The sequence below is a fragment of the Felis catus genome, chromosome B2, assembly GCF_018350175.1.
Source record: "Felis catus isolate Fca126 chromosome B2, F.catus_Fca126_mat1.0, whole genome shotgun sequence".
Classification (NCBI taxonomy): Eukaryota; Metazoa; Chordata; class Mammalia; order Carnivora; family Felidae; genus Felis; species Felis catus.
The window spans coordinates 124747029-125035386 of NC_058372.1; the positions used below are offsets into that span (position 1 = coordinate 124747029).

General features: G+C 40.6%; 4 protein-coding genes, 1 long non-coding RNA gene and 1 other non-coding gene across 23 annotated transcripts; 4 read left to right on the forward strand and 2 right to left on the reverse strand.

Annotated features, from left to right (window-relative positions):
• Positions 1–41397: 41397 nt before the first annotated feature.
• CCDC28A (coiled-coil domain containing 28A) lies at positions 41398–56854 on the forward strand. The gene is made up of 6 exons (XM_006944343.4): positions 41398–41531; positions 43818–44017; positions 44957–45120; positions 51142–51296; positions 53184–53206; positions 56284–56854. The coding sequence occupies exons 2-6, from the start codon at positions 43860–43862 to the stop codon at positions 56336–56338; spliced, it is 555 nt and encodes a 184-aa protein (XP_006944405.4). The 5' UTR covers positions 41398–41531; positions 43818–43859; the 3' UTR covers positions 56339–56854.
• Positions 56855–72701: 15847 nt separating this feature from the next.
• Positions 72702–141427, forward strand: ECT2L (epithelial cell transforming 2 like). Of its 11 annotated transcripts, none has more exons than XM_019831302.3 (21): positions 72702–72828; positions 73984–74096; positions 92667–92829; positions 95881–96133; positions 97002–97170; positions 97925–98063; positions 100336–100504; positions 104692–104820; positions 111440–111532; positions 113564–113746; positions 115778–115881; positions 116731–116856; positions 121497–121583; positions 124015–124229; positions 125514–125661; positions 127085–127158; positions 127258–127414; positions 128567–128632; positions 130612–130700; positions 139128–139300; positions 140973–141427. In XM_019831302.3, the coding sequence occupies exons 1-21, from the start codon at positions 72727–72729 to the stop codon at positions 141098–141100; spliced, it is 2880 nt and encodes a 959-aa protein (XP_019686861.3). In that variant the 5' UTR covers positions 72702–72726; the 3' UTR covers positions 141101–141427. The 11 variants fall into 11 exon arrangements, with proteins under 11 accessions (XP_019686861.3, XP_044914046.1, XP_044914049.1 ...); XM_045058111.1 differs by having other exon boundaries at positions 97928–98063; XM_045058114.1 differs by having other exon boundaries at positions 92667–92724.
• LOC123385556 lies at positions 74090–108810 on the reverse strand. The gene is made up of 3 exons (XR_006598339.1): positions 108509–108810; positions 107588–107793; positions 74090–75560 (listed from the first exon to the last, which is right to left on the reverse strand). It is a non-coding gene; the product is annotated as an uncharacterized LOC123385556 (long non-coding RNA).
• Positions 141428–143155: 1728 nt separating the features above from the next.
• Positions 143156–230141, reverse strand: REPS1 (RALBP1 associated Eps domain containing 1). 7 transcript variants are annotated; one of them, XM_003986600.5, is made up of 20 exons: positions 229629–230141; positions 182888–183011; positions 181164–181360; positions 180890–181043; positions 179975–180099; positions 179291–179453; positions 178946–179009; positions 177472–177626; positions 166216–166337; positions 162647–162727; positions 157061–157148; positions 155760–155861; positions 153956–154025; positions 152521–152639; positions 151646–151710; positions 149319–149504; positions 148242–148337; positions 146222–146370; positions 145420–145525; positions 143156–143413 (listed from the first exon to the last, which is right to left on the reverse strand). In XM_003986600.5, the coding sequence occupies exons 1-20, from the start codon at positions 229779–229781 to the stop codon at positions 143345–143347; spliced, it is 2388 nt and encodes a 795-aa protein (XP_003986649.1). In that variant the 5' UTR covers positions 229782–230141; the 3' UTR covers positions 143156–143344. The 7 variants fall into 7 exon arrangements, with proteins under 7 accessions (XP_003986649.1, XP_006932113.1, XP_019686875.1 ...); XM_006932051.4 differs by having other exon boundaries at positions 153956–154028; positions 180038–180099; positions 229629–229931; XM_019831316.3 differs by having other exon boundaries at positions 153956–154028; positions 162647–162724; positions 229629–229926.
• A 19339-nt stretch (positions 230142–249480) lies between these two features.
• On the forward strand, positions 249481–249553 carry TRNAK-UUU. Its single transcript has one exon. It is a non-coding gene; the product is annotated as a tRNA-Lys (tRNA).
• Positions 249554–261682: 12129 nt separating this feature from the next.
• On the forward strand, positions 261683–273846 carry ABRACL (ABRA C-terminal like). Of its 2 annotated transcripts, none has more exons than XM_006932053.5 (3): positions 261683–261765; positions 265059–265125; positions 273264–273846. In XM_006932053.5, the coding sequence occupies exons 2-3, from the start codon at positions 265065–265067 to the stop codon at positions 273446–273448; spliced, it is 246 nt and encodes an 81-aa protein (XP_006932115.1). In that variant the 5' UTR covers positions 261683–261765; positions 265059–265064; the 3' UTR covers positions 273449–273846. The 2 variants fall into 2 exon arrangements, with proteins under 2 accessions (XP_006932115.1, XP_003986651.1); XM_003986602.6 differs by having other exon boundaries at positions 261685–261841.
• The last annotated feature ends 14512 nt before the right edge of the window (positions 273847–288358 follow it).

Sequence of the window (288358 nt, forward strand, 5' to 3'; positions counted from 1 at the left end):
CTGACACTGGCTATTGTTATTTCCTATTCATGAACAGAAATATTCCAAAATGTTAAGTATTCATAATAGCAGATGTATGAAAGAATCTTCTATCCTTTAACAAATTTACTATAACAAGAGTGTCTTTTTAATTGTAAAAACAAATATTTTTTAAGCTCTGAATTGCCATAATCTGATGACTAGAATCATATAGGATTTGCTACTCAAAATTAGATATTTTTTGATCAAGGAATAATGTTTAGATGTCTTTAACAGAGTTTAAGAACTACAGTGTGAAATTTTACCCATGAAAATTAGCAAACTTTTTGCCTCCTAGACAAACATAATACAGTTCTTTAATTGGAACTGTTTTAGCTCAATAGACCCAAGTGATTTTCAAAAGTATGTATCTCATTGTTTGCCTCTTTTATCCTATATTCACTATTCATGATAGTCTTGTTTTGGTCTTGAACAAATAAACATCAGAATATTTAAAAATACTGAGCTGTCTGTCCTGGGAAGAACTACATCCCAAGTGACTAAAACCAAAAAGGTCACAAGATGTTTCCCTTCATTTTGTCATTTGATCTTAGATATGCTGCTTTCAAAACACAAGCTACAGTAAGTAGCTATTTAGAGACAAGACAGCCCAAATCTATCATTTAAAAGAGGAAATAAGTGGTGAGGACATTGCATTCTTCAACTGGAACTTCTGAACTGAAAAGTTTTTGTTTGAAAGAATTCCACATGACAAGGTATCAGTGAGACAAAAAGCCCCAGTCAGTGGCGGCAGATATCGTAAGCTGGCCACCTGTCCAACCAGCCTCTTTTTCCAGTGTGCTGGTTGGAAACAGAGATACTTGCTTTCCTAGACTGGCTGAATAGAAATAGGGTGGCCATGTGATTCAGTTCCAGCCAATATAGTATAAACAGAAGTCTCTGCTTACAGCTTCTAGAAAAGCTGTTTTAAAGACCGGGCTGGCAGTTTCCTTTGCACTTTGCCCTTCCTTCTTCCTCCTTCTCCCACTTGTAACTAACATGTCGCCTGAAATGAAGGTATCTTTCAATGTTCAAAATGAGAGCCACATGAAGGCCTTGCTAAGCCACCATTACAGCTATGGAAGCTTACTCCCAGATACCTTGTTGGTTGAAGTAAATATATCCTTCACCTGTTTAAGCCTCTCTTTCTTGGGTTTTCAGTTGCTTGCTGGCCAACACATTTATAACTGATAAAAGTAACATATCAGGGAAAACAGATTGCTCTCTGACATTAGTAGTTTATTTTTCCAGAGATTATGAAAGACCTAAAAGAATGTTTTATCAAACCGCACTAGGAAGGCTTGAGAAACTTGCTTTATGTGATGGGCAATATGAATTTTGCTTCCCTAAGCATAAATTGATTCCTGAATCAATGTAAGGACAGAAACGTTTAAGCAAAATTAACATTTAAAAAACTTTCACTTTTGTGGAGAACGAATATATAAAGATAGTATCAATGAAATTCTGACATGTAGATATATAATAGAGTCAGTCTTTTCATTTCTTTCCCCCAAACAAGTTAAAAACATTCTTCACTACTAATATGAAATATCATGACATAACAATTACATAATGTTTTTCATTCTGGGGCTAGGGTGGGGTCTGTGAAGTAAATAAATGTGGCAACTCTCAGAACCAAACTGAGATAACCGAGCTCTCAACCGCTCCCTTCCCTAACCCCCTACCCATGACACGATGTGAACTTTGGAGACAGCTCTAGCCTGTTCCTATTTTTTATAATCAAAATGACATAATTGAACCTTAAGCTGATCTAGATTAGGCCAATCTCCTCTCGAGGAAAGAGACTTCTGAACTATAGGCAAGGTCTGGCTGCCATGAACGCTCTATGTCCACCTGTGAGATGTACACTTGAAGACCTCTGTAGATCTTCCAGATCAGAGTTCTCAGTCCCCAGGGATTAAGTTAGCAGATGGTCATCACATGTATAATTTAAGGCATGGAGTTCTCCTGGGTTCACTCAGGGACACCCTTGGGAAAAAAAGAAATGGAGGAAGAAAAGACTCTATAAGTCTACCCCTGCCTCCACACCACCGCATCTGAGCCTGAGCTGCTGTGCTGCAGGCACATCTACTTAAGGGGTTTTGATGTAAGTTTTCATTTGTGGGGAGTTTATATTTCTTTGAAAGAAAAAAAGAAAGAAAGAAAGAAAGAAAGAAAGAAAGAAAGAAAGAAGAAAGAAGAAAGGAAGAAAAAGAAAGAAAGAAAGAAAGAAAGAAGAAAGAAAAGAAAGAAATAAAGAAAGAAAGAAACAAGAAAGGAAGAAAGAAAAAGGAAGAAAGAAAAAGAAAGAAAGAAAGAAAGAAAGAAAGAAAGAAAAGAAAGAAAGAAAGGAAGAAAGAAAAAGGAAGAAAAGAAATAAAGAAAGAAAGAAAGAAAGAAAGAAAAAGAAAAGAAAGAGAAAAAGAAAGAAAGAAACTATAACTGCATTAAGGTACATCCTAGTGCCAATTTTATTTATTTTTTATTTTTTGAAAAAAGAGTTTATTTTTAAGTAATCTCTACACCCAACGTGGGGCTCAAACTTAAGACCCCAAGATCAAGAGTCGTATGCTCCAGGAGCGCCTTGGTGGCTCAGTGGGTTAAGCGTCCGACTTCACCTCGGGTCATGATCTCACGGTTCGTAAGTTCCAGCCCCGCGTTGGGCTCTGTGCTGACAGACAGCTCAGAGCCTGGAGGCTGCTTCAGATTCTGTGTCTCCCTCTTCCTCTGCCCCTGTCTCTTTCTCTCTCTCTCTCAAAAATAAATAAACATTAAAAAAATTAAAACAAACAACCAAAAAGTGTCATATGCTTCACCTACTGAGCCAGCCAGGTGCCCCCATCCCAGTGCTAGTTTTAAATGCAAATACATTACTTGGGAGAGGTAACATATTACTTGGGAGAGGTAACATTAATTCATCACCATTTCTACACACCTTAAAAACTAGCTAAGTTAGCAAATTAGTAAATTAGAGCATTGGAACAGTCTGGGACTATTCATTTGACTCTCAGATGGTTAATTCTTCACTTGTATTAAATAAAAATTGGTGTAATCCATGACCTTACATTCACATCCAAACAAATGTTGAATAAGTCACTTAATAGTTTCATAAACGTGGGCAAGTTAACTTCTCTAGGCTGTTGTAACAGAGCCACCACCTCACCAGATATGTGTTCCCAAGAATTGTATGAAGCACCTAGAAGCACAGAAGACCTCTGATTAACTGTCCTCGGCACTGAGTACTATCAGCTTACCCTGGAGCAGAGGAACAACAGTCTGATATTTTTCCAAATTCTGCCTTTAGCTCAGTTGAAGCCTTCTGAACTCACCTCAATTCTTACTGTTGCACTTAGAAAAATTATTTTAGCGACAATGTTTCTTATTTCCAAATCTGAGCCATCAGCCATTTTTTATTGCTATAGTGCCTCATCCTACCATAAGGGTCTCTAGAGAGATACGACGTGAGCTCTTTCAAGGGAAATGCGCCTTCGTGATTCCTATGACCAGAGGGTCTGCCTGATACTTATCTCTTACTCGGTGAGTGGAGCCAGACAACATAGAAGCCACAAGTATGTCTCCCCCTTGGGCCCAGAGCAGAGCCAGCCTGGGTTTTCTCACAAGTGCAGGCTCTGAGAGTGAGACCATGGATGAAGAAGAAAACAAACTCTCCAAGTTCTGCAGGGGGAGAGGGAAAGCGACGAAGCATAAGAGAAAGAGTAAGTTGATGCCTTTGTTCCTCCAGAATGGCAGCCCCATTGTGCTGCTCATGTCTTTGATGTGTCCTTTAATGCTAGCCAGCGCATGATGTCAGACGGGGAGGTGGTGGACCTGTGGTCACCTCATGCTTTCAAGGCTTGCTCTAGTCTCAACTCCCTCAGAACCACAGAAGTCCATGTTCGCCCTTTCCTCGTATAAAGCCATGTAGCCCTTACCCCTCTCATCTGTAGCTCTCACTCGGAAGCTTTTACTTTTCTGGATAGCTTTTAGGTAGCTGATAAATTCTTTGAAAACAGGATGAACACATTAGAAACAGATTTAAAACACAACAAGCACTTGCTAAATGTTTATAACGGATAATCAAGAGGAGGACCCCCTTTTGATGAAAGAGAACTGCTTGGATTAGAAGGGATTTGGAAGTCTTCTTGTAAGTCAAGAAGTGTCAAAGAATGATATCTAGAGGATCCACCAGACTAGAAAATGGTTCTCCAAGCATGAGAAAAACAAGACACCACAAGAAGAGGAAGTGGGTTTCGAGGCTAGGGGTAAGGTCAGTGCTTCAGGACTGCAGGGACAACCACAAGGAGAAATTCTAGCCAGGAGAAGTCAACGCGTCAACACAAGCCCAAGACCGGGTAGCATCTGGTGGGTAGATCCGCATTTGAACCATTCCTCGGGGCCTCTTATGTGGCATTGGGGGAATACCCACTGTAGGACTTTGGACCACTGTGATTTGTCTATTGCAAAACATATATACATAGTTGTCATTTGTTTATCTTTAAATAAAACTTGGTTTTACTACACTATAATTATTGAACTTGCAAGTGGAGTTCATGCCAGTTTACTACACTATCAAATAGACCATTTTCTTGGGTTTTGGCTCATGCCAGAGAACGTGATTTTGGAGTCAAAATACTGTGTCACTTAAACTTTCAGAGCCCAGTTTCCTCTTTTCTGAGATGACAAAATTCCGCATCTTAACAAACCTTTGCTTCTAGTACCTTATCAAGCGTAGAGTAGACACTTCGTGAATATTAGTTTCCTTCCTTTCTTTATGCCATAAGTATATCTGGCAAGATGATTATAACTTGAGACATTAATGCATGTTTAAGCTATAATAAATGTTTCCTGTAAGAAAGTAAAGGAAATACCTTGAACTTTCAGAATCACTGAGGAAAGCCCAAGAAAGTATTTTGTTACTTTGGTCTTGTTCTTCCCCAAAGTAAATGACCTATTATGAAAAGCAAATCTGTCTTTCAATTAGGTTCTTTTTGTTTTAGGAAGTATTTTTCCTAAAATCAACTATAGGAATTAATTTACTTCCTTCAAAGAAGGAAATACTCTTTCAAGGAGCATGGATTCTTTTTACAACCTTTCTCATGCATGATGATCCTTTTATACCTGCATTACACATAATTTTAATTGTAAATGCTTTTGAAAAGTAATTTTAAATGGCATTTTCACTGTTTGATTTATAAACTTGAAAATTAGTAGATTTTGCCTATATTTCTTAAGAATCTCTTTAAAAAAACTTTTTTTTAATGTTTATTCATTTTTGAGAGACAGAGCGTGAGTGGGGAGGGACAGAGAGAAAGAGGGAGACACAGAATCCATAACAGGCTCCAGGCTCTAAGCTGTCAGCACAGAGCCCAAAGCAGGGCTCAAACTCACTGACAGTGAGATCATGAGCTGAGCCGAAGTTGGATGCTTAACCGACTGAGCCACCCAGGCGCCCCGGCCTATATTTCTAACTATCCATGTAGATATTCTTCTAAGGGCTCTTTGCACATCAAAAGGTTATGTAAATAGATACTTTTTTAAATAAACCTGAGAAACACAGGAACCAATAATCTGTATTGGTCCGGAAAAGAGCAAACACAAACTTAACACTTTTCAATGCATCATGTTCCAAATATCTTTTTGTTGTGGTTAACAGGCACTAATGAGGTTGGAGGATATTGATTATATATACATCATTGTATTAGAAAAGAAAATGTCTATTCAGATACAAGTTACTATCTGTTGATCAAGAGCAATCATTAATAAACAAGAAACCAATGCACTTCAATCAGCTAATATTTATTGAGCATATATTATATGCCCAGAATTATGCCAGGTTCTACAAATCTGGCTGTGAATGAGACCCCTTATCTCTTACTAGTTACATGGTACTTTCAAAGATACATCAAAATGATAGAATCACGTATGTTTTTATTTTTTATTGCACGAAAACACAAATTAAAGCTTAACATATTTAAAAATATTAATTTTATCATTAAATAAATCAACAAAGCCAGAAGGTAGAGCCAAAATGGAAACTTAGCTGTAACAGCTACCGGTTTTATGGCCACTAAGCTAATTGGAAACTATTCTCTTCCTTTACAATTCGAATTAGCTACAGAAAGCCCTTCCACTCCCATAGGGCATATGAGCAACAGAAATTGACATCAGAGGTTTGGAGGAACAGAGACAAAGTTCATACAAAGTAAAGCCATAGGTACCAGATTGGATTATTGCTCACAATTCTTCCCTCGGTCCCTCGGCCACGGAAACCTACAGCACACCAGAGTGGATGGGTGTTTCCCCCACTTTATTGATATCGTGTTATGTAACTTGCTCTGGTCCATGGAATGTCAGGCAACGTGACATGAAGAAAAACTTAAATGTCCTCGCGTCCTTTGGCTCAGTGTCTCGCACTCCCGTGACTGCCATGAAGACAGCCGATGCCAGTTAACTGTTGTCTCTTCAGTCTGGGCCCCAAAGTCAGACAGACAGGCAGTGCTACCCTTGACCCAAAGCCAAGAGCCAAGCTGTCCTGCAGCAGCCTAATGCGGTGCAACCCTGCAGACTTACAGGCAAGACCAGAACTGCTTCCTGGTACGAGCCAGAGTGGTCTTGAGATCTTTGCTAGAGTTTTGGAGCAACAGGTGACTCACTCACCACTGCTAGTTAAAATAGGCAGCGCATGGACAGATTCTAGTAATCCAACTGAAAACTAGTATGCGGACTTTATATGCAATTGGAGGCAGAGAGACTCTGTCAGACTGTACCATTAGTTTAAAAGCCCTAACAGAAGTAATAGACAACACTAGTGAATTATGGGACATAGGTGGGAGTCAGCGGAAGGTGCAGAAACCGGGCCAAAAATGAATGGAGCAGGTCTAGACGTGGTAGGCTTGCCTAGCTGCTGAGAGTTGGCATGTCCCAGTGACAAAATGACACAGTCACCACAGTTGAATTGGTCTCCTGTTGAAACACAAAGCCTCTCTTTTCAATCCGTAGTTGAAACGTATTTTCATAGATCAAACACATTTCATAGAGTAATTTCATAGAATGAGACTTTGATATCAACATATTTGAAAGGCAAGCACAATAACGTTCTTCGTTTTAGCAATGAAGGAAAAGTACAGAAATGGACTTGCTATATAAACTCTACATTTGTACCAACAGAAGGCTGAACGCTGTCACAGCAACCTCTGTGAATGAAGGTTTCACAATAGTTCAAAAAAAGAAAAGCAATGGAGAAATGATTCACTACATAGCACACGCCTCACGCGTAGGACACGAAGTTGTGCAGAACTCAAAACAACCCGCAAGGTATTCATCAACGCCACGTTCTTTGGCATTGGGGGAGAAGAGATTTAGTTTCAGAAAACAAAAAAATAACATTGTTGATTTAAACTTTTCTGGTTTGGTGGTTATGTTGGTGCCTCGTTTTTGTTTGTGTTTTATAGTTACAATAAACGTTAGAGGCAAGAGGTTTGCTTCAGTTTGTATGTTGTTGTGACAGAGAACCTAAACTCAAACTCGCTTAAATAGGAAAGAAGATTTATTTATTCACATAGTGGAAAAGCCTTGGGGCTGTTTAGTGTCATGAGTGGCTTCATCCAGGAGCTCCAAAAATGTAATAAAAATTCAATTTCTCTTAGTTTCTTGGCTCAGCCTTCTGCTGTGTCAGCTTCATTCTTAAGATTCATGCGGCAGCCTCTGGCATCCCCAGGCTCGTGTCTTCCTTCTTGCTACGAGGTCCTGTGGGAAGAGAGAAAGTAGGCCCCATACAACTGCAGTATTCACCGCGATGGAAGCAATCACTACATTCAAGGCCACAGGCTCCTACGGCACAACCTAAAGCACACAGACAGTTTTCAGTGAGAGGAGAAGGTGGGGAAAATTTTCCCAAAATGAGTCCTATTAAGAAAATAAGTGGTGGGGCGCCTGGGTGGCTCAGTCGGTTAAGCATCTGACTTCGGCTCAGGTCATGATCTCGCGGTCCGCGAGTTCGAGCCCCGCGTCGGGCTCTGTGCCGACGGCTCAGAGCCTGGAGCCTGTTTCAGATTCTGTGTCTCCCTCTCTCTGACCCTCCCCCGTTCATGCTCTGTCTCTCTCTGTCTCAAAAATAAATAAACGTTAAAAAAAAAAAATTAAAAAAAAAGAAAAGAAGTCGTCGGGGCGCCTGGGTGGCTCAGTCGGTTAAGTGTCCGACTTCAGCTCAGGTCACGATCTCATGGTTCATGGGTTCAAGCCCCGTGTCGGGCTCTGTGCTGACAGCTCAGAGTCTGGAACCTGCTTTGCTTTCTGTGTCTCCCTCTCTCTCTGCCCCTCCCCTGCTTAGGCTCTGTCCCTCTCTGTCTCTCAAAAATAAATATCAATAAACAAAATTTTTTAATTAAAAAAAGGGAAGAAAAGACAATAAGTAGTGACTTTGGGTGGATAAGGAAGATCGAGCATCTTCTATAACAGAAGTCAGCATACGTCCTACTGCTTCTGTTTATACAGCCACTAGCAAAGAATGGTTTTCCCACTTTTAAATAGTTTGGGGGAGGAATTTTATTTTATTATTATTTTTTTAGTGTTTATTTAGTTTGAGAGAGAGAGTGTGTGTGTATGAGAGAGAGCAAGTCGGGGAGAGGCAGAGAGAGAGAGAGAATCCCAAGCAGGCTCTGTGCTGTCAGTCCAGAGCCTAATGCAGGGCTGGATCTCATGAAGTGTGAGATCATGACCTAAGCTGAAATCAAGAGTCAGATGCTCAACCAACTGAGCCACACAGGCACCCTGAGTGTGTGTGTGGGGGGGTGTGGAGGGTTAAAAAAAATAATAGTTCATGACATGTGAAAATTATAGGAAATTCAAATTTCAGTGTTTCCCAAGTAAAATTTTATTGGAACTCAGCCACACTCATTAAGTTATATAGTGTCTCTGACTGCTTTCGTGCCATAATAGTCACAACAGAGATGATACAGCCCACAAAGTCTAAAAAATGTACGTTTGATCCTCCAAGAAAAACTTTGCCAACCCCTGCTCTATAGGCTTATACCTATTGTTTTAACACATTAGAAGGTAGCATTATCGTTAAAATTATTTAGCTCAAGAATCATGGTCTTCAGCAGCGTATGTACTTTGAATGTAGATCACACATTCGCATTTGAGAACTTCACTTTCAGCTATAGGATACTAAATATCAAAGATGTAACACTAAGCAGGATTTCAGTTAAATAAAAGAGAAATGGACATTGCCCAGAAAACGAGGATTCTAATAATGACAAGGAAATTTTGAAATGCTCCTGTGACATCACCCCCAGATGTTCATCCCATTGGACACAGGCAGTGCTATGTGGGAGAGTTGGAGGACATGAGGTGAGACACTTCTGTCCATAAGGGAGGAGAGGACGGATGCTTGACAGCCAAGCATTCAACTGTTTAGGACACATCAGTTACATGTCTCCCAAGTCCAGTCTCTTCAAAGCAAACCACCCTGTCCACAGCCCTGCCCGTGATCTGGCTCCAAGCACATCACCGTGGGGTGCCCAATCCACAGCTCAATCAATGGCTCATCAACAGTAAAAGGCCTTGGAAGGGGACACCTGGGTGGCTCAGTCCGTCCCACTCTTGATTCCAGTTCAGGTCACGAGCTCACGGCTCTCGAGATCGAACCCCACACTGTCAGCAAGGAGCCTGCTCGGGATTCTCTCTCTTTCCCTCTCTTTGCCCCTCCCTGTGCTCTCTCTCTCTCTTTCTCTCTTAATATATATAAATCAACTTCAAAAACATCTTAAAAAAATAAAAGCTCTCAGAAATGAACAGGAGTATTAGCTTCCAATAGTTTCCACAACAAATTGCTACCAACTGGATGACAAACTGGAGGCCCAACGGGAGGACAAATTTTTTTTTTTTTAATTTAAAAAAAGAAAACTATAAATTAATATGTATTTTTAATCATGCATACATATGTTTACATATAAACTGCAATTATCATCATTATCTAGCATACAAGGAACCTGTGCTAGGCATTGTAAAGATATTAATAGAGGGACACGTGGGTGGCTCAGTTGGTTAAGCATCCAACTTTGGATTCCCACTCACATCATAATCTCATGGTTTGTGGGTTTGAGCCTCACGGCAGGCTCTGCACTGTTAGCTCAGAGACTGCTTGAGACTCTCTCTCTCTCTCTCTCTCTGTCTCTCTCTCTGCTCCTCCCCTGCTCATGCTCACTCTCTCTCTCTTTCAAAATAAATAAATAGGGGCGCCTGGGTGGCCCAGTCGGTTAAGCGTCTGACTTCAGCCAGGTCGCGATCTCATGGTCCGTGAGTTCGAGCCCCGCGTCGGGCTCTGGGCTGATGGCTCAGAGCCTGGAGCCTGTTTCCGATTCTGTGTCTCCCTCTCTCTCTGCCCCTCCCCCGTTCATGCTCTGTCTCTCTCTGTCCCAAAAATAAATATTGAAAAAAAAATTTTCAAAATAAATAAATAAACTTAAAAAATATATAGATAGATTCAGTTGCTTTTCTAAAGGAACTTAAGACAAATGAGAGTATGTGTTTCATAGCATACATATTAGTTTTGAAGCATTCTATAATATGTTATATTATATATATATATACACATACATACATATATATATATATGAAATAGCAATAAGCTAACCAATGGAAAACTCCAAAAACAGTACTACACCTATAGACACATGCACACATGTTGTGTATAGAATTTGGTATATAAAAAAAAAGGTATTTTAAATCAGTGAGAAGAGGATAGATTATTGAATAATTCGTGATGAAATAACTAAGCATTTTTTAAAATTTCATTTATTTTGAGAGAGAGAGAGAGAGAGAGATGGAGGGGGGTAGGGGCAGAGAGAGAGGGAGAGAGAGGATCCCAAGTAGGCTGTCAGTGCAGAGCCCAACGTGGGGATTGAACTCACGACTCATGAGATCTGACCTGAGCTGAAATCAAGAGTCAGGTGCTTAACTGACTGAGCCACCCAGGCCCCCCTAAATAACTAAGCATTTTTTTAAAGTTAGGTTCTTATCTCATAACTTGTACCTAAATAGGTTCCAGGTAGATGAAATATTTGACTAAAAAAAGAAATCATATAAATATAGGGGAAGAAAATATAAAATGATATATTTATATAATCATGAGGTGGAGAAAGACTTTCTCAGCATTACACCGAAGACAGCAACCACAAGATTTTGCGAGATTTGACTGCTATAGTGAATCCCGCAGAAGGTGGTCCCTCCAGAACAGACTCCAAGTGTTGTCCATAAGACAACAACCCTGCCCTATACCAAATCCACAGAGCTGCATTCTCATTGCATCTACATCAGAACCACATGACCCGGCTCCACTGGCTCAAATGTATCACAGCAGCAGCAGATACCTGGCCCAAACTGAACCAATGAAATGTACTTTCAAGGAATTTGGACTTGGGACAAAGAGCTTCTGGTTCAGTCTGATTGCTATATTGAATAGGGAACATGCAAACTTTTATAAAAGACACGGATGGTCATTTTCTACCCACCCTGAAGTAAAAAAAAAAAAAAAAAAGAAAAGAAAGCTGTACCGCCAAGACCTGGAAATGAAGCAGAATACAGAGAAAAGCAGATATGGAGAGAGCATTTCAAACAGTGAGCTTCAGACACTTTCTGATACCTGGCTACATTGTTACCTTTGGGTCCGCTGAGCTATATCAACATATGCGTTGGGTGGGAGGTACAAGCTTCCAGCTGAGGAATGAATCAGTCACAAGGATGAAAGGCGCAGCATAGGGGGGCACCTGGCTGACTCAGTTGGTGGAGCATGTGACTTTTGATCTTGGGGTTATGAGTTCAAGACCCCTGTTGGGTGTAGAGATTACTTAAAAACAACCAAAGAAACAAACAAAAAAACTGGGGTGCCTGGGTGGCTCAGTCGGTTAAGCATCCGGCGCTTGATTTTGGCTCAGGTCATGATCTTGCGGTTCGTGGGTTCGAGCCCCCCCTCGGGCTCCGTGCTGACAGCTCAGAGCCCGGAGCCCGGAGCCTGCTTCGGATTCTGTGTCTCCCTCTCTCTCCACCACTCCCCCATTTGCGCTCTGTCTCTGTCTCTGTCTCTCTCTCAAAGTTAAATCAACATTAAAAATATTTTTTAATAAAAAAATCTAAAAAAATTAAAGGCTTTTATTTTTTTTTCAACGTTTATTTATTTATTTTTTTTGGGGGGACAGAGAGAGACAGAGCATGAATGGGGGAGGGGCAGAGAGAGAGGGACACACAGAATCGGAAACAGGCTCCAGGCTCTGAGCCATCAGCCCAGAGCCCGACGCGGGGCTCGAACTCACAGACCGCGAGATCGTGACCTGGCTGAAGTCGGACGCTTAACCGACTGCGCCACCCAGGCGCCCCTAAAGGCTTTTAAAAGTAAGGTACAGCCATTGTGCTGTATGGTGACAGAAGGTAGCGGCACTTGTGGTGGGCACCACACAACATACAGACTTGTTGAATCACCGTTGTGCACCTGAAATTGATAAGAGTGCGTGTCAACTATACTCCAGTTGGAAAAGAAAAAAAAAAAAAAAAAAAAAACAACCCTAGCAGGAACCTTTTGTGTACCTCTCCCTTTCTTACATCTGAGTGGGATGCAAATTATTCCACACGAGCCTTGGCTCTTTTTCTCTCTCGGCACCTCGCCTGAAGAGCAGGCCTCGCAGTCTTGTTTCCTGCCCGCGGTGTCTCTGGCACGGTGGCATAGGACCGTGGGAGCCCACGGCACCGACACACTGCACGCAGAGGTGCACACGCAGCAGTGGGGGAAAGTGCTTCTCATCTGTTCCTTCCACACGGTTCTGCTGAAGGTCTCAGTAGGAATGAGCACTAATCTTTTTTTATTATTAAAAAAATTTTGTTTAACATTTATTTATTTTTGAGAGACAGAACATGAGTGAAGGAAGGGCAGAAAGAAAGGGAGACACAGAATCCGAAGCAGGCTCCGGCCTCCGAGCTGTCAGCACGGAGCCCGACGCGGGGCTCGAACTCACAAACCATGGGATCATGACCTGAGCTGACGTCGGATGCTTAACTGATGGAGCCACCCAGGTGCCCCAGCACTAATCTCTTAATGATGCAGTCTAGTGTTACATTTCCCTCCTTCCCTGGTTCACTTTCCTTGGTTTCTCATTTCTACTTCCTGGAATCACATCCCAAAGACACTACCACCATGTAACCCGAGACCAGGTTCTGCTTTTGGGGAAACCCAGAATAAGCAAGTTGATATCAGAAGTGGCCACAGAAAGAAAACCCTCGGGACAGGATTCTAAACCTGGATCACCCACTGGTCATGCAGCAAAAAGAAACCCATTGTTGGTAGTGTGTAAGATGCCTATAATCTCTGATGACAATGGTTTCACGAATTGCAATCATCTATGTTGGATTGGACTATGATGAAAGTGGAAGGCAAAGCATGGGTTATGTGGTAATTTGGCAGTCGTGTAGACGGCAATGGTGATTATAAGAATTATAGAATGGTTTGGCATTCGTTCGCTGTTTTTCGAGTCTTGATAAAAGAAAACACACTCATGTCATCCAACTACCAACCCGAAGCCTACCATAAAAATACAAAGTCCTCCATGGCAGTGTCCCTTTGACAACTGGAACTGGATCCCCTGGATCTCCATATGGAAAAAGCGAACGTTGAGCTCTGTTTCATACTATACCCTAAAATTAATTCTAGACAGGTATCATGGACTTAAATGTAAATAGTAAAATGATAAAGCTTCTAGGAATACAACACAGGAGAGCATATTCATGACCTTAGGGTTAAACAGAACATAAAGAGCACGAACTATAAGAAAAGATTGATAAATGGACTGCATTGAAGTTAAGAAATTCTGTTCGCTGAAAGGCACCATTAAGAGAGTTAGAAGGCAAGGTGTCTGGCTGGCTCAGTCAGAAGAAACATGCAACTTTTGATCTCAGGATCATGAGTTCGGGCCCCATATTGGGTGTAGAGTTTTTTTTTTTTTTTTTTAAAGAGGGTTAAAAGACAAATCAAGGACTTGGAGCATGTATTCAACAAAGTACTTAGATCCAGAATATATAAAGAATTCTTACAAATCAATAAGAAGAAAAGTAGCCTATATGGCCAGATATTTACTTATTTTTTATTTTTTTTAACATTTATTTATTTTTGAGACAGAGAGAGACAGAGCATGAACGGGGGAGGGTCAGAGAGAGGGAGACACAGAATCTGAAACAGGCTCCAGGCTCTGAGCTGTCAGCACAGAGCCCGACGTGGGTCTCGAACCCACGGACCACGAGATCATGACCTGAGCCGAAGTCAGACGCTTAACCGACTGAGCCACCCAGGTGCCCCATATGGTCAGATATTTAAAAACTGCCCCCAAAACTCTCACAAAGAGGATAAACAAATGGCAAAATGCATATGACAAGATGATTAATGTCACTGCTCATCAAGGAAACACACATTATAACTTCAATTTGATAGTACCACACTCCCACAAGAATGACTTAAATGAAAAGGACTGTTAATGAGAAGTGCGTAAGCGGTGAGGACATGGAGCACCTAGAATCTTATACGTTGCTGGTAGGGGCATTTAAATCAGTACAACCACTTTGGAAAACTGATTGACAGTATTAGAGTTTTATGTACGTACGGCCAATAGCTGGAGAATTCTACTCCAGTAGAACTGGAACTGGAAACATTCTACTCCCAAAAGAAAGGAGGGTCTACATGCACCAAAAGTCATATGTAAGAATGTGCATAGCAGTTTTATCGTGATAGCACACACTGGAAGTCACCCAAATGTCCATCAGCAGGAGGGTGGATAAATGAATTGTGGTACACTGTGGAATGCTCAACAGCAATGATCATGAACTAATGCTTCAGACAACACATGAGTGCATCTCACAGATGCAATGATGAGCAAAAGTACAAACCACAGATTCTTTCACGTCAAGTTGAAGTACAGGAAAAATGCATTTATGATAAATGAGGTCAAACATTGCTATCTTTGAGGGGAAATCGTTGATTGGGAGAGGGTCATGAAGGAGCCTTCTGGAGTGCTGGAAATCTAGAGTATCTTGAGTGGGTAATACTCGCCAGGGTGTACATCAATGTAAACATACATCAAGCACTATGCTTAATATGAGTACAGTTTGCTGTATGTAAATTATAGCTTGGTAAAAAGTAAATAAAAAGAAAAAAGGGTAAAAATGAAAATGAAAAATAAAATATCCCTCATTTCCCGTGTCTGTAGGGCAACATATGCCAAAAAAAAAAAAAAAAAAAAAAAAAAAAAAAAAAAAAAAATATATATATATATATATATATATATATATATATATATCAGACTCAAGATTTAATTGTAATGGTGACAAAACCACAAAGAAGAGTGAATGCATGGTCTCAAAAAGTCCTGTATGCCAAAGTCAAGGCTGTGGTAGGAAAAGTTGTATCCTGACATCTGAGACGGTGACATTTGGGTGGATAAGCTGAAATATCTTAAATCCCCAGATTCCCATCAATCTTTTGCCAGGAGAAGTAACCCCTTCCCCCTTGCTAGAGAGAAAAATTTCACAATGGCTGGAAGCTTTGCAAAAACCTTACCTGAGTCAGGCGTCTTGCAAGACAATGCTTTTTTTTTTTTTTCTGTGTAAGATCTGCCACCACATCCTTCATTGCCTCAGGAATAACAAGTGTCTACTGGGAAAATACATTTCCTACTCTAGGAGGAAATAGCTTATACAATCAAAACAATTACAGGACCAGAATAATAAGTACTGGCAAGAACTGGAAGAACATGTGTGGGAGTGTATTTTGAGAATGTTCAATCAGGGTGGTGGTAAGGGGAAAGAAAATAAATCTGCATAGTGGGGAACTTGTTGACATTAAAGCACTCTCCTGTGACGTGGGGTTATGCCTCCTGGAAAGGAAGTCTTAAGTCATCTTGAAATGCTGCTCAGATGGGCTCCTGAAGGTTGGCCATGCAGATTTCTTGCTGTATATGAGGTTGAGATGGCAGAATGGTAAGGAAGGGGTCTCAAGGCTCGGAGAGGTAAAAATGTTAAAAGAGATTAATTACACTTACTACATTTGATCAGAGAACCCTCTATCTGACTATATTCCCCAGAAAGCCCTAGAGAACACGGACTTCAATAAGGGAATAAGAAATGCACCAAGAAGTTTGCATTGGGTTATTTGAGAAACTCAATGACACATCTCCTCTATATGTTGAAGAGAAGTCTGCCTTGAAACCAGCCTTCAAAAGAGGTGATAGAATTCTAGAATGACAGAGGCCAGGGAGTGGCACCTACCAACAGAGTCAGTAGGGACAGAACTACCATAATAGTAGGCTGGAGTGACAATCAGAGTACCTCTACCCACAGAAATCCATGCAAATGGTTAATAGATTACGATGTTCCTAGAATCAAGACAGATATCCAGTCAAGGTATTACTTATTTGCCTTATAAAACAGCAACAACAAATACAACAACAACAACAACAACAACAACAAACAGCTGCTAAGATTGATGTCAGCTACAAAATGGAAAAATATTGTGGTCTCTCATTCAGTTTTAAACCAGCTCATAGACCAGAGCCTATGATTAAAGGGGAGTATGGGTCTCTTTGAGGAAGGACTTTATAATACCTCCTCAAGTATGCATAATAAACATCCCCCCAATCGTGTAGCCATTTACTATAGAAAATGAACGCTGGAGAAAGGAATCTTCCCAGACTTTTTGAAAACTGTTACATAATAGGCTCTGAACTGTCACTGAAACAATCAAAGCTAAAATGCCATCATGGACCAGTGGGTAGAGTAAGGACTTATGGATGTCAAGTGATGAAGGCAGAAGTCCATGTTACTATGAGGCTAAAAATATCTTGAAGATATAAAATAACTTTCCTAATGTGAAATTTGAATGAACATACTTACCATTTGGTAGAATTTTCACACTCCCTGACCGACCATGTAAAAGTTATTGCAGGGTCGGTGCGGGGCAGGAGGGGCATCTGGGTGGCTCAGTTGGTTAAATGTCCAACTCTTGATTTTAACTCAGGTCTTGATCTCAGGGTCATGAGTTCAAGCCTGGCATTGGGCCCCACACTAGGCATGAAGCCTATTTAAAAAAAAAGGGGGGGGGCTATGAAGAAATCCTTGAAAATGACCCCCTCCATCCCTTATCAAAATGCCAAGACAGTAAATCGAACATATCCCAAAAGAAACTTCAGGAATTCGCACAACTTGCAAATATTTAAAGGAGGCTGAGGTGTTGGTTTCCATCATATTCCTGTTTTACTTGTATGACCTCTGCAAAAACCAGATGGATGATGTGGCTTAACAGTGGTGTATTAACCTTAACCGCTCGGTAGCTCCAACTGCAGCTGATGGGCTGGATATAACATCTTTAACACAAAAGACCAGTACAAGCTCTGGTATGTGGTATGCAAACAGCTCTTGATCTTAAAAACACGTTCTTTTCAATACCCAAGGGTAAAGAAGATGAAAAATAGTTTTACCCTTACACGAGAAGGACAGAAGTACGTTTTATTGTGTTGACTCAGGTCTATCTAAACTCTTCTGGCTTCTTCACAATATTGTCTGCAAAATTCCTGATCATCTTGACATTCTCCAGAAAAGCAAGCTGGTCCACGATGGCATCGTAAGTAGGCTTACGATGAACAGGAAGTGGCAAGTACTCTGGGTGGCCTAGTATGACCTCTGCATGCCACAGGGAGGGGGATAAACACTACACACGACTCACAGGCCTGCTACTTCAGTGAAACTTTTAGAGATCCAGCAGTGTGGGATGTCACAGGCCACCTAAGGAATAGGACAAACTTGTACCTTGCACCACGAGCACTAGGAGGCACAGACAGGGCTTGGTGGGGCCTTCAGATTTTAAAGGCAGCATTTACTGAATTTGGGGCTATCGCGCCAACCTATTATTGAGCAGTTCAGAGGGCTGCCGGCTTCAAGTGGGGCCTCGAGGGAAGAGAAAATGTTTTAGCCATTTTAGGTCACTAGGCTAACAGAGAATCAATTGTATTAGAAGTATCCTTGATGTGCAAGGATTTAAAGGTACTAAGAATCACTGGTAAACCTTAATAGAAGAGACGCAACCCAGACCCTACGTCTATGGTGGAGAGTGATGCTTTGGTGGCAGAGAACTAGTTGCCGTTGGAAAAGTGGCTCCTGGTGTGCCAGTAGGCCTCAGTACAGACTGAGCTCCCGACTCGGGACGTCAAGTGACTATGTAACCAGCACAAGCCATCGTGAATTCGTGATGATAAGATCCATCAGACAGTTAAGTTCAGACTGGTGTAGCAGTCGCCTGTCATAAAAGGTAAATGGTACACACAGGATGGAGGTTCAGCATGTCCCCAGAGTTTGTGTAAGTTACATAAACAGGTGGCCCACACTCCCCTATCTCCTACTTCTATTGCACTGGTGCCTCATTTCGTACCTCTGACCAACTGATGGGGAAAGATAAAACTCAGGCTTGGTTGTCAGACAGGTTCACTCAATATGTTGAGGGAGAGCCAAGAACGCACTGCTTGATACACACAACTCCATACAAAGACATACAGAGACAGACTTAGATGTGCCAATAAAGTCTAGCATTTTCTTTGATCATGGATGTGGACAGCAAACCACTGACGGACAATATCTGTGACACGGGGATAAATACAACTCATAAATATTTTCATGTTACATTATTATTTATGGCTATTACTACGTTGAAATTGGCAGTTATTACATATTTAATCAACAAAGAAACACAATTACTATATATTACTCTACGTAATTTCTTTCATAACCCCTTGTATTTTATCTTACGCATTTAAAAACACTATTTTGAGGAGTCCACTGGCTTCACCACGTGCTACAGAGGTTATAGCACAGAAATAACCGAGAATCAGGTCCAGAAGAAACTCATCTAGCAGTGACTATGGGCGTATGTAGGGATAATCATGCCAACATTGTCCATCACACAGAGGAGCTGTATGTCCGTTGTTAGAATGGATAAGTTAAATGCTGTAGCTTTATACTATAGATACATATACTAAAACATGAATTCATCTTAAAATCATAGCATTGAGTGAAGAAGTAAAGACATACAGCAAAATCTATGTGGTCTAATTTAAAACCGTGGCACACATGAAACGATACTACATATACTTCCATTTCTATGTATTTGAAGAACATATACGTACTCAAGAACCTGTATTACAGACGTCACACTGTAGAGTAGGAGCCTAGGGCCAAGGGTAGGTATAGGACAAGAGGGCTGCAGAAGGAGGGTAGAAAATGGAAAAAATTAGCTACCGCATGAGAGGAGCCTTATGTGAAGCAGTAAGAAAGGCGAGTCATGAACCGAGAAGTATGCATAGTTCATCCTGCTGATTCAAGTTCAAACAAATAAGCCAAAAGACCCACCATGGGGTAGGATTGGAGTGAGGATGAAAGAGGAGAAGAAAATGGGTGACAGTCATAGAGGAGGGCACTTGTTGGGATGAGCACTGGGTGTTGTAAGTGATGAATCAAGAGAATCTACTATATACTCTGTATGTTAGCTACCTTGACAATAAATTATATTAAAAAAAAAAAAAAAAGACCCACCATGAACAATACGTAAAGGCAAATGAAAGGCTAGGGAAAGTAATCACATAAAAAATAAGGCAAAGAGTTAATTTCTTTAATGCAGATGCTGTTATCAATCAATAAGGAAAATAAACAGATTTTTAAAATATGGACAAAAAAATGAAAGCAGGCAATTCACAAAAGAGGACACACATATACAACAAGGAAATGTTTAAAGTCACAAATAATACAAGGTAAAATACCCAGTGTTGTCAAGGGAGGGGAAAATCTAACCCTCTCAAGCACTGCTAGAGAGGAAGGGAAAAGGGGTACAGATGTTCTGGAGGGAAATCTGGCCTCTATTAAAATGCCATGAAAATCTGCTCCAAAAACCTGCAAATCCTTGGCACAACGTTTTCACATGCAGAAATGTATCTTAAGGAAATAGCCAAAGCCCACGAAACTTAGTTACAGAAACTTAGCTACAAAGTATTTACTGTAGCATTGTTTCTCACAACTGAAATGAGAATAAGGTGATTCCATCTTGGCAAAGTGAACTGTAATATGTTCATATTATAGAATAAGACTATGTCACTGAAATAGTATCAATAAGATGGGAATGTGTTTAGGGACACCTGGGTGGCTCAGTCGGTTAAGCGTCCAACCTCGGCTCAGGTCATGATCTCACAGTTCGTGTGTTCGAGCCCCTTGTCAGGCTCTGTGCTGACAGCTCAGAGCCTGGAGCCTGCTTCGGATTTTGTGTCTCCCTCTCTTTCTGCCCCTCCCCTGCTCACGCTCTGTCTCTGTCTCAAAAATAAATAAACATTAGAAAAAAAATTTTTTTTAAAAGATGGGAATGTGTTTAAAATACAGCGAAGTGGAAAGACATACACTTTGTGTAATATGAATAAATTTGTGATTTAACATTTATATAGTATTTTGAATCATAAAAGATTCACATTCATTAAAAGGATTTGGAAAAGAAAGGTCAAGAAGATAGAAATCACCCAAAGTTTCACCAAACAGATATATTCACTGTTTATACTTTAATGTATGTTATATGGATGATAATCTAATGTAAACAAATGGAATAAAAATATGTTCTTTGGGAACCCAATGTCAAATTTAATTTCTCATCCAAATGTTCACAAATGAGTAAATCCAGTATGTACTATTTACCTTTATGATGGATTACTGCTACATCCACCAGAACTTTGACAAAACTAGTAACACAGAAAAGCTGAGATGCAAATTAGGTAAAAATTTCCAAATACTGATTACAAAATAAATGATTGAAAAGAGTAGGAAAATTGAATGGAATAAGACCCATGTATAGTTAACATTTATTTATGTGTTTGTTTGTTTATATTTTTAAGTGTTTATTTTTGAGAGAGAGGGAAAGGGAGGGACAGTGAGAGAGGGGGTACAGACAGAGGATCCAAAGCAAGCCCCACGCTGCCAGCAGAGAGCCCAAGGCAGGGCTCGAACCCATGAACCATGAGATCATGACCTGAGCCACCAACTGAGCCCCCCAGGTGCCCCAACATTTCTTTTTATCTAACCATCTCAGACCGTGGAGTATGAAGAAATTCATGATAAACCACTAAGAGGACACAAGTTAACATTCAAAGCTTGGGTTCTGGAGACTGGATGCGTAGGCTTGAATCACTGTTCCAGCACTTACAAGCTCTAGGTCATTGGGCAACCTAATGGCTCTGAACCTTGGTTTCCTCAGAATGGGGATGATAATAGGCCCTACTTTGGGGGTTGTGGGGTGAAACGAGATAACATATGTAAAGCATTGAGAACTGTTCCTGGTTCTCAAGGAGCACACTGTAAATGTTAACTACTGGCTTTGCAAACACCGGTCAAGCAATGGAACCACGGTTTAAAGTAGCTATCTGAAACCCTCTCCATCGTGTGTATTGAAAATGTAATTCAGTATGAAGCTGCACGCACATTACATTCCTTTCCTTCAAGTTAGCTCAGGAGAACTTTTTTTTTTTTTTAAGTGGGGGGTTGAGAGAGAGAAAGAGAGAGAGAGAGAGAGAGAGAGAGAGAGAGAGAGAGAGAGAATCTTAAGCAGCTTAAGCAGGCTCCAATCTCAATGCAGAGCCTGGAGCCTGACATGGGGCTCAATCCCACAGCCCTGGGATCGTGACTTAAGCCGACATCAAGAGTCAATACTCAACTTACTGAGCCACCCACGCGCCCCAGGAGAGCTTTTTAATACCAGTATAAATACTCACGGCCACCATCAGAACTGTTAAAGTGGAGAATGACCGCCCTGCTGGATAGAGGCTGTGTGTGTATATGACATCTCAAAGTCAGTGTACAGTCTCTAGGTGGATTAACTCTCCCGGTCCTTTCCGGATTCTTAGAATTGGGATTATGACACTTTCTATGCCCAATATACATTTTGATGTTGGCCTACAAAGATATTTAAGGCTCGATACTCATTTTCTCAGAACTTAAATCACTTAAGAGGATGATGTCAAAATACTTAAAAAAATAACTAAGCAGTCTTAGTATCTTAATTTTCTATTATTGCTGTAACAAATTACCACAAATTTAGTGGCTTCCACAAATGTATTATCTCACAGTTTGGGAGGTCAGAAATCTGAAATGAATCCCACGGGGCTAAAATCAAGCTGTCAGCAGTTCTGCGTTCATCCTGAAGGCTCTCATGGGAGTATTTGTATTCTTCCTTCCAGCTTCTAATGCCACCCACATGCCTCAGCTCATGACGCCCTTCAAAGACATCAGTGTCAGGCTGAGTCCTTTCCATGCTGCATCTTGTTGGTTCTCTTCTCTGCCTCCCTCTTCCAGGTTTAAGGACTCTTAAAATCACAGTGGGCACACCTGGACAATCTAGGATACTCTCCCTGCCTTAACATCAACTGATTAGCAGGTTTAATTCTACCTGCAATCTTAACTCCTCTTTACCATGCAACCTAACATATTCATAGGTTCCAAGGATTAGGACATGGGCATCTTTGGGGATTGGCGGGAAGATTACTCTGTATACTGCTCCTAGTAAATGATAATGACCTAATGAGGTAAAGAAATGGTACTTAACAGGAGTTTGGTGGCGTTTAATGTCACTGCAGCTGGGGATGGTCATGGAAAGCTTAAAGGAAAAGGTAGATTTCTTCTGGTCCTAAATGCATAGTTTTAAAAGTGGAGGGGTGTGGTTCCGGGTCAGAGAAGGAAGAAGAACAAGGTCTGGAAGATGTAAGAAGTGAAGTGGAACCAGGGGACAGGGTTGCTAGGCTAAAGCAAAGGTTCACAGAAGGGGAGAATGAATGGGAACCAGGAGGAGAAAGGCTGAGGAGTTTCAGAGTCATCCTTTCCCAAAAATAACTGACCCCAGAGTGCTTTTTATAATTATAATGTATTCATAGATGACCATCAAAAATTAAAAGCTTTTTAATGTAACAACATCTTGATTAAACACCGTTAGAAAACAGTGGATACAGTGCCTGCCTGAACTAAAGTAGGGAGCCCAAACTGTCCCCTCAGATGAACTGCAAGCAATGATCAAATGTGGACATTCCTCCATTTTTAAGACTCATCCATAAAAAAAATCAAAACCTTTCATGAAGAACAAATGATATCTATTAAATATCTCTCATATTTTTATTATACAAAATAACATGCACAAATATTAAATGGGAAAGGGTTTTTTTTCCCCGTAATGTGGCCACTCGATGTTGAGGGTCATGCTGAAGGTCAGGTCCTCGTATCAGTTGCGTTAAGTCTACTCCTTCAGGTTGTCCTCACAAAACAAAGCTGCATTTCATGAGGTGCGTCAGAGCAAAGGGAATATTGCACATATTGTGATAACCAAGCACTTTTTAAAACAGGCTATTACAAAAATAACTGTGTTTTCTTTTTATTTTCTTTTTTTTTTTAATGTTTATTTTTGAGAGAGAGAGAGACAGAGTGTGAGCGAGCAAGGGGCAGAGAGAGGGAGACACAGAATCTGAAGCAGGCTCCAGGCTCTGTGCTAACAGCTCAGAGCTGACAGCTCTGTGTCATCATGACCTGAGATCATGACCTGAGCTGTGAGATCATGACCCGAGCTGAAGCCGGATGCTTAACTGACTGAGCCACCCAGGCGCCCCGATAACTGTATGTTCTCAAAAGTTCACTTCCACACTGTTAATTTTAGTTTTTTTTATTTCTTAAAAATGTAGGGGGGCCTGGGTGGCTCAGTCGGTTGAGCGTCCGACTCCAGCTCAGGTCATGATCTCGCAGTTCGTGAGCTCGAGCCCTGCATCGGGGTCTGTGCTGACAGCTCAGAGCCTGGAGCCCGCTTCGGATTCTGTGTCTCCCTCTCTCTCTGACCGTCTCCCATTCTCTCTCTGTCTCAAAAAAATAAATAAATGTTAAAAAAAATTTTTTAAAGATTTTAAAAATGTATTGTGTACAGTGGTAAAAACCCAAGTCTCTAACTGTACAAAGGGTGGAGAGTGAAAAGCCAGTTCCCCCACCCTTGAGCCATAAAACCCAGTTCATCTCCCCAGAGACAACCACCTGTCGTTATCTCGTGTCCTTGTAGACAGTACCTTTACACCCAAATGGCAGCATATTCCAGAAATACTGCTCTGGACCTTGTTTTCGTCATTCGCTTCCCAGCTTTTTAAAAACTGCTGGTGCCACTGTTCAGCTTCACCTTGAAGTAGTCAGAGATTTGCTTTTGGATTCAGAAAGTGTGAGGGGCGCCTGGGTGGCGCAGTAGGTTAAGCGTCCGACTTCGGCTCAGGTCACGATCTCGCGGTCCGTGAGTTCGAGCCCCGCATCGGGCTCTGGGCTGATGGCTCAGAGCCTGGCACCTGTTTCCGATTCTGTGTCTCCCTCTCTCTCTCTGACCCTCCCCCGTTCATGTTCTGTCTCTCTCTGTCTCAAAAATAAATAAACCTTAAAAAAAAAAAAAGAAAAAAGAAAGTGTGAAAAACCCAAGACAGCTTTTTTTTTTCTTTCCTAATTGGTCTATTTCAGCCTCAGATTCATGGGGAATGAGTGTAGTTAGAAAAGTTTAATTTATAATGGAAGTGGAATAACGTCATAAATCCATGTGGCAGATGAAACAGGAAACCACCCTACTACCACTAACAAGTCAGAAAGAAACTAGTGATCAGGAGGTAATGACATCTGAAGCTCTTGCCCAGATAATAAAGAGAAGAGCGAAGATTCCACATCGAAGGAGGTGCCTAAAAGGAGTAGAGGCACTAGGTTAGAATGGGGATAAGTGAGAAGGGAAGACCTTCTTGTAAGGGCCTGAGACTTACTTTGCCTTCCTTTTCAGAATCAAGAGAAAGTCCAACCTGTGAAACTCTTCTGTGTAATTGCCCCAGCCCTTCCTTAGGAAGTTTCGTAGACCTGTACTGCCTGCTATGGTAGTCTTGGGGAGATGGAAAGGATTAGGAGACCAGGGAATAGAGGAGATGTCCTATCCCATCTCTTCCCAGATTCTGGAGGAGAGGGTACAAAAACTCTAGGTAATGGCAGTGAACAAGGCCAGCAGGTGACCTGAGGCATAGCCAAAGATGGTGGGAAAGACACACGGCACTAGACAGAATAGAAGCAAGAGGCAGCCCACCCAGCGGCTGAGAGAGTCTGCTAGTTGGTTTGGGTTTGAGTAAGCACACCAGAATTTACTGATCCAAAATGCCTTATCCTCTTTATGACTCAGCTTCCTCATCTATGAAATGGGGCTAGATATCTGAAGACTTAAGGCAAGTGTGAGTGTTAAGTAACAAAATATGTGTAAAAAGCTTAGAATGGTGCCAGGCATATTGTGAGTGCTCAATAAACGTGTGCCCCAATGATGACAGCAGTGGGTTTCAAAGCGACTTCAGGCCTGCGTGGCTCCCGACACTGGCCACCTCCTCGCCCACTCCTATCCCCACCAATGCTGTTTCTCAAACTCACCAGGGTTCTTCTGGCATCGAGGTGTTCACATTAGTAGCCTGCTGTGCCTCCAACACCCCTTCCCAGATGCCTGCATGGCTCAGGCCCTCACCTCTCCAGGGCTTGCTCATATGGCACCTGCACTGAGGGATCTTCCTGACTACCAACAACTCCCCCTGCTCTCCCTTCTCTGCTCTATTTTTCTCCATGACACATCTCACCATATCTTATCCATCATATTTTTCCTGTATCTCCTCCCCACCCTACGTCCTCCCACTCACTAGACTGTAAGCTCTGTGAGAGCAGATGTTTTTGTTTTGTCTACTGATGTATCCCAGAGCAGTACTGGCATACCACAGGTGCTCAATAAATTCTCCTTGAATCAGTGAGTGAATATTTCCTAGTATATCCATTCTCCAATTTAGGCACATTTATACATGTATATTACTTCCAATTCTTGCTATTACAATATTGCAGTGAATATTGTGAGTGTATCTAGAAGCAGAACTACTGGATCATGAGTTAAGCACAACGTTAATTTTCCAGATATATTTTCAATCAACTCTCCAAAGTGGTACTTATCATATTCCCATATGCAGTGTGAGACTCCTGCTTCATATTTTTTTTTTAATTTGAGAGAGAGAGAGTGAGAGGGCATGAACAGGGGAGAGGCCCGGGGGTGGGGATGGGGAGGGAGAGAGAGAGAGAGAGAGAGAGAGAGAATCTTAAGCAGGCTCCACACTTAGCGCAGAGCCCAAAGCGAGGCTCGATCCTATGACCCTGGGATCGTGACCTGAGCCAAAATCAAGAGTCAAAAGCTCAACCGACTGAGCCACCCAGATGCCCTAATCCTTTTTTACATTTAAAAAAAAATTTTTTTTAACGTTTATTTATTTTTGAGACAGAGAGAGACAGAGCATGAACGGGGGAGGGTCAGAGAGAGAGGGAGACACAGAATCGGAAGCAGGCTCCAGGCTCCGAGCCATCAGCCCAGAGCCCGACGCAGGGCTCGAACTCACGGACCGTGAGATCGTGACCTGAGCTGAGATCGTGACCTGAGCTGAAGTCGGACGCTTAACCGACTGAGCCACCCAGGCGCCCCCCTTTTTTACACTTTTGATGGCACTTGATATTGTCAGACTTTTTAGTTTTTGCAAGTCTGAGTATTCAATGGTATCTTATTTTCATTTTCATTTTCATTTACCTGATTACTGGCCAATTTGAACATCATGTATTTGTTGATCATTTTGATCTTCTCCTTTGTGAATTACCTGTTCATGTCTTTTGTCCACATTTTTTATATATTCTATATATATATTCTTTTTATATCTTTCCTCTCTCTCTCTCTCTATATATATATATATATATATACACATAATACACCAATATTTTGTTAATTATAGGTGTAGCATGTAACTTCTTCAGTCTCTCATTTTTTTAACTTTTTAAAAGTGATTCTTGATGCACAGAAGTTGGAACTCCATTGCTAAACAAAGACTGTCCCATGTTAATAATTTCTTAAAGGTGTTTAGAATTTTTCTCACATATATATAGATTTAAAAATACATTTTAGAAAAAAAATTTCCATAGGCATCCATTTTTTGGTAAGATCTATTACCATCTTATAGAATACCAGTGTTCCATGGACAGATTTAGGGAACACTTCTCTATGAAATAGGGGCAGCCAGGAGGCTTTTGAGCAAGGTAGCGATGTGATGGGAACAGAGTACAGGAACAGAGAACACCACTTACTGTTTTCTTTTTGTTCTATGTGGGCAAGTTTGCCTCTGCCATCTTGACTTTACAGAGTTGTTCAAAAAATCTCAACTGATTTACACAATGGCTAAATTTATCATTCCATCTGAAGTTCTTGTTTTATCAAAACATTTGGCTAGGCTGACATCACCGTGCATGCCAAGGAGCTTAACAGGGTCTGGGTAACTTCTTTCTTTTTTTTTTTTTTTTTTAATTTTTTTTTTTTTAATGTTTATTTATTTTTGAGAGAGACAGAGACAGAAGCAGAAGCAGAAGCAGGCTCCAGGCTCTGAGCTGTCAGCACAGAGCCCGACGCAGGGCTCGAACTCACGAGCTGTGAGATCATGACCTGAGCCGAAGTCTGACGCTCAGCCGACTCAGCCACCCAGGCGCCCGGGGTAACTTCTTTTCTAAAATACTTGATGGGAAATCTATATGCCTAACTTTGTATATGAAAGGTGTAATGTAGCTGTTAATATTCTGGCTATGCTAAAATTTTAATTATTTTTAAATATTTTTTTATTATTGAGATACAGAGAGAGGCTGAGCATGAGCAGGGGAGGGGCAGAGAGAGAGGGAGACACAGAATCTGAAGCAGGTTCCAGGCTCGGAGCTGTCAGCACAGAGCTCCACATGGGGCTCGAACTCACAAACTGTGAGATCATGACATGAGCCGAAGTCGGACGCTTAACCAACTGAGCCACCCAGGCACCCCAACTAAAATTTTTAACATTCTGGAATTGGGGTCATTTTAGTTAACCTAAATGCCTGATGATTATCAACTGATCATTAAATGCCTAAAGTCCAGTGTGACAGAGGAGACTTTGAGCCCAAATCTTCTTTCCTCAGATTGTCAAGGAAACATTCTAGAGTCCTTATCAACTTCTATCCTTTAAAGATAGAAATGGTATGAAGCTACTTCTTGTAACTCAATTCTCATCCCCTTCCTTCTCACTCAGTTACAGTCTCAGGTAAACAACATTGATAATTTAAATGATGTTTAATTTCCTCATTGTGTCCCACCTTCTATTCTTTTGACTTCTATTCATCTTCATTCAATTCTAAATTCTAGATTAAAGGAGTTAAGAGTAAAGTTGTTTTGGCATTGTTAGTTGAATGATAAATATAATTCATTCAAAGCAACAAAAAATATACTATTAAAATATCAACCAATTTAACTTAGAGACTATTACCTTTTCAAATATCATAATTATTGATGTTTTAATGAGAAGAATTGTTAAATAATTTCTAAGTCAGCCAAACAAGACAATAGTATGACAATCACTAAGGACAAGAGATAAAACTAAAGGCATATTTTTAAAGCAACCAACTTAAATGTTTATAGTCCCATGTGTATATAAAAGAAAAATAATTTGGGACACCTGGGTGGCTCCGTTGGTTAAGCATTCGACTTTGGCTCAGGTCATGATCTCACAGTTTTGTGGGTTCGAGCCCTGCATCGGGCTCTGTGCTGACAGCTCCAAGCCTGGAGCCTGCTTCAGATTCTGTGTTTCCTTCTCTCTCTGTGCCTCCCCTGCTCATGCTCTGTCTCTCTCTGTCTCTCAAAAATAAATAATAAAAAAAGTTAAAAGAAAATATAAAAGAAAGAAAACGAATTTAATGATAAAGTAATGGACAGGAGCAATGGTTAGGTTTGTTTCACTATAAAGTACTTGTTTTAAATATTTTGTCACCATCTTGTAAACCTCTCTCTTTTATGTAACAAAATAGCATCAATCAGGGGCACCTGGCTGACTCCGTTGGTAGAGCATTCGACTCCTGATCTCAGGGTCATGGGTCTGAGCCTCACATTGGACATAGAGATTACTTTTAAAAACCAGCATCAATCATTTTTCTCTGCTGATAGATTTAACTACTAAGAGATTCTTCTAAAAATTTTTTTTAATGTTTATTTTTGAGATAGAGAAAGAGAAAGAGTGCACGCGGTTGGGGAGGGGGAAGGGGGGGCAGAGAGAAAGAGAGACACAGAACCTGAAGCAGGCTCCAGGCTCTGAGCTGTCAGCACAGAGCCCAACACAGGCCTCGAACTCATGAGCCGTGAGATCATGACCTGAGTCGAAGTCTGACGCTTAACCAACTGAGCCACCCAGGTGCCCCAAGAGATTCTTTATATATCATAAAAAGATCCAAAGTGTAAAGTTAATTTTAATGCTACAGCACGTCCTATTCCAGACACTTGTCTGGATCTTTGAATTTCTCTTCATCATGTCCTAATATACGATCTCTCTCTCTCTCTGTCCCTCTCTCACCCCATCTAACAATTTCGCCTCACTCTTTGTGAGCATAGATTGGAAGAATAGTAAGGGCGCTCCTACACCCCGGAGAGAGTTTAAGTGATCACTGGAAGGGATGGGGAAGTCTTTGTGAACAACATATGGAAGTTCTTAGATGTGGGGTATCGTCCAAATAGCATCGTCTTGAAAAAAATCTCCCACTGAAAATTGAAAAATTTAATAACCTTAAAAGTCTGCTGAGTTACAGACAGGGCTCAAAATCATTTCTCTTTCTTCAGACCATACTAAGTAGTGAGTCAACGTTACAAAAGTAGGGGGGAAAAGCTAAAAATATTTAATATGAAAAAGCTACGTTTTTTTCTTTTTCTGTAGTGTCCTCTTCCAGTGACAAACTGAAACAGTAACATTTATCAGTCTGGTTACAGAACACATTTATAAGTGACACCAAGATTTGGGAAGAGCAAAGTATGGTAAAGGGGAGAAATTCAAGGTTTTACAAGAAAAGGTGTGACTAAAATATTAGAGAAATGTACAGAAAAAAAAGAATAATACAATTTTGGGCAGTTACGACTGACACATAAGGTGACAGATATAAAGGTGGTAATGACTAAAAGAAAAAGGTCTGGGACTCACAAATATATTTCATTGTTTCAAAAAGCTGTGCTATATTAATGGCATTACAGCGTAAAAGACCTACCAGATGATCCTCTTTCTCAGAGTAGGTAAAATAAATCCCGAGCCATCATGCTTGTTACTTGAGGAAAACAACAAGATCCTGTTTACCTTCTTTCGGTCTAGTGTAGATTTCTCTCCTACCTGGTCTGAAGCTCACACGATTAGAACCACGCCTTTAGGTTACATAATGCATATAGGGCACTGGCCCAGAGGATACGATTGCACCCAGTGATGGTGAAAGGCTCTCCTTAGCGTGGATTCTCTTGTCAGATCACATGGTCATGGATGGATGGATTCCTGTCTTACCCTCCCTTCTGCTGAATGCCTGTCTCTTTCAGGCAGTAACTTAGACTCTGGGTATTGGAAAAATGAATGGGATATGGTCTTTTTCCTTTAGGACCTCCTTGTTTGACAGAAGACACTAATAGGAAGACAAATACAATGCAACATGATATATTTTAGACTACAATTGACAAAGGTTGAAAAGAGTAATATCCAGCATTAGCTAGAACATAAGAAAACAGCACAGAAACACCATTTCTAGAAGCTCAAATTGGTAACAGGTTTTCTGGAGGACACTGTGGCACTATGTACGAAAAACCTTAAACAGCAACAACAAGTAAATAGAGTTCACCTCAACAGATCCTCCGAGCTCAGGATTTATCCTAAGGAAGTCATCAGACAAGTTTGCAAAGATGTTTGCACAAATATATATATTGAAGCATTTATGAATAGTGAATATACTATAGTGTCCAATAACAGGTGATTGGTTAAATGAATTTTGCTACATCCATACAACAGCGTATTATCACCATTAAGAGAGCTACAGATTTATGCAGTGAGTAAGAGATATGCTTTTGATATATGTTTGAGTGAAGGGTAGATTACAAAGCATAATACAGAGGTGATGAAAATGACACTTAACCCCTGTGGTCTTCCTCTGCAAAATCTGTCACGCCAGTCTAATCATGAGAAAAAAAATCATACAACGTCGAATAGTGAGTCATCTTATAGTATCTCTGACTAGTACTTCAGAACTGTCAAGGTCATCAGAGCAAGGAAGTCTGAGAAACTGTCAGAACCAAGAGGAGTCTAAGGTGACACAAAAGAAAAATGTAGTATGATATCCTGGATGGGATCCTGCAACAAAAAAGGACACTAGGTAAAAACTAAGGCTATCTGAAATCTGTGAACTTTAGTTAAAATAAATGTATCAATATTGGCTCAACAATTACAACAAATGTATCATATTAATGTAACATGTGAATAATGGGCGGTGATTTGAGAACTCTGTACTAGCTTTGCAATTTTTCTGTAAATCTAAAATGGTCTGATAGATTTTATTTTAATCAATAACAATCAGTTTTAAAGATATATATTTACTATATATAAGAAAAAGTGGGGAAGGATATATTTCAAGGGGTTAATTTTTTCAGTTAGATTTATTGAGGTATAATTTATATACAGTAAAATGTACTTTTTTTATTGTGCAGTTCTGTTAATTTTAATATACATAGTCATGTAACTACCACCCTAATCAAGATACAGGACACTTCCATCAGCCCTAAGGCCCAGCCCGCTCTCTGGCAACCGCTGTTTTCTTTTCCTTTGCCTTTTCCAGAATGCATGTACACAGAATCACACAGGATGTACTCTGTTGATTAAAATTGTTTTTTTCCTCAGAATGTGAGACTGTGGGTAGTAATTTCCTTATTCTTCTTACCTTGCTTGTTTGCACTTTTAGCTTTTCTATAATAGACATAACTTTTGCTATTTAGAATAATAAAAGTGAAAAGTAATCATAATGGGCATTTTATTATAAGTGAAGAGATAATGCTACTGGAGTACTTATGAGGACATTTTTGTTGAAGATATTCAAGCTGCAGGATTATTTTACTAAAGAGTTAAATTCTAAGTGGCAACAGCAGTTACGAGGTGGGTTCTAGGATCAGCTAGAGCTAGGTAAAAATCCCAGCTCCACTACTGACGAGTTGTGTGACCTTGGTAATCTATTTGGTATTTTTTACCCTTAGTATCCCCATTTTAAAAATAGGGTTAACACAGTACCTGTCTCATACAGTTGTTAAAAGAATTAAATGAGACTGCATGCAAATTTGTGCATCATAGATATTAGCTACTAAAATCATTTATATCGTTTATTCTCATTCTCATGATGATGCTATCACTATGATTACTGAGCTGTTGAGAGGTGGAGGATACAGGGTCGTTCTCGGCCAAGGAAGCAGAACTCACGAGAGCAGAGTTATGGAAGTGCCTCCAAGGACACAGTGGCAAGTAAGGGGCCGAGGGAGAGGAGGCAGATGCCCAGAGCCAGGTTGTGAAGGGCATGCTCACCCAGGCCAAGGAATTTGTTCCTTACCCTTAGGCCCGAGGACAGAAACCATTTTGTTTGGTCATGTAAGTTGTACCTCTGGCTGTCTCACAGTAGCTTCATTTGTTTATGCCAGGTCAGTCTCCCCTTTCCCCCTTCTACTCCCCAGGCTGCCAAAGCATTCTGTCCATTTCTCTGTCACCACATGTAAAATGGGGCACTGTAATCACCTGTTTACAAGCCCGCATCTCCAGGTAGGATGAGCTCCTGTAGACTCTGTCCCCTACCCCACATTATATTCCAAAGAGGTAGAAAATCCCTACCAAATATTTAGTGAATGAACAGTTACATTTTCTCAGGACAAAAAGAAAACAAAAACCATGAGAGGTTACAATTCCTGGTAGATATGTTCCGTAAGGAGAAAAAGAAGAAATTCTAAGAACTGAATGATCAGAAGGAATAAACAGGATCAAAGGGGAGACAGACCAGAAGCTCTGCAGGAGGCTGGAAGGCCGGGAAGGTGGGGGCTGGTGGGGAGGGGCCTCAAGGCATGTTACTTAACAGTTTTGACTAGAAAATTGGGCAGCTATCATCAATTAACTCTTGATATCCTACTATATTCAGAAAGTGGTAGTTCTGTATATGTCAATATGAAACAAAATGTAAGATACATTGTTAAGTGAACAATGTGCCTATGCTAAGGGTGTAGGGGAAACATGTCTGTATACACACATGTACACATATATCCATACACTTATACATGCATGAGATGAAACCAATAACACGGGTTGTCTCTGAAGAGGAGAGTTCTCTTCATTATAAAATTTTTACTACCTTTTACTTTAAGACCACTTATGTACATTAATCTACTCAAAATTTGTTTTTAAAGAGATCCATAAAGTGGTATTTTAGAATACATTTCTAAAATTAACTATTAAAAAAGCAAGCCATTTACATACAAAGAAAAAAGGTCTGGAATGATATGTACCAAAATGTGAATGCTACACATTCTGTGGATATTTTTTCTTTTCTCCTTTGCTAGTCTTTCCTGTTTCCGTTTTCTAATTTTGCTGGTTCCTCCTTTTTCCCAGGGTTCAGTCCTTGGTAGTTTTCTCTGTCTGTGTTATTTTGGTGATTTCATGGAATCTCATGGTTTTAAATACCAATAATATGCTGGACAAATTTATATTTGCAGGCAAGATCTGGGCTCCAGGCTTAAATATACGACTGTTTATTCAATGTCTTCAGTTGGACGTCTAAATATCAGCAAGTCAAATATGACACAACCAAAAGCGAACTTCCTGCCCCCTCCCACACACTTCAACACATAAGTCCTCCCATCTTAGTCTATGGAAAATCTTTCTTGCAGTTGCTCTGGCCAAAAACTTGAGGGGTGCCTGGGTGGCTCAGTTAAGCATCCGACCTCAGCTCAGGTCATGATCTCCCAGTGCGTGAGTTTGGGCCCTGTGTCGGGCTCTGTGCTGACAGCTCAGAACCTGGAGCCTTCTTCGGATTCTGTGTCTCCCTCTCTCTCTGCTTCACACACCAGGCATGCTCCCATCTCACACAGTGGTGCTGGTCCCTCCTCTGCTCTGACCCCAGATAGTCTGAAGATTCAGTTCCTCCCTTCTTTCAAGTCTCTGTTCAAACCTCACCTGCCTTCCTAGAACGCCGTGTCTATAACCCACCCACAGCCCTTTCCCAGCTCAATCTTTTCCCCTAAGAGTCATCCCTTTCTATTCTATAACAATGATTTGGTTAATTCAGGCATAATTGGCCATGCTCACATTTGAATACAAGCTCCATGAGAACAGGGATTTTTGTCTGTATTGTTCACTTAATCTAGGAAATACGTGCCATAGAGTAGATACTCAGTAAATGCATAGTGAATGAACAAGCTCGCATTACTTGTGATGTGAAGAACAATTTTTAGGGGCTTCTGGGTGGCTGCGCCAGTTAAGTGTCTGACTCTTAATTTGGCTTAGGTCATGATCTCACGATCTCATAGTCGTGAGGCTGAGCCCTGCACTGGCTCTGTGCTGAGCCAGGAGCCTGCCTGAGATTCTCTCTCTCCCTCTGTCCCTCCCCTGACTGTGTGCGTTCTCTCTCTCTCTCCAAAAAAAAAAAAAAAAAAAAATTATTTTTAAAAAATGTTTAAAAATTTTTCTTTTATTAGGAAAATTCATTGTTTATTTTTAGGAGAGAGAGAGCAGGAGAGGGGCAGAGAGAGAGGGAGATGAAGCATTTGAGGCGGGCTCTGTGCTCACAGCAGAAAGCCCGATGCAGGACTCCCAACTCACAAACCATGAGATCATGATGCTTAACTGACTGAGCCACCCAGGCCCCCCCCCCCAAATAATAATTTTAAAATAAAAGTCACTATAATGAACGAATTGCTACGAGTGTATGCTTAATCATTTCAAAGCTTTTTTGAATGTATATAAATATATTTTCCTTTCAGAAACCTTTCCATTTTTGTTACCTTAGGAAAATACATTTCTAGGTTTTACTTATTTTTTTTCCTATTTATGAAGACTGAAGTAGCAAAATGCTTTTTAAAGTTTTCACTCTGGAAGAACACGGTAAACCATTTTATTTCAGTGATCTCCTTTTCTACCGCAGGCAGCGCAGCAGAGGCTGGGCTACACGACAGGGGTGCCCATCGCCACCACCGTGTTAGCCTCTCCGAGCCTCCTTCTCCACATCTGGAAAATGGGAACGATCCCTCATACCGTCGTGAAGATTAAGCGGGACCAGAACAAGTATTTGCCAGGTGCCTTCATCGCCAAACGGGTGGTATCATCTCCGTTTTCACAGCTTAGGCAACAGGCACCCAAGGTTGGGGAACTAGTTAGTAGGAGGGTCAGAAGCTTGTTCCCTACACAGGACATTCAGGGCTCTTGCCCTCTACCCTCACCGCCTCTACTGTCTTTGAAGGAGGGTAGAGGGTAGGCCAAGCATCTAACGGCGGCCAGTTGGGAACTGAAGTCTGTGCCTTCAGCCTGTGAGAGGTCACAGCCCTGAGCAAGGGCCTCCGATGAGTCCACCACTGCCACAACCGGGGCACAAGACCCCCCTCGGGCAATCATAGCTCTAAGCGAGTGAGAGAGAATTAACAGGGACACAGGGCAGTATCCCTCCTACTTCTCCTTTCCCATTCATGGAAATGATCACGCAAAGTTAAATCCCCCGCCTTTTTATTCTTCTTTCCGGGTCTTGGCTCAATAACTGATGTCCACCCCAGAAACCTCTTTCTCACGCTGTACAAACAGGGCACACTGTCCTCTTTCATCCACTTCCACCTCTCGTGAACTCTTAGCCAGGTACCTCAGGTAAATCCTTCTCCCTTTCTGACATCCTTCGGTCCATCTGCAAACTCCAAAATAACACCATTGTGGTTGGTAGGCACCAAAGTGGCATTCATGCTACACCGAATTGAGCAAAAAAAACAGTCATTCACTTTGAACTGTACTAGGCTCAATGAATAATACGGTGCACTATCCCAGACAGTGATCAGATAGAGGTCACCTTCAAAATCTTCTCAGACAAGTCCCTTACCCGTTTCTTTTTTCTTTTTTTTTCTTTCTGAAAGAGAGAGAGACAGAGAGACAGAGAGCAAGCGCACCAGGGAGGGACAGAGGGAGAGGGAGGGAGGGAACCCTAAGCAGGCTCCACGCTATACGTGGAGCCCAACGCAGGGCTCGATCCCACCGTGAGAACGTGACCTGAGCCAAAATCAAGAGTCGGTGCTTAACCAACTGAGCCATCCAGGTGCCCCCCTTACCTCTTTATTTTAAATTAATGTAACTATGGTGAACAGTGCCTAAGGAAGCCATAGGCCAGCTCAGATCCCAGTTCTACTATTTCGTAGCTGTGTGACTTTGGGCAGCTATTTATCCTTTGCCCCAGTTTCCTCATCTGTGAAGTGGGATCATAATGGAATCTGTGTGCTAGAGTTATTAGCAGGATTCAATGAGTTAATTCATCTAAAGCCCTTGGAATGGCTTCTGGCCCAGAGTCAGAGAAAAATAAACATAGGTCATTGAATTTCATCAAATATGAATATTTAATATTTTAAAAACATTTCTATTTCTTGATCTTTTTTCTATGTTTTTATTTTACTTTTGAGAGACAGACAGGGTGTGAGCTGGGGAGGGGCAGAGAGAGAGGAAGACAGAATCCAAAGCCGGCTCCAGGCTACAAGCTGTCAGCAAGAGCCTGATGCAGGCCTAGAACTCACAGAGCGTGAGACCATGACCTGAAACGAAGTCAGTTGCCTAACTGACTGAGAGTCATCCAGGTGCCCCTCTATTTCTTGATCTTTAAATTTTGTTAATGTTTTATTTATTTTTGAGACAGAGAGAGACAGAGCATGAGCAGGGGAGGGGCAGAGAGAGAGGGAGACACAGAATCCGAAGCAGGCTCCAGGCTCTGAACTGTCAGCACAGAGCCCGGCGCGGGACTCAAACCCACAAACCGTGAAATCATGACCTGAGCCGAAGTCAGACGCTTAACCCACTGAGCCACCCAGGTGCCCCATATTTTTTGATCTTTAAAACACTTTTATTACAGGAGCACCTAGGTGGCTCAGTCAATTGAGCGTCTGACTCCTGATTTCAGCTCAGGTCATGACTCTGGGGTTGTGGGACCAAGCCCAAGTTGGGCTCCACGATGAGCTGGCAGCCTTCTTAACATTCTCTCTCTCTCTCCCCCTGCCTTTCCCCCACTTCCACATGCACATGTGTACTCTCTGTCTCTAAAATAAAAATTAAAAAAAAAAACTTTTATTACTTTAAACTTGAAAGAAAATTTAACTACAAATGGTGTTTCAGTCATATAATCGATTAAGTATACTCTTCTTAGGTAATCTGAAGACCTTATATTCACAATAATGTTCCTGCGGAAAGCTTATTTTGAATTCAGAAATATTGGCAAATGAAATTTTGAAGTGCATTTTATCTAGGAGATAGGGAATGCTTACGTTGAAAATGCAAATGTACACGAAACTATGACATATGATTTAATTTATCAGAAACTTCTTTACTCTTTTGAAATAGGATTTATTTCAGAAACAATCCTTCTATTTCTTTTTTTTTTTTTAATTTTTTTTTTCAACGTTTATTTATTTTTGGGACAGAGAGAGACAGAGCATGAATGGGGGAGGGGCAGAGAGAGAGGGAGACACAGAATCGGAGACAGGCTCCAGGCTCCGAGCCATCAGCCCAGAGCCCGACGCGGGGCTCGAACTCACGGACCGCGAGATCGTGACCTGGCTGAAGTCGGACGCTTAACCGACGGCGCCACCCAGGCGCCCCTCCTTCTATTTCTATTGCCATAGCTGGTATACCTCAGGCACCTGTGAAAAGTGTAAGTCAGAGGTGAAGGGATCCAGGATCTCCTTGCTTATTCACAGTGCTTGGCTTTTACAACCAGGCTCGTGAATGCTAGAAAACACTGTGTATAAAATAACCTCTTTAGACTATACCATTTTCACTTGCCTGAGGGGTCTGTTTCCTGAAAATAATTTACTCAGCTACAGAACTCTGATCTGTACCGGTAACTACAAAGAGCAGAAGGTTGCACTTGCAGAGAGGAAGCTGATCCTACGAGCTACTTCCTTTCCATCTCTCCAAATAAGGCAACACCACCGCGTCTGCAGACCTGGTGAAGTTCGGCTTCTTTTGGAATTAACAGCAACAGAATACGTGTTGGTAAAACCGCCAGATTTAGCAAAGGAAAACTCGATGACCGGCTGAAGGTGATTTTCAGATACATGAGGAGTATTTTTTTAGTATAAATGTGTCCCAAATATTGCATGGGACTTATACAAATAAAGCATTCTTTGTGTTTCTGAAATTCACATTCATCCAACCATCCTGCATTTAATCTGGTCATGCTATTCGTTGGGAGATTATTTATTTCTAGACATATTACTGCTCACTCACTTTCTCTCTCCCTCTCCCTCCCCCCCACACATGCACCATGCACGCATGCAACTTCATAATTTGAAGGAATGCATGTGTTTTGTAAACAACTACCCTAATTTGTATTTATTATCAAGGTTTTGGAAACTGCTTTCGTTTGTGTCGAAATTAGAGGAAAAATCCATAATCTCGTGTAATTACATTTTATTACTTCTTTGGATCTGTACAATTACAGAAATAAACTAAGAATTCAGTTTTTATTCTAACTCATTTATGTTCTCAAAGTTAAATGGAATCTGGTCTCAGAACAATTTAATATGAGATAATACTGCCACCTGGAGACCAGAGGCAGGTATGACTAAGAATCAATCTAAATTCTAATTCTTGAATAAGTAATCTGAGTTATGGTGACACTTGATTTAATAATGCCATCTGCCACTTGCCATCATATGGGTCTAATTTTTTCCTCATTTATTCATTAATTGAATGTAAATTTTCTAATTTTCTATTGTATGCCAGACACTACGCTAAACTTTGGGGATAGAAAGATGTATAAAACCTAGATCCTTTCATGAGCAGCTAACAGATTGGTAGGAGAGACCAGCATGTTACCAGCTGTCATCCCATGTACCCCTACCCTTTAAGAGTGACGCAAAATGAAATATAATACTTGTCTTCATGTAGTGGGAAACTCCTCTCTTTCCAAGATTACAGCATAGACTGTGGTTTATAATTTTCTATTCACCTTGGACTCTAAGCTCCTCCTTCACCTGACATAGTGCTGTTTACACATCACGTTACTGTTACACACACGTTGCTCTTATTCTCCGTAAATCTCCCAAAGAGGCAGAACACAATGCTTTTCCTTGATTTTCATAATGTTCATACAAAGCTTTGATCCTGTAGAGAATTTATCTTGAAGTTTGGAAGCATGGAAGACGTGTGTGTGTGTGTGTGTGTGTGTGTGATTAGAACAACACTACCAATTACAAATCAACAACAGACCTCATTGATCTTTTTAAAGTCTTCTCCCTCCCTCCACTTTGACTCTCCTTTCTCACTCTGCTCCCTTCTTTGCTGTCCTTTTCTTCAACATTTCCCAACCCCTACATTCTACTACAGTGAGCAATTCTTCCCAGCTTATTATGTAGAACAATTCAACTTTCTCAATTTCATATCCCCAAACTCAGCCTCCTGCCCACCTGTGCATAATCAACACTCCTTGCTCCATTATGACACACAATGGGCCATCTTCTTAGAGTATCATCTCCCCTTTTCTCCCTATACAAGACTTATTTCCCCTTGACAGCTCTTAAAAAGCAGAGTGGTAGCAGTTTAGGTTTTAAATAACATCTTAAAATTTCCTTGTTGGTTATTATGTGTTATGAGGGCCTCTTCTACTCTTCCCTTCCTCCCTGCCTTGCTGCCCCCCTCCCTCCCTTCTACTCCCTCTGCTATACTGTAAGCTATCCCTACAAGTATTTACTAGTCTTGTGGTACTCTTTGGTGATACTGCTCAAATTAAATTAAAATTCAACAAAGGAGAGAAAACTGATGGAAGGGTTGTTACGCAGTATAGCTAATTTTCTGATCAATGGTATACTTTGCTTTCTGGTTAAGCCTATAACACAAGCCTTCTTCTAAAGCTGGAGTGTTCCTACAACAAGAACTTGGAGAAAAGATATTGGAAAGATGAATTGTCTTCTTGCTGATATCTCGCTGACGAACGGGATATCTTGCTGATATCTTGCTGACAACCGACTGAGTGGCTCAGTTGGTTGGTTAAGCGTCCGACTTGGGCTCAGGTCATGATCTCACGGTTTGTGAGTTTGAGCCCCGTGTAGGGCTCTGTGTTGACAGCTCAGAGCCTGGAGCCTGCTTTGGATTCTGTGCCTCCCTGTCTGTCTGCCCTTCCCCTGCTCACACTCTGTCTCTCAAAAATGAATAAACGTTTAAAAAAGTTTTCCGATTTTTTAAAAATGGAGGGCGTGATGGTGGAAGGGCATCCCAAATTAGAATACGTGGGTTCTACTTTGTTCTGCCTCTCTAGCATTGATGTATTTATATCAATCTCTAGATACGCCTTCCTCATTAACAAATTCAGGAGAAATATGTGGTACTATCCATTGCCTCTTCAATCTAAAGATCTACAAACTTAAAACCTCCCTACACGGGAAAGGACATCCAGACCAGGGAATGAAACCTGGATCTCGCCACTCATTTAGGATAGTTCTGACCCTCACAATACACAATTCCTTCTCCAGAAGAAATATATATAGTGCTAGAACTGTTTTGGTGACGAGAAACGTGCATTTATTAGCTTTTTTGAGTGTCAGAGTCCTCACATCTAAAAAGAGGGTAACACCTACCTCATGGAATTGTAGTGAGGATGGGACATAACGCCTGTACAGGGTCTGAACAGAGTAGTTATTAACAGAAATAGAATCTCATTTAGGGGCTTGGCATGGTGTCATTAAACAGAATCACGGTTTTTCATGGCGCCTTCCAAACTTTACCTTGAGAAGTCTCCGCGAGGTAGTTGATTCAGTTGCTATGACGACACTCCGGTTCCGCCTCCGCTCTTGCTCGAATGGCATGCTGGGAATTGTAGTGCGTGGGAGCCCGACGTTCAGCCAGGGGGCGGGACAGCTTCCGCGAAGCGCACTGCGTCTCCCGTGCCTGCTTCCACTGCCACGCCTATTCCTCAGTGCTTGTGGGCCACAGAACCCAAAATAAAAGTCCAACTATGGGTCTTTGTTTCCACGTCCGCCTAAAATACAGCCGAGAGCAGGACAGTAGAGGCAACGTGGTGCCAAGGGCGGAGACGGGAACCGTACTGGAGTGGCAGGAAGAGGCGAGGCTCCCGCCCGGATGGGGGGGGGGGGGGAAGGGCGGGCACGGAGGCTCCGCCTCTTGCGTCACTTCCGTAAACAAAGGGAACTGTGGTGGCGCTGGGTCCGGGATGTGACCCCGGCTCTAGCTGCAGCAGTAGCGTCGGAGGCTGCAGCTGCGGCGGTGGCTTCGGAGACTCCGGAGTCTTTGCAGGTTGAGGAAGAGGATTCCGATCCTCTCCTTCCTCAGGTATGAAGTGGAAGCAAAGGCGCTTCCGCATTGTCCCCTTTAGGCCCCTTCCACCACCCACTCTATCCACCGCTCAATTCTGGGAGGTGAACGGTCACCGTGTTGGCTGATTGGGGAAGGAGAATAAGGTGAAGTCAAGAGGGACTCCTAGTCCTTCTTGAAGGCTGTGGGTTCCTGGCACTCAGTGAGTGAGTAACTGGGAAGGCCTTCTCTAAATGGTTCCTTGCTGCTTGTTGTACCGGCGGCTTGCCTTCCAAAAGCGGATACATTTCCAGTCCTGGCCCCTCAGAATATCATAGTTTAGACCACTGTTTGTTTATTTGAGTTGCTTTACTACCTTTTCTTTTTCCTGTATCACCAAATGGTCTATTAGCATCATTAAATTCGAAGGTCCATGTGTTTATGTGTATCACACGTTTAAACAGATGCTTGTCTCTTTGGAGAACTGATGCCCCGTTGTCTCTCTTCAGCTGTTTATTAAAATTCCATTTGATTTGTGTTCCTGTCGAAACAACCCCAAAGTGTCTGTTGTGTTACTGAAAATTCTTCTTAAAGGAAAAATTGTTAGCCAAGATCTGAATGGATTTACACTTGGTATCTTGGATTAGAGACTGATCATTAGAACCTTTCCTTTAGGGGCGCCTGGCGCAGTCGGTTAAGCGTCCGACTTCAGCCAGGTCACGATCTTGCGGTCCGTGAGTTCAAGCCCCGCGTCAGGCTCTGGGCTGATGGTTCAGAGCCTGGAACCTGTTTCCGATTCTGTGTCTCCCTCTCTCTCTGCTCTTCCCCCGTTCATGCTCTGTCTCTCTCTGTCCCAAAAATAAATAAATGTTGAAAAAAAAAAAGAACCTTTCCTTTAAAACTTTAGCTTCTTTGGAGGTATTATATATAAATCCAGTTGTGATTGTCTAGGGTCAGCCTGAGCCAACTGAGCTGACATGTTTTAAATTCCAGTGCTGGTGGTACTGAGTTTAGACAATGGCAAAAAAAATCTGTTTTAAAATTTTTAAGTTATTATTTTAAGAGTGACATCAGTGGATTTGAATCTTTTTGAGTGGCCGTAGCATGATTACATTCAACACCATGTACACAAAAAGCTTAATAGTGCTAAAGCACTTTGCAATCTGATGAGGTAAATAGCCATGTAAATTGCTCATCTCATGATACAGGAAGCAATATAATTAAGAACAATTTAATAGTATGCATAAGTAAAAATGTAGAAGGATCTTTTTCGATGGATGGCTGTAAGGAAGATAAAGGTAGTTAATACATGAAATAAGGGGAAATTATTGGATAAACAGAAGACCTTACACATATTCTGTATGGAAGGGCCAGCTAGAACTTCATAGTGTAACTTTTCTGATACTAGCAAAACTAAACAAACATTACAGTTTCATGTATCATTGGAAATAGGTAAAGAAAGTATATTCAGAATAGTCATGGAACGAGTTTAATTTTATAGAACTTCACTCGATCGAAGAACCAGAATCAGTATTATCCCTAGGCAGACACTGAGTTTGTGCTTGGTAGTTGCCATAAGGTTTCTAGTCATTAGTTAAAATGCAAATACCCCCTGTCAATTATACGTCTGTTATTCTTCGAAGAATAAATTTTAGCAGGGAGATCTAAAGACCACCTAGAGCTTGAGTCAGGCTGGGAATATCTATCACATGGCTATTTTGTTTCTTTTTTGACGCATTCTTTCCCTTCTATCATGTAGGCTCTTTGAGAACAGGGACTTTGTCTTGTTCACTACCATCTTCCCAATATCCAGAATAGTGCCTGGCAAGTGGAAAAGAGTAAATATTTGTGGATGCGTGAATACAGAAAATGATGGAAAACATTTTTGTCTACCAGTCCATTTTGCTTAGAGCTTCTGTGTACATAGCACTGTAGGTTAAACTTAAGGGATCCTTATTTTAACTTTATCTTTTTTTTTTTTTTAATTTTTTTTTTCAACGTTTATTTATTTTTGGGACAGAGAGAGACAGAGCATGAACAGGGGAGGGGCAGAGAGAGAGGGAGACACAGAATCGGAAACAGGCTCCAGGCTCTGAGCCATCAGCCCAGAGCCTGACGCGGGGCTCGAACTCACGGACCGCGAGATCGTGACCTGGCTGAAGTCGGAAGCTTAACTGACTGCGCCACCCAGGCGCCCCTTATTTTAACTTTATCTAATGAGCTCTGAAATTCTCAATCCTCTTTAAGCCTATGAAGTGGGTCTTTAAAACCCTTTCACTTTCACATATTCTAGCATATGTGTATAATTTTGCTGTATTTCCTTAGGTCATAAGAAGCTGGCCGTGGTGCAATAAGGAACTTAAAACAATGGAGGAGCGGAAACTGAAGAGGCGGAGTCCTAAGTCTTTTAGTGCCCACTCTACTCAGGCTGTTAATGCCAAAAAAAATGCCATTCCAGTTAGTAAAAGCACAGGGTTTTCAAATCCTGCATCACAGTCAACTTCCCAGCGACCAAAGTTAAAAAGGTGAATTCATTTCTTTCAGATTATCACAGCAAAACGCTGCCAACGTAAATACTAAATCTAGTAATTCTTATAACACTTGTTTTTCTCTTGGCTTAACTTTTAAAACAGTGGCAGCATCTATTATATGTGATTTAGAAAAAATTTGTGAAGGGTATAGTGTGTAGGGATTAGCATATGCAAAATGAATGACTGGTTTGAAGACCCTTACTTTGTCTCATATTAAACAGGACAGAGTGAGAAAAGTCATAGACAAAGTTGATGCACTAGCCAGAAGAGGGAAAAAAATATGTTTTTTTTTAAATTAAGCTGAGTGTGTTTTCATAGTTTTCATATATATATATATATGTATAATTTTTTTTAAGTTTGAGAGAGAGAGAGAGAGATGGCAAGCAGGAGAGGGGCAGAGAGAGAGGGAGGGAAAGAGTATCCCAAGCAGGCTCCACACCATCAGTGCAGAGCCCGATGTGGGGCTTGAACCCATGAACTGTGAGATCATGACTTGAACCAAAACCAAGAGTCGGACACTTAACGAGCTGAGCCACCCAGGTGCCCCATGGTAGGTTTTATCTTTTTTAAAAGGGTGGTTTTATTATTGTCATAGAAATGATTTGTATTTATTGTAAAAATTCAAACACAGGAAAAGTTCAAAGAAGAAATTTAAAACACTAAAATCCTGGGGCGCCTGGGTGGCTCAGTCAGTTAAGCATCCGACTTTGGCTCAGGTCATAGATCTTGTGGTTTGCAAGTTTGAACCCCACATCGGGCTCTCTGCTGTCAGCGCAGAGCCCGCTTCGGATCCTCTGTCCCCCTCTCTCTGCCCCTCTCCTGCTTGTGCTCTCTTTACCTCTCTCAAAAATAAATAAACATTTACAAAAACATTATAAAAAATAATAAAGGTAACTACATGCAATTAATGTTTTCATTGTGCTATCTGTGCAGAGTGATGAAAGAAAAGACCAGACCTCAGGGAGGAGAAGGAAAAGGCACACAGCCGGCTCCCATTCAGCACTCCTTCCTCACCGATGTCTCAGACGTTCAGGAGATGGAGAGGGGGCTTCTCAGCCTTTTGAATGATTTCCACTCTGGAAAACTTCAAGCATTTGGCAAGCCATAGATATTTCTCTGTTTTTCTTTTCCAGATGCTCGCGTCGTATTTTCTGCATTTATTTTGCCATTCCTTTATTTTTTTTTTATTTTTTCATATTTATTTAATTTGAGAGAGAGAGCACACATGTGCAGGGGAGGGGAAGAGAGAAAGAGAGAGAGAGAGAGAAAGAATCCTAAGCAGGCTGCTGATGGTGCAGAGCTCAATGCAGGGCTTGATCCCATAAACCGTGAGATCATGACCTGAGTTGAAATCAAGAGTCAGATGCTCAATTGAGTGAGCCACCCAGGTGCTCCTATTTTGCCATTTATTTCAAAAATATCATTTTCTTTTATTAAAAAAAAAAAGAATCTAATGGCATAAAATGCAATCATCTAGATTTCGTTTGTCATGAACCATAATCTGTCATCTAAAATTTCATGAAAAAGTTTTTGTAAGAAAGGAGGGTTAGTAAAAATGTTGAAGTAGGATTGCTATTATGTAATAACTATCCTGAAAGTAACAAATAAAAGGAATATTCTTCATCAGTTAGTATTTTAGTTTGGGAAAGCCTCAAGGTCATTTTTCTTTACCCTTTTAAGCCTAAACTTATTTCTTGCCTACCATCCCTGATTTTAAATTTAAAAGAATCTGGTGTTTTTGTTCAATCATGAAGCTATAAGAACAGTTAACTGATTGTTCCATTAGAAACTCCAGGTAGGTGGGGTGCCTGGGTGGCTCAGTCAGTTGAGCATCTGACTTTGGCTTAGGTCATGATCTTGCAATTTCATGGGTTCAAGCCCTGTGTCAGGCTCTGTGCTGACAGCTCAGAGCCTGGAGCCTGCTTCGGATTCTCTGTCCCCCCCTCTCTCTGCCCTTTCTCATGCTCTGTCTCTCTCTCTGTTTCTCTCAAAAACAAACATTAAAAAAACAAAACAAAACAAAAAAACCTCTGAGTAGGTATTTTTGTATATGAGTTCACAAAGTATATGGTCAAGAGTTTTTATGTTCAGCTTGCAACTTACCTTATAACCCTTCTCTGATAAAATTATATCCCTGTATTTTTTAAAGCAATTTGAAAATTATTGAATGCACACATACAGAATTTCGCATGAATGCATAAATGTCATCAAGATACATACTGGTTTTTTGAAGTGCTATCCTTTCCTCCCGTACCTCTTTATTCCTTGGTTTATTTTTTTTCTTTCTTTTTTAATTAATTAATTTAAATTCTAGTTAACATATAGTGTAGTATTGGTTTCAGGAATAGAATTTAGTGATTCATCCCCTACCTATAATGCCCAGTGCTCATCCCAATAAGTGCCCTCTTTAATGCCCGTCACTCATTTAGCCCACCACCCCCAACACCCCTCCAGCAACCTTCAGTTTATTCTCTGTATTTAAGAGTCTCTTATGGTTTGCCTCCCCCTCTGTTTTTATTTTTCCCCTATGTTCATCTGCTTTGTTTCTTAAATTCCACATATGAGTGCAATCATATATTTGTCTTTCTCTGACTGACTTATTTCACTTAGCATAATACACTCTAGTTCCATGCACATTGTTGCAGATGGCAAGATTTCATTCTTTTTGAGCACAGAGTAATATTCCATTGTGTATATATACCACATCTTTTTTATCCATTCATCGGTCAATGGACATTTGGGCTCTTTCCATAATTTGGCTGTTGTTGATAGTGCCGCTACAAACATCTGGGTGCATGTACCCCTGCGAATCAGCATTTTTGTCCTTTGGATAAATACCTAGTAGTGTAATTGCTGGGTCGTAGGGTAGTTCTATTTTTAATTTTTTGAGGAACCTTCATACTGTTTTCCAGAGTGTCTGCACCAGTTTGCATTCCCACCAGCGGTGCAAAAGTGTCCCTTTCTCTGCATCCTTGGCAACATCTGTTGCTTCCTGAGTTGTCAAGTTTAGCTGTTCTGACAGGTGTGATGTGGTATCTCATCGTGGAGTTCCTTGGCTTCTTATCCCCTCCCTGACCACACCCTCTCTTGGCTCCACCTCCCCCCATCCCAACTAGATAACCACGTTAAGAACCAGGTGTATATCTTTGCATATTTGTCTCTAGGTTATGGCACAAATATATATATATAAACATACACAAAGATTTTAGTTTTCATTGTTTTATACAAATTGTATCTTATATGTACTTGTCCCCATCTTGCTTTCCTCACTAAAGAATATCTAATGAAAATCTCTCCTGGTCACCTGGTATAGCTCTAATTTATTCTTTTTTTAACTTTTCTTTTCTTTTCTTTTTAATTAAGCAGGCTCCGTGCCCAGTGTGGAGCCCAGCGTAGGGCTTGAACTCACAACCTGAGCTGAGATTAATCAAGACCTGAGCTGAGATTAAGAGTTGGACACTTAACCAACTAAATCACCCAGGCACCCCTAATTCATTCTTTTTTTCCAATGGCTACATAATATTCCAAGTTGTGAATATACCGCAGTTTATTCAACCATTTCTCTGTTGAAGGGCATTTACTTTGTTTCCATTTTTGAGCCCCTAAACATAACGGTGTAGTGAACATCTCTTTACATACATATGTATGTCAGTGCTTTTATTTCTTTGGGATGGATTACCATGAGTGGGATTAGTGGGTCAAAGCAGTAATTCTGATTTTAGTACAGGTATCCAGATTGCCTTCCAAAAAAGCTATTGCCTTCTAGTTTTCATCCACAGTTTATGAAAGAACTCTTTTCTCTGAATTCAACCAGAAATAGGTATTACTAGCCTTTTAATTTTGCCAGACTGTTGGTATGAGGTGATATTTCTTTTATTACTGTTGAGTTTGTATATGTTAAGAAGTTGAATTGCTCTTTTCAGGACCTTTACCCAGTTTTCTGTTTGGTTATTTATCTTTTTGTTGGTGGTGGTGTTGCCAATTGCTAAGAGCCCTTTGTATATTTTGGATACTAACCACTCCAGCTGCTGTATTTTGGCTTTTTTGTTTTTGTTTTTTTTTAACCAAATTGAGTATGTTTGTGGACTTTATGGTATATTTAACCTTGTAAAAGTTTTGAATACTGAAATATGTTTTATCTTTTCTTATAGTTTCTGGGTTTCCAGTCTTGGTTAGACTATTAATTTGAAAAGAAGACATGATGGGGCGCCTGGGTGGCGCAGTCGGTTAAGCATCCGACTTCAGCCAGGTCACAATCTCGCGGTCCGTGAGTTCGAGCCCCGCGTCGGGCTCTGGGCTGATGGCTCAGAGCCTGGAGCCTGTTTCCGATTCTGTGTCTCCCTCTCTCTCTGCCCCTCCGCCGTTCATGCTGTGTCTCTCTCTGTCCCAAAAATAAATAAACGTTGAAAAAAAAAATTAAAAAAAAAAAAAAAAGAAAAGAAGACATGAAAAACATATTATTTATTTCACAGAGATATTTTGTTATATCTCTACCTCCTTGCTTTACCTTGACCCAGTTTAGATGGTATCTTTAGAACACTTTCACTTTCCCTTCTCTCTTCTCTCCCATACCTGAGATTTAATCTTTGAATCACTTCTTTGCTTTCTTGCCAACACCCTTTCGGCCCCCCCTTTTTAAAAAAATTTTTTTAATGTTTATTTTTGAAAGACAGAAACAGAGCATGAGTGGGGGAGGGGCAGAGAGAGAGGGAGACACAGAATCTGAAACAGGCTCCAGGATCCGAGCTGTCAGCACAGAGTCTGACATGGGGCTCAAACTCATGAACCGTGAGATCATGACCTGAGCCAAAGTTGGATGCTTAACCAACTGAGCCACCCAGGCGACCCTCTGCCCCTACTCTTATGTAGCTTGTTTTCTTGGATTGAAGTCATTCTCTGTTATTTGTCAGTTTGCTATCTAGAAGTATTGTAGATACAAGGTGGATTGCCCATTGAATTCTTTCTTAATAGGTAATTTTTTTCTGTCTCGATGTTTGAAAGTTTTTTTCCTTATGTTTTTTCATCAATTTTGCCTGGGAATCAGTGTACCCTTCCTATCTACCAACTCATTTTCATCTGAATGAACATTATTTCTGTTGTTAATTTATTTCTCCATCTGTTTCTTTTTATCCTTTTGGAGCTTCTATTGTTCTCATGTTAGATCACCTGGATTCCTTGTGATTTCTACTTTGTAGATTTATATTGTCCCCCTCCCCACTTTTCTCACTCTCTTTTTCTATATATATGTTACATATTGATACATTTATATGTATGCCAGTATACACACACACGCCTTTCTCTCTTGAGGTATTTCTCCCACTCGATCTTCCAGGTTACTAATTGTTAGAAAACATCATTAAAATAGAGGAAATATGAGATATTTTCTATAAAGAAAGGATGATTTTTAAAGAGCTGTAACTAGCTTCAAAATTATTAGTCAACATAATTTAATGTTGTCAATCTATGAAGATGGTACAAATCTAGCCTGGGGAAATTATAATTTACATAAATTCATACTGATTCAAGATATATACTTCAGCTTTAGCTGAGCTACAGTATACTTTTGAGAAAACCAAGGTTTTTTAGAAAAAATTTTTAGTATCAAGAGGTTGTTGAGGCTATACTTAAAGTATATGAAAATATGTAATATGTACTGTATATATTTTAGTTGCCCTGAGCAGGTAATGCCACCTCAGAGAACTCTACTCAGTAAGTAACGTAAGACCTGTCCTTTAGCAATTAAGTTGTCTTGCACTTACATTAGAGCATACAACTGAAGATACTACATTATGTTTCTCATGCTTCATAACATTCTTCATGTTTCATAAATATTTTCATCTATATTTCTTTTTTCAAAGTTTATTTATTTTTGATGGGGGGAGGGAGGGACACAGAGAGAAGGGGAGAGAGAGAATCCCAAGCAGGCTCTGCACTGTCAGAGTGGAACCCGATCCACAGCTTGAACTCACCAACTGTGAGATCATGACCTGAGCCAAAATCAAGAGTCAGATGCTTAACCGACTGAGCTACCCAGGTGTTCCTCATTTATATTTATTAAAGGAATAATTGGTGGCAAAATGATTCATGGTTGAAGTTCTTACAGGACGTACAAGTTCACTCATTATTATAAAACGTTGGGTCGCTCAGTTCAAATGGCAGTTGTCAGATTGAACATGATTAGATGATGCTATTGCTTCTAGAAATGAAGTTACTATTGAAAAAAGAATTTTCTTTACCTAAGGGATGATTTGGGTTTTGGGGTTTTGTTTTGCTTTGTTGTTTTAAATTTTTAAAAGATTTTATCTTCAAGCAATCTCCGCACCCACTGTGGGGCTCATACTCACAACCTCAAGACCAAGAGTCGCAGGCTCCACGGACCAGACGCCCTGATGATTTTGTTTTTTTATTTTTATTTTTATTATTTTTTTTAATGTTTATTTATTTTTGAAGGAGAGAGAGAGACAGAGGGTGAGTGGGGGAGGGGCAGAGAGAGACGGAGACACAGAATCTGAAACAGGCTCCAGGCTCCGAGCTGTCCGCACAGAGCCCGACACGGGGCTCGAACTCACGAACCGTGAGATCATGTCCTGAGCCAAAGTCGGACGCTTAACCGACTGAGCCACCCAGGCGCCCCAGATTTTGTTTTCTTTAATTTTTTTTTTCAACGTTTATTTATTTTTGGGACAGAGAGAGACAGAGCATGAACGGGGGAGGGGCAGAGAGAGAGGGAGACAGAATCGGAAACAGGCTCCAGGCTCTGAGCCATCAGCCCAGAGCCCGACACGGGGCTCGAACTCACGGACCGTGAGATCATGACCTGGCTGAAGTCGGACGCTTAACCGACTGCGCCACCCAGGCGCCCCCCGATTTTGTTTTTTTAAAGAAAATCTTTCCAATCCGATTTTCTTAGTACCCACAGTCATTTCTTAGATTATTATTTTCCTGGTCAGAAATTCGATTTGTGTATTATACACAGAAAATAGGCAGTCATTAACACTGTAATTTACAACAGAACGAAAACTAAGTTCTTGTGAGTACCTTGAATTTACAAGTTTTTCCTCAAGGCAGTTAGTTTGAACTGTCCTAATCTTTATTAATGTTCTGGGATGTTCCCCCAGGAAATGAATGTTCCATTGAACAGATGGAACATGTTCGGGGAATGCAGGAGAAATTAGCTCGTTTGAATTTGGAGCTCTATGGGGAGTTAGAGGAACTTCCTGAGGATAAGAGAAAAACAGCCAGTGACTCCAATCTGGACAGGCTTCTGTCTGATGTGAGTATAATTCTTTTATATACTATAATTCTTTTATATAAACTTATAAAAGGATTTGTATATATTTCTTCATTCTTTCTTTAATCAAAAATTTTTATTGAAAGAAAGTTCATCGTTTTAGTCATGTTGAAGTATACTGTTTAGTGGTTTTCAGTGTGTTCACAGTGTTTTGCAGACATCCCCACTGTTTAATTCCAGAACATTTTTATCACCCCAGAAAAGAAACCCTGTACCTCTCAATTCTCCCTCCTCTTCATCCCTTAGTGGCCTCTAATCTCCTCTCGGTCTGTACAGATTTGCCTATTCTGGATATTTCATATAAAGAGAATCACACAATATGTGGCTTTTTGTGTCTGGGTTCTTTCCCTTAGTGTAGTATTTTCAAGTTTCATACATGTCGTGTCCTACTCTTTTTTAGGGAAACATATTTCAAAGAAATTGTCACATTTATATCTAAGCATATATTTTGAGAATGCTGGGAAATCTAGAAGTGAAAGATTCACTTCTGTACATATATGATACGATCTTAATGTATAAGGCGGTCCTGACATGATTAAATACGTTTTGTGTTATTTACTCAGGTAGGTGGTGGTTACTTATGTTATATACAGAACTATGTGTATGTTTCAGATCCTTTAGTGCATTGCTCTGTGTATTAGCTTGCTAAAGCTGCCATAACAGAGTGCCTTAGACTGGGTACACCTGGAATTTATTTCTCACAGCTCTGGAGGCCCAGAGTTAGTGAGCAAGGTGTTGGCAGGGTCAGTTTCTTCTGAGGCCCCTCTCCTTGGCTTGTAGATGACTGCCTTCATCTTTCCAGGGCATTTTCCTTTTATGAGCGGGTGCCTATGTCCAAATTTCCCCTTCTTTTAAAGACACTAGTCTCTATTGACCTCATCTTAACTTCCTACCTCTTTGTAAGACCCTGTCTCCAAATACACTCACATTCTGAGGTATTGGGGGTTAGAACTAAAATGTACGTCTTTTGGGAGGACGTAATTCTGTGTGTAACTATTATGATTCTTACACTGAGAGGTATTAATTAAATTGGCTTCTTTAAACCTTTTTTGGAGTAAAAATAAAGAAAAATTGAATTCAGTGTTCTTCAGTTTTGGAATAGTTTACATATTTACTAATGACAAAAAAGGATTAATTCTGTTGCTTTTCTTTATCCTTTGAGTAAGTAAATGTGAGAGAAATTGTATGCCTATACTTTTAAAGTTTCAAGGCTGTGTGTTTTATTTCACATCGACTATGTTTAGCCTCGCAAATATTTCCTTTTATCGGGTCCTCTTAAGAAATAGAAGCTTAATTTGCATTACATTTAGGAAAGTGACTGTGGAGTAGTGAGAAGACCAAATTTGAAACCAGAAAGCCTTTGTTTAGTCTGGGGTTTGCACTTCAGTTATATCTGTGTAACTTTGTCAATGTAGTTAACATTTCTGTAACTTTGATTTTTCCCTCTGTAAAACAGGTGTGATTAATTCTATCACATACTGAAAACTGAATGATATGTGAAGTCTTTTCGTAATCCACAAAGGTTTTTAAGATTTTGATCATGAAAATGGCAACTTTTTAAAAAAACTATTAGAGATGATTATAATTGTTCATGGTTTTAAGAATCCTTATAGAACTCTAGTTTTCCTTTTCTGGTTTAATTCTCTTCTCATATTTGTGTTTAATAAATGCTAAAGCTACTTTATAATTATTTTGCATAAGTGAATTTCCCAAGCTGGAAATTTTTGGGAAGTTTTTTTCAATATTTTATTTTTTCGTTTAGAGAAAGCTTAAATGAAAACCAGCTTACTTTAAAATGTGTAAACAATTATCTACTTAAGATATTTTTCCCATAAAAATTGAAATTAAATTTGTTTCTTTGTGTTACAGTTAGAAGAATTGAATTCTTCCATGTATCCTTTTGCCTAATATCAACAGTGAAAAGTTTACAAATTATAACTTCTGGTGAATACCTCAATCAATGAACAAAGACACCCATGATGATTTACTGGGGCCATTTCTCTTCTCCTTGGGTTTCCAAATGGAATTTTTAGTTGTTTTGTATGCTACAATTTTGTTTGTTTCTCATTTGTTCTGCTTTGCTTTGTACTGTTTTTGGATTTTTAAAACAAATTTTTAAAAATCAACTAAGGGAATTGAGGATTGGGTTAGTTGCCGTAGAAATTATCTCAAATCTTAGATTCTTAAGTTAAATAGCAATTGGATATGCAGACATAATATGCCATGCTTAGTTTCCTGTCATTACATAGAATACTTCAGATGCATATACAAGGTGTATTATAGGAGGAGCTTGAAAGAAATCACCAAGGCGTGTGTAAAATATTCAGGTTTTGACATTACAATTTGGAGCAATTATTTCAGGAACTTTTCAAAACGTATTTTTGGACATAGTCCTAGGCACAACATGAGATAAAGAACAATGAGAAATGATCCTGCCTATAAAATAATTTGAGAGGTGTGACATCCTTCTGAACTAAATAATGAGATACCAAAAAGGATGCTGGTTGTAGGGTCAAGACATTTGATTTTTGAAATTTGGTTTTGATAATTTTGCTAATTAACCTTGGGTAAATTGCTTAACATCTCAGAGTGTCCTCTGTAATATGGGATAATTGCTGCATATAATGATGGAGTAATTATCTAGTTTTTCTAAACTAATATATATATATATTTGTATATATATAAATTACTATTATTGTTGTAACAGATACTGTTACTACTTGCTAAACTATACAGTAACAATGAAGAAATAAGTATATGCAAATCCAGTGATAACGATTAATAGTTAATCTTAATTGAGTACTTACTAATTGCCAAGTATTTTATGAAGGGCTTTACCTGCATTTTCTCATTTGGTCCTACCCTTATAAGTAGGTGGTGTTATACTTCCCATTTTACAGATGAAGAAAATAAGGTTTTTGAGAAGCCACATAAACTGGGGAAACATTAACATATCCTTGCCAAGAAAGACTTGAATATGGGGATAAGATATGAGTTAATTAGGGGGCTTCTCTTAGTAGTAATGCCTGGTGCTTTTTTCTTTTCTTTATACTCATTTTGAGCTTCATATTCTATGCTTTGTACTCTTTCTATGCTTGTGACATGTCAGTATCTCCTATCCTCTTATCTGAGTTTTTGTTAAACATTTAGACTCATTTATCTCACCACTTTGCCTGATTCAACCACCACAGTTATACAAGGCAACATGACGGAACACAAGAGCATGGGCTCTAGGTTGTTTGGTTTCAGATCTTGGGAAGCAAGTGTGTAGCTTTGAGGCAAATGTAGTTTCCTCATTTGCAATAAATGTTCTCTCTATATTCATACTTTCCTCCTAATTTCCTTCTCTGTCGTCAGTAGCCTCTGTTATTTTCAGTCTCCAAAGGTTATTTAAATCCCTTCTGTGATTAGACCAGACATTGCTACTCGGTCGTGGAACTATCTGCCATTGAGCCGGGACGTGGACATGGAATGATTTGCCACTTCTTGATTACATTTAGTTGTCAGGCATCATCGGTTCTGCCTTTTATTCCTCCTTCATCCCCTGTCCTCACCCCTTTATTCCATAACCTTTCAAATTTCTGTTCCAGCTCTGGAGATGCACTGTCCAATATGGCAGCCACCAGCCATGTAGCTACTGAGCACACAAAACGTGGCTAATATGAATTGAAATGTGCTAAAAGTATAATTTGTACACCTGATTTCAAAGATTTAGTATAAAAAAATAATGTAAAATGTCTCAAGATTTTTTATGATTGCATGCTGAAATGACAGCTTTTTTATATATTAGTGTGAATAAAATATATTTTAAAAATTATACCTGTGGCTTGCATTATATTTCTTTTGGACAGTGCTGCTGTAAACTTTAGACAATGACACTAAATACATTAGTCTTCTTAAAAACATCACTCTCCTCTTGCCATTCCTATTTCAGACCAAGTTTTTTACCATGTTAGACTTTTTAACAGCTCTCAATAATATAATCACAGCCTATGCACCCTGTTATATTTTTCATTCCCACTAAGCTGGTTCTCTGGGTGTCTAAGAACACATCATGTTCATGCTCACCGTAATGCCTCTGTTCAGGTTGTGCTTTCTACCTACCGCTGCTCTGGCCTCCCCCTTTTCCCCCATCAAGTAACACCGAAGCTGACCACTCTCATAAAGCATTTTATCTATACCTCCAACTAGCATTCTGCCTTATTTCACTATCTTTTGATTTTTATATGTGTTAAATTTCAGCCCTCCAACTGGATGGCAATGGCTTTGATGACAGCACTCATGTCTGTATATTTTTGCAACCTCTGCCATACGCGTATTGCTAGCATTTAGTTCTCAGCGTATTCACAGCATTGTTGCAATTGGGTCTTGAAGAGATAGGTAGCAGGTGGATCATATGGATGGATGAAAGAACAAGATGAAAGCCAATGATGATAAGAAGGGAGGGGGGTAACCTCTGCAAGAATTCCATACTAATCCTAATCTTGAAGAATAATTCAGGATTATAGGGAAAGTTTTAGAGCTATGATGATTTGATTTTTGACTTTTACAAAGAAATTGTTTTCCCAAGGATGATAAAGTGGTGTGGTTCTCTCCAATGATTTTTGTTTAATCCAGTAAGTTTTCATATTTGCCTCTCATCGGTTCCTTACCATGAAAATAATTCTTGCCGCGTGAAAATAATCCTGTGCTGTATTAGAATCTGAAACATAGTCTTGATTTAGTGCCTTTTTTTAAGTCTTCAAATTCTGGATATAGTATAATTACTTCACTACGTTTAAAAATTGTCTTACCACATCCAGGTTTCTCACAGTGACATAGACACTTCCCTTTAAACATATTTCCTTTATTTCAATACCTCTCTCCCTTAGCTCCTGAGTGTAATTCCCCGAAATTTATTTTTTTTTAATTCCCCGAAGTTTAAAAGAAGTACTCATTATAAAATGAAAATCTTAACTGATGAATTCAGACAAAAACTACATCTGGCGGACGCACAAGACGTCCCGAATACGTCCACCAGCTAAAAGGACATGCAGTTGCTTTGTTGCGGTTTGAAGAAAAACAGCATTCTTTAATTTTGCAGCTGAATCCAGTAGCAGAATCATCTTCCACAACAAGGAATAAAGTAATCAAAGTACCAGTGCAATGATTGTTCTCACTGCTGCTTTTAGTAAAGTTGCCTTGCTGTCGTTCGCCATAACTGGAGCCTAGGCCTGGTTGAAGGCTTAATCAGGAACTGTGATGCCGAGGCTGTGCTGCTATGCTTTCTGTTGTTGCCTTATGGGGGTTATACTTGAAGCGCTTTGTGCAAAATGTTATTAATAGGGCTGAAGGTTCATCCTTTCTGAGCTCACCAGACTTACTCATTCCCGTGTTGATTCGAAGTTGATGATGCACAGGCTTTTGGGGGCAGCCCCGCTTCAGTTTACGTTAGACAATCAGTACACACACGGGTTGGTTTTCCAGGGGCCAGTGCCAACAAAATGTTAAATGAGTACTTGTGAAATTTGCTATTTTTAATAAAGTGATTGTTTAAATTAGTCGTTATTGCCTTATTTTGAAGAAACCTGTAGTCTCCAGTCTGGGAATACAAGAGTTCAATCCTCAAAAGTAAACTGCGTTTATAAAATCCGAGGCGCCTGGGTGGCTCAGTCGGTTAAGCATCCGACTTTGGCTCAGGTCACGATCTCACAGTTCGTGTGTTCGAGCCCTGTGTCGGGCTCAGTGCCGACAGCTCAGAGCCTGGAGCCTGCTTCGGATTCTCTGTCTCCCTCTCTCTCTGCCCCTCCCCTGCTCGTGCTCTGATTCTGTCTCTTAGAAATAAACATTAAAATTTTTTTAAAAATAATAAATAACTTCAAGGTTATGTAATTCTCTTCCAGATTTTGCACCTTGTGCACATTTCAGTATTGGTGTCCGTCGTGAAAAGAGCACGGGCTTTAAAGTTAGACCTTGGGCTGAATACCCATTCTTCCCCTTAGCTTTGTGTTCACGCACATTTACTTAGTTTCTTTGGGTTTAACTTTTGTTTTTAACCTGGAAAATGAGATTACTAACCAACTCATAGGGGTCATGAGGAGAAAGTGAAAAAGTGCGTGTAGGATGCTTCTCACAGCTGCTGACACCCAATAATGTAGAGCAAACATTCAGTTTACTGCTCATCTTACACAGCTTTATTGATATAACTCCTACATAAAACTGACCCTTGTCAAGTGTACAACTCAGTGGTTTTTAGCGGGGGTCACGGTTGTGCCCCTGTCAGCACACTCTAATTGTAGAGCATTTTCATTTCCAGAGAAACCCCTTGGCAGCTCACTTCCCATTTCCCAACCCCCCTGCCATTGGCAACCACTAATCTACTTCCTACGAACTTGCCTACTCTGAACATCTTGTGTAAATGGAATCCTACATGGTCTTTCATGACTGGCTTCTCTTAGCATAATATTTTCTAGGTTTTAGGGTTCATCCCTGTTGTGGCATGGACCACTAGTGCGTTCATTTTCATGACCAGATCACATTCCGTTGTGCAGATAGCCACATTTTGTTTATTCAATCGTAGCTCAGTCGCCTTCACATTTTAAAAGACGCCCCTGCTGCTTCCTCGTTTCCAGGACAGAGAAACAAGCACCTAATTGGGGATGGGTGAGTGAAACCCACGGAATGATACAAACAAATCTCAATCTTAGTAATTTTTGCCATTCTGAGCTCAAAGATTTTTGATCCACTTACCTGATTGCTCTTTTTTGATACTCGTTTTAAAAATGAGGGAATGAGCAGAATATTAAATACAATCTTCCAAACTTTTCAGTTGGGTTGAGAGACTAGGGATTCCAGGGTGGGGAAATAGCGTTTTAGGGTCTGACAAAGCAAAAAGGAAATTTTGCCGCGTGACATGTTTTTCTTGGATGGGTCCTGAGATAGAGTGAAGCACAAGCTGTTTCCTGTGGGGTCACTGACAGAGCATCAGATTGATCTTGTTTATTCATCTGGTTCATTTGTCCTTTGTGTCAAGGGACCCCATGTGGGTCTCAGGTAATAAAATTTTAGCTTCTCTAATTGGCACACACAATTTAAACATATGTTAAAGGCAACAGGAAAAAGCTGAGATGCCTGGATTAGAATAAAACTGTATGAGAATCAAATTTACTATATGCTGTATATTCCTTGTAGACAAATTTTAATTACCCATGGTAAAAAAAACAAAACAAAACAAAACACCAGAGCAAACCATTTATATTTAGTGTTACTTCCAGATCCCTTAAACGTGTTTGCTTTGGTTTTGGTACCTCCTGTATAACGCTAAACTTGACAAGAAGTATTAAAATATTCCGAGGATTTGCTGAAGATAAACCCCACCTTTCCCATCACACGGCCTTAAAACTGCTGGCTTTCTTTGCGACCAAGCTAACGCTGGCGTCAGTGTCCCATCTCCTCCTGGTTGGGGTCCCGCAACCTGGCGTCTGCCCCTCCGCTCTAAGCCTTCGGGGGGGGGGTCCCACCTCAGCCCCCCCCCCCGGGGGACGGCGGAGGAGCCGGGGCCCCAGACTGGCCGGAATCCCGCAGCGGCCGTGGACAGGCCTCGGTGGCCCACGCGGGGCCAGCACCCCCCGCCCCGCGGACACCTGCGGGCTGCGGCCAGGCGCGCGGGGCGGGGACTCCGAGGAGCGCGGTTGGGGCGGGGGGGGGGGGGTGCTGCCCGTCCCCATGGAGACCGCGCGCCACCCGTCCTCTCCGCGCTCCGGGGCGGCCGCTGGCTGCAGCCCCCGCTTGTCACTCGGCGGTCCAAAGAGGAGGCGCTCCGGCCCGGGTCCCTCGGCCACCTCCGGGAGGTAAAGCCCTTGGCCTCCGGGCCGCGCAACTTTTGCTTGAGACCCCCTCGGGCACAGCACCGGGGCGGTTTAGCTTCCCTGCGCGACCTCCGGAAGACCCGAAGCGGCGCTGAGGCGGGCACCGCCCCTCCCCCACCCGTGACCTTGAGAGCCGCAGCAGCCCCACGATTATCCAAAAAGCTGCAGTGGCTCCGGGGAGAAACAAAAGCAATCTTTCCGTGGGTTTGGCTTGGGCGGTGCCAAGGAAACTCTTAACCTCTTCCAGAGCTTTCATCTGGGGTAGAAATGAAGTCAAGTTATTGAGCACTTTGGAAAACAGTGATTTTCATCGGACCCCAGACTGGTTCACACCAACGCCTCTCCTCCTTCTTCCAGTTTTCAGCTCTTCCCTACGGTAGAGTCACGGGAGCGTGGGGAGTGGAGCTGGGGGCAGCGACGGGGAAATACACCCTGTTGAGAATACAGTTCCTGGTTCGAATTGTGTCGCTCTAGGAGTTAATATGCTAAGATTTGATGAACAGGACAAACAACTAAAGACATGATACTTCCATTTTTCTTCTTCTTTTTAAAAGTACAAAGCGCTGCGCTTTTTAATAACTTTCTCCATAGTATCAGAACAGAATATCCCGACATCATCTGTATCGAAGTTCAGCAAAACCCAGGCAATTTGTTTTCGGGCCCTTCTTGACATTTGCGCACCTTGGGAGTCCTCAAAACTCATGCTCTAAAACTTATTTCAGCAGGAGAAAGTAGGGATTAGGAACTGGAAAGTTTACAACAGCCATGGCTGGTTATTTCTCCCGAATGAGTTTAAATAGTGCAATTGCTTCTTGTTGCAACTTTAATCTTGTAGTTTTAAACTTACTTATCGGGGAGCCAATCCAACATTTATGTGCATTTGGGCTCACAAGTACGGCATTTCCTATCACCTCCTGTGCCATCAGTAGTGCAGATTTCTTCAAAACACGCTGTTACCTTCATTATCCATTACCTTTTTGTGCATTTAATAAAAATAATATACCAGTTTATGTTCAAAATAAGTCATGTTTTTATATGCCCTGAAAAACAGGCATTTAACTGGAATAATCTTTCATTTCTGTTTTCATAATCACACACATTGTCCTTGTACTCTGGCTTTTTCACAGTCTTTAAAACCAGATAACTCTTCAGAGGCATAGTTAAGGGATTAAATTGGGATTTCTTCCCTACGCCTAGTACTTGATTCTTTTTCCATGTTGCAAGAAGACTTTCTATAGATTTTTGTTTTCCATGCATAGAATCTAAAAGTTTCTTGAGGAAGTAATGCCAGGTACTTATGTTAAAAGTTTAGGTGAGTTTGCAATAGCCTCTGAAATGTTGAAAATATAGATCATGCTTAAGGGATTAAATTTCAGATAATAAATGAGGCGTTGTGCAACTTGCAGGTGTGAATCATAAAAGGACTCAAATGTAGGTACCTCTGTGGCAGAGAACAATGTTTGTTTCTAACTTGCACTTCAAGTCATTTTGTCTACTACAGTGGGGCAGGACCAGGCGAATGTACATTTCTCCAACCGGGTAAGGCTGTGGAAACATCGTTAATGACAACATGGTTCTGTGCTATCCTGGTGATAATTTAATGCTGTATAGACCGGCAGTTGGCCAGACATTTCAACCCTTAATCTGGCTTTGGTTGTCGCATAACAGGCTCCTCCCCACCTCACCCATCACCCCACCTTTTTTTTTTTTTTTTTTTGCTAGGCATAGAGGTAGTAGTAGGTCAGTTGCTGAGTTCCTCATCAATATGCCAGTTGTAAAGGATAGTCGGCCATGAAAGAGAAATCGTATTTCCGGATTAACCCATAGCAGCCATAGATCCAATTTATTACACTCACTCTTTAGGAAAAATCCAGTATAATTTTTAAATTCAATAACCAACTATTCCCTGTATGACCTTGGATGGTTTTCTTTACCCTGTTTTTCTCCTCTGTAATCTAACTCCCAGGGTGAATGTGAGAAGGAGCTAGTGTGTGGGAAAAAGATTTACTAGCACAGTGCCGGTTAGAAGAGCCACTCAAACAAAAATTAAGATAAGCTTACCATTTGTTACATGGCTCCCTCCCCACTTTGATTTTGTAACAATCTGTATGTTGGATCTAGTTATAAATGAGAAGAGCCACAGATTGGGGTCTCCTATTTCATTACCTTCTGAGAACACACTTCAGAAACATTTAGAGCCCTTGTTTCGCAAGATAATGTAAGACAGAGATACCCAGTTGGTGTCATCCACACTGGGGCCTCAATTCCGTGGAAAACTGGGATATGAGCAAGGCAGTGAGTGGCTGGACCTTTACTTTCCCAGGAGTGACACGCTACTTTGTGTGCAAATAAGAGAAATCCTAAATGATCAAGGAAAAACTGCATGGGACAGTACTGTGGCTCTTGGAGAAAGGACAGAGCGCAAAGATGAAAAATGGATGAGAATTTGGTTTTGTATACCTAGGTTTTGAGTCTCTCATGGTATTAGAAATAGTGGTGACTGCCATATTGTAAACATAATTCACAAGGAGTATTCTTGCCCCAGAATTCTCATTCCAAACGACTACCCTAAAATACTTCCCTTCCTTCCAATTTGCCGATGTTGTGAAAGAATGATCTGTCAGATGTACATATTAATTCGATTCTAAGCCTATTTTACCATCTAACTCACTTAATATAATGATGGGAATTACTAATAATATCCACATAAGTTGATAGATTGTCACAGCTGTGACATAGGTGTCAAATCCTAATAATCAGTGAAGGAATTTGGCTTTTTCTTAGCTAGTGACTTGCTTTTCAGCCCTTGAATTTGGAAAATTAGTAGATGCGAACAATTATTCCTTTACTCATTCAGCAAGTACTTGCCAAGTGCCTATTTGGTGCAAGTGCTAAGTGGTGGGCAGCTTCTAAATTGGCTCCCAACCACCCCAGCTTCCTGATAGCGATGCCCTTGTGAATCCTCTCCCCTCGAATGTGGGCTAGATTTGTTTCCAATGCAGGGGTTGCCAAATGTTTTATGTGAAGGGCCAGGTAGTAAATGTTTTTGGCTTTGTGGGCTATATGGTCTCTCACTCTCTTTCTCAATTACTCAATTCTTCCTGTTACAGTATAAAAGCAACCATGGACAATATGTAAATAAATGTGATTAGCTGTATTCCAATAAAACTATTTGCAAAAGTGGTTGGCAGGCTGAATATGGGCTGCTGACCACATTTGCTGACCTCTGTTCTGACTAATCAAAAAGTGATGCTGTGTTGCTTCTGGGATTCTGTTACACAAAGACGCCAATTTCCATCTTGCCTGCCGTCTTGCCCTTTAGCTTGCTCAGTGGGTGGAAACCAGCTGTCATTTTGTAAGCTAACAAGTTAGGAAGCTCACATGGGAGGGAAGCCTCCAGCCAAGAGCCTGCAAGGAACTGAGTCCCTGTTCCTGTGGTCTGTGGGAAGTGAATCTTGCCAACAAACCACTTACACGAGCCTAGAAGTGGATCCTTCCCCAGTTGAGCTTTTGGATGACCACAACCCCAACTGAAACATGGTTGTGAGAGACCCTGAGTCAAAGGACCCAGTTAAACCATGCCTTGACTCCTGACGCAGAAACTGTGAGATAATAAATATTTGTTGTTTTAAGCCACTAGGTTTTGGGACTCTTTGTTACGCAGCATTAGATAACCACCACGATAACCACATCACATAACCAATACGCACTATGACAGGTTCCTATAACAATGAACAAGGGAAATGCTGCATATTATTTCCCCCTCTTGGAGATTCACAGTGAGCATCATCATAGTACAGTTTCTATAACATCTTACAAAAAAGAAACTCGTTTCATTGTGCTTAATCATTTCCTAAGCATATTTAACCATGGATCCTACTTTTCTGGGAGATGATTATTAATATCATATGGAGCTACTATTTGGAAAAATATAAAATGCTGGAATATGAAAAGAAATCATTCAATTTAAAGAAGTAGCGATTGCCAGCATGCCATTTGTCCTTGGGTTGAATAATCAGCAAAAATGACATCTTAAAAGAATGTAAATAATCCCATGGAAATTTCTATCTCTATCTCTAACTCTCTATTGATATTTTTATCTCTATATTTATATCTCTATATATGATATACTGTACTCGTATATTTAAGTCCACCAGCAGAGATAGTGACTGTTCTTTCTGCAATGTTCTGCTTATTATATAACTCAGTAATCCCTTAACACAGAGGATAACAACGATTTTAAGAACTTGCTAAATAAAAACTCCTTATGTTGGCTCTTGGAGGGATTTCACATAACAACAGCTGGGCGTCTTAGGAAACTAAGGATTTGTTTTGATTTAATGTTGATTCAGAAGGAGGTATTTAATTTCCCACATTGCCATGAGGTTTTTATCTGAACAACACATTATTATACTGTAGTTTGCCAAGCACAGCATTGCTTTGCTTTACACATGAGGAAACTGAGGCTCAGAGACTAAATTACTTGTAAAGCTTTACTTGGGGGAAAGGAGGTCACAGCAGGGATCCAAATTCAGTGTTGTCATGCTACCCTCTGTAATATTTCTAAAATTGTTCCTAATCTGGTACATGCCTTTCCAATATATTCATTTTTAAAACATGCTTCCATTTCTCACATGTGGTAAGAAGAGCCTGCAAATGTTTGTCTTATTCTCAAAATCTCCTGGTTCTCCCATAAAGTTTCTTCGGCTACGCCAGGACCCATTGTTCTCTCTCTTCTTGGGATTTATAGCAACAGAGGGTTGCTTAGAAACTGAGACATTTTCTGATGCTGGAATCCCAGCTAGAATTTCACTGCCAAGTGGTCATCCAATTTTTTTTTTTTTTAATATCTCCAGTAATGGACTTAACCTCCTGAGACAGCTAAAGCCGCTGAAGTGGTTGTTTTCCCACTTAGATTGATCCAAAATCTGTCTCTCTGACATCACACATTGTTCTTAATTTTGTCTTCTGGGGGATCACAAACCATGTGTAATTGATTTTACATATAAAAAGCCTTCAGATAGTTGATGTGCGTGTGTGTATGTGTATAGTGTGGGAAAGGGGTCCAATTTCTTCTCTCTCTTTTAAAACAGATACTCTGGTTTCTATAAATGGAAAAATCCATCTCTTCTTTGATTTATCATCTAACAAGTACCCGTGTATACTGGAGTCTATTTTGGACTTTGTCTCCTGTTCCCCTGGCTTCGATATTTGTCTCCATACTAATGCCATGTGACATTATTACTACAGCTTTACAGTGAGCCTTTCTAGAAACATGTCTCTCTCCCTTGTTCTTCCAGACTGACTTGACTATTTGGGGCCCTTTAAACCTCCATAAATATGTTAAAATCAGCTTTCCAAGTTCAACACACATACCACGATATCTCTTAGGATTTTTTTTAATTGAGATTGCATTGAATTGGTGGATCCATTTGAGAAAACTAATGTCTTCATTCTTCTGAATTCTCTAATTCATGAATAAAACATATCACTCCATTTATCTTGGTTCTTTAAAAGTGTTCTTCAAAAAAATTTTATCATTTTCTTCATAAAGTTTGTACTTTTATTTTTTTCTCGATACTTAAGAGTGCTTGGTTTTTTATAAGTGACATCTTTTTAAAACTTCTTGATCAAAATAGAAGATGTAGGGGCATCTGGGTGGTCCAATTCGTTAAGCGTCTGACTCTTGATTTTGGCTCAGGTCATGATCTCACAGTCTGTGAGTTCAAGCCCCACATGGGGCTCTGTGCTGACAGCACAGAGTCTACTTGGGATTCTCTCTCTGTCGCTCTCTTTCTCTGCCCCTCCTCCGCTCTCTCATGCACTCTATTTCTCTCAAAATAAATAAATAAACTTAAAAAAAAAAGAAATAGAAGATGTAGAAAAATATGCGAATCGTATGTATGGAACTCAGTGAATTGTAAAGTGAACCCCACTGGGTCCCCATAGATCAGGGAGCAGCACCCCAGAGTCACCTCTTATGTTCCTCCCAGTCATACCCTCTCTGTCCTACCCAAAGGTAACTGCCATCTTAACTTCTAACACTGTGGCGTAGAACCATGTATAAATTAAACCACACAAAATGTGGCATGCTGTTTCCAGCTTCTTTTGTTTAATGTCTTATGTGTATGATTCACACATATTGTGTGTAGCAGCAGATTGTTCATTGATATACAGCATTCTCGCACAGGGATACATGACAATATATTTATCCACTTGACTGCTGGGGAATGATTGTACCCTTTCCAGTTTGGAGCTATCTCATGTAGCTGTGAATGTGCTCCTGGATATGTTTGGTCCACATGTTCGTGTTTTTCTGTTGAGTTCATTGGAGGCACACGTTCAACTTTACGAAATAATGCCAAACCGTGTTTGCAAAGCACTGACACCAGTTTGCACGTTCACCAGCTGTATGTGACTGTTCTGGCTGCTCACCAGCATATGGCTCTGTCAGTCTGTGCTAGATAACAAACAGTCTCAGACCGAGGTAGCTTGAAACAGAAATCATTACTTTTCACGATTCTCTGGGTTTGCTGGCCTCGCCTGGCCAGTTCTTCTGCCTGTTATAGTTCGGGGGTCCTTCCTATGGTTGCGTTCACTTGGGAGCTCAGTTGGAGCAGAATACCCGAGATGGCTTCATTCACACATCTGGTGCTTTGACGAGGGTGGCTGAAACAGCTTTGCGCTGGCTCAACCTCTGTCTCTCCAGATGGTCTCTCATCATTCTGTAATGTAGCTCGAGCTTAGTTACATGGCAGCTAGATCCAAAGCGTACCAAACGAGAAACTGCGAATCTTCTTAAGGCCTAGGCCCAGAAGCCACACATCTTCACTTCATCAACCTCCATCAACATCCTCTGCCTCTTGATGGAAGAACTGATACGCATACACAAGGATGGGAGCAATTTTTCCTGGCCATATGTGCAGACAATATACCCCGTTGTGCTCTCTGGCCACAACAATTCACATGCCTTTTGCATGCAGAATACGTCTACTCCATCCCAAGACACCTAAAGTCTCATCCAATTATGGTACGAGGCTTGAAGTCTAATCTCTTGTGATCTGCATTAGGGCCAATTGCAAATGAGGCTCCGCGTCTGTGGCTTTTCTTGATCTGGAGACCTGTGAACCTGGCTGTCTCCCAGACACCCGCCTTATGCTGGTGACACACAAGAAGGGTAGTATTTCCTGTTCATAAAGACAGGAAACACAAGGCACATGGCAGTTGCTGACATAGCAACTCTGAAATTTAGCCAGGCCAGTTGCCCTGATTATTCCTCCACTACATACAGTCCAGGTCTCCTCCTTGGGTGTGGCCTCCTATTCCATTGTCCTCAGCTCCTCTTAGGTCTGCACTACTGACTCTTGGCTTCACCTTCTGAATCATCCATCCTTTCCAATAAGAAATGACTTGTGGTTGGGGCGCCCGGGTGGCTCAGTCGGTTAAGCGTCCAACTTCAGCTCAGGTCATGATCTCACGGTTCGTGGGTCTGAGCCCCGCGTCGGGCTCTGTGCTGACAGCTCAGAGCCTGGAGCCTGCTTCAGATTCTGTGTCTCCCTCTCTCTCTGCCCCTCCCGTGCTCACGCTCTGTCTCTTTCTGTCTCTCAAAAATAAATAAATGTAAAAAAGAAAGAAAAAGAAAGAAAGAAAGAAAGAAAGAAAGAAAGAAAGAAAGAAAGAAAGAAAGAGAGAGAGAAATGATTTGTGGTTGTAACTGCCTAGCTTTCTCAGCCTGCTTTCTGCCTATAGAAAGTTGGTGTGTCAGAGACCATTGCAAAGTTTCTTGGTCCCTTTTCTTTCTAGCTGGTCATGCTTTCACCAGAACAGTCTTCTTTCTATGCACCTAATTATAATCTATTTAATATAAGACCTCCTTCCACAAACCTCTTTTTTTTTTTTTTCAACGTTTATTTATTTTTGGGACAGAGAGAGACAGAGCATGAACGGGGGAGGGGCAGAGAGAGAGGGAGACACAGAATCGGAAACAGGCTCCAGGCTCCGAGCCATCAGCCCAGAGCCTGACGCGGGGCTCGAACTCACGGACCTCGAGATCGTGACCTGGCTGAAGTCGGACGCTTAACCGACTGCGCCACCCAGGCGCCCCTCCACAAACCTCTTTAAGATAGACTCCTCTCTGCCTTGTGCTGTGATTCAAGGTGCTGTGGGGCAGTCTTTAAGATTCTTAGAAACTCATTTGTTTTCTTTGTATAACTTTTAAAAATTTTATTTATTTATTTTGAGAGAGAGAGAGAGAGAAAGGGGCAGAGGGAGAAAGAGAATCCCAAGCAGGCTCTGTGCTGACAGCAGGGTTCAAACTCATGAACCACAAGATCATGACCTGACCTGAAATCAAGAGTCGGACACTTAACCAACTGAACCACCTGGGGGCCCCAAAACGCTTTTATTTTCTGAATGAGAGGGTCAGTACCATTGCAGACCTTTTAAAGACCTTACAAAGGAAGTCTTTGAAATGAGACCTTTATTATTTTGAGACTTTTTTCTAGCCGAAGATACTGTATTAGATGTTCTTTATTTCCACTAAATTCTACCCCAAAACAAAACCGATCTTTCAGATCATTTCGTGTCTCCCTGACTGCATGATCTGCAGCTAAAAAAATCGATTAGCCTTTTCTACATCCTGCTTAGAATCTCTTTAGTCAGGTCTACGTATTCCTTGGTACGTTTTCTATTGTCCGTACTAACGCAGACACCAGCGTCACTAAACGTTTCACTGCCACATAACACAGTCACCATTTGCCTGGCCTTTCGTAGCAGCTCCACTGCTCTTCTGCCTCTACTAACGGTCTGCTGACCACCCGTCCACTTTCCACACACTGCCTGTTCCGAAAGTCAATGCCCTATGCCCTCAGTTATGTTATGGCCACACTGTACTTCCGGGTACCAATTTTTGTATCAGTTGTTAATGCTGAATAACAAACCAACTTCAAACGTAGGGCCTTAGCCCAATAACCATTGATTATTTCTCATGAGTCTGGGGTCAGTGGGGCCCAACTGGATAGCTGTTTTGCTCCACGTGTTGCTCACTAGAATGTTCCTTTCTCCACCGCTCTGCATGCCACCTCTCTCACACATCAAGTGACCATATATACGTGAGTCTGTTTCTATTGGTTTGTCTGTTCTCCTGCCAATATCTCATGCTGTTCTTTAGGGTAGCTTTATCACGAGTAAGTCCTAACATCATAGAGGAAGTCTTACCACTTTGCTCTTTTTTTTTTTCAATTTCTCTCTCTTTTTTTTTTTTTATAGAGAGAGGGCATGTGAGCAGGGAAGGGGATGGGGGGAGAGAGAGAGAGAGAGGAGAATCTTAAGCAGAGTCCATGCTCAGTACAGAGCTCAAAGTGGGGCTTGATGCCCTGACCCTGGGATCATGACCTGGGCTGAAATCAAGAGTGAAACGCTCACCTGACTGAGCCACCCAGTCACCCCTTCTTTGTTCTTTTTGAAGTTGTCTTTGCTATTCTTGATACATTGCATTTCCATACACATTTCATAATGAGTTTGTCGAACACACACATACACACACACACACACACACACACACACACACACATACTAGCTTCTGGTTTTGACTGAGATCATATAAATTAATAGGTTAATTTTGTAGAACCAACACCTGTACATATGTATGCTCTTAGTTAGATCTTGAGAATTTTCTCTTGATAGGATGTTTAGTATTCTATGTGGAATATTTGTCCCTCACTGAACTTAAATTGGATTTTTAAAAATTGTTACAAATGATATATTGTTATTTATAAGGGTCTGTTGTTAGTATACAGAAATACAGATTTAAAAATTTGTTTTAACATTTATTCATTTTTTGATAGAGAGAGACAGAGCGTGAGTGGGGGAGGGGCAGAGAGAGAGGGAGACACAGAATCCGAAGCAAGCTCCAGGCTCTGAACTGTCAGTACAGAGCCTGATGTGGGGCTCGAACTCACAGACCTTGAGATCATGACCTGAGCTGAAGTCGGACGCTTAACCGACTGAGCCACCCAGGTGCCCCCAGAAATGCAGATTTTTAAATGTTGCTCTTATGCACAGCAACTTTGCTAAGCTTATGCATTAAATCTGATAATTTATCTGTAGATTCTTTGATATTTTTTTACATACAGTTATGCCATTAATAAGTAATGACAACTTTTACTTCTCTTTTTAAATTAGTATACATTTTATTTTCTTGTTTTATTATATTGGAGAGAACCTCCAGGATAATGCTGAATAAAGGCAGTGGTAGCAATCAGAAGGAAAGTTTCAACATTTCACTCTTAAGTTTAAGTTTGCTGTGTTTCTTAGAATACATCCTTATTTGGATTACTAAATTACCTTCAAGTTCTAGTTTGCTAACATTTTGTTGTTATTGTTAGGAATGGATGCTGAAGCTTAGTAAATGCACTTTGCATACCTACTGAGATCATTATATAATTTTTCTCCTTTGTTTTATGAATGATAAGAAGTACATTGATTTTGTAATACCAAACCAAATTTACATTCCAAGGATCAATCCAACTTGGTGGTGATATGCTATCTTTTTATATATCGCTGGGTTTGGTTTTATAAGATTTTGGTTAGGATTTTTGCATCTATGTTTATGATAATAAACTTATAATATTTCTCTTTCAAGGTCCTTATTGGGTTTTGTTATCAAGGTTATGCTGACGTCATAAAAGGACTTGGAAATAATTCCCACTTTTTTCATTCTCTGGAAGATTTCGTGTAAGTTTACTGTTATTTCTTTCTTAAATCTTTGGTAGATACAAATATTGGTTCCAGGAGCAAGATGCTGTCATAGCAACGGCAACACATTCCAAATTACGTGGTGTTAACATCCAGTCTGGCAGCATGAAACTGTTATTGGACACTTGGAACGATGTCAATCCATGTTATACAGCGCAAAAAACACTTGCAAAACTATAGTTTTGAATAGAGTAAATGGCTTGTACTTTATGCAGAGAGGTAGAAAGTGAATGTTCTTAGAATGAATTTGTTACTCCTGGCTGCATTTGCTGAGGTACCTACCAGAAATAGAGGCAGCTCAGAGAATAGTTGGCTAGTTTGCAAGCAGGAATGTAAAGAATTCAGAGACGGCCAAAAACTCAGGTACTTGCCAGGTTAGAAGATGGAACCGATTCACATCTTCAACTAGTAAAGAAACCATTGAGAAGGCCTGTCAGCAACAGATGCTGCTTAAACCCTGCTTAGTGGAAGGACCAAGCGAGAGGATGGGGTTAGGATCTCTGAATGGAACAAGGTGATAACCCGCAAGTACTTTCAGTTGGAAAAAGATCTCAGGGAAGAAAGACTTAGGGTTGGGCTCTTCCCAAAGAAGCCTGATAGGCTCAAAATCCTTGCAATTAAATTCAGAGAGAGGGGGGGAGAGAGGGAAATGCCTCTAAACAATGGTAGAATATAAGAATAGAACACTGCCTGGAATCAAAGCATAACTTAACGTAGATTTTGAGAAAGTTGTACCGTCAAAGAAATCACTGACATGGCCTGAAAGAGAATGCGATTGTTTGAGACTAAAAATGATAACTGGGCCCCAGCCTCGCACAGCAGGATTTTGGACTTGCTGTGGATCAACTATTTTATATGTCATTCTTCTCCTTTCCAAATGGGAATGTTTATTGTGGTTATCCTTTCCCTGCTCTACCATTGTATGTAGAGGAGCTAGGGCCAACCTATCTTTAGAGATTGCTAGAGCATGAGGAGCTATATCTGGATCTGTAGAGACTGTTGTGAATCATCCACATCTTCTGGGATCTGAACTAAGAATACTGATGAGGTGGCACTTCGGGGTTGTGTCCATTAAGAAGTGGGCGACCATGTTCTACATGTGGAAAAAGAAGAGAACTGACCCAAAGGGTGAACTGAGATAGATTGTATGACGGCTCATGTTGTTGTATGATCCCCCCTGCTGGAGAGTAGGCTGGACCGAGTGACCTGTCCTGACTAACAGCAAAAGTGATGGTGTATCACTTCTGAGATTGGGTTACCAAGAAGCTGGCTTCTCTCTTGCGTGCCCTCTCTTGCTTTCTTATTTGCTCTGATGGAAGCCAGCTACCATATGAACTTCCCTGTGGAGAGGCCCATGTGGCAACTAAGACAAGAGAGGCCCTCAGTCCAACAGTCCATGAGCAACTGAATCCTGCGAACAACCACATGAAAGAGCTTCACATCCTTCAAATGAGCCTGGAGTCCTAGCCAATCCCTTGACTGAAGCTTTATGAGACACCCTAAAGCAGAAATACCTTTTATGGCCTTGACTATGTCCCCCCAAATTTCAGGTGGGAGCCCTAACCTCCAATGTAACTATATTTGGAAACAGAGCCTATAAAGAGGTAATGAAAATTAAATGAGGTTATAAGGTGGGACCTTAATCCAGCAGGACTGATATTTTTAGGAGGACAGGAAGAGACACCAAAGATCTCTCTCTCTCTCTCTCTCTCTCTCTCTCCCTCTCTCTCTCTCTCTTTCTCCCTCTCTCTCTCTCTGCTGCCTACCCATTGTACTCGTTATATGTACGCAGAAGAAAGGCCCGGTACGAACACAGAGAGGAGGTGGCTGTGTCCAAGCCAAGCACGCAGGTGTCACTAGAAACCAGCTCTGACAGCACCTTGACCGTGGACTTCTAGCTTCCAGAATTGTGAGAAAATGTTGTTCTTCAAGACACTCACTTTGTGATATTTTGCTATGACAGCCCCAGCAGACTGATTAGGTACTCCACTATGCTGTGCCTCGATTCCTGACCCCAGTTGTTTTGAGCTGTTAAATTTTGGGATGCAATGAATCCATTGCGATGGATGACTGATACATTACGCTAGGTTTATTCTCTATGTCCTCATTGTGTCCTCAAAAGATAGGCAGGTAGAATGCCCTCTTTAAGTCATTCAGATTACTGCTTTCCAGGGAAAGAAAAAGCAGTATTCCTGGTTGGTAGAGCATCATCCCAATTGCTGAGTCATTTTCCCAGAAAAGTGAAAAACAACTCTGATTTAGATTCACATTTGGGTACAAACAGATGAGGACAGAATAAACTGCAATGCCTTGGAGTTCATGAACTCCCTGTGCATATTTGTATGGATTATCTTCCACAGGGATGTATATATACATGTGTATATATATGTATATATACACACATAATTTGCTGTAATTTTATCTAAATAAATATATAGATGTATGGGGCACCTGGGTGGCTCAGTCGGTTAAGCGTCCGACTTCAGCTCAGGTCAAGATCTCATGGTCTGTGAGTTGAGCCCCGCGTCGGGCTCTGTGCTGACAGCTCAGAGCCTGGAGCCTGCTTCAGATTCTGTGTCTCCCTCTCTTTCTGCCCCTCCCCCAGTTGTGCTATTTCTCTCTCTCTCTCTCTCAAATGAATAAATGTTTAAAAAATTTAAATAAATATATAGATGTCAATGAATGGCAGAAATTATTATAATTCCCATGATGACAACATTAATATATTGGATGTTTCTAGGTGATCTTAATTAAGCCTCTATTGAAATGAATGTATATATCTTAGGGCTGGAAGAAAATAATTTGCTGAGATGTCAGCTCAGGATTCTTCTAGAAAAACTCTGGAAATGGAGTGCTTTCACACAAGATTCAGTGCCTGGACACCTTTCAGCAACAAGTCATTAAATAGAGAAGTAAGTTAGATATTCTGGAATAAAAGAAGTTTAATTTGTAGGGCTGATTTTACTGTGACATTCGGAGTCTCATGTCACCATATTAAAAAAAACAAACAAACAAAACTCTGAAGAATTTAGTTTTGGAGTCACTTCAAACAAAAACAAACTTCTATTTGTCGGCCCCAAGACAGTCTCTTCTCACTCCAGTCTCCAACTCCTACTTTATGAGGAGCCCCAAGGTCTGCCTCCCCTTTCCCCTGTACCTCCAGGGACAAAAGAGAAGCCTCCAGAAAACACTGTGTGCTGGGGAGAAGAAAAGAGGAGGTGCTTTGGTGGTGTTCGATATGGAGAGTATTCATGTATAATTAATTCTCTGTGTATTTCTTTAATCCTCTCTTCTCAGTTCAGTTCAATGGCCGGGGGATGCCCCTCCTTTGAAAGGTGGTTCAGGAAGTAGTTACTGACTGGCTTAGGCAGCTCTGTCAATCATTAACGGCTGATAGCTCATGCGTGGTTCAGGCCTGTTCCAAGGGAAGGAGACTAGCCGGGCTAAGGCCAAAGCCTGACCCAGTAATAAAGCCAGTGAGTTTGTATATATCATCTGAGCAAAGCTGGACCGACACCCAGGTTTGGGGGAGGGGGGGAGGTCCTTGGCGTAAGTCTTCCTTGGAGACACGTCTAACAATGGCTACTTGGCAATATTTATTAACTCTTGTTTTGGTGAGGGTTATAAAGATGTAGGACTGTGGGTTAGTAAAATCATACCTACTTAAAATGGCCCTGTTGTTTTCACTATTCAAGTGTAGCCTGTAGGTGTTTTCAAGATGAAATGTTTGGCATCTGTTTCCCCAGGCCACATTCGTTTAGGTAGAAACAAGAGCCAGGATTCATTACCTCTTTGTTCTCCAGAGAGGCCCTCCTCGGGCCCCACTGTAATTATATCTCCTGGCCAGCCTTTCCCACCAGCCCACCCAACAAGCCTGGGCTTGTCTCTCTATCCCCAGATAAAAGCAGTTGAAGCGGAAGGGATAGACCTCTGCTACACAGTGAAAGTGCTTCGCGAACTGTAATGTGCTATGCAAATATTAGCCATGAGGTTGGTAGACTGTCTAAGGATTGCTTAGCAACTTAGATTGAACTGTACAGGAAAATGACATTTTCTCTCCCTTATAGCTCTTTCAGGAAAGAGTTGCTCTTATAAGTCATTGGTTTGACCTCTGGACTAACAAGCAACGTCAAGAATTCTTATTCACGATTTTTTTACGATGCACTAAATCACAGTTAAGGTAAATGTAGCCCAAGGATGTAATCATCATTGGTTCTTAAAGGAAGATAAAATATAGTAAAATGTTTATATAACCTTTAAGGGTTTCTTTTTTTTTTCTTTCCCTTAGAAAGAACAAATAAAGCGACTGGTATTTTAAGGTTTATAAACAGAATCTTCTAGTGCTGCTTTCTCCTTGAGGATAAAATGGAGCCTTGGAGGGCTATAACACCTCCACACCACAGTGAGATGTTTAGTTTTTGCAAACATCAGAGACTTCAGCCAGTGAATTTTTAACATTCTCTTAGTATATTAAATTCTCCTTAGAACGGAAGGATAATATATGTCAAATAGATATCTGGTACACAGGTCCATAAATAATTGTTACCTGAACAACGGATCTGAAATGAACGGATCTGAAAAATATCCGAGGAGTGACCAGGGAAGTAACATTTAGGAATACGGGCAGGAATGGTTAACGATAGTCGCCACCGATTGCCAATGGCTTCTTGTTCTTTTCTTGCCCTTGCCTCCTATGTCTGTTATTTGCTTTGAAATACTCCAGCAGAGATGGTGTGATATTTGAATGCACTGGTTGAAATTACATACAGGAACAGTTAGTGTTTTGATCAGGATTTAATGCTCTAAGCGTGATTAGCTAGCACTGTTACTGGAAAGGTCACAATGTCTCAGTTATTACAAGATACTTTGCTAGTTAGCATAGCAAATATCAGACATGAGTTATTATCAGAGCAACCAGTGGCTTGTTCATTTGTCAGATGAACGGTGGAAATGAATTCTTTGGAGAAATTAAAGGTATTTAGATGTGGGACTGAAAATATTCTACAGAGCCCTCCGACACGCCTGTTCCTGGCTGAAGAATCCAGCCAGCCCAGTAGCAGGTGCTTGTAAGACTTTATCCCCAGATCAATGGCCTTGCCAGTCTGGGGGTTTCTGGTAGCCTGAGGCTAGCAATGAGGGTAATAGTAGAATCTCACTTCCGGAACATTGCACTTTCTCAACTGAGCAAACCTTTCACCCAAAGGACAGAGAACTGGGACTCCTTCAAGCCCATAGAGGAGACTGTATGAAGTGCTTGGGGGTTGTTTACTAGGTTTTGTTTAGGGAAACTGTAGGTATAGCAACGTTTGGTGTTAGTTGTTTTCACTACAGCCTGGTGGTGAGGTTGTTGGGAGAGGCGAATCTCTGAACTGCTGAGGTAGCTACCAAAAAGCGCCAGAGTTGTGCAAAACCGGATTGGCCTATTTTAATTTGTAATACCTGCCTTCCACCCTTTCTTACACTTCCTCCTGCCTGTCTCTTTTCAGTCAGCCATTTCTTCTCTCCTACCTGCTTGCTCACCTGCTCTCCTGCGTACCCTCGCCTGCATCCGTGGGTGCACAGTGGTTTGTCCACAGACGGTCCCCGATGGAGTCACCAAGTCACCGGAGGGAGGCAAGCACCTTCCTGGCCGTGTTGAAAAAGGCTGCAAAAACAGGCCACAGAAAAATAAGCTCTTTAGCAATGCTTAAAAATCAGGGAAGGGAACTTTTTATGGGAGTCATCGGCTGGGTTTCCTTTTAGTCCAACTTTACAGCTTTCAAGATAAAATAATAGACCAAACCCCAAATCCAAAATTGCTTGTGGTACATCATGTTCTCTTCTCATGTATCATAAACCACGCAATTTTAGCTGTAACCACTGGAGGTCAATAGAGATCTTGTGGTATATTTTGAGGCTCATTAACATTAGGCCTGACATTTTGTCACTGGAAGTCGTAGCCTTTGTCTGGTACCTGAGTTTTTACTATGGCATCAGGATATGGGACTAATCTGCTCAGTGGAATTACTTTGCCTTGTTTCATAGTAGCTGCATTTCTGCAGAGAGCTGTGTAGGTTTCATAGTTTCATATGAAGGTATTATTACATATTCTGGGCTGCTGCTTTTAAGGGGAAGTTGTATGTCAACTTCTGGTCTCTAGATTTGGCACCCTGAACCCATCTTTAATTTGTAGTGGTGGTTTTGTTGCTGAACATCAATTAGTTTATTCCCCAAAATTTAGATTATTTTTTTTTTTTTAATTTATTTCAGTGAGAGAGTGTGAGCAAGCAGGGGAGAGGGGCAGAAGGAAGGAGAGAAAGAGAGAGAGAATCAATGCAAAACTCAAACCCACGTGACCCTGTGATCACGATCTGAGGTGAAATCAAGAGTCAGATGCTCAACCAAATGAGCCACCCAGGTGCCCCTGGATTAAGTCTTTCTTCCTCTCTCTTTGGGTCAGCCATGTCTCCTCTCCTGCTAACATCTACAGAAACTATTTGCTCATAGTCTAATCCAATTCGAGTTATGCTTGATTTTAATTAAATGTAAAAGCCCAATTCCTTTTAGTCTTTCAAGTCAGCGCAATCAACTTTCTTTTAGACATCTTTATTGATATAGAATTCACATGCAATAAAAGTCACCATTCAAAAGGTACAAGTCAGTGGTTTTAGTATATTCACAGAGTGGTGTAAACACTACCACAACCTAAGTTTAGGGCATTTTCAACACCCCCGAAAGAAACTTCCTACCCGTTAGCAGTAACTTTCCATCTCCACCCCCAGCACTGGGCAACCGTGAAATCTACTTTCTGTTTCTATAAATTGCCTTTTCTGTACTTTTCATATAAATACAGTCTTACAACACGTGGTCTTCTGTGACTGGCTCTGTTCTTGTATTGTTGTTAAATAACAAAATGCAACCAAGTAAATGGGCGGCACCCATTTAGCAAGTGGAGCTGGACTCTGAGAGGAGTTGTACAAAATAAAATGGAAGGAAAGCTTTTATGGTTGGAGGGTGGGGGTAAGAAAGCTATTAGCAAAAAAAAAGGATTGTTCCAAACAAGGCTGTTTGCTAGGGGAAAGAAAAAGCAACAGGTCTTATCACGTACATTGCCTCATCTTTCTTCGGGGGATAGAGACTGTGTACCAGACTTGTTGGTGCAGATGGGAAGAAAAATTTTCCTGACTGACCGGTTAAAGCCCCATTTCTGGGGGAGGCTGAAACTGCAATTATTGGGTATTAAGCCGCGGTCTGGCAACTCGATCTAAGTGACACCATTTGGGGCCCGTGATTTTCTTTGTTCAGCCAATGTTCCCGAGGGTCATCCATTTTGTAGCAAATATCCGTACTTCTTTCCTTTTTGTCGTTAAATAATATTCCATGGATGGATAGTCCATACTTTATTTACCCATTCCTAAGTTGACGGACATTTGTGTTGTCTCCACATTTTGGCGATTGTGAATAATGCTAAGAACATCTGTGTGCAGGCTTTTCTAGATGGATGTCTTTATTTCTTTTAGGTCTCTACCTAGAAATGGAACTGCTGGGTCAAATAGTGACCGTGCAATCAACTTTTGGTTGTTAAACATTTCTTTTGAACCCTATTTATTCTTATAGTCCCTGTTCCCCCACCACTGAAAAAGCTGATGGATGCATGAGAGAATTTAGCATTGCTTGAATGTCTGAAATATTTATATGTAAACTGGGCTGTATTGGTACAAACCCCGTTTTCAAGGCAGAGGAGCCATTGTTTAGATGTTTTGTTTTATAATTTCTGAATAATTTTGTCTTACTGGAAGCAGTCACAGTTATAAAGGTATTAAATAGGATATTGTGGTATAGGGTGGAACTGGGTTGTCACAATTTTCTTTGCAAGTTTTTTCTTAATCTCAGTGAGGTAAGATTTTTCTTTTCTGTGCTCAACTATATTCCACATTGTTCAGATTTAAGAAGATTTCTTTTAATGTTTGTATTTATATTTGAGAGAGAGCAAGACAGAGTGCGAGCAGGGGAGGGACAGAGAGAGAGGAGAACACAGAATCCGAAGCAGGATCCAGGCTCTGGGCTGTCAGCACAAAGCCTGACGCGGGGCTTGAACCCACAAACTGTGAGATTATGACCTGAGCCGAAGCCAGATGAAGCTTAACTGACTGATCCACCCAGGTGCCCCTTAAGAAGATTTCTTAAATGGAGTTTCATGATATTTAAGACATTTTTCAAAGGTTCAGCTTCTTAAACCATCACTCTGGCAAGTTCTTCCTCACCTCAACTCTAGTGGCCCCTCTCCTGGGACCTTTCCTGCACATCTTCCACCCCCAGCAATGTTTACAAACCTTTATCATGGCATTTCCCCCAGTATATTATGCTTATATGACCACGTGTCTAAAAGCTTCCGTTAATGTCATCCCCCTGCTGCTCGATTAGGCTGACGTTTCCTATGACTCCCAAAAGGACACTGGGCTGGTCTGCGTCTGTCTCTCAAAGAATCCCATGAGAAGTTTGCCTCTGGTCTCCTAGCCACACTGGTGGGACCGGTTTCTAATTGCCCCGACTCAGCAGCAGGCAACGCCCCACACAAAGGCCTTTCATTCCAGGGCTGGAGCTGTTCAAACCTGTAGCTTTTCCCGGTGGGTCCTTGGGACGACATTCGTGCAAGTGCAATCCCAAGACACAGATGGACTGTCTTCTTCTGTGTGTGTGCATGTGTGTGTGGGTGGAGAGGGAGGACGTGAACAGCGAAGGATTCACTGTCATCATGTGTGTCCATCACAGCCGACTAGAAATGGGGTGGTCCAGAAAAATGTACAGTGAAGAGAGAACACCCCCCACACTCACCTCCCTGCACCCACCCCCTCTTTCCAAGCGGCCCGTGGGAGAGCTCAGGCCAGGATGTCTATCCCATCTGTGAACTGTGAGGAAATCTGGTATATGCATTTCCCAGAGACGATGCATCTAGGTTAAATTTGAATTCAGAACAGCCCCATCACTCTGAGTTCCTGAGCACCCATTTGAAAGGAGACCGTTTCTGTGTGGAGGTAGCAGAGAGCATATTCAAAGGCCCACTGGGTTTCTAAATATCCAAGACGAGTCTGGAAATCTGGTTCCTCCTGAGTCTTCTCTCTCCTCAGCCCCAGGTTGTGGACATGCTCCCGTCCTTTCAATAGATCACATGGTCATGGATAACCATCATTTGTCACTGGGGCAGTTTTTAGAAGCGGATGAAGCTAAGAAGGAAAACCCTTGAGTTTTATTGGGTGGGGATGGGGACAGAGGGAGAGTGGATGGTGGGAAGGTCATTGGCTTATGCTAGGCAAAGCCTGTGCGCTTGAAATTCTCACTTCCCATTTTGTAAGTGGTACCACTCTTCTATGGTGGTGCCACACTTTAAAAGGTTTAACTTGTCTTCTCAGCACTTAGCACCACCTGACATTATGTTATATACAGTGCTTGCTTACTTACTGTGTGTCCCCTCCACTAGACTGTAGCTCTGTGAGGGCAAGAACTTTTTCTGGTGACTCTCTGTGTCCCTAACATTTAGAACAATACTAGGTACACAGCAGCCACTGGGTAAATGCTTGCCGAATGAAGAGATCCTAAACACTCCTAATTACAAGAATAGCAAAAAAAAAAAAAAATGATCAGAACAACTTGTTCATTTGCTAGCTCCCTGGGAGGAAGGAACTTTTCAAGATACTCCAAGTTCTCAAGTATAGGCGATTACTAATACTTTGCTTCGCTCAAGACTTTTCACTATTGAATTAACTCAAGACTCCTATAAAACAATTCCAGAAGGAATTTTGCACAGTAATAATACCCAAGGGTGGCATGTCACACAACTCCGGGGGTGCTGTTTCACACTGTCATCTGTGTTAATGGCACCTCCTGAAGTCGTTCATTGCACAATTTCCCAAATGCCGCAGCCCTGATAATTAACGCTACCGGCCGTTTATAAGGCACATGATATTAGCTTCCACAGCTACCAAGAATCCTATTACTTCTGTGTAGGAGGAGTGAAATTCCCAGATAAATCATAGGAAAATGGAGAAAGGTTTTAAGAGAACATTTGTCTCTGTTCTGTATTGAAGAATCTGTTTAGGAAATGTCCAGGAGGGTTCCGGCAGAGTAAGCATAGAGGTGGCTGCACACGAGCCCTAAGTAGGCTAGCAGGTCTTAGGAACAGAAGAAGAAAACCCCAGGTGCACAGTAAGCATTCAGTGGATGTTTGTCATCTTTCCTCCTGTTCTCTCGGTGTATTCTTTTGATGTCATGGTTAGAATGCTTTCAGGTGCAAATAACAGAAATGGAATTCAAACCAGCTTCAGAAGAAACGGGAATGCCTTGACTTAAGATTGGTCTAGCTTCAGGCCCGGAGAGATCCTTGGATTCAAACAATGTCACCCAGGCCGTGGGGCCTGCCTGCCTGCCCCCCTACTCCCCCCACCCCCACTGCCTTCTCTTAGCTCTGCTTCCCTTCGTCTGTTGCATAAAACTGAAACAGTAAGTGCAAGACCCTTGTGCAGGAAATTATAAACTTGTGTTAAAGGACAGTTAAAAACAAAAACTGAAAAGAAGATGTGCCATGTTTAAAGATGCCCATTGTCTTGAAATTAGTCTTAAAGTTCAGGTCAGTCCTAGTGCAAATTCCCAAATAGGATACTCTTATGGACCTCGAGAAACTGATTCTAAAGCGAATCCAGAAAATAAAATGGATAGCGACAGCGGCGCCTGGGTGGCTCAGTCAGTTAAGTGTCTGACTGTTGATTTCAGCTCAGGTCACGATGTCAGGGTTCATGGGACTGAGCCCCGTGTCAGGCTCTGCAGAGACCGTGGGGAACCTGCTTGAGATTTCCTCTCTCTCTCTCTCTCTCTCTCTCTCTCTCTACTCCTCCCCAGCTCACATGTACATGCTCTCTCTCAAAATAAAGAAATAAAACTTAAAGAAAATGGATACCAACAGTTAAGAAAAGTATAAATATAAAGGAAAAAAAAGAGTAAGAGTTATATTACCAGATATTAAAACCACATTTACCCCTTTAAGAAATACCTGTAGTCAGATCTCAAGTATAGAGGGGAGCAAGGACAGAGACAAGTAAGAACTCTGAACTAAAGGGGCAACCCGTAAAGGTTGGGTAGATCAGACGCCTGGGCAGCTACATAGATGTTTTCTTTCTTTGGTGCCTGTTTAGTGGGCCAGACACTGTTGATGACCCGCATGCCATCACCATTGCCTGTTTCTTCTCCATATTCCTGACAGAGGCCCTTCTCCCCAGGCATTATGTGTTTCAGAGGTGTCACCCTGCCCCACCAAGGGCGAGTCAGGCTTGGACAGGTTCACAATGATTCCACCCCCTTGGTGGCGTCTGGATTATGAAAGGGCATGTAGACACTAATTCTGCCTAAGGACACATGGCGAGTGGCTGCTAGAGAGCTTCTGGAAGAGTTTTCTTAGCTCTCAAAGGGACTTAAATAGGGGCTTGAGGAAGGGACACGCCCTTTCCATCTGTGGTTCCTGTTGTGTGAGGATAATCGCTCACTTTGTTAGTCATTCGGAAATCACCTCAGGGAATGAGCCTAAGGACCAAAGCAAACTACTGAGGAGGCAAAGTGAAAATATGGAAGATTCTGGCCTTTGATGACCTCATTGAGTCCTTGAAATCACTAACCCTGGAGCTGCCCTGATTTTCCCTATTGCTTAAGTGAAAGGAAGATAAATAGGTTTAATATGGCCCATAATGATCCATTTATGGGCCCTTCTCTGGTCATATCAACCCTCCAGAATTTAGTTGTGAACCAGCTACCTTTAGAAAAATAAAATGCATCAAAAGCTCAACTGACGCTCTTTACACATGGGAGAGAGCCAATTAGATTCCCATGCAGGTCTCAGAACCTCATGAGCTCAGGACCTCCAAAAGGAGTTCCACCTCCTCCTAAGACCGCCCTACACACACCCAGTGCTTTGTACTCGGCTTCACATGAGCCCCGGGATCTGCTGCTACTGGGAAGTCAAATTCCCGGATGCTGAGAAGGGCTGGGCCCATAGGATCACTTGGAGTTTGTAAAAACAGACTCTGAACCCCATCCGTGGAGATTTTGGCTCAACACGCGGGGATGGGGCCGAGGAAGCAGTATTGACTCCATTCCCAGAGTGCTGTGGCGCACAGCCAAGGGTGACCTGATGGCCCCAAGAGTCCACTCTTCCTCAGAGGCAGGAACGCAGGATGCACGAGTACCCCGTTCCTTCTATTCCCAACGAAACAGAATGATCTGTTCGGGTTCTCTAGATGCCTTTTTCATCTTTCCCTGGCACTGCTGCTTCGTGGGTTTCGACTGTTTCGACTGTGTGGGTTTCGACTTGACACGAGTAATAAAGGAAATATTTCCCTCTCCTATAATTGAAAAAATCGGAGTAGGTTTGGCTGCAGTTGAAGCTCAATTCAGAGGTTCAGTAATAAAACCAGTGACTTGATTCTTTCTGCTCTTCAGCTCTGCCTTTGGCAGTCCTGGCTTCATTATGAGGTTTCCTCCGTTGTGAATGGACATAAAAATAATTTCTTTGTTTGAGCTTCACTCTGCTTGGACTAGCATAGGTCCATGCCTACTTTTGCCAGTTGCTGTGGCCAGGAGATTGACCCAAATAAATGGAATTAGCCTTTATTCATATGCATTTTGGAGCCAGGGATGGAATCGGCTTCTACAGAACCATATGGATCACCCTATAGAAACTGAAGTTATTTGACCGGAAGAAGGGGAAGTAAATGATGGGTGTCGGAAGAATGCTGTCTCTTCATCCAGCATTCAACAATTATATACCGAATGCCTACCATGTGCCAAACACAACTCTGGGTGCCCGGGATTCAACACTAAACAGAGTGTAAAACATTCCTGCCCTCCGAAGTTCATATTTTAGTAGAATAAAATATGTCCTATTTCAGGACAAGGGGATGTCCCTGCCTCTCACCGGATATCCGAGAGCACAATGTAGCACCAGCACAAATATTTTGGAGTGTTTTCCGTGTTTCAGAAGTTAGAGCAATGTGGCAGACTGAATAGTGGCCTCCAAGTATGTCCACACCCTCACCCTGGAACTCGTGGATGTTACGTGATGGGGCAAAGGCAGTTTGCAGATGTGATGAAGGATGTTGAGGTGGGGAGGTTATCCTGCGTGATCGGGGCTCAACGTAATCACACTCGCCCTTAAAAGGGAGGCAAGAGGCCCGACAGACCATGTCATGCCAGAAGCAGTGGGAGAGATGGAGACGTGTGACAATGCTGTGCTTCGAGAAGCGGCCACGAGCCAAGGAAGGCCGGCCGCTTCTAGAACGCGAAAGGGACAAGGGGACAGATTCTCCCCTCCGAGCCTCCAGAGGGGGTCAGCCCTGGCAGCACCTTGCCTGGAGCCCAGTGAAACTGATTTCAGACTTCTGACCTCCGGAACTCTGAGAACATACATTTGCACCGCTCTAGGCCAGTTAAGTCAGCAGTAATTGTTAAACAATGAACAGGAAGTTAATACAAGTAGTGCTTTTCTATTTTTATTATTTTTTTCATTCCTTATTCTAACTTACATGTGTTTTCTCAGCCCCTGCCAAGTCAGAAGCACCGTACCAAGTGCTGGGGGCATAGCAGCAAACAAGACAAACACCATGCCTTCTTCCTTGCGGCTTGAGGTGCAGTGGAAGAGAAAGACTTTCAATAGTGAATGAGCCCCAAAATGGATGGAGTTTGAGGGTCAGCAGGAACGGAAACACAAAAACCATGCTTAGATTACATTATAGTGCACATCAAGTGCAAAGGATACAGGTTTCAGCCGAGGACAGGAGATGACATTGAGGGAGGAGTGCTCTGTGAGCGGCAGGAGCCTCCTCCGACAGGCAAGGATGTGGGCAGCAGGAATGGTCAGCCTGTTGGGGAGGTGGGGGGATTCTGTCAGCACCCCAGAAATATCACCCTAAAATTTCACTGCCGTTACCTTACATGGTCACCAATATTGTTGCGAAAAATGGCTTCCCACCAGCCAGGTAACTTAGACCCGCCATGCTGGTTCCAGGTACACTTTCTTGCTCCTTCCCCAGCACCATATTGCTTCACTGGCCACAAGTTATACCGTATGTATCATACATGGAAGGTCGTACTGCACTTTGATAACAATGAGAAGTCTGTGTACATGCATTCTCCTTTATTTCCCAAGCAGGCTTGACCAGCCCCCCCCGGATATCAGATAAATAGCTCCGACCGTGCTCAGTAGCAAAGGAAAAGTAAGAAGACCTCAGCGGGTCCAGGGGATCAGGACAGCCTTCCCCTGAGGATCTGACATTTAGGCTGGAGTCCGAAGGATACGTAGGAGGCTAGACAAGCAAAGACTAGGAGAATGAGTGCCCTACTTGGTAGGGACCACCTGTGTGGAAGCCTGGGGCCTTTTTTATCTCTTCAGTAGTAATTCCAGGCTTTTGTAGAAGCACTGGAACATGTGAGTAGGCAAAAAGAGGAAAATCACCCAGAATCCCCCCACCCAGAGATAACCTAATTTTTTATGCTTATGTGCCTCCATGTAGCTATGAATCAGCATAGACAAACTATTTTAAAATCTTTAAAAAATTTTTTTTTAAGTTTATTTATTTCCGAGAGACAGAGAGAGCGAGCGGGAGGGGCAGAGCCACAGGGAGAAAGAGAGAATCCCAATCCGTACCGACAGCACAGAGCCCAATGTGGGGCTCGAACTCACAAACTACGAGACAGGACCTGAGCCAAAATCAAGAGTCAGACACTTAACCGACTGAGCCACCCAGGCGCCCCAATTTTAAAATCTAAAAAGATTTTAAACTCTTCAGTCACCCTTCCTTATCGCTTTCCCCGCACCCAGCTTTGTTCTCTCATTCACCGAAGACTTCGGCATACGTTCTCCCCTCCCTTTATTCCCCAAACCTAATCATTATTCTGTGTGACCCTGGCATCCGTTGTGGAAGCCCACCTAACCCAGACCCTGGCCGTGCCATAAAGTGGTGGTAAAGCCACCAGTCGAGACTCCAGGGTACTGCCCGGGGAGCAAGAAAGCAGGGACCTCTGCCATCGTGACTTCCCCTCTCCAGGCCACCGCTGCAAGCTGTCCTCTCAGTGGTTTTCATCGCAGTTTGGGCTGCTTCTCTCTCCTTCTTATCAGAAATTTAAGAGCTGAGAATTAGATTCAAGTGCCGTATTACTAAGCCTTGTTATTTTTGCAAAGTACACATTGTACATTCAGTAGCACACGGCAAAGTAGTGTCATGAATTATTTAAATGAAGATATCCTTGTCACAATAAAGGAGCAAAGCACATTTTGTTCATTGTCTCTTTACATGTTGTTATTTCTCTTCACGGATTTCTTACTTTGCAACATTAACTAAAATGCAATGAGCCACGATGTCATTACCACAAACTACCCTAGTTCTGCTGCTTGGGTACTGATTTTTTTTTTCTTCTTTTTATGTGGCTGAAGCATGTTCCTTTTTTCTTGCTTAAGATTCATTATACTTGAATGTGTCCTTGTAGCAGTGCTTGCTACGAACGAATGTAAAACATGTATAAGTGAGGTCCACTTTAAAAAGTAACTCAGGGGGCGCCTGGGTGGCGCAGTCGGTTAAGCGTCCGGCTTCAGCCAGGTCACGATCTCGCGGTCCGTGAGTTCGAGCCCCGCGTCAGGCTCTGGGCTGATGGCTCGGAGCCTGGAGCCTGTTTCAGATTCTGTGTCTCCCTCTCTCTCTGCCCCTCCCCCGTTCATGCTCTGTCTCTCTCTCTGTCCGAAAAATAAATAAAAGTTGAAAAAAAAATTAAAAATAAATAAAAAATAAATAAATAAAAATAAAAAGTAACTCAGATCCTTGGGGTGCCTTGCTGGCTCAGTCAGTGAAGTGTATGACTCTTGATGTCGGGGTTGTGAGTTCGGGCCCCGTGCTGGTTATAGAGATTGCTTAAAAATAAAATCTTTTGGGGGCACCTGGGTGGCTCAGGTTATGACCTCGAGTTTTGTGAGTTTGATTTGAGCAACGCATCAGGCTCTCTGCTGTTAGCATGAAGCCTGCTTCAGATCCTCTATGCCCATTCTCCTGCCCCCCCCCCCCCCCCCGCCGCTCTCTCTCACTCAAAAATAAAATAAAACATTAAAAAAAAAAGAAGAAAAAAGAAAGAAAATATTTTGGGATACCTGGATGGCTCAGTTGGTTAAGCATCTGACTCTTGATTTTGGCCCAGGTCATGATCTCATGGTTCATGAGATCAAGCCTCATGTCAGGCTCTGCGTGATCAGCTTGAGATTCTCTCTCACGCCTCCTCTCTCTCTGCCCCTCCCACTTGCTCTCTCAAAATAAATAAACTTAAAAAAATAAAATGATAAATAAATAAACAGTAACTCAGGTTCAGTTCTTCTCCTTTGCTTGGCTGGGATGGAACAGTAGACGGTGTGCGGTGGGAAGGGGGTGGGAACAAAAACTCAAGACACTGAGGCCCGTCTTTGAAAAGGAGGCTGAAGACATTTCTGTTTTGCACCTTATTTTATTGATCTGCTTTATAATTCTAAGTGAGAGCATACTGTCCTCCAAGAACCAGTGAAAGGATTGTGAAGCCTGTCTGGGACAGTGAGGACTCAGATCAGCGATCCCCGGGGATTAGCTGTTCCTGGTGTCCTCACTGCCTCATTGGGCTTGAATGTTAATCTCTCAACAATGAGAGGAGCCCTCGTGACACTTTTGTCTGTGGATACGATATGCTGCCAGTACATGCACAATTCCATCCTTTGCTCTCCTGCTTACACACACACACACACACACACGCACACGCACACACACACGTGCGCGTGCACGCACGCACTCCCCAGACTGGCATGCCAATATGTTCATTTTATCCATCTGTCTATCCCTCTATCTATTTACTTCTTTCTTTTTAATTATTTTAAAGTTTATTTATCCATTTAGAGAGAGAGAGAGCACAAGCAGGTGAAAGGCAGACAGAAAGGAAGGGACAGAAAATCCCAAGCAGTCTCCACACTATTAGCGTGGAGCTGATGCGGGGCTTGAACTCATGAGCCGTAAGATCATGACCTGAGCCGAAACCAAGAGTCGGACACTTAACCGACTGACCCATCCAGGCGCCCCACCATTAGGTTCATTTTGAACCACTGTTTTGTCTTAGGTTGTGACAAAGCTGCATGGACAGGGATCAAGAATGAGCAGTGGGCTCAGATAAAGCCAGAGGAGTAGAAACACCCAACATAATAGGCAATCATTAAACCTTGCAAATGATGTAGGCAGCCTCTTCTTTAAAAACAGAAATCAAAAAACCTTTTTATTTTGCAATAATTGTTAACTTATAGAAAAATTGCAAAAACTTGTGCAAATAATTCCTTTATACTTTTCACCTGGATTCCTTAATGGTTAACATTTTACCATTTCACCTTATTATGCTGAATCATTTGAGAATATGTTGCAAACATGATGCCCCACTAAAGCTAAGCATCTCAGTATGTGTTTTCAAAACAAACAAACAAACAAACAAACAGGACATTCTGCTGAAAAATCAAAGTACATCCTCCAATATCAAGAAATCAGCACTGATACAGTACTATGGTCTAATCCACAGATTCCATTTGAATACTCCTGATTGTTCCAACAATGTCCTTTCCTTCTCAGTCCAGAATCCAATCCAGGGTCCTGTTGTATTCGGTTTTCACGTCTCTATATCCACCTTTGATGGGGAGCAGTTCCTCAGTTCTTTCTTGTCTTTTATTAGTTAACACTTTCAAGAGTACAGACCTACTTGGGCACCTGGGTGGCTCAGTTGGTTAAGCATCCAACTTCGGCTCAGGTCGTGATCTCACGGTTCATTGGTTTGAGCCCCACGTGGGGCTCTGTGCTGACAGCTCAGAGCCTGGAGCCTGCTTCAGATTCTGTGTCTCCCTCTCTCTCTGCCCCTTCCCTGCTCGCACTCTGTCTCTCTCTCCTTCAAAAATAAAATAAAACATAAAAAAAAAAGTACAGACCTACTTTGTTGAATGACCTTCGATCTGTGATTGGCTGATACTTCTTTAAGATCACATTCAGGTTATGTGTTCTTGGCAGGAATAACACAGAAGTGACGCTGTGTTCTCAGCGGATCACATGGGGCATATTATGTCGATTTGCCCCATTGCTCATGCTGTTGACTTATCATCACTTGGTTAAGATGATTAATTATTAGGTCTTTGGTACTTATTAATTAATAAGTAACTAAAAAGACTTTGAGTGATTAATTTTAAATTAACTTAAAAGTATTTGAATCTATGCAAGTACCCTGTTCCTCAGCATACTTTCACCCACTGGTTTTAGAATCCATTGATGATTCTTATCTGATATAATTATTACTGTGATAGCTGCCAAGTGCTCATTTTCTAACTTCTTAATTCCTTCTACATGTATTATTTATTGGTGTTCAGTTGCAAGATACAAGTTTCCCTTCTCCCAAGATTATAGATGAGGCTCCAGTTAGGCAAGCAGTTTGGGTAAATTAATGATAAAGACAGTCTCTGGGTCTCATGGGTCTTCAGCAACTTGTTTATGAAGATAACTAAGTTCTTTTTTCGTCCCTAATTGGAGATAGTGTTTTCATTTCACATTGGAACTTTCTGGGGCTTGACCCACCCTGTGGGAATTTAGCCTATGCATTCAGAGAAGGTCACAGAAAGTCAGAGAAGACACATTGCAGAATGAGATCCGTTCAGAGACAGGATTTGTCTTCCAGTGAGTTAATCTGTGTCCAATAGGATCTGGTAACAGGGTAGCAGTAGCCACTTAGCAGTGAAAAATAGTTCCATGGTCCCCATGGCTTGAGATAAAAGAGTTCTGGTGAGTTCTATTGCCAAATTTTCCAATCAGCTATGAGACTGGTCACAAACATCTATAACTTCACTGAGATTGGAGGAGATTAGGGGTTCCAGGTAAGACTTTCATTTGCTAATCCTTGGATTGCTTCCAAACTTTCTTGTTCTAGTGATTCTTATTCATATATGATGACCTATTTGGTGGCTTGGGATTATAACAGATGTTTATGGCCAATATCCAGAGAGGGCAATTAGGAATTAAGTATCTCTTTTTTTTTATAATTGGTGGCTACAGGGCCAGCAATGCATCTTTCATGAACCATAAAACATCTCTTTGGTCTAAGGCCTACATAGCCCCCAGATTTCTTATTCATTCAAGATCCATTTGTGCTTAGGTGGCACACAGAGTAATGTAAGAAGTGTTCTTGATGTATGCTATATTTTTATAAACTTTTTAAAAATAGATATCACATTAAGAAATTATTGTTGAGGGGCACCTAGGTGACTCAGTCAGTTAAGCATCCAACCTCGGCTCAGGTCATGATCTCGCGTTTCATGGGTTCGAGCCCCACATTGGGTTCTGTGCTGACAGCTCAGAGCCTGGAGCCTGCTTTGGATTCTATGTCTCGCTCCTTCTCTGCTCCTCTCCTGCTTGTAGTCCATCTTTCTCTCTCAAAAATAAATGTTAAAAAAAAAAATTCTTATTGAATTTGTTTAGACATGATGATGGTATTATAGTATATGCTTTTTAAAAATGCTCCTATTGTTTAGTAAGGCACACAGAAATATCAAAGAAGAAATCCCAAGAGAAATGAGAATATTTCAAATGGAATGATGATGACAATATAACACATCTATGTGGGTGAGATGAGTGCAGTGACCCGATGTTTTAGGCTGGCTTTAAAATAAAATGGGAGTGAGGGAGGAAGAAACAGGAGGAGGAGGGAGAGAGGAGGAAAAGAAACAGGAGGAGGAGGTGGAGGAGGAGGAAGGAAAGATGATATAGCAGAAACCAGACTGGCTACAAGATGATAATTATTAAAATTGATTAATGCAGGTCATAATAGTACTACAAACATTAGGGTGAAATAAGACATTTTCATATAAAAAGAGAGTGATAAAATTTGTTGTCAGAAGACCTCCAGTGAAGAAAGGCTGAAACAAATTCTTCAGGCTAAGGAAATTGATAACAGATGGAAACTTGGATGTACAAGCAGGAAATGGTAATGTGTGGGAAAATGTAAAATTTTAAAGTTATTTTACAGACATATGACTGTTTAAAGCAAAACCAATGTATTATGGGGCTTATAACATAAGTAGATGTGGTACTGTGACCAAAGCTTAAGGATGTCAAGAACTATACCATTGCACTGTTCTTTAATTTTATATGAATATTCACTCTAAATAGACTATGAAATGTCAACAATGTGTATTGTACTTGCTAACAACAACTCAATTGCGTAATGCAAGAGATATCCTAAAAAGCCAATAAAGGCATTGAAATGGAATACAAAAAATTTATTATCTCAAACCAAGACAGGAGAGGAGGAATAAATTTTCATAAAACAAATGGGAAAAGCAAAAAACAAATAAAATTAAGACCTGGATTCAACCATATCAATAATTATATTAAATATAAGTGGACTAAACCTTCAAATAAAAGGCAGTGGTTGTTAAATGAGCTTTAAAAAGAAAAAAACAAAACAAGATCTAACTGTATACTGACCACAAAGGATACACTGTAAATATAAAGATTCTGATTGGTTAAAAGTAAAAGGATAGGATATACATACTAAGTATATAAAAGTAGGATGGCAATATTAATATCAGACAAAATGGACTTCAAGATGAGGAATGTTACTAGAAAGACAGAGAGGGACATTATATAAGGAGAAAAGGATCCCTTCATCATGAAGTCATAAAATAATAAATATGTATGTACCAAATAATAGAGTTTCAAATCACATAAAACAAAACTGAGTAAATTATAATAGAACAACTAAACAAAAAAAAATCAGTGAGAATATAGAACTGAGCAATCTTCTAAACCACCTTGACCCAATATTTATAGGAAATTAAAGCCAACAACTTCCCAATAGATGAGTTTTTTTATGAGCAAAATAACTTTCACCAAGATACATAATTTCCTGGTCCAAAAAATAAGACTCAATACATTTCAGACTTGTTAAAATCTAATTAAGTATAAGTTTTAACAACAATGCAATAAAATTTGAGATTAAAAAATATAAAATATCTAGAAAACCCAAAAATATTTATCTAGAAAATCCAAAACTATTTGGAAGTTAATTCACTTATAAAAAACATGTGGTCAAAAAAGAAAACACAAGGGAAATTAGAATATTTCAAATTGAGTGACAATGAAAATACAACACATCTAAATGGCTGAGATGCAGCTGAAGTACAGCTTAGAGGAAAATATATCCTTTAAATTCTTACCTCAGAAAAGAAAAAAAAGGATTCAAATTAACTATCTAAATTTCCACCTTAAGAAACTAGAAACAAACTCAAATTACACCCAAAGTAAGTAGAAGTAAAGAAATGATGAAGAGCTGACATCAATAAAATAAAAAATGAAGAGAGAAAATTTATGAAAACAAAAGCTGTTAAAAAAAAAAAAAAAGTAATTGAATTGATAAACTCCTGGCAAGAATAACCAAGAAAAAAGAAGAGTAAATTGCCAATATCAGGAATGAAAAAGGGAATGTTGCTATAGATCCTATAAACATTAAAAAGATAAAAGAGAATCAGAGGCTCCCGGGTGGCTCAGTTAAGCATCCGACTCTTAGTTTTGGCTCGGGTCACGATCTCACAATTTCCTTCACTGACTGCGCAGAGCCTGCTTGGGATTCTCTGTCTCCCTCTCTCTGCCCCTCCCCCACTTGTGGTGTCTCTGTCCCTCTCAAACCAATGAAATTAACTTAAAAAAAAAGATAAAAGAAAATCATCAACCATTTTATACTAATTAGTTCGACAATTTAAATGGTTGTTTTGCAGATTCCTTGTTTTTAAAAGTGGTTTTGTAGATTCCGCATACATGAATTGAGACAGTTTTATTGCTTCCTTTCCAATATGTATACTAGTTACTTTTTTTCCTGCCTTGTTGAAATGGCTAGGATCTCCGGCGCCTGTTAAATTGAAGGAATGAGAGTGAACATTCTTGGTTTGTTCTTATGTTAGGGGTAAGGCATTAATATTTCACCACTAAGTGTGATGTAGCTACAGGGTTTTATTCTAATAACACCGGGAAGTCATTGTAGGGTTTTACTTGCATGAGTGACATTATCTAATTTACATTAAAAAAACCAAAAACACTTGAGGGGGCGCCTGGCTGGCTCAGTCTCTGGAACATGTGACTCTTGATCTTAGGTTTGTGAGTTTGAGCCCCACGTTGGGCATAGAGGTTACTTAATGAAAAAAAAAAATTAGAAAAAAAAAACCCTCCACTGCCATGTAGAGAATGGGCTCTCGGAAGAGGAGTGGAATGGGGGAGACTATCAGAAGGGGTTATTGCGGTTGTGCAGGAGGGAGAAGGAGGAGCTTTGCAGTGGTGATAGCAGTGGAGGTGGAGAGAAAGTGGTTGGATATGAGGGTACATATTTGTAGGGCTGACAAGACTTGCTGATTTATTGAATTTGGAGTAAAGGAAAAGGCAGAAAATCCACATTTATAACTTAAATAACTATGTTTATTTCAGACCTTTTTCCTGTAGATTTTAGATATTTTTATTATTCACCTTTAGAATGGATCAGTGAAAGTAGATACAGTATTTTTAAAAATCTAGCTGTGTGTTACCTAGGATTTAAGTTTTGTTTTGTTTTTTTATAGTTAGAACATTATAGAAAGAACAATGACCAATATGTGTCCTAGATTTTTGGTCGGTTTTAGATACTAGCGTTCTGAACTAAATTTCTGTATCTTTCTTTGTAGGATTGTCCAAGAGTGGTTTTCAGAAAGGATGCAAATGGCCAAAGTGGATTTCTCTACGGTGTTACCGCGCTTCATTTCTCTATATATCTTTTCCTTTCTGAATCCAAAAGATTTGTGTGCAGCTGCACAAGTCAGCTGGGCCTGGAAGTTTTTAACTGAACAGGTTGACTACTTGTCACTTCCTACCGATAGGGCACAAATAACAGCTGTGTTCTGTAAGGAGACAACTGGGGTAGCTTCCTTCCCTGAAGACAGTAATGGAGAGTATTTGAACCATAATTAACTTACCCTTCAGAGCAAACATGGGGAGAAGTTAAATATGATAATTTATTTTGGAAGTGAGCGGATATACACTATTCTAATAATTCGTGTAATTTTAAGAATCTTCAAATGCTCAATTTAATTATTTAGAAAACATTTTACCGTGGCTAAAGAAGTCCACTTCTTTCCTGAGAAATTATAGTTAAGCTTTGGTTATTATATGGTATGATTTTATCCGTGATCATTCACCTCGAAAATTGCTGTACAACCACAACCTCATCTGATCCCTCTTTGGCTCACATCTGTTAAAGAATGTAAATCTGGATTTCCAACATCCTCTGCCATTAACTCTGCCTCGGGCTTGTCTCATTTTCTTCTTAAAAGATTTAATGAAATGTAATGGCAGACATACTTGAATACAAGTCAATAACTTAACTTCTTTAACGTGTACAAACTTCCCAGAGTGGGCTAGTGTTAAGCTTCTGATCTCAGAAAATACCTAGCTTTCCATGGAGAGGCCACATGCAAAACCAACTGTTGAGTCCTGGGTTTACAGCATTTAAGAACCCAGGCGAGGTGTTGGCATATGTATTGTTTTCTGACTTTTTACTTTTCTATGTCCTCGTATTTAAGGAATATGTCTCGGAAACAGAATGTGGTTGTGGGGAGTTGTTTTTGAACATTTGACAGTCCCTGGCTTTTAGCTGGGGTCATTCTTCTGTTTACATTTGTTTACATACTGATATATGTAAGCTTAAGTCCACCGTTTCACTATTTACTTTTTGTTTGTTCCTTGTGTTTTATATCTTGTTTCTCTTTTTTCTTTTGGAGTACTTCCATATTTTTTAGATTGTTAATTTTAAATTCTTTAGCTGTTTTCTCCTGGCTGTATTAGAGATTACAGCACTCATTCTAGGGTGGGTTTTTTTGTTTTTGTTTATTTTTTTTTCAACTTTTTTTTTTTTTTTTTTTTTTTTGGGACAGAGAGCGACAGAGCATGAACGGGGGAGGGGCAGAGAGAGAGGGAGACACAGAATCGGAAACAGGCTCCAGGCTCTGAGCCATCAGCCCAGAGCCCGACGCGGGGCTCGAACTCACGGACCGCGAGATCGTGACCTGGCTGAAGTCGGACGCTCAACCGACTGCGCCACCCAGGCGCCCCTATTTTTTTTTTTTACCACTTCTGAGATAAAGCCAGAAGCTTCGGACCCTGCATCTGCTCCCCTCCTCCCAGTTTCTATGTTACTGTCAAATATTTTAATTTTCTACACACATACGCACACACATACACATACATTTTTTTTTGGAAGAAGCAGGAGGCTTTATTGTTGCTCCCTTATTGTTGCTCCTTATTTCCTTAGCTGCTTTTAGGATTTTTTCCTCCATCTTGTCTTCTGTCTTATGCAATTTTTTTAGGAGGTACCCAGAAATGTGCGTGTGTATGTGTGTTTCTCCTATTTTGTGATTTACAGTGATTTTTTTTTTTTTTTTTTTTTGCATCTGAGATTTAGTGTCTTTTCTCAGTTTCGAAAAGCTGTCGGAGACGATCCCTTCATATTCTGCCCCATTTTCTCTCCTTTTCCTCTGCGGTTCCAGTACTTATGTGTTAGACTGACTCACCCGCCCTGCAGGTTTCATGTTCTCTATGTGTCTTTTCCACCTTTCTTGGCTTTCAGTGTTTCAGCCTGCATCTTTCTTCTGGCTTTTTAGTTTACTAATTCTCTCTCTTGCTGGATTCTAATTTGCTTTTAAACTGGTCCATTGAGTTTTAAATTTCTGCTATTATGTTTTTCAGTTCTAGAGTGCTGATCTGATTATTTTACCAAAATTTCTCACCTAGCTATTTAATTTCCCAGACATATTAATTATAGGGTTGTTTATTTTTTAAGTTCGTGCCTAACCATTACAACGCATGGCTCTCCTGAGGGTCTTACTCTACTTAATAACAGATCATGAAAGACAAAAGGAGAAACAAACAATTCTTGCCCTTTGGTGTGCTTGGTATTTTTGATGGAGTATCAGATATTGGTTATAAGATATTTTTGCAGTCAATAATTTGAATCTGGATGAGGTTATCTTCTTCCAGAGAGAATTTGCTTTTGTTTCTGGCATTTGGTTAGGCTAGGAATAGATGACTTAAATCCAGTCAGAGAAAGAGATTTTTCAAAGCTGGCTTCAGTCTTTGTGATAGTTGTCTAATTCCTTATCCTTGCTGATAAGGATCTCAGCTGAAAGCCTGGCGTGATCACCAAGGCTCTTGCCCTTAGCGAGCCCTGAATTTAATTTTGTTTCCTCTCCTCCTCGTGAGAATACCTAAAATTCTTTTCAGCTTCCCTGTCGTTCAGCCATAACTTTCTGCTTTGCTTCTCAGCCTGAGCTTTCCTTTGGAACTGCCAGATGCCTTGAAATGAAAAGTAATGCCAAATGTTGGGGTCACCTCTCTGGGTTTCCCTTCTCTCTGGGGTCATGGTTATATGAGACGTTGCATTCGTAGCTCTATACGCCTTCAAAGAATTGTTTTATAATATTCTGTCTAGATACTTGACTCAATTAGATCACGTGAAATTTGCTGTTCCCATATATCAAAGCTGGTTGCATACTGGCAAGATCATGTGGTTCAACCAAAGGTGTTCCCAGTGGAAGGTTTGGTCTGAAACAAACTAATATACTATTGCTCAAAATCCTCAGAATCTAGGGTAAATCAAATGCTATGGGAGCAAGTGTACAAAGATGACTAATACATATATTCATATGTAATGTATATTGTCACCAAAGACTACTTTTCTATGGAGTCAGGGATGGTTCTTGTTTGTTAGAGTCAAATTCAGATGACAAGTCAGCGGCACCAGAAATCTCAATGTAAAGAAGTTATCTGTGTACCTGAAACATTATTACTAGGAAACTGTCCTTAAAAATTTCTAGCAAACTCTCGTTCTCATTTCTTTTTCTGTAGGACTGCTTATGGATGCCCAAATGCATTAGGTTTGGGTGGTTTCTGCCCTATACTCCAACAGATAATGAGTATGGTGCTTGGAAGCATCATTACATTGCTTGTGTGTCCAACTTAGATTGGCCAATCCCTAGGGAAGCTACTGCTATGTATGGGACCTTGAATGAACCCAAAAGAGAAGATGAGGAGCTACAGGAGAGACAAAGAGAAAAGTGCCTACGGAAAATAATTTGGGAGAAAATTGCGCTACGTAAAAGTGAGCAGCATTTGAAAACTCTATCTTATCCAACTATTGTAGAAACGAATGGATTTACACACAAATTCCCACAGAGGAGGATAGTTAGGTCTTTCTGGAATAGCATGTGGGTGGCAGTCTCTAAAGTATGTTCAGGACAAGTTCTCCCCCCCCCCCCCCCGGATATTTCAAGTTCATGAGTAAGAAAAAAAAGATTTCAGATGAAATACAGAAAGTCAAATATCAGTGCCTCCATTATTATTCTGGTTACTCTTGGGTTTAGGAGTTTAGGAGACAAAAACAGGGAGAGAGAAGAATAACGCAGGCAGAAGCAAGTAAATAGGCTCAGAAGAATTGGGACTGGTGACAGAGAGGTAGGAATGAAAATAGGCACGGAAGCAGGAAAAATGGCATTAAAAAAAGCAAAGTGGAAAGGGAGGAGGAATAAGACCCACTCTCAGCTAAGCCTTCTGATTTGCACAGTGCACAACAGTCATCGACAAAAGTGATTTGAGTTCTGCCATCTTTTTTTTTTTTTTTCACTGACTCACACCCGGTGAGATCCTAACAAATGGGAAGTTACTTGAAGCCAAGAAGAAGTGCAGAAATGGACGTGATGCCTATACATTGATTAACTGGTTTTCACAAGAAAAGGGGTGCTGGTTCTCTAAGCTTTGTCTCTTGACCTGACATGACTGGTAACTCACAGCCACAGTGCTGAGATGATAAGAAATCCAAACAGAGTCTGTAGAAAGGGCTACAGTTATTGCCATTTGGAGCAGTGCCCTGGTACGGCTTGATTTTTGATGCCTTTATCTAGGTAGACTTGGCTGAGAGAAGCAAGTAAGAACCGAAGTAAACAACTGAGCCGGTGCTATTTGTTTTTCAGAGGAGTTATTTAAAGTTCGACCCCCTTGGGCGAGCGGAACGTGCTGCTCCAGATTGTTAAAATCCAAATGCCAGCCACGTCTGTCCCAGACTGTGAGGGATCGAGTGGGATTACATGAAGCTTTGGAGAAACAGCTTGTTTCGGCATCCTTAGAAGCTTTGCCCAAGCGGTAAGCAAACCTCCATCTCCTGAAAGCTCAAGACCATCCCATGATACCAAGAATTCGTTCTAGAATAATTTAGCTAACACGCAGGGAGCTCGTATAATTATCTGGCTCCTATCCTATGAAACAGCAACAGAAATAACTCTTTAGTCCTCAAGACCAGTGGTCTATTAACATGTTCTCTGAAGAGGGAAATCTGTAACTTTCAAAATAAATTTTATATTTCAAATATTCTTGACCCTACAAAGAGGCTGGACTGTAGGACACGTTCTGTGCAAAGCTATTGAGCAAAAGTAACATTTTTTTTCAGAAATGTTTTTTTATGGAATAAGCATATCCAAATGGGACTGTGGGGGTAAGGGTAAGAGAATAGAGTCATTCATTACTCAGAAAGCTGTGGGGACCAGATGATTTAGGAAATTTTAAATTTCTCAGCTGTTCCTCTTTAAAACGTCATTTTGAACCCCTAAGTATGTCACTATATTCATTCTGAGTGCCCGATAAACGCTAAATAAGTTCCAGAAGCCCTTTCCAGTGTCCTTCAAATGCAGGAGGAGAGGCCCAAAGGCCAGCTCCAGCCCCTCCCCACTCAAGAACCCCATTTGCTGCTGTCCCCAAAAACCGCAGGGCGAGACTGAGGTCCTACGGCCACATGCCTTGTTCAGTATGAGTAATGCCCAGACAACATGTCAGTGCTCCAGCATCAAAATCAAATGAATAGAAAATTAAAATTTCACTTCTTCCCCTCCTTTCCCTCTAGAAGCAATGTTTCTGGAAGCCATTCCTATCCTTTGTTATCAAAGAAAACTTGGCATGGTGTTCATAAAAATGATGACAGCGGTTCATATGCTTCCCAGCTCCACATCATATTAATATCATCTCGGATTCCTGCATATGAGGTACAGAGTGTGTTAGGAGGCCTGCCCTTTTTTGAATTGGGTTGTTTTTTTTTTTTTTTTTTCCTTTTTCATCCCCACTAGAGGACGTATGGCAATCTTTTGGCCCCCGTGTGTATGAAAAGGATTCATCTTCTGAAAGCAAAACGGTGTAAGTGGAAATTTACAGACCCAAAACACTTTTAAAAATCAGAAGCGATAAAGATACCCATAAATCAAAATTACTTTTAAGAAAGCATGAAAGGCCAAACCACCTTGCAAGTAGTTAAGTGTCCGGCGAATTCTTACTGAATTGAATTTGTTGCACTCAGCCCAAAAAAGAGCAAGGTGATTAAGGATTATTTTAAAACCTCTTTGGAGGGGCGCCTGGGTGGCGCAGTCGGTTAAGCGTCCGACATCAGCCAGGTCACGATCTCGCGGTCCGTGAGTTCGAGCCCCGCGTCAGGCTCTGGGCTGATGGCTCAGAGCCTGGAGCCTGTTTCCGATTCTGTGTCTCCCTCTCTCTCTGCCCCTCCCCTGTTCATGCTCTGTCTCTCTCTGTCCCAAAAATAAATAAACGTTGAAAAAAAAAATTAAAAAAAAAAAAAAAAAACAAACCTCTTTGGAATGCCCAAGGAATTAAATACTATCATGTCACCACCATTTCTCAAAAGAAGAATGTCAGGAACCCTAGTTTGTGACCTATTTAATGAGGTGCCATTAAATTAAAATATGTTCTTTCTCTGGGACACGTGGGGGGCTCAGTCGGTTGAGCGTCCTACTTCAACTCAGGTCATGATCTCATGGTTTGTGAGTTCAAGCCCAAAATCAGCCTCGTTGCTGTCAGTGCAGCGCCTGCTTCGAATCCTCTGTTCCCCCCCACCCCTCCCCCACTTTCTCTCTCTGTCTCGGTCTCTCTCTCTCCCTCTCTCTCTCAAAAATAGACATAAAAAATGTCCTTTCTATAATGAAGTTATTTGTTTTAATTTTAATATGAGTAATAAGAACAATAAAGGAAGCACAAAGAAGACATAGGAAGCACGTATTTTTAGAGATGTGTGAGTGTGTGTATTTGTATATATGTGTACATATGTATGCATTGATACACAGGGACATATTGAAGGGATGACACGGGGCAGGTTATATTCATTGGCCTACTTAGAAAGTGTTTTCAAAAAATTGTATTTGTAACAAAATGGTTGCTTTCAAGATATGAAGTCAGTATTCTTTCTGGGCACTGAAAGACATTGACTCTGATCACTCACAACCGGCCGACTTAGTGGATACACATGAAAGCAAGATCAGAGCTTTGATCTCCAGGTGGGCCCCAGACAGTTTCCCTGATGTTTAATAAGGGGCATCAAGCTGGGCACAAAGGATAACTGGTGATAGAATCTGGGTAAAACAAACAAACGAACAACAAAAACCGGTTAAAAGTGGGTGGTGGGTGGGCTAGATGGGTGATGGGTATTAAGCAGAGCACCTGTGATGAGCGCTGTGTGTCGTGTGTAACTGATGAATCCCGGAAATCTACTCCTGAAACCAATATTGTACTGCATGGTGACTAAAATGTAAAAAATAAAGTAGGTCTATCCTCCTATTTGTCTTCTTTACATAAATCTACGCCATAATTACTCATTTTATTATACATGTGATGGGTGTTTAAGCAAAAAGTAGGTCGTAACCGTGTGGTAGTTCTTTGTTGGGTGGAACTGTGTGACCTTCAGAAAGTGGCATGAGGTTTGCGGGCAAAAAAAAAAAAAAAAATCGTGGACTTGAATGACTTTCCAACATGTCTGCTGCTAATGAATTAACTTTATCACAATGAAAACTTTATTTGGTTGTTGAATTCAAAGCACAGTGGTTTTAATATTTTTTTAAATGGGATATATTCAATCAATCACTATCGATAATTCAGAACTTCATAATTAAGAGGAAAACTTTAAATCTATTTTAAAAGTCCATTGTGAAATCATATGATCTGAATTTTATTATGTTTAAAAGTTGCACATGTCTTTGCACGGGTATGTACAAAAATAAAAAGACTGGAAGAAAGTAATCTAACTTGTTAATAGTATTTACCCCTGAGGGATGGAACTGTAGGTATACTTAATTTTCTCCTCTTATAATTAGAAAAGAAATGAAATTATTTAAAAAGAAACCAACAAAGGAGAAAGCTTATCTTCCTCCTTCCACAGTTTCTGACAATAAGTCTTTAAAAATCAGAGAGTATTACATACCCATTGTCTTTATTAATAAATATGCTAAAATAATGGGCTCTGTTTTCATTTTCTAGATAGTAGTGGACAGCATTAAGGCAGGTATCATTTCTCTGGTGTATGAACACTGTGGCTTAACCTTGGAGAGCCTGCTTTATCTCATAGAAAAAGCTCTGGATGGACGGAAGGCACAGAGTGTGGGGATATTTAGTGAAGGAGACAGCAGAGAAATCAATTTACTCCAAGGTAAGCTGGGAGATTCGAGACAACAACCAACTTTGCAGCAATGCCTACCACATGTATGACCTCCAGAATACTATTTTTCAATTTGCTAACAGAATTGATATCCTAGCTCAAAGGAGTCATAGAGGAGGAGTCCCTCTTATTCAAGGAAAGGTCAGCCTTTTTGTTCTATTCAGGCCTTCAACTGATTGGATGAGGCCCACCCACACTGGGGAGAGCTATCTGCTTTACTCAGTCGGCTTATTCAAATGTTAATCTTATTCCCAAACACTCTCACAGACATACCCAAAATTATATTTGACTAAATATCTGGGCACCAGTGGCCCAGTCAAGTTGATACGTAAAATTCATCATCATACCATTAAACAAAAACTTCCCTTGTCCCCCTTATTCCAGCCTCTAGGAACTACCATTATACTTTCTGTTCCTATGAATTTGACTACTTTATGTAGCTCATCTGAAGTGAAATCATACAGTATTTAACTTTGTGACTGGCTCATTTCACTTAACAATGTCATCAAGTTTCATTCATGTTGTAGCTTATGAAAGGATTTCCTCCACTTTTTAAGGCTGAATAATATTCCATTGTATATGTGGATCACATTTGGTTTATCCTTTCATTTGTTGATGGACATTTAGTTTGTTTCCACTTCTTTGTTTTTGTGAATAGTCCTGTAGTGAACATGAGTATGCAGATATCTCTTTGAGATTCTACTTTAAATTCCTTTGGACATTTATCCACATATGGGAATGCAGAACCATATGATAGTTTTATTTTTAATCTTTTGAGGAACCTCCATACTATTTCCCACCATTTTATGCTCCCTTGTGCACTGTTGCAGACAGAAAGTGTTCCATTTTCTTCGCATCCTTGCCAACACTCGTTGTTTTCTGTTTTTGTTTTTAGTTGATAGTTAACTATCTTAATGGGTTTAAGGTGATATTCATTATGGCTTTGATTTGCATTTGTCTAATGAATCGTGATGTTGAACATTTTTTCATATGCTTATTGGCTATTTGTATATCTTCTTTAGGGAAGTATCTATTGAAGTCCTTTGCCCATTTTCTAATGGGTTTATTTGATATTTTTTATGGAGGTGTAGATACTCTTTATTAGTCTGGATATTGATCTCTTGTCAGATATATGACTTGCAAATATTTTCTCCCATTCCGTATGCTGCCTTGTACTCTGTTTATTATGTTCTTTCATGCACAAAAGTTTTTAAGTTTGATGAAAGTATAGTAATTATAATAGCAGCAAATATCACTAATAGAATGCATTGTACTTCCAAATGGTTTATACCACAAAGGAAAGGATTGACTGGTATCATTAATTTGTTATGGGTCCTCTTTTAAAAATGTTAATGGTGGGGCACCTGCATGGCTCAACTGGTTAAGCCTCGGACTCTTAATTTCAACTCACATCATGATTTCCTGGTTTGTGAGTTCAAGCCCCAAGTCGGGCTCTGCACTGATCATGTGGAGCCCTTGGGGTTCTCTCTCTCTCTCTCTTCCCTGCTCATGCTCTTTCTCTTTCTCTCTCAAACTAAATACATACATACATACATACATACATACATAAACATTTTTTTAAAATGATGATGGTTATCCTTTCCGGGGGAAGAAGATGATAAGCGTTTTAGAACTAAAGTTTCAGTTTCTAACCCTCCTTCTACTATAACTTACATTCTTTCCTTGTTATACCTAAGATAGAACTGTTTTAGCATGAAATCTTCCACCTTTGGGAGATGAGGGAAGAAAGGGAATAAGATGGTCAAGGATCTGGCTGGCAGGGAACTCACAACGTGGCCAAGCGAATACCTGAATCACCCATAAAACTGCCATCTCTGTGGCTATGTCGCCCAATGATCCATTCCAGCTGCTAACTCAGGAACGGGGCAGGAAAGCTCTGGCAGGCTGCCGGGGCCCACTGATCCATCTGGGGGAATCCCAGGAGGGCTGCACAAACCGAAAGCATAGCTCCTGGCTGGGTTTGCCAACACTGTTGCTGAACAGATGCAGATCAACTCATGGCAAGAGAAGCCAATCACTCAAGAGACAAGGGTTTGGAAGAAAGAAAGGGAGACATTTATTTTGAGTGCCAGTAGCCAAGGAGAGTTGCAGGCTTGAGCCTAAACAACCGACCTCTCCACCTGCAAGATGGACACTAGAGTTTTACAGAGATGAGCTCCGTGGGGTACGTGCACGAGAGCAGGCAGGGGGCCTGATCATGAGCTGGGGGTTGGTATGTGCTCAGCTCACAATCACGGGCAGAGAAGGGGACACACGTTAGGTGTGGTCTTTGAGGCATTCCATTGCTATCAGGGCTTTTCTGGTCCAATTGGAAGAGTCCAGTCATTGCATAACGTCTTGTCAATGTCTCCAGAAAGTGCAGTGAGAAATAGGCATAATGGGTTTTCTTTGGAGCAGGAGTTAAGCAGTCTTGTCTATTTCTGGGTTTAACTGTTGGGGGTCTTTGGTTGAGCAAGAGGGCTTGCTGACAGCTAGAACTCAGCATGCTTGGGATAGGTTTAGTGAATTTTATTATTAACGAAAACAAGCTGCTTTTGGTTTATCTTTACCTTATTTTTGTCTTTTTTTGTTCAGGTTAGCTGTGCCTGGGGCAAGTTACGTTCCACACCTGATTTTATATGCCGCCCCCCCCCCCCCCCAAAGTAAAGCATGGCTACTAGTCAGGGTTTAAATTTACGATTAATTACATGGCAGCTCTCCTCTAAATGATGGAGAGGTATCAATTGCAAATTTATGCCGTGGCGTAGTAGGTTCACCTCTTACAGAGTAGAAGAGCCTGTTAGGGTTTTCTAACATCTCAGACTTTTTGTTCTCCAGATGAGACAGGTTTCAAATTTTTTTTTTCAACGTTTATTTATTTTTGGGACAGAGAGAGACAGAGCATGAACGGGGAAGGGGCAGAGAGAGAGGGAAACACAGAATCGGAAACAGGCTCCAGGCTCTGAGCCATCAGCCCAGAGCCCGACGCGGGGCTTGAACTCACAGACCGTGAGATCGTGACCTGGCTGAAGTCAGACGCTCAACCGACTGCGCCACCCAGGCTCCCCAAGATGAGACAGGTTTCTAAACTCTGCCTTTTTCTTGTTTTCTTTCTTTAAAAATAAAAAATTAAAATATATATATATACATATATATTTAATGTTTATTTACTTTGAGAGAGAGAGAGAGTGTGTGAGAGGGACAGAAAACACAATGGGGGGAGGGGCAGAGACAGGGAAGAAAGAGCCACTCTGTCAGAGCAGAGCCCTGCTTGGGATTCGATTCCACAAACCGTGAGTTGATGACCAGAGCCAAAATCAAGAATCAGATACTTAACCGACTGAGCCACCAAGGTGCTCCCTTTGTTTTCTTTTTTAAATGTCAATAGTAACATAACAAAATACCTGAAAACGGAAGTTTTTCCCTCTGTATAATTGTGGTGTTTCTGCAAGAGCTTTTGCCTTGAAACCAACAACAAAATGAAATCTCTGACTCCAGTGATCTCAACAGGTCCTTCCGTTCTGTATCTAGACTTCTCGGTGGAAGGAAGTGAAATGTTGGGATTCTTGCCTGACTTTGTTTTCAACTGCCTTCCTGGGACTTAAGAATTCAGAGTCTCCAGGAGTCCCTTAGAAATGGGTCCAAACACATTCTCATTAGTTGAATCATCATATAGAATTCCCAGGAAGTGAGCGTTTCCAGGATGGTTACCATCTCTGGGAACCTTCTGTTCTGACTTCTTTTTTGATTGACAACTGTGAGAAACATTTTAACTTCAGAACTTGGTTGCAAAAATCTCAGGGCTTGACTGACCGTCTACCTTGAACCCTGCTGTGAGCCTGGTAACACACTGCTGCTTTTGGGGTGTATGTACTTTAATTTTGGGGTGCATACACTTTACTTTTGGGGTATATATACATCGGAGGCAGAGAGACGATGTCCTAAACCAGAGTGCACAGCGTCCAATAAATTCAGAATGTGAAGGAGATTGTGGCCATGTTGGGGTCCTTTTGTGGCCCCAGTGTGGTGCAGTGCTAAAGGAGAGGCACCCTCCAGACTGGAGTCTTAGGAGCAGATACTGGCTTTTTGAGTTGTGGTTGCTTTTTCACAAACCGCTAAGGGTTTCTGTTCCTGATAATGTTACAGACTAAGAGGACATTTTGATTTCTTTTCCTCAGGTTATAAAATTGGTATTAAAAATTTATTGAGGCCTGAAGTGAGAGACTTCTGGGAGAAATTAGGAAGCTACGTGGCTCCCGAACAAGAAGGGGGTCACGTGGACCTCTTTGTACCACTCGGAGCATCCGGTCAGTTTTGAAAGGCGGTGGTCGTGCCTACTTTATAGTGATATTTTGTGGATTTTTGAAATGCCTTCAGTTCGTATGAGTCAGTCCCATGTTCTTCTTTATTTCTTTTTTTCTCTTATACCTCACATACTCAGGTATTTAGGGGGCAAAGAGTTGTGGGTAGTTGTCAAAGTAATGAGGGGCAAGAACAGAAATAAAGTCACTAGTGGCAAGAGCCAGCCAAGAGCATTATTTGTATTTCTTCTGGAAAACATGGTAAAATCAGCCTCCACTATACAGGAGAAAGTGCCTGACCAGCACAGAAACCATAATCTATCAACCTGAGAAAAGCCTCCCCGCTGTGTTCTGAACCTGGAAGGAATGAGCATGAACTTGGTGACCAAAGACCTTGAACTTGAATCCTAGGCATACCACTTTAGCTGTATGGCCTTAGGCAAGTTTGTGGACCTCTGTTTCCTCAAGTTAGGAGAATAGTATCTGACCTTACAGGACTTGTGAATATCAAAACAATGTAAATACTTAAAAATAAATAATACAAATACTTAAATAATACTGGAAAATTAGAAACAGGTGAAGCGCTTGGTAAAGATGAGACTGGCTGCTGATCACCGAGGTTGCTGATAATGTTCAGCGCCCCTCGGTCCAGTATCAGTCACTATAATTCAAAGTTGATTTCAGTACCTGAAGAGAAACTTTAGAAACAATAAGACAGATTCACTTTCTAGACATCTATTAAATAAAAGCTCTGCCATCATGGGCTTATTTTTTTTTTTAATTTTATGTATTTTTTAATGCCAAGCAGAGCAAAGCAGAGGGAGTATAAGATTAAATTTTCTCGAACAGTTTCTTATTACCCATTCCTTAGGGAACTGTGAGTCTTAAAGCTCTGTCTAATCCTCAGATTTCACTGAACTATTCATACATGCAAAGCATGCCCCTGCCACAGTTGAACCAGGGAAAAGGGAAAAACAAAAGAATGGGAAGAGGGCTAGGGGAAAATGAATTACAAAATATTATAATTTTTTTTCTTATACAGTTATGATAATTATGTAATCTTAACTATAGAAAATAGGTATAGAAAAATCTAGAAGGAAATACAACAAAATATTAACAGCATCTGTCTCTAGATGAGTTTTTCAGATTTTCTACATTTGAAATCAAATCTGGGTGGCGTGGGATTCCTCGGTTTAAAATCTGTGTGGGGCAGGTGGGAGTGGCAGTGGGGTGTGTAGAGAAAAGGGTTTGGAAGGATGTATGTCAAGGTGTTAACAATAGATAAGTGATTTTTCTTTTTTTCTTTTTCTTTGATCTCTTATTTGTCCCGATTTTATTTTTTTTATTTTTTTATTTTTTTATTTTTCTTAACGTTTTTATTTATTTTTGAGACAGAGCATGAACGGGGGAGGGGCAGAGAGAGAGGGCGACACAGAATCGGAAGCAGGCTCCAGGCTCTGAGCCATCAGCCCAGAGCCCGACGCGGGGCTCGAACTCACAGACTGCGAGATCATGACCTGAGCCGAAGTCGGACGCTCAACCGACTAAGCCACCCAGGCGCCCCTGTCCCGATTTTCTATAACGAACTAGTATTACTTTTATAATGAGAGCAAAACAAAAATTTTAACTGAAGTAGAACAAAAAGAAAGGATTTGGGAAAGGAAAGCTTTGAACGGCTTGAAAATAAGGGCAAAAGGGGAAAAGAACAATAGATTTGGTGATATAAGAATCGTCTCAGGGCGCCTGGGTGGCTCAGGTGGTTGAGTGTCCAACATCTGCTCTGGTCATGATTTCCTGGTCTGTGAGTTCAAGCCCCGCGTCGGGCTCTGTGCTGACAGCTCAGAGCCTGGAGCCTGCTTCGGATTCTGTGTCTCCCTCTCTCTCTGCCCCTCCCCTACTTGATCTCAATCTCTCTCTCTCTCAAAAATAAATAAACATTAAAAAAAATTTAAAGAACTGTCTCCAGTGAAACGTAATGGCGCTCAGATTTCTCACCACCATTTTGGCCCCCAAACCATCTCTAAAGTTCTTGTCAAAGGTCACTTCCACCTGGATGAGCCATCAAGACCCTGATTCAGTCAAAAGATCCCAGGTTCTCAGTCCAAAAATCTCTTTTCTGCCACCTCGGTCATCACTCTTGAGCTTGTCATCCCCGGAAGCTGTATTACCTCTGAAAGCTTGATCTCCAACATTTTTCTCCCTCAGTACCACTTCCAAATCATGTGCCAAATATTCCAACAACCATGTTCCAAATATTCCTACTCTAATAGTTCTTTGCCTGAAGATCTCCAATGCATGCACTCTCACTTTTACACTCTCTATCGACCTTGCCTTCATCCTTGGTTCCTTCTTTGTTAAACCTGCATTTAATGGTTCATCATTATGATTAGTTTCTTGCAAAGAATCCGAACTCCTTTGGCTCTCTTTCTCAGGCTAAATTCCAATGTTCCTTAAACACCATCATCTACCTAACCTCCGCCTGCCTGCACTAAAGCAGCTGAAGCCTGCTGAAAAAAGTAATATGACTTTTAATCTGACTTGACTTTGACGGCATAAATGTCGAATAAGATTGCAACACTGATGAGCACCTGGTAAATTCCTTTGGTAAATTCCTTTCCCACTCTTGGAGAGGACTATACCGTCCCTGCTCCTCCTCTGTCAATACTTCAATAACCTCTTTCAGCTGTTGACCTTGCCTTTTTCTTCCCTGAGAAAACTCCCGGATTCCCCTCCCACCACCAAATCCACCGCCTCCCCCCCCCCCCCTTCTTACCTTCGCTCTCTGTCTTCCCTTCTGTTACGATGGAAGACACACCTCTGCCCAAATCAGACATCCGGCATCCGCTAGGACTCTGTATCTCACCACCTTTCACCTCCTCACGGCCGCATTCTTACACTCAGTTCTCTCCGACAGCCTCTACCCTCTTTTATTGGGTCATTCCTATCAAATCAGGATCACCTGTAGCAGCAGCTCCTGTCCTAAAACAAGAGAGAGAGAGAGAGACCATAAACTTTCCCTCGCCTATGTACCCTCACCTATATACGGATTTCTCGGTGGTTCTCAAATGTTCATGTGTATTTGAGTCACCTAGAGGTCTTGTGGTTTAAGCACGGGACTCTTGATTTCGGCTCAGGTCATAATCTTACAGTTCACGGGGTCGAGTCCCGTGTGGGGCTCGGCGCTGCCCCTGCAGGGCCTGCTTGGGATTCTCTCTCCCCCACCTCTCTCTATCCCTTCCCCGCTCTCACTCTCAAAATAAATACATAAGACTTTTTTTTTTTTTTTTTTTTTTTTTAAGTACGCATTGCTAGACCTTGTCCTAGCATTTCTTACTCAGTAGGTCTGGCGGGGGCCGGGGGCGGGGGGTGCTGAGAATTTTCATTTCTTTTTTTTTTTTTTAATTTTTTTTTTCAACGTTTATTTTTGGGACAGAGAGAGACAGAGCATGAATGGGGGACGGGCAGAGAGAGAGGGAGACACAGAATCTGAAACAGGCTCCAGGCTCTGAGCCCAGAGCCTGACGCGGGGCTCGAACTCACGGACCGCGACATCGTGACCTGGCTGAAGTCGGACGCTCAACCGACTGCGCCACCCAGGCGCCCCGAGAATTTTCATTTCTAACAAGTTCCCAGGTGCTGCCGCTCCCAGGGCACGCGGGGAGAAGCACTGGTCCATGCCCACTACTTTCCTCACCCTTCCTTCGCTCCTCATTTCGCGCACACCGACACTCTTCCCGGAAACTCTCCTCCTTCTCTCCGTTCCCGGAACACCACCCTCTCCCTGCGCTGCCTCTTCCGTCAGCGGGCCCTTCCTGGGGTCCTTTGCCGGCTCCCCGCCCTCTGCGAGCTGCCCGGCCTTTCCCACCACCGCACTCTCTCCCTGGACAACCTCATCCGCTCCCGACTCTAAATCCGATCCATGTGCCCGGGGCTCCCAAATTTGTGCTTCCGGCTCTGCGATCTCCCAGCTGCACACTCATAGCTAGCTTGACGTCCTCATACGAATGTTTAGTTTGGGCATCTAGGAGGCATCTCAGAGTTAACATACCTAAAAGGCCGGGTTGCCCCCTCAGCACCAAACCCCCCCACCCGGCCCGGGATTCCTCGGTTAGGATATCGTCATTCGCTCAGTTGCTTCATAAGCCCAAAAGCTAAAATTTATCTGTTTTGGACATTATTTAAACATTTTCAAGCAACTTTACGAAGGTATAAGTGACACCTAATAAACCGTACTATTTAAAGGGTGCCATTGGCCTAATTTTGACATATGGATACGTGCCCTGTGAAACCATAAAACATCAAGGTAACGAACCTAGTCACCACCCCCCCCCCCAAAAATTTTATTCATGCCACTCTGTAATTTTTCTCTCCTACTTCTCCCCACCCCCAGCCATGAATCAACTGTCCTACTTTCTTTCACAATATATTCGCTTGTATTTTATAGAATTTTCTATAAATGGAACCATACATACATCGTGCACTCTTTTTTGTCAGGCTTCTTTCAGAAGAATTATTTTAGGTCCATCCATTTGATGCTTGTATCAATGGCCCACTGTTTTTTTATTGCTGGGAATTATTGCATCGTACACATATACCCCAGTTTGTTCAGTCACTTATTGATAGATATTTGAGTTCTTTCCAGTTCCTGGGTCTTACATATAAAGCTGGTATGAGCCTATGTGTGAACATATGCTTTTATTTCTCTGGATAAATACCTAGGAGTAGAATAGCTGGGTCATATGATCAGTGTTAACTTTTTATATTATTTATTTTGTTAATATTTACTTATTTTTGACACACACACACACACACACACACACACACACACACACGGAGTGGGGGAGGGGCAGAGAAAGAGGGAGACAGAATCCGAAGCAGGTTCCAGGCTCTGGGCTGTCAGCACAGAGCCCGATGCGGGGCTCGAACCCACAAGCTGTGAGATCATGACCTGAGCTGAAGTCGGACGCTCAACCGACTGAGCCACCGAGGCGCCCCTGGTGTTAATTTTTTAAACAGCGGCTAAGCTGTTTTCCAAAGTGGTTGTAGAATTTTTCATTTCCACTAGCAGTGTATGAGAACTTGAGTTGTGTAGCACCCCCACACTGGGTACGTAGTCTCCTTAAATTTAGCCATTTGTGTGGATGTGCAGTAGTATTTCATTGTGGTTTTAATTTGTATTTTCCTAATGACCTGTAATACTGAACATATTTTTATGTGCTTATTTGCCATTCATATGTCTTCCTTGCTGCAGTGTCTGTTCAAATCATTTGCTCATTTTTCAAATTAGGTTGTTTGTTGTCTTACTGAGAACTCTGTATGTAGTCTAGAAAACTGATTTGCAAATATTTCCTCCCCACCCTGGGACTTATCTTTTCCTTCTCTGAACAATCCCTTTTGAAGAGATGATGTTCTTAATTTTTGTGAAGTCAAATTTGTTTTTTTTTTCTTTTATAGAGTATGCTTTCAGTGTCATATCTGAAAACTCTTTACCCAACTCGAGGTCACAAGACTTCTCCTATGCTTTCTTCTAAATTATTTATTGTTTTGACTTTTAGGTTTCTGATCCATTGATTTGTTTGTGTTACATAGTGTTAAAGGTACAGGTTGAAGTTTTGTGGGTTCTTTTCCTTAACATATGGATATCTCATTTTTCCACCGCCATTTCTTGTGAAGACCGTCCTTTTCTCCGTGCCTTCCTTTTGCATCTTTGTTGAAATCAGTTGAGCACATATATGTAGGTATACCTATGGACTCCATTGATTTCACTGGGCCATTTGTCAGTTAAAAGATTAGACCCCAGTAGGGCTTCCTGGGTGGCTCAGTTAGCTAAGCACCCAACTCTAGATTTTGGCTCAGGTCATGATCTCGCGGTTTGTGAGACTGAGCCCCACGTCAGGCTCTGCGCTATCAGCACGAAGCCTGCTTGGGATTCTCTCTTTTCCTCTCTCTCTCTGCCCCTCACCCTCTCCCTCTCTCTCTCAAAAGCAAATATATAAACTTAAAAAACAAAGACTAGACCCCAGTAAACGAAAGACATCCCAACCTTTCAGCCACTGCCATCTTTTTCCAAACAATTGAAACAGTTTGGAGTAATTTGTTTATTCTTAGACCACAAAGAGTTAAAATATATAGCCCAATATATTAGTTTCATTCAAAGTAATTCACTCTATGTGCTGAATTTAATAATTCCATCTTTATGCTGTGTCACTGAAGAAGGGGTGAAATTAATGCCATGCTTAATTTTGACTGCTGTATTTAAGTTTCAAGAGTTTTAAATCTGTATTCTTACAATGAGACTTCTCCTTTGAGTCAAACTATTTTCGAAAATGTATGTAGACTTTTCTCTGCCTTTGGCCTGAGTATTCTGAATTTGAAAATAAGCACCAGGTCAAACCTCATGCCATCTCTCTCCACCCTGTTGTGTAGTCCCCATAGATTAAGTGTTTGGACCTCGGCACTTAGGGGTGAGCTGCGAAGTGTTTGTGGACTGTTCCATGAGGGATTTGGATCGAAGATGAGAAGTCCTCGCGGCCTTTCTTGGCCAGCTTAGTGCTCCTAAATAATACTTAACTGTTCCAAGGCAAAACCTGTGAGTAAACTAATGACAGTATTTTTGACTGCGCAGAGGCAGGAATAGAAGTTCTTTCTCAGCTGTCTCAGCTAACTGGCACGTTCTTTACTGCCCCCACTGGGATTGCAACTGGCTCTTACCAACACAGTAAGTACACGGGGGCTGACCACAGTGCCCGGTAACATCCACCAACTCCAGGGTCACCAAAAGACACAGCACAGCTAATAATACCGGTTCTGACTCATGTCAATTACTGTCTTCCATTCCTTCTCTGAAGGAATGCTGTCGCTATTCAAACTATGTCATTGCCTGCCGCTCAGTCATTTGCTTAGAAAGGGGTTATTTATTGCAGATATTCGCTTCAAACCATCATGTGGACAAACTCTATTGAAAACACCATGTTTTTAAATATATAATTTATTGTCAAGTTAGCTAACATACAGTGTATATGGTGTGCTCTTGGCTTCGGGAGTAGATTCCCGCGATTCATCACTTACATACAACACCCAGTGCTCATCCCAACAAGTGCCCTCCTCAATGCCCATCACCGATTTTCCCGCCCCCCCCCCTGCTCTCCCGCTCCCTTCCACTCTCAGTTTGTTCTCTGCATTTAAATGTCTCTTACGGTTTGTCTCCCTCTCTGTTTGTGACTATATATTTTTTTTTCATTCCTTTCCCCCATGGCCTTCTGTTAAGTTTTTCAACTTCCACATGTGAGTGAAAACATGATTGTCTGTCTTTCTCTGGCTGACTTATTTCACTCAGCATAATACCCTCCAGTTCCATCCACGCTGTTGCAAATGGCAGGATTTCATTCTTTTTCATTGCTGAGTGAGTATTCCATTGTATATATAAACCACATCTTCTTGATCTATTCATCGGTTGATGCACATTTGGGAAAACGTCATTTTTAACAGTTAAACGTGTACAGTTGCTGATCTAGAGAAATAATAAAGAATAATTCTTCTTAGTGAGACATAATCAATATAGTGTCATTTGGAAATAAGAATTGCAGCTATAAAGTGATGGTGAAGGGGCTTGCTCGGTTCCAACTCAACTGCATTATCTGAGAGGAAAAGCAAAGATAAAATACATCTGCGAGCAAAATTTGATTTAGATACTAAAAGTTGCAAATATTGAATCTAAATGTGACATGGGCTGACCAGCAAGAGGACCACACTGCTCTGCTACAGTAATGGTAATATAATCATTTCCCCCTTTAAAACTCCCTGGCCTCCTATTACCTGGGGTTTGGGGCCACGTAGAAACCATGTAAAGCATGACTTCTCTAATGCCAGATGCCAAAAAACTTTCGAGCCTGGGAAAAGCTGGCATGATTGGAACTTGTAAGGGACAAGTTTCCACATATCTACAGAAAGCACATTGGCCTGATAGATTTTTGTAGCAGAAGTCACTCGTTCACTTTATATCACTGCATTGCCATGTGAAAGCATATGGGGCCTTATGGAGAGGGGACATCAGCCTGGCAGGGTGGGACATCAGCCTGCACACACTGTTCTTTCTGGGGAAGCTTTTCTTCTTTTTCTCCTCCTCTGTCTCCTCTGCCTTCTGTTCGTCCTCCTTTTCCCTCTCTTCTTCTTAGTTTTCTTCTCGGAAAACATCTTATAAAGAGTTGTCCATGTCTATCAATAAAAATGAGGGACAGGAATCAAATAAGGCTACCTATCCATCCGGGACAGAAAGTCAGATTTCACATGCCACAAGTATCATTCAGTAATTGATTTTCGAGGAGAGAACTCTCTTAAGCACCCATTACAGTTTTAGAGAGAGATTTAGAGAGAGAGAGCAACTTGACATGATGTAAGAAAGCTAGAGGGTTGGCGAGCCCAAGATGACTCTGGATGGCATGATGGGGAAGCCAGGCCGAGTGGGATTTTCTTGTATGTTCTTTTTTAGGATGTAAAGCAAAGTCAGTATATTCTTACCCAGATGGCCACTCTGCTTCCTGATCTACAAAGCCAGCGGCTACTTAATTTTGTTTTCAAATATAACATGTCAGCCTTACCTATCAAAGAATAGATAGGTATTTGAAATTATTCATTGTGTGCTTCTTGAGTTTGTAATTTTACCTTTGAAAGGAGACCATGGCTATTTATCTTAGTCTTCTAAGGAGAAAGATATTAAGCCTGCAATAATAAAAGGAGAAACTACTGTCAGTTCTCAGTGATTGGCTGGGACGACCGTGGGAAAGGGATCCCTTTGGCATCTACTTCAGTGAGTCAAAGCTGCAGATGTGGTCCAGCCTCGCGGACTTTCTGGAAGACACCTTGAAATCAGTAAGGAAACAGTTAAGTCCTCTCTTCAAGGAGTTGCAAAAGAACATCAGTGCCAAGATAATAGGTAAGAACTCTTGCTACTTTTGTTGCAGGTGAGTTATGAGGCTCGTTCTGCTTCCCGAGCAAATACAAGTTTAGGAATGGCTCAAGCGAACGTTGACCTTTGCACCTGTTCAGTAAAACTTGATTCCCTTTGTCCTTCATATCTCCTTTCGAATGTAAGGAATAGCCAATGAGAACAAATATGTTCATCTTCAAAATGCTGAAGCTAGTTCATTTTAAATGATACCTTCTTACTAATCCTGTGCCAGGCAGTTGACCTAGACAAAACTAAGTGTTTGCTAGGCCAGAGGGCTCTTCCCTGTTTCCCACCACAATCTGCTCTAAAAGGTAAGCTCCTCTTAGACACAGCACCCATTACTTAAATTGTTCTGGGGTGGTGTTCTATTTATTTTCTATATAAAATACTCAATTTGGTGATGGGCTCCATGGTCCTCTGCTGAGCCCACTGGCATCACTGAATTTATTTTCCCATTCACACTCCTTACTCATGACTGATTTATCACAATAGAGTCTTGGAAACAGTTTTCTGTATTGGACCTTCCCCCTAAGTCAGTCCCTCCCTTAAAATGAGGGTGGTTTTTTTTGGTTTGTTTTGTTTGTTTATCATCTGGTAAACCCTCCCATCTTTACCTATTCAATTTATCCCTAACTGTTCCCATCTACCTTAAACACCCCTGAAATCAAGCCAGTAGTTAGTTGTGTCTTACTTCTTCCTTCCCTTCCCTGCCCTCTTTCTTATTGATGTCTTTTGCCACAATAACTGTACGTACAAGAGCCATAAAACACAGCTATACATGTAGATATTTTACGTCAATATATGTTCTGCATCTCTTTACATCAATGCCTCCAAAACAGGGCAAAACTGGGAGTGCTATTCTTGGTTTCATGTACTATCCACTTGACCACATTTAGTGGATGTTCAGCCAATACTGAAAAATGCTTATGAGGCTATAAATAGGGAGAAATTATTTCTCCTGGTTTTTTCATAGGTATTAAGGACCAAAAAGAAAAGCGAGAAAGTTAGCTTTTTCAAGATAGAAGAATTTTTTTAATGTTTATTTATTTATTTATTTATTTATTTTGAGAGAGAGAGAGAGAGAGAGAGCAAGCACATGCAGCAGAGAGGCAGAAAAAGAGGGAGGGAGGATCCCAAGCAGGCTCCATGCTGTCAGCACAGAACTTGATGTGGGGCTTGATCCCACGAACTGTGAGATCATGACCTGAGCCAAGATCAAGAGTTAGACACTTGGGGCGCCTGGGTGGCACAGTCGGTTAAGCGTCCGACTTCAGCCAGGTCACGATCTCGCGGTCCGTGAGTTCGAGCCCCGCGTCAGGCTCTGGGCTGATGGCTTGGAGCCTGGAGCCTGCTTCCGATTCTGTGTCTCCCTCTCTCTCTGCCCCTCCCCCATTCATGCTCTGTCTCTCTCTGTCCCAAAAATAAATAAACGTTGAAAAAAAAATTAAAAAAAAAAAAAAGAGTTGGACACTTAATCGACTGTACCACCCAGGTGTACCAAGAGAGAAGAATTTTTAAATAATATTTGTAAGCAAGAAGAAGTTAAATGGAATAAAATCATTTTCACATAAATGTATGTTGTTTAAAACACTAAAAAGCATAAAAGATGTCTGTGTAACTATGTTTGTATGTTATTTCCTGTAGACTGAAAGTATTTATGTACTTGAGCCCATAGATAAAGGGGAGTGAGGAGACATTTTGGGTGGGATTGAGAATCTAAAATTTAAACTTACAAGATTTATTTTCACATGTTGCCTCCTTATTGCCCAATTTATATATTCTATTTAATATCAGCCTTACCAGGATGGGTACTTTTTCATATGCTGCACATTTGGTTACTCTTGGTCAATTTATATTTTATCATGGTAGATAGCCCCCATGGCATAGTGGAATTTTACTCTTTATTCTTCACATTGTTATCCACTAAAAAGCAATGGTGAGGATTGAATTGTTTTCTGCTTGATCACATCTCTTACGTAAATCAATTACAAGGCAGATGGCCTTATATATTCGCAGGGCAATTCATGTTTGACCACATGAGTGTGGCTAACGTTCTGAATAACCAAGAAATTGCACAAGCTCTGGCAGATGGATTGATGGAACTTTCAAAAGATAATTCTGTAAGTGTTCCTTCAAAGAAAGCCAACCTTTTTCTTTTTTTTTTTTCGAAGAAAGCCAACTTTAAAAACCCAATACTTAAATACATTTTTAGTTTGCATTGATTTTTTTTTTTTTTAATTTATTTTTGGGACAGAGAGAGACAGAGCATGAACGGGGGAGGGGCAGAGAGAGAGGGAGACACAGAATCGGAAACAGGCTCCAGGCTCTGAGCCATCAGCCCAGAGACCGACGTGGGGCTCGAACTCACGGACCGTGAGATCGTGACCTGGCTGAAGTCGGACGCTTAACCGACTGCGCCACCCAGGCACCCCTGCATTGATTTTTTTTTAACCATATTATCCCTTTGTAAGAACAATTCCTCTGAGAGATTATATCGGGTTGTAAAGCACAGCCACTGAGAGATCCTGGACAATAAGAGAACCAAAATTAACTACAAAGTACCATTTACAGGGGCGCCTGGGTGGCGCAGTCGGTTAAGCGTCCAACTTCAGCCAGGTCACGATCTCGCGGTCCGTGAGTTCGAGCCCCGCGTCGGGCTCTGGGCTGATGGCTCAGAGCCTGGAGCCTGTTCCCGATTCTGTGTCTCCCTCTCTCTCTGCCCCTCGCCCGTTCATGCTCTGTCTCTCTCTGTCCCAAAAATAAATTAAAAAAACGTTGAAAAAAAAAAAGTACCATTTACAGATTTTAGTTGAATAATACTTACTTTGTTTCCTAGACTTAAATTAATTGGGTAGAAAGAAGAAAACACTGCTCTTTTCTGCTGCGCTTTGATCGAGCTGTATTTCAGATGAATGTTTTCATTGGAATTTCTTTCTTTTTTTCTTCTGGTGGGGGGTTGATTTTTTTAGGACAAACCTCTGGAATTTTTGTCAAATTTTCTGCTGAAGAGAAGTAGTAAAGAAAGCAAGGATTTTGGAGAAGATGTTATTCTGACAAAATGTGACCCAAAAGCAACATTCGATTTATTCATGAAGGTAAGGTTATTGCTGTGCTGTTAGACACACGCGGTTAAGAAATTCATAGACAGTAATGATAATTCTACTTGGAAAGCTTTCAACTTGTCATTTTTCCTACGAATTTCCTTTTCATGGATTATTATTAAAAAAGGGTGTTTTGTAGTTTCCTAATAAGAGTGAAGCCACTTAATGCCGGAAGCTGCACTCCTTGACTAGAGAGACACGGTCTGGGCCCCGGGAACAGAGTCCATCATTTGCATTAAGCAGCTCGCTCAGTGGAGTCCTGAGATTGATTCGAGAGAAAACTTAAGAAAAAATTTTTTTCAACATTTATTCATTTTTGAGAGACAGAGCAAGAGCAGGACTGGGCAGAGAGAGAGAGGGAGACACAGAATCCGAAGCAGGCTCCAGGCTCTGAGCTGTCCGCACAGAGCCTGACGTGGGGCTCGAACCCACAGACTGCAAGATCATGACCTGAGCTGAAGTTGGACGCTTAACCACTCGCTGGGTGAGCCACCCAGATGCCCCAAGAAAATGGTTTCATTTGCAATCCAGGACACTTTTTTTTTTTAATAAAAGTAGGATGTGTTCTTTTCTTACTTGAAATTCAGATTCATAAAAGGAAGAAAGGTGGGTTTGAAGCCAGTTCTTCAAGCAAACAAGAATAATTTTGCCAGTACTATGTTCAGAATCCACCCATTCTTGGTTCGGTGAAATAATACGGATTCAGGAAATACGGAAAACTGCATTGTCATTCAGAGAGCTGGTTTCTAAGAAAATATCACTTCAGACGATGTCCATAGAATGTCACGTGATGCCCATAGAAAAATCACCTCTTGCTTCAAGGCTGGGGACACCACCCCAAACACAAACTCACCATGGAGACTGTTAGTGGGAATAGATCTGTGAGTTCTATCAAGCAGGCAAATAACAGGCTATTAACCTGCTATTCTGGAAGCCTCTCTTCACACTTCTTTAGTGGACAGCACAGTGGAGGAGAGGCAACCACGGAGGACCTTCTGGCAGCAGCGTCCCCTCTGCCAAGTCCCCAGATTGCTCAGCAAAATGAAAGCCATGCAGTTATGCACACCCGCCCCTTGGTTGTTACCAGAGCAGGACCCTTGGTTTAACCTGCCCCCCACCCCCACGAAGTGACTTATTTTTCTCAAGCACAAGCTTCCTTTCGAAGAAGAGTCTTAACACATTTTCAGGGACATCTAAGCCTTTTATAGGTCAGAGCCCTGCTTCCCTCATGCCCCATCTCTGAATCTGTCTTTTCAAAAGACTCTTGCAGACCACGCATTAGTCAGGTTCTCCAGAGAACCAGAAGTAATAGGAGATATATATACGTATATACGTATATATGTGTGTATTGTGTATATATGTATATATATGTGTATATATGTATATATATGTATATACATATATAATATTTAATTTAATTTTAATATATATTATGTCTAATATATCTAATATATATATTTATCCGCACTGTCAGCACAGAGCCCGGTGTGGGGCTTGAACCCACAAATCGTGAGATTGTGACCTGAGCGGAAACCAATAGTTGGATGCTTCACTGAGTGAGCCGCCCAGGCACCCCTAAACATCTAATCATTTTAATAAAATAACACAGAATGTTTGGACTTCAAGTTGCCTCATTGCTGGGAAGCAGGCCTGCTAATGTCACATCACCTGCCAGTAATAGAAGTACAGAATCGGAAGACTCAATGCCTAGAAATTTCCTTGATTTAAAACAAAAATCAAATTAGGAAAAATATGTGTTACATTCTTATTTGGTTTTCTATTATTTAATACTTAAGAGTTTGTGCACAAACCCCACGAAACAAAGTCGGGGACTTCCAGGAAGAAAAACCACAGCTTAAACATAGGTGTGGAATTAGGATACAATAGAGAAATCGAATTTCTCCACACATCGGAGTTTATTTTTTAAACTGTAGATATTGGGGTGTCTGGGTAGCTCAGCGTCTGATTTTTTTCTCTCCGTTCAGGTCCTGAGCTCGGGCTCCTGGGTTCAAGCCTTGCATTGGACTCCGTGCTGGGCATGGAGCCTACTTAAAAACGGCAAATACATAAATAATAAATAAACTGTAGATACTTGTCCTGAAGAACACACAAACTTAACAGCCATAGGAGTGGAAAATAACGGTTTCTGCTGAGATAATTGGTTTAGACCATTCCATAGGGGATTCTGTAAGAGGACTTGCCTGCCAAATCCAGGACTAGACACACACACACACACACACACACACACACACACAGCTGTGTCTGAAGGTATGACTGGGCAGGGCCTACCCTCCATCCAGATGGCCCAGACTCTGCCCATATATGTATATACAGATAGAGGTATATGCACATGTCTGTCTATCTGTCTACCTACCATCTGCCCAATCAGATCCTATCTGTCTCCCTGGGCAGTAGTGACTCACTCTAGTGTTTACACTGATACTGTACAACCATGGCAACAGGTTACAAGCAGACCCACGGTTGTTCCTGAGTTCTACCTGTCATTTTCACAGCTATTTCTGCCCCTAATTCAGGCACTGAGTGTCTTGTGGGAGAAGCGTCGGCAATAATCTGGAAAAGGCAAACAAGGCAGGAAAGTCATCAGTGGCCTCCCTTATATGTCATGGAGGGAGCGAAGGCACAGGCCCACCAGCCCCAAACAGTAGTTTCCTTATAAATGTGCCAAGTTTGTTGCCCCGTCACCTCCTCTGAGTTCATCCCTAAAAAGAAAATAAGGGATGATGTCTTAAATTTAAAAATCGTCTCTGAAATGTAACGAAATTACATGTATCGTATACAGTGAGAAAACTTGTTATTTTTAGATTCAAACAAAATTCACACGCCAAATCAACTTGCTATCCACAAAGAAAAATTGATGCTTAATAAAAGTGGCTGCTGCTGAGCCAGGGGTGAAGCAAAGCCCCAGTGTGAGTGAACAGGTTCTCTATAACCAGGGTGGTCCGGGGGGGCTTGCAGAAGCACTCGTGCGAGCCTGCGCAACGCGGGATGATGTCCCGGGTGAGGCGGTCTCCCTTATATGTGAGATCCACGGACGATTCTGTCCCGTTTCGCTTCTCTTAACCTTGGGCCAGTTTGAATGTCGTTCCCATTGCATGTCTGCAGCCACGTCTATCTTTACAACTATTGGTGTCATCGTCACCACTGACGGCTTGAAGTCATCATGTCTCTATTAAATCACCAGCACTGCTGTTTATGCTGAAAGAAGAGAGTGTGTTCCATTCATAGAAACTTTGATTTTGCCAAGATTCAAAGTAGATTCCTGCCCCCCTCCCCACCCCCAGCAGAAGTATAAACACATGGCAGGCTAGCAGGGGACATCCACAAATGGGGGAAGCAAAAGAAATGGTGGAAAGACTCTGGGGCAGCTGCGAAGTGCGCAGGCTCAGGTGGGACCTCTGTAAACCGGGGAGAAGCCAGCTGACTGCGGCTGGGGGACCAGGGCTCTTACTTCGGGTAGCCATAAAGAACGGCTGCAGTTACAAAACAAAAGTTCCTTTTGCCTGAGTAGAATAAGGCAAAAACCAAAAAAAAAAAAAACAAAAAAAACCCACCAACAACAACAAAAAAACAACAATAACAAAGTCTTGGTTATACATTGATTTTTTTTTTCCCACTCTCGCCATAGAACTCAAGGGGTTACCATGAGTAGTTTTATCTTTGACTAGGAAAGGCAGCAGTGATGAGCAGGAATCAGCCTTACCTCTCACCACAAACCCGGAACCATTGTTCCCTTGCTAGGGAGGACCCTGCAGGCAGCAGGTGGGACTTTTTTTTGTTTTTTGATGTGCTACTTTATATGAAAGCCACAAGGGAACATGAAGAAAGAATAAGCTATATTTAAATGTGGAAACAGGTTCTAGAGAGAGCATGTGGATTGTTTCTGACACATTTTCATTAGAGTAAAAAAAGGGTGGATTTTACAAAGTGCTGTGCCCTTTTTCTTCTGGCCATTTTATTATTTTTTCTAATGTTTACTGATTTATTTTTGAGGGAGAAGGGAGAGAGTGAGAGCAGGGGAGGGGCAGAGAGAGAATCCCAAGCAGGGTCCCCGCTGTCAGCGCAGGGCCCATCGCAGGCTGGATCCCATGACCCCGGGATCAGGGCCTGAGCCAAAATCAAGAGTCAGACGCTTGACCAACTGAGCCACCCAGATGTCCCTTCTGGTAACTTTAAAAGTAAGATAAGACATTTGTCCTCAACTGACAAATGACAGCAGAATTGAGGCAGAGGCCTGGAACGTGTGGGATTCCTCGTGCCTCAGTGAGCAGATAAGCCCCCCACCAACCCCCCACCTCGCCCCCCCCCCACCCCGCCCAGCCTCAAGGAGCAGGGTCTCTCTCCTGCCTCCCAGGGAGAAGGGGGGCTGCACTGAATTCAGTTCCTCACGTATAATGTAGTTCCTAGGAAGCTAAAGTTTACTTTTTTTAGCATAAGATTTAATTTAAGAGAGTCATCAACTGTGTCAAGTGCTTAGTTCATTGTGTCTGGGGAGCACCGTGGTTGGGGCTGAAGGCAGACAGCTACTGAAAGCCTCCCGTAGGCACAGCACCCACTGGGCATTCAGACATCCCAAGGCCTGCCTCCAAATAATCAAGTCTGCATTTAATCCTCAGGAAAGAAATGTTAGAGAAGACAACCCTCAGGACGCAAAATCAAGTCTCAGCAAAGACGATCTAAATTTTGAGACGCTGGTTAAGCTGGTAAGCCAATGATTATATAGTAAGAATTCTCCATTGTTTTGCTCCTGACCCCCCCCCCCAAAAAAAAAAAAGGTGTCAGCCTTTATTCTGGTTCTTTTTTCTTGACAGTTTCCCTTAGGGGGGAAAACCTTAAATATAAGTGAGGGAATCCAACAGGTAGATTTTTCTTTTGAATATGTCCTGGTCTGAAAAGAAATTAACCAAGAAATTAACTAATTAACATCTTGGGAGCAAGAGCCATCTCTGTGCTACTCTGATTTTTTTTTTCTTTCCTTTTCCTTTAAAAATTAAAAAAAAAAAAAAAAATTAGAGAGAGAGGGAGACACAGAATCCGAAGCAGGCTCCAGGCTCTGAGCTGTCAGCACAGAGCCCAACCCAGGGCTCTGGGCTAGAGCCCATGAACAATGAGATCATGACCTGAGCCCAAGTCCAACATTTAATGACTGAGCCACCCAGACACCCTACTCTGATTTTCTAATATGACAGGAGGACAGCATTTAGAGAAATGGCACACGGACATAAAGCTTCACAGTTTCTAAATGACCCACCAACTCGTAGTCTGACTTCGAAGGCTGACTATGACATTCAGGGCCCTGTCTTTCTGTTTCCAAAGGGGAGGGCGTGGAGGAGGTCGAGGCTTGGTCCCATCGTGCCCTAACACACAGCACACACAAGCTGCTTTGCCTTTCTTCATCCCACGTTCGCAAATTCATCCTGTTTTCCTTTTCACAATCCCTTAAGGTAGATGTTGGCGACATTTTGTAGATGAGGAACTACGGTTAGAACACTTAAATGACTTCCCTAACGTCACACGGCCTGCCGAGAAAGAAACTTGAATCCCACAGCCCTGAGCTCAACCGTGGAGTTCCTTCCCAAGCCTGGCCATGCTCTGGGGAATCCACCTGCCACAGTGTTGCCCGTGTGGACCTCATGGCGTGGGTGCTCGCTCACCCTCGGGTACACCCCCCGGAATCGCCAGGGAGAAGGGGGTTCACATAGCACCATGAATATGAGAGTATCTCATCTCACTGTTGGTCACAACACCTGACAATGGTTTTAAGACAATAGGTTTGACAACTGAAACCTTAATTTAAAATGATTAAAAATATTGGAGAACTCCAATATTTTAAAAACATTTGCACACATAAAAGTATAATACGGGCTCCAAGCCAGCTGCCAGGTGGGGCTATAAATGTATTTTTTTTTTTAACTCATTAGGAATGTCTAAATGGGTATGATATAGATAGATAGATAGATAGATCCTGTGTTTGAAAGATAAAACTTTACCAAAACGGCGTATTTATAGTATTTCATAGAGTGAGTTTTCTGGTTTTTCTCTTACATTTACTTTATATTTGAATTCTGGTTCATGAAGTTATGGTTGATTTGTTTTGGGCAAAGATCACATGGCATTACACTTCGTATTGTTATATTTCATTTGGGGCGGTGTGGGGCATCTGAGGGCTAAAGGGAGAAGGAGAAATTGTGTTCTAAGAGTATTAATAGTTCTAGGCTCAAACACAAGGCCATTGCATTTTTAAAAATTAAATATTTTCATTGTTTTCTATTGTAAGGATACTCATTTTCCAACTTTTGAAAAGTACAGATAGAAGAGAAAGAATTACTTAGTCCCAGCACTGAAAATTAATTTCGAAGCAGATTAGTTGATAGGAGGGTTAGCTCATTTCAGTTCTTCTGTCTGCAGTGTTGTCAATAAAACACTATAAATCAATCAGTAAACACTGGGGAAAAGGCACAGGAGAGCAATCAAGAGTGGGCAACCCAGGGGTGCCTGGGTGGCTCAGTCGGTTAAGTGTCCGACTTCAGCTCAGGTCATGATCTCACGGTCCGTGAGTTCAAGCCCCACGTCAGACTCTGTGCTGACCGCTCAGAGCCTGGAGCCTGCTTCGAATTCTGTGTCTCCCTCTCTCTCTGACCCTCCCCCATTCATGCTCTGTCTCTCTCTGTCTCAAAAATAAATAAACGTTAAAAAAAATTAAAAAAAAAAGAAAAGAGTGGGCAACCCAAAGGCTTCCTCACTGGACTATCACCATCATGAAGGCGAGGCTCTGTGCCCTCCCATCGTTGTGTAGTGACCACCTAGCACGTGTCACCGAATATGTATTCAAGTAGACCAGATGGATAGACATCGAGCCTCAGTCTGGCCCCCTCGGGATCCAAGACTGGCCCGATGGGAGGGGCTAGTTGGTGATACCGGATCAAGCCGTGGTCAGCAGGGTCCACCACAGTCCCCTATCAAGGTCCCCTTCAACCTTGTATGCTGTAAACCCCAAAGGGGGAATCTCAGAATGACCGCCCGACTGTTCCGTCGGTCATTTCTCTGCCTCCTTCAGCTTTCAGGCTCTTGGAGGCTGTAAACACAGAAAGAGTCATTCTGCTTCCCCTGTGAGTCCTTAATGCCTTTCTACAGGAGAGAAAGCTCCAGATGGACTCGGCTGGAAAGCGAACGGGGGTTGTCAGGGAACTCTTACGGAGTGAGAGAAAATATGTACAGATGCTGGAAACGGTGAGAGAGGTCTACGCAGCACCACTGCAAGCGGCCCTGTCATCAAATAGAGCGATTCTGAGTGCTGCAAATATCCGGATCATTTTCTCCGACGTTTTGCGGATTCTAAGTCTCAACAGGTAAACTCTGTGTAGGCATTTCTTCAAATATTCACTCATCATGCCTTGGGAGGAGCCCACCCTTAGTTATTTCAAAAGCTGTACAGAGGCTCTTCTCCGCCCTGCTCAGAGCCCCTGATCATCTCATGAGAGAGGACTCTTGCTGCTGGGCTGCGACCAAGAGTGAGAACTCCTGGGGGCTTATCCCTGCCTCAGTTCGATGCTGTGGTTCAAGGAGTGGAGCTGAGTGCCTGGGGATTTTGTATTCACTATATTGTTCACGCAGAGGTGATGGGAAGAACTCTCTGTTTTGTTTTGTTTTGTTTTGTTTTTGAGATGGTGGTGGGGAGGGTGCGGGTAGGGGCAGAGAGAGAGAGAGAGAGAGGGAATCCCAAGCAGGCTCCACACCCAGGGCAGAGCCAGTTGTGGGGCTTGATCTCATGACTAGGGGATCATGACTTGAAGCCAAAATCCAGAGTTGCACGCCTAAGCAGCTAAGCCACCCAGGTGCCCCTTTTATTGATTTTATTTTGATTTTTTGAGAGAGAGTGCCTGTCACTGTTCTTAATCAGCAGTGCCCAGGTGAGCAAAGGGAACGAAAACAAAGGATTTCATGGAGTCAGGTCACTAGGATACTGCACTTCGAGAACCCAAGGCTGGGGGGTCGGCTCAGTGACAGCAGGTTGTTTCACGTACGCCCCAGTTGACAAAGAAACGTGACCACGTGCACCAGCGGTAAAGACAGACTGAGCTGGTGCCTCTCTGCCAGAGGCAGAGTCACCTCTCTGGGTGACTCAGAAGTGCCTCACACTCACGTCCGTTCCCCCCCCCCCCCCGCCAGCTCCTGCAAAAGGAACAGGTTGAACAAGCCTCTCCCTGGTTTCAAGTCCTGTCAAGGGTGGAATCAAGGACAACCTTGGGGTCTCAGGGAAACGGGCCAGGTTGGGGGGGCGGGGGTGGCATTTGAAGCGAGTCAGCCACTCTCCTCTGAGGACTTTAAGAAACCTTTGCCGCCCTCCTGGCTGGCCATGTGGGAGGGGTGCTGACCGGGGCAGGCCTCCGGAGGCCGGCCGGGGCTTCTGGCTCAAGGAAATGAGAAGGAGAGATGAGGCTTCTCCAGAGGCAACCTACGTCCTCACACCCCAGTTCCTCCCCCTTTCCTGGCAGACCTGCCCTGCTCTGTGTCAAGGCAAAACGACTGGACCAAAGCCCTGCCAGCCTGCGCTGATGACAACTAACCTGGTTTTTAAGTTTCCAGGTTATCCCTGGCCACTCTTTCACGGGCATGCTTCTCTCCTATGGCAGGCAGTTTCTAGACCACCTGAGAGACAGACTGCAGGAATGGGGCCCGGCCCACGGCGTGGGGGAAATATTCCTAAAGTTTGGAAGCCAGTTGAACATATATACCAATTTCTTCAACAATTACCCGGTTGTTCTGAAAACTATGGAGAAGGTAATGATTGAGTTACCACCCAGGCACGTATGAGACCTTCTGAGCTCGAGAGGAAGTTTTGTGTGCGATCCAAAGGACTAGGATTAATAGGGAAGACTTCCTCCCTACTCTTAGCTTCCAGTTTGCTGTGAACTCTTTGGGGATGGCGACTCTGACTTATTTAATTTCGTATCACTAGGGACTAGCATAGTGCTTGATACATAAGGCCCCAGGAACTGATTGTTGGGCTGAATTAATCATACACGTTTCCAAGTTTTCATCTGTCCCAGATACCCTGTGGTTCGCTTACAGAAAACCGTCGAACAATTAGGTAGAAACAAAACTGAGAGCCCTGATTCTACTCTGCCAACACGTGTGGTCCTGCGTGGCCTTGACAAGCTCAACTCTCTTATGGAGAAAAGGAATCGATAACCCACGTTGCTTGGAATAGGGACACTCAATTTGAAAAATCTCATTGTGAAATAAGGCATTTCTTTGCCTTCCATCCCTTGGAGAGTTCATTATACACAATTCTTCCCACTGCGACCGACGCCATATGTAGTCTGGGCAGGAACATTCAGCTCCTTCTGCGTCACTCGCTGCTCTTGTTGGGGTCTCTTCTGACGGCCGGGAGATCTTTCTTTCCGCCCTCTTCAATTTGTGTGAAAAGCGCAGTAGAAGACGGCACCTTGACCTCTGCCATTGTCGGCTGCGTCCACTCCGGCTGTGTCCGCCCATCTGCACTGAGGCCGAGGGGAAGGCTTGGGGGCTGGGAGGCCTCTGGACGATCCCTGACCTCAGACGTCTCCCTTTGTAGCATTCTTCTCGCCCCACTTAGGGAGTTCAAACACTGCTAGACAAGTGAATGATGGCAAGGTTGCGTGAATAAGGCGATTTCATAGGACCAACCATAGGACAGAAATGGGAGCAGAGTGTCACATATTGTCACTAGCACGGGGTGTGCATATAAGCAAGTACTCAGTGAACGTTAGCTCTTAACATTACAACAGTGAATATTTGCCTTCTGGAAATTAGCATTACTGGTGTCTTTTAGGCACGTGTGTGCTGAGAAAAATGAGGTAACTTCCGGAGGGCTCTACTAAGATGAACGAATGCATTTGAAAACATATTTGGCACAGTGGAGCCTCTTTCTAAATGCTCCTGTGGAAAACGTAGTCAACAGCAGTATTATAGGTGAATAATTTCTTACTGTGGGGATAACACTTGCTGCCTGACAAGCACTTTATGGAGAGGATTCTTCCTCTCCTCACCACGAGAGTTAGGTACAGTATCCACGGGAAAATGGAGGCTCAGAGAAGTGAAATAACTTGACAGGGTCACATAGAATTAGGTAGAATTAAATTAAATCTTTAATTTTAATCCAGGCCTACCTGGCTGCAAAGCCATTTTGTCTATACTGACTCAGTTCACTGAATACCTTTAGTGCAGAGAAACGATACCAGCATTCCGAGCTTTCCTGAAGAGGCATGATAAGACCGTTGCTACCAAAATGCTGAGGTGAGTTCTGAGGGAAAGCACGGTGGGGGTGCCCTAAGCACAGGGCACACTTTGACCTTCCAAAAGTGACCGGCGTTCCATTTTCTATGCCTCCTACAGCCTCCCGGAGCTGCTCTTACACCCATCCAGAAGATTTGAAGAATATATTAATCTTCTGTACGCTCTGAGGCTTCATACTCCTGCAGAACATGTTGACCGTGGGGACTTGACCGCTGCGATTGACCAAGTCAAAAACTATAAACGTTATATAGATCAGGTTGGTTGCTGGTAAGAGTTGGTGTCCTTGAAAAATGTTACAATGCTTTGCGGTACTGACTCAAAGATCCTGAAATAGCTTATCCTGTCGTGGGGTTCTTTACTTCAAAGTCTTTTATCCCTTTCATGTGAAATCATCGGGTTCAGGGATTTGGAGCACTAAGGGCATCTATTCTAAGCCAAGCAACATGAGACACAATGTTTTCAGACATCTGCGTAAGCGCAATAGAACTTTTATTAATATGGAAGTTTGAAGACTCGGATATTTAGATTGATCTTTCTAGATAACTAAGAGGAAAAAAAAGCAAAATTCTTTGTTTCTGAAGGTACTTCTTACCGTGTTAATTAAATTTTCTGACTCAGTAAGTATCGCAATCATAATCATTCTCGGGGGTGCCTGGGTGGCTCTGTTGGTTAAGCATCTGACTTCGGCTCAGGTCGTGATCTCACAGTTCATGAGTTCAAGTCTCACTTCGGGCTCTGGGCGGACAGCTGGGAGCCTGGAGCCTGCTTCGGATTCTGTGTCTCCTTCTCTCTCTGCCCCTCCCCCACTTGTGCTCTGTCTCTCAAAAATAAATAAATGTTAAAAAAAATTTTTAAATCATAATCATTCTCTGAAAGAATTTGGCATCGTGGAAGACAATTCTATCGTTCTTGAAAATACTGTTGTGATGGGCGTACTGCATGGGCAGCCAGGCTGAATGTAACCTGATAACATATTATGCCCTGAAGATACTTTCTGAATACAGTGCTGTCACTTGTGTCTTTGTTTTAAAACACTGGGGATACGATGGGGCGCCTGGCTGACTCAGTCAGTTGAGTGACCCACTGTTGATTTCAGCTCAGGTCACGATCCCAGGGTCACGGGATTGAGCCCCATGTCAGGCGCCGTGCCGAGCGTGGAGCCTGCTTAAGGTCCTCTTTCTGTCTCCCTTTGCCCCTCTACCCTGCTTGCATTCTCTCCCTCTCTCTCTCTCTCTCTCTCAAATAAAAATAAAAATAAATAAATAATTGGGGACACGAAACTGAGATTCTTATTACGAGTTATGAACATACTGAGCCCTCTATCAAGTGACATAAAATATTTTAAATCTAGTTTTTCTGTATAAAACTTTCATAATTTTAGTTGGCCTAAAATCACTTTGTTTACTAGATGAAACAAAACATCGGTATGAGAGATCAGCTGTCAGACATACAGAGAATCGTCAGGGGATGCCCGGTACGTATTCGGATGTGCTCACTACATCTCATGCTCAGGAATGTAACCTCCGGTCATCGGCAAAGGAGACATGCATTTTCCCATTCAGCTAACGTCTGTTGAGGGCCTGCTGTGTGCGATGTGCTGGCGAGCTCTCACATTTCACTTCCTTGCTAGCTGTAAGGGTGCATATGAGAAGAGGCACGAGTGAACTTGACCCCACCCCATAGTTTGTCTTCAGTCTTAGCTCTCTGATTGGTACTTCTGTAACATGACCTCCTTTGGGGAAAGGGGCCATGTCTTTTCTGATGTCATATCTCCCTGCACATAGAGCCTGGTGCAGGATTCTGCGCACTGAGGATATCTAAAAAATCTCAGGAGTCGTCTGTTAGCTGCTGCCTATATAGAATATCATCTGGTCCCACTCTACCTTCTCTCTTACTGCCTTGCCTACCACTTTATGATCAAAGAAATCTACTCATAGTTCTTCAATAATCTTAATCTTTCCTCACACATTTGTGCTTTGCTCATGCTTTGCCTTCTCTGAAATTGCCTTCCTTTCCCACTCCACTGGATAAACTCTTTATCCTTTAAAAGTCCAGTTCAGGGGCGCCTGGGTGACTCAGTCGGTAAGTGTCCGACTGCCGCTCAGGTCGTGGTCTCGCGGTTTGTGAGTTCAAGCCCTGCGTCGGGCTATGCTAACAGCTCAGAGCCTGAAGCCTGCTTCAGATTCTGTGTCTCCCTGTCTCTCTGCTCCTCCCCCACTCACACTCTGTCTCTCTCTCAAAAATAAATAAACGTTAAAAAAAAAAAATCCGGTTCAGGGGCACCTGGGTGGCTCAGTCAGTTAAGCATCAGACTCTTGGTTTTGGCTCAGGTCATGATCTTGTGGTTTGTGAGTTCAAGCCCCTCATCAGGCTCTGTGCTGACAGTGCAGAGCCTGCTTGGGATTCTCTCTCTCCTCTCTTTGCTCCTCCCCCGCTCGCTCTGTCTGTCTCTCAAAAATAAACTTAAAAAAAAAAAAATCAAGTTCAATCATCACCTTCCTTGTGAAGTTTCCCCAACATCTCCAGCTGTGAGTTCCCCCTTCTTGGGTTTTCCGCAGCACCTTGAACATCTCTCTCATGCTTTTTTGTAACCCTTAATTCATAAGACTGGGAGCTCCATCAGGTATGAGCTATGATTTACTTGTCTTCTAGTAGGAGTTCACCATATGAATTGTGTTGAATTAAAGTATCAATTGATGGGAAATTTTATTTATTTATTTATTTATTTATTTATTTATTTATTTACTTATTTAGGCCGAAGTAGGGAAACAAGATGGAGCTGTTTTGTTAGAATTTAGATCTGGACATTTTGGTAGGGAGAGTGAAGTTGACTGGATTACAAAAAGTCCCAAATCTTGGCACTCACAGAGTCTGAACTTTATCTCTGGATCGCTGTTCATAACAAGTGATCATCTCCATAGCTAGATCAGTACAAGGGCCTAATTTCTTAATTTGTAACAATCCATTCATTACCCTTTCTTGATAGATCCCTTCTTTCCTGCTTCCCACCCTCCTCTTCCTCCTCCTTCTTCTTTTAATACTAGGAAAGCATTTAAAGAATTTATAAATAAAACAGTAATTTCAGTAGTTTTAAAAATTAGACAATAGGGGCACCTGGGTGCCTCAGTCCAAAGAACATATGACTCTTGATCTCGGGGTCGTGAGTTCAAGCCCCATGTTGGGTGCAGAGATTACTTAAGACTTGAAAAAATAAATTAATTAAAAAAATTAAAAATTGAAAATTAGATAACACCCTCAAAATATAGTTTTCATGGTCAATTCTGTGGTCTTTCTAACGAAAGCCTGTTTTGTTAATAGTAAAAACCCTCACTTTTTCATAATTGAACTGAGTTCTACTCAACAGTGTGCAGGATATCAAATGGTTCTGCAGTAGTGGGACTTCTATTTTCTACAAATTTATGAATGTGTCTAATTTTGTTTTTTATTTCACAGACTCTGTCAGAGGAAAACAGATATCTGATTAGGGTCCAAGATGTAGCCCAGCTTCACTGCTGTGATGAGGCAGTAAGTTTCTCTTTAAGGTAAGCATTGAACTATCCTAAGGCTGTGACTGTGACTTGCTCATCTTGTATCTGGGACTGAGTACAATGTCTGACATAAGTTTACAACCAATCTTTGTGCTGTACTGAAAACTTCCACACACATTCCTCCGAGATGATGTAAGGTGCTTTACTCACTTACTCACATTCCAGGCAGCTACTGGATAGAATGGGAGAAAATACATGGTCTCTGCCAGAACCACAAACTGCATAGAAGCAGGAATTCTGAAGGTTGGTCACTTCCCTGCCGAAAGGAGATCCGAGTGGTGGGTATCCCACCAGTGATTTGCTCAACTATAAGAAAGAGAAGGCCAGTTAATTATCCTCAGGTAGTTATTGAGGTTAGTATTAAAAAGGTCTCACCAAGGAACCACCATTGTATTGAGGGCCCACTGTATCTGTTCTGCACCTCACAGTAGTGTAAAAACAGAAGATGGGAGGGTGCTAATTTCCATAAGCTAGCACCCCCTTTCCTCCTTTAGAACAAGGATGGGGGGGCCTCTGGGTGGCTCAGTCCGTTAAGTTCCCAACTCTTGATTTCGGCTCAGGTCACGATCTCGCAGTTCATGGGTTTGAGTCCTGCAGTGGGTTCCAGGCTAGCAGTGCAGAGCCTGCTTGGGCTTCTCTTTCTCTTCCTCTCTCTCTGCCCCCCCCCCCCCACTCTCCCTCTTTCTCTCAAAATAAATAAATAAAGACTTGAGGAAAAAAAAGAACAAGGATGGGCAAACTTTTTCAGTAAAGGGTCAGATAGTAAATATCCCGTGGCAACTACTAACTTCACCGTTGCAGCACAGAAGCAGCAACATAATGATCCAATACATAAATCGTACAGTCTTCATAGACAATACAGCACATAAATGAACCAGTGTGGCTGTGTGACAATAAAACTTTATTTATAAAACAAGTGGGGTCATAATTTACTGATGCTTGCTTTGGAAAATTATTTGCACAACTATATTCTTAGTATTAATGGCAAAGATGAGAAATCAACAAATAGCAACCAAACTGGAGAGACATCAACTCCCTTAATTTGTCCGATTTCAACAAAAGAAGTAAAAATGGATTTGCCTGTCATTTCAATGAATATTTCAGTGAATGTTTCCCAGAGGCATAGGTCAGTGTGTGTGGGGGAGGTGGGGGGTGGGAGGGGGGAGGTGATGGTTAGAAGAAACCCAATCCTCTCACCTCTATTCCTACCGGGAATGACTCTAAATGAAAATCAAATTACACAATTGTGTCACTTTTGTCATGGTCACAGTGTTTTTGTTTCATTTTGTTGATTTTGTTTGGTAACATTAGAAGTGAGCTGCAGTGATGGAAGGAAACTAGCTAGGAAACCAGCAATTTTGAACATATTGGTGTAGTGGGAGACATGCTAGGGATTATTCCAGTTTTTTATTATTAGAATTTATTTTACCTTCATGTACTCATGAAGGTAACACTCTCTCTTTATGTAAGTCTGAGTTTCTGACCTACATAATTTACCTTTTCTCTAAAGACCTTCTTTTAACGTTTCTTGCTAGGAAGGTCTACTGGCAATAAATTTCCTCAATTTTTGTTTGTCTGATAAACTTTCACTTTTGAAGGATAATTTTGCTGGCTACAGAATTCTGGGTTGCTGTTTTTTGTTTTTTGGTTTTTTTTTTCTTCTTTAAATGCTTATTCCACTGTACTCTCTTCTTGCTTGCATGGTTTCTGAAGAGACATCCAATGTCATCGTTGTTCCTCTTTGGTAAGGTGGTTTTTTTGTTTTGTTTTGTTCTCTGGGTTCTTTCAAGATTTTTTCTTTGTCTTTGATTTTCTGGAGTTTGAATGTAATATGCCTGTGTAGATTTTTTTGGTATTTACCCTGCGTGGTATTCTATAAGCTTCCTGGATCTGTGGCTTGGTGTCTGTCAATAATTTGGTAAAATTCACAGTCATCATCACTTCACATACTTCTTCTGTTCCTTTCTCTTTATTCTCCATCGTCTTTTCCCATTAGATATATGTACATCTTTTGTAACTGCCCCACATTTCTTGGAGAGTCTATTCCTTTTTCAGTCTTTTTTCTCTTTGCTTCTAAGTTTGGTAAGTTTCTATTGATGTACCTTCAGGCTCATTGATTCTTTCCTCAGCTATGTCCCATCTGCTAATGAGCCCATCAAAGGCATTATTCATTTCCATTTCAGTGTTTTCAATTTCTGCAATTTTATTTTGGAGGGTTTCCATTTTTTTGTTCATATTACCCATCTGTTCTTTTGTTGCATGTTGTCTACTCTTTTTTTCATTAGAGTCCTTACTTGATCATAAACATTTAAAATTTCTGTCTAATAATTCCAACATCATCCCTGCCATGTGAGTCTGGTTCTAAAACTTGCTTTATCAAACTGTTTTCTCTCCTCTTAGCAAGATTTGTAATTTTTTGTTGAAAGCTAGATATATTGGGTGAAAGGAAATGAGGTAAATAGGTCTTTGGTGTGAGGTGTTATGTTTATCTGGCTAGAGGTTAGCCTGTGCTTACTGTTTGTTGTAGCTGTGGTGTCAGAAGCTACAGTTAATTCTGGTGTTCTTGTTTTTGTCTCCCCTTTTGTCACTGAGTTTCCCTAGAGATCTCTTAAATAAGGTCTGAACCTTCTAGTTCTTTTTAGCTATAATCCCTGTCGTTATAAGGAGTCCTATGGATGTGGTAGTCAAATGGAAGGAAGAGGAGGAGAGGGGAGGGGAGGGGAGGGGAGGGGAAGAGTTCTATAGTCTTCCGATGAGGTCTTCGTTTTTTTTTTTAGTGAGCTGTGCCCCTAGGCTAGGACCTTCAGAAGTGCTTCTCAGTCTTGTTTTCTGTTTTGTTTTGTTTTGTTTTGTTTTGTTTCATTTTGGTGCCCCTCTACTGACACAGGAAACTGAGAAGGAGCTGGAGATACAAGTTTCCCTCCCCCATGTTGGTTCGATTCTGATAAAAATAGTTTCCCTTGAAGGCAGTCCTTTGTTAAGAAGAGAACTCTTTGGGCATGTTTCAAAAAAGTTACTTTTCCCTTCCCCATCTGGAAGAATGAAAAGATTTTTCTCTCAATTTTACAGTGAGAACCTGGTGGGACTCCTGGAAGTACAATTCCTGCAACTTTCAAATTCATGCAAGTGGGGACAGAATGTTCCCCTAAGGCTAGGCTTCCAGGAGTTCCTAATCTCTTAAACTAGTTCACACTGTCTCTAGCAGTTAGTCAATTATCTTTTAAATATTCTTTCCTGATGCTGCTCCCTCAGGGAGTTTCTGTTTCCAGTAAGCAGTGATTCCCTTATCAGTGTCTCCCCAGCTTTTGGGTAGCTGGTTTACCTTAAGACCTCAATTCTTTGATGGATCTAAGAAGAGTTGCTGATTCTGAGGTTTTTAGCTTCTTTTTTGTTGTGAGGGTGAAGTTAGGACTTCAAGCTTTTTGACATGTCCAACCAGAAACCAGATGTCTCAATGTTTAGAATTTAGGCTTGTCTTCAGTATTTGGACAACCGAGAGTACATTTTGAGGATAATGAGATGATACCAAATTATTTTATACTCTAATTATGAGGTACATGTATATTTAAATAGGCACTATCTCAGTGACTTGCCAAGCAACAAATGTACATATAATTTTACATCAACAGCTGAAATTAAATACAAGATAGTTTCATATTCCAGAAGATATTACAGAATATTTAGCCTGAAACTTTACTATCATTTTGGAAAGTCACATGAAACCCAGGAAATCCCATTCCTATGACTTCCATCAGGGATTTCTAATCAGAGGAAACTGCTAATATTTATACTGACTCACATGAGTATAAGCTTTTATAATTTACTATATTTTATTAATGCTATCTATCTATCATCTATCCACCATCAACCTATCTCTACACTCAACACAGGGCTTGAACTAATGACCTCAAGATCAAGAGTCGCACACTCCTCTGAGCCAGGCAGACACCCCTACAATTTATCATATACTTTAAATTTTCTCATTTGATATACTCATTACAATCACTTGGTGAAGCAAGTAGGACTGGGAACCATGTTATGGGTGGGAATCTGGATTTAACTTGTTTGAGGCTTCAGAATAAGTGCTGGTCTGAAACTCAAAACCAGGTCTCAGTGCTCCTACTGATTAGACCAGCAGGTGGAAAGATGAATTAACCTTCCTCATAATAAACTCACCACCTGAGCAGCAGGTATGAAACAACGAATAAACAAGAGCTGTGACACAGAAAAAATAAGTAAATATTTGCACCGTAAGTGAAAAAATTTCCTCAGGGGGTAGAGATGAAATCATAGAGTCATTTTCGAGTTAGGAAATTTGGGGTTATTATTTGTACCTCTGTGGATATCGCCCACAGAGTTTTGGGATATGTTAAGCTTTTATAATACATTATGGAATTTGGAACTTTTATAATATAGTTTTTTCCAGAAACGCCAATTTTCATTTATGTGACTTTAAGCCTGCTGGTTTTTAAATAGACTTTTTTTTTTTTTCTTTCCTTCCCTCTTTCCTACCTTGATGCAAAGGTGCCCAAAGGTGGAGCCTTCTAGGACTGGTGAATAGTGGCATGGCTTTGAATCACTAAATGGAGCCATCCACTTCTCAGACCAAGTCCTCTTGGGACTTGGAAAAACCCTATTACACTGCCAATATAGATTGTAAACTTTCCTTTTAGCCTTACCCCAAAAGACCTACAGTCATTTACCAGGGCCACTGTGTTTTGGGGACTTCCCAGGGATACGGGACTCTGAACTGATTCTTATTCTGGAAACTCAAAAAGCCACACAACCCTCAAGTCAGAGTGTGGATGTATGGGAGCGACAGTTTTGGCTCAGTTCAGCTCACAGAACCGATGGTTCAGTTGTCTGTTCGTGCCCGAGGTTGTATTCTGAAAATTCCTTTGAAGGTTTTATGTATTTATAGTAGTTGGGTAGTTGGTAGTTTTGGCCATCTAATACAATAAACAACAAAACACTTCTAGGATGATGTTAGGAATTTAAACTAGAACAGAGCTGTTACATTTTTGCTGAGTCATTTGACCTACTTCTGAGTAAGAAAAGAAATTCTATCCAAGTTTAAAGGAAAAACCCTACCCCTTAGGCTTGGTTCTTTTCAGTATGAGCAGAAGTGGCTTTCTGAAACCCTACTGGGATCCATAGTTTCCACTTTAGCCGCTATTATGTCAATATCAAAGATGAAATTATTTACTTTTATATATGTAGAGGAATTGTTACGTTTAAAAAAAAAAGTTCTGGTGTTTCTTGTCTGTGGATGAAAACTGCTGATCTTGAGGGGCTTAATTTAGTAAATGGCTTTGAAAACCTTCTTTCTAGATAGAACTCAGGTATATAGAGAGTAAAAGTTTGGTTTGCGAGTATAATTCATTCCAGAAACATGCTTGTAATCCAAAGAACTTATATCAAAGCGAATTTCAAGAACCCTGGGCTCAGTTGTGATTGTGTGACGTTTGGCATCACGTAGACATTATTTACCAAGTTAAAACTTATTAGAAATGTTTGCTCGTCTTGCGGAACATTCGCAGAACGTCACTCACAATCCAAGGTTTCACTGTATTTTTAAACAAAATTCTTATAAATCAGATTGAAATAACAGAAGCCTCTTTGTGCGTTTTCAAGCCTGTTTCCCTGTTCATGTCCTCTGATTACAAGTGGCCTCAACTACGAGTTAATGTGCCCGCCCCTTCCCTTCCCTTCCCTGGGCCACCTAACCACTCACCTGCTCCAAGTGGGTCACAAAACTGGAATTCTTTCATTTACCTCCACTTTCAATATTACCCCTTCCAAAGGTAAAAAGTGATCATTTACCAAAGCAGACACTCCTTTCAAAGCCACTTCTTTAAATCAAACTTGTATGCATGTTCCCTGATAACTGAGATAAAACAGAAAAATTTTATTATAGCTTTGAACATTTTTCTAAACTGGTTACGATAGGAAAAATAATTGTTATCAGCAATATGGTAAAATGAATGCCAAAAAAGGGCAAGAATATGGGTGTTCTTTACCTACTTAAAGTGGTCATTCACCACATGTAGACCATTAGATACAGACTTTATCTGTATAAATGTTATCTCCTGCCTTCCCTGCTTCTTCTCTCCCTCACCCCTATTGTCAGAATACCCTATCAACTTGACCTAGAATATTGTTTCTGGCAAGCACCCCAACTCCTTCCAGCCTAAATCATAATCGCATAGAAATGGGAAGGGAATGTGTGAAAAAGAAAAAGCTGGCTTACGGTTGGGTGACCACAGCTCTTCTATTTACCCACACATCTAACACAACCTGTATTTCCTAATACTCTCCAAAAAACTGAATCTGAAGCATCGTACTCCTTAAAAAATGTCTAACTCCCGGAACCAGTCCTTTGCCTAGCTTGACATGGTTGTAACCAATAAATCATTTAAATGCTTCACTGTTCAAAATGTGGTCTGCACATCAGCATCATCTATTAGATGAGCTGAAAACCGATTAGATTTTAGAAATGTAGAAATTCGCAGAGCTACTGTAGCTCTACACTAAAATTAGCATTTTAACAAAATTCTCCAGGTAATTTCGATGGACATTAAAGTTTGTACCACGAGGTGTGCCTGGTTGGCTCAGTTAGTTGAACGTCCAACTTCGGCTCAGGTCGTATCTCACGGTTCACGGGTTTGAGCTCCGTATGGAGCTTGCTGCTGTCCGCGCAGAGCCTGCTTTGGATCCTCTGTCCCCAACCCCCCCATCTGCCCCTCCCCCACCCTCTCTCAAAAATAAATAAAAATGTTAAAAAAAAAAAGTTTGTGCTATGTACAAGCCAGAACCATTGTAAAAAATGGATTCTAAATGGTAATTATAGCAGCTTTTAGGGACAGCAATCTGGAAGTTTTCGATAAAAATACATAAACCCTGTGACCAATCAATCCAACCCCCTAAAACGTATCTGATAGAAATAACAGCATGTAAGGGATTTGTTTACATGTAAAGATCGGTTTATTGGAACACCGCTCATAGTGACAACAAAGAACTAGTGAAAGGAAGGAGAGAGAAAGGGAAGGGAGGAAAAAGCCCCAGGCCTGTAAACAAAACCAATGTGCATCAAAAGGGCTACCCACACCATAAAGTATTAGTTGGCCATTAAAAAGGATAAATTAAAGCCATACCAGTTAACTTGAAGTGATTTCCATTGTGGACAAAAGCAGGAAAAAAGTGTGACTAATATTTCCATTTTTGTAAAACAATGGCAACGTATCTATAAATAGATGTGTATATTCCTGCATATGCGTGTGATTACCTGAGCGGGGAAGAAAATGAAGAAAGCCAGGTCCTAGCTTGGTGACTTGGATAAATTGAATGTAGGGAGGAGGGAGCCAAGCAAAAAGAAAAAGTGACCAAAAAAGTACACTTAAAAAAACCAAGGGTATGGACTGATGTCACCTTAGCATTTATGTAAAACTTGATGTGGATGTTCATAGACAATTTAAAAATTAGACAAAGATGGTTGAGATAAAAAATGAAGAGACTTCCTGTGAACATCAAGCCTGTAAAGTGACTCCCTTTCTTGGAGTAACTGAGGATTGCTCGTTTTTGGTTATCCTTCCGTAAAACCCTGAGCCGGCTTCACTTAGCCACTCCTGGTGTGTGGGGAGGGGGACGCCGGGGACACTGTGTTTGGGGGGAGGCGCGGCTCCCCTGGCTCTTCCCCAACCCGTTGCTTCTCTGCTGAGAAGTCCTACTAGAGCACACTGGCACCTACCAGACACAGAGACCCGGCTCCAGCAACACAACAGCAAAGAGGGTCAGAGACGGGGGTGGACGTCACGTATTGCCTGTTGATAAACCATCGCAGCGATCTCAGTGAAAATGAAGAGCCACTTAACCTTTCATACCGATGAAGTGTAGCATCTATTGATTTCCCTCCAATCAAAATTAGAGAAATTCGAATTTCCTACCTAGGAGTTCAATGCATTTGTCCCTGCTTTGTGCTTAAAACACCTTGTGCCACACTGGTTCTTGTGTTTTTCTCTACCCCAAACTGTTGTTACCCTTAAAGATGAAACCAAACAAAAACTTACTTTCCCGATTACCCAAATACTTCAAACATTAAAATACCAAACTTGACCGAAGTTTGAAAACACAGCTTTCGCACGATTCATGTCATAAAGGGGGAAGAGTTCAACGTCCATTTGCCCCGCACTGATTGACCACTTGGCCAATGAGTAAGTTCAGACCATTCCATCAAGGCACCTTGAGGCCCACCCACAGCCCTGGTCTGAGAGACAGGAGGGACTACACAGAACTTCAACCAGCCATTCCAAAGGTCTGCAGTGGGCAAAAGCCTTGACAACTGGCTTATCAATGCAAAGATGATGAATTGTGTAACAAAGCATGTACGTATGTATACGTAATCCTCCTTCACTTTTAACACAGGACCTATGAACACACCCGTGATCTCAGTCTTTTTCTCTTCAATGATGCACTACTCGTTTCGAGTCGGGGCACATCTCATACTCCGTTTGAAAGGACTTCAAAATCAACCTACCAGTTCATTGCGTCGGTGGCTCTTCATAGGTTACTTGTAGAGGATATTCCAGATTCCAAATGTATGTATTCTTTTTCTTCCAAGAGTTAAATACCTTCAGAAAACTGTATTATATAATGCTCATTAACTATGAAAATATAAAAGTGGGAAAAGGACTGGGATTTTAATTTGCAAGTTTGCTGATAATTATCCAAATGTTTTTTAGGTTTCATTAATGTAAACTTTCATCTATTAGAAATAGCAAAAGAAAGGAATGCTTGCATTTTCAGATGTGCACCCTACATATTAGGAAAACAATTTCAAAAATCACAAAGGGAGGCATGAACGAACATCATCTTGAGTTCTTTGAAGCAATTGACAGGAGAGCTGGAGCCCTCATAACCACTACTGGCTACTTCTTGTAAATGCTACAATTTTAGATTATTATCCATCACTTTTCCATTTTACTGGGACTCTACACTGCCTATACTTGCTACTATTTTAGATTTCTATCTACATTCCCATTCCACTAGGACTAAGTGATTATTACAGATCTGTGCACCTTTTATTCCTTAAATTCATATTCAAGTTGAAAGTTCTTCTGTAATTAACAGATTTGCCAAGGATGTTTAGTAACAAACATTTCATTCATTAATAACCTCAATAGAACTATCGTCTGTTACAAAAAGAAATCCTACTTAAAAACACTACTGTGCCTATTTTTAGTTATTATCCTGCACTCTACTTCCCAAGCTTAAAAGGATCTTTCTCTTTCCTCAATTTCTATTAGGCCAATCTGGCCAATATTTTTCACTGCATGTCAAGGCAGGACGTAAGGATAAAGCTGGAACCAAGATCTTAAGAGAAGGAACTCAATTAAAAGGGATGCTTCCCATTAGTGTTAGCCCCATTTAAAATTTTTTTTTTTCAACTTTTTTTTAAATTTATTTTTGGGACAGAGAGAGAGCATGAACGGGGGAGGGGCAGAGAGAGAGGGAGACGCAGAATCGGAAGCAGGCTCCAGGCTCTGAGCCATCAGCCCAGAGCCCGACGCGGGGCTCGAACTCACGGACCGCGAGATCATGACCTGGCCGAAGTCGGACGCTTAACTGACTGCGCCACCCAGGCGCCCCAGTGTTAGCCCCATTTTAAATCTGAGCCTGAAAAAAGATGAACACCAAAGGTGAAAATAAATATTTCCACCTAGAAGACAAACTCAGATAACCTGAGTTAAGCTGTCTATAATCACCGGGAATGGTTAAGGAGGGTAGGATGTCTGCTTTCACCTCCCCTTAGTAAGCTCTTCCCTGTGTCAAGACATCATCCTATAACCTGCCAGGCGGTTGGCACTCAAGTACGTAACTGGCTTAATTCTGACACCGGCCTTCATACCGGCGTGGTGCAGGCCTAGGTCTCACATCTCTACCTGCACCAGCTCTTAGTGCAGACCTTACTGATTCCAGTTCTTCTGGAGTGGCCGAGACAAAAAATTAAGGAACATTACATCATCTACCATTTAGTCTTTAAAACTAACTGCTAATTACAAATGAACAATTACAAAGACAAAAGTTATTTTAGATATCTAAATTATTCAGTATTTTTAGGAACTTATATTCTAAACTGGATTTGTATTTGTTGGAATCCCTTTTTAGTTTTCAAAAAATTCTCAAAGTGATTTGGTCAATTCTTGAATTTTAAAACATTTTGATTGTGACCTGCCAACATTAATTAGTATACCTCAAATATTTTTACAGATATCAGGAATGCATTTATTGTTCAAGGTCCAAAACGTGAATGGGTTTGTGCTACAGAGGCTGGGGACGACAAATTCCTATGGTTGTCAGCACTCCAACATGCCATCAAAAGCAGTTTGGACAAGTGAGAAAACATTCTGGGTGCTAATTCTCCCTGGCAAACACAATGTATTTTCTATTCCAGAAGATCCAGCAGGAAGCAGAATGACGATTTGTCACGGATGATAGGAGAACGAACTAGGATGATCCCTAGGGACTTTAGTCCCTCCTAACTTTTAAGCTTTATCATCCATGTTCAACTATGTGAAATGTACAGTAACAATTTGAGTCCAAAATTTTGAAGCACTTCTTTTGGTAGTTATTTTCATAGACAATATTATTTTGATTAATTTGAAAGTTTTAATTTTGTGATCTAATGAAAAACAAAATTGGAATAAAAAGCCTTTTTTAAATGATCAGTTTAGAGAAATATTTTGTTGGTGACTTATCATATCTTTATAAATTTTCATGATATAATTGATTTAGAAATGTGTATAAGTAATATAAATAACTTAAAAACTTGTCGTCTATATCCTTAATATGAATGTAGTCCTCCGGAGAGCATTAAAAACAAACCACTACAAAGCACTAAAAAGTTTTCTGTGACTCTTAAGTGTTTTTTGGTTGCAAACTTCAAAATTTTTTCTTTCTTTCTTTCTTTGGCTTCAAAATTAAAATTTTAGACCTACCAAGTAAGTTTTAAAAAGTTAAATTAGACATTGTTAAATTAGAAGGCTGGTGGGAAAAAAAAAAACCATTTAAGAAACAAAAATAAAGGAAGTAAGACAATTCTGTTTTAAGACAAACAGCAAAATAGGTGTTGAGTAGTTTTCTGTGTCTTTAAAAGGCCTTCATTCAATTATTTAACAAACTGAAGCCATAACCTGTTAGCTACCTGGAAACTTTTGCTGATGTATGCAGTAATAATATTTTTCACTTAAAGTAGATATTAATATTGGAAGCTTTCAGTTGTCACTTTCCTGTTTCATATTCTCCTTTAAGATAATAATAAAATCTACTAGTACAGTCTAGGATTGTGAACTGGGCTATATTAAACATCTTTAATAAACACATAGATTCCTTCTAATTCTTGAAAACTTAAATTCTTGTTAAAAAATATACAGAAGTTAAATATTGTGCTGTTTTATTAGTGTAAAATCACACTTTGATTCTGTCATGATATATCCATGCAGCTTAACATCTTGATCCGACAGACAGAACACATCTGTTGTTGGTCAGCAGTGAATGCAAATTTACAAATGTGATCAAAATGTATTTATCATATAATGTAAAACAAATTCTAAGACAGTATATCATTCTTAATAGGGCACACCTCAGAAACTCTGTTAATAGGAAAAAACCTGTCTCTATGGCGAAAGAATGAAGGACAGGATAGCTGAAGGTAAAACTGGAAATCTCAAGAAATTTCCATTTATTCTGTGATAATTAATGCCCTCAGAAGTTTTCAAACATTATTACCTGAAAATAATCCCTGTAGTGACTGATAAGCATAAGCTTCTGAGAGTCAAGTGCATAAATCATGCAAAAAATGGTGATGTTTGCAAGTGGACAGTACTTATGTTGTTGGTGGTTTCAACGCTTTCCCTTCCCTTCTAGGAGACAAATAAGAAAGGCCTGGCTTCGTAGCTATCTTGTAAGTTTACATGACTGCTGAGTCAAAACCTCACACACGAAAATTTTAAGTTACTGGTAAAATGGCTCAAATTTTCACAAGAGAAATGATAAATTCTGACCCCCAAGTGGGGGTGGACATGGAAGAACCTGAAAGTGCCACATGAGTCCTGAAGACTGCTGATTAGGGTTAAAGAGTGCCTCATGCAATATAGTTCTTTCGAATAAAAAAATTCAGTAGGAAACTCATTCTAAAGATTTTTACAAAAAAAAACCCATAGGTGCTTTATGTAAACCTAAAAGACAACTTGACAATTCATTTAATTTTGTTTCCCCTTTTGCAAATATTTCAGTCTGTGCTTGAGATATAAACGGGAAGGCCGTTCTGTAAATCAAATCAGTGTGAGGTTCTGGCCACGTAAGTGCACTGGACCCATGTTCCGAGTTCCTGATGCTACGTAGTAAAGAAGAGTGGGCTGTGCCAACAAAAACAATATAACCTCCAGAAAAAGTCATCCTGACCCTTTTATTGTTGAAATTAAAAAATAAAAGATACTTAAATACAGGTGAACATATAGGGCAAAACAGAATCATAAAATTCAATGTTGAATTAAGCAGTGAGCTGACTGTCTGGGTCTCCAAATTGGCTTGGACCCAGAACTGCTTAAAAATGGGTATGTTCACAGTTAACGGCAATTGGCTTATAGGTGAGAGAACGGTCGAAGTTGTTCCAGTTGAACTTCCAGAGAAATTCTCTCCTCAAGAACATCCTGAGAAAAGATGCAAAGCTAAGTTATATTTCAAAGTACACAAAAATGAAGGCACATATACAACAACTAAGCATCAAGAAAACAATTTAAACTTGTGATGAAGGGATAGTCATTCATATTTTAAAAGGATACCTCACTTGAGAAAAGTAGTTTCTTTAAATGTACACAAAATTAAGATACGATCTTAACTGAAATCTTTTTCTTACAAAATAAATCAGGGTAATAAAATGTTTTTTAATTATTAGAAAAGCCAAAATTTGCAAATGATGGCTATTCATGCATGCATTTTGCATAAAACCTACCCCCTGCAGTAACAGCTGATGAATCAATTAAACAGATTCTTTCTCCTGGTGATATCTGGTCATAAAAACTCCTGAACCTCATCTGAGTTTCAGTTTCACAAAGAATAAATCTATTTTGCAATCAGAATTTCTAATCACTGTTGATTCTGAGCCGTCTTTTCAGACAGCCAGGAAATTCTAACTCACCTGCTTTGTTTTTTCTTTTTCTCGATCACCCTGATAGTATTGTGTTTTAACCAGAGCTACCTCTTCCTATTTCATATCATACTTCCTTTTTCTGTTCTCAGATATAGTGAGAAAAGTGATTTTTAACATAGCTTCTATATAGATGTTTCTATAGGCTTCCTTAGTTCTTCAGAAAAACATGTGCTGATAAGATTTCCATCGTCAAGATATGGTAAGCAAGCTTGTTCTCAGTTTTACATTCTTCCTTTACAACAGACCAAATTCATAACCATAGACTACAAATCTCTTCTTTGATCAAAGAGTTGTACAAAAATACCATTCATTCACAGGTATTTATCAAATGCCTAACATGCGCTAGGTTTCGGGGATGGAGACAATACGGTTGTGAGTTTATCTAGGGGAGCCCCAGTTTATTTCTGATGTCCTGGCCTACACATTAACACATCCCTCTCTCTTTTCTCTGAAAAGTATTTTGATTTGGACAATGTATTACGGTCGCCCTGAGCAGAAAATCTGCTTTACTCTCAGTGAGTTCATTTTAGTAGGCCAGAGAGACAAATGTGCCATAGACAGTAATTCCAGATAGTGTGATAAATGCTAGATGAGGGATATAAACAGAATGTTTTGGGAACGAACTAACTCTGCATTTATTTTACAAATTTCATAATTCAATTTATACTTCCACAGACTCTTTTCTCATCTTTGTGGTTTACAACTTTGCTACGCGAACTGAGAGCAACAGTCATCATCTGGAAGCTTATGAGAAATGCAGAATTCTCAAGGCCCATGCCATACCTAATATGAACCAGAATTTGCATTTTAACATGACCCCTGATTAACTGTGTACATGTTAAGATTTGAGAGCCACTGGTTTACAAGACATGAATATTTAATAATGTTGGTAAACCATAAATGATTCTGGCTAATTTTTATTTGGAGGGATTCAAAGAAATCACACTAGTAAGAAAAACAAACCCATTCCTCTCAAGTACAGTTGACAGGAGTACACGCTGGCCATAAGCAGTATTTCTACTGAAGGCTAGTCTTTTCTCTTCCACATGTGACATGATCTAAATTGTCCGCATCCTCCTTCTTCTTTAGACTTGTTTGAGTCCCTTTAATAGATTCTGAGTTGTCTTTGATAAAAGGATAAACTAACAATACTCAAATCATCTTAGAATTCAGTAAGAGCATAGAGAACCACGTCTATGATCTTGGAGGTACCTGAGGTCACGACATTTCCTCTCTAGGGCTTCATTATGAAAGTTCAGGAATATTACAGAAATAGTGATGCCATATATATGTAGGGTATGGCAATCAGACCAGAATTGAATATGCAAAATTCCTTCTAATATGAAAAGGTTCAAAGGCGTAAAGAACGTTTTCGATAACTCGTTTGTTTCTCTTGCTACCTGGGAAGTTCCATATAGCCTATGAATTGCTGGATCACTTCTAAGTTCCTATTAACTCTAAGATGTTTTGAGTCCATGGAAGCTCCCCAGTAGAGATTCAGAATACCTTTAATTGTTGCTGCAATTCACTGTTCAATCTGGCCAAAACTGTGTTGGTTTCCTTATTGCGTCTAATTGATGCCTGAATTGCTTTCTTATCTTTCCCAACAGACCTGAGAAGATAAAGAGGGTAAGAAAACATGACTTTCATTTCTTATCTTTAAATTCTCTCATTCTTCCCTGACCTATCACTAAATCCAGAAAGTAGAAGAGCATCTTTTGCCTTAATGGCATAGTTCAACCTCACTTGCTTGGTTTCAGTGGTCAGCCAAAAGTATCAAAGCTTAATTATTATTGTTTTAATTGTTCTTCTTCTGTAGAACTCATCAGCAACCCTCTTCTGTATACAACCACACAGTAAATATTTTAAATTTGTGGGTCATATGGTTTCTGCAGCATATTCTTGTTTTGTTTTGTTTTTTTTCCTTTCTCTTGGCTCTTCTCTTTTTTACACAAATGTGAAAGCCTTAGTTCTGGGACTTACAAAAACAGGCCATGGGATGAATTTGGCGCACAAGCCCCTGAGTCAGCTGGATCTAAGACAACCGTAGTTAAAATATTAGTGTTATTCTACACTATCAATTTTTTAAAAATCTGCTCAAGGGTTTGCGTTTGGGTTTTAAAATGGAATTGAACTTAATAACAGAAAGAGGAAAAGTGGAAAGCATATTACACCTGCTCATAAAAGAGGAAATGCTTAAAGAGGAGAAGCTGAGAACCTCTGCTCAACTAAAGAGCTAGTCTGATCATTTAATTGCTGTGCTTTTTGTTACTAGTAATTACATTTGTTTCAGAACTACTCTGATTACCTAGGAATAGAAGGCTGGGATGCAAGAACAGCAGCTAAGACACCGGTCTTTTGTGTATGTTCATCAACTTCTGGCCTTAATTCATCTTCTGATTTTAATCTTCTGCGAACAGGTTTAGGTGGTGGCGCAAGGGGTGTTGTGCCTTTGCTCTGGAAGAGAAGAATTCCGTCAACAAGGAGCACGTCCTGAAGACATTCACGGTTAATCAGCACTTCACCGACATCATTTGCTTTCTTTAAACTGCTTATTCTCCAAAAATTAAAAGTCATCTGTCCCACTTTAAAACAATTTATACAGATGTAACAACAGCTAAGTTACATTTCAATAGGAGAGGCTGTTGACATCACAGTTGTGAATGTACCTAACAAGATACTCTTTTAAAAAGGGCAACAGGAGTTCCTTGAGTCCCAAATCTGACTCAAAACTATAATATTCACAGTTTAAATGTTAACAAGAAACATGCTCAATACATATACCTGTTTAATAAGTATAAAAGGGAGTCTCCAGAAATATGTATCCATTATCCTAGGATTTCCTACTCAAAAATACTAAAATATATCAATAATAAAGCAATTTATAAAGAAGTAGAAAGCTAGTTAAAACTCATAACTAAAATGCACAATAATTGTAACTTTTTAAATGTTTATTTTGGGGGGGGAGAGAGAGAGAATGCGCACATGCGTGTGACAGCATGAGCGGGGAGGGCAGAGAGAGAGGGAGACACAGAATCTGAGGCAGGATCCAGGCTCCAAGCTGTCAGCACAGAGCCCGCTGTGGGGCTCGAACCCACAAACTGTGAGATCATGACCTGCCCTGAAGTCGGACGCTTAACCGACTGAGCCCCCCAGGAGCCCCAGTAATTTGTAACTCTTGAATACAAGTGGACATTTTGTTGGAAACTGAGATTCGAATATGGTATTTTGGCATTTACCATAACCTGATTTAACTGTTCATAGATAAAAATGAGAATCAACTGCCATATCTTTGGTTAAGTGCTATGTGTTGCCGTGAGCTGACAAAAACACACTATTAAAAAACATCACAGGGGCGCCTGGGTGGCGCAGTCGGTTAAGCGTCCGACTTCAGCCAGGTCACGATCTCGCGGCCCGTGAGTTCGAGCCCCGCGTCGGGCTCTGGGCTGATGGCTCAGAGCCTGGAGCCTGTTTCTGATTCTGTGTCTCCCTCTCTCTCTGCCCCTCCCCCGTTCATGCTCTGTCTCTCTCTGTCCCAAAAATAAATAAATGTTGAAAAAAAAAATTAAAAAAAAAAAATCACAGAAATACGGTACAAACTAAGGTGTCCAGAAAGCACAATTTAAGCACTTTCAGAGGCACGTGCTGTAATAACTACTGGGAATATCTGGATGAGAACAGAAAAAAAAAATTACCAAGACTTTTCCCTGAACAGAAAAATACGCCAGTATCTGTAATTTACTTTGAAATGCAAAAAACAGATACGAAAAACTGATGTAGATAAAGGATGGAGAGATACATGACAATGCAAGTACAGGAAACTGGTAATGGTACGCTCAAGTGTGGGTTTTTTGATGTATACAACGTAAAATTCTCTCAACTTTACCGTGTGTGTAGAAATTTTCATGAAATGTGCTGGGGAAAAAATAATCCCCAAAACAGTCAAGAAGAAGAGCCCAGAGCATAACATTCTTCAAGGGTTGACCATTTTTCCCTATGACACTTAAGACTGCAATAAAACAAACTGAATGTGACCAATAAGGAACCTCTATTTTATGCATGTGAACAATGTAGTAACATGAGTTCTGAGAACCTATGGTCTATACTGGATGACAGACTATTATCTCCTAGAATTTTTAAACGGGCAGACCTTGTTCTGAGACCGACTCAGTATATTACAGTTCTGGCAGTGGGTGGGTTAGGTTGCTCTACAGTTAACTTTATTTCTAAGATTTCTGTCAGTTTTAAAATCTTACAAAGTAAAAATGACGTCACATAACATTTTATATGTACAAAATAACCAATATTATACAAGACTTGTCGCCTACCACATTGGCAGGAGCACTAGCAGCTGTCTTCTCTTCAATTTTACTATCTGTTTTGGCAACTCGAAGAGAACTTGCAGGATCAGAAGCTTTTTCAACCTAGAGATGAATATATTATCATTCCTAACTATATGTAATCAGTATAAAATTATGCATAAATACATATGTTAACAAATCAGAGAGTAAAATATTAAGAAAATGTTCAGTCTGATAATAAGGAATTTGAGAAAACCCCATACAATGACTATTCTGTCCTACAGAAAGGCAGGGAGCAGGGAAGGTGACAGGTCTCTGAGGGAGAAGGGGAGGGCTGAGAATGCAGCCCGGCACAGTCTGGAAAATTCTTGCGGTTGGGGGAGCGGATGCCTCCACCCCAGAGAGCCGAGTACCCAATGCCCTGGGCACACCTGGACTTCCCCTCAGGCTCGCCCTGCCTTCCTGGAGGCACAGCCCACACACCTAGAGGCCCCAGGGCTAGGCAGAAAGTTACAGGCTTGAAGAAGCGGCTAGTGGAAAATTTCCCATGGATCGGATCTGTAAGAAGCGTTAATAAGTCTCTCCAACTTCACATTTATGTTAAGTGAGGTCGGGAATCCCTAGAGAAGTTCTTGCCACTAGAACTAAACAGAATCTCCTGGAATGCTGCTGTCTAACTGAAGTGACTTACTGTCACACAAACGGAGTGTAGCTATGGTAACCACAGCCACTTATTACACGGAAATCTTCACCAAATCACACACCAGACGCTCAGCATTAAGAAGCAAGCCCCTGAGCAGTGTTTCAGCCATGACCAGATGGTTGTGTTTGTATCTTTTCACACGACAACTAACTTCCACACAGATTCTCATTCTTATTAAGCATTATATTGCAACCAGCAGGTGTCTAAGACCAATTAAAAAAATTAAGAAGCACAGACCTAGGGAACAGAAATCCTCTAGAGCAGCAGCAGAAGATATTTTATTCACTCATGTCCATTCTAGTATCTACTTTTTAGAGGTTCCTCTGTTTACAGACCTACTTATGAATATAATGTGGGAAGCGTTTCCCAGCAGAAAATCAGCTCAGCCCTTGAAAACTCACCGGTAAGACCTCTGCATGTTTCTCGGCTTCATCCTCTTGTTCTTCATTTACGTTTGATGCAGCAAATACTTCAAACTGGCTGAAATCTGCAAAATTTGGTTGTTCTGGTATCTGCTGAGGTGAGGTACTAGTGTGAGTTATTAGGCCATCGGCATCCACTGGGCGATGCACAACGGGACCAGGAGCCTACACGATGGTTTAGGAGGGAGGAACACACATTAGTGTATCACTGGCAGCAACCTTCTTTGAAAATACATTGTACAAATAACCCTGTTACCTGTAAATTCAGGGAGGTGAGCTACAGTAGCATCTAGCCTCTAAAAAACCGTAAGTGACATGCTGAGACACTCAAAAGGTTAAGATGACAAACTTTCAATAAAAAAAGATACTTTTAGGGGCAGCTGGGTGGCTCAGGTGGTTAAGCGTCCGACTCATGAGATCAAACCCGGCTGGGCTCTGCGTTGACAGCACGGAGCCTGCTTGGGATTCTCTCCCCGCGCCCCCCTCCACGCCCCCCGGCCCCTGCTTGCACTCGCTCTCAAAATAAATAAGTTTTTAAAGGAGATTTAAAAAAAAGATACTTTTACAAAATTCTTATTACAAAGAAAGTACATCCGAGGACAGGGAGGGTCTGGCCCTACTCCCAGATTCTCCACTTGTGCCTTTTTTTTTTTTTTTAATCGGGCCACTGCACAACAGTTTGTGCTTTAAAAAAGTTACTTTTATTAAAAAAATGTTCCATCATATTTCTAAAAAGGTTACGTTAAAGTGTGAAAACCACCGCTCTAACTATTCTCCCAATACTTTGGCATTACTTCCCTTCAATTTTCTTCCACTCCTCTGCCAGAGCAATCCTCTAAAATCTTCAACCCAAAAATACATTTATTGAGGATCTAACTTTTGGCCAAGCACTATGGAAATAACAGCAAACAAAAAAATAAGGCCCATGACCTAATGAAGCAGATCGTCTAGTGCAGGATAAGAACAAGAAAACAAGGAATTAAAATACACTGTGAGCAGTTTTATTGTGATGGAAGTACAGGACAACACAGGAATAAATCTGCAGTCTCTTCCCTGCTTATCTGTTAGAAATTCTCCATCTCCTGTAAGAAAAACTCTTGATCTGGAGATGATCTGCCCCTTCCCTGTGTCCACAGTTTCATTCCCTGTCACTCCGGTTGCACAGAACTAACTCGTCTTCCCTTGATTATGCCAGGCAATGTCATTCCTTCTGATTGGAGGGCCCTCTCCCCAAGAAACACTACTTCATCTCTCAAGTCTTTGCTTAAAGCCTTACTTCCTTTGTTTTACTTACACCTTTTCAACGTGACCCTTGACTTCACCAGCTAGTAAAGCTGTGGCGAAGCATTTTACAAATACGCCTGGAGAAGCACTTGTCCTGCAATTGTTGTTTACAGGTCTGTCTTCCCCGCTGGACTGGTTCTTGAATCAAGTGACCAGCTCCCTGGGTTTCCAGTTTAACCCAATATATATTTTCGCTAGTACTTGAGGTAAAATACATACTAAAATCTTCAAATTTCAGTATCTTGCTCGTAAAGACTACGAAACCATCTTTTTAACTTCAAATAACCAACTTCATTATAAGGATCTAACCCAGAAAAATCAACCGAATTCATTCATGTAAAAGGTAGTCAGCCAGCCAGTCTCATAAAACTAACAGCTATAATCGAGAATCTTAGAACAGATTAGATGGAAACAATTTCTGCCTGGCAGGGATACAGAGGTCATCTGACACTTCCTCTACTGCTGGAATAACATCGCCAGAGAGATGCAGTGAGGGCACTGAGGTGCTGCTAGATCCAGGACACAAACGGACATCTCCTGTCGCCCAACCTGTTGTTCTTTCCACTAAACCTTCCTTTATCAAGACATTATCATTTGGTCCACTTTTAAGCTTCTTTCAAAAGATAACTCCAATCATTATTCTTGACTTCCAAACAAGACTTAGCTTCTCTGAATGAAATGTTCATTAAGAATGACAATTAGAGGAGCGCCTGGGTAGCTCAGTCGGTTGAGCGTCTGACTCTGGCTCAGGTCATGATCTCGCGATTCGTGGGTTCGAGCCCCGTGTGGGGCTCTGTGCTGACAGTTCGGAGCCCGGAGGCTGCTTTGGATTCTGTGTCTCCCTCTCTCTCTGCCCCTCCCCCATTCAAGCTCTATCTCTGTCTCTCTCAAAAATAAACATTAAAAAAAAAAAAAAAAAAGAATGACAATTAGGTTAATTCCTGATCTTCAAAGTAATTCTAGAGTAGCAGTGAATGCCTAACAGATAAGACCACCCAGTAATGGAAGCACTGAAGGATTACCTGTGAGGGCTGTGGCCTTGGAGGCACTGCAGGAGGGTGGGCAACAACCCCAGCCTGTTGTTGTCCTGAGTAAACACACAAGTTGTCTTTTTAGTAAATACACACTTTGCTAGTACAACAAACAGGTGGAGTGAATGTGATCAAATGATGAAGATTTGTAAGAATGTTTGATAAGTACTAGAAGGCATTTACTATCCTGTAAAACTATCTACATAGGACTTAATAACCAAGCCTCATGGCCCTTTCTCAGACCTCGTTTCTCTTGTTCTCTGCACGAGACAGTCGTGACATGCTTGTTTCCATAATACTATACCATCTTGGCTTTCTTCTCCTACTTCTGAATGCTCTTCAGCTATAAAATACGCAGACGTCCAAATTTTCTTTTTTCATTCATTCTATCGTTTCTATGTAAATGATTCCCAAATAATACAATCTTTCTTAACCCACAAGTCCAATAGCCTGTTATTATGTCCCCTTTTCCTCATCACTCCAAACTCATAATGTCCAAAACAGAACATCTTCATCGCCTGGTCCTAACTTTTCTATTTTGATCAACATAATAGCAATACAACCAGTTATATAGAAATTAAAACCTTGGAGTAAGTTATATGTCTTCTCTCTCCTCTGTCAGCTTTCCCTCCTTAATCTCTCTCCACATGGTTGTTTTAAACTCTCTGGTGGCATCTCTCAGGTTCCCATCTTTTATCATTTTAACTCAATCACATTAAGAAAAAAAATTCCTCTCACTTGACACCTTTTAAATTAAAAATTCTTCTTCAGATAAAAAAATGAGACATATTAAGAGAAAAGAAAATAAAATGTTGTGCTCTTTAATGAACTTTAGAATCAAATGATTTTATGGTCTTCTGACCCACCTGTGGTGACTGCAAAGGTCCGATTCATATCTAAAGATGATGATCTAGAATGAGAAGGCTGAGGCCTTGGAGGGGGAGGCGGTGGTGCAGTGTTATCAGGCGACGTTCCAGAATGAGACCTACAAAATCCACCCATTACACTTCGTGATGCTACTGGTATTGGAGCTTTCTTCTTTTTAAGCATTCAACTTGGCTAAGCAGCAAAGGATCTCAGTGGTGTGACATTTTCTCAAGTAGGTATGACAAGTATACCAATGAATAAAGAGAAGACTTTCTGATATACGTTAAACAAAAAATTATTTAATGGGGCAAATACCCTTTTATTATAAAGGATAATTATGCATTTAAAAAATCTGAAAAGAAAGTTATTAACATGAATTCAAGGTAGACTGAAAACCTAGTAATGGTTTTCCCATTCCATTAAAGGTAATATTAGTTTGAAAAATCATTTTCAAGAAAGAGAGACTTCACTTTCAGATATGGTTAGCTTTCAACTTATTTAAAGTTTGAAGTTTGGGAAAGTGAAGCAGAATCTTGCTCAACTATCTGAGGTGACCATTCCTGTGTCTCCACAGGCCATCTCATCGTATAGGGGACTGTCCTCACTTTCGACCCCCCCCCAGAGATTCACTTTTTTGCCACCGAAGTCTTTTGTATTCTGAAAAAGAGTCTCACGGACTCTGACAATCTGCTCCTCACTTATAGGGATAAAAAGGAGAATAAAACTCAAGATGACTGAGAACTCTAAGATATACAGAAAGAATTATATGAAGAAGCAGGCTTTGACTCAAGAAGCTCTTCTGAGATTCTGTGTTACTTGTCTCTATATACATCCTCCAGGCACGTGGCCAAAGGATACTGAGCATGTATAACAGGAGAGGGGAAAAAGATGCTCCTGTCCTGTCCACGGATTTTAGTGGATGGTTAAGTTAAGCCCTTGCAGACAAATCCCTGGCCACCTTCACCCTTTCCCACACCTTTTCTATTTGTGTCTGAAAAGTTCTATGTCACGCAGATCTTCAGGAGGGTAGGTAGCCCAACATGAGGGTGTGCCATCTAGAAAGATGGCATCTCAAAACAGAATTGCTGACACTTGCCACCAAAGCTTTAAAAGAAAATCTGTACCTCTAGTACTTATTTAGACTCTCAGCTGTTTACCTTCACAAAGGACTACCTTAAACTGCTAATGCTACTACAGCACTTCCTAAACCTTCCAGAGACTACCGCGGGGTAAGATAAGGGTTCCTTTTGTTTTCCTATTAGAGTTGGAAAGAATCGAAATCATTTCCCTTCTACATAAACCAGGAGGCAACCTAACAGCGTTCAGAGAACTGAAGAATAGAGGAAAATAATGTATACTTGGTTCTAAAATAATTCTCAATATTACAATGTGACAACATATTTCATGTGTTTTTTTATTGACAGAAATACTGACCTTTGATGAGTTACATTGTTTCCAAGCTGTTCTGGGTCCGAAGTAAAAGAGTCTGAACTACTGTACCCATCTGCTGATAAATGGAATATACCCTATTTAATAATAATTTTTTATTCACTTTTTACTCTAGATACTCTAAACAAGTATGATAATTATTACTTCAAATCAGAGACATTTAAAGACTGGCTAATAGCTTAAGAGTTCATCCTAGTGTCGTTAAATGTTAACAATTAAATATAAATCAAATAAATCATGGCATATTTACACAACAAAATACTATGCACACGGAACAAGTTATAATCTAGAGAAGTTAATGTAAATAGGAATAAAAAATATGCTTGGACCACAATAAAATTTATGAAATTAGCCAGAGGTTCACCGTTTTTCGCCTGAGAAAATATCACTGCCAATTCCTCAAACTCTTATGAGGAGCAGAGAACTCCAGAGGCAGCCTAATGGTTGTGATACAGTAACAGATTTTAAAACAGAAACTCCAGGGTCGATCTGAAGGAACACTAATACTACTCCACACTTTCAAGGATTATAAATTAAAGGGACTGGTTATTTGGTTTAGTTTCATTTCAAAATGTACCCTGCTCCTTTTTCTCATCAAATAACTGAATTATTTAATTCTACAGGAATGATACTAAAACTACCCGATTTCCACTTGGATGTTCTAACAGGCACCTCAAACCGGAGATGTCCAAAAGTCAACTTCCAATCTTCCCCAACAAACCTACTCTTATCAGAGCCTTCCTCAGTTCCTAGTGTATCAGGCCAAAATTCCCTGAATCGCCCTTGACCTCTCACCCCCATCCTCGATCACACAGGTAAGCAAGTCCCACGTACTTTCCCCACCAGAGTCAGAATCTGACCGTTTCTCAGCACTCCCACTGCTACCACTCCAGGCCAGGCTGTCATCTTCTCTCGCCTGTATTATTCTAATATAGTCTAAATATTATTCTATTATTTCCCTGTTTTGACTCTTGCTTTCTTCAGGCCTGTTACCAATACAGCAGCCAGAGTGATCCTGTTAAAAAATAAAGGCCAACCACATACTTCTTCGTTCAAAACCTTCTAATGGCTTTTCATCTCATTCAGTAAGAGCCATTCTTACACTGTTCCCTGATGACTACTCTAAACCAGGGCTTCACATGTGCCCTTTCCTGTGCCTTAAACGTCCTTCCTTCAGATATTCAAAGCTGAATCCCTCATCTCCTTCAAATTTTAACCCAAGTGTCATCTTTTGGTAAGGTCTTCTTTGACTACCTTATTTAAAATGTCACTTCCTCTTCCCTTTCCCAGCTTTATCCTTATCCACGGTGTTAATTATCTCCTAAGATACGAGCTCCTTTTTTTTTTTAAACTAAGTTTTTTTTTTACACCCCCTACCGAATGTAAGCTCCACTAGGGCAAAGATTTTTTTTTTTTTTTTTCTGTTTTAACTGCTGAATCCCCAGTGTCTAGAACAGAGCCTGGCACACACTATTCCATTAACACAGGCTGCATAAATGAATGTATACACAATTTACTGAGAGAGAAAGAAAGGAGCTGGTGGGAGGAGTCATGGACTAAACGTGGCTAACCGAGAGGGATGGCAAACAGAAAGCCTGCCAGGAAGCAGGTCCAGGAGGCAATGAGCAACCATTTACCCATCTAGAGGGTAGGAGGTGTCAAAGGGTTGACTAATCTCTACTTTATTCAGTAAAGGTAATATGAAATAGCTACACATTTGAATTATTCAGACTCTAAATTGAGACTCAATCAACTTCAAATGGAAGCTGTAATGCTATTTTTCACTTACCTACAGTATTTCCAGAAGCAAATTTCACCGATGAATTTATCTTACTTTCCTCTGACAGGTCAGACGTTTTCACAAGTAATGGGCTAGTGGGATTAGTATGATCTAGTAGAGAATTAATAGGTGAAAGTACAAGACCTGAATTAATACATTCATAAACCTCAGAGTTCAAGACTTCATTTAGGTATTTCAAAGAAGTAGCAGGTATGCCATGAGATATAAGACACAATAGTATTTTTAATAAAACATAAGCTTGTTTATATAGAATTTAGTTTTCTGCCGTAACAGAAGATACTTTATAACAGAAGAGTCAAGTTGTATGTTCATACTTCATTAATTTTATCCCCTTCAGGGTAATTAAACAAAGCACCCCACATATGGTTGTAAAGTTAGTAGTTTATGGGGTGACTGGGTGGCGGCTCAGTCATTTAAGCATCCGATTCTTGATTTTTAGCTCAGGTCACGATCCCAGGGTGGTGGGATCGAGCCCCGTGTCATCCTCCCTGCTAAGCATGGAACTTGCTTACGATTCTCTCTCTCTCTCTCTCTCTCTCTCTCTCTCTCCCCCCCCCCCGCCCCTCCCATGTACACAATCTTTCTCTCTAAAAAAAAAAAAAAAAAGGTAATTTATAATGCTGATTTATATACAAAATAAATATACCTCTGAGAAGCCCTAACTAAAACATTTAATCTAAAGTAAGGAGAGGGGCGCCTGGGTGGCTCAGTCGGTTGAGCGTCTGACTTCGGCTCAGGTCATGATCTCGCACTTCGTGAGTTCGAGCCCCACATCGGGCTCTGTGCTGACAGCTCGGAGCCTGGAGCCTGCTTCAGGATTCTGTGTCTCCCTGTCTCCCTGCCCCTCCCCTGCTCATGCTCTGTCTCTCTCTGTCTCTCAAAAATGAATAAACGTTAAAAACAAAAAATTTAAAGTAGGGAGAAACTTCAAGAGTTCAAGCAAAACATACAATTTTAAAGCTAAAATTTATTTTAACCGTAAACCTCTTTGGTTAAAATCCCAACACGCTTAAAATGTGAATTCACACCAGTTATCATAAAAACCCACGGGGTGTTGGAACGCCACATATGCCAAGAGTCCTTCCTTTAAGACTCTGTAATATAAACTCAACTGATACAAGATGAAAAGCACATACACGCCCGCATGTATATGCATGCTTGCAGAAAGGACTATGTTAAAAAACAGACAATGATGAACTAGACGTGAACCCCCGAAGAGGAACTGTGCGTTTAGTTGCCGCTAACCCCCAACCGGAGCCCGGCCCGGCAGCAGGCAGCAGCCCTCTCACCGCTGCCGGTTCTTTTCAGCTCCATCTCCTGCATGTGGATCTTGCTCGGAGTCATGCGGATGGGAACCGGATGCACGATAGCGGTGTCCTGCAGGCACACGGGAAACACAGACTTTACATCACAAGTGCCACGCCGACACCACGAAACGGTAAAAATTGACGACACTTTAAAAACTGGTGGACAGACTTTCTCATTCATGCGAAGGCAAGCGCGAAAATTAATTTCTTAATGGAACGTTTCAGAATTATAGCGAAAAGTCCAGTTCACTCTGCGTGCCTAACATTCTGGTTTCTTTGACAAAAAATACACTTTAGCTTCAGTGGTTAAGGTTTGAGTGAAAAGAAGATCCATGAAACTACCACTGAAGACAATAATCGAAGGCAGAGTGTGAGACGATCTCATGAAATTATACGAATTTGAACCTTTGAGGTTAAAGTGAATAACTATTTCGTGAGAACCCAAACACTTAACAGATTGAACTCTTTCACTAAACTGCTGAAAAAAAATGGACATTTACTTCTTCCTATACAAAACAAAGGTAATAATCCTTGCTATATTTTAACAGTAGGCACGACACGTACTTTCTACAGATTAGTTCTACAGAACTGTTTAAAAAACTTCCACAAAGGCATGCGTTTTTTAAGAGGAGTAAGACTCCTACTCTCAACATTTTCACATTTTTCTTAAACCTTTTCATGACTGTAATACATCTGAAATCCCTTTGTGAGTGGCAAGTGTAGTTAAAGGAGTAAGGAAACTGGCCAAACAGACCTCCGAAAAGAACGAAAAGAGCAAAGTAAGAAGAGAGGATGGAGACAAGCCTCTCGGAAAGACAAGAGAAGGAGAAAGGTGCACCTGGGTACGAGGCAGACCTGGCCCTGGCAGCTGAGACCCACAGGGGAGGGACCAGAATGGGATCAAGCATTTGGCTGAGTGGCAACTGACCAGTACTGCTAGGGGGCTCAGTTCCTTCTATGAAGACTCAGTTCCTATTTTGTGTGTGCTCCTACTAAAGACTAAACTTGAGATCCTGAAATTTCAGATATCCAGTTATGAGTTATGTTTATGATTTAGTGGGAAGGATCAGGACTTTTCAGTTTAAGTCAGACACCATTTTTGGTTGAGAGTAGCAGGCGACACGAAGCCTCTGCTAGACAAAGTTCAGTTCCATGACACGGCTCTTGTTTGACAGGTCTCCCTGGCTTACTCTCGTAATCTCTACATCCAACCAATTTATGACAAATGAATTTTTTGTTGCAATTGTACTGATACACCCATTCGTAGCAATTTTCTGCCCCCATACCAGCAAGGCTCTGGACAAAGTTCGAACATTTCCTCTACAACTCTAAAATCACAGTTATAAATATGAATACGTATGTGGATACAAGTTTAGATTTCTCATAGAATAAAGAGTCATTCTCAGGGAAATATTTTAACAATACACGTAAGATGCTCTTTGTTGTATTTACAGTTATAAAAAACATCGCTTTAGGGGATGAATACTACTTTCTTAACCCGCAATGTTAGTGGCAGAAATAAATGCCATGAGAATCAGAATTTAACCTCGGAAGGCAAGGTCGAAGGAGAAAAAAATGACAGTTCGTGAGATAAGTTCTTAACTCCAAACCCCAAACTAGGAAAAAACAAGCAAAAAAACCTTCTTAGATGTTTTAATATTCATCTAATATATATTTTGCGTGTGTATAAAATCAGATACACAGAACCTGTAACAGTTGGAACAATTAACTAGCCTTTTCATGTATTTCCAGTACACTCCATGGAAGTCACGATAACGATCCCAAGAAAAGAAAATCATGAATGTTCTATTCATCCTCCAAATAATTTCTGTTGAGTTTCTGTGCCAGCAAATCAATTCTGGGTCACATACTTCAGTCATGCAACCACTGGTTGCCGGGAGCCCGCCACGGCTGTACCCGCTGCAGGACAAGGCGGCCCCTCGCAGGGCTTTACACAGATGACAGGCCTAACCTACAACTGCCGTATGTGTCAGAAGCTTCGCTTGTGATTGAGACTTGCAGCAGGACAGAGAGCTTTGCCTCTGAGCATTTCCACATCCAAATCAAGAACCGTGAACGCCTACAGGCTTCTGAATCCCGAGCCATAAGATGCCAAAGTAACACCTTCTCTGCTCCAAATTAGCATCCCCGAATTTACAGAGAAAAAAGTAGGAAGACTGACTAGCAGGCTCTGCCCAGTTTCTTCCACCTACTAAAATCACCTCATCACCTCTAGGAAACTCATTCCTAATCACTTATGGCACGTTTGTGTCATATATTTGGACATCTGATTTCATGTACACATTTTAAATATAGTATGCTCATTTATCTGTAGTTTCCACTTGCCTGAAATCCCGTTATCCTGTCTGAACCCCGTCTGCCTACTTTCCACTTCTGTGTCACTTACCAGCTTGCTCTCTCTTGTTCCCATTGATCCTTCACATTGTTTCCTGCCTGAGTGATCTTCCCTAACTGCCTTTCTCACCTCATCTTGTCACAGCACTCCCGGCTGGCTCCTCGTGTCTAGGAGATTAAGTTCAGATCCCTGGTCTAGCACACAAAGCTCTTCCCAGTCTGGTTTCAACCCTTAGCCCCATCATTCGAATCGCCAACCACATGTCTACCCTATACTCTTGCCACTTACCAGATCTGCTTGTGATATTCTCTCTGCTTGGGATGCCCTTGTCCACTCCTGCCAATTCAGAGTTTCACTCAAACCTCAGCATACAAACATAACCTCTTTTGTGAAAACTTGCCCAAATACACTGGGTTGAGTGAGCTCACAGTATCCTGCCCACAATCCTGTTCACGACTATATATGATAATTATCACAATCAGCTGTATTATAACCATCAACTTATAATGATTAAGCTGTGGTCTACTTAAGACTGGAATTTGTGTGTGTGTGTGTGTGTGTGTGTGTGTGTGTGTGTGTGTGTGTGTGCGTGAGACATTTTACATCCCTAGGGAGTATCAGAGGCACTTAGAAGGGGGCCCCACCAAACCAGGTGAGTTGGCTGGGCATAATCTGTAAGCAAACTACACTTCCTTTTTATACCCTGAATTACTCAGAAGTTCGGCGGCACTCGAGATCGGGCATACATCATGGCAAAGACTAGAGCATTACACTTTTCATCAGTCTAGAATTTAGTAGCAGAAGCAGATTCTACCAGAGGCTATTAATGATAAAGTAGTTCAACAAAAGCAATCAAGTTTCTGGAAATGAGCTATCAGAAACTCAATTCCATCACAATTCTGGGAGCCTAAAAATTACCCATCTCAGTGTGCATGTGGGGTCACTGTACTGTGTGATATAGATGTCTCTACGTGCTACAGAGAAGTGTGGGGCTTTTCACAGACTTTCACCTTGTTGAGCGAATGGCTAATTATAATTTTTAGCTTTTAAAAACCATTCCATTAAATGTTTCCAACACTGTAAGGTATGTAAATGCATATTAGCACTGCAGTGGTATTTTTCTCTTAGGCGACTCTCTTCTAATCTGTGTGGACCTTACTTACTCACTTGTAATTATTTATTGAAGCCTTGCAAAGGATCATTTGGGATTGTGGGTATAGGCTGTGTTCTGTAGAAGACAGTACGCCAGATAAGCATTGAGCGAAGGGTAAGAACTTATTAGATCCTCGATGGGAGCAGGGCATTTTCCTAATGCCAGGTTTAAAGTGAGATTACTAGTTGGGGAACAAAGTTTAGATTTAAGTTTAGCACCGTAACAGAAAAAAGATATTTCTAGGTACCAGATTATAAATAGTTAAGACTGCCAACTTTATCAAGTTTAGAGATCTAAATTCAAGTTAAAAATAGCAATTAACAATTTCCTAGAACCTCCTGCCACACTGAAGATAAAAACATAAAGTGTGGAGCCATATCCTTTTCAACACTAGAGCCAGAATTCATAAATTTGGGTATTTTTTTCCAAAAGGTTACAAGAACATCAATATTATGAAGTCAAATATTTCCTGGCATTTCCTGCCAGTCATGACTCAATTTATTTTGCCTCTGAGTTTTATATTTTTATACATAATGTTCTTTCCTGGCCTGACAAAAAAATCGTCATACCATGATTATTTTCACCTCTCTTCAGGGTTAGAGAATAAAACAGAGCATTTCTTTATTGCTACATCAAACTTGCCTTCTCAAAAAAGGACTTCCATTAAGTATTTTAAATAAAAATAACTTGACTAAGTAGGAGACAAGAATAATATGGAGAAATAAAACTTAGAGCAAAGGTAAACTGTCTTTCAGCTCATAGCACCTGTCACTTCTCAAAAGACCTTAATTACAGCCCTAATAAGCAGCAGAAATTATATTTTGTTTTTTTATTCCTCCTTCATTTTCAGATCAACACTGAAGATTAATGCCCTCAAAACAGCAGTAAGAGAAGCAAAAGGCAGATGATCTACATAGTTAATGAACTATGAAACAGACACTTAAAACACTTCCATAAGTTATCTGTTTTCAATACAACAGCATCCTCACTATTTCACAGATACACATTTTTTAAAATTATGAAGCACACGAAAGATCCATTCATTTAAACTACTAAGATGTACTACTATCTTTAAATGCCATTTCTTCTAAATCCACATTAAATAAGGCTATTTCTATATTTAATTAAAAACTAACGGCTGTCTTTGATCAGAAACATCTAAAAAGAATGCCTTGTCACTTTTTCCGTATCTTTCCACTCAACTCATTTAAAAAAAAAAAAAATCCTACCTTTACTCTCTTCTTCCCTTCCTTCCTACTTACTTCCTCTTTTCTTTTTGAAAGGTGCTTATTAGCATGTCCTTCTCTTTAAGAGAAAAAATAAAAGGAAAAGGAGGAGTGAACAGTGAGAAGAATGGTTAATAGCTACGGTTTTGAAGTTTTCAAATAATTTGAGGGGCAAGTTGGGCATATATGAAATCAATTCTATGGGGATAGAATTTATTTTTTAAATCTGAGATGTGAACTTTGTAGCATTTTCAAAGCAACACAGTGAGCCACAGGAAGACAAGACGGAGGCTCTCTTGCACAATGGGAATCTGTGACCAACAACTCTATTCTTTTGCTGAGCTTGATTCTGTATAACAGAACTCAACATACTAATTAAGTCAAAGCCGTATCATCTGGACTGTTAAAATAAAAGAGGACACTGCATATTTACATACATAGTACATATTACATGATGTGTAAGCATACAAATAAAACAGTATTACTAAGTGTCACTCACTGAGATACACAGTATATGTTTACTAGAACATACACTTAATTAGCAAATGAAAACAAGGTCAGCTAAACCAATTTTCACAAAATACTTCCTTAGACACATATACCAGATTGTAAAAACATACAGTTTTCTGTCATCAAAATAACTAGAAAATACAGAGAATGATAAAAAAAAAAAAATGTTCTTTCCACCATTAAGCACACAAAAATTGAAAAGCCTGCCACCGTTTCCCTCTAAGCACTCCACTCAATCATGCATATCAGCTAAAAACCATAATGAATGGAAATTTGGGTTAATAAAATTAATTTCAAACAAGCAAGCTAAGTGATTGACTTACAGGATCAGCTGGTGCAATGTTAGAATCAAATTGGGTCAGAGTTTGTGAGCTTGAAGAGCGTTCACTAAATGTCTCCCACTGCTGAACAGACAGAGGAGAGACAAGTCAGCATGATGAGAAAGATGGAGTCAAAGATCATTGGAGAAGATTTAGCAAAGTAATTCAGAGGTTGCACTGCAAGTTGTGTTTCAAAGGCCTGACAAAATTCCGTAATTGCTGTTTTTCCATAAACATTTTATACTTCTCTATGCTGGGTCATCTTAAAATGTTAAGGCGGGCAGCTTCACATTCCCACGTAGAATAACAATTTATTGCAATCTCAACGGGAGAGATTCAAAGTGTCACAGAATTAAAACTCAAAACACCCTGTAGGAAGAGAATCTAAGTGATATAAATGGCAACAAAGTAAAAATGTGAAGGGGTTGGTCTTGATTAGAGAAAGTATTACTTCAAATCCTTCTTTCAAAATTCTAATGTTAATGTATTGATTTGGTGATGCTAAATGAATCCTGTGTACCAAAGTTTTGGTCAAAACAAAGCAAGTCACTGTGACTTGCCAGTGCGACCCCTGAAAGATGATTCTATTATGTACGTGCACATATTTTATCCGTATGCAGAGATATTTAATAAAATATAATTGAGGTAAAATGAAAAGATTTCCGGAATTAATATATGTTTGAGCTTATGTCAATCTGTAGCAAGTCAACCCCTGCCATCAGCACTACGAACAGGGCCATGCCAGACCACAAGACAGAACTGCCCACCAGGCACCGCCCCCCACCCCATGCTAGAAAAATCAGAATGCGGCCACAATGAGAGCAAATCAAGCATCTGAGTTTGTGTTATATATAGAAGATATATTTTGATATGAAATACTACTCCTCTAAAAGAGGTACACAAATATCATACCTCTTAAAACAGGTGGAGTGATCATATGTTAATTTTAGTAAATTCCATTTGTTTGGGAGATCTTAGTAATAAAATAGCTAAGAATTTTATATCAAAATTGCATTAAAATTTGATTAAGAATTATCAGTTATTCTCTGAAGAAGGAAAAACATCTACACATGTACAATATATACACACAAATGTTTACACACAGACACACCCTACTCTATTAGCCAAAATCCTTTCTATAATTCAGTGTGGAAAAGTATACATTTTTATGCTTCAAAGTTCGACTTACTATTTAAAATAGTGATATTCAATTTGAGAAGACATGTAGAAATTAAAGATTAGCAAATACGCTGATGAAAATTATCTACAAAAATAGATAATATAAGTCATTCAACAACTCTCCCTCTAGATAAGTTTTTTTATAAAAATTAAGATAGAAATACTAATGCATTCAAAATGATTCTTGAATAAGGAAAACCCACAACAATTCACTTTTGTCACGGATATCACTTCAGTGATGTTAATATAATCAGTTTCTTCAATTATTATTGTTGCAGGGGTAGAGAAGAAATTTTTAAAATCCTAATTATCTAATTATGGAGAAAAGTTTAGATGCAGAAGATTTTTGCCAAAAAAAAAAAAAAAGGCATCACCTATCTTATCTGGTGGCATGAAGTTTTACTTGGGTTTTTTAAGGTTATATATAAGCTACCTGGAGAGCAGAGAAACACCCAGATCTTTACTTTAGTATAATGGCTAAAAGCATGCTCTGGAACCAGACTGCTGGAATCCTAGTTATGCTGTATGACCTTAGGCGAGTTATTTAACCTCTCTGTGCTTCAGTTTCACCATCTGTAACATGAGGCTAATAATACCTGTATCACAAGGTTGTGACGAAGCTGTCAGGAGTTAACACATGTGAGAGCTTTTTGGACAGAGCTGGCACAGCAAAATTTATGCTCGACAAATGTGAGGTGCCATTATTAGTGTTAACCGGTGCCCCGTCCATGTTTGCAGGTGCTGAGTATTTGCTGAAAGAGTATTAGTGCTTTGTGGTAGAAAATTAAAATGTAATTTAAATTCCATACCCTAAGTATATATACTTTTTATAAATACTATTAAACTGTCTCAAAATCAATGTTAGTTTTAGTAACATTCTGATTTTTCACATGTAGTTAAAAAAATTGTGACACTCATGAACATTGTAGCAAATACTACAAAATGAAACTTGCTAGGAATATTTAAGGGAAAATGCAACTACTGAAATCAGAATTTGGAAGGGACTCCATTCCTCGTCTTTAATGATCACATGCAATTTTACTGAGAACGAAGATGGGCTTTAGAACTGAGTTGATTTAGAATGAGTTGCTTTTATTTATGAACTGATATCAATGGAATATAAATATTCCTTTAATCTGATAGTGCTTTTAAAAATGACAAATGAATAGATGTAGCAAAAATTAGTGATTTCAAGAAAACTGACCGTACTTCCTATAAAGCCTACTAGTAAATTTTTGTTCCTACTAGTAAATTCTTTTAAGCCTTAATTCCTCCCTCTAACAAGGACTTAGATGGTTATTTGATGATAAATGTATGTTATAAGGTCTCAGACACGTATCTGTGATTATGTCATAAAGCAGCTGCAAGTACTTAAAACTTGCCAGTTCCTTCTCTGCTTTCCAACTATGTAAAATTAACTAGTGTCCCTTCCATCTAGTGTTTTTCAGCCTTTAAAATACATGGAAAACATAGAAAGCTTAGAATTTTTCCTGAAACAACAAACTTCTAGGTTTGTAGCACTATAAAAATGATATTAAAAACCAGAAGAAAAAAAAGTACTTGTTCACAAAGAAAACTGCTCTCACAGACCAGGCCAGTGGTTTCCTAGGAGTTTTACACAGCATTAAGGTTTAGCAGAGTCGGGGGACCTTGGGCCTTCTCTTTTTCTAATCGGAGTGGCCCTATGGGAGGGCCTCTGGGCTTTTTTTTTTTTTCCTAATCAGAGTGGCCCTATTTCTATTGTTTTCTATAGAGGAGCTCAAGTAATGGGGGGAGGCAGTGTATTTGGTCTCAAATTCTGTTTTGCATGCTGTGCTTGGTCTGACACGATTTATCTTTTAGCCACTGTATTTGGTAGTTAAATCGTTCCATTTTGTATAGCATAGAACTAAATTATTATAAATAGCTTGGGTTGTAGAAAATGCTTTTTTCATGTGGAAAGCTGGAGAGTGACTTCTCACACTCACTTCCAATGCTGAGATACGGAATATATTATCACATACCTTGCTTACAGGAAATGAGAAGACCGTGTGATACGGTGGGCACAGCTGACTGAATGTCAAAGGATCTGTGTTTAAATCTTAGCTCCAGACCCTCTCTGGCTATGAGATATGTGGGCCAAGATATCCACCCCTTTGTTAACTTCATGTGTCTGCCCCATCTAACTCACAAGGCTTTAGCAGGAATAAGTGCTGGAAACCAAACGATAGTATTTATTATGAAAAACACCTGGAAAAGCTCAGTCACGTCATTATAAACCTTTATCACAGTCATATTGGGTATGTTCTCTCATGCATGCATACTGACAGAGCTATCTGCTGAAATTACTCTGTCTGGAACTTCTTACCTTAAAATAGTTAATGTTAGTAAAAGAAAAGGGAAGATCTGCTAACCTCACTGCTCTGATTCAACTCAGGCCAAGTCTGGTTTAGTGACGGCATTGACGGCGACTTGCTTGGAGGTGCTTCTGCAGGAGAGCCTGAATAACCTACCTCACCTGGCTGATCCCCAACGTCTGCAATTGAAAAACAGAGAAATTCTCTATAAACAATACATTTTAGTTTAGGAATATTTACTTATAAAAGAAAACCGAACAGAAGATTTTCAAAAGCAGTAATTTATAAACTGAATTTCCTTTCCTTATGCTCCCCAAATAAACACTTTAAAAATCAAATAATCAGGCAATACTTATTAATGCTCTGTATGGTCTACTCGGAACCATAGCTTTCCATGAAAATAAAATCTAGTCAGGCATAAATAGAGAAAAAGAGTGCTACACATAACAACAAATGCAATAGGCACGTTCTCTGAATATTTTATTTTATTTTATTTTATTTTATTTTATTTTATTTTATTTTATTTTAATTTTATCTTACTTGACTAGATGTCTTTTTTTATTTAAATCCAAGTTAGTTAACATATGGTGTAATAATGATTTCAGGAATAGAATTTAGTGAGTCATCACTTATAACACCCAGTGCTCATCTCAACCAGCGCCCCCCTTAATGTCTATCACCCATTTAGCCCACCCCCCCAATACCCCTTGAGCAACTCTCAGTTTGTTCTCTATTTCAGAGTCTCTTATGGTTTATTTTGAATCATTTTCTAATAATCTCACACCAGTTCCCGGAGTGTATTTCATGGAAGATTAATCATTAAGGTGCTTTAAAAAATTACACTTCCTGTTCAAATAAATGTGGTGATACTATAACTCCCTGTTGAACATCCCCATGCACACCTGTGTATCAAAGACTTGTAATGTCTTTGAACAAATAAACTTTATTTAACCAGTTTTTCCCAAACACAAACCATTTTTATCAAACAAAATCCTTCCACATTCCCTTGGAATATAATTTGGAAACTGCTGATTTAGAACTCATTCACTCACATTTTCTCTACAAACCTCCCCGTTACCAAAAAGCAGCATATATTGGCAAGGCAGACAGCAAAAGGAAAGGAAAGGTCCCAGGCTTGGGCAAAAAGCAAAGTCAATAAGCCAACTTTTATCATTACAATGTATAATTACATTACAATGTAATTACATTCCAATGTAAAAACAGAAGGAATTTCAACGGCAACTAAACTCTGAATCCAATTTTCCCAAATTTTACATGGTTTTGAATATAACCCCAGCCTGAAAATCAGATTAATCGCCAAATTAATGGGACTACTTAATCTATTGAGAACCTATAACAAAAATACGATTCTAAAATCTGTCACCATCTCACTGTTTGACCATGGGCAAGTTGAATAAAACAGCACCTGAGTTTCTCCATCAGAAAGACATTTGCCATTAACTGTACTTCAAATTCCTAATAGATGGCCATATAACTTAGCAATATAAAGGTTTTTACCTTTCAACCTATTCATAAGCAAATCCTTTATATTTTAGGGCCTAACAGAGGACCTAATACATAGCAGGCACTCAAATATTTTTTGAGTTACTTTCAGGTTCTCCATTTAAATTCATTCTTCTTTACTGTTACTTTCCTAAAACAAAAATTACCTGTTGACATTTTGAAAAAGTTCTCAAAATTTCTCTTTGCCCCATTTCTGTTCCATGGCTATCTCAAATTTGCCATTTGCTTACCCTGACATAACTTCTTTAAGTCCTAATTTGCAGTCCAGCATGATATTTTGATAAACTTTTGTTTTCTAAGATCAAGAATAGTTGCTACTTTTTTCTTAATCTTCTCCCTTTGTCAATAAACGTGTCCGAGTGGCGTAGAACCAATGCCTCCTATAATATTCTATGAAGGCTCAAAACTCTCAGAGAAGGACTAATGAAAACATTATTTATGATAAATCCATTGTAGTTCTCAGTGTGAACAAAAATTATGGACTTTTCCCCCTATGATTACCAAGGGAAAGGAAGTTAAGGAAAGGAAGATAATGGCTATAAATTTGACTGTTCGCTCTAAGTGAAATGAGGACGGTGAATGAAGCAACGTCAGAGATACCCCAAAGCAGGTATTCATATGGAGAAAAGCAGAATTAGAACAGTCTTAACTACAGAATGATTAATTTTCAAAAGAACCGATCTATCTAAAGTCAGACTGTATCAGTGAAGTTTGAAATGTCATCTCAGGGCAAACTGGGGCCCTGGTTTAGCTTTCCAGACTTCTGCTCTCCTGTCTCAGTCTTCTACTTATAAATTTAGGATCAGCCTGCACCCTACCCCCACTTCAGGGCAGTTACAATTTAGGGTAGATTCTGGGAACCTCTTTGGTTCACTGGTACAAAACTGCCTTGGGTCCAGCCTCTTGAGGCCTAGAAGTGAAATGTTAGCCACCCAAATAATTGTACTTCATAATTATTCTAATAGTTATTTTCCTCGAGTACCAATTCTCAAACTGTGGTCCATGGACTCCTGGGGATCCCCAGGACTTTTTACGGGCTCTGAAAAGTCAAAATGGTTTTTGTAATGATAATAATGCTTTTTCCTGTGACGGCACCTACGACAATGAAGCAAAAGCAATGGTGGGTAAAACTGCTGGCTTATCAATAAGCAAAAATCAAGGCAGTGGCACCAAAATATATTAGTCATTATACCCTTCACCCCACGCATTCCAGTTAAAATAAACAAGCATGACAACTTCACTGAAGAACGCTCACAATTATCACACTAAAAATTATTTTTATGAAACCTCAACCCTGAAAACACGTCTCAATACTCTGCATGGCCAAAAAAAAAAAGGGAAACGTATATAAAGCACTCTACTTCATATCCAGGATTACAGTGGTCTCAAGGAAAAGTACTTGTATGACTCAGTTGTCAGCTGAACAGGCCACTTTTGTCATGGAACACCATTTTCCTTGAAAGAATAGCTGATAAACTATAATTATGCAGACTTGGATATGATGCAGGCATTTTCTCAAAAATGAATTAAGTGAGCCTGTCACTTCCAGGAAAACCAACTGTCTTCAGTATTTGTTACAAATGACAAAGTTTGAGCTTTCAAGCAAAAAATATGAATTTTGGAAAATGTGTATCCATGCCCATACTCTCAAGAACTTCACAATGCTTCTTTGATAAGATAGGTTATGTCAACATATACGCTTTTTTGACATTTTATAATAAAATGTCCCAATGTTTGAAAGAAAGGTCTGTATTACTCAATAAACTGATGTTTTACAAGTAATCAATGCGCTAAGTTACAAAATCATGCATGGGGTAAAAGATTCGCTCAAAGTGTATTCAAAGTGCAAGGCAAACCTATGGATTTTGATGTAACAGTACAAACAATTCATCTATATGGTTTCGGCTCTCAATTAACCTTTAAGAAATTACCATCTGTTGAGTTTTGGAGTAGTACCAAAGAACATCTGTAATTATCTGAAAATAGTCCTCCCTTTTACTACTGAGGCCACGTTTTCTTCATGTATTAGAGACTGGCAACCTTTTTCTACAAAGGCCAGACAGTATATATTTTAGGCTTTGCAGACGGCCTACATGGTCTCTGCTGCAAACATGCAACTATTGCAGTGCAAAAGCAGCCAGAAATAACTTGTGAAGGAATGAGGTTGGTTTGTAGTCCAATAAAATTTTATTTGCGGAAAGTAAAATTTTAATTTCATATAAATTTCATGTATCATGAAATACTGCCCCCCTCCCACCTCGATTAAAAAAACCACCACCACCCCATTGTGCTTGTGGACTACACAGAGACAGCAGAATGTTTGGTCCTCAGCCTTTAGTTTGCCAATTCCTGACACATTTCAAACAATGTAACATATCCAACAGACTGAACGCAAAAGCAAATATGAGAATCTAGCTGTCTTCTATTAAACCAGATATTAAAGAGGTTTGCAAAGATGTAAAACAAATGCCATCCTTTTTATAATTTTTTTTTATTTTGGAGAATACGGTTGTTTTCCTAAAAATATCTGTTAATATGTAAAAGGTGTTCTATTGTTATTTTAAAACAAAGCATAAAATCTATCAGTTTTAATTTCTAAAAGGGTAACTATTTTGTTGAATAGGTAATTACCGATAGATCTCGTCCGCATAAACTCTTTTGTGGTCCACAATAATTTTTAAGAATGTAAAGGGGTCCTAAGACTAAAAAGTGTGAAAACTCACTGTCCTGGAAAATCCAAAATTTATTTCTAGAATAAATTAGCAAAATCACACATCGCCTCTTATATAGAACAACAAATGGTAGTAGAAAAAGAACAAATTACCTATGTTCTAGAAACTAACAGTCATGAGACTGAGAAGCACCAGGTCTGTAAGTAAACCGCACCTCCTTCAACCTGGCTCCCTATAAATGCCAACCAAGAGCTTCACACGCCCACCCACAGAAGTTAGTCTTTAAGACTGTATCTTGCGGAGGCAGGGGCGTACTTTTACGCTTACCTGATGCAGTGTTCCAACCTAGCCTCCCGCTGGAACACTGTGTCAACCCTGCCTCCCTCCTGAGGGTTCTGCTCTGCCCCTGACATCATCAGAGCATCAGGGCTGAAAAAGAAGAGCATGAGCCTAAATTATTTGTTAAAGTAAACCCCAAAAGGGCTGTTATGCAAAAAGTATTTCCATGTATAAAAGTGGGTCTGGAAGACACAACCCAGTGTGATCACACTGACATACTGTCAATCTACATTTAAAGTTAGAAATGATTATATTAGATGAGTGCAAACTGTATTTTTAGGATCACACCAGAAAATAAAAACCCTGTCAGTAGTTTCCATCCTTCTAGCCTCCAAAGATTCTGAAAAGTTCCCAGATTCGGGTCAGTACAGCGTGCCTGCTGAACACTGGTCTTTCTCAAAGACCTTTGGTTTTGTTCTAGGTTTATCTTTCCATTGTTGCACTAACATGCTAACACTGCTTCAAAAATGACTGCCGGTTGTTATTAATCTGATAGAAATATATATGCTCCCTAGAGTCTTAGGGTTTAAAACTTATTTTGCTTTCAAGTAGCAAAATAAAGGTAGGAAGAATCCTTCAATCATGAAACCTCAGTCAAAGCTGCAATCTCATTTAATAGCTTTGTTAAAGCATAAGCAGCTACATGTCTTATCTGAAATGTGAATATTATTCTTATAAAAAAAAGTATTTAAAACAAAAAATAAACTGGTTTGGATAAATGTTAAGTCTTCAAGTAAAACTACTAATGGTACATTTTTCATGCAGACTTAAAAGACAGGGACAAACAATGGATATGCAAAAAGAAATTAAAGAATTTAAGGTATACTATGCTTTGTTTTGATATTATACCCATTAAAAAACTACATTCTATTTGAAAAATGAATTTTACTCTTCTTCAACACTCCACAAAATGGAAACTTCTTCAGTAAGCAGACCTTTATACAGCCTACATAGTTTACCAGTTTTAAATTAAAACCAAGGATTTTTTAAGTACAAAAATGTGTACAATGTTTGAAAAGAAACATTCACTCCAAATCCTAATTAAATTGTAAACTGTTGACTTTTTTTTTTGCAGTACTGATCTTTTATAGGAACTATTATTTGACTCAGCTACTATACTTCAAAGAATATAATCTACAGATACATAGAAGGTTCCCATTATCCAAGAACAGCTAAAAATGGAAGAAGTGCATCTATGTGAATCCAGTTAAAATAACTAAAATTTCATGAAGAAAAAATAATTTATGTAGGGCTTTGTTTTCAAAACTTAACACAGAAAATTGTGAAAATGAGTATCAAGACCAAAGAATAAAAGATGCTATAATTCTGGGGTGCAATTTGGTGGCAAAATTAATAAAAGAATTCAATCAGTGAACATTTACTGAGGGCCTATACTTAAACATAGTAAATAAAGACAAAATATTGAGCAAGATGACAATGCTTTCATTTATTTCCAGGGACTTCTCCTTCCTTTTTTTTTTTTTTTATGTACAAAAAAATTTTTTTTAACATTTATTTATTTCTAAGAGACAGCATGAGCATGAGCAGGGTTGGGGCAGAGAGAGAGGGAGACACAGAAATGGAAGCGGACTCCAGGCTCTGAGCTGTCAGCATAGAGCCTGACGCAGGGCTTGAACTCATGAACCGTGAGATCATGACCTGAGCTGAAGTCATACACTTAACCGACTGAGCCACCAAGGGGCCCCTCCATGGAGTTCTCTTTCCTACAGAGGAAGATAGAGGTCTTTTGTTTCACTTTTGAGTTTCATATCACAATTGTAAAGAAAAAGTACAAAATTTGTCCTTTATACAAAAAATAATTTAAAGTATCATAATTATTCACAAGGACTATTACTAAAGCTCTGACATTTAAACCATAATCCTTTACTTATTCTTTTTTTTAAATCTTATTTATTTTGAGAGAGAGCATGAGCAGGGAAGGGGCAGAGAGAGAGGAAGAGAGAATCCCAAGCAGGATACACACTGTCAGCACAGAGCCTGACACAGGGCTCAAACTCATGAACCACGAGATCATGACCTGAGCCGAAATCAGGAGTTGAATGTTTAACCATCCAGCCATCCAGGCGCTCCTAAACCGTAATCTTTTAAAGCCCCTACCATGTCATCCTTGTAGAGATTTTCTCCTTCAAGTATGATCTAATCTTGTTGCCAGTGTCTTTGCCAGGAATTTATGGAGTTCTAATCATTTTGACCAATTTCATTAAATGGTGCATTTTTGCCAAAATTTGGAATTGTACTGATTTGTCACATACAACAACCAACTATCTGGAAAAAAAGGACACTAATGTTAAGAATGTATGCATGTGTGTATGGGGGGGAGGGGAAGGCTTGAGAAGTAATTCCTTAGGTGTAAAGGTAACGATGAATATTAGTGTTTATTTTTTCCTCTGCAACTAAAGTCATTTGGGAGAGTGAATTTTCAAAAATAAAGATTGAGGGAAACGTGGGTGGCTCAGTTGGTTGAACCACTGACTCTTAGTTTTGGCTCAGGTCATGATCTCACAGTTCATGAGTCTAAGCCCCTGACAGTGTGGAGCCTGCTTGGGATTCTCTCTCCCTCTCTCTCAAAATAAGTAAAAGTTAAAAAAGCTTTTTTAAAATAAATATTTAGGATTCTTTGTAGAAAATAAAGATATATGTATCTTTTTTGCAGCACTGTTTTAAAGGTAAAGTCAAGAAACTATCCAAAAATCCGTTAATAAGACATTGGTTAAATTAAGCCACATCTATATTATGGAATACACTGTATGATAAAGAATATGACAGCCGTATATGCGACAAAGTGCGAAGATGTTCAACACTATAAAAAAGATCAAGGATATATAGCGTGTACTTGTGTGAAAACAGGTATCTGCACGTGTTACTGTGTTGGCCTTTTCTATGTTAAAAGTTTCTGGATAAACAGAAAAGTCAACAATGATTGGCATAAAGCTAGTCTCAAGTATGGATTTTTGGTAAACTATCCATAAAAAGTTTGTGGCTTTAAAAAATATTCATGTTTAGGGACGCCTGGGTGGCTCAGTCAGTTAAGTGTCTGACTTGGGCTCAGATCACGATCTCACGGTTTGTGAGTTCGAACCCCACATGGGGCTCTCTGCAATCAGCATAGGGCCTGCTTTGGATCCTCTGTTCCCCCTCCCTGTCCCTCCCCAGCTTGTGCTCCCTCATGCTCTCTCTCAAAAATAAGTAAACATTAAAAAATGTCTATTCATATTAGAAGTACTGCAAGGAGATTGGGGATCTGTGCTACTACATATCATCTCAGCAACAATGAAATACGCTCAATTTACTATGAAGCAGTGATGATGGAGGAGGAGACAGAATAGGGAATAACTTCACCCATTCTCTGAGCGTCCCAACCAGGTATTACTACTCATGTGAGCAGGATGGTATGAAGACAGAGAACAGTTTTAAAAACAAGTGGTTCAGCCACTTAGTCATTTCAAAAAACGCGAACGCCTACTTACATACTCAGTTTGCACCCTGCCAGGTGCTGAGACACAATGAACAAGAATGATCCAGTTACTACCCGCCTAGGATCCTCCAGGCTAGTTTAAGAGGGAGATATTACCAAATAATCACAAAAAATCTATGTCAAAATGAAACTGTGCTCTAAAGAAGATTCTCTGTGGATTGAGCTGAAGGTGTGCAGTATCCCAACATGTTTGGTTTTGTCCTTGAAGACCTCACAAAGGTGTTTCCATACATGGATTTTTGTAGGCTTCTTTTTTCTTTTGGTAAGACAATAAAAACCAAGTTTCCTTGTTTATTTACCCTAGCTGCCCGATTCAGTGCTGGTGTTAAATATTAAGTATTTTAATTCAGGCCTACATAAGTACTCCACCTACAGATCATCAGTTATTCTGTTTTACCTGACATTTAATCGTAAAAACCTCATCAAATAATTTTGGAAAAATTACGTATGTCCCCAACCCAACCCATGTTTGCATGCATATAGAAAGCCTAACTTGTTACCCCAAGTGGCTGTAACTTAAGTCACCAGTATTCATCGTTTATTTTTTAAGTTACTTAAATTGCCAACACAGAATACCTGCAGAGCTAATAATTTAGTATGCCCCAACATCACAAATTTATGGTAACAAACAGCCATATTTCAAAGAAACGTGTTAAGAAAAATATCCTACTTTAAAAGTGGCACACATTTACCATTAATTCACTCAATAATTATTTGCTGAACAACTTATTAGTACCTGCCTGGCCAAGTGCTAGGTCCTTAGGATACTATAATGAACACGATACATTTCTTGTTTTTTGTTTGTTTGTTTGTTTTTAAAGAGCTCAGAGAGGTAGTAGAAAGAGGAAAACAAAACAAAACAAAACAGGATTCAGTGTGATGTGTGTGCTATAAGAAGCAGCATGTAGGCAATATTATGAGAGATCAGAGGAACAGGAACTACTTTTGCCTGTGAGTCAGAAAGGCTCCAAAGAGAATCCCAAAGCAAGCTCCACCAAAGGAAACTCTTTGGGTATCTGCCTTTTAACTTTTAAAACTTCTAAGGTGAACTTCTAAAAACACAGCTATTTTAAATTATTTTTGTGGATATTGAGTGATCTACAGTGTCACACAATTTCTGTATACAAAGGACTTTGTGTACTATGAATCTCAGGCTTATCATTTTGTTTTATTTTATTTTATTTATTTAACATTTTTATTCATTTTTGAGAGACAGAGTGTGAGTGGAGGAGGGGCAGAGAGAGAGGGAGACACAGAATCTGAAGCAGGCTCCAGGCTCTGCCAGGCTCATATTTTTTTAAATATGAATCTCAGGCTTAGGATAGGTAGGTGGAAAAATATTAAACAGTTTCTCCAACCCCCAAATTAACAGAATTCCAAATTTATCATTTATATGTAGGCAAAGAAGATTTGAGTTTAATACTGTGTAGCCAAATGTTTAGAATAAAGGTGATCAGAAAACCATATAATATTATGTTGGAATGGGACAAAATTATCTGTTTCTTTGACATCTTTAAAATTATAGTTAAAGCAACAGTAAACAGATATATGTAGGCAAAAAGCAGAGTGTCTACAGGAGCCTGGGTGGCTCACACTCTATCTCTCAAAAGTAAATAAACATTAAAAAAAAAAAATTAAAACCAAACCAGAGTGTCTCTTAGCTAAACAGATTTAACAGGGATAAAAAGACAAATGCCCAAAAAAGAAGTTCTTGACTCATCAACCTTAAAATTCTGGCAGTAAGTCGAGTTTATAAAGAACCAGAATTTATTTAAATTAAAAATAAAAAACAAAAGCCTCCACTGACTACATGCTATAGCCAAATTCACCAATCTGAATGCAACAGATAACAGGTTCAGACAAGTCTCTAGAAAATAACATAACAGAATAAACTTGACTTACTTCCTTGTATTAGTATCCTACCAGTTTTCAAAGAAAGTCACAGAAAAATTCTAGATACAAGGCCCAAGTTTTAAAATGATACACTATGTTTGTAGCTACCAAAATTTCTTCCCCTTCTGGCTACTATCAAATAAGCTAAATAGAGTTTTCATTTATTTCTTAATTAGAGAAATCAAAGTACTTTGAAGCAAAATTGTCAACAAAAATACTTAGCTTTCTGCTCAAGCAGAGGTTGCCTAATAGCTACCTGAAATGATCAGAAAAATCCTAGGATTCTCATAGGACAGTGTTTCTAAAAAACATAAAAATCAATGCTCAATTTTTAAATCAACTTCCTCGTTGCCAAAAGGTCAGTGTACAATTCAGAAACACGAATGGCATCAAATCCACATTTCAGGTGGAGAAACAGAAGGCAAAAAATAAATGGTCAGAACTTGCCCGAGGTCACAGGAATAATTAGCAAAACCAGAAGCAGACTCAGATTCTTAACATCAAGGAGAATGTTCTCTTCGTGACATTAATAACATGCATATGATTCCTTCTGTATAATTTAGACAATAAGGTCAGATCATGTGCATTTCTGAATTAAACAGACACTGCCTAATAGATAAATGCCCTTTGCAGAGCCAAATTATGCTTCAGCTTTTCTTTTAAAAGTATAAAATTCTTTCCATCACAATATCGAAAAGATAATTTAGATAGGAAAACAGAAAACAGTAATTTAATTAGTCTCATTAAAAATTTAACATTAGATTTCCTTTTATTCATTCTGAATTTTAAAACAACATGCTCACTTTTTTACCCCTTATATTCTTGTTTCCTTTGAAAGAAATGCCTAATAAATATGGGCATTTACAAAAGTATTCTTGTAAACACGGTAACAAAAGTGCGGTATTTACAATGAAACGCAAAAGTTCCAGATTTCTTTAGAGTCTGAAGAAAAGAGTTGGGCTTTTGAAAGGAAAATGCTTGCAGACTGAGCTGGTCTAATGATAAACCAGGCACCGTCCTTCAACAAATTAAAATGCATTAAATGGAAAAATATTGATAACACAGGCTACCTTTCCCACCTCAGACAGTATATAATGCAACTAAAGCGTTTGCCTTGTGGCAAAAATAACAAGATTCTGTGAAATATTCTTAAAATCTCAGGAAGTCAAAAGTGTAAAGTAAAATAGTAGCGCATATAATTATTTATCTTTCTAAAGCTAAGACCAACCATTAATCCAAGTTCAGCCTGTATATTACATTCTGATGTTAAATCTACATGCTCTTGAGGTTGTTAAGCTAAGTTTTAACATCTATCTTAATTTTGCCTTACAAATCAAGTATGATGTTTATCAAGGCCTGTAACTAGGTCCCTTAGGCTCCCGAACTTACCTGCTGAGTCTTCCAAATCAATCAGTTTGGGCATTAAGCTTTCAGGGAGTTTTTCTGGTAAGTCATAGCCATTCTTCCGAGCAACTACCAGATGAAAAGCAGCACAAAACTCATCCAGTGTCAATGCTCCATCTTTATCAAAGTCTGAAAGTTCCCTGGAACACAAACTTGCCATAAATATAATCATTTGCTCTGGATCCCTTTATGTCTCAAAAAGAAGAAAAAGAAATCTTTTTCCAGAAAAAGTACAATCCATAACCTAAAAAATCCCATAGATGGAAAAAGTATAATAGAGCAAATATAGCAAACTGTTTAACTGTGGAACCCAGGCAGTGGGCATATGAGTGTTCAAGGCACAGTTCTTTAACCTTTTCTGAATACTTGAAATTCTTATAATAAAATGCTGAAAAGCACCCTCAATACATAAGGTCACCAAAAAAAAGGACCTTTAATTCATATGCATTTCTAGTAACAGGATAAAGTCAGGCCCATTTAATACGTCACTGAAATTTTTAAAAACTTTGTTTTTATTGTTATCAAAGTTCTAAAAAGTCCTACTGTACTTGGGGTGCATGAGCCATGGAGTCAGATAGTCCTCAGGAAGGAGGATGAGAAGTCTAAATGTTGGGATTGTGTTTGTCTCACAATCACCACAAAATAAAAGTGTAGAAAATGAAAAAAAAAATAGCATTCAACAGACTACAAGGCTTGATATTAAAAAGCAGCAGAACCCCCCTTCCCCTCAACTATTGTCCCACTTTCTAGATGCAGAGGCAACCATTTTGTAGTTAATGCCTGATACCATAAACAGCAAGTGTATATTGCCAGTTCTTGATTTTTCAGTTTCAGGCATTATCTTTCTTCTGCTACAGCACTCAAAGCTACTAAAAACCCTACTAACAAAATAATTTAAAATATAAAGAAACAGATTGATATCGAGTAGAAATACCATTTATGCTTATATGATAATTGTTTTTAGAAAGTAACTTGTGGTTATAATTTGCTTTAAATAACTAATTCCAACTACATCACAGCTCTCGTGAGTCTTAGTATGGACTTAAATGGGAGCTAAGCAATGTTCTTAAGCACATGGCTTAGTATAGGTATAGGTAATACATAACAGGTATAGGCTTATTAAAAACCAAATGGGATAAAGATAACCATGTATGAAGCAACTAGCTTTTCTTCCATGCATTATGCTAAGCAAGAAGAAACAGCTAATACGGTTTAAACAGCTAATATGGCTTAACGAATTTTAGCACTTTAAAAAGAACTACTGTATTGGCATCATTTATTTCTTTTCCAGAGAGTGAGATAGAAACTGACTACTATTGGAAGGCAATACTGAGTTATTTGGGAACATTCTTGAAAAGATTACTCTAATAGTTTATTTTTTAAGGTTCAAAAATCGACCTGCTGGAAACTCCTTTGAAACAACCCACATTACCTGATTGATGTGAAGTACCACACTTACCAAATGTGAGAAAGTTCAAGAATAGGAAGTTTTGATTTTGTAAAAAACTCTTTAGCTGCAGATCCTGAAATGTTAAAACAGTGTTGTTTAATGTTATTCTGAACGTAGAGATCCAAGAATAAAATGAGGGTAAGAGTCTTAAGACTTTTTTCATTGGGAAAAAGGTACCCTTAACACGCGTGCACGTCATGTTTTTGTCTCCAGTGATTATCAGCTTTTTAGACACACAACTTGAGAACTGATTTTCTTTATAATCTCTGACCAATAAAAACCATGCCTTTGAGATTATGAAACTGAGACTTTGTCCTGTCCCATCTACAAGAATTTCTGTTTTTAACAACTCACCTGGAATAAATCCGTTTAGATCAGGCTGAATGGTTTTAAATTGATTTACATAATACTGTCTTTGTTCATCTGTTATTTTCCAAGGATCATCATAACTACTGGATTGCCTACGAATTTCATTGGCAGTTGTAGCTGATGCTACAGTTCGTACTGTTGTCTGGTCCTGTAATGAAACATTTTTTTCCTCAGTACATTTTCTATCTGTAATGATTATATGGGCCAAGATTGCTAGGTTACTCATCTTTGAAAATAAAACTTACTTTCTGTGAATGTTTAAAATACAAGAAGTCTTCACAAACTCATCAGCAAACCACATATTTGTTATAATCAAGTTACTGAATGTTTCTGCACGATGATTATATAAGTGCATAGAATGATAGCAATATGTAAGCAACAGAAAGTTATGAAAAACGTGCTAAGAAAGCCAAGCAAATAGGAGATATTCTTAGGGGCAGACAACTTTCAAAATTTCACTGAATAATTAGAAAGAAAATCAGCCAAAACTTTTAGTGAAACATTCCAATGAGAAGAGACTTTAAGAAAAGGCACAGAGCAGAGTTCTGTGTTCTGTAAAAGGAGTGAACTTGCATTTATCAAGTGTGCCACAGCAAAATATGAAAACAATGACCGCAGCAATCCTCTGAATGAAGCAAATAAAAATGCAATACCAATAAAATGTCACACCTGGACAGAAGCAGGATGCATGGTTAAAAGAGTACTGGTTGGTGGAGTATCTGCAAAACTGACCCAGTTTTCTTGTGGTGGAGGTGGAGAGTGCCCTGACCACACTGCGTCACCCGCAGAAGAACCTAGGGGGAGAATGGTACACATGCCGACTCACTTTTGAAGAAAAGCCAACTGTTTTAAACCATTGGTTTTTAGTTTTAACTCACCACATACATATTATAGAAGTTTTCTTTCCAACTCTAACTCTGACGAAATGTTAACAATTTCCAAACTGAATCTCTTCTGTCAGTTTAAAATTATATCTCAGGATACCTAGGTGGCTCAGTCAATTAAGTGTCCGACTCTTGATTTCAGCTCAGGTCATGATCTCACGGTTTGCAAGATCGAGGCCAGTGGGGCTCTGTGCTGATAGCACAGAGCCTGCTTGGGATTCTCTCTCACTCTTTGTCCCTATTCCCCCACCCCCCCCCCCTCCATGCACACACATGCGCTCTCTCTCTCTCTCAAATAAAATAAAACAAAAAAAGAGCTTTAATAAAAAAATTGAAAATGAATAAAATTATACCTCATTGAAATTTTTTAAATTGTTACTGTGTGCTTTCCTTGTCAATACTGGAGCTAATGTAATATATACCTAATATTCTGGGAAGTTATTATTTACCCATTTCACCCTCAGAGCATCTGATATTTATCAACTTTGTCTAAGAATTATATGTATTATGTAAACGCAATTACCATTGTTTAAACTGATGTATCTGCCTACAAATTTTCATGGTTGGCTTTTGCTTCTAATTAAGGCACTTAATTTATAATTAAAATTATCTTGGAGGAAACTCTGGAAGGAACATCATCAAGCTTCCTTTAATTTACAACCCTTAATAAATAACTGTCTTCTAAAGAATTTTAAAATACCTGATTGAGCTTCACCAAAGGGAGACCAAAATGGCCCAGGTCCTGTAAGTGGCCTCTCGCTATTTCCCCCACTGGGGTGACGGTTGTGCTTCCTCCATGTGTGTGGAGAAGTTGGTGGGGACTGCTGTGGTGAAACGACTGGGGATGCAGGTTCCTAGAAAGAATATTATTATTATTCTAAGACTTAAATTTTAATCAACAAGGCACTCAATAAGTTTTAATGTGAACATCTATACAGCACATCAACCGATAACGTTTACGTGCACATGATTACCTGCTGATCTGCAGACGTACGAGGCTGGACAGGGTCATGGCTTACAGATCCCTTTTTCACTTGCCCCCTGCCAGGTGGTGGGGGAATTACACCAGAATAAGACCCTTGATTTTCAGAATCTGAAGAATATGAGGCTGCATGGCGAGATTCCTGTTCATTCTTTGAAGCAACAAATCTCGGCAGAGGAAGGTCCTTCACTGTTAACCACAAAAATAATTATTACTTTAAAAGAAAAAGGGGCACACATTAAAACTGAAATATGAATTAGATATTAAAAAGAATCTTTGTAAAAACTGATACAGAAACCACAGACACATGTTTATCACTACATTTAGACCACCTCCCTTACACTGTTTAGGGAGACTCTAACCTAGAAAGTAGTAGCAACACTAAACTGACCTTCTAAAACTGTAATAACTGTCCTGTCTGGCTCTATGCTTGCAACTGAGGCTACCAGATGCCAAGGTCACTGATAGTAACTGACAGTTAGGATCTGAACCTAGGTCAGTCTGACCGGGAAGGCTAGGCTGTTTCTACTCATACTGATTCTCTTAAGTAAGATGCTAGAGCTGTAAGTAAAACATAGAAAATGTCACTAGATTGAGACTAGATTAATCTAGACATGTTCATGGCACAAGTTCCTGAAAATATTTTACTGTTCACCTGCCAACGACACAGCACAAGGCATCATATCTATCCGTTTTAGTCTGGCTTATGACACTTCTACAGCAAATATCCTACATTCAATTTTAAACAGAGAAGAAAGAAGACAGAACTTCTCTGCAGGTCAATCATAGCTCATACTTTTAGACTAGAACAAAACAGTAGCAGAATTTTTAACAGAAAGTACACTTCCCTCCACTATGATTATCTGCATCTGCCTTGAAACTCCACACTTAAACCAAGCTTATTCAGGATGTAAGTAAAAGAATTCAAAATTACCTGAAAAGAATATACACTCTCAATTCTAGAAGAATGATGTGTGGCAAACCAGAAGTCCACAATGAAAACCTCACACTGACTAATAAACTGAGCTGGTGCTTAAAACTATTTATAAAAATTCTAACATTACAGAAAACCTCAAGTGTTCTCTTTCCTCTTTTTGCTATGACAACCAAAGAACTGTCTGCATTTAAGTGCCTACCTTTACAGAATTTCCACTGACTTGGGCATCAATAAGCCTCCAAAGCATAAAAAAACAAATTATCCTAGGTGATACTTATAAGGCAGCCAGATGTCTGTAACCAGGTTTTAGTCTGCCGATATTTTAATATTGTCTCTATCAGAAAGTTTTGGTTAAAAGTTTCTAATTTCAAGTGTATAGCTTTCCCACACAAAAAACCACAAGTATAATGCTATTTTATACTCAGCAGAAAAGAAGAATATAAGGAAGGCATATAAGAAAATGCTCACTACAATTCATCATTTACTTTGATAAAATTATTCACCTGACCTCTTTCTACGCAATTTTTAGTGAATTAGTTCTGAAAAATCATCACTTTTAACAATTTTTATATTATCATCAAATATGTATTAAGTACATACACGCCATAACAGATTTAGGAAAGAGATATTTTTCTAATATTCGCAAATGAAAAAAAAAAGCATGGTAGTGAAATTAAAGCCATGACACTTAGGGTCACAAATGCCACTAAAATATCAAGAAGACTCAGCAATTCTACGGACTTTATTTCATTTCAGCTACTAATGTACTCCATATTTACCTGTATTTATACTTTCCACTCTTAAAGGGAAACCAGACTGGGCAACAGCTACAAGTTTCAAAGCAATGTAGAACTGACTTCTTCCAAAATAACCAAGCCTCGTTGCACCACAAAGCTCCATAATCTGTAAGAGAACACAATGTTAAATACTAATGACAATAATCCCCCAAATAAACAGGTATCTAACATCTGTTTGTAACTTCTCCAAAATACATAGCTGACACATAGCATATTACACTTACTGACAACCAACTTCCTCGGGTTTCAGGCTTAGAAGTCTGAAAATAAAGCACTGACCTTACGATATGAGGGTTATATAGTTCCCCTATTTATGTATTTATTTTTAATGTTTTTGAATGTTTATTTTTTTTGGGGGGGGGGGGGAGGAGCAGAGAGAGAAGGAGACAGAATCCGAAGCAGGCTCCAGGCTTCGAGCTGTCAGCACAGAGTCCGACACGGGGCCCGAACTCACAAACTGCGAGATCATGACCTGAGCCGAAGTTGGTAGCCTAACTGACTGAGCCACCCAGGTGCCCCTATAGTTCTCCTATTTAGAAAAATCTATGTGATACATAATTTTATTTTATTAGAATTACTGTGTTTGCTCAAGAGTCATATTTTTCAGAAACCAGGCACCATCCACTCTTCATACACACTGTACATGCAACAGGGCCAAAAGTCCCTGCAACTAAAAGATTACTATGCAGCCAGTTAAAGTAACAGTCATAAAATGACACAGTAAGTGGAAAAAAAAAGCAGGATATGTAATTTTAACCACATAAACACAAATCTGAAAAGAACCAGATATATAAAAACTCTATCAGCAGTTTTGTCAGGGGAGATCAAGAGTAGGGTTTTTTTCTCTAATTTCCCAGATTGTATTTAATTGTGGTTATATTACTTTTCTTTAAAAAAATTTTTGTTTGCTTTGTTTTTTTTTAAAGCATGAAGGTCTTCAAGGATCGCCACTGACCATTAGGTCATTCAACAAGTATTTCTAGACTAGCTACAAGTTAAGTATCCGACTAGAAAGAGAATTTTAGGTTATAAGATTTAATTACAACTCCAAAAACTGGAGTAATGTTTACTGTACAGACATTATACTCTTAAAATAAGTATTAAGTATCCTTGTCTCACCTTCTCAAAAGATACACATTCCACACTCCTGTGGAGCGTATTTGGTCTATTTTCTTTTTTCCTGAAACACTCAAAGACGAAGGTACCTAGTCGTTACGGGTGAAGTCGGAAGTATTTATTAGAATTGCAAAACAAGCACCTACAACAGTTCAGCAATGTGTCAAATCACAATAACAATTTGTTTAAGCACACAAGAAGACATTTTTCGTGTGATTGATCAGCAATGGAGGAAGTTCCTGATTCTGCCACTAAGGGGCATCACTTCTGTATAAATTTAAAAGGGCAAGGAGGATAAGGAGGCAGATAAAAGAAAGAGTTGAGAAGGCCACACAAGCCTTGAAAGATACGCAGGCATTTTGTTAGGATCACCACCCCTATCCATTATCCTTTTCTGCCCACGTGCCATCCTGTAAGGGATCATTACATATCTTGGCTACTTTTGCTTATAAAACAAACGTAAAACATCTAAAATACGTCCTTGTACGTATGCTAGGTAAAGGGACGACCTAAAGGGAAATTGCATGTAGTTGGTTTGTTTATCCCTGTTATGTGCGTTTCAGGTGCCCATGGGACAGTCAGGAGGAGATGCCCAGGGAACAGTAAGAAATGCAGAGAGGGTGTTCAGAAGAGAGCACTCTGCCGAGATGTGCTCCATACCTGGGAACCAGACAACAGGTGATGACTGAAGCTGAGGGAGTAAATGAATGAGACTGCCTGCAAGCCCAGAGCCGCGAAAGGGAACTCTGGAGAACACCATAACCTAAGTGTAGGCGTAAAAAAGAGCCTACGAAAGAAGCAGTAGCAAAAAGGACCAGCAGAAGGAGGAAATCAAGGGTGTAAAGAGGTTTTGGAAGGTGGAAGCAAGCCTGAAAGAAAATCATTACTGCACATACAGATTCATGTACAAAGGGGTTCACAATGAGAAGCAACCTAAACTCACCACAAGAACTGATTATGAAGTAACTATATAATGAGAAAACCGTACAACATTTAAAACCCACTGCTTACAGTATTGTTTTGAAAACAAAAAGGAAGATACAAAGCAGTGTATATAGAAGTATAATCCCAAATATATTAAGATACGTACATATAAATGGTAGTGAACACGCCAGTGATTATTTCTGGGTGCTGAGAGTAAGGGATAGTTCTATGTTTTCTTTACATGAGTCTGTATTTACTACTAAAAATATTTAATTTCTTTAAATCAGAAGAGTGATAGATACTTTTCAAAAAAAGAAAACTAATGGGAACAAATAAAAAAGGAAAGAAAACGCATTCGATATTTTGCAATTAGGAGGTTTTTTGCTGCTGGAGCACTAGTAGAAATGCAGCAGGGTACAATTTCGTTTGTAATGGATTAAGGAATTAACAGGAGGAATGTGAGTACAAGGAGGAAAGACAAGTACAAAAACAGGTTAGGATGCTTGGCTCTCAAAGAAAGTGTTTAGAAGGGTAATCTTGTTTCTCCTAAGTCTCGGGGCTAGTCAGTGGAAGAACTGGCTCTAGAAGCCAGGTCCTTGGATTCCAAACCCAAAGCTCTTTCCAAGGGACTAGAGGGTAGTGGGGGGAGGGGGGAGGGGCTGGAGGGTAGGAGAGCAAGGAAGGATTCTACCTTTCTACTATATCAGGCATAACAAAATTTTAAGAGTTGATATATATCAAACTGTCCCATCAGGTCGCAGGAAGGAGGTTTTAAAAGGGGAGATGAAAGAGCTCAAAGGCAAAATATTTGCAGTCACTTCCCTATGATTGATCCTGGCCACGACACCTAAAACAAACTCACTTTGTAGCCCAAGTCAGGCATATGTGTCACTAAGGACTATGTTTCCAAGCTACCCCAATTGGAGAGACCACAAATCCTTGAAAGCAGCAGAGGAGGAAAGAAGCTGTGAATACAAATTTGTTAACAATCTCTGATGAAACAGTATCAGGTCTGGTTTCCCATCACAATCTTGTGAATGCAACAAAATTTGTCTCTAAAGAAATTTTTGGAATAATTCCTAGAAGCAGAATGCTGGACCAAAATATAAGTACACTTAAAAATGCATTTGTGGGGTGCATGGGTGGCTCAGTCGGTTGGTTTTGGCTCAGGTCATGATCCCAGGGTCGTGGGATCGAGCCCCCATGTCTGGCTCTGCGTTGAGTGTGGAGCCTGCTTAAGATTCTCTCTGTCTCTGTCTCTCTCTGTGCCCCTCTCCCCAGCTGTGCTCTTTCCCTCTCTCTCTTAAAAAGATAAAAAAATGCATTTGCTATCACCAAGTGCCTTCCAAAAAGGTTACTCAAATTTATTCTCCCACTATCAATATGAGAGTGTTTCCTTATCTCCTTTTCTCCAGTAACCTGAAAAGGCCACTCACACTTACATGAATTTTTTTCTGACTGCTTTCCTTGCTTTAGATTTATAATATTTAAATACCTGATAGAGTTATTAGCCCAGTCCTCAATTTTTTTTCTTGTTTAGAATTTCCTAGACTATTCTTATATTATTTATTCCCCAGGTAATCTCTAGAATCATTTATCAAAATAAATTGTGACTTTAATTGGAATGGTATTTTATTCATCATCTTTTTCCTAACTTCAAAGAGACCACTTCTAGTATTTTGTCATTAAGCATGGTACTAGCTAACATTCTGCAACACCTTTGTTATGTGAAACTATTCAGCTAGTTCCACTCATCTAAGAGTTTTGTTTCGGGTTTTGGGTTTTCAAAATCCACAAACAGAAGTTAATATTATTGTGTGCATTTTGGGGCAGAAAAGTAAAACATCATAATTTTTCTCTTGGGTCCATTAATGCTAATAATTAATAGAGTTCCTAACATCAAACCATCCTTTGATCCCTAAAATGAATTCCATTTAGTCATGGTATATATTATTTTTTCAAATTATATTTATAAAATTTTAACCACAATCTTAAAATGATTTGGCCAAAAAATAACACTCCTGTATCTAAAAGGTTTGGAAGTGGTGCTATGTTGGCTTTGTAAACACGACTAACAAGCTTTACTTTTTTTTCTCTCTGCTCTGAAATACTGTAAATAGATTTGGAATGACATGTTCTGTAAAGATTTGGAAGAATTCACCTGTGACACACTTGAGCAGGATCCCTGATGTGTGTCTATTTCTTCCATGTCAGGTGGTATAAATTAGGTTGTCTACTTCTAAAATATTTGGTAATTGGGGCATCTGGGTGGCTCAGTCGGTTGAATGTCTGACTCTTGATTTTGGCTCAGGTCATGATCTCACAGGGTTGTGAGATCGAGCCTTAAATCGGGCTCCGTGCTGATAGTGCAAAGACAGCTTGGGATTCTCTCTCCCTTTCTCTCTTTCTGCCCCTCCCTGGCTGGCTCTCACTCGCTCTCCCTTTCTAAATAAACAAACATTTTTAAAAGGTAAAACATTTGATAATTTCTGGGAACATCATTTATCGCCTCCAAATTTTGAAATTTTTTAGTCTGGCATTATTCAAAGCAGTCTCATTCTTTTAATTGCCTCTCCGTGGTAATTTCGCCTTAGTCTAAATTATGCATATTTGTGAGCATGACTGCACAGCTGCCTAATATTGAGAACCACTTAAAGTCCTTGATAGGGTACAGATACCCAGATCTCTTCCATTAGATCCTAACTCACCTAAGAAACCCAGGGCCAGTTAGTAGTTGCTAGTCTACTACTGCCAGCTACTGAAAACCATTAAGCTTTATTTTCATAACATTGTAAAATTTACGTGCTCATAGTAAAATAAATAAAATGGTACTTAAAGATATGGAATTGAAGTCCCTACAATCCCCATCAAAAGTAACAATTCTTTTCATATGTTCTTCCCATTTTTCCCACATGTATACAAACACATGAGCATGCATACTTAACGAACACTTTTTACACATATAGTCATACTATATATGACTTTTCACACAGTATTACCTGAAGATCTTTTTCTATCAGCATACATAGATCTCTTTCATTTTTTTTTTTTTTACATAGCATTATGTGCATGAATATACCTATTACAAATTAACCAATCCCCTGCTGACACTTAGGTTCTTTTAGCTTTCTATTATAAATAATGCTGTAAACATTCCTGTGCATGAAACTTTGTGCACTTGTAGAACTGTAGGACAAATTTCTAGAAATGGAATACACTTAAAAAAAAATCTTTTTTTTTTTTTTAACATTTATTTATTTTTGAGAAACAGAGTGAGACAAAGCATGAGCGGGGGAGAGGCAGAGAGAGAAGGAGACAGAATCTGAAGCAGGCTCCAGGCTCTAAGCAAGCGGTCAGCACAGAGTCTGATGTGGGGCTCGAACCCACAAACTGTGAGACCATGACCTGAGCCGAAGTCGGACATTCATCTGACTGAGCCACCCAGGCGCCCCACAGAAATGGAATAACACTTTAAAATGCAGCATAATGGAAACTAATTTGACAATAAATTTCATATAATTAAAAAAAAATCTTTTGGGATGAGCACTGGGTGTTGTATGGAAACTAATTTGACAATAAATTTCATATAATTAAAAAAATAAAAAATAAAATAAAATAAAATGTAGCATAGCCAAGCAATACAAACTCTGAGTGACTGTAGCATCTTACTAACCAGCACAGAATCCTGGCTGCTAGTATGAGACAGGAGAGAGGCTAAAGTTTTCATTAATTGTATTGGCTTCACAAGAATATCAATTCTAAATAGGCAGTATTGACTTCTTGTCTGAACACTCTGTTCCATAATACTTATCAAAAAGCCACCAACTTCCAGGAAGAAAAGATAAACTAGACTGTAGTTCATTTTAATACTTACAGAGATCAATGTGGTTAGGGAATCATTCTGTATCATTTATACAGTATTTGAGCAAGTTATATTACTTTACTGTGTCTGTTTCCTTTTATGTAAATTGGGGAAAATAATATACTACCTCTTAGGATTGCTGTGAGGATTCAATGAAACCATATTTAATAAAACACAAAAGTGTCTGGTCCACAAATAATAATTATTTTTTATTCACTACCCTGATCATAATGTACTTTATTCAGTCAAGGACTTCAGAGACTAAGTCATTCTTGAAAACCACATTCTCTTGAGAGCCAAGAACTAATGCCTTTAAGCACCAAAGTGGGTTTTATTATAGTTTTTCATGAAAATTCTTCTAAAATATAAGATGCTTTCAAGCCTTCATAAGTATTTTGAAGTTCTGGTTTAAGACAATATACTGAGCACAGGAAATTACCTCTTCTCCCTTCAAAAATCTTCTTAAAATGATACTAAGGGAATAAATCCACAAAAATAAATAAAAGAGAAGGGGCACCAATGAGCAGACAGGAAATCTCAACAAATTTTAGCAATCAGAAAGGAGATGGGAGTCATGCCTAAAACAGTAGGTGGAAGAAATTAGTGCCAGGAGTACCTATGGAGACAATTTGTCCTGCAAAATCCGGGGACTCACCCAGAAATGCCAGGTATGACTAAGGGGGAGATTGGGACAGAGATTAAGATCCCTATCTCTACAGCTGCTCACAGAATATTAGCAACCAGACTTTACCCTCCAAATATAAACAAACAAAAAACTGGAAGTTTTCTCTTTAAAGAATGAAATGTAGGGAAGTACTAGGTCAGCTGATAAGGATAGGGGTTGTTGCCCCAGAGAAAGGCTTCTGTTTCTAGCATTTAGCAATCCAGTAAGAGTCAGCATCTGACCCACTCCTCCCGAAGTAAGGCAGCCTTTTAAGGAGCTAAACCCAAGTACACAGAGCCCAGTTATTCTATTGCTGCATTAAATGTAAACAGGTTACCAAAGATCAACAGGCAACTATGGAAAACCTACATAATGGAAGAAAACTGTCAAATTTAAAAACAGGGGGAAAAAAAACTCTGAGGGAAAGATATAATTCAAGAAAGAAAGAACACTTAAAGATACTCTATTCAGTATCCTCTGCCAGATTGCAGACAATTAATGCTTCCATAAAACAGGAACAGGATACTATGAAAAAGGAACAAAGAACAAGATGTCAGGAAATATACAAAGTTCAGCAGAAATACTAGAAGATAAAGAAAATTTCTCCAGAAGTAGGAAGGGGAAAGGTGAATTAGAAAATATGGGAGAAAAAAAGAGAATTAATTTGAAAGGACAAAATTTACTTAAATGAGGTCTACAAAAAATGTAGAGAAAACAGAAGAGTAATAAAGAACAAGAGATTTTCCCCAAATCCAAGGACAACAAGCTTTCAGACAGAGTCTAGTGAGTGCTCCACACAACAGGTGAAAGAATTCCTGAACACATTACTGTGGAGCTTCATAACTGCAAGGATAAAACAAAGATCCTAAGAGCATCCAGAATCTGCATAAGAGAAGCGAGTAAGGGGGAGAGGTGCTGATCACTAAGAAGATATATTAACTGCACTGGAATCAGACTTCTCATCAGTAACACTGAATATTAGAAAATAATAAAGCAACACCCTCAAGGTTCTAAGAAAAAATTATTTTCAACCTAGAATTCTGTATCCAAACTAGCATCAAGATGATGGAAAGAACAGACACTTTTGTAGATGCAGAAATAAACAAAGTTTATCTCCTATGAACTCTTTCTTGAGAAAATATCTGAGGATGTTATTCAGCAAAACTTAGAGGCAGAGCATCCAGGAAAAAAACAAGATACACGGCAAGAAAGCAGCGAAATAAAGCTGCAGGATGACAGCTATGCAATTGACCTGGAAAGCAACCAGTCCAGATTAACATGACAGAAGGCTCCAGAAAGATTTCAGAAAAAATAAAGGGGAAGAAATGGAGATGAAGGCAAACAGTAAAAAAAAAAAAAAAAAAAAAGGGCAATCAAGAAAGTTTAGAGGGGGAAAGCTGTAGAAGAATGTAATCACGGGGCACCTGGGTGGCTCAGTAGATTAAAGGTCTGACTTCAGCTCAGGTCATGATCTTGTAGTTCATCAGCTCGAGGCACGCCTCAGGCTCTGTGCTGACAGCTCAGAACCTGAAGCCTGCTTCTGATTCTGTGTCTCCCTCTCTCTGCCCCTCTCCTGCCTGTGCTCTTTCTCTCCCTCTCTCAAAAATAAAAACATTAAAAAAATAATAACAACAACAAAAAGAAGAATGTAATCATAGTACTATATTATACTAATGGATCTGCAGTAAAAATATTTTTATCTTCATAATGTAAATATATTTTTATTTTTTAAAAAATATCAGAATATATTAAACAATTAAGAATTATGATTTTAGGCGCACCTAGGTGACTCAGTAGCTTTAGGGTCTATTGATTTGGGCTCAGTCTTGATCTCTCAGTTGGAGAGAGGTCTCTCCCTGGTAAGCTCGGAGCCTGCTTAAGATTCTCTCTCCCTCTCCCTTTGCCCCCACCCCCCACACGTGTGTATGCATGCCTTCTCTCTCTCTCAAAAAAAAAAAAAGAATTATGGTTTTAGAACAATGTGCAAATGTTCTCAATATTAAATATGTAAAAGTATAGCTAACAAGTTTAAAGAGAGAAGGATAAGGAAGGTGAAGGATAAGGAAAAATGAGTGGGCTTCTGGCTTTTGGTTTAGTATGTAAGAAGCTTAGAAGTCAAAAAACTCCATTGTAACAAGCAAAATGTTGAACAAACTGAAAAACCAAGAACTCTCCTTAGATCTATAAAAGTCAGGTCACAGAGCAAACTGCTGTCCCCCTAACTGAAGGTTAACAGAAGGTAAATACAAAGAATCATAACTTATTAGAGGTGAAACCCATCAGCATTAACCTCCTTGAAACTAGCGTCAGGGAAGGAAAGACTGAACTGTAACTGATGAATTGCTGTAGGCTCAGTGAATACAAATCTGAGATAAAAACGTCCGGGGGACCTAGTTATAGGGAGACCTTCGTCATACTGTGAGTTTTACCTCTTGGAGCCCTACCAAGCTCTCACAGTGCATAGGAGAGAAAAGTCCCTGCCTGTGTGCTTCTGGCAGAGGAAAGGAAAGAGGAACCATTCTGAAGTCCACCAGAAATCCCCTTGTTCTTCTCAACAAGGCTTATCCTCAAGAGAACCTACTTAACCAGAGCCTAACCTGCCCAGGTTTATTGGAGCCTAACTGACCTGGACGAAGGGAAATACCCACCAGCTCTAGTCTATCTATCCATCCTCTCCCACCTAAATGGGGGAGAGTAGAGGCAGGTAGGACTGAGAAGCAATTGCAAAATTCACAGGTATACTAAAAGACCTGAGGCATAATCTTAACACTATAGAATGCTAGCCCCCCAAACACCTTACCACAACATTATCAAAGATGTATTTATAGTAGTTCATTAACCCAGTATATCATGTCTTGGCTATCAAGAAAAAAAAAAAATCACAAGACATACTGAAAGGCAAAACAAATAAATAAACAAAGAAAACCCCCCAAAACCACAATCTGAAGACACAGAGCAAGCATCAGAACCAGTCTCAGATATGGTAGACATGCTGGAACTATCAGACCAGGAATTTAAAGCAACTATGATTAATATGTGAAGGACTCTAATGGATAAAGAAGACAGCATGCAAGAACAGATAGGCAACGCAAGAGACCGAAATTCTATGAAGAACAAAAAACAAAAAAATGGGTATATGTAAAGAAATGAAGAATGAGTCTTTGATGGGCTTTATTACTAGACTGGACATGGCTGAGGAAAGAATCCTCAAAGCTTGAGGATATTTCAATAGAAACTTCCAAAACTGAAATGCAACCAGGAAAAGAAAACTGAAACAAATGAAATCTTCAAGAACTGTGGGACAACTAAAAAAAGGTCAAACAAATGTGTAATGAGAAAGACAAGAAAGAATGAACAGAAGTAATATCTGAAAAATAATGAGTGAGAATTTCCCCAAATTAATGCTAGACACTAAACCACAGATTCGGGAAGCTAAGAGAATACCAAGCAGGGTTAAGTGCCAAAAAAAAGTAGACCTAACACTTTAAAAAAAAATTAACTCCAGAGGCACCTGGGTGGCTCAGTCAGTTAAGTGTCCAACTCTTGATTTGGGCTCAGGTCATGATCTCACAGAGAGTTCGAGCCCTGCGTTGGGCTCTGCACAGCGGTGCCTACTTGGGATTCTTTCTCTCTGCCCCTCCCCTTCTCTCTCTCTCTCTCTCTCTCTCTCTCTCTCTCTCTCTCTCTCTTTCTCTCTCTCTCTCTCAAATAAAAATAAACTTAAAATAAATAAATAAATTAACTCTAAACGGATTACAGACCTAAATGTAAAACATGAAACTATGAAACTTCTAGAAGATAACACAAGAGGAAAACCTAATGGCCTGGTATGGTGATGACTTTTTATATACAACACCAAAGTCATGATCCATGAAAGAAATAATTGATAAGCTGGACATCTGGTCTTCAAAAGATAAGGTCAAGAGAGTAAGATAAGCCACAGACCAGGAAAAAATATTTGCAAAAGACTTATCTAATAAAGGACAGTTATCCAAAATATACAAAGAACCCTTAAAACCCAACAATTAGAAAACTAAAAACCTGATTAAAAAATGGACCAAAGACCTTAAGAGACACCTCACCAAAGAAGATACACAGATGGAAAATAAGCATATGGAAAGGTGCTCCACATCATACGTCATCAAAGAAATACAAATTAAAACAATGAGATACCACTACAAATCTATTAAACTGGCCCAAATCTGGAACACTGACAATACCAAATGCTGGTGAGTCTAGGGAGGAACAGGAAGTGTCATTCTGGTGGGAATGTGACAGTTTGGCAATTTCTTATAAAACTAAATGTACCCATACCATACAGCAATCACTCTCCTAAAGGAGTTGAAAACTTATGTGCACACAAAAACCTGCACACAGATATTTATAGCAGCTTTATTCATAATTACCCAAACTTGGAAGTAACCAAAATATCCTGCAGTGATTGAATGGATAAACAAACTGTGGCACATCCACATAATGGAATGTTATGAAATGAACTATGAAGCCGTGAAAAGATATGGAGGAATCTTAAACACATAACATTAAGTGAAAGAATATGAAAAGACTACGCACTGTATGATTCAGCTAAATGGCATTCTAGAAAAGGCAAAACTTGGAGACAATAAAAAGATCAGTAGTTGCCAGGGGTTGGGGTGCGGGGGGTTAAAAACTGAAACATTTAGGATTCTTATAGCAATGAAAATAGTCTGTACGCTACCATAATGAGAGATACATGTCATTCATTATAACACCAAGAGTGAATTCTAATTTAACTATGACCTTTGGTTGATTACAATATACGTCAATGAAGGATCATTAGTTGTCACAACTTCACCTCTGATGGGGGATAGTGATAATGGTGGAGGCCATGTGTGTGTGGGAACAGAGGGTATATGGAAAATATACCTTCAGCTCAATTTTGCTTTGAATGTTAAATTGCTCTATAAAATAAAGTCTGTTTTTGTTTTTTAAAAAAGGCATGGACTCACTCTCAACTGAAACAAGAATTAATAGGACAAGAAATAAGCAAAGTTTGAAGCTAAATATAACAAAATTTTGGCAAAGAACAGAAATAAATGAAACCCTTATTATATAGCAAGATAATGTCTAAAATTGATAAACCAAAGTAAAGTGGGAATTTGTAAAAAGAGTATGGAAGTAATCATCAAATAGTTTAATAAGTTCAAAGTGGTTTTTATAGGAAACAATATGAAGTATAGGGAAGGAGAAGAAATTGTTGCTCTTATAAAGCCCTTACAATCCTTGATTTTTTAATCACATGCAGATTATTATTTTGATGAAAACCGAAAGGATATAGTCTGTAAAGATCTAGTAAACAGACTCATATTTTTGACAGTATAGATTTTATAAACAGATTAGTATACTATACTGTACTGCAGTTATATATTTAAAGCTAAGAAAAAGTGGAATGTTTTCTTCACCTAATGGACTAACACTATCACAGAGTTTTTGTTTTATTCTGTTCTTGGTAATGATTTGTGACTTTCTCCTTGTTGCCAAGCTCTTACTTTGGCTCTGTCAGCGCTCTTTCCAGTTGTTGGACTTCTGCCTTGCATGCCATGGCTTAGAAATAGAACCAAGTTTTTAAAACCGTATAAAACAAGAATAAATAGTTCTTTAATAGTTATAACTAGAAGAGCTCACCAAAGAGCAAAGTACCCAAGTATTATATTTTACTTTTGGATATACAAATATAGTGGTGGTGGTAACCAGGTGTGTTGGTTGGGGAGGGAGGCTAACGTTTATTGAGCACACATAATGCTAAGCACAAACCCAATTACTCAAAGTATTCCCATTTAATCCTAAAAATAATGGGGCAGAATTGGTATCATTATCAATTTACAGAGGAAGAAAGAGAATCGGACTGGCCAAGTAACTAAGGCCAGAGGACCCGAAGGGCAGAGCTATAATTCAAAGTTATGCCTATAATAATCTTCTACCAAGACATGCTGTACGTTGTCTTTTTCCCAAGATATGTCGGCTTCCTCAGGGCAAGTACCCTCACTAACTCCTAAAGCATGTCTTATAGTCCAGACTGCCTAGTACACAGTGACAATGAAAGAGTACTTTACATGTGTAAGAAGGGCTCTTTAATTCTGGGCTCAGAACATGAGGCACAGGAATGCTAACAACAATAAAGGTGTAGAGAAGTTTTTTTTTTTTTTTTTTTTAACGTTTATTCATCTTTGAGAGACAGAGCATGAGCGGGGAAGAGGCAGAGAGAGGGAGACACAGAATCCGGAGCAGGCTCCAGGCTCCGAGCTGTCAGCAAAGAGCTCAACGTGGGGCTGGAACTCACGAACAGCAAGATCATGACCTGAGCCGAAGTCAGACGCTCAACGGACTGAGCCACCCAGGCACCCCGAGAAGTTGTTTCTTATTTGAAATATGAAAGATCAAAGTAGATGCCAAATTACATAGATAAACCTGAATCCATGAGAGGAATTTCAAAATATAAGAATACAGAAAATGAGGAATATATTGAAACTACACAAAATATGGAGAAGCATTGGCCTATATTCTCTCCAAGATGAAATTTTATGAGTGTTTAATACAGTTGACTCTTGAACACAGGAATTAGGGGGGCCAAACCCCCAGGCAATCAAAAATACACTTCTAACTTTTGACTTCCTAAAAACTTAACTAAAAATCTACTATTGACCGGAAGCCTTACCAATAACAAAATCAATTAACACATATTTTGTATGTTGTATGTATTATACTCTGCATTTTTACAATAAATAAGCTAGAGAAAGGAAAATGTTATTAAGAAAATCATAAGGAAAATTAGAATACATTGACGGTACTGTACCCGTCTTTATAAAAAAACCAAAAATCTGTAAGTGAACCCACCCTATTCAAATCCATATTGTTCAAGGGTCAACTGTATAATAAAAACTAAAATCCTCCCTTTCTAGTTATTATCAGGTTAAACATAAGGTGACCTCATTGTTCTCATTTTTAAAATAAAAGTTTAAGTGGGACTGAATCAGTGGCAAAGCAGACTATATGTTTGCTGGCTTAAAAGCTCAGGCAGCTTAGGCTGCATATGTGCACCACTTATATCTGGCTGCCCAAATCAGTGTAATTTCTACTGTTCTATTCACTTGTTAGACTAGTTTCTACACCATTCTGACTCATTAGCCTTACTAACATGGGAATATCTGTAATGAAGATTCACATTTACTTAGAAGGTAGGGAACAGGAAGATCATGGAATAGGAAGGCTATTTACTTGTTATACTTAATGATCAGAAGAATCCTCTAATGTTGGCTACCATTATCTCCAGTTAATAGGAAAGGAAGATGAGGCTAATAAGGGGCAAGGCCAGGATTCAAAGCCTTATTTTTTAGAACTTTTTAATTTTTTATTAAAAATTTTTTTAATGTTAATTTTATTTGTGAGAGACAGAGCATGAGCAGGAGAAGGGGGGGAGGGGGAGGGAGGGAGGGAGGGAGGGAGGGAGGGAGAGAGGGAGAGAGGGAGAGGGAGAGAGAGAGAGAGAGAGAGAGAGAGACAGACAGACAGACACTGAATCTGAAGCAGGCTCCAGGCTCTGAGCTGTCATCACAGAGCCTAATGTGGGGGGCTTGAACTCACCAACTGCAAGATCATGACCTGAGCTGAAGCTGGATGCTTAGCTGACTGAGTCACCCAGGGGCCCCCTTTTTTAATAATTTTTTTAAACGTTTATTTATTTTGAGAGAGAGAGAGAAAAAGAGAGAGAGATAGCACGTACAAAAGCAAGCAGGAGAAGGAAGGGGCAGAGATAGAATCCCCAGCAGGCTCTGCACTGCCCACAGAGCCAGACGTAGGGCTCAATCTCAAGAACTGTAAGATCGTGACCTGAGCTGAAATCAAGAGTCGGACACTTAACCGACTGAGCCACCCAGGCACCCCAGGATTCAAAGACTTATTAGTCTTAAGTCCAAAGCTCTCCATTCCCAGCTGTCTCGAAAGCATAGCTAAGCAGAACTCTTAATATTGGCATGCTTATGGAACAGTACAGTAGTTCCAAAATGTATTCTAAAGAACATCAGTTAAGCTAAAGACTCTGTAGTTGAAGAAGTTGAGATATATTACAGCCCCCTTGGAAACTGCACAAAGCATTTTTAAGCCATAAGAGACACTAAAAAAAATCCTATAGTCTAGAAATAAACCCCCTTTTGGTTTAGATTCAATTAAAATGCTTCAGAGCTAGTGGTCCATCAATCAGATGCTTGGTATAAAACACTTTGAGAACTAATGTTGTAGAGCCTAGAGCATTTATGTTCACATTTTTTGGTCTTGAAATCCCTTATACATGCTTTAAAAAATTACTGAGAAACAAAAATGTTTTAATAAAAAGTTATCGAGAACTCCCCCAAAGCTTTTGCGGATTATATTATTGATATTTACCATATTAGAATTTAAACTGTGAAATTTAACACTATGTATCTATAAATTCATGTAGAAATAAGAATAATCCCATTACATGTAACATAAAATTTTATGAAAATAACTACTTCCCAAAATTAAAACAAAAACAAAAACTGAGTGTGGGGGCACCTGGCTGGCTCAGTCAATAAGACCATGTGACTCATGATCCTGGGGTCACAAGTTCAAGCCCCATGGTGGGCACGGAGTTTACATTAAAAAACAAACAAACAAACAAAAAACCTGAGTGAAAAGAGTACATTGTTTTTTATATAAGCAAATTTTCCTTAATGTCCAGCTTAAGAGAAGACTCTCATATCAGCTTCATATTTGATTCATTGAAATATGATGCTTTATTTCAAGCATAAGAGAACAGTCACTTCACGAGGATTTGTATTGGAAAACAGAGGATGATTTACATAGCCTTTTCAGATAATTCTCACTTGATGTTTTGATACGACACCAAAACTCAACAAATGGTAACTGCTATATGGAATCCAAAGCCTTATCAATAAACCTTTTTGCATATCTTACATTAAAATGCATTGGAGTCCCTATCAAAATACCACCAGCCTTTTTCACAGAGCTAGAACAATCAATCCTAAAATGTGTATGGAACCACAAAAAACTCTGAATAGCCAAAGCAACCCTGAAAAAGAAGCGCAAACCTGGAAGCATCAAGATCCCAGACTTTAAGCTGTATTACAAAGCTGTAAAACTGTAATCATCAAGACAGTATGGTACCGGCATAAAAACAGACACATAGATTAATGGAACAGAATAGAAAACCCAGAAGTGGACCTACAACTATACGGTCAACTAATCTTCAACAAAGCAGGAAAGAATATCCAGTGGAAAAAAGTCTCTTCAGCAAATGGTGTTGGGAAAACTGGACAGCAAAATGCAGAAGAATGAAACTGGACCATTTTCTTACACCATACACAAAAATACATTCAAAATGGCTGAAAGACCTAAACATGAGACAGGAAACCATCAAAATCCTATGGGAGAACACAGGTAGCAACCTCTTTGGCCTTGGCTGTAGCAACTTACTAGACTTACTAGACACATTGCTGGAGGCAAGGGAAACAAAAACAAAAAGGATCTATGGGGACTTCATCAAGATAAAAAGCTTCTGCACAGTGAAGGAAACAATCAAGAAAACTAAAGACAGCCTATGGAATGGGAGAGGATGTGTGCAAATGACATACTGGGTAAAGTGTTAGTATCCAAAATCTGTAATGAACTTATCAAACTCAACACCCAAGAAAACACAAATAATCCAGTTAAGAAATGGGCAGAAGACAGGAATAGACATTCTTCCAAAGAAGACATCCAGATGGCTAACAGACACATGAAAAGGTGCTCAACATCACATCATCAGAGAAATACAAATCAAAACCACCATGATGAAATACCACCTCACACCTGTCAGAATGGCTACACTTAACACAAAAAACATCAGACATTGGTGAGGATGTGGAAAAACGGGAACACTTTTGCTCTGTTGGTACGAATGCAAACTGCCACTTTGGAAAAGCTAGCCACTTTGGAAAACAGTATGGAGGTTCCTCAAAAAGCAAAAAATAGAACTACCTTATGATCCAGCAATTGCACTACTAGGTATTTATGCAAATGTTACAAAAATACAGATTCAAAGGGGTACATGCACCCCTATGTTTATGGCAGCATTATCAACAATGGCCAAACTATGGAAAGAGCCCAAGTGTCCATCAACTGATGAATGGATAAAGAAGATGTGGTATATACATACAATGGACTATTACTCAGCCATCAAAAAGATGAAATCTTGCCATTTCCAACGACATGGATAGAGCTAAAATGTATTATGCTAAGCAAAATAAGTCATCCTGAGAAAGACAAATATCGTATGATTTTACTCATATGGAGAATATAGGAAACAAAACAGAGGAACATATAGGAAGGGAGGAAAAATCGAGGCAGGGAAGCCACCATAAGGGATTCTTAACTACAGAGAACAAACAGAGCTGATGGAGGGAGGTGGGTGGGGGATGGGGTAAATGGGTGATAGGCATTAAGGAGGGCAATTGCTATGATCAGCACTGGGTATTATATGTAAGTGATGAATCACTAAACTCTATTCCTGAAACCAATATTAACGCTGTATGTTAACTATGTATGTTGACCAAATATGGTTAACTATGTATGTATGTTAACCAAATACTGACACATTTCATTTATAAAATAGTTTAAAAATCACATTTGTTAATATCACTACCAATTTCATCAGAAAAGTCATGAAATATTGAGAAGCAGTCAAGCACATGGTTGCAGACATAAGTTTTTCAAAATCCTAGTTTTTTGCCAGAAAGCTTGAATTTTATCATTAGTAATAAAAAGCACCAGTTGTTTTAAGTTATCAGGTACACTTTCTTCATTTTCAAGAAAATATCTGCCCAATATCCAAGCTAGCTGTTCAGGAGAATTTGCAGCTAGTTATTTTCTAGAGGTCTTATAACCAAACAGTCCCTAGAACACATAATAATACTTCCCTACTATTATTCATTCATATATTTCATGGTAGGAAAGTCACAGACTAGCCTTGATGTTAATCCCACTCTTTCTGGTCCTCTATTGGTCCTACATTATGCCCTAACCTAACTTTCCTTCTAATGAGAACTCCGATTTCCCTGGGAAATCCTCTAGATTTGTGAAGAATCTTATCTGTTCACTAAAGGTACTCCTGAACTCTTTCATATGAATTCTGGAAATCAGAGATCTACAATAATACCCTCTTAAGTCATACTAAGAAGTCAAAATCCCTTAGGAAAATGCTGGGAGTTTGGAGCAAATATAATTCCCTTGGTGGCACTATAGGAATTGTAAAACTTTTGGGAAAACCTGGAGGAAAGAATTGATCTGTGATGTTAAATATTGAATCAACTGGTGCTTCGTGTAGGATTAAGCCATTTGAAGCAGTCAAGAGATCTGTTACACGGACCTAGTGAGAGCTTGATGCGTTCGGTGAGTTAATGAGTAAAACTGAATAGATGACTGAAAAAAATGCATAGTTTGAAAAGCTGAATAAATGACCTTTCATAAAAAAAAAAGAAAAATGGTATTGCATGAAAAACTAGTACAGCTCACAACTCAAAGTACTTTTCCTCAAGACAATCACCATACTTTAGTATACAGCAGAAGTGCTTTATGAATACTTACCATTTCATTACATGACATACTAAACATATACTTAAGCATTAAGATTTAATAAAATTAATGTTTTTCTATACACAGAACATTCTTAAGTGAAACTGGCTTCTTTACTGCACAGCAGGAAAGAACACAATAGTAGTAAAGTTTGGTAATTACACTGATTTGGGCTAAGGAACCAGCAGTTACATCTACCACTACTTTTGTCCTATCGACACAAATAACATGGTGGGGAAAAACAGCAAATAACATCTTACTGTGTGTGTGTGTGTGTGTGTGTGTGTGTGTGTGTATACACACACACACCTATATATATACATTTTTTTTTAATTGGCTTCATACATAGTGCAGATCCCCACGCAAGGCTTGAACTCACCACTCCAAGATCCAGACTTGAGCTGAGATAAAGCTGGACGTTTAACCGACTGAGCCACCCAGGTGTCCCACTATAAAAATAATTTTGCCCTCACGCACCAGGGGTCTGCAGACCAAACTCTGAGGAATGCTTTTAAAGAACACACCCTGTTCTTCCACAGAGTAAAACCAGAGAACGGTGACAGGAGGACCTCTTGCTTTGATGCCAATGCTCTCTACTCCCTGCCCTAGAACAGACACCGGAAACACAACGTCTACGGGTGCAAACAAGTAGCATACATTAGTGAAACTGGCCAGGTGGTGGATGCAGTGTGCGAAGGAGAACAGATATGAAGGAAACAAATGCTACCGAGCCCTAGCTAACTGCTGTTAGACAAGAGTATCTACCAAATGATGCCATCTTCAGGTTTTTCTGACGCTGGAAATCTGGAATTTTCTATGACATGTTTTCATTTTTAAATGCTAATGTGGACTCAAAATAATTTTTAAAACATATGCTAATGAGCCACCCATCTACATGTTCTGTACAAAGGGTGTTCTACGGTTAATAGTAGAAAAATAGCCTAGGGGCGCCTGGGTGACTCAGTTGGTTAAGCATCCAACTCTTGATTTCGCCTCAGGTCATCGGGCTTGTGCAGAGACTGCTTGGGATTCCCTCTCCCTCTCCCTCTGCCCCTTCCCTGCACGCATGCTCTCTCAAAAAATAAATAAATCAGCATAGAGAAGAGAAGAGAAGAGAAGAGAAGAGAAGAGAAGAGAAGAGAAGAGAAAAGAAAAGAAAAGAAAAGAAAAGAAAAGAAAAGAAAAGAAAAGAAAAGAAAAGAAAAGAAAAGAAAAGAAAAGAAAAAAAGAAAAACAGCATAAAATCAATGGCAAACCTGCAATAATGTCCCTTCAGGTCCCCTAGCAAGCAGGGTAGGAAAAAAGTGAGACCAAATTTCATAAAAGATAATCATTTACACACACATTATTACATATTAACCTGTCCTGCTTAGGTAATGGTCCTAGAGTGTTCAAGCTGTCTAAGATTCTGGACGCACAGAAAAAACAAAAATTCTCAGGCCATTAATGAATCATTATATAATGGTTTTATATAAGATCTTGTTACCTGGCAAAGTGACTCAAGGTACTGAGACAACTGAAGAGTAACCAAGGGAAATTAACTGTAAGAAAATGTGTTACCTCATCCTTCACTGGTCTGTCCAGTGAAGGTACAGTCCTTACACGCTGATTTCCACAGTATAAATAATACAAGAATTCGGGAACGCCTCTTCCTCTTTTCAGCACATCAAGACTGCTCCTGCTTCAGGGTCCTTGCACATTTACTCTGCTCCTGCACTGTATGCTTTCCCCTCAGATCTTTCCTTCGCTGGCTTCCTCTGCCAGTCAGGTCTCAGCTCAAGCGTCATTATCTCAGAGACCTTTCTAGAGCACCCTACTGTTTACTTATTTATTGTCAACATCTCCCACAAGAATGAGACTCCAGAGAACAAGGAATGCCTCTTACATTCCTAGCACCTAGAACTCCTACTGCACAAGTATCAATGTTTGTTGGCTGAGAGAATAAATGAAAGAAGTATTTTTTTAATGTCTGTTTATTTTTTGAGACAGAGAAAGACGGAGCATGAGTGGGGGGGGGGGGGCAGAGAGAAAAGGAGACACAGAATCCAAAGCAGGCTCCAGGCTCTGAGCTGTCAGCACAGAGCCCGACGAGGAGCTCGAACCCATGGACTGTTGAGATCATGGCCTGAGTCGAAGTTGGACGCTCAACCGACTGAGCCACCCAAGCACCCTAAAAGAAATATTTTTAATCAACTTTGCTGCAGTCTCTATCCACTCCCATACATATGCTACCAGATTAACAATCCTAATATATAGCTCTAAATATATTTATATTTAAAAGAACAAACTTCTAAGTCCATTTTTCAAGATTCTCCATAATACAGTCCCAAAATTCTTTCCCAAGTCTTACTTCAGCCAATCTAGACTGGGCTATCCTGTCTTCATACTTGTGCTTGTGTCTCAGCAGATCACCTATGTCTGCCTATTAAAATTACACCCCTTCCTTCACGAACACCTTAAAAGCCTCCTTCTTCCTGTAACATTTTTTATCCTTCCTCCTCCATAAGCAAATGATTTTTTCTTTGTACTTGTACTCCAGCTTCTACCATTTGACTTGAATTATCTGTGTAATTATGTTAACCAACCACACACTTCTGATCCCCCCTCCTTCCACTAAGCTCCTTGGGGGCAGAGACGACGACTTAGTCATACCAGAACCAACGCGAGATCTGGCATTGTACCGTGCACATGGCAGGCACATAGTGCTGAAGGGAACTGCTCCCTCATGGTGCCCAAACACTCCTGATTTACCAAATTCACTCTGTTAATCTTCACTGGAATTAAATCTTTCTTCCTTTTTTTTTTTTGCATTAAGAATTAAATCTTTCTTACTTGGGGGCTCCTGGGTGGCTCAGGTCATGATCTCACAGTTTGAGAGCTCATGCCTCATACTGGGCTCTCTGCTGTCAGTGCACAACCCACTTTGGATCCTCTATCTCCCTCTGTCTGCCCTTCCCTCTCCCCGACACGCTTGCTCTCTCTCTTCCAAAAATAAATAAACATAAAAAAAAAATCTTTCTCACTTGGAAAGATCATTTTTATCATTTCCTTAAAAGTTGAAAATTTTCTAACAGTAAACATTGTTTGATTTGTCCAAGGAAATTTAGATTACACATGATCCACGCACACTGCACATCACCTTCACCACTGCAGTACACAGGGGCAAACAGAAAAGGTTAAAAAAAAAAAAAAAAGTCAATGGCAAAGAAGACAGGGGCATACATTAAAGCCCAGTTGTTCCATTAAGACTTAACTTCCTTCAAACACTGCTGTCCACACAGAGGATGTTTAGTTTGTTTACAAACTATGCAGACACACTAATCTCTAGCATCTTCCTTTGCTATAAAAGCAATTTAAATACACAACCTGTCCAACTAACAAGTGGGTATCACTACACTCAAGAAGCATGTCTGCATTCCCAAATAACTTTAGCCAACTCCACTGCCAATGCCCTAGTAAACACAGATCTAAAGTGAAACGCAGCCTTACCAACCTTCTCAAGATATTCCGTGGTTGTACTTGAGCAAATACACTTTTGCTACATCACTTCCATATCCAAAACCATTAGCGCTCATTGCTCTCCTTATGCAATTAATTCCAAGGATCTCTGATTTCAAACTGCGGTTCAAGACCACACTCCTTTGCTTTCTCCTGCTATGAGTTTATCTTAACACTTCTGTAAATAAGTAGGCATTCTCTTGATTCTTTTCTTTCACTTGTACCTTCACGCATTAACTCCTATTTCATATTTCAGCCACTTTTCTATCCTCTTAAGGAGGAGTTCTCCAAGTCTTTGCTCAACAGTATGTCCTTAGGTAAAATACAAAACAAACTGTTATACATTGTTGTGTTGACAATGGCACACACTATTTTATAGACTACCTCAAAAATAAGAAATGTATAAAATCTGTCATAACTACTATAGTTACATAGCAACATCAGTCTTTCTTCGAGCCCTTTTTATGTATCAGGCACTGAAGTATCAGGTAAGTAATGGATAAGTATCACTCCTCTTTCTACATTTACAAAAGGTCTATTTTTCAATACAAAGAAAAACTACAAATGTCTCCTATAACTGTTCAATAGAAAAAGTTTAAATATATTATATACTTTTTCATCTACTAATATTACCATAGAAATTTATCAAAAGAACACACTGCAACAATACAGATTATTGCTATAGGACCTCGAAGCTTATCAGTATTCGGAAAGCAGATTTTATTCTACTTGCTAAAGAAAGGAACCATAAAGAATGTGTTGACTTAAATAAATGGTCAACACAAAAGAGGACTGAGGTAGATTTTTAAATTGCATGGAATTTCTTAACTTGAACTTCTGGATAGTGTAGGTAATTAAAGAAATTCATCCTTTTTAGCAATATCTGACTCCTAACTCTTTAACTACAAATCTTACTTGCTTTGGGCCATATAAACTCCCGTTAGCAATCTACTATGATTAGAGTAGTACTTATAGACCAATAAATATTTTACAGCTTATAATCAGTATCACAGTCATTAGTTATCTAAACAAATAAAACACTTCTGACAGCCTTAAACACAAAGACCCTGATATGAAAAATAGTATGACTGCCTACAAAGTTGGTTGGTAGTTCAAGTCCCAAATTCCCAATTAAAATAATGATTTTTTTGTATGTTCTACATTAACCAAAAAATAAATAAACTTTAAAAAATAAAAAAATACAGAGTAAAAATAAGAAAAACGACAAAAAATGCAAATGTGGTTTGAAAAATCCCACAAACCATCTCAAACTTAAGCTTTAAACAGTAGTTTGTGCCTTTAGAAAATATTATTGGGGCATGAGGATAGTCTGGTAAAATAAATCCGGACAGTAAATATACTTAGAGTGACCATAAAATGTACATCCAACCTGGGACATTTGCCAGAGTGAAAGGGGATACTATTTATAATTATACCTGGACAAGAGGTATAAGCCAGATTGTCACAAGCAAGCCCAGGCTTATAACTGCCCTTCTAAAACACCTTTAAAGACAAATGATCCTATTTAACGAGTAAGATACATAAGGCAACAAAAAAGGCCAACACTTATACCCTGTTTCCTTAAATATGCCATATTAAATATTTCTTAAAAAATTTTTTTTAAATGTTCATTTATTTTTGAGAGAGAGACAGAGTGCAAGCAGGAGGAGGGCAAAGAGTGTGAGAGAGGGAGACACAGAATCCGAAGCAGGCTCCAGGCTCTGAGCTGTCAGCACAGGGCCTGATGTGGGGCTTGAACTCATGGACTGTGAGATCATGACCCGAGCCTAAGTCAGACGCTCAATCAACTGAGCCACCCAGGCGCCCCAATATTTATTTCTGGTTGAGGAATAATATTTTTTAGGAATTGTTAATAGTAATCAAACCCCTGTTTTATTACATGGAGGCCTAGTGGACTATTCTGGAGCCACAGTAACTCCTAATTTGTCAAATTTTAAAAATATAATAAAAGTCAAAACATTTGAACACTGTAGACCAGATGTCAGTCTAAGCACTTTACAAATTAGCTCATTCAGTCTCCGCAGAGGGAACTTTTATTCCTGAAGGACAGGGCCTTTCACCCCTATTTTACATATGCGAAAACTAAAGCACAGAGAGGTTAAATTAAGTGGGGAAGCTGGGGGCCCCACAGAATGCCCTTATCAACGCACTCTGTTACTACTATTGCTCTTTTCCTGGGGGCGTGATTCTTCCTAAACCCACAGAATACAGCCGCGATCTAAAGTGTCTGCAGTCCGTGAGCAGAGTCCAAATGAACAGGGCTAAGCACCAGTACATATTCTTCGTTACCAGTGGTTGGCCAGGCATCAGCAAACACGGGCCTGGGAACTTATTGTTACTTGTGATAAAGAGAAACAGTTCATTCACTCAGGATAGTGGTCTAACCTGTGCTATGCGCTACTGCAGGTTATTATAGGGTAAGGATGATAACAATAATGATGAGGATTATGATAAGCCAACATTAATAGTGTACACACAGTATGTCAGGTACCAATCCAAGCTCAGTAACACATTAACTCATATAATCATCCTAACAACTTATGAGGCAGGTACAGTTTTACAGATGAGGAAACTGACACACAGCAAATTAACAGAACTTGGATGGAAACCAATGCTCTTAACCACTACAGTATTTTTTAAGCGATCACGTCTGCCCAGTGGTAAATTCACATAATAAGGTGAATTATACCAGAGCTTTACTATGTTATGTTATGTTATATCATAAAAACAAGAGTTTTTGGGTTTTGGTGGGTAGGCCAAAGAATCAAGTTTTGTAAGTGTTTGTTATGTGACAACAGGTAAGTTACACAAGATATCTCAACTTTCCTCCAAAACAAAAGAAAGGTTTGGATTCTACCTCTAAAATCCCTTCTTAGTGGAAATATTATTTCTCTGAATGCAAATTTCCTATCAAATCTATAATTACAACACAAAGTACCCTCTGAAAACATCTAATTTTTAAAAATCTGTTTCTGCCAAAATATCAAATAGATTACTAGCTATGTGCCACCTTTAAAAAATGACACAGATATGTATTTAAATATGAATTGTTATGAAAAGCAAAAATATAAGGAGTTAATAAATTCACTGTTTGAATTGGGGATTTAAGTGGAAATAATTACGTGACTTGCTAAAACCCTGTCCTGTAAATCTAGCTCTAAACGAACAATATCTGGTGTGAAATTCAATCATCAGTATTTCTGTGAATGAGTGTTTTATCATATTTTTGTATTAAATATTTGATAATGAAAACTTTCTGCACTCTAATTTTATATTGTCTTTGGGTCAATTTCCCCCTGTATCAGAGGAGTACCAATTAAATTACTCAAGAAAAACAGGGAAATGATTTGGCTTTCCATATTTGTTTTACAACCAACATCTTAGGTACCTAACTAATCCACAGAATAAAAACTGCTACTTGTCGTAAAACCAGGTATATTTTACAAAATAGATAAAAACTGAAGAACAAGAATAGTAGCAAATGTAACCATGGAACTAATATGAATCCATGGCACTACTGTAAAGAAATGCTAGTAAATTATATATATCAATATCAAATGTCCTGTGGCATTTTACTTAATTAGAAAATGCTGTAACATACCAGAAATTCATAATGATTCAACGTCAGTCCCCTCAATTCTCTGGAGTTCATTAAATCTTCTGTTGAGTTTAACTGCATGCTATAGTAACTTTAGGGTACAGGTAGCTCAGACTAGTTTTGCAGAAGGCCTCCTTATTCTCCCTTGCCAGTTTACCATGAACTCAGTGCAACAATGCTTTATACTCAGCAGGTGTTTAATAAACATATACAAGTTCAAAAAACACCTTCCATCCCCACATCAGAATGATAAGAACAAAGAAAAAAATTCCTAGGAGTTCCCAAAAAGCTACATCCTTTCTAAGGAAGTATTAACAGTAGTAGCTAACGGCTATACAGCACTGCTCCAAGTACCAGGCACTATTCTAGGCATTTTAGCAATTAATTTAGTCCTCAAAACAATCCTATAAGGCAAGTGCTATATTATTTCCAATATGCAGATGAAAAAACTAATGTCCAGAGAAACGAAGGCCCACAGTAGTTAAGTACTTGCTTGAGAGTAAGATATCCTAAGAATTAAACAGTGCCTTTAAAATTCTATCAAAGATTTTTAGTTGACTAAATGAGGAAATAAATTATAAACAAAACTGATAATGATAAAAAACTACTATTTATCTGGGTTGTTTGAGGTTTATCAAACAACCTCAAATAACCCTAAAAAGAAGGCACTGGTGGGGCGCCTGGGCGGCTCAGTCAGTTAAGCATCTGACTTTGGCTCAGGTCATGACCTCCTGATTCGATTCGTGTGTTCCAGCCCCGCCTTGCTTTCGGCTCTCTGCTGCTGGAATGGAGCCTGCTTCAGATCCCCTGTCCCCACCCCCCCCCCCCCCCGCCCCTCCCTCCTGCACTCTCTACTACTCTCAAAAATAAACATAAAAAAGGGAGTATTGTTATCTTCATTTTACAAATCAAAATAGGCAAAGAGAAAGTTTTTGCCCAAGGTTACAGACTAAAAATCAGCAGGGCCAAAATATGAACCTAGCTTTGTGAAACTCTAAAGTCTGGCTTTTTCCATTATGCCACCGTCTCTTAAACTTGAGACATCTGCACACCTCCTTCACAAATTCTGCCATGTCCACAGGCCACTTGTCCTGTTATGTTCCTAACATGTCTTCTTTACATCACGACACTTAAGCTAATAGATATATTTTAAAAGGAACTTGTATCAGAATATAAATAAAAAATAAGTATCGCATGAAATAAATAGAAGATAAAAACTATAACAAGTTCAAGGAAAACAAAACTGCTATTTAATTTCAGCTAAATACCATTATCTGCAAAATATGCTCGTGGCTACCACATCAAGGCCTACCTGTTCTTTACGAAGAGAGTAACGTGTTAGGAAGGCGTTAAAAACTTACTAGTATCAAACTACAATTTCTCCTTTATCCATTTTGTAAAACAACTGAACAGGTTACAGCTTTCTTACTGTGTGCTTTCACACCCTGCTGGGTACATATCCCACACTTCAGGAAACAAATCCTAAGGCTGTTCTACTGCCTCCCTTAATTCAAGTATGCAGCCATGCCTGCAGTCTTTCCCCTACTCGTGGTTTGGAGAATGCTCACACCAAAAAGGAGGCAGACTGGTTATTGTAATTAGCAGCACGACAGGAACACCTCATCAAAATGTTCTCCTCTAAGGTACTCCATACAGCGTTCACAGTACATAGTGGGCCGCGGGAAGCACACAAAGTTCTAACACACATACCCTGTTCTCAAGGAACTTCTAGCCTAGTTGTGAGCATAACACAGAACTGATAAAGATAAGCCACTATAGAAGGCTGTCATTTTACACATCAAAATGGCTGGGTGTCTTGAACACAAAGTTTTGTCATCACATGGAGCTAGATTCGAATCCTGGCTCATGCTGAGCATGTAACCTCTGGAGCCCCAGGTTTCTCGGCTGTAAAACAGAAACGATGCCTGTTTATAAGTGATCATACGTCCAACAGCTCAATGCCTGGCCCGTGACAGATGCTACATACTTAGGACTTGATACTGTAAGAATTACAGGGACTACTATGGGTTGAAAATATTTATTGGGGGGGGGGGGGCGGGGGAAAGCAAACCTGAACTGGACCTTAAAGCACGGACAAGTTTTTGGAAAGTCTACACAAGATGGGCATCCTAATGGGGAGGGGGGCACAGGTCAAAGCAAAGATTGTAGTGGTGACTAGGTAGCAAACTGGACAGAGCTCAACGGTGAGAGCTCTGAATACGACTCACTTTTACTGAACATTTTTGTAGAGTATCATGAAATTTTTTAGAAATTCATTTATCTGTTCTTTAACAACTACACAAACGCTAGTTTAAATTGAGGCTACTGCAGTAGTTCAGCAACAAGGTGGTAAGAGCTCAGGTGGGTAACGCAAAAGACAGGCAAGAATGATTAGCTGGAACCTTTCAAAGAAAGAAAATCTGAAGGATCTCACAGGTTGGACATAAGGAAAGGAGGAGTCAAAGCTAATTCTGAACAAGAGAAAGAGACACTAGGAAGAAAGGATGCTAAAGACATATAACAACAGAATTTAGGATCACACGAGCAAAAAAACCCAAACAACAATATCCACCAAGAAGTCATTCAGTGTCAATTGCAAGGGAAATGGTAAAACAAGGTAAGGTCCTAAGAATTTGGTGACTAGGATAAAAGTGAACTTTAAGAATATCCTTTTTCAAAAGGATGCGGGAGAGGGGGTAGTACAAAAGTTAGATTACTAGTGGGCAAGGAGGGTATACGCAGCAGCAGAGAGGAAATCTGGGTCATTTGTTATTTGGCAGCAAAAGGAAGAAGAAAAATAGGGAAGGCAGCTAGATGGGTGTGCAGGGTCAAATGAATAATACAGGAAGCAAAAAAGAGCACTATGCAGAAAACAGCCACGATACAACCCAAGTAGTAACTACGACAATGCCCCTTTGGTCATTTCTTACATGCAAATGAGAAACACTAAGTTTGGATTCACTCCAGAATCAAGTCCTAGCAGAGAATCTGCAGAAATGTGATGAGGGAAGAAGACTGCTAACCCTAGGGGTTCAAAACTGTGGGTACTAACAGAAAAGTCAACCATAAACTCCCTTCCTCTGGCTATTAAAATCCTTAGCCTTTGCAGGAAGGCACAGAAAACAGTAGGCTCTTATATTTCCAAGGTTTCACATCAGCAATTTCTATTATTCCTGTGAGATTTATACAGGCCATGACAAATGTATATAACCTGTCATTCTGACATGGCACAAGTCTCAATGGCCTCTGCTTGGGAATATGCTATCCTTGTGTGACATCACATGGGGTGCCTCACACCCTCATCTTTAACGGGTCTGTGGTCTTCTCCTTTCAGCCAGGTACGCTGGAACTCGACAGAAGTGGTGCTTTATTACATTTTATGAAAGACAATATATGCTGTGATGCCAAGATACCCAGATTCTACCATAATTTATTTTAGTTGCCAACAAACTCTTAGTTATGTTCGTCTGTAAACTTACAGTCACTCTGCTATAAAAAAAGAAATGGGGGAGGGGGGCGAGGGTTCTGAAAGGGAAGAAGGGGGAACTGGCAATGTCAGTCAGCAAACCACCGAAGTCAGAGCTCCAAGAATTCTGTGCTATTTGTTCCTGTTCTTGCTGCCTCCTCTTCTCTTCTCATGCCCAGAATGTTGGCTGCGGTGGGAGAGAGAGTATCCATAGCGCTGGCAGAGGAACATCCAGGGCTACAAGCTTCACCACCCCCACTTGTTACTTCGCTGAGTGAGCGATCCAGAATCGCCTTAATTCATCATCCCAATCACATCTATGAATGCACAGCAAGAGGCAGGGCTAAGCAACTGACTTGCCCTAATAGCTGGCTATGTTTTCTAAACATCTACTACGTGCTTTTGCTGCTCTAGACATCATGAGGTCATGAAGAGAAAGAAACCTGAATTTCATTCAGTTTGCTTACAAAAAGCAATCTAGTGCAAGACACACACACACACACAAGTATGGAGGGGGGAGACAAATGAAAAGTCTCAAAATGAGGGTGAGGTTGTTCAAATTAGATTTCCAAAGCCTACAAAAGCTGTCGTGTTCTGAAAAAGGGGGAGGATGCAAGCTGGGGGAGGTGCTGCAGATGAAGAAAGGAGCATGATGAAAAGAAACCGATAAAGAACAAGTAACTGTGAGAAACAGAAAACAGATTTGCTGGGTGGGAACACAAAGTCCACGTTAGGAGAATAAGCAGAAACAAGACTGCAAGATGCAGGGGTGAGCTGGTAGGTATTTTTAAGACTGGTAGACAGGACTCCTCAGATCTGATAGCTCTCTCTGTCGTTGCTGGGCATTTTATGAGAGTGCTACGCTTTCCCTCCCTAAGTGTCAACTAAATTAAATTAGTAACTACTGACCTGTTTCCTTATTTAGATTGCCTACCACTTCCTGCTTACTGTCAAGTTCAAGAATTAGAAATTGTACCTCTGAAGGGCAGAGAAACTCGTGAGTTCACCACTAAAGTGAACTCTAATTACCTTTTTAAAAAATTAACAGAACAGCCTTGAGAGACAGCACCTTAAAGAAAAGTTACTAGTATGCATGATCACTGTATCTGACGAGTCACTTAACAACTTCAAAAATATTAACTAGTGTACTCACAGTCCAACTGAAAGATCTATACAATCTTGTCTTAGAGGTTTCATATTGTTCAACGGGGCTCATACATTGTCTTTTGGAATTTTTAAAGGAGCATGATAAAATGAACAGGTTACACTAGGACCCATCAACCTACTGAGGAGGGATGAAGACAGGAAGTGCCAATTAACCAGTCCAGTAGGTTTTGGGTGTCTACCTATCAAGGAAAAGATCTACATAAGAACAGGAGGCTAAAAGCACAAGTGTTACAGAAGTGCAAACATACAGAACAGTGTAGGAAAATTACAGACGGGGGTCATCTGGTCGCGACCATGAGGAAAAAGTAAGAAGCAGGATGTCAAATTCAAGCAAAACAAAACACAAGTGGTGTATTATAAAGTTTTTAAATTATTATTTCAAATACATTTCTAATTCCATGGAAAACAATACAACATTACAGAGATGTTCTTGATGATTCAGAGATTATTTAAATAAATATTATGTCTGCGACAAAAATTATAAAGGAAACCAAAGGACTTTAAAAACGTAGTTGGGAAATATCTCAATACAGAAATGAACTCATCATGAGAAGGATTTGTTTTGAATACCACGGAAGAGAAAGTAAAACCTCAATAACAATGGGGAGAATGTTTAAAAAAAAAAAATCTAGTAGGAGTTAACCAAAAGTCTAAATTAAAAAATATTTTTGAGGGGCGCCTGTGTGGCTCAGTCTTGATTAAGCATCCCACTCTTAGTTTCAAATTCAGGTCATGATCTCAAGTTTGTTGGTTCAAGCCCGCATCGGGCTCCACACTGACAGTACAGAGCTTGGGATTCTCTCTCTGCCCCTCCCCAACTCACACTCAAGTGCTCTCTCTCCCTCTCTCTCCCTCTCTCAAAAAAAAAAAAAAAAAGCAAACTTTAAAACAAATTAAAAAAAATGTTTTTTGAAAGCAATATACTAACTTGTCAGCAAGAAATCTGACTTCCACTCTTTAACACCTCCCTGAAACCCAATATTGAGTTTTGTGGCATGTGACAGACTACTCTTTCCAGGACACGCTTTCTTTCCTTGCCTCTCTGTTCATTTTCCTCCAATGTCCCAAGCAGCTACCTCAGACTTCCTCTTTCTTTCACTCAACAAAGTCATCCTGTCTGATCTTCTTCATACCTATGGCATAAGCTGCCACCTCTATGCTAAGCAGATCCAAACCATGTTTCCATGAACTTTCTTCCAAGTTTCAATCCTCTGGAGCTAAGCAGGCCCTCAAAAAAGCCGTAGGAATGAATGTTACCCAGATTTCCTAGAGGAGATCTTGACTAACTTTGCTTTAGCAAACAGAAGTGCTCAGCTTAACAATCTATTAGAATGTTCTTAGTCTTTAAATAAAAGTTTTACATAAAAATAGTTTTTAACTTTATCCCTTTAATAAAATTAATATACTTAGCTGAAAATAATCAGTGTCATCTAAATAAACGTAGCAGAAGAAAGTATTTTTAAGTTTTATTTACACAATGTTGGAAGCCATGTGCCTGAATGATACAGGTAAAGAGGTCTTCTAGCTGTTAGATTCTAACAGGACTCCCAGCACTACGGGCAACCTGCACGCAGGTATGGGTGTCTCAACAAGGTCTGGAAATGTCAAGTAATTTTAAAGTTCTTCTTTGGGAATTTAGAGTATTTTAGATATGCTAGAGGGCAAAGACAGAAGCATAGAAGTAGGATAATAAGTATTACTCATATAATACTTAGGAAGTAGAACATAGTGGTTAAAAAAGGGAACGACTTAAATCCCAACTCTACCATTTACTAGCTGTGTGATCTTGGAGAAGTTACTTATCCCCTCTGAGTCTTCATTTTAAAAAGAGGGACAGTAGGGGCACCTGGGTGGTACAGTCAGTTAAACATCCGACTCCTGATCTCAATTCAGATCATCATTTCGTAGCTTGTGAGTTTGGGCCCCACCTGCTTGGGATTCTGTCTCTCCTTCTCTCTGCCCCTCCCCCACTGGTACACGTGCGTGCGTGCGCGTGCGCACTCTTTCTTGAACAAACAAAAAACAAAATGTTTAAATAAATAAATAAAGATAACAGTAGCTGGCACACATTAGGTACTATACAACATTTGTTATTACTGTTATTATTGTTGTTATTATTATTATTATTATTATTATTATAGTATCTATTAAAGTTAGTGATAAGCATACATACTTTTGGGAAAAAAAAAGATAAATTCATGCTCACTCATTCAACATTCAGCAAACACATAACTACCAAAAATGTGTCTGGGATATGGTCATGAACCTGATAGGCACAGTTACTGTGCTAGACCACTGGAGCTTAACAGAAAGGGCAGGAACCAACTATCTTTCCCTCATCTCTACATAGTCCGTGCTCTGAGTGCATATGTTGGTGATGATAGGTGTTATATAGTGATTGTTGAGTTAATGATAATGTAATTATAGGGTATTAAATAGGAAATAAGTATTTTGAATATATGGACAGAGTTCAACAGATCTATCCCCCCCTCCCCCCGCCGCAAAATGGTATAGCAATGCTACAGGGTAACTGACTTTCAAGGAATTTGTCCACAAATCTTCAAGAACTCACTAATTCTAGAGTATCCTAAAAGCATACATTTGAATACCAATACCTGGCAGGCTTACTATAAGGATTAAATGAGATCTTGTGTTAAGTAAGAATCAGGAAGCTGCAGTGAGATACTGATAGCATTCCTCAGCCAAAATGCAATCACACTACATGTGGATGTCTTTGGGGACCGCTTACGAACTAAAAATCTCTTACATTAAATATGCAAATGCTTCTGGGTTTAACATCCAAGGTTCAACTTTATGGAGGCTAGACTAATTTCAGGCAAATATAATACTTCCACATCCACCTTGCTTTCCTAACAGTCTCAAGAAAATGTCACAAAAACTCTGAGAACTTAAGCGAGAACACCTATGACAAAATCTGTGACAAAATCGCTATGACAAAAGTGCAATTTACCATTTATTGCAAAAGAACGTTTCAGATATAATGAAGTTTGCAATCCTCACGTTCAGTGAACGGCCTCAGTCAGAAATCACCATCAGGTCCGCACAAGCTTTAAAGCCACCAAGCTGCGACTCTCCAGCTTTGAAATGCCCACGAATCTCGCTAACACGGACTAACATGGCATCTCACCCAGCACATCCAAACTTCAGCACAATGTCTCCCCACAAAACTACGCAATCCTCCTCACTTCTTTATTTCTGTTAATGGTTATAATCATTCTGCAAGCTACATAAGATCAAAACCTTAAAATCATCCTTTATTATGGTCTTTTGGTGGTATACTTCACTTCAGAACAAATCCTCTAATTACACAGTAAAATGTTGAAACGAGTGGCATTACTGATAGGATCAAAGGATTGGGGGCAGTATTATTAATTTTGTGCAACAAAAATAACAAAAGGTATAAATCTAGGTTGGAAGAAATACGGAGAGATTTTTACTATTAAAGACAAGATCCTATAAATTGGGAGTTTTCTCGTTTTCTCATATAAGCAGAGTTTGACTGAATGAAACTTATGTGATCACCCTCTTAGAATCAGGCACTCTGCTAGATGTTTACGCTTCATTTCAGCTTGGTATTACGAAAACTTCTGGCATTATCTGGTATTATCCCCAGTCTACAAACGAGGAAATGGGAGTCTTTATGAGAAGTTCAGTTACTTGTTCAGGGCAAGAGAGCTAATAAGCATCAAGTGAATATTCAAATGTAGAACTGCCACATTCCAAAGTCTAGGCTATTCTGACTATACAGGACTCAACACTTGTTGACACAATATTATAAGGGTGTTATAATGAAAAACTTTTCTATGGAATATAATTAAGTGCTCTAGAAAAAATATGAACTCTTCTAAGTTAACTATTAAAAAATACAATATAAATAAACACTCTAGTTTAAACATACCTCTGATCCTTCTAGTCATAAATGAGATACAAATCAATAATCCTTAGTTTACAGACAATGATTTGTCAAGGATATAGATATTTCTATTTCCACATACAACATTTGACATAATCCATGGACAGGAAGCAAAGATCTCTCTTAGATCAGTACCATTAACAGCTATTTTTTATACAAAGGAGCATATTAATACTGTATAACTGTGAGGATTTGGTTCCAGATCTATGTACTTATGCAAACTCACACTGGATACAATAATTTAGAAACACAAAGATGCCAAATCAGTGCTTCGGAGTAACAGTAGACGCTTTTAGCTACAAAAAGATTAATGATCGTGAAAGTGATTATTCCAATAGAAGACGACAACTGGAAGCAGTCCTTCCTACAGATTAAAACTACTATTCCAAATACATAAATAAATGAATAAATAAATAAATAAATTAATTAAATTAAAAAAAAAATAAAACTACTATTCCATCAAATCACTACTTACCAGGCATGATTATTTCAAACTCACACTATCTTTGAGGCATTATGTTTCTGCAATTTTCCAAAAAACTAAGATATCTTAGTTAAGTGTGTATAAATTCAGCATACAACCTAAAGTCAACAGATAGAAACTGGTCTCAATTCACTCTAAATCACAACTTTTCAGCCGCTTCTAAATCTATTAAATAAAGTACATATAAAAAATCGAATACCAGATAAGGCGTGCAGAGCCAGCACGCAGAAGCAGTGAGTAAATGTAAGCCCGAATTATCATCCTGGTGCTTCATGTAAATATACTTGGCTGTAATGAATCTTCATATGGCAATCTCTTCTACACATAAAAATTATCAATGTATCACTTTTCATATCACGTCCAAAACAGAAGGTCCTTAACAAATGCCACATTATATAAGCGATATTGAGGTTTTGCAATTAGAACTATATTATACACACAGTAGAGGGTCCTTTATTCTCTACAGCACTCACCTTTCACATTCTCCAAGATGACTATTTCATACATATTACCCTACCCTGCAAAACCATCTTCAAAAAAATTTACAGTTTGAGGTATAATTTATATACCATAAAGTTAGACCATGGTGAGCATACGATTCATTGAATTTTAAGAAAATGTACAGAGTTGTACATCATCACCACAATCCAAAGTTAGAACTTCACTATCGCCCCAAATGTTTTCCTCTAGTGTCTCCACTCCTACCCTGGCCTCAGGTAACCACTGTTCTTTCTGTATAGATATGTCTTTTCTAGACATTTCATATAAATGCAAACACATAATATGTACTCTTTTGTATCTGGCTTCTATCACTTACAATGTTTTTGACATTCACCTTTGTTGTAGTATTTACCAGCAATTTTTTCCTATCAGAATCATACTCCATCATATGAATATACCATATTTTGTTTATCCATTCATCATTTGATGGACAGCTGGATTGTTTTCCAATTTCTGACTGTTGTGAGTAATGCTCTTAAGAGACATTTGCAATTCTTTATGTGCACACATTTTCATTTCTTTGGGGTAGGTCCTGTTAGGGGAATTACTGATTCATTTGATAAGCTTGTTTAACTTTTTAAGGAAGAGCCAAACTGTTTTCCAAAATGGCTGTACCACTTACATTTCGAAGAACAGTGTAGAAGGGTTCCAGTTTCTCCACAATACCATGTAATGTCAGTCTTTTTAATTACAGCCCTTCGAGTGGGTGTGTGACAACATATCATTGTGGTTTAATCAGCATTTCCTTAATGACTAACAACACTGAACATCCTTTCATATGCTTCTTGGCCATTTATATTTTCTCCTTTGGTGAAATATATATTAAAATCTTTTGCTCATTTTTAATTGGGTTTTTTTCTTTATAACTGACTTGTAAAATTTCTTTGTATGTTCTAGATTAAAGACCTATACTATGTTTGTAATACGCAACTATTTTCTGCCAGTCTGCGTCTTGTCTTTTTACTTTTAAATATTCTCTGGAGTGATGAAGTTTTTAAACATTTTAATGAAGTCCAATTTGTATTTTCTTTTACAATTCATGCTTTTGGTGTCATCTAAGAACTATTCCTGACACAAGATCAAAAAGATTTTCTCCAGTGTCTCCTAGAATTTTTATAGTTTGGAGATTTTACAATTAAGTCTATGATTATTTTGAGATAATTTTTGTGTATGGTGTGAAGTATATACAACCATACATCCAAGTCCATTTTTTAAACATATGGGTATCGAAGCACCATTGGTTGAAAAGACTATCCTTCCCTCATCAAACTGTCCTGATACTTTTTTAATAATCAGGTGATCATAAATGCTAAGTGTTCATTTCCGGACTCTCATTTCTGTTCAATTAATTATCATGCTTAGTCTTATGCCAATCACTGTCTTGACTAATGTAGATTAAAGTAAGTTTTAAAATTAGGTAGGGCAAATCTTCTATTTCCTTTGTTTTGGCTATTCTAGGTCCTTTACATTTCCCTATAAATTTTAGGATCTGCTTGACCATTTCTACAAAAATGCCTACTAGGATTTTGATAGGGATCTGGTTGAATCTACAGGTCAGTTTGGGAACCACTGTCCTCTTAACAACATCCAATCTTCCAATCTATGAACAGACTGTCTCTCCATTTATTTAAATCTTCAGCCACCTGGGTGGTTCAGTCAAGGTAAGCCTCTCTAACTCTTGATTTCGACTCAGGTCATGATCTCATAGTTGTGAGACTGAACCCTGTGATTGGCTCCATGCTGAACATGGGAGCCTGCTTAGGATTCTCTCTCTCTACCCCTATCCTGTTCGTGCATGTGTGAGCTCTCTCTCAAAATAAATACAACTTTAAAACATTTATTTAAATCTTTAATCTTTTTTTTTTAGAGAAAAAGAGTGCACCAGTCGGGGAGAGGGGCAGAGGGAAAGAAAGAATCTTAAGCAGATCCAGGGATCATGACCTGGGGCAAAGAGTTGGACGCTCAACTGGCTGAGCCACCCAGGTGCCCCTAAATCTTTAATAACTCTTAGTAATATTTTGTAGTATAAAAATCTTGGGTGTTTTTTTTTTCTTAATATCATTTACTTATTTTGAGAGACAGAGAGAGAACATGCACGAGCACAGTAGGGAGGGATAGTGAGAGGGAGAGAATCCCAAGCAGGCTCCACACTGTTAGCACAGAGCTCGAGGCAGGGCTACAACTCACAGACTGTGAGATCATGACCTGAGCTGAAACCAAGAGTCAGCTGGTTAACTGAATGAACCAACCAGGCGCCCAGTGATTCTTTAACAAAAAAGAGAGAGAAAGAGAGAGAGATTGAGATTTTATTTTTACTTATTTTTATTATTTATTTTTTTATTTATTTATTTTGAAAGAGAACACGTGCAAACAAGGGAGAGGGGCAGAGGGAGAGAGAGAATCCCAAGCAGGCTCCATGCTCAACTCGGCACAGAGCCCAACATGGGGCTCAATCCCACAATCCTGGGATCATGACCTGAGCCAAAATCAAGTTAGATGCTTAACTCACTAAGCCACCCAGATGCCCCAAGATTTTATTTTTAAGTAATCTCTACATCCAATGTGGGGCTCGAGCATACAACCCCAAGATCAAGAGTTGCATGCTTTACCAACTGAACTAGCCAGGCACCTCATCTTTTGTTAAATTTATTCCTAAGTATGTATTCTTTCTGATGCTACTGTAAAGTAGATTTTTTGTTTCTTTCATATTCAGATTGTTCCCACTACTAAACTGTTATTTTTGCCTCAGTATGTAAAACACGTAGAAACTATTAGGCTGGAACATCAGAATTCTCCTGCACTGAATCTATGTACCTACTTGTCTCTATATCCATGTTCTTCCTTCTTCCCCCCTTTCAAAACTGAGGAAGGGATCCCTGAGGATCCCTTTTCTTTTAAGTCCATTCTCTGTGCAGTTGGGCTCCTGAACAATCTTGCTTTTTCAATGCTTCCTTCATCTTCCTTTCTTCCCTTTTTATCCTAACAACTAAAATCATGCTGCAGTATGTTTTATACGAAGGAAGGAAGGAAGGAAGGAAGGAAGGAAGGAAGGAAGGAAGGGAGGGAGGGAGGGAGGGAGGGAGGAAGACTTCCTGTATATCCTCATACACCTCTAGCTTCTACCCCACGTCTGTTTCCTTTCATCTGCAAACAGTTTTCAAACACTATCTATACACTCTAATTCCTGGGCCATCGGATATCCCTCAAGTCACTCAAATCTGGTTTCCATCTCTACCAGTCCATGAAATTGGCTCATCAAAGTTACCGATGACCTCTAGACTGCCAAATCCAATGGCCATATTTCTGCCCACATCTTCCCAACTTCTCAGCCAACCAAACTCAACACAGTTAACTATTCTTTTCCTCAAATACTTGCATTGCTTGGCATCCATGGCACGGTCCAATATACATTCCCAATTTCCCTACAACCTCTCTCTGACTGTCCTTCTTAGCTTCCTTCCTAGCGGCCTTCCAGTTTACCCAACTTAGAAATGTACTGCATTCCTCAGGGTTCTTTGCATTTCTAGTCAGTCTTTTTTCTTTCCTCCCTGTCATCTCTTCCTTCTCTTCCTCCCTGATTTCATCTACGTTCTTGGCTTTTAAGTGTCATTGATAATCTTCAAATGGACATCTGCAAGCCAAATATGTTCAATCCCCTCTGGTAGAGGCATCCCTGACAATCTTGCAGCATTCTAAGAGCCTAGGACAACAACAACAAAAAAAAACAAAAAAACCCTCCTGTATTCACGACTACCTTTCCACCACACACCAAACCACCCGCCCCCCAAAACCCATTCCTCTCCCAACCGTAAGAATAGTGACTTCCCGCAACATCCCTGAGTTCTTCCTTCTCCCTTATGTTCCATATCCAATCCATTATCATGTCCTCCTATTTTTACCACCTCAAAGTATCTCCACTATGTCCACTCCTCTCCATCCACTGCCACCGCACTACTGTTAAGCCACGGTCATCTCCCATCTGAGCTACTGCATATCCACTGGCCAATCTGTTTCTGTTTGCTCTTCGCTCTACACAGCGGGAGAAACTTGAAAAAACAATATAGCTAGGGGCGCCTGGGTGGCTCAGTCGGTTGGGTGTCCAACTTCAGCACAGGTCATGATCTCACCACTCGTGAGTTTGAGCCCCCCGTCGGGCTCTGTGCTGACAGCTCGGAGCCTAGAGCCTGCTTCCGATTCTGTGTCTCTCTCTCTCTCTCTCGGCCCCTCTCCCACTCCCACTCTGTCTCTTCTCTCAAAGATAAATAAACGTTAACAAAAAAAAAAAATTAAAAAAAAACCCCAACAATATAGATGATGCTACTCCCTTAACAGAAACTTCGCATATTTAAAATCCAACCCCCTTACCGCTGGGTACAAGGCCCTGCAGTGTGTGGTCCCTGCCATGTTCTCCCCCTGCCCAAGGGCTCCAGCTTCTCATTTCCTCAAACACATTAAGCTCTTCAAACTTCAGGCCCTTCACATGCTTTCCCTCCACGTGAAACATCTCATTCTCGCTCCCTTATCTCCATCCATTTCTCCTCAGAGGAACCTTCCCCTACAACTAAGTAGGTCCCCAAGTCGGCAATGATTCTGTATTAACTATACACGGTTCTTTTCCTTTTTAACATTAGCATAATCCATGAAGGCAAGAAAAATTCCTGATTTTTTACCACTGTTACTATATATAGATATATATAGATATATATATATATATCTATATATATATATATACCCTGAATATAAATAGTAGCCATTAAGAAGTATTCATGAAAACATAAGAAACTGACTTAAGACAAACATTATGTTTGGCATTTCACAGGCCTGTCTGCCCGTCCTCAAAACTTTCTTAACATAGATGTCCATGGGATGAGCCTGACTAAATTGGAGGAAGGCTAGCAACCTCAAATTATATGCAAAATTTTGTGTGATTGTATTTTTTAGACAGATGTCGTGTAGGTGCACCAGAATTTCAAAGGAATCCACAACCCAAAAGAGGTAGGAGATACATGATCTTATAAATTCTGGCTTCATCATTTAAGAAGGTAGACTCAAATTCAACATAAAGTCAATTCTTGAAACAAAACGAAGAAAAGATACAGTATTTTTTTTTAAAGGCCGAAGTCCTATTTACCAAATTTCAATGAAACTTAGTGTATGGTATGAATTTAAAAAAAGATTTCTGAGCTGAACTTATTACATCCTGATTTTTATGTCACGCCTATATATGCAACCGATCAGACGAGATTATTTTCTTTTAATGTTTATTTTTGACAGAGAGAGAAACAGAGTGCCAGTGGGGGAGGGGCAGAGAGAGAGAGAGGGAGACACAGAATCCGAAGCAGGTTCCAGACTCTGAGCTGTCAGCAGAGCCCGACGGGGGGCTCAAACTCCCGAGCTGTGAGATCATGACCTGAGCTGAAGTCAGATGCCCAACCGACTGAGTCACCCAAGTGCCCCCATAGATTCTTTTATAGAGGTAAAGGAGGGAAAAGATGAATGAAGATGCATCTATATCACAGGAAAGGCTACAGACGATGAAACCTATATGAGGCAAAAGGTGATAAATGCCAAGTTTTATCACCCATTTCAAATTCTCACTGGCCAAATATCTAGGGACCTTACAAACCTTTCAGCAGTTCCCTCATGTATACAAAGTCCCTTCAGCATTCCAGGCTGAGATTCTCCTCATCAAATCTCCAAAACTTGTAAAAGAAATCAATTCTACTGTTAAAACAGTGGACAACTAATTTCAGGACTGTGCACTATGTTCTTAAGGGTGTGGCTGGACACAGTGGCCATTTCAACACTCTAACACGTTTCTTTGAAAAACCCAATCCAGGGGTGCTGAGTCAATTAAGCGTTGGGACTCTTGATTTCCAGCTCAGGTCATGATCTCACAGTTGGGAGGCAGAGCCTCCGGGACAGGGACAGGGACAGGCTCCACACTGAGGGTGGAGACTGCTTAAGATTCTCTCTTCTTCAGCCTCGTGAGTGCCACCAGCTCATGCTCTCTCAAAATAAATAAACAAACATTTAAAAAAAAAGAAAAGAAAAACCCAATCCAATCTCTTCAGGCTGTGAAAAAGAAAATCCAGACATTAAGTGATCTGTTCAAGGTCACAAGGCTGGCTACAGACAGGACTGGAACTTGCCTCCCATGTTTAGAGCTCCTTATACCGGCCTGTATGCTCTTCTACAGCTCCATCAAAATGCTTAGCATGAATTCCCAAAATACTAAGACACTAACTCTGAGCTATTCATTTAAAAGCAAAAAGAAAAGGCTAAAACTAGCAATGATATAGGAAAAACAAATTTAAAAAGCAAATAGGATACTACAGAAAACCATTAAGTGTCACTTCTGTCACAAACAGTATGCTTTTCAGCTGTATATAGGAAAGTGTCTGATTAAGGCAAGATTGTTTTTGTAGTTTGTTGTAATTGTTTCAATGATCCAGAAATTACAAATAAAAAAGAAATCACTGCTCCAGAACAACAAACCTGACATTTATTGTATTAAGTTTATAACTTTCAGTGAACAAATGAGGCTCTCTTTCCTTACTTTAATACTATCATTAGTGAGTAAATCTTATAATTGAACAAATTTCAAGAGAAAAGCAAAATGGTTTATGTGTCACTGTTGTCATTTTCACCCGTTAAATTAATGTGTTACTCAAATATTCTACCAAGATGTTGCTCAACACAAATGATCTAAGACATTTCTTCAGCTTCATTAATAGGGATACACTGGTTAGAACCTTCAATAAAAGAACCATTAGTACTAGAACCTTTTCTCAAACTATTACGCACTGAAAATTTGTATGTAGTTTTAAAACATTTCCCAAAGTAGGGGCTCCAAGTAAAAGCTAAGAAAACATACTGATTAGTGTGGTAGCATACTTTCCCTCGTCTTTAAAAAATAAAATAAATTATTTCTAGATAAGGTGATCTTTAAGTCAATGAATTTTTTTTGCTCAGCAAAGAGCAAAACTCCTCATGATTATATCCTATGAACCAAATTTTTCTCCACCCAGTCCTGTTCCTCTCTGTTGTTGAGCATAATTCTATAAAGCTGTAGCTCATTCACTTTGTCTACTGACAGTCTCCAAAAACGAACCTTTCTTAAAAAAAAAAAAGTTTATTTACTTATTTTGAGAGAGTGAGAGCTCCTGTGAGCAGGGGAGGGGCAGAGAGAGAGGGTGAGAGACTCCAAAGCTGGCCCTGAGTTTTCACCACAGAGCCCAACGAGGGGCTCAATCTCACAAACCATGAGATCATGACCTGAGCCAAAACCAAGGGTGGGACACTCGACCAACCGAGTCACCCAGGCACCCCCCAAAACAAACCTTTCAACTCAGAACAGCACTGACTCTACCATTCCAAAACCAGGGTAATGAACATACTTTAAGATGTCTGCCAGCTGTAGTAATATAAAATTGTGTCTCTGTGTGCATAGGATACCAACTACAAGAATCTTCCTATTTCTCTTAAGTGGCTGTGTCTCAAGACATCATCATACATGAAACTATTGACCGTGCAGAGAAGGAAATCCACACATAACTCAAAATCAAACAATCTTAAATCTCCACTCTTTAGGAGAACTATGGGCAAACCAATCACATGAACAGTGAAAGTAAGAAAGAGCTGAAAGGTAACAAGGAATAACGGTAAAGGAGAGATGCTTTATTCACGAACAGATGATTTAACTTCTCTGCCTATCAGGTGCCTAGTTAATAAATAAAAAATAATACACTTTACAGGGTTGTTGTAAGCATCAAATGAGTTCTTACATGAAAATGATTTGCCCAGTAAAAGAAACATAATAGGCACTCAATAAATGCCAGCTCCTTCCCCCTTCAGTTCTCGGCCCTCTGTTCTTTGTTTTCTACACTCATTCTCCCAGATGACTCAGCCTTCTCATGACTTTTATTAACAAATGCTGAAAACTACTACATCGATCAAAGCCCTGATGTGTACATGCATGCCCACAGTGTAAGAAGCTGCCTGGCCCCCTACCCCCAAAATACTTAGGTGAGAAAAGCAGAGAAGACACCCCAAATATCTGAATTTCACCATAAGAACAAGCACTCAGTGGGGACAAACATCCATAAGTTTCCATATATCTCCTGAAGATTTCCATTGCCATCTCAAAATGCCAGAAGTCAAATTGTCAGTATCTTTTACCTAAAACCAGACTCTTCCTGCCCCTTTTTAGGCGGTGAGTAGAATCCAACAAAAAATAATCCTTGCTCTACCCTTCCCTCATCTAAATATCACTAGGTAACCCAGGCCCATCAAATCTACCTTCATAATTTCTATGAAGTTCTAGCCTCCTTTGTTGTTCCACGGTTACCACCAGAGTCCAGGTGAGGATGTCTCGACCTCAGCACCACTGACTGGCATTTGGGGTTAGATAAACCTTTGTTGGGGGGCTGGCCTATGCACTGTAGGATGTTTAGTGGCATCGCTGGCCTCTGTCTGCTAGATGCCGGGAGAATTGCTCCTTCCTTACAAGTTAGGACAACCCAAAATGTCTCCGAACAGCGCCAAATGCCCCTGGGAGATAAAATCATCCTCCCCGGTGTCTCCCCCATTCCTGCATTTGAGCACCGTGGCCTCGCTCCTCACCATTCTCAACAGAGAATGTGTTCCCAAATTCATCTCCAGCTTCTTCCCTCTAACTCCTGCTGCACTGATCTAAAGGCCTTGTAAAGCATGGCTTTTATGAGTCATTTCTCTTACACTACAACTCCCTGTTACCTTCACAATTAGTTCAAAGCTCTCCACCCAGCCTTGATAATTTGGCCTCAATTAAACATTATCCAACAAAGCACCTCACATAGTGTCTAGCCAGCAGCCCTTCAGTAACAGACCTGTTCATCCAGATCTGTTTCCTATTGCACAGCTGTTACCCTGGTTGGAATGCCCATCACCCAGGATCCATTCCAGACCACTGCAAAGCCTCCTCCTCACCCTCCACCCAAGGTCAAAAACCATTAATGAGTCTCCACTGCTTACTGAAATATGAAATCTTCTGCCTTCTTTAGGGTCTTTCTCAGGATGGTCTCTTTCTAACTCTATGTTCCATTATCCCCCAAATATACTGCAGCTTCAGCAAACCTTAAATCTGCTAGTTCTTGAAAAGGCTCCTCCCCTTTCCAACTTCGGTCTTGTTTTTTTCTCTGTCTGAAAGTCTTATCCGTCCCACTGCTCTCCCTCCATACTAATTTAATGTCCATCTCAAGTCAAGAAGGCTTTCCTGACCATAACCTCTTCTGCACCTCTCCTATGGCATTCACATGGGTGCTTCATGTTACACATGGGTATCCCTGTAATTTACAAGGTCCTTGAGAGCTTCTTACTCCTCCTGTGATGGCCTGCAACACCTAGTCCAGTTAAGTAACTCACTCAATATACAGGAGCTGACCCAAATGTATCCCACTTAGAAAGCAACAAAGGACTGTCTTCAGACAATCCCAAACTCTCTTAAAAGAACTAAATCCAATTCCCCTTTTAGCTCACATTTTACACTTTAGGCTGATTTTTAAGTAAACTGCCTTCAAGATATCCATACTATTTAGTATGTATTACTGTAAGAGTTCTGCTTCAGCAAGTTTCTGCAGCTTCCGACTTGTAACTGAATCCTGAATATTTATGGTATTTACGCCCTCTCTTTATACAAAAAGGCAATAGAAATTTCTTTTTGAATATTAATAAACCTGAGAAAAACACAAAAATAACTTGGATTAAACATATTTCAAGCAAAGGGTAATGCTGATTTGTCTATCCTAAATACTACTAAATAATACATTAAAAGTCCTAAAGTCTTCATGCACTATTAAAAATATAAGTCAGTTTAGGGGCACCTGGGTGGCTCAGTCGGTTAAGCGTCCGACTTCAGCTCAGGTCATGATCTCATGGTTTCTGGGTTCGAACCCCACGAGCCTGCTTCAGATCCTGTGTCTGCCTCTCTCTCTCTCTGTCCCTCCCCTGCTCACACTCTGTCTCTCTCAAAAATAAATAAAAACATTTAAAAAGTTAAAATATATATAATTAAATATATATATATATACACACACACATATACATATATGTATATATATATATATACGTCAGTTTATTTCGGCTCCCCCTCCCCAAAAACATAAACTAAAACAGAACTTGGGAAGTTTCTCCTTAATTTTAGTTCCTAAATGACTTGAAAGTATGTTTTGTTATTGTTACAAAAAAAGGAATATCATTAATGAGCACGTTCTGGCTAAAAGTCTAACCCCAAAGCCATCCGAGGAAGTAGAGAACCCCACACTGCCACCACCATTCTTTTTAGCAAGGGTTGGCAAACTACAGGCCCTGTTTGGTATGCTCCTGAGCTAAGAATGGCTTTCACCTTCTTAAAGAGTAGCAAAAACAAAAACAAAGAATGTTCGACCATAAGTAGCCAGCAAAGCCTAAAATATTTACGTTTTGTCCCTTTATGGCAAGCATGGCTTTGAGACTCCCAGCTGTCGTTATCTAAGACACCCAACTTTTCCTCCCAAGGTTTTTTAAAAAGCATTATGACACACACAAAATTATGCAAAAGGACAGAACTCCTTCTACTTGGTCATAGTTCATGCACAGGTTAACTTCGAAAACAGAGACCTTTATGGACATTTTTATACCTCCAGAACTGTTGGAAGAAACCGGACTCTCATTCTTCAGATGAGCAACGCTTACACTTGAAGAGTGGAAGTGCCTGGCCCAAAGTCACACTGCCAGTTCACAATAAAATGGGGTCAAAGACCCAGGCCTCAAACCTCCTGATTCAGTGCCCTCTGGGGTATACTACATTACACCCATGCATACGGCTTTAGGTTTTGGAGAGGTGGGTAACCTGGCTTGGATCATCACAAAGATGGAAGCTTAAAAACTGCTCCTGATATGCTGTTTAGACAGACTCTTACCAGCAGCGATGAATCATTAAACAGAGTAACAATAATGTTCACCACATAAATTAGATAAGAACTTCTAGGAAACCTTCCATTTTAAAAACAGATGTGATAGAGAAAGCTTAAAATGTACTCTGCTTGCTCCTCTAGAGCTGCGGATCTGATTGAGGCAAACAGGCACGTCTGACTTCCAGCTGCTCAATACTTACTTATCTCCCAACCCCAATCCCTAAGTTCCACTAAATGTTACCGAATGTGCATCAAAAAACTGTCCAGTTTACATCAGCCACACGTTCTATAATTACAAGTTCTTTCCATATCTACTTGCAAACTACTAGCTATAAATTCAAATTTTTGATCTCCCCAAGAATTCAGCTTCCTTAAGAAAAAGGCTTCTTCGATTCCTACAAAACCCACTTTGTCTCGCCCGCTGGCTTATTCAAGAATTTAAAAAACATTTTACCTATACTGATAACTTTACTACTCTGCAGGATCCGGAGAGCTATGTTATATATCAGGATCTACGATTCAAAGAAAGGCATGGTAACAATCCGATATCCTTCATCTGAAGTTGCTCTTCCAGTTGTGAAAAATACAGATTTTGAGAGGCAGCCGAGAAATACTGGACTTAGGTTCTTGAGCGAGAATACACAGACCTCCGCCCCCCACCCCCCCATCGTATCTCTGCGTGACTTTTGTCCTCTAACAGCGACCCCTCCCCCTCGACCGCGCCGCGAGTCCGGGCCACCCGGGCACCTGCGGCCCCAGCCTGCAGCTGGGGAGTCCGGGGGCACAAGCCCACGGCCGGCGCTGCTGGAAACGGCGCCCACTCCCACCCCCTTGGCGGCGGGCGGCTGGAGGCCGGAGCCGCCGGGAAGCGACCGGTCGGCGGCCGGCAGAGCCCCGGACGCGACCAGAGGCGAGGGCGGCGGCGTTACCTGGAGGACCACGTCGTTGGGCAGCTGCGCGGCCCGGAATAGCTCCAGCACCCGCCCGTTGGCCGCCACCTTCTTGGTGCTCTCGATGTCGCAGTAGGAGAAGAGATCCGAGTAGTATTTCTGCTCCGCATCGCTCAGCGTCAAGCCTTCCATCTTCGCCTCCGGCTCACGGCCGCCCCGCCCCGCATGCAACACCCGGAGCCCGGCCCCACGACCCCGGGACGGCGGGGGCTGTGCGCGGCCCGGCTTCCTCCTCGCCCCGCAAAGCCGCGGGGAGCCCCAGCCCTGGCCTCACGCGCGCGGGGGGCGCCCGAGCAACAGGGCCGGGAGGTCGCGAGGAGGGGGCCCGGCTGGGCTCGGCGCGCCGCCGCCTGCGAGGCCCCGCGCAGTCCCGGGCTCGGCGCGGCTCCGGCTCCGGCTCCGGCTCGGCGGCCGCGGGGAGGGCGCGGGGAAAGGAGGCGGGGGCCGCCGCGGCGCGAGGCACAGGCGGACTCCGCCACCGCCCCCGCCGCGGGTTCGAGTCTCCCCGGCTCTCAGCCGCTTCCCCCCAGACTTCCCGCCTCGGCTCCCCCTTCCGTCCACGCCCCCCCCTCTCCGGAGCGGCGGCACTTCCCGGAAAGTTGTGGGGCTTCGAGTCTAAAGTTTCGGGGGCTCTGAGCTGAGCGTGGCCGCCGCTCCGCCTCCCTCCGCCGCCATTTACTGCGCCCCGGCCCGGCCCCCGACGCGCCCGCACCAGCACTGACAGCGGCGGCCGCGCTCCAGACCCGGATGTGAGGCCGGGAGGAGAGAGCGCGAGAGGGAGAGAAACACCCACCGGGCTGGCTCGGCCGCTCCCGGGAGAGGGGGGCCGCAGCGCCCCCTGGTGGCCGGAGCCCCGCGGCGGAGAGCCGCCCCCAGCCCCGGAGGGAGGAGCTGGGACCCCGGGGCCGCGGACCAGGGGTCCGCGGCAAGCTGCTCACTAGGACCTGGGGAACTCAGGTACGGGTTGCAGTTTAGATTGTTTCGAAGCTTCTGGCACTAAAGGTTTCATTCATAAACGTTGACTGAAAGGGGAACATTGTTCAGGTTACTATGATTGTATCTGTTGGTACCTTTGTTGTTACCTTCTAGATGTCAGATGTTTCTGAGGATAGATGCAATATTTCTATGTGCTCTGAAGAACTATGAAGATTCTATCTGGGAACTTTCATAATGACACTAACACTGAGGCTTAACTCCCACTCTTACTCCAAGCATGTTTACCTGAGAAGCAAAATTTGATGACTAGAGGGAAAAACTGGCAAAGTTTTCTTCTATGTGCAAGGTAGTTCTGGTCCCCGGGAACTTAGTGCCATAAATGTATACCAACACCTCTGTAAAGTCGCGTAGGCTCTGGGCTGACCTCAGGGGCTCCTGCCACTCCTAATTTTCTCCTTTACGAAAATCCTGCCCTGTTCTGATCGGTCCCGATCAGAGCAGAGTTGTAAGATATCCGGAGTAGAATATCTTAAGGGTTTATACTTAGGAAATATTTCAAAAACAGTGGCTAAGGCTATTTGTTATACAGGTTTTTCCATTTGGGCTTTTATTGTGTCTTTTAGATGTTGCTCCCTAGAGTTCTGATCCTATAGATGGCCCATAGGAGGAAATTATTACAGGTTCCCAATCCTTTATCCAAAATTCAAAAAGCGCTGAAAATCCAAAAGTTTCTTGCAACGCTTTGGCAGCAAAATCTTCTCTGCCTCATTTGGAGGCCAAATCTTAATGCACATGAAGCTATTTATAATCTTATTTGTGCCACTTAGTGTCAATATTTACTCATTTTACTCCAGGCCTTTATGGGATGTTAATATATGCATAGTTACAGGCATTTTATTACTTGTCTTTAAAACATATATAGGGTTTTAACCTAGTGTATGACTATATTTTATGTATATAGATACATTTATATACATGTATCTAGATACATGTATATATATATACATATATATTTTTTATGTACACACACACACACAGGCCTATGGAGCTGTAAATACTTTCTAACTGGACCCCTTGACCAGAAGCATTTTAGGTAGATATACGTATATAATATATATATATTATATACACATATGTAATATATATATTATATATACACATATGTAATATATATACATATGTATATACATATACATATACATATACATATATACATGTACATATGTGTGTGTATGTGTATATATAAAACCTGCCATTAAGCTCAAGTTGTCCTATCTCTAAAACTTTCAATTTGTCACACAGACATCTCACATACCCCTCCAGGGGACCTGCCAGAGGCGACCAGACCCCCACAGATGATTTGTCTTCCAAAAGTGTAAATTGGAGGAGCATAATGGGGTAGGGATTGGATCACAAGGGTCTGCAGCGTCTTACTCTCCACCACCTTTCCTAGGCCTTGAATCTCTCCTGCCCCAGGGCCTTTGTTTCTGCTGCCTGAAATACTCTTCCCACAGACCTTTGCATGACTTGTTCTCCCACACCATTCAGGTCCTTTTTCATCTGTCACCTCCCCAGAGAGAACTTCCTCTCCACATCTGATCTGAAACAGCCCTACCACCACTCTCTATCCCCCTCCCTGAATTATTTTTCTTTCTAGCACTTGTCACTACCCGGCATTAAAGTATATATCTGTTTACATTTTTAATAGCTAATAGTCACCGAGTGCTTACTATGTTTCAGGCACTGTCCTAAAACTTTATGCTAATGACCACATTAAGCACAACAATCCTATGAAGTAGGCACTTAATATTTTTATTGGACAGATGAGAAAAGTGAGGCACAAATGGATTAAGTAATTTATTTATTAAGTCACATTGTTATTAAGTGTCTGGATCTGGGATTCAAAACCCAGGAAATCTCAACTCTGAAATCAGTGCCTTAGAGCCTTTCTTACTTGTTTGTTAGGTCTCCCAGCTACTATCCCTGTATTTACCAGAAAATACTTGTTCATTGCCATGGATCCAAAGCCAATAATGTTCAGCAGGAACTATTTGTTGAATGAATGAATGAACAAACTAATGACGTGATGAGCCAGTCGGTACCCTAATCTCCTAACTCGGCTCCCTTAACTCCAGCAACCTCCAGCCCCACTCCTCCTTAGCAACCTAAAATACTTGCTTCCCTTCCAAGTTCTGGAATTCTGAAATTTCCTTCTCAGTCCACAACGTGCTATCCCTTTCGTCTTGCCTCCCATTCCTTGAATAAGCCTGCTCCTTACCACCTTTGGGTTCCTCTCTCCCAATCCTAACACGTATTTCATGTGTTCAAGGTGTACTTTGAGCATCTTGCACCGATGTAAAATAAACTGCATGATCTTGTCCTCGGGGATCCTCCATCTAGGGATCTCATTGTCAGTCATGTCAGGGACACCCTAAAACACCCTGATTCCCTCATGCATTGCCCTTCCCCACTCCCCCTTGCCAAATGCTAAAACTGAATTGACCACAACGTGTGAGTTACAGGATGTTGAGGCGGGGGACTCCTGCGGTCTCACTGCTCTGTGAGGCCTTCCTAATAGGATACACAGTGGGAGCAAAACCAAGCTGAGGACGGAAATTCACCAGGACTAAGTGATCCCCCCCAAAAAAAAGAGCAACGTCAAACCCCCACCCCTAAGGGCTTACTAAGAAGCAGCTAAATGGACCCTACAGCCAGCAACCACTGCTTAAGTCCCAGGCTCACTCCCCAGGTTCCCGAAGGAGTCCTGAACATCACTCAGCTTGTGCGGAGCACTGTGCCTGTGAGATCTCCTCCCCACAAGCACACACTCCCTACACCAGCAGGCCAGGCGCTCAGAAAGACAGGGAGGCCTGCTCTAGGGAGCCTGCCTTCTCAGCCCCCTGCCGTATTCTGGGTGGGCTTGGTGCTGGAGAGCTTGACAATTTCACAAATGAAAGAGATTTTTCTCTATATCCGTCATTTAAATTTGTATTTCCAGGTATGAAAGGGGAAAAAAATACAATTTAACACATGCTCTTTGAGGTCAAGTTTAATTTTTCCCCCTAGTAAACATTTCTAGACCCATCAATTTTTAAAAGTGACATCATGAGAAAGCTATTTTAAAACAGATGGTCTATATTATATAGCTACAAATTTAAAGATGCGGGTTTTCAGGGGAAGATCAAATAGTTGGTTACTGCCAGCAAATGCCTCAACTGTTATTTAACTGGAAATCTCTAGGTTTTTAAGGTAAACTGTATACAATAAAATTCATTGTCTCTGGTACACAGTTCTATGAGTTTTGACGAATGCATATAGTCCCGTATCTACCGCCAAAATCAAGATGCAGAACCATTCTGTGACTCCCCCCTCCAAGTTCCTTTGTGTTGCCCCTTTTTACTCACCTCTGCCCTCCACTCTCAGACCCTGGCAACTACTGATTTCTTTTCTGCTTCTACACTCTTACCTCTTCCAGAATGTTCTAGACATGCAATTCTGGGGTACGTAGCCTTTTGAATCTGGATTTTTTTTTTTTTTCACGTAGCATAATGCATCTGAGATTCTCCCACGTTCTGGCTGCTATGGTGGCTCATTTTTTTTTTTTAATTGCTAAATAGTATTCTGTTGCATGAATGATTAGAATTTGTTCCTCGATTCACTAATTGAAGGACATTTGGGATGTTGCCAATTTGAGGCGATTATTATTAAAGATACTGTAAACACGTATGTACGGTTTTGTGTGCGAATCTAAATCTTCATTTCCTTCTTGGGTAAATATCGAGGAGTGGGATTGTTGGGTCATCTGGTAAGTATGTGTTGAACTCTAAAAAAACGGCCAGATTCTGTTTCAAAATGCCTCTGCCACGTTGCACTCCCACCAGCCATATATAGAATTTTAGTTTCTCTTTATCCTCACAAACCCTTGTAACATCATCCTAAGGGATGTGTAGTGGTATCTCGCTGTGAGTTTAATTTGCATTTTCCCCAATGACAAATGATATTGAGCAGCTTTTCAAGTACATATTTGGCATCTGAATATCTTCTTTGGTGAAGTGTCTGTTCAAAACTTTTCCCAGCCTGGGGGCGCCTGGGTGGCTCAGTTGGTTGGGCTTCTGACTCGGGTCATGATCTCATGGTTTATGAGTTGGAGCCCCACATCAGGCTCCGTGCTGACAGTATGGAGCCCGCTTGGGATTCTGTCTCTCCCTCTCGTTCTCTGCCCCTCCCCTGCACGTGCCCTCCCCCCCAAAGTAAATAAATAAACTTAAAAATAATTTACAAAAACATTTCCTATTTTTTACTGGGTTGTTTGTTTTCTTATTGTTGAGTTTTGCAAATTCTTTGTACATTTTTGATACAAGCCTTTGTCTGAGACATGATTTGTCCGTATTTTCTACAGTCTGTGGCTTGCTTTTTTTATTTTTTGCAGGACGGAATTAAAATTTGGATTCAGGCTAACTCAGGGGTGACCCTAAAGGACATTAGTGAGGGGAAATCCATTGGAGAGAGTTTCATTTAGTGCACCTGGTCATTAACTTTGTGTAAGAGAGATTGCCCTAGATAAGAATATGCATAAACCCACGGAGAGTGACAAATGGTTGGGCCTATAGGGCGGGGGCATGGAAGAAAGCAGTTTAGAAGATCAGGGAGGAGGAAGTCTAAGGGAGAAGCATACAGTCAAACCTATGGAAAGGGGCATGGAGTGTAAATATCTTTGTACTGTGTGCTGACACCCACCGGAAAGCATCCGCTATGGAGGAGGCAAAGAAAACCAAGTCGACTAAACAACCTGGTTAGTGGATGCCAAGTAGCCTGTGCAAGGTGCCACCCCCGTCTTGGCACACTGGCTCGGGAACTGAAGAGCTACTGTGGCAGCAATGGAAGGCACGCATGGGCCCCACGTTATGGGTCTCCACTTACCAAGGCCAAATATCAACCTGCCAGCAAGAGTTGAGCTCAGCTCAGCTCAGCTCGGTGTCAGCTCAACACCAAATTGAGTTTCTGATGCACCATCATCCCTCGGGGAGATCAATCAGACACTTGGTGACAAGTTGATTATTTTTCCTGGAATCAAACATGTTCCTTTTTGAGGCGGGGGGAGAGCATGTGTGAGCGAGTGCGCGTGGGTGCACAAGTGGAGGCAGGACAGAGGGGGAGGGAAAGAGAATCCTGAGCAGCCTCCACATCCAGCACAGAACCCAACTGCCAGCCTTGATCTCACTGTGAGATCATGACCTGAGGCGAAATCAAGAGTCAGTCCTATGCTTAACCAACTGAGCCACCCAGGAGCTCTGGAATCAAACATGTTCTGGACAGAAGTTTGTTTTCCTGTACACAAAGCCTTAGCCAGCAATATACTCTCAGAGAGTCTAAGCATTTTTTTCCATCCTCCCAAAGCAAAACATTTAATAGTTTTTCGTATATTGCATTAGAAAAAAATGATTTTCATATTTGATCTTTTGGTTTGTAATCAAAAAGGATCTTATTCTATGTACACTGTTGAATATCTCAGCATTTCTTTTCCCCACCCACTTAAAGTGTTAAGGACACCTTTCCAAATATCTACTCTTGGGTATATATTTTTGATGATTGTTCAGAGAAATTTTTTTTGTATTACTCTCCATTTATTTAGGTCTTCTTTAATTCTTCTCAGTAGGCTGCTGCTATATATTTATGTTTATTAATGAAGTATATCCAAAGGGTACCTTGTTAATCTTTTAATTTTGTTTTTATAATGATCATGTCTATTCTCCACTCCGTATACTGGTATACAATATATATTTAGATTAAATGAGTATACTATATCTTTATCTTATTTTTTGTTATTTTATTTTATTTTTTTACCATTTAATTTATTTTTTTTTAATTTACATCCAAGTTAGTTGGCATATAGTGCAACAATGATTTCAGGAGGAGATTCCTTAACGCCCCTTACCCATTTAGCCCATCTCCTCTCCCACAACCCCCCCAGTAATGCTCTGTTTGCTCTCCATATTTAAGAGTCTCATGTTTTGTCCCCGTAACGCTCTGTTTGTTCTCCATATTTAAGAGTCTCTTATGTTTTGTCCCCCTCTTTGTTTTTATATTATTTTTGCTTCCCTTCTCTTGTTCTGTGTCTTAAAGTCCTCATATGAGTGAAGTCATGTGATATTTGTCTTTCACTGACTGACAAATTTCACTTAGCATAATACCCTCCAGTTCCATCCACGTAGGTGCAAATGGCAGGATTTCATTCTTCTTGATTGCCGAGTAATACTCCATTGTATATATATACCACATCTTCTTTATCCATTCATTCGTTGATGGACATTTGGGCTCTTTCCATACTTTGGCTACTGTCGATAGTGCTGCTATAAACATTGGGGTGCATGTGCCCCTTCGAAACAGGCCATATGTTTGTAGGTCCATTTCTGGGTTCTCTATTCTGTTCCATTGATCTGAGTTGAGTGTCTGTTTTTGTGCCAGTACCATACTGTCTTGATGATTACAGCTTTATAATACAGTCTGAAGTCCGAGGGTCTAAGCATTTTTATCACAAACCTAGAATCTGCGTAACATCACTTCAGACTGAGAGACTCACTTGATAGCAATACAAATGCATTACTGTAGGATTCACTGGACTTCTCACATGCCACATCATCCAGAAGTTGCTGACTTCAGAGAGTATAGAATGGCCTTTTGAAGGTGCAGTTCACGTGTCAGCCTGGAGATGATATTCTGTACCTATGGATCCCTACACTCCAGGACACTAAATGAATGGCCCTCTATACTACCAGATCCCCAGAAGGCAGACTGACTAAACGAGACACAAAACCAAGGGATAGAAGTCAAACTGGCCCCATTTGCCTTTGCCCTCAGCAACCTACTTGGGAGAGGGAAGGTTGCACTTCCCAGCCTCTCAATTCTAGGTTTTGAGCATCTGGAGGTCCTGGTTCTTAAAGGGGAGTGCCGCCACTAGGAGGCGTATTATAAGTCCCACTAACCTTTAAGCAGCAAATGTGGTCTAGTCACTTAGGGCACCTCCTGCCAATAGATTAGTAGAGAAAAAAAGAACATACTAGAGGTTAATTGAACCTACTAATCAGGAGAAAACTGTGCTTACTTTATGTAGTTGAAGTAGGAAAGAAGATGTTTCACACTCGGAAGACCACTGGGGTGTCTTTTGGTGCTCCCCTGTTCAATTTTAATGATAAATGAACAAGTGTAACTGTCACAATCTGAGAAGGGTATGGTGACAAGGGATGCAGACCACCCAGGGATGAAGGTCTGTGTCACCTTACAAGATAAGTCACCTGGGGCTGCAGAGGAGTTAGCTGAGGTCAAGGGGAATTTAGAATGAGACGTAGAGAGATCATGGATATCAGACGTGACTTTGAAATGACCTGCAATCGTGGCAGATATAGTTCGCTCCCCTCTCTTTCCTCTTGTAAACATTTCTAGAAAACAACATCCAGAACAATCCTGGGGGAGTTGTTCCCCTATGGGTAAATACATCACATGAAGCAAATGGTCTGAGTCGTGTCAGTTGGACCACGGTGGTTGCTCTGGGATGCGACCCCAATTACCACCCCTCAGGACAGAGACACTATTCTTTCAACTGTTAGGAATGTTGGAATGTCAGGGGCTCACAGCTGAACCCCTCTCCAGGAAGTGCTCTTGGAAGAAGGAAGATTCCTCACCTGAGTTTATACCCCCGTTCTAGGGGCAGCATGACAACCAATGGCCACCCAGTGGATATAGGAGCCTAAAGGTCTCCACACTGTTTTGAGACAACTTGAAGAGCCATCTCAGCTCCAGAGTTCTTCCAGGAATAGGTGAGTGCCTCTGATGTTACCACACTGCCGATCTCCCTCTGCCCAATTATGAGCTTTTTCCACTTCACTCGCACGTGTGTGCTGTTCCTGACAACAATTATCAATGAACTGCCTGTACTCAAATCTTCATTTCAGTGTGTTTCCTGGGGAAACCAACTTGAGCCACCCACACGCTTCTGCTCCTATTAAGTAAGTTGAGTTCATTAGTGCTTACCAACCTGTTATACTTATTATAGTAATTGTTATAATTGGGTGAAGCATTACATAAGCAAATTAATTATGAAAACGGGAAGACGGTTTTCTATTTTATAAAAACTAAAATTGATGTTTTGGGAAGATATGATGTTAGTAAGTTGCTGAGAAATGTTGCTGTGGAATTGGCTATGGAGCTCATTGAAGAAAGAACTGGAGTTGGAAGAAAACATGATACTGTATCTATGTGTTGGGCACACAGCAGATTCAGTGTGTGCTTCTTGTTTGATTGATTGATGTAGAATTTAGAATGGAGTGTAGTTTCCTATCTGTAATCAAAAGTTCTGGCTTTTTTGTTTCTGAAAAATCTCTTACTGTTTTTGTAAAAATATACACAGTCATTGTGAAAATAACAACTCAGAAAAGGATGAAGAAAAAAATAAAAATCACCTGGAATCCTGCCATCTGCAGGCAACTTCTATTAACGTTTAGGTGAATATTCTTGATATCATTTGTTTATATATTTTTCATTTTTAAAAAATTTTTATCCATTTATTTAACCTCTACTCCCAACAAAGGGCTTGAACTCATGACCCCAAGATAAAGAGTCACTTGTTCTTCCTACTAAGCCAGCCAAGCACCTCTTGACCCAAAATGATAGACATACAATATCAAATAAAGGGATGGATTAGATAGATAGACAGATATACATTTTATTTTATATATATTACTACTATTATATAAACAAATATATCAACCGAATGGATACATTACACATTACTACATGTTTTTATCACATACTATATATATATAATTTGCCCCTTTATTTGCCATCAGATGCCTATTTCTTTGTAATCCTTTGTAGCAAATCTTTTCTACTCAAGATTGTATTTATAACAGGAGCCTTCCTTTTCTTTTAATTTGAATCTTATTTCTTTTCCTCTTTTGGAGCCATCAATATAAATGATATAATCAGATTAACAGATTAAAAAAACACAAGTGAATTCTCCAGAAACCACTTAAGGCAATCTTATCCTATATTGCCAATGGGATCTATTTTCATTCCCTAACTAGGAGGGAATCATAACATGATTATTTTTTTGGATGGTGCAGCTGTAAATCAGTGTTTCAATAATGACATAGAAAATGCCAAATAAATTTAAGATTTCATATTAGCATGAGGTTCATCAGGAGCAAAGGCATAAAAATCTATACAAATTTGTTGGCACAGCAAAAATAAATCAATTCTTTATAGAAATAGAATTCTCAGAAGAGATTAGCCAAAAATGAAAATGCACTTTCCTCCAAATAAAAATCAACCCAACAAATATTTATTACTGACTCTATGGAGGCCCGTTTTTCCTCTTAGTTTCTTTTGTAAACATTCTCAATTTAGTGTTTTTCCAATATTATGAATTTTTAACAAGGAAAAAAGCAAAATGGTTTTCTTATTCTGTGTAATACTGAAGCCTGCAGAGGTAGTTGTAAAAAAATACTAAATGCAGTTTGCTTGCCATTAGTAGCATTTTCTAAAGTGAAAACTCTGCTCTCAGGCTGGGTCACCTCCAAACACATCAACTTTTTAAACTATTCATTTAACAGCAACAACAAAATTATCTGTCCTTTATTTTACTTCTACAACTTTTATTAATTTCTGCTAACTCCCATTACCCTACCATGAAAATATTTTACAGTGCCATGGATTTCATAACCTTTCTTGGTGCTTAAGAGCTACAGTGTTCCTGGGGCACCTGGGTGGTTCAGTCCATTAAGCGTCAGACTTCGGTTCAGGTCATGGTCTCATGGTTTGTGGGTTGGAGCCCTGGGTTGGACTCTGTGTTGACAGCTCAGAGCCTGGAGCCTGCTTCAGATTCTGTGTTTCCCTCTCTCTCTTTCTCTCTCTCTGCCCCTCCCCCACTCATGCTCTGTCTCTGTCTCTCTCTGTCTCTCAAAAATAAGTAAACATTAGGGGTGCCTGGGTGGCACAGTCGGTTAAGCGTCCGACTTCAGCCAGGTCACGATCTCCCGGTCCTTGAGTTCGAGCCCCGCGTCAGGCTCTGGGCTGATGGCTCGGAGCCTGGAGCCTGTTTCTGATTCTGTGTCTCCCTCTCTCTCTGCCCCTCCCCCCATTCATGCTCTGTCTCTCTCTGTCCCAAAAATAAATAAACGTTGAAAAAAAAAATTAAAAAAAAAAATAAGTAAACATTAAAAAAAAAAAAAGAGCTACGGTGTTTCTGCTTTGTAAAGTTTTTTTTCCATTTTAATCCTATATCATGCTTTGCTGTTGCCAATATTTCATTTTCTGAGGATGCTTAGAGGTTATGTCTGTGCAACCTTAAAAACTAAAAATGTACAGAATGAATACAAATCTTAATGGCGATAACAATGAGAAGATATCAAGTTGTAATAGACACACAATAATCCTAGTTTGAGACCAAATACACTTGGGTTTGAAACTTGATTCTGACAATTATTAGCTTTGTAACCTAGGGCAAGTTTAATGTCTCTCAGCCGCAGCACCTTCTTCTATAAAATGGAATGCTTTATTTGGTCAAAATAAGAAAGAGAGAGAATGAACATAAAAGGTTGTTATTTAACTGCTGTTGAACAACTGGCAGCTATTATCAGTGACAAGCATGATCAATTAAAATCTGGATTTTTTTTTTAAGTTTATTTGTTTGTTTATTTATTTATTTATTTACTTTGAAAGAGAGAGAGCGAGCATGCTGGGGAGGGGCAGAGAGAGGGGGAGAGAGAGAATCCCAAGCAGGCTCCACTCAGCCAGCATGGAGCCTGATGCGGGGCTGGAACTCATGAACCGTGAGATCATGACCTGGGCCAAAATCTAGAGTCAGACCCTTCACTGACTGAGCTACCCAGGTGCCCCTGATTCTGGATTGTTTTTAATTTTGCTCTTGCACTTTGTTTAAATAATTAAGCAACCAGGGGTCATATCCTTTAGTAAGACATAACTATTTAAAAAGTCATTATCAGCTCTCATATTCATTTTCTACTAGACTTTAAGTTGTTAGTATACTCTAAACCCTCTAGATACAGAAAACCTGACCTGTATCTAGTGATTTGGATACATTCAACAAGTGTTATAACCAGTAAACATTTAGTGTTTAAAATCTTGTATCAGGATAAGTATCTTGTTTTAAAAATTAACTATTTCTGTACAGGTACGTAAGTATAGTGGGATCAAACATTAAAATACTGTAAGTGGCTTTTTAATTTCCTCTAATGAACATAATCTTCCTCAGTAGCAGCGTGCAATTTAACTTAATTTTGTCAGTTATAGCTCAGGATCTTTCTCTTAAAGTGTAATCATTTAAGTAATTCAGTATTTCACTTAAATGCTCAGCCATTCATATTTCTTCCTCTTTTCCTTGTTCTTCTCCCAGATATCACGGGAGGGCGGTATATGGGGGTGGGGGATGGAAAGACCTCACGTGATTTCTTGACTGTGAGATCGAGAAGGAACCTTAAATCTACAATCTGGGGTCCCTGTGCTGTCCTCTGGTTCCACTGCAAGGCGGCTGGGATGTCCTGGTCCCCAAGTCTATATTGAGGTATCCTCAGAGTTAGCTGGTCCAGTCTGGCCTTTTAGGGCATCAGGCCGGTATCACAAAATCACTCGTAGCCTTTAACCCTAATCCTCAAGTCTCCATACGGGAGGCCTCCGTCATTCACCAGTCCTCCCAGTGGTAGTTCCACTTGTCCAAATAGAAACTCGGGTGGGGCATGCGGGTGGGGGTGGGGGTAGATTATTTCTTAGAACTGGGACTTTGGCCTTAGGCAGGTGGCCTGATTACCTATCGCTGAATAATGTATTACCGCCAAACTGAGTGACCCAAAACATGACTTTGTGGGTCAGAGATTCGGGAAGGGCTTGACTAGGCAGGTAGTTAGCTGTTGTGATACCTGACATGTGCAGTCATCTGAAGGTTAGGCTAAATGTCCAAGACGACTCATTCATATGGGTAGTGGTTAATGCTGCCTGTTGTCTGAAAACTCCTCTGGGGGCTGCCTCCTGGAGTATCTTATGGCCTCTCCATTTGCTTGGCTTCCAGAAGAATGATGGCTGGGTTTTAAGAGACTACCTGAAGAGTAAGTTTCCCAAGAGATCGAGGCAGAAATTACTCAGTATCATTTCAATGCATTCTATTGATCACAGGCGAGTCATGAAGGCCAGCCCAGATTTAATGAGAGAATTATATCCCACTTCTTGATGGAAGGGCCCACTGCTTCTCATTATAATGAATAAGCTATGTAAAATGATTTGTCTTTGAAAACCATATATACTGTAACTGACAAAAAATGAACACAACTAACCAGAGGATTTACTTTAGAGTGGGTTTCTCTCTTTCACCCAATGGCACATCTTTCTGTTGTTGGCACTGTACTATATTGTCACTTCCCTCTCTCTCTCCCTGTCCCCTGCTTGTTCTTTCTCCCCCTCTCAAAATAAATAAGTAAACTTTAAGGGGGCGTCTCAGTGGCTGAGTCAGGTAAGCATCTAACTCTTGAGTTCAGCTCAGGTCGTGATTTCACAGTTAGTGAGACCGACCCCCATGTCAGGCTGTGCGCTGTCTGGGCAGAGCCTGCTTGGGATTCTCTCTGTCCCTCTCTCGCCACCCCTCCCCCCTCAAAATAAATAAACTTAAAAAAATAAAAAAGAAATCAAATGGTTAATTTTTTAAAGGCAGAATATAATTTTCAGTATAAAAGAGAAGCTTTACTCATTTCTTGGATTACTTAAAAATAGATTTACAGAGTCTTTAAAAAACCTTTTCAAAAATTCTCATTGCAAAATGCATTACTTGGTCAGTTGCAAAGCTGGTTTTACCAAGATAAGTATATTTCAGCTAAGAACTATACAATTAACTGTATGCTACTTTTTTGCAGCATACGATAAACTCATAAAGGTTGGGGCGCCTGGGTGGCTCAGTCGGTTGAGTGTCTGACTTCAGCTCAGGTCGTAATCTCACAGTCTGGAGTTCAAGCCCCGCCTCGGCCTCTGTGCTGACAGCTCAGATCCTGGAACCTGCTTCAGATTCTGTGTCTCCCTCTCTCTCTCTGCCCCTCCCCCACTCATGCTGTCTCTCTCTCTCTCTCTCTCTCTCTCTCTCTCTCTCTCTGTCAAAAATAAATGAACATTAAAAAAAATTTTAATGAAAAAAAAGAAACTCATAAAGGTCAATTCAACAAGAAGTCGATAATCACACTAAGATTCAGTCTCAGGGGTTCCAGGGTTCACAATATCCACGCTTCCTAGTATAATACTTTGATTTAAAGACAGAAAGCTATTTCACCAAAGTAACTCAATAAACCAGTTCATTCACTCAACGACAATAATTTTAAGAGGATTATTTATGAGGAAGCCAGTCATTAAAATAACCATTATCTGTACAAAGGGAAATAAGAAGAATAGAGAAATGTAGCTAAGGAGTCAAACCCAAAAGTTTCCCTGAAATCGATAACCAAAATGAAGTTCGTTGTTTATTTGCTTAGTTTGGTTTAGTGCTTATTGTTGATGATTGTATTTGTAACATTCGGGACCCTTAAAAAAAAACCAAACAGTTGATTGAATTTTCTACCTTACTCTGCGGGCTGGAACACATCTTGCTCCTGTGAAAGCTGGCTCCTCCCACCTCATTGCAGATACTCCCTAATTAGCCATCGCATTTCAAGGGACCGGGGCGGAGACAAAGTTAGGATTTTGCTGTCAGGGAGCCTGTGAATAATTGGCTTCCACAAATTCAGTATTACATTCTCCTCTTTCATGAATAGAATTCCCCAACTAACTAACTTCTTTCTTCCTCTTTCCTTCCTTTTTCCCTTTGCATTTTCTCCCTCCTCCCTCCATTTCTTTCATCAATTATTGAATATTCACTTTATGTCAGGCACTATGCTAAGTTTGAGGATTTGAAGGAAACATTTCTTGCCTTTAAAGAGGTAAGAAGCTAGTGAGTAAACTAGGAGTAAACTAGTAATAATAACACAATGTAGTGCACAGTCTGGGAGAGAGAAACAATACTAGAATATGCAGAAAAGTTGCTCTACACAGACCTGGAGTGGTGAAAAGTGAGGTCAAATTAGTCTTAAATGCTGTGGACCTCTCCTTCAGGAAGGAAGAGTGGGGTGGTTGGCAATTCTTTGACATTAGAACGGGACACACGAGAGTTAAGACAAAAGTGACGGCATTTCAGGGTGCCTGGGTGGCTCAGTCGGTTAAGCTCTTGATTTTGGCTCAGATCATGATCTCATGACTTGTGAGTTCGAGCCCCGCATTGGGCTGTGCACTGACAGTGCTGAGCCTGCTTGGGATTCTCTCTCTCCCTCTCTCTCTTCCCTCCCTCCCTCTCTTTCTCTCTCAAATAAATAAAACTGTAAAACAAAAAAGGTAATGCCATTTCAAATTCGGTGATTGGAGATGGGAAAATGGAGGTCGAAACTGGAGGTGATGTTCAGGCAAGGTAAATGAAAGATAGTAAGAAAAAGGGGGAGAAGGGTGGAAAAGAGTTACACAAGGTGAAGTAGTTCTAGCGATCTTCATAGGTGTGCACATGACAATACTATGTTGTGCACTTAAAAGTTTAAGTGGGTAGAACTCATGGTAAGTGTCCTTACCACAGTAACAAAAGCAACAATGTTGCCACAAATCCTTGAGTTGACCAGGCTGTAGGTAGCTGAGAGTGATGCCTGATTCTTCATACCAGCCAGACTTCAGAATCTACTTGAACATTTTCCTTTTTGTAATTCCTGCCCCATTGCTTTCATCATTTTAAGAAAAAGTTGGGGTTTTTTGGAAATAAGACTAGTACCCGATGTTTCTAAGCCTGTTTCCATTAGATCAACTGGAGTTAAATAAAAGGAATTGTTTGATGGGACCAGCTTTGGAACAGAGGGTCACCCCTTCTACTTAGTTTTTTACACCCAGGTACTTTTCTGCCTATTTCCTTTATATTTGTCTTTCTTTCTGTTCTTCTACGATCTTCACTGACGTGTATTCTTTTTTTTCACAGTTTTAAAATGTTTTATTTTGAGGAGAACCTGGCTAGCTCAGTCGGAAGGGAATGTGACTCTTGATCTTGGGATCGTGAGTTCGAAACCCACATTGGGTGTAGAGATTACTTAAAAATAAATAAGCAAAATGTTTTACTTCATAGTTTTCAGAAAAAGTTTATATGTACGAGACTCAAAGTGAATACAAAGGCAGCTTTCAATAACAAATCGTTGAGACAGTTGTCACTCAGACTCGACTGTTGAAGCGTATGTAATGCACACACTTCAATGTTATGCATAAATAATTTTAACTATGCAGTTCAAGTTCTGGTTTTATATCAGATCTGCATATATATGATACTTGTGGTCAAATCTTAAGATTGGTAAAGTCATTTTGAAGCTGCTTATATTCTGAGTGCAGGTTTCACTATTACCACTGCATGATGTTAACTCACGAAACAGCAGCCGTCAAAGATCTCTTTGTCCCACGCTCATACATTTGTAATCTGACTCTGTTCACTGAGTTTTCTTCTTGCAGTTCCTCTTTAAATTATAGTCGTTATGCACTGACTTCCCTATGTATCTCACCCATCTCCTTTATCTCAGCCTTTCCATACTTTGCCATTCTGTTCTCACACGCGTTTATTTAAGGCTTCAATGTGTCTCTAACCCTCTAAAGGTTCAAGAGTTGTCTGAGATGTGTAGGGCTTTTAAGACAACCTGGGGGCTTTGCATATACCTATAAATTCCTGTCGTGAAAACAGTTTGGGAAGTTCAGTTCATTTCAAGCCCACCTTTACTGAGCACCTACTCTGTGTTAATAAGTGTACTAGATGCTGAGAACAGAATGTTGAAGGAGACAGTCACTTAACAGTTTTCCTGTCCCCTGCATTGAATGTTGTATCTGTGCACTTCCCCACCCCCGCCCTCCACCTCTGAGTCTCACACTGGCTGTGTTCCCAGTTTGAGGATGTCTGGTTCTCCTCTAATGGCCTTTGGTCCCCTTTTACATGAACATTTTGCAGTAGCGTGTGAACTTTTAGGCTGCTTACACTGAGAGCCTTGTTTTGCCCTGCTTGTCTGCCCTGGAAAGATGAAATGCAAACATTTCACCTTACATCCATGGAGGGGTTGGAGTTAAGCTTTCCCTGCTCTCGGGGAGAGCTAAATTTTCCATTTTTTAATGAACGTATTAATTTCGAAATTATCAAGTCTATTGTGAAACTGCCACAGGAGAAGACGGTGACGTGACGGAAGACGATGCTTTGGAGGGAAACAGAAAATAGTGGAGGAGGGATTTTCCAATGAGAGGGGCTTATCAGAGCGCTCCTTGGGAGCCTGGGAGTTGATCAGGGAGAAGCAGCTTAGAAGGCTTGGGGCCCTGGCTCAAGAAAGGCCGGGTGAGTAAACCTCAGAGAGGCCTGCCAAGAGGGGCAGTGTTTGAAGCCAAAACAGTCTGAAGTCTCAGAACCTCCAACTTCACTGGAGAAGTCCCTTGCCTAGGCTCAAGGACCCAACCAGCCAGAACTCTCCCTGTCCACACCCTGCTCAGCATAAACAGTAGAGATGCATTGGGAACGTATAACTAAATGTCACCATACAGCAAATTTGAGGTGTTTTCAAAAGTACATGTCATTGGGCAATGCCTTATTAGAAAAGTATGGAGCCTGAAATTAAACGATACACACTAACTTAAGAATGATATACTTAACTGAAAGTCCTTTATAATTAATCATAAGCATACTTAACATTTATGATTATTGAAAAGAAGAATAACATTAACTGAAAGCAAGAAGTATCACAAAATAAGACCAGTGTTTCACCGATAACAAAGTGACCTTCCGGATATGGCCAAATTCCAACCTTTGGCCTGTGGAAATGCAAGTAGGTACTTTGACATAGGTCGGCAAACAGTATTCTTAGCAATCGGTCTTTCTAATCTCAAATCTTGCCACACTGAGGGCTCTACCCTGTGTGTACTTAAGATCTCTCTGCCCTTCATTGGTTTGAAAATCAGCCTGGCTTAGCTAGCTGTCGGGGGTTCTCTACTCATGGGGACAATGGTTTAACTGCAAACAGGTGCTTCTGAACACCGTTGCAGAATACTAAAAAGGGAGGGTTTGGCAAGAGACTTATATTCTCTCAGCTCAAGCATTAGCAAGTAGATATTTCTTCAAAAGAGTAAATGGTCCTAGACAGCACATGGAAAATCCCTGTTAGAGATAAGAGTGATCTATTAAGTTCATAGTAGACACCCAATAAATGTTTGTTTAATGGTTAAAATTATCAAAGGCAAATATAACGTAACTTACAAATTTTAATACACAAGTCTTTCATTACTATGACATACCTTTCTTCTCTCCCATAAGCTTTGACTTCCTATTAATGCTCCAGGAATTCAATAGCCTCTAGGATGATCCAAATTGTTTTGTCCTTATTTCTGTGCTCATAAAGCCACTTTGTAAAAACCAATCTGATTTTTTAAGTACAGTAATCCGTTTGCAAATTGTAGATGTCTCTAGGTGGATAACTAATCTCTTTTATAGTTACAGTTCCTCCTATATAATAATATTGATATTGCAAAGACAGTCATCTATATACAGTACTTGGTTAATACTAGCCAGTCTTCCTGAGATGTGTCACACCTGGAGGAACCCCCTGAAGCCACTTAACTACTCAGAGGAGAAACCCATTTAGAAACATCTGGATGTTTGAATTTTTAAATTGAAATCTAAATGCTTGAGTGACATAACGTGTCAAACTCAATCAGACTTTATAAGCCCAAGGAAGTAATTAGCTATTTTAAGGATATCTGTGGCAATGAAAGCCATGTTCTGAGTTCCTAAGAAATCAATGAAGAGATTGGAATTAGTCCTATGATGTCTCTATTTATCAAATAATTCTTTTTAAAAAAATATTTATTTATTTTTGAGAAAGAGAGAGAGACAGAGAGAGACAGAGCACAACCGGGTGAGGGGCAGAGAAAGAGGGAGACACAGGCTCCAGGCTCTGAGCTGTCAGCACAGAGTCCGATGCAGGGATCCAACCCATGAACCATGAGATCATCACCTGAGCCAAAGTCGGTCACTCAACCGACTGAGCCATTCAGGCACCCCTCAAATGCTTCTTCTTCTTCTTCTTTTTTTAACGTTTATTTATTTTTGAGGGAGACAGAGACAGATGCAAATGGGTTAGGGGCAGAGAGAGAAGGAGACACAGAACCCAAAGCAGGCTCCAGGCTCTGAGCTGTCAGCCCAGAGCCCCATGCGGGGCTCGAACTCACGGACTGCGAGATCATGACCTGACCAAAGCTGGACCTCAACCGACTGAGCCACCCAGGCGCCCCTCAAATACTTCTTATAACTTACTTAAAACATCACAAACAGTTGCATCCACACTGCTAAGACAAGCAAGGAGCAAATGTGGTGTGTGTACCTTCCCCACATATTTCTGTTGTTTCATCTCTTAATTAAATACATGTGACAACTGCCAAAAAGACATTTGAAATTTACTCATCGATAGATCTTTTAAATTTAAATAGACAAAACCATCAAATCATATTTCTCTGAAATTTTCCTCAGGAAGATTTAATAAATGGTGTATCACAAATACTTACTAGTAACTGACAGCTAAAAGGCAGATATTAGGGAGAATTTTGCATGTAACTGCTAACATTTAAAATTCACATCATGTTGTAAACTATAAGATAATATCAATGAAACTTTCCCTGTATCCCATTAAACATGGATTCAACTAATTTTTATGTTTTAATAGCTTATTTCTGTTGAACATGATCCAGAGGCATTGATACTGAGGGTAGAAACTAAACATGAATCTCACAATAAAAGAACAGTGGAAATAGAATATAAATGCTGAAGAGCACCTGGCTGGCTCAGTCTGTAGAGCGTGTGACTTTTGATCTCAGGGTCGTGAGTTCAAGCCCCATGTTGGGCATAGAACTTACTTAAAAAAAAAAAAAGAATATAAATGCTGATAATTATATGTACTCAATACACACTACATTTTTTCATATTACCTCTTTCCTAGAAGCTTGTTTAAGTTTTGATGAATTTAAAGAAATCTAGACTACAATGGCTAAGCTGACTGGTTTATACATCTAATCTTTCATTTAAATTTTTTTTAACTTAATGTTTATTATTTTTGAGACAGAGATAGAGTGTGCGAGTAGGGGAGGAACAGACAGAGAGGGAGACACAGAATCCAAAGCAGGCTCCAGGCTCCGAGCTGTCAGCACAGAGCCCGATGCGGGGCTGGAACTCACGAGCTGTGAGATCATGGCCCGAGCTGAAGTCGGATGCTTAACCGACTAAGCCACCCGGGCACCCCTAATCTTTCATTTTAAATAGCCCTGAGAGGAGTCAAAAGGTTAGACAGTCAGCCCTCAAGTCCATTCAGCTAAGCAATTGTTGAGTGCCCACTCCGTGCTAGGTAGGCATGGTGCTAAGCATTGCAAAGGATACAAAATGAATAAGACACTGTCCACTCTAGAAAACTTCGTAGTCTACCAAAGGGGAATGACCGTGGTACAAGTTCCAATACAAATTTCAGTAAGTGTGCTTTGTAAAACAACAGACTGCAGCATCTTTTGTCTTCTTAAGAGGATTTTTCTAAAAGGATTTTGTTGTAATTCATATCACAGAAAAGAAATTGCTATAGGCTTAGTTTCATGGATAGAGATTAATGGTGGAAAGAAAGAAAGGAAGAAAGGAAGAAAGAAAGAAAGAAAGAGAAAAAGAAAGAAGAAAAGAAAGAGAAAAAAAAGAAAAGAAGAAAGAAAGAAAGAAAAACAGAGGCAAATTCTAAAGCCTCTGCCAGGTCTTCCAAGTTGCTCAAGGGTCAAAGAAGATGCTTCTTTTCAGCAGAGCACATTAATGAGACTTTGGAGTTTGGACTAGAAAGCGAAACTTCTCTGCATAATAAAGGAACTGAAGGTTCTGGAGCCTGAGAAGCAAGACCTTGGCAAACAGACAGGGAGATGTGAGGACAGTGCCTGGCAGCAGGTAGGAGCTGCAGGAAGAGAGAGGGAGGGGCCAGTGAGCAATTCCAGAGACAGGGCAGTGAAAGGACTTTTGAACACAGTATCTCGTATTCCATTATAAATTGCCTGCTTTGCTTTAATATAATTGCCTTTATCCTTAAATCTTATCTTGAGAATACTGGTGGCCTTATGGGGACTAAACCCACTTTTTTTTTTTTTAATAAGTAGATTTCCTGCCCAATGTGGGACTTGAACTCACAAAGCCGAGATCAAGAGTCACATGCTCAACCAACTGAGCCAGCCAGGCTCCCCACCCCACACTTTGTTTAGGACGACCAGGTAAGAGTGTTTTTCACAGCTGTGTATTACTATGGAAAAGCCATCAAACCTACTGTGGTGTTCCATTCCTATTGTATTTCATATGCAATTTATTTTTAATAAACTTTGTATTTTTTAAAAATTCACATCATGTTGTAAATTATGGCTGCCTTGACATTCTTCCATTCTTCACCCAATGCCAAATGTTTTTTGGGGAAGGTGGGAAGGAAATGGTGTGTGTGTGTGTGTGTGTGTGTGTGTGTGTGTGTGTGGTGAATTAAAGAAATAGAGCTTTTCCATGTTTATTCTGAACATGCATGAAATGTGAGTTGTAATTAGGGTTAGAGAACTCAGAACAAACAGAAAGCAGGAGAACGTATTTCCCGAGAATTTGCAAAAATATAAGGCAGAGCACTGGACTTCCTAGAGGATTGGAATAGTGAACCTGAACTGACTTTATGAAACTTCAAAAATGATGGTGATATTTGCATTTCATAAGGTGGCACAAGATAATTGTCCTAAAAGATGTCCAAAGTGCTGGAGGACTCTCGAAGGGGGATATGACACATCAGGGGCAGAGGGGCCTGGAATGAAGGAAGAGAACAGGGCTGGACACGTTTCCTGTATTAGTTCATTTCCCTTCAAATCCTTCTGCAATGAAGAGGGACGACGAAAAGAGACACAAATTTATTTAATCATTACAACAATCCAGTGAGTAGGTTTTAGTATCACTAATGTTTAGATTAGAAAACTGAGGCTCATAGGGGGGCCCGGGTGGCTCAGCTGGTAAGTCCCCGATTCTTGATACGGACTCAGGTTGTAATCTTGAGGTCCTGGGATTGAGCCCCGAGTAGATTCAAGAGCCTGCTTGGGATTCTCTCTATCCTTCTATCTCTGCCCCTCCTCCACTTGTTCTCTTTCTCTTTCTCTAAATAAAGAATAAATACATGAATACGCAAATAAAAAGAGAACTGAGGCACATAGAACTTAGTTCCTTTCCCGAGGATGTACGCAGTCAGGACGGGAGCCCGACTAGGTAACTGGGTCACCTCCGCCTTATGTAACACGGGGAATTTTGTTCAAGTGAGAGCATTCAAGTTTGGTGTTGGAGTTCAGTAGGCAAAGATATGGTGGGGGAGGAGGAGGGGAGACTCATCAGGCAGAGGGAACAATCTGAGCAAAGGCAAGAAAGTGGGGATTTGGTGGTTTCAGGACAGGGACAGTAGGAGGTCCGAGGTCGTATGCCAAGCACACAGCAAGTGCTGACTAGGTGTTTACAGAAGAAAGCTAATCCACACCTCATCCCCACACAGTACTCTGCACCAGACGCAGGAAAAGCATGGAGTGCAATTTGACTGATTCATGGTTTTCACAGATGGTTTTGGGTAGTCAGGAATCTGGAAGGTTGTGGGAGGGTTTAAAAGGCATGGTGAAAAGTGTCTACTTGATTTAATAGACCACCGGGAGATTCTGAAGGTTTTGAGTGACTGACTAAGGCTGCACTTTCAGAAAGTTAACCTGGCAGTCGGGTGAAAGATGGACCGCACCGGGGCATTCCAGACTCGAACGTGAGGCCAACGCTGTTTCAGTAAGTCTGAGATTCCACGTGTCTGACCGGCTCTCTCCCTTAGAGATTCCGACACAGAAAAGCTGGTGTGGGCTGAGGGATCGAAGACCCCCATACAGAGAAAACACCAGAGGGGTGTGGGCTAGGGTGGGGTTGGGCAGAATGAGATGACAAGTGTACACTTGTCTGTGAGGACTGCTTTGCTTAGGCAGTAAAAAGGGGCCAGTGAAGGAGTCAGAGAAGGAAGAAACGACCCTTGATGCTGGCAAGTGTCTGAGCTGGTGAGCTGTCCTTCCTTCCCCAGCCTTTCTGTGCCTACACGAGTGCTAGTGTTTGCCAGTGTGCCCACTGCTGATTAAAGGAACTTGAGGCTGTGGACTCCAGCCTCTCCCAGAGTCCCCTCCAGAGGGCAGAGTGCCCATCAGGTTGGCAGTATTTGCCGATATCCCTCTAGGAGCTTTAGGGTGTGCAGATTAGGGTTCTGGCCCACGATTTCCTTCCCCTGGGCTGTGACTTTCCTGCTCTGATGCCTCCCCTCCATCCCCAGTCCTGGACCCCGTGGCAACGTCTGCTTCTGTTCCTGCATCTGGTCCAGAGTATAGTGAGGGGATGGGGTGGAGATAATTCTGCTCTGTAAATGTTTATTTAGTGTTCTCTGTGCTAGGCACACGCCATGTATCTTCTCTCCTGGCTGAAAACTCTGGATCAGAATTCCAACTCCAAACCGCTTTAGTTGGGCTTCTTTTGGACTCAGCCCTAGGCTACCACTTCCTTCCCAAGAGACCTCGGTGGACCCTGCTTCCTGCGTTCCCCTGCTTCCCGCTTGCTCCCCGGCATCCATTCTGACGGCTCCACTTCTTTTTGAGCTCCAGCAGCCTAGATTTCAAGCAGGTGGTGGCCCTGAGCCACTCACTCTCCCTTATCGGGTAGTGATCATGACCATGGGGACTGATGACGATGTCAAGTGCTACAGAGCGCTGCTTGACAGTGAGAACTGGGAACAGGTCATTGCGTTTGCCAGTTGGGCGTCATTAGTGACCTTAAGACTAGAGACAGTAGCTTTGGTAAAAAGGTGAAGGCAGAAGCCGGATTACAAGTAGTAAGATAAATAAATGGTGGATGATGAGGACTAGCAGCTGCAAGTTTGAAGTGTTCCCTGAAGAAATTTCTTGACGGGGCACCTGGGTGGTTCAGTCGGTTAATCGTCCGACTTCAGCTCAGGTCATGATTTCGTGGTTTGTGAGTTCGAGTTCCGCATCGGGCTCTGTGCTGACAGCTCAGAGCCTGGAGCCTGCTTGGGATTCTGTGTCTCCCTCTCTCTCTGCTCCTCCCCCACTTGCCCTCTGTATCTCTCTCTCTCTCTCAAAAATAAAGATTAAAAAAAATTAAAAAAAAAAAAAAGAAATTTCTTGAGAAAAAGAGAAAAAAAACTCAAGCAAGCAGCAGGGTTGAGGATTGAGGGGAGGAATTGTGGATTAAATTTCTAGAGGATTTACCACTTCGGGGTAAGAATTTAGGTTTCATGTGACGGGGCGCCTGGGTGGCTCAGTCGGTTAAGCGTCCGACTTCGGCTCAGGTCACGATCTTGCGGCCCGTGAGTTCGAGCCCCGCGACCAGCTCTGGGCTGAAGGCTCAGAGCCTGGAGCCTGCTTCAGATTCTGTGTCTCCTTCTCTCTCTGCCCCTCCCCCGTTCATGCTCTGTCTCTCTCTGTCTCAAAAATAAATAAACGTTAAAAAAAAATTTTTTTTAAAAGAATTTAGGTTTCATGTGAGAAAAGTAGGAGGCCTAGAGCAGAACTAATTTGTAAAGTTTTTTGGCTGGTGGGTCGGGAGTGGGGGAAATATTGCAAGAGCTAAATATTGGTTATCTTATTAAGATTCTTAGCAATTTTCCAGATTTTGTGGATTTATTTTTTATTTTTTATTTTTATTATTATTTTTTGCCATCTCTAACAGCTCTGTCCAACAGAACTTTCCGGAAAAGTAGAAATGTTCTGTGCTGTAAGACAGCAGCCTTTAACCACTTGTAGCAATTGAATACTTGAAATGAGGCTACTGTGACTGAAGGTCTGAATTGTTAATGTTATTTCACTTCAATTAATTTAATGAAAATGACATTTATTTAAATGAAAATATCCATATGGGTCTAGTGGCTAGTTACTGTACAGGACAGATCTATAGAGCTGCTGTTGTCTTTTGGGATGATTCCTCTCCCACACCTCCTTGGTAGAGAAGCTATCTCATTTACAGCTTTTGGAATGCAGCCATATATATTTGATATATTAGATTTAATTGGGAGTAATAATCAATAATAATCAATCTAAATTGGGTCTATTAGATACTTTTTCTTTTTTTTCTTAAAAATTTTTTTTTGATGTTTATTTATTTTTGAGAGACACAGAGAGAAAAAGCATGAGTGGGGAGGGGCAGAGACAGAGGGAGATAGAGAATCCGAAGCAGGCTCCAGGCTCTGAGCTGTTAGCACAGACCCAGAGTTGGGGCTTGGGAATGGCAAGATCATGACCTGACGCCCAACCGACTGAGCCACCCAGGCACCCCAGATACTTTTTCAAGAGTTCGGAATGGAGATCCTGAAAGACTGCATTATTTGCCTTGAATTTGCATCTTCTATATTAAAGCAACCTATACTGACTGGAATTCTGGGCGCAAATTATGGTGGTAGAAAAGATACTTTGGGGGAAAGAGACCTTCCTGAGCACCTCTCACATCTTATAATGTTGTTGAGTCCCTACCTTGCCAAGGGACATCTGCTCAAACTAGGAAAGTGCCACTACCAGAGACAACATGAATGAGGGAGCCTGGGCAGAGACTAGAACAGACCCATTACATTCTGTGGGATCAACTAAAAAGACAGTAGCTGCAGCAGCTGAAAAGCACTATGGGTGGCTCAGTTGATTGGCTGGCCGACTTCAACTCAGGTCATGATCTCGCAGTTTGTGAGTTTGAGCCCCTCATCAGGCTCACTGCTGTCAGTGAGGAGTGCTCTTTGAATCCTCTGTCCCTTCGCCCTCTGCCTCTCTCGTCCTCTCAAAAACATATAAAACATTAATAAACAAAAAAAAAGCAGAAGTCCCTTGGAATTCCTTGGAGCAAAACTGCTGCCACGAGATTTCTGCAGGCTTCATAGGCTTGACTAGACCAGTTGGTTCTCAACGTTGACCGCACATTAGAATTATTTCGGGACCTTAAAATATAGGTGTCTCAGGGAGTATGATTTAACTGGTTTAGATAGGTCTGGGGCACTGCTTCTTAAGGGTTGGCAAATGATTCTAATGTGTAGCCAGATTAACTACCACTGTCATGCTTTGTGGCATTGACCTCTTCCACTCCAGGCCTTTGTGAAACCTCAGACAACACCTCGGACATTTGGTCTAGAAAGTCTACTTCTCGGTGCCCACCTTGCCTCCTGACTCCACTGTGATCACTACAGCTGCCTGTCTGGCTGCTCTTTGCACATAGCATTTAACCTCTTGTGATTAAGTTCAATGATCTTGAAATTTTAACTCTCAGCTGGCAACACAGACCATTTGGACCAGGCTCAATAAAGGATAATGTAGCCTCTCCCTTACTGGAGAAGCAACAAAGACTTAGGAAAAAGAAAGTGGAAGAACTGAAAACCAAATGAAAAAATCTACAGAAGAGAAGGGTGATATATGGGCAGGGTGACCAGTTGTCCTAAATTGACTGGGCCTGTCCCAGCTTTTACTTTTGATGCTGTCCTTGGTGCATAGGCATTTTTAATTTTTATGAAATGCAGGTTATCTATTTTTCCTCTGGTTGCTTGAGCTTTTGGTGTCATAGCTTAGAAAATGTTCTCTAATCCAAGGTCATGAAGATTTACACCTATGTGTCCTAAGAGATTTATCGTTTCTACTCCTATGTTTATACCTTTGATCCATTTTAAGTTTTTATATTATATGAGATAGGGATCCAATTAATTATTTTCCTTATGGATATCCAGAGTCCCAGCACCATTTGTTGAAAATTCCATTCTTTCTCCATTGAATGGCCTTGGCACCCTTATAAAAATCAATTGACCATAAATGAATATATTTATTACTGCACTGTGAATTCCATTCCATTTTCTACATGTCTATATTGCACTTACTGTACCTATGTAGTAAGTTTTACATTACTCACTATAGCTTTGTAGTAAGCTTTGAAATCAGGGACTGTGAGTCCTCCAACTTTCTTCTTTTTCAAAATTCTTTTGGCTCTTCTGGATCTCTTTAATTTCCATGTGAATTTTAGGATTAGCTTGTCAAAAAAAAGTTAGAGTTTTTATAGGGATTGCCTTCAATCTGCAGATCATTTAGGGAAATATTGCCATCTCACAACATTAGATATTTCAATCTATGAATACAGGATATTTTTCCAATTTACTTAGGTTTAAAATTTTTTTTTCTGTCAACAGTATTTTGACAAGGGTACAAGCCTTGCACTTCTTTAAACTTATTCCTAAGTATTTTATTTTTTTCATTTTATTATAAGCACAATTTATTTCTTAGTTTCATTTTCAGATTTTTCATTGCTAGTATATAGAAATACAATTGATTTTTTAAAAAGATTTTATCTTTTTTTATTAAATAATTTTTTTAATGTTTATTTATATCTGAGACAGAGAGAGACAGAGCATGAGTGGGGGGAGGGGCAGAGAGAGAGGGAGTTGGTTGCTCAATCGACTGAGCCACCCAGGCGCCCCAAGATCTTATCTTTTTAAAGTAATCTCTACACCCAGAGTGTGGCTCAAACTCAGCGCTTAGATCAAGAGTCGTATGTCCCACCTACTGATCCAGCCAGGTGCCTCTACAACTGATTTTTATATATCGATATATCCTGCAACCTTGCTAAACTGGCTTATTATCTCCTTTTTGTGAATTCTTTAGCAGACATTCTTGTCTTGTGCCTGATCTTAGGGGAAATGCTTTCAGTTTTTCACAATTAAGCACAATGCTAGCTATGAGTTTTTATAGTTGCCCTTATTATTATTAGGTTGAGAAAATTTCCTTCTTTTCCTAGTTTGTTGAAGGTTTTTATTGTAAAAGAGTACTGCACTTTATCAAATGCTTCTTTTTTTCATCTACTGAGATGATTACACATGGATCCCCCTCTATTCTATTAATATATTACACTGATTAAATTTTCTACTGTTGAATAATCCTTACATTCCTGGAATAGGCCTTGCTTGGTCAAGATCCTCTATTTTTTTTTTTTTTTTTACTGTTTTATTTAAAAACAGCACAGCCACTAGAAAAATAAGTAAGTGTCCAGCTTAATGAATTCTCAAAACATCTGTTTAACCAGTGAATAGATCAAGAAGCAGAACATGATCACCACCCACAAGGCCCCCGCCGTGCCCTGTTTTAGTCACCCTACCACCCAACAAAGATAACCGCTATCCTAATTTTAACACCTCTGATTAGTTTTGCCTGCTTTTAAAACTTTATGTCAGATCATTTCACTCAACACTGTGTTTGTGAGGTTCATCTGCATTGTTGCATGTAGTTGTTGGTTGTGGCTTTTCCTTGGCAGATAAATTTTCCGGTTTATGAATACATCACAATTTATTAACCCTTCTAATGTTATTGGACATTAGATAACTTGAGTTTAGAAATATTCTGAATAGTGCTACCATGACTATTTCTGTCATATATTTTTTTTTTTACGGTTTTTAAATTTTTATTTATTTTTGAGAGAGGAGACAGAGCGTGAGTAGGGGAGGGGCAGAGAGAGGGAGACAGAATCCGAAGCAGGCTCCAGGCTCTGAGCTGTTAGCTCAGAGTCCGATACAGGGTTCAAACCCACGAACCATGAGATCATGATCTGAGTGGAAGTTGAACGCTTACCACCTGAGCCACCCAGGTGCCTGTTCTGTCATATTTTTTGATGAATCTCTGTCCCTTTTCTCTTGGGTATATACTCAGGATAGAATTTTTACCCTCAAGATTTCTTACAAATATTGCTTTCTATTCATTACAATGCAGCAATTATGTTTTTAAAATGACTAATTCAATTTGTCATGAACCTTTAAATATAATGTTACTATTTTTCTCATTCCAGGAACATGTCATTTTTTAATTTTTATCTAAAATTTTTTTAAATATATATATATATTTTTTTTTTGAGAGAGAGAGAGAGACAGAGAGAGAGAGAGAGAATGAGCAGAGGAGGGGCAGAGAAAGAGGGAGACACAGAACCCAAAGCAGGCTCCAGGCACCGAACTGTCAGCACAGAGCCAGACGCGGGACTTGAACTCACGAACCATGAGATGGTGACCTGAGCCGAAGTCGGACGCTTAACCGACTGAGCCACCTAGGAGCCCCAGGAACATGTAACTTCTTAAGAAAATTACTAGCACATACGCCATCCTTAATTCTGGAATAGTGCATAGCAATACTGACTAATATAGTAGCCACTAGGTGTATAAGGCTATCAAGCACCTGAAATGTTCTGTAAGTATAAAATACACCTTAGACTTCAAAGACGGTACAAAACAAGGAATGTATAATATCTCATTAATAATTTTTACAGGTGGTAATGATAGTATCTTGGCTATACTGGGTTAGAACATATTATTAAAGTTAATTTCACATTTTTTAATGTGGCTAATAGAAAATTTTAAATTACATGTGTGGCTCACAGTTATATTTCTATTGGACAGTACTGGTCTATATTATGCAATTAAATAAATGGATAAAGATTGTCTTAATATTTTACATGTACATTACCGAAAGTTCTTTTCGACAAAGATCATGCTGCAGGCTACTTTGTACCCTCCCATATTGGCAAACTGTTGCTGGCACATCCCTGATATTTAATAAATACTTCTTGGGGCGCCTGGGTGGCTCGGTCGGTTGAGCGTCCGACTTCGGCTCAGGTCATGATCTCGCGGTCCGTGAGTTCGAGCCCCGCGTCGGGCTCTGTGCTGACAGCTCAGAGCCTGGAGCCTGTTTCGGATTCTGTGTCTCCCTCTCTCTCTGCCCCTCCCCTGTTCATGCTCTGTCTCTCTCTGTCTCAAAAACAAATAAACGTTAAAAAAAATAATAATAAATACTTCTTAACTGTTGATAAACCTTAGTTTTTGCTTTTTTAAGTTAAAATTCCACATTGTTTAGCTACATGTTGACATTCCTGAGAGAATAGGAAAAGATGGCAAAATTCTGTATAGAAACTGAAGAGTAGGAATTGGGTAGGAAAAATGTTAATTGGCAAACACTTTAATATTTCTTTCATCAAAAATAACGGTCTTGAATTATAGAGTAATAGGAAGTATATGTTATACTTAGTGCAGCCTACGTAGAAACAAAGTATTTTCAAAGACTGAATCCATTTTTATATTAATAGGGACCTCTACTTGCTTCAATAGTCTTTCTTTTCTTTTTTTTTTTTTTTTTTTTGCCCATTGGTAGAGTACTGTGAAACACGAATTACTTAGTCATAACAGAAGGAGCAGGCTACAGATTGATTATTCATCTCACCGGCTGTTATCTGAATAAAGATCCGTGATCACTGCCCCAGGCCAAATAGCCAGGTCCTGCTTGGAGAAGTGTTCGATATGAGATCTTCTTGAATTATGATTTTGCATTACGTAGACTCTGAAAGATACCAAGTGTACCCTCTCAGCTTTCTTTTAGTGAGAAAAAGATAGGCCTCAAAGGATCTGAGAGTCACCTTATACTTCATCTGACATGAGAAACCCAGGGAGAATTAGAATCTTTTGGTGGTAGGGAACAGAGACGCATTCAAAGTCACGCCCCAAGTGCTTGGTATCCACTACGAAAGGGTAACTAGAATACAGTTTGGGAAGTGGAGGGATCCAGCGCAGCCCTGGGGACCTGGATAGTCACACCCCCCTGGGGAGCAGGTGTTTTTGTCGCTCTTATTCCATCACTGGGTCTCACTTCTCTTAGACTTTGCTTCTACCATTTCTGCCCCCACCTTCTGCTTCACCCCAGGGAGTTTCTGCTTACTCAAGTGCTTGGCTTTCTGGAGGCCCATTTTCTCTACCCCAGCCTCAAGTTCTCTCTCAGCTTCAGCCTTTCTATGGGATAGCTCATTCTCCGCTCTCCCCTTTCAATTTCCAAGGGAGAATCCGATTGCTTAGTTAATTATCAGAGTCCCTGTTTGGTGAGGGCTGTTTGTTTGTTCCAGGTCACCTTCTTGGATGATGGCCAGTTTATGGATTGTGTGCTCTTGGGTCACATGGTCACCACTAATCCAATCAGCTTCGGGAGGGGTTGGTAGTTATTAGTGCAACCTTTGGCTTAGGGAAGTTTGGGTCATTTCTCTGAGCAGGGCTTCAGTTCCCTTTTGTTTACTTTTCAAACTTTATTTATTTTGAGAGATAGCCAGCGAGAGAGAGAATCCCAAGTAGGCTCCAGGCTCTGAGCTCAGAGCCGAACTTCGTGGGCTCCATCTAACAAAGTGAGATCATGACCTGGGCAGAAATCAAGAGTCCCACCTTTAACGGACTGGGCCACCTAGGTGTCCTCCTTTTTGAAGGGACTCTCGGTATAGCAAGTATGTCTCTCTCTCCTTTTCTCTCCTCTTTCTTTCTGTCTTGCGTGCTCTCACATGCGCGTACACACACACACACACACACACACACACACACTGAGTAAAACAACAGTGACCAAAATAAAGGGAGTATGAATAGATTGAATTGTGCAGTTAAATGTAAGATATTGAATGAAGAGAAGAAAGTTATATTCACTCAGAATCAAGAACTAACATTGTCCAAACAAAATTTCTTTGCAGTAGAACAAATTAGTTTTCAAGAATACTCCCCCCTCCGCCCCCCCCCCCCATCAGTCTATCCTGCTGCCCTGTTCCTGGTTTTCTGGACACCCCCGCTCCTGGCATAGAGAACCAATGTCACGTTCCTCCTAGGAGATCTCAGCAGTCGTCACGTTGTGGGCGCGTTCTTTCTTATGTTAAAAGAGAGAGATCCTGGCAGGAAATCAATGCCCAGGATCCGAGGTGGAGGTTGGGAATCATTGGCACCGAGTGGCGCGGAGGAACGGTGGCACTCTTGGAAGTTCTGAGTCCGTATTCCTAGAAGCCTCGGGCGCCCCGCCACCTGCCGGGAGTCGGCCCCCTTCTCCGGCTCTCCTCTCCCGAGTTTCCTTCTCATAGGCTTGTCCCTGGGAGTGTGGGCGGCCCCTTTCCCGAGCGCTTAAACTCACCTCCCACCCCCCCCCTCCTCCACACCAGCCTTTCTCCTCGCCTCAGTCACTTCCTTCCCCAGCCTCTTCCTCCTCGGTGAGTTGAACACATTAGCCAGGTCCCGACCGACTCTGCACCGGCTTTTTCCGAGAAAAGATAAAGAGGCGGAGGGGTGAGTGAGTCTCCCGGGAAGGTGATGGGCAGTCATAAAGAATGGACCGGGGTGTCCGGTGGAGGCTAGGCAGACGGGGGATCGGGGGCTGCGGGTGGGGAGCCGGGACCGGGAGGGACCGAGGCGCGTGGAGGTTGTAACTGGAATTGGGCTGAGACCCGGCAGAGGGGGTATCGGGTGGGCGCGCCCCTACGCCCCCAGTTCTGCCGACTTCCGCATCGGCTCACGTGACATCGTGCCGGCCCGGGATGGGGGGGGCTGGGGCGGGAGAGAAACCGGTAGCCAGGTGAAGGCTTGCTCCGCGGTGCAGCGTGTCCGCTTTGCACTTGCCGGTGGCGCGAGAGCGCGATCTGCAGAGCGGGGCGGGGGAGGGCTGGGGGTGAGGGGACAGGCTCCCCCGAGGACTGCGGTGGCCCCGCGGCCGCGGACTCTGCGGCGCCGGCGGTGGGTGCGGTCCCGTAGGCTCCAAATCGTGGGTGTGGAGGGTGGGGGTGATGCGAGACCCTGGGGGCGCGGGGACCCCCGAGCGGGGTCGACTGCCGTCACCCGGTTTGGGCGCTGGCTTTCTCCGCTCGCCGGGGCGCACCGGCCACCGGGGGAGCGCGGGGCGCGCGGCGCTGGCGCGGACTCGCGGAGACAAAGGCTTCCGGGACTCGGCCCTTCCCGCGGGGGCTGCCCCGGAGTCCGCGGTGCGGTCCGGGCCCCGACTCCCCCGCTCCCCAGCCCTACACTGGTGTGGGTGGTGACCGTGTGATGGCCTGCAGGGGACTGGGGCTGGGGACCCCTTCCGGGCCAGCTCCCAAACTTGGAGCAGTGATGACCAAATATGGAGCGTGTGCGCGCCAGCGGGCTGGCAGGAAGGAACCCGAGTCCTCCTTTGACCCCCACCAGCTGCTAGTCTGGGACTGCGAAGGACCGCTGAAAGAAGTGGCCAGCCCCCAGCGTGCCGCTGTACCGCCGGCTGCTGATTCCCAGGCGTCCCCACCCCAGCAGGCTTTATTCCTCGAACGTGAGAAAATCTCCGTGTATTGCCTCTAAATTTAACAAACAAACAAGACAAAAACTGTGAGAAGGTCATTAAATATATTAAGCGTATATTTCAGCATGTGTGCCAACCCTCCGACGTTCCGCTTTCTTTGTGGTGCCCACGCACAATGCCTAATTAGATTCTGACACAGTTAGAGGGCCCGACTAGCATCTGCCACCGCCTTCCCTTGAGCTTGAGCCTCCCACTGAAAATCTCTTTCTTCCCCTTAGACTTGCTCTGCTGATGGCCTCTCCTCATTGTTCTTGATCTTGCCGCTTACCCCCAGTCCCCGGCTTCTGTCCTTACAAAATGTCATGGGCTTTCCAATGTGTAACAACAATGAGTATCCTGCCCCCCGCCCCCACTGTGTCCCTGCTAAGGAAATACATACATACATACATAGATACATACATACATCATGCCAAATTCTGTATGTAGCAATAGTTCCTAATCCTGTTATTTTCCTACTGGTAGGGGTCTGGGCAGGGAGCCTTTCTTGCTTTGTAAGTGTTCTGCCTTAGTAAGAGCTCAGCATGCAGTATTTCAAACACGACTCACTATTATATTTAGCACACTTTGCATACTAACCAGGAAGAAGAGGAAGAAGAAGAAGAAAAGAAAAAAAAAAGCCAGAATGATGTTGTAGAAACAGCATATGATTGTGGGACAACAGCATTGAAGTGAGCCAGTTTCATCATCCGTAAAATGGCGATAAATAATAAATACTTTGCAAAGTTTTCTTAGGATTACATGAATTAACACAGATAAGGAGTTTCGTGTGTAATTAACTATACAAAACAATGCTGGTTGCTTTCCTTTCTTTAAACGGAACCTGCATACATCTGCTTAATTTGAGGCAGGTATTCACATTAATAGTGGGATTTCCTCGTTGAGTCTCATTATTAAAGGAGAGCTAGGTCTGAAGTATGCTGCTGATTATGGGGGCGAGTAGGGGGGGAGGGTAGTGTTAAAGAGATAAAGGTTCCAAGCGGGAGGAAGCCAGAGAGTCAGAACTGGAGAGGATCATGATTCCCTTCGGCATTTGACTCCTTTTCCTGTCCAGTGAGGGCTGATTTCCTCAGTAGCCCTCACAGATCCATACTGCTGCCTCAGTGCTACCAATAACAAGTGCAAACTAATTGTTGGTGTTGCTTGTTAGGAAAATGTTCTCTTATATGGCTCCCCAATCGGCTCTTACATCTATCCATCCTGCCCACACTATCACACACATGCATCAAGGGAGCTTTCATTTTAAAAAACAGGGGCAGGTCTCCTCTAGACTGACTTCATGGGTCAAGGGTCTTTAGTGTACAAGCCTGAAGAAGGCCTAGTGAACCAAGGTAGGTCTCTCCGCTCCTATTGGTCCCGGACTCCTCTCTGAGATGAATGGTCCTCACCACAGGTCTCCATTGCCCTCAGGCGGTAGCGGGCACTGCCCAGGGAAGGGTGCGGTGCCCTGCGTGTGACCCAGCAGCATCACCGCGCGAATCTAAGAGTATTAAAATTGCCCCGTGATTGATCTGCTTTCCCCACGAGTCCTCAGGCTCGGGGAAGGTGGGGAGTGTGTTCCTTTATCTTGGCACTCCAGCTTCTGGCTGAGGACCTGCCTCAAACGCGCTGTGCTTTTCCTCCTTTGCTTCTGGGCTTTTGCACACACTCTTCCCCATTCATAGAGCACCCTTTGCCGACAGTCTTCCCAGTTCATCTGTCTCCACTGACCTCTACAAAGTCCTCTGTGGCTTCCTCCTTTGTCCTCCCCTAATGGTTGGACTCACCACTCAAGGAACGCTATCACATTGCTATTTTCCAACCCACGTCTTTCTCTGTTCCGAACAGTGAGTTCCCTGAGGGCAGGTCCTGTGTCACTCGCCTTTGTAATTTTGGTGCAGGGCAGAGCACCATGAGGATGGGCTTAGAGTTAATAGTGGGTGCAAGGAAAATAGCTGCACTGTCCCCATTATCCTGTGTAGGATAGGAAGAGGGTCAGCCCAAAGGGAAAGATATAAAGAGGGGAAATGGAGGTAGTCTGGTGTCGTGTACACCACACAAGTATTTTTAGGAAGAGAGACATGGTAAATTAACAATGACAAATGCAACGTGAAAAAAAAAAAGAAATGGCCCTTGCATTTGGCAAGATGTGGTTAATGGGATATAGAAATGGCAATAATATAGTCTTACTTTCTTCCTCAGGCAACAATGAATGTGGATCACGAAGTCAACCTCCTAGTGGAGGAAATTCATCGTCTGGGTTCAAAAAGTAAGTATGAGGGGCGCCTGGGTGGCTCAGTTGGTGAAGCGTCCAACTCTTGATCTCAGCTCAGATCATGACCTCACGGTTCGTGAGTTCAAGCCCCGCATCGGGCTCTGCGCTGATGGTGCAGAGCCTGCTTGGGATTTTGTCTTTCCTTCTCTCTGCCTCTCCCCTGCTTGTGCTCTCTCTCTCTCTCTCTCTCTCTCTCTCCAAGTAAAAATAAATAAAACTTTAAAAAAATTTTTTAAAAGTAAGTATTATAACACACACACAGTATCCTGAGTTCAACTCAGAGCAAGAAGGACCCAATGAAAGTGTCACCCAGGACGTCAGGACATAGTTATGGAAGTTCCGCCCTCAGCCATGGAGTGATTTCTGAAGACACAGAGCCTTGGGGATATTGTGATTCTTGATGTAAGGAATAGTTGAGTTATTTCATTATCCTTTGAATGCAAAGAAAATTGCTGTGCTTTTTAATCTGGCTGCATTGAAATCTGCTAATTAAATCATGGTCAAATTTTTTTGTGCCACACTATTAAAGTGCATCTGTTTTTGCTTTATCTTGCCACCATCTTATAAACTTCCAATGACTACGGACTCAGATTGAAATTATATTAAATTGTCTTTATTTTCTCCCAATTCTTGAGTGTTGTACAGTCAAGTATTTTTATGTACCTATAACTAAACTTTAGGTAATTAAAAAAAATTTTTTTAATGTTTATTTATTTTTGACAGAGAGAGAGACAGACACAGCATGAGTGGGGGAGGGGCAGAGAGAGAAGGAGACACAGTGTCTGAAACAGGCTCCAGGCTCCGAGCTGTCAGCACAGAGCCTGACGCGGGGCTTGAACTCACGTACGGCAAGATCATGACCTGAGCTGAAGTCGGATGCTCAACCGACTGAGCCACCCAGGCGCCCCTAGGTAATTTTTTTTAAGTGAGCTTTTCCTTTAGCAGCATGTAAACAGCTACCGTGAAATCAGTGCCCTGTAAAATTGGTAGTTTTAGTGTCCTTTTCCAAGTTGTGATGAAAGTAACTATTACGTTTGTAGCTTTAGGTATTTGCACATCTCAGATAAGATATACAAGAGTTTGGGGGAACTTTTTGAAAATTGTAAGAGCCATAGACATATTCAGCAACAACTAGGATAACGGAACTCTTAAGTTTTAAAATGGCATCACGTAAGTGACCAACAGCTTTAAAAAGTACCTCATGGGCCTGTTTCGTATTCTCTCTCACTCTCTCTCTGCCCCTCCCTGCTTGCACTCTCAAAAATAAATAAATATGCATTAAAATATTTTTAATAAAAATAAAATAAATAAATAAATGAAAAGTACCTCATAAGAGTTGTTTTGTCATCATAGCTTGACTCTTCTTATAGCTCTGTCTGCTTTTGAATCACAGATCACCTGAAATAAGACATCCTTGGAATCCCATTGAGCCATTAGTATCGAATGTCCCCGGTAGTAGTTCTCTACTGCTGTGGTAACACTACCACAAACTTAGCGACGTAAAACAACATGTTCCATATCTTAACTGTAATGGAGGTTGGGTGTCCGTCTTAGTCTGTTTAGGCTGTTGTAACAAATTACCACAGACTGGGTGGCTCATAAACAGCAGAAGTTTAATTCTCCCATAGTTCTAGAGGCTGGAAGTCCACTGTCAGGGTGCCAGACCAGTGAGGTGAGAGCCCTCCTCCACTTGTAGATTTGTTGTATCCTCACATGCTGAAAGGGGCTGGGATGTCTTTGCAGCCTCTCTTATAAAGGAAGTGATTCTTATGACTCACGACCCTCATGACTTGAGCACCTCCCAAAGGCCCCACCTACCAATATTATTACCTTTGGGAGTTAGGATTTGCATATGAATTTTGAGAGGACACCAACATTCAGACCATAGCAGATTCTGATAAGGGTCTCCTTGGGCTAAAATCAAGGTGTTGGCAAGAGTGTATTCCTTTCTGGAAGTTCTGGAGCATCTGTTTCCTAGTCTTTTTCTAGCTTCTAGGGTCAACCTGCATTCCTTGGTTCGTGTCCTCCTTTCCCCATCTTCAAAGCCGGCAACAGCTGGTTGTGCCCTCATATTACATCAGTCTGAGGTCCTTTTCTGCTTCTCCCTTCCATTCTTAAGGACACTTGTGACTACATTGGGCTCCCCCAGATAAGTCCAGGATAATCTCCCCATTTCAAGACCCTTCATTTTATCACATCTACAAATTTCGATTTGCCATATAAGGACACATACGGTTTCTTGGGATTAGGACATGGAAGTCTTCGGGGAGCAGTGTGGAGTGCTGACATTCAAATTCAGTGTGGTCCTAGAGAAGTAGATTATTGGAAGCTATAGTAATCGCGGCACTTAATAAAGCCTTGAATATCAGGCAAGACTTTGAAGTACAGGGCAGGTCAGTAAAGGAGGAAACGCATGAGCTGAATTTGGGGTGTTTGTGGAGACCACTAGGGAGGTGTGGAGAACGTAACTTACTTGGTTCTCTAATCAAACAAATGCAGCATCTTTCCTAACCCCATTTTTCTCCCACCCAGTTCACTACATCCACTTGATGGAAGTTTCCTGAGTTTTATTTTCCATAGTGATTTCTCTACCTGTGTTCCTCATTTCTACCTTTCCAATTTCTCCAGAGTTCTGTGAGGTCATGTTGCTCTTGGGAGTAGTACTATTGTTTAGATTGTTAACAATATTAAAGATGTGTTTCCAAAGATTTGTAGGATTTTCTTCTCTCATAGATCTTTCTCCACGTTAGCCTAGGGTTTATTGGTCAGATTGAATTGCATTTAAAGTTCTAACCTTTACCCTAGAACAGTGTTATTATTCTACTAGGGCAAACTGAACCTGTACTTAAAATTAGCAACTTTCCGAACTAGGAGACCAAAGTGTAATTATCATAATTTCTGTGAGGATGAAACATTTCGAACTTTGCCACTTCCCCGGGCCTCCTTGACTAACTTGTTCCTGGAAATAGATGACTTATTGAGTTGGAAGGCATCTGTGGGGATATGTTATGGTTAACTATATAAATTGCGTCTGGGATAATTTTGGCTAATGTAAATTACGATTTAGATTAATTATTTTTAGACTAATCTAAATGTGATGTACTAGGTGAAGTTGGAAATTGATGGATTTAGTTGTATCTATTTTTTTTTTTTTAAATAAAGTCCTTTAAAGGACACCTGGAGGGTGCCTGGGTGGCTCAGTTAGTTGGTTAGGCAACCAAATTCGGCTCAGGTCATGATCTCACGGCTTGTGAGTTCAAGCCCCGCGTCGGGCTCTGTGCTGACAGCTCAGAGTCTGGAGCATCTTCAGATTCTGTGTTTTTCTCTGTCTGTCTCTGCCCCTCCCCTGTTCACACTCTGTCTCTCTCTGTCTCTCAAAAATAAATAAACTTTAAAAAAAATTAAAAAAAGTAGAAGGACACTTGGGTGGCTCAGTCGGTTAAGCATCTGACTTCGGTTCAGGTCATGATCTCATGGTTCATGAGTTTGAGCCCCGCTCTGACCAGGCTCTGTGCTGACAGCTCACAGCCTGGAGCCTGCTTCAGATTCTGTGTCTCCCTCTCCCTCTGCCCCTCCCCCACTTGTGCTCTGTCTCTCGAAAATAAATGTTAAAGAAAATAAAAAATAAAAAAATAGAATAAAATAAAGTGTTTTTATTTTTCATCCGGTAGAAAAAAATAAGTGGATAAAGATTATCTGGAGATTTAAATTCTTTCATTCAGCAAATATTTCTTGAGAGCTGCCTTTTGTGCTCAAGTACGGGACATGTGGAAATAAAATTCCATCTCAGCCCCTGTGGGCCTCTGTAAGTAGTGGGAAGACAGGCAGATCAACTGGACGCTTGTATTGGGAAGTGGTTAAGAGCATGAGCTCTGGAGTCAGACTCTTCAGGAATGAATCCCAGCTCCCTTACCACTTACTGTGTGACCTTGGGCACATTGCTAAACGTTTTTGTGCCTTGGTTTCCTTATTTGGATAATAATACTCTATTTCAATGATTCAAAGACACTTTTCCCCCCATACTATTTTTTTTTAAGTTTGTTTATTTATTTATTTATTTATTTATTTATTTATTTATTGAGAAAGAGAAAGAGAGAGAGAGAGAGAGCACACCCATATGCTGTCAGGGGAGGGACAGAGAAAGAGGGAGACGGAGAGAATCTCAAGCAGGCTCCACACGGTCAGTGCAGAGCCTGACATGGGGCTCGAACTCACTAACCATGAGATCATGACCCGAGCCAAAGTCAAGAGTCGGACACTTAACTGACTGAGCCATCCAGGTGCACCCTCCTCCCCTCACTTAAAAATCTCCAAAAATACGGATGCATCTTATTCTACATGGTGTGCTATGGTTAAATTGGCAGTTTATTTTTAAGAGAGAAAGACAGAGCACGAGCCAGAGAGGGGCAGAAAGAGAAGGAGACACAGAATCCAAAGCAGGCTCCAGGCTCCGCACTGTCAGCCCAGAGCCCGATGTGGGGATCAAACTCAAAAACTGTGAGATCATGACCTGAGCCAAAGTCGGATGGACGCTCAACCTACTGAGCCACCCAGGCGCCCTTGGCAGTTTAATTAGAACATAAAATAATGGTGTTTCTTGCAACCAATTGTGCCTTACCTTTCATAAAATGAGGATGAAGTGAGTTTTAATTGCTGAGTTAAAATGCACTGAACATTTAAGTGAGTTAAAATGCACTGAATAGTTCTAGGAACATAGCAAGTACTCAATACACATTAGCTGTTCCTATAATTGATGGTGAGTGCTTTGATACATACTTAATTTTATAAGAAGAGTTATTAACTCAACTGAGGGAATCACAGAGGACTTCTCAGAAAAGGTGACGTTTGAGCCCATTCTGGAAGAAAAAGAATTTAGCTAGAGAAAGGGGTCTGGGATGCTGGGCAGATGGCTCAACATGGGCAAAACTGCTAGGGCACAATCTCTCATGTCACCCTGGGTAACAGCAAGTCGTTGATTTTGACTGGATCAAAAGGTGCAGAGAATGATATGGCAGAAGATGAGGGGAGAGGGAGTGCAAGGGCCAGAGAGGAAGGGTCTTACCTGCCATGCCATGGGCATCACTATTTGAAGGTGGTAGGGAGCCATTGGGAGGTTAAAGTAGAAGAGTATCAACCAGGGGTACCCGGCTGGCTTAGTCAGTGGAGCCTGTGACTCTTGATCTTGGGGTCATGAGTTTGAGCCCCATATCGAGGGTAGGGTTTACTTAAAAAAAAAAATCAATCGGATTGGCATCTTAAAGGTTTCTTTCACATTTTTTATTCTGCACCAATATGGAGGACGTACTGGGGACAGACATGGAGAAAGGGAGGCTGGTGAGGAGTCTTGCAGTTAGTTATCCACAGGAGACAACTCCAGGCCGAACCAAGAAATTAATTGTCAATGGAGAGGAGACGAGAGCAACAGAAGATACGAAGGAAATGGAATCACTTGTGAGATTGAAGAGTGAGTGGGCAGAGCTCCAAGATTACACCCAGGTTTCTGCCTTTGGTGCCTTTCAAAAATTTAACCTGAATTGAGAATTTACCATATGTTGAGCTCTCCATAAAAGCCTTTACATCTAGGGGTGCCTGGGTGGCTCAGTCGGTTAAGTGTCTGACTTCAGCTCAGGTCACGAGCTCACAGTTCGTGAGTTCGAGCCCCGCGTCAGGCTCTGTGCTGACAGCCTGGAGTCTGCTTCTGATTCTGTGTCTTCCTCTTTCTCTGTCCTTCCCCCATTCACACTCTTTCTCTCTCAAAAATAACTAAACTTTAAAAAAAAAAAAAAAAAAAAGAAACAAAGCCTTTACGCCTAATCTATCTTTTCATCTTTGCAACAATCCGTGAGGGGTCCTTTGACCTTCATTGTATAGATGAGGGAAGTGCAGCTCAGAGAGCTTGGAGGCCCTATTCAAGGTTACCCAGCAACTCCTGTTATTTCTGTGACCAGTAAAAGGTTCTTATTGCGAACAAAGGGTCCTGCCGCTGGAAGTTGAAAAGTCAAAGTTTAATTTTTTTTTTTTTAATGTTTTATTTATTCTTGAGAGAGACAGGGAGACAGAGGATGAGTGAGGGAGGGGCAGAGAGAGAGTGGGACACAGAATCCGAAGCAGGCTCCAGGCTCTGAGCTGTCAGCACAGAGCCCGATACGGGGCTCAAACCCACAAACAGTGAGGTCATGACCTGAGCCGAAGTTGGACGCTCAACCGACTGAGCCACCCAGGCACCCCATTTGCACTCCTTTTAAAGGTCAGGGCCAGTGCTGCCTCCTCCGTAAAGTCTTCCCCTCCCGTTCTAGCCCAGAGTCATGTTGTCTTTCTCCAAACTGCAGGGGGTTAGTCTTGGCTCCTTACTGGACATCCAATCACATACTGCTTTGCACTGTCGCTTTACTTACTATGTGTATATTTCTTATGTCCTTGTGGGAACTAAAGCCATTTCTTCGAAAGCTAGAAAGTGGCTCCACACTTCCGTCTACTTGCCTCCAGTGCCCAGCACTGATTGATTCTTAACCAAAGATCCACCTTTTGTTTACCTTATTTTCTTAAAAAAGACTTAATTTTTTAAAGCAGTTTTAGACTACAATAAAACTGAGAGGAAGGTACAGAGATTTCCTGTATACCTGTTATCCCCACACATGTATAGCTCCCCCATTATCAGCATCCGCCACCAGAATTGTGCATTTGTTACAGTCGATCATCTACATTAGCACATTAACACATCATCAACCACAGTCCGTAATTTATGATTCACTCTTGGTGGTGTACATTCTGTGGGTTTGGATAAATGTATAATGACATGTATCCATCAGTATAGTATTTTACGGAATGTATTCACTGCTCTCGAAATCCTCTGTGCGCTGCCTGTTTGTCTCCCCCGCCCAACTCCTGAAGCCCACTGATCTTTTTATTTAATTTTATATTTTTCCTTTGTGTTGCCTTTTCCAGAATGTCCTGTAGTTGGAATCATACAGCATGTAGCGTTTTCAGATTGCCTTCTCTTAGTAATATTATATTTCGAGATAGAGAGCAGAGCAAGCATGGGTTGGGGAGGGGCAGTGGATGAGAGAGAGAGAGAGAAAGAGAGGGAGGGAGGGAGGGAGAGAGAGACAGAGACAGAGAGAGAGAATATTAAGCAAACTTCATGCCCAGCTGGGACCCCATGGGTCCTCATGGGACCTCATGACCTGAGCTGAAATTAAGGGTCAGATGCTTAACCGACTGAGCCACCCAGGTGCCCTGGTGCCTGGGATTTCTTCATTTTTTTTTTTTTTAATGTTTACTTTTGAGAGAGACAGACAGACAGATGGACACAGAGAGAGAGAGACAGAGGACGAGCAGGGGTGGGGCGGAGAGAGAGGGGGACACAGAATCCGAAGCAGGCTCCAGGCTCTGAGCTGTCAGCACAGAGCCCGACGTGGGGCTCGAAGTCACAAACTGTGGGATCATGACCTGAGATGAAGTCGGATGCCCAACTGACTGAGCCACCCAGGCTTCCCAAGGGATTTCTTCATTTTTAAGGTCACCAGTTCCCTCCTGAGTGTGTTTAGAGCACACTTAAGAGAAACACTGCTCCTGACCTAAAGGTTCTCCAATATTTGTTATTTTTATTGATTCAGCAACGCCACAATTAAAAAATCAAAATATAGAGGGAATTGGTCCACAGTAGTAACACTGTGACACATTAACTTTTTGTAAATGGCCAGATGACACGAAGGCTAGGAGGTGTATAACACAGTGTACTTATTCCGCCACTTTTTGGATCTGGCAAGAGATTACGTCTGATTTGAGCGTGAACTGTTAAATTGTAATCTTGGCGAATACAGTTAGATTTTTTTTTTTAATGTTTTTATTTATTTTTGAGACAGAGACAGAGCATGAGCAGGGGAGGGGCAGAGAGATGGGGAGACACAGAATCTGAAGCAGGCTCCAGGCTCTGAGCTGTCAGCACAGAGCCCGATGCGGGGCTCGAACTCACGGAGTGTGAGATCGTGACCTGAGCCGAAGTCGGACGCTCAACCGACTGAGCCACCCAAGGCGTCCCAGATGTTTTTTTTAAAGATTAGGTAAATCTGCCATTTATGGGGGCAAGAAATAGACTTTGCATTGACTAACACTGTATTCTCTCAAATTAGATGCTGATGGGAAGTTAAGCGTGAAATTTGGGGTCCTCTTCCAAGACGACAAATGTGCCAATCTCTTTGAAGCATTGGTCGGAACTCTCAAGGCTGCCAAGCGAAGAAAGGTTGTTACGTACCCAGGAGAGCTACTCTTGCAAGGTGTTCATGATGATGTAGACATCGTATTGCTGCAAGATTAATGTGGTTTGCATATCTTTGTTTATTGTTATTTTTTGTTTCTGGTAAACTGGAATATTAGGTCAAAGGACACACGTGAGCATACTTGATGTATTTTTTATAGAACTTTGAAAACAAAAGGAAACTCTTATTTTAAAAGTCTGCCCTTTTTTATACCTTGAGAAGAATTTACGTATTACACTGTAGAATAAACAAAACCTATCATTTTTCTCAGGAATCTGGTTGGAAAATGGGGGCTCTGAGGCTTTTCTGGTGGGGGTGCAAGGTGTTTCATAAATCATTCTTAGATAATTTCTACAGATATTTGACATTCCATAAAAGCAAGAGGCAGAACTGAAGATCAGCTCCCACAAGGAATATTGTACTGTTTATGTAATAAAAACATATAACGATGTTAAAATTGTCATATTGCCTTATTTTGTCATTTAAGATTTATGTGCCTCTCAAAATCAACTTTTTGCATCAAGATTAGGTAACTGCAACAGAAGTTATCATAATTGGAAGAAAAAGTTTCTTGAAACCACAAAATTTTAAAGGTAGGGGTGCGTGGGGCGCCTGGGTGGCTCAGTCATTCAAGCGTCCGACTTCGGCTTAGGTCATGATCTCACAGTTCATTGGGCTCTGTGCTGACAGCTCAGAGCCTGGAGCCTGCTTCAGAGTCTGTGTCTCCCTCTCTCTCTGTCCTTCCCCTGCTTATGTTCTCTCTTTCTCTCTCTCTCAAAAATAAAGAAATAAACATTAAAAAAGAAAAGTAGGGTTGTGTTATGATTGGGCCCTATAAAAAATATTGACTTTGATGTCTATCATGTGCTTACCACTGAGGGGCTGTGCCAAAAGAAATGTAACCTAAAACTTCACTTCCTAATTGGATGAGTTAGATTCACCTGACACAATGTAGAAAGGTCTATAATGGTGTATTATAGCCTATGGTACAGAATCGAAAACGATACAGAATCTCAAGAAGGGCAAATCCATGAAAACCATGATGGTTGGGAAAGGTATCCTAGAAGAGTGAGAGAATTCGCATGATTGGAGCTGATTATCCAGCAGGGAAGAAGCTGGGAGGGGGCGACCCTGATGTCTCAGGTGAGGTAAGAACAGGGACACGAATAAGCAAGGCTCGCTCTTGTGACAGGTCAGATGTCAGGTCGACTGGAATGCTAGGGAGAGAGGTGATTCAGACTGGATACACAAGGTCGAATCTGGGAAGCCAGGGAGAAGAGTCTGAACACAAACTGGAGCAGAGAAATTGCATGATGAAAGTGATGTTGGGGCACCCGGGTGGCTCAGTCGGTCAAGCATCTGACTTCAGCTCAGGTCATGACCTTGCGGTTCGTGAGTTTGAGCCCCGCCTCGGGCTCTGTGCTGACAGCTCGGAGCCTGCTTTGGATTCTGTGTCTCCTTCTTTCTCTGCCCCTCCCCTGCTCACGCTCTGTCCCTCTCTCTCAAAAATAAATAAACTTAAAACAAATTTAAAAAGAAAGAAAGAAAGAAAGTGATGTTTTGTGAAGGTAGCCGTGACGCTGGTAACTAGGGAGGGTTGTAGACAGCAAAGATGCAACCAGAGAAGCCAGCTAAAGCACTGCTCAGGAATCCATGGGGACAGTGATAATGGAAAAGCAGAGGGAGGAGGGACTGACTCCAAGCACATTTTTAAAGTTGAAACTCATCAATACCCTTTCAATTACGACAAGACCCCGATTCAAACTAGATTAAGCAACAGCAGTATTCACTGGCACTTCGTAGTCCTCGCTAACATTTACAGAGCGTTTGCTATGCTGATCCTCATACAACTCTGTGAGTAGGTATGTGTTACCTCCCATTTTTATAGATGACGCAAGAGATGCACAGAGAAGTTAAACAGCTTGTCCAAGTGCACCGAGCCAGAAATGGGCAAGTCAGAATCATCTGGCGCAAGTCCGGGGATGGGATGGATTTAAGGAGCGACTGGCTGCAGGGGGTCAAACAGCGTCAAAACTCTCTGGCTTTCCATATTGGTACTGATGCCTCTTTGCTTCAATCTCATTCTCTTTCTACTCTAAACAGCCTTCCTGCGTGTAGCCAGGAAGATGCCTGCTGGTAGTTGCCGATTCACATACTCCTAGGTTAGCAACCCTAGTGGAAGGAGAATCTGTTTTACCTAATTATGAATTCGAGGAGAGGAACCCTGGCCCCACCTGCAGCACGAGCCTACCCCTTTGACCGGTAACAAAGGAATGCCAGAGGGATCAGGTACGGTGAATTGACAGGCCTAGGTCACATGCTTGTTTCCAAGGGAGGATAGGGTAGGTATTGTGCTTTACAGCCTCACCTCAAAGAGCAGAGGCGTAGTTCCCCACCTCCCCCCCAAAAATTGGATGCTGGGTATAGGGGAACAGCATAAGTTTCCTATGTAAGAGTCCTTTTGGAGGATGAATCCTTAGAACAGTGTGGCAGAAAATAAAAGATAAAGGAGAGGACATGGTTGAAAGCCACACCAGATGCAGGGTCAGTGACTGAGAATAACTTATTTAACAGACATAGAATTAGATGGAGCAGGAGGGCGGTTTTCGAGTTTCATTTGGGCCTGGCGAACTTGAGGTGCTTAGAGTGGAAAAGTGTAGAGAGCAGGTGAGGATTTGGTTCTGGAACCAGGTGAACGTGCAAGAATATAGACAGGCTTGAGAATTAAGGTTCAAGACTGATTTCATCTCAATTTTGATGTGGGCAGATAACCATAATTCTGCCTTTATTATTATCATTAAGTTGACATTTTTATTATCGGGCACTTAGAAAACACAAAAGACCCACGGTGCCTGGGTGGCCCAGTCTGTTAAGCATCTGACTTCTTGATTTCGGCTCAGGTCATGATCTCACTCACGGTTCATGAGTTTGAGCCCCATGTAACAGCACTGAGCCTGCTAGGATTCTCCCTCTCCTTCTTTCTCTGCCCCTCCCCACCCTCAAAGTAAGTAAATAAACATTAAAAAAAAACACACAAAAGCATATAAGCTATAGGCTAAGAAATTGAAGCAACCCTTGGAGGAAAGCAGTCTGGGAAACTCCTATATGAAGTGCTTTTTGGAGAGGAGGTTGACCTCATGTAATCAGACTTCCTTAAAAAATCTGCAAAAGTAAGTTGAAATAGTTACTCAATCTGTCACTTTGTTTAGTGTCTTCGTGGTCACTATTAAGCGACGTTTTAAAATTTCAAGCCCTAATGATTTAGAATTTGGTAAGTTTCCCAGAAAAGACATATCCACATGATTGTTTATTTTGAGAAAATTGACAGCATTAACATTCTTATCTACTACTGACATTTGTGATACATACAGTTTTACATAGTTTCCTTCAGATTCGAGAGAGTCAATTCCTTTGTAATGACTTCATTTTTGGATAGTTCTTATTTGGATCACGGTCTTAAACATTCAAAATCATAAATTTGTGTTCTTTTGAGCCAGATTTACAGTGAAAATCATCTTTCTCGACCATAAATTACATTCCAGGTAATCATCTCAGTAATGAGTGCCATTGGCTATAGGTGGGTGGGAATTAGAAATTATGAACAGTTGTACACAAACAATTCCTCATGCAAAAAAAAAAAAAAAGTATAGTGTCTACTTTTCCCAAGTCACTGTGCTAGGCATTAGGGGATATTAAAGCAAGGCAAAATAAGAATAAACAAAATTTGATTCCAGTCTTCAAAGAGAAACAAGCGATTTGTACAATGTATATTAAATATAGTGGAAGCTTTGGGTAGGTGATCTAGGAGACAGATAACACAAATGATGAATTGTTCCCAGGGGAAACTGGGATGAAGTGAAATTTGTCTTAAAGCAGCAGAATGATCGAGAAGCACTTTTCTTTTTTCTTTTTTTCAACGTTTATTTATTTTTGGGACAGAGGGAGACAGAGCATGAACGGGGGAGGGGCAGAGAGAGAGGGAGACACAGAATCGGAAACAGGCTCCAGGCTCTGAGCCATCAGCCCAGAGCCTGACGCGGGGCTCGAACTCACGGACCGCGAGATCGTGACCTGGCTGAAGTCGGACGCTTAACCGACTGCACCACCCAGGCGCCCCGAGAAGCACTTTTCTGATGCAATGGTTTCAAATGAAGAGAAAGGCAAGTGGCTTAAGGTAAGGAAGGAAAGGAATACTGTGAGCTGAGGCTGGAAAAAAGGTTGGGGCATGATTTTGAACTCTTTAGAAGAAACAGTTCTAAGAGTATGTATTAATAATGGTGAATTATAAAGAACTGTTAAAGAAAACTTCTATAAAATAATGTGGCAAGTGCTACTGATTATGAAGTGACTTTAAGTTGTAAGTTCCGTAATAGTGCTATTTTGTATATTGTGATTATATAAGGCAATCTATAATTGTAGCTTATCATCTTTATAGAGAATGACCTTTAATTGAAAATTTGACTACATTGACCACTTTTGCTCACTCAAATTCCCTTAAGAAATCCAAGCACCCCCTGTGTCTTGGAGACATGGCTTAAAAATAAGTTACAGAACTATTGACTTGAGGAATTTGTCGTAATTGAACACAACATCCCAGATTTCCCAGGTGTCTGGGCTACTTCCTATGGTTCCAGACAAGGAGAGAAAGAGCTATGGACTGATAGACAAAATACAAACATATGTGATGTCAAGGGAATAAGCCTGCTTTTCTGTGTGGCATGTGGTACTGGACTTATTAATTTATAGCCTCATACATCTAGAAAAAGTCAAGAGAGAGGCATGCACCTTTAACTTATTTATCGTCAAATAGTCTTGGAGTTTCCTCTTTCTTAACAAAAGATGTAAATAACTCTTCGAAGAAAACTCACTCCTCAAAAGCCTTTTAAGATGAGAAATCAAAAATGACCACATTTTTCTAGAAGACAATTCCATATGACAACCCCTTTCTTGTGGTTTTTGTTTATCTCTACAGACTCAACAAAAGGTTTCTTTCTTTCTTTCTTTCTTTCTTTCTTTCTTTCTTTCTTTCTTTCTTTCTTTCTTTCTTTCTTTCTTTCTTTCTTTCTTTCTTTCGCGAGAGAGAGCAGGCGAGCAGGGGAGGGGCAGAGAGAGGGGGAGACAGAAGATCTAAAGCAGGCTCTACGCTAACAGCAGAGAGCCAGATGAGGGGCTCGAACTCACAAACTGTAAGATCATGACCCGAGCTGAAGTCAGACGAGTAACTGAGCCACCAAAGCACCCCTCAGCAAAAGGTTTCTTTAATTTTTTTTGTTTGTTTCTATAGTTCTCCTTTTACGTTTCAGTGAGAATTAGTGAGAATTTAGTGTTTTAGTGAGACATTTTTGGCTAGAAGGAACGGGGACAAACTTTTTTTTGTCCCCCATTTTTTGTCCCATTAAACAGGGATTAACTATCAGGATGTATACAAGGCAATTAGGAAGATAAAGTTACTCACCGAAATCCGAAGACAGTGCAATGTGCCCACAGGCAGGGGCTTCTGGGGACGAGGGACTCCTAATCAGACAGCGTCAGAAGAGCTTCTGTAGTTTTTCAACATCTTGGTGCTCCAGAGATTGTGAGTCAGTAGATCTGGAGGGGCTTCGGCGTTTCCAGGAGAGAAATATCCCAGCATGTCCCAGACTGATTCGGATGGGCAGCTCTAGGGAAGAACCCCTCCTCGGTGCATTCCAGCATCGCCGTTAATACCGCTCAGCTGTGTTCGTGGAACCACTTTCCAGTTGCTTCTCCCGCTTCCAATTAGCTTCCTCATCCTCTGTCTTTTCTGTAATTCATAGCTTCTACGTTAAGTTTTCCTTTGCTCCCTCATGGCTTGGATTTATTAGTGTCAGTTCTTGCTGCTAGCTGTCCCATGCGCTGTATGTCTGTAGGTGTAAATTAAACGCTTCATAGGACGACGCTGACTTGCTCGGTTTGCCCTTAGATGTCAGAACGGCTTGTGCCAGGCCACCCACTAGGACCGTGGCAAGTTTAAAAAACTACTTGGTCAGCTTCACTTCCCCGGGCCAATCAGGTTTGACTAGGAGGATAGGTGGGCGGGGCATAGAACTCAGTGCTGCTGTTTGTAACAAGGTCTGTGAGTTGAGCTGCCTGAGATGTGCCTGCGGATCTGGCAGGTAATGTGATCGCATTCTAAGGATTTCCTCAGGTTCTCTAGGATTTATGATAGACTATAAAGACATTAACCTTCAATTTGGAGGATATGCCACCCCCCCCTTTTAAACATAAAAAATGAAAAATATTTCCTTGGGGCTCCTGGGTGGCTCAGTCAGTTAAGCAACCGACTTCTGCTCAGGTTGTGATCTCAAGGGTTGTGAGTTTGAGCCCCGCATTGGGCTCTGTGCTGAGAGTGCAGAGTCCGCTTCGTGTTCTCTCTCTACCTCTCCCTGCCCCTCCCCTGCTCTCTCTCTCTCTCTCTCTCAAAAATAAATGAATAAACTTAAAAAAAAATTCCTCGACATATTAGATGTACTTTTAGAGTCCATGATTAAGAAATATATAACACAAAACATACAAAATACAGAAAGCTACTATGACTTCAACAAAAGTTTTAAGAGTTTGTATGTTTTTTTAATGTTTATTTAATTTTGAGAGAGAGAGAGAGAGAGAGAGAGAGAGAGAACATGAGTGGGGGAGGGGCAGAGAGGGAGATACAGAATCCAAAGCAGGCTCCATGCTCTGAGCTGTCAGCACAGAGCCCGCCGCAGGGCTTGAATCCATGAACTTCGAGATCATGACCTAAGCCGAAATCAGTCGCTTAACCAACTGAACCACCCAGGCGCCCCTGTTTTGTTTTTGTTTTTGTTTTTTAATATATGTTTATTTTTGAGAAAGAGAGCACAAGAGGGGGAGGACAGAGAGAGGGAAACAAAAGATCCTTGAAGTGAGCTCTGTGTTGACCGCAGGGAGCCCGATGTGGGAATCGGGCTCATGAACTCAAGATCATGGCCTGAGCTGATGTCAGTCGCCTAACCGACTGAGCCACCCAGGGATCCCAAGAGTTTGTATATTATTAATCGTGACAGTAATACTTGCTCTTTAAAGACAATAGTACATTTATTATGTATACAAGGCATATCATTTATCTACAGAAAATGCCTGGTGCCCGTATAATTTCTTGGGCTCCTTGAACTAACTCTGTGGCGTCTTAGGAGTGCTCAGCCCACAGGTTAGAAATGACTTCGTGGCACAATAAGCTCACATCCTGTAGCAGGAAAGCCTGCATTTGAACCCCGAGGTTTACTACTCACTAGCTTCCTTTCTCAGAATCAGTGGTGGTTCTACATTTCCTCTCCTTGAATCTGGGCAGGCTTGTGACGACTTCAGCAAGTAGAATGCGGTGAAAGTAATGCTAGTGATTTTTGAGGAAGTAATGCTAGGTCCCAAATGGCCAAAGAGCAACTACCTGACACTTGTAACGCAATGTTCAGAGGGAAAGCAGGGCTTTAGCGATGCTTGATCAAACAAATCAGTGATACCCCTAAGATCCTGTTTCGTTTCTTTCTGTTTCTCCGTTCTGCCTTTTGTGATAGCAGTTTCATTGATTTCATTCTAAGTCTTTCCTTCTGGTCAAAAAGTAGGTGCCAACGATTCCTGGGGTGACATGGGCCTTTGGGGAGAGAGAGAGAGAGAAAGAGAGAGAGCGAGTGACAATGGGGCTCCAAATTTGTAAAAGTAGCATCAGTAGACTGTAGCTTCCAGTGATGTTGTGAAGTCAGGTGGCATGCTAATTCCTCAACACTTTTACGTGACTTTCTTTATTGCGGAAAGTGGAAACTTTTATGATCTTTTTATTTCTAGTGTTCTAAAGTTTTGCTGGTATGGATAATCTTTTTAGCTTTTATTTGGGGCATCGGACTGACACTTTCCATCTGGACCCTTAGGTTTTTTAGTGTGAGGAAGTTTTCTTGTGTTATTTCTTTGATCATTTCTTTCCCTTCATTTCTTCTGTTTTGTTTTGTTTCTTTCTGGAACTGTTTTTAGGTGAATGCTGGGCACTACTGCATTGATACTCTGATTTTCTAATGATTTCCTCCAATTTTTTGTCTCTTTCCAATCTCCTTTCTAGGAGATTTATTTTGCTTTATTGTTTAAAATTACTAGTTACAATTATATTTTGATATTTTAATGTCCAATCTTTTATTAAAGGATAGCATTCTGTTCCTGTGTCATGTCTCATCTCTCTGAGGATATTAATTATGGTTTCATCAATGTTTTCTTCTACTTTCTGTATTGTGTCTTTTAACTGGAAGTTTTGGGTTTTTTTCCTCTTTGTGTGTATTTGTTTTTTTTTGTGTGTGTGTGTACTTTTGTTGGAGCATTCATTCAGACAACCTAGAAATCTTTGGCTGTCTATTAATATTTGATAGTCAATCACTAAAAAAATTGTAGGAGGTTTTGGGATGGTGAGCAGTTTTTGCTAACATGTACTAGTGAGCTTTGCTATATGGCAATCAGATGGTAAGCAAGCTTTTCATTGTAAAAATCCCAAACATCAACATTGTAGGGTTCCCCCCACCCGAAGCCATTTAGTTTCTTCTGAGAAGGATTCGGCTATTTTCTGCCTGGATGGATCCCATAGGTGCTAGCATTCTGGTAGCAGAGTAAGGGCACAGGCTGAGGGTCCTACTCTTCAACCAGAAAACTTTATTTACTCCTCTGTTTTCAGCTTTGCTCTCTGCCATACCTGGGGTTCTCTGTTATAGAGATACTTCCTCTCAATTTTTCCAGAGACCTTGGACCCTGTACAGTGGGGAGGAGGGATAGATTTTTGGGTTCACGGAGAAGGTCTACCAGCTCAGTGTGTAGACGATTGATCACTCTCCCTAATTTCAGTCACATAATTCATTTCGCCTTTAAGGGTTCCCTGGAAGAACCATGTTCAGGGCTTCTCTGGGGCTCTGTGGGGGTGGCTTGGCTCAACTCCTGCTAGTATCCCTCCCTCTCCATAGGTGCTTAGGTGGCATCTTTCTCAAGTCTGTTATCATTCTTCCATCTGCTTTCCAATCTCTAGAGATTATTAATGTCACTCATCAGCTATTGTATCCCCCTCACATTCTCTTTGTCTTTGTGACTTTGTGACTTTTTTCACCTATTTGCTACAGTTTAAGAGCAGGTTTCTCAAGTGTGTAAAAAAAAATTCCACTTGGCCCTCAGATGTGTAAAAAAGAAAAAAACAACAAAAAGAACAGATTCAGGAGAAAGAGTTTTACCATATTTAGCTGGACGATCTCCCCCTTTTTCTTATTCCTAAACTGTTGTCTCTAATCGTTTTGCTCTAAGACTCCCAGATCTAAAGTGTAGGAACCCCAGAGTTCATTTTTAGCTCTACTTTGTCATCAGCTGTGTTGGAGGTCACTGTCATGCCAATTTTCCAGCCTATAATACATCTGTAGCCCTCTTAAGGCAAGCTTTGCTTGATTATTGCTGCATCTGAATCCTTCAACTTCCAGAACACTCAGGCAGGGATGATCAGGAAAACAGGTGTGGGGTACCAGGGAAATCTCAGAAAGAACTCGTCCTTGGAAGATGTGGGATTTAGGAGACTGGGAATACAATCGAGGCTTATCACATTTTATTTCATGCGAGTGTATTCTAAGAAACAGACGAGGAAGTGTAAGAAGCAAAGGAGAAGAAATAGCACATCATATCCAGAAATGGTAGATCTTACAAAATTAAAAAATGGGAATAGAAAACATAAGATAATTATTTAAGGACTGATTACAGAATGTATTGGGCATCTCTTTATCTAATTGTCAAGCAATTCAATAACAATTATCTGTCTCATTAAATAGGTGCCAAATTAACTTTGTGGAATGCACTATTTGATTAGAATAGTAAACAGTCTGCACAGATATTCCATATTTATTGTTTGTTGATATTGTAATCAGCAGAGAAAGAGCTTGCTGACAGCTGGCTGCAGAGAGGCAAAGGGTATTAGCAACAAGAGACCGTGATAAAGGTGAGGTATTTTGGAGCTGGACTCAACCACAGAGTCAGGACTCTACCATTGCAGCCAGGAGGCATTCAGCCAATCAAAGAGCTAGATCCTTGGCTTGGAGTGGTGGGCAAGTCTAAGACTTTGTCTCTTCTCATCTGTAAAATTGGAGAAACAATAATAATACTATACCTAACTCTTAGGATTATTGTGAGAATTCAATGTTTAAAATACAATAATTGCTCAATAAGTGTTGTTGCTATTAGTTGCTGTTGGGGTTGTAATTGTTATCATTATTTGTCTCATGCTGTACTGAAGTAAACTGAGGGCGCCTGGGTGGCACCTGACTTCGGTTCCGGTCATGATATCATGGTTCATGGTTCGAGCCCCGTGTCAGGCTCTGTGCCAACAGCTCAGAGAGTCTGTGTTTCCCTCTCTCTCTGTCCCTCCCCTGCTCGCACTCTGTCTCTCTCTCTCTCTCTCTCTCTCTCAAAAATAAATAGACATTTTAAAAAATTGAAAGAAAGAAAGAAAGAAAGAAAGAAAGAAAGAAAGAAAGAAAGAAACCTGAACATCAAGGTTGACTGAACGCAAGTAGAGGAAGTGGTCAAGGTCAAGGTCTCACTACATCAGACTTCAAGAGGAGGAAACAAGGCTTACTGAAAGTCACAGGATTAAATCCAGAGAGTAATTTACAAACAATAGTTTTTCTTTTGGTAGGTTCTTGTTTAAAGGCCAAATCTCTACCTCCCATCACGTATCACACCTTTGTCCATCCTATGGAGACTTTGTCTTTTTGTTCACTAATGAATCTCCAGTACCTGGAACAGTGCTGGCACATAATAGGTGCTTAATACATAGTTGTTGAATAAATGGGTGAATGAAAGTCTGGATGATGAATTTAGTAGAATTCAGAAATTATTCAGAATTTGGTTGTTGTTCTGAGCATCAGGAGAATGCTCATGTATCATGGTCACTTTCAGCTTAAAATAATAGGAAAGAATATGGGTTGGCAGCTATATTCTTTGATTTGGCAGTGTGCTATAGTTTTTTTTTTTTTAATCAGCATTTTGGCAGCTTTTATTATACAGTGTTTGGATGATAAACGAGTACTTTCTTACAGAAAGGTAACACATGGCTCTTGCATTTCATGAAATAACAAACCCTTCATTTCATTGCTGGATTTTTAGAATATGTTTCATAATCAGAGGGCAAAAAATGAGACTTTGCAAGGCTGATACAAAATTGAAAAATTATGGGATAAATCCAGAACAATCTAGTCTTAGGTTTGTGGTCATTTGGGAAGTAGAGCCCTTATATACACAGCAGCTTGTGATGTTGGGGGGTGGGGTGGGGGGTGGGGACAGAATGGCAGCCATCTTCTCAGAGGGCTGTGGCCTATAGAAGTTTCCACTATAGACACGCCTGGCTGAAGAGGCTGTTGTTGAGTAAAACATTCCCAAGGTGACTAAAGAACAAGAGTAAGGAATGGTAGATTTGGATAAAAGTTTGGAGAACATTTATTTTGGAGTAACAATAAGTTTGGAAGTTTGGAGAGAACTCAATTTCTGGATTGAGAGAGAAGGAATGACGAAGGTCAGAGCAGACAGTAGAATAAGAAAGTGGGGCTTATGCCGTGGATGTGGGGCAGAGATACCAATAGAGGAGGAACAGGGCAGCATGTGGCCTAAAGGAACAGTTGTTTGTATATTCTAGATTAGGACCGTAATTTTCAAAATGGGGTCCATCTCAGGGTCATCTTGAGGAGCCTCAAACTGGTCTAAATATGCCAGGTATTTCTTTGATGATTAGGAGCGAGTGACTTTCATTTTACCTAGAGCTAAGAGATGCTTCCTAGAAACCTGCTAAGAAAGCTAAGAGTTGCTGGAACCAGAAAAGACCCTGAATAGCAAAAGCAATCTTGAAAAAGAAAACTAAAGCAAGAGGCATCACAATCCTGGCCTTCAGGCTGACAAGACATCATCAAGACAGTATGGTACTGGCACAAAAACAGACACTCAGATCAGTGGAACAGAATAGAGAACTCAGAAATGGACCCACAAACATATGACAACTAATCTTTAACAAAGCAGGAAAGAACATCCAATGGAATAAAGACAGTCTCTTCAGCAAGTGGTGCTGGGAAAACTGGACAGAGACATGCAGAAGAATAAACCTGGACCACTTTCTTACACCATACACAAAAATAAACTCAAAATGGATGAAAGACCTAAATGTAAGACAGGAAGCTATCAAAATCCTCGAGGAGAAAGCAGGCAAAAACCTCTTTGACTTTGGCCGCAGCAACCTCTTACTCAACACGTCTCAGGAGGCAAGGGAAACAAAAGCAAATATGAACTATTGGGACCTCATCAAAATAAAAATCTTCTGCACAGCGAAGGAAACAATCAACAAAACTAAAAGGCAACCAATGGAATGGGAGAAGATATTTGCAAATGACATATCAGATAAAGGGTTAGTATGCAAAATCTATAAAGAACTTATCAAACTCAACACCCCAAAACCAAATAATCCAATGAAGAAATGGGCAAAAGACATGAATAGACACTTCTCCAAAGAAGACATCCAGATGGCCAACCGACACATGAAAATGCTCAACATTACTCATCCTCAGGGAAATAAAAATCAAAACCACAATGAGATACCACCTCACACCTGCCAGAATAGCTAACATTAACAAATCAGGCAACAACAGATATTGACAAGGATGCAGAGAAAGAAGATCTTGTTTGCACTGCTGGCGGGAATGCAAGCTGGTGCAGCCACTCTGGAAAACAGTATGAAGGTTCCTCAAAAAATTAAGAATAGAACCCTACGACCTAGGAATTGCACTACTAGGTATTTATCCAAGGGATACAGGTGTGCTGTTTCGAAGGGCTACATGCACCCCCATGTTTATAGCAGCATGATCCACAATAGCGAAAGTATGGAAAGAGCCCAAATGTCCATCGATGGGTCGACGGATGAATGGATAAAGAAGATGTGGTGTGTGTGTGTGTATATATATATATATATATATATATATATATTATAGACAATGGAATATTACTTGGCAATTAAAAAGAATGAAATCTTGCCATTTGCAACTGTGTGGATAGAACTAGAGGGTATTATGCTAAGTGAAATTAGTCAGAGAAAGACAAATAATCATATGACTGCACTCATATGAGGACTTTAAGACAGAGAACAGATGAACATAAGGGAAGGGAAGCAAAAATAATATAAAAACAGGAAGGGGGACAAAACATAAGAGACTCTGAAATATGGAGAACAAGCACAGAATTACTGGAGGAGTTGTGGGGGGGGGGGCTAAATGGGTAAGGGGCATTAAGGAATCTACCCCTGAAACCATTGTTGAACTACATGCTAACTAACTTGGATGTAAATTTAAAAAAATAAAATAAAAAATAAATAAATTAAATTAAATTAAAAAAAAGAAGAAACTAAGAGTTGCTGAACTTAGGGTAAGCTGAACGTAATGCATATTAAGGTTGACAAAGAACCTGACTTTGTCAGTAGCCTGCCGACAAGTCTGGTTGGTTTCCAGTCCTGCACTTGCTGTAGAGTTCGTATCGCACACGCACATAGTGATGGACAGAATTCCCACACTTATTTGAAGGGGTATTTTGTTTAATGGCGTATCATCAGTGCTTTATTGTATCATGATTTCCAGTGGCTACCATTCTGGCTGATTAATGACAAACTGTGAATTTAGCTTCATTATGATAAATTTGCTTGTTGCTTATGTTAAAACATTTCTTTGATTTGTTTTCTGTTTGGTTTGGTTATGTTAAAATAAAAAACAAATGGAGACCGGCCTTGAAAATTCCCTGAGCGGATGAAAACCAGTTTAGTCCTACAAACTTAATTTAGCTTATTTTGCAAGACTAACTTGACCTGGGTCATTTCTTGCTTACGCCTCTGGAAATCACAAACAAAATGCTAGTGGCTAGGTAACCACTAGCCAACTCCCTATCATTTAAGGAAATCCTAATGTTATTTTAATTCTGATTCTAGTATTATAATTAATCACTGTGAAGAATAAACAGTCATTGCTTTCTCATTATATTAGCTATTTTATAGTAGTATATTCTGAGCCTCATTCCAGGTTTTGGTTTGAATGCTCTCTGTTTGCAAACTGTCTTTTGTAAGTATTTTTTTTTTGTTTTTTTTTTAACGTTTATTTATTTTTGGGAAACAGAGAGACAGCGTGCAAGCAGGGGAAGGGCAGAGAGAGGGAGACACAGAATCTGAAGCAGGCTCCAAGCTCTGAGCTGTCAGCACAGAGCCCGATTCGGGGCTCGAACACAAAGCGTGGGTTCATGACCTGAGCGGAAGTTGGACGCTCAACCGACTGAGTCACCCAAGCGCCCCGCAAACGGTCTTTTTGATGAATGCACAATAAACTTTTAGTAATTACTACTTCGGTGATTTATTTGGCTTACTTCTTTAAGAACTTTTGACAAGTTGAACATTTGCAAGTGGTGACACATCTTTGAGGCAATGGTATTTGTGGTTTACGATTTTCCCTAAAACTAGGATTTGACCTATGGATAATCTACTCTATTGCTGGAGAAGATGCGTCCACAAAACCTACAACATGTGCTGTTAGAGCAATTGTCTGTTTTTATCACTTATTTTTTTCCCCTGGTAGAAATGAGACCCTTTGGTGGTGCTCGGGGACATTATTCTTACTTAAATGTACCGTGGTTCAAAAAGTTTGAGCTACAATGTTCAAAAAATAGCTCGATAAAACTTATAACAAATGGCAGCTGCTTGTTGTACGTTGGTGACATTAGGGAAATGTCCTACAAGCTAAAATTCCCGTGGAAATTGTCACGTTATGATACGAGTCTTCACGTCACTTCAAGTTATCAAATACTTGGGAGTACTAGGTTTCATGATTCAGTAAGACTTGGTTGCAAAGCATGACAGACCAGCCTCAGGCAGACAGGAGGGGGAGCAAGGGAAGAGCTGGTAAGTCTGGGGCCAA

Coding starts and splice junctions, on each gene's coding strand:
- REPS1 (XM_006932050.4), bottom strand. CDS start 229,781: ATGGAAGGCTTGACGCTGAGCGATGCGGAGCAGAAATACTACTCGGAT. Junction 180,100..180,889: donor CTTTGGTGAAGCTCAATCAG/GTATTTTAAAAT, acceptor TTCTCCCCCTAG/GTTCTTCTGCGGGTGACGCA. Junction 145,526..146,221: donor TCCCAGCCTTCTATTCCTAG/GTAATCAGAGTA, acceptor TTATCTTCTCAG/GTCTGTTGGGAAAGATAAGA.
- ABRACL (XM_006932053.5), top strand. CDS start 265,065: ATGAATGTGGATCACGAAGTCAACCTCCTAGTGGAGGAAATTCATCGT. Junction 265,126..273,263: donor TCATCGTCTGGGTTCAAAAA/GTAAGTATGAGG, acceptor CTCTCAAATTAG/ATGCTGATGGGAAGTTAAGC.
- CCDC28A (XM_006944343.4), top strand. CDS start 43,860: ATGGAGGAGCGGAAACTGAAGAGGCGGAGTCCTAAGTCTTTTAGTGCC. Junction 44,018..44,956: donor CAGCGACCAAAGTTAAAAAG/GTGAATTCATTT, acceptor CTATCTGTGCAG/AGTGATGAAAGAAAAGACCA. Junction 53,207..56,283: donor GAAGAATTGAATTCTTCCAT/GTATCCTTTTGC, acceptor TGATGAATTCAG/ACAAAAACTACATCTGGCGG.
- ECT2L (XM_019831302.3), top strand. CDS start 72,727: ATGTCAGCTCAGGATTCTTCTAGAAAAACTCTGGAAATGGAGTGCTTT. Junction 96,134..97,001: donor GAAAATTGCGCTACGTAAAA/GTGAGCAGCATT, acceptor TTTGTTTTTCAG/AGGAGTTATTTAAAGTTCGA. Junction 139,301..140,972: donor GGATATTCCAGATTCCAAAT/GTATGTATTCTT, acceptor ATATTTTTACAG/ATATCAGGAATGCATTTATT.